The following is a 248550-nucleotide window of genomic DNA, read 5'->3' as shown; positions in this document are numbered from 1 at the left end:
CCTAGTCTTTCCTAGCAAAGGGATGAAACTTAGATGCAGCCTGTATTGTCAGGATCCCACATACCCGTTTTTCTTCCACTGGGGAGAGATGACGCCTTTGACCCTTATCCTCAATTAGCTTCTGACGTTCCCAACTTCTAGAATCTCTCTAAACAGTTTGCCAAATCCTGGTGGCAAATACTTGCACTCAGTATTTCACACAGCTGCCAACACCATCTAGCTCCTGCACTTTGTGATTTAAACCCACTCTAAACCTTCCCTCCAAGTGTGGAGGGGAGACCCATCGGTGGAGTTGCCTTGTTGGCTTCTCAACTTTTGATCCTCAGCTCTGTGGTTTTCTTGCAAGATCACAGTGTGACGATTCCCTGCCACACAACCCCTCCCTCCTACCAGCCCACCTTTGAGATTCATATATAGCCTTTAACACTATGCAACTTTGTACTTTGCGTAGCAGGGGGAAAGAAACTATTATCTGACACACTGGTGCTATTAATTATTTCAAATTTATATTTTTGTGTGAATGTGTTTTTTTTGTTTATCATGATTATAGAGTAAGGAATTTATGTAAATATACTTGGTCCTATTCCTAGAATGGCACTGTCTGTTCACTTCTTCCCTCCATTTTTCCTCCTCACTGGCACAACGTGTCTGGATACCTCCTGCCCTGCCACCTGTAATTCTTTGCGTTGCGTTTGTTCCCCGTGGCTCTGCTCCTCGCCTTGTGTTTGCAGCATCTTCATTTCCTAATGTCGATATTGACCTGCTTTCTTCCCACACGCAGCCGCTCGAAAGAGGTACCTCACACCCTCTTCCACTGCAATCCTGTGACCTTAAACTGCGGCATGCTGTCGTTCCTAATGCCCGCTCCAGGGCAGGTATGTCAGGTTGACAGAACATGGTGGGATTAGGACATTTTGCCCATTGGTATCTTCAGCATCGATGTGGGTCAAGCCAGGAACGAGCTAGAAATGCCCTGACACTTTGAACCAGATGGGTCATTTTGATAAGGGAGTGCACGATCACTGAGTGCTCGTAGGGCATCAGGGACAGTGTGCACGGACAGGTAGGATGGGAGCAGTCATGCCAGTCCGTTCTCCCCTTTCCGCCTCCGTGCATACCGGAGTTGACTACAAGCGTTTCGACTTGGCATACCCCTCGCTTTCCCTCTGCTGCTTCTCCCCGGCCTCTCCTACTGTGGCCCGAGGCGTGGGTCTTTCTTGCCAAGTTTTCACATCAGTGTTCCCTAGCCAGCTCCTCTTATTAAATGGCCACATCCTAACAGAGACATTTTGTTCAAGGTTACAGGACAATGACTGTAGATAGACTGCCAAGATAGTTTCCCTCTGGCCCATGGGTCAGCCTCACACACCAGTAAGTCTTAGGCCACAGTGAAAATTGGGTTTTTGTTTTTTTCTTCATTTTGTTTTGTTGCTTTCCTCCTCCATCTGTGTAGTATATTTTTAAACAGAATTTTATTTTTAAAATAAAAGCTCTTTATAAGGCAATACCTTCATTACACTCCTGCGGTATACATGATTTTATTGTATAGTTCCAGTTATCTGTATTTTACATCATAAAATCGACAGGGTGGCTGCTGCGGAATGCTGGGTGTCAGGGGACACAGCTGTTCCCTGGAATTGTTCCTTCTAATTCCAACTGTGGCCCTTTTATATGTGCCTTCACTTTAGCTGTTTGCCTTAATCTCTACAGTCTTGCTCTCCAGGGTGGTGAATAAAATGCAACACTTGGCATTTTTTTTATGTTAAAAAAAAAAAAACAAACCAGTATTTTATTTATAATAAAATCTGAATATTTGTAACCCATTATATTTGGTGTGGCCTGAGTGTGGTACTGGGGACACAGGATGTTTTAAAAGGTTGAAGAGAAAGCTGCCCATAATATCTTATTGGGGTGACTTATTTTCTTGAGAACAATCCAATATGTGTGTATATACGTGTGTGTATATGTATCTGTATAATATATCTATGTGTGCGTATGTACGTGTGTATCTGTATAATGTATCTGTGTGTACATATCTGTATAATGTATGTACATGTGTATAGATGTACCTGTATAATGTGTGTGATGTACGTGTGGGTGTATATGTATCTGTGCATATGTTCTGTGTCCAGATAACATATGTAAGTACATAGACACATACACATATATATTTATATTTACCCTTCTCAGGGATACTTTGGTGTGGTCCAGAAGTAGGCAAACTTTTTCTCTAAAGAGCTAAACTGTATAAATACTATAGGCTTTGTGAGCCATACAGTGTCTATTACAACTACCGTGCTATTGTAGCAGGGAAGTGGCCCTGAACAGTGTGTAAATGAGTATGGCTGGAGTCCAAAAACAGTCATGGGCCTGTGGGCTGCAATTTACCAGACCCCCCCCCCCCCCCCCGAGACTCTTAAAATTATTTGGGTGTCTTAAGTTAGCAGCTGTATGTAACAAGTTGTCTTTCTCCCTTTAAATATGCATATAACTTCAGCTAAAGGGGGTTCTTCAGATGATGGAAAACACTCTCAAACATAATGGAATGAAGAGAAAAAGGAAGTAATGTGCTGAACCGGCAGGCCAGAAGTAGCTCCTTGTACCTCACTCCTTCTGGAGGGTTGACCAACGGAGTAACCCAAGGCCGGGTGAAGAGTTGGAGAACTACGGACACAGCAGGAAGGCTTCAGTTTGCTCTTCTGTGCTCGTTTGTGGCCCTGAGTCCTTGTGGACAACATGGCACCTTCCCAGTCATACATCCTTGTAGCTGTGATACCTATGAAGAACCTGAACTCTGTTCTCAGTTGGACTTGCTCAGAGAGAGCTTTAGAGGGCACCAGTTCCTAGGTTTCTCACATCCCCTGCTCTTAACCCCTGATTGTAGGGGCCGATTCAAATGCAAATACATCTTTGTAGCTACTGTGTCAGAGTGATGAATGGGATTTAAAAATTCTTCTCATTCCTTTTGTTAGTTCAGGGCCAGGGGTTTCTCCAAAGTTGGTATCCACATAATCTGATTCAAAATATCCCCCCCCAAAGGTGTACTCCTTAAATAAGCATTCTTGAACCCTGATAAATCTGAATTCCCCAGCTCACTTCAGTAAGCTCCACATGGAGAGTCTCAATACCTCTAGCACCCAGGAAAGCCATGAAGTAGAAAGGCAGATGGTACCTGCTTCGTAGGGCGAGGGAGGACCCATCCCAAGGAAAGATCAAATATCTCTAGGTCCATAGTTCATGGAATAGAAATAAGACAATTGGACATAGCAGGTAATTTTGCCTGTTCACACTAAGCAGGTTTTAATGAAGTATTAATCACTGGAGTGAAAAACAAACTTCCTAGTAAATCTATCAGAGGCTCCAGCGGTTCAGAAGTCAACAACCAGCGTGCCTGCCTTATATTTGTACCGAGTCCCCCGAATGATTCTATCTGTTCTACACAAATGATATTCTAAATAGAAATTAATTATATGCTTAAGAAAGGGAAATATTTAGCAGAAGTCAAATAAAAAGCTAAGAAGTTCCTGGTTGGGAATTCAAATAAGAGAAACCTCATCATTTCAGGTGTTCTTCTAACACTTCCATGTCATTTCTTTAACTCTCCTCCCACCCATGTTCTTTCTTTCCCCGCTCCATCCCAGGAAAGCCTGAGGTCAAGGGGTCACCTCCTCTGTTGAAATTGGCCAGTTCTTCCCTGTGTCCACCATCCCTCCCAGCCTAGCCTTGTACTGGCTTCTAACACGGCCCTTGGACACCTGTTTGTTGGGCAGGTGCCTCTCCCCCACCTTTTCCCCCAACCTCCCTCCTACTCCCCCAAATCTGGATCTGTGTGTTCATGTCCACATCCTCAGGGCCAGGAGGCATCCAGCAGTAGTTGTCGCTGGGTTGTCAAAATGGTCTAAAAGTAAAACCAGCCTCTCTCATTTGCCTATTCTCCCATTTCTGTTACTTGAGCAGAGAGGGAGGTTTATGGGTACTTGTTAGTGCCCACTGTGCCCTCCTGCCAGCGTCATTCTGCTCCCTCGATACCCCCATCTAGGGAGGGATTTGCAGGAATAGAAGCAAAACCGCTTTCACCAAGCGGTGGAATGCCCGGCACACACAGCTGGTGTGGCTCAGTCTACAAGGCCCGTTGCTCTGCATCCCAGCCTCACTCCAGCCGTTCCCAACACTGTGGGTGTGCGTCTGCCAGTTTACCCACAGCCCCTTTTGTACATATCTCTGGCTTCAGGTCCACGTTGTAACATGAATTCCTTTTCTTCTTGAACTCCTGGGAATGGGCCTGGTAAACTTCAACAGCTTGGTTTGTGTTTCATCCTGTTTGCATATGTACCTTCGAAAGACTGGTGATCTAGGCCATGCAGATACTGCTTATGATTAATTCAGTATAGTATTTATTTCTATAAAAAGTTGAGCATCAGGCCCTCGATCAAGAATGTAACCCTTTGATACAGCATTGTTCCCATGAGTATGTCCAAGTTAAGTGATTCTCCAGGAAACGTGGCTGGTCATACCTTCAAGGACACCTCTCCATCCTCCCATAGTTCTTTTTCACCATGGCTAGTAACAGAAAACTCTACTTGAACTTCAGACTGATGCTTTTGAGCCCATGGTGTCCGCCCTTGTACTGAGATCCTTTGTTCTTTCAGTAACCAAATGCAGTCATCAAATTGTGCCACAGCAACCAGTGTTAAGAATTTCTAATGCAACTCCTTTTTGAATATTCTGTGTTGGCCTTCTAGGATGTAGAATCCAATTTTCCTACTCTTCTCTGTCAGTTGATCCCAGCCGTTCCTTGCATGGGCATTTCTTTCTTCCTGAGCATGGTTTCTAAGTTGAGGTTAGTGCAGAGTAAGCTGAAGTCCAGCCATGAGCAGAAATGTCTGGGGAAGATGTGCTGTCCTAGTGCGGATTACACCTTCCTGGGTTGCTGAGCCAGCGTCCGAGATAAAGGCTCGGGAGAAACGGCTATGATTTCAGTGATTACATGATTTCAGTGATTACATGTTTAGTGCGGTCAGAGACATTTGTGTTACAACTTGCTCACCACTCTTGGCTCAGACAGTCTGCTATCTGTGCTGTCTCGGTCGGGCTGATACAGAGGCTCAGACCTAGTCAGAGAGATGAGTTTTGCCACATAGATTTCAGACAGGCTCCCCCCTCCGCTTACATTTCTGAAAGACTGGGGAAGGGCTAACACTCTCAAGTTATCTTGCATTGTATATTGATCTTTTAAAAGGTACTTTCATAATGTTTTCTTTGATTTGCCTCTGATTTGATGAGGGTCTTCATTTGACCAATGAGGAAACGCAACCGTGGTTTGCTGCTCCATCACCTTAAGCACTATTTTAGCATGGTGCTTTATTCTCTCATGATTTTGATCTGTTTTCCTTTTAAGAAAGAGTCAGGGATAGGAACATAAAGCTGGCTCACCAACATTACCTTCACCTAGCTTCCTCTAATGTTAACATCTGATAAAGCCATGGTACATTTCTCAAAACTAAGAAGTTAATATTGGTGGAAGACTTAACTATAGTCTTTTGCCTGCCTTTAAACACCTTCTTCTTCAAGACCCCATTTTTAAAGAAATACTGGAGGCTCCTGGGTGGCTTATTCAGTTAAGCATCTGACCTCAGCTCAGGTCATGATCTCATGGTTCCTGAGTTTGAGCCCCACGTCGGGGTCTGTGCTGACAGTCCAGAGCCTGGAGCCTGCTTCAGATTCTGTCTCCCTCACTCACTCTCACTCTTGCTCTCTCTCTCTCAAAAATAAACATTAAATTTTTTTTTTTAATTCTGAATTTTAAAACAAAATGAGAATACTCAGCTTTGATACCCAAGCTATGGGGCAATAGGTGTGTGGATAGTTGATTTTATTTTCATAATACAATCAAGACTGCCCAGTGTATAACGTTAATCATAATTAACTGCAAGCAATGTCATTAAACAACTTGTTAAAATGTCCTGAAAGCTTCAAAAGAGATTTTTAAAGATCCTTCAGAATGAACATTCTTTCATAACAATATGCCACAAAGTATATTAGAAATAGAAGATTTATAAAGATCACATTTAAAATTTTTTGTTATGCCATTTCAGACTTACAGAAAAATTGCAAGAATAGCCAAAAAGTTCAATAGTCTTTACTCAGATTTCTCAAATGTTAATATTTTACTACATTTGCTTTTTCTCTGCTCTCACTCTTGCTCTCTGTGTAGAAAGAGACAACTATTTTAAGTTGCAGACATGATGCCTTTTTACCCGTAAATACTTCAATGTATATTTCCTAAAGGGAAATTTCTTACATAACTACAGCACAATTGTCAAATTCAGGAAATTACCATCGACACAACATTATTATCTTATTTACAGCCATTATTCAGATTGCACCATTTGCAGCGGGCAGATAAATGGCCCCCAAAGATGTCCACATCCTAATCCCTAGAGCCTGTGAATGTGTGAGGTTGCACCACAGAGGGAATTAAGGTTTCTGATGTCATTAAGGTCATGAATCAGCCAATCTTGGAATAGATTATCCTGGGTTATCTGGGCAGGGCAATATAATCATAAGGATTCTTATAATTGGAGCAGGGAGGCAGAAAAGGAGGTCAGAATGATGCAAAGGGATAAGGACTCAACCTATCATTTCAGGCTTAAGATGGAGGCAGGGGCAGGAGCTAAGGAATGTGGGCAGCCTCTAAACACTGGAAAAGGCAAGCAATAGACTCTCCCCTAGGGCCTCCAGAAGGGAGCACAGCCCTGCCGACACTTTGAGTTTAACCCAGGAAGATCCCTGTCAGACTTCTAACCTACAGAAATAGAAGGTGATAAAGTTGTGCTGTTTTCAGCCACTAAATCTGAGATAATTTGTTGTGCAGCCATAGGAAACTAATACACCATTTGTCCCAAGAACACGTTTTATGAAAAAAGAAAATCTGGGGCTCCTGGGTGGCTCAGTCGGTTAAGTGTCCGACTTTGGCTCTCAGGTCATGATCTTGCAGTTTGTGGGTTTGAGACAGCTCAGAGCCTGGAGCCTGCTTTGGATTCTGTGTCTCCCTCTCTTTGGCCCTTCCCCACTCATGCTCTGCCTCTGTCTCAAAAATAAACATTTAAAAAATATTTTTAAAGAAAAAAAATCTGAAAGCATGTGTTCACTTGTCATGTCTCTTCTATTTCCTTTACTTTGGAGCAGTTCCTGAATTTCCTTTGTATTTTCTGATGTTGACACTAAAAAAAAAAAAAAAAAAAAAAAAAAAAAAAAAAATCCAGATAGTTCTTTTGTAGCATGCTCTTCAATTTGGTTTGTTTGATGTTTTCTCTTGATTGGATTCAGGTTATGCACTTTGACAGGGAGATCATAGAAATGATGTTGAATTCTCTTCAATACGTTATCAAAGTCATTACTGGCAATGTTAACTTTGACAGTAGATTGGGGTGATTCCTCCCAGATCTCTACATTGTAAAGTTATTCTGTTACCCCTTGTCATTAATAAGTATATTATGAGGACATACTTCGTGACTATATAAATACCCTATTACTCCGTAACACTTTTACAAACTAGTTTTAGTATCCATTGATGATGGCTGCCAAATGGAGACTTTCGTTATACTAAGAGGTAGAGATTTTTCTCCTCCTCCACTTTTTATATGTATTTATATCATTCATGTTAGAGTCATGGATTCCCCTTTTATTTAATGAGTTCAATATGCTGTTCTTGGTATTTATTTTGATCCTTAAATGTCCTTTATTTGGCCAACGGGAGTACCTTAAAGCTGACCCCCTGTGACCCTTTGATAATTTCCCTCATTCTTTGAGCATTGTCTTATTTTTGGCACATGAAGACATTTCAGGCTCATCCCGTACTTTCTCTGCCATAGTCCTGGAGCCAGCCACTTCTCTAAGGAGCAAAGTTAGGTTTCATTAATTCTCCACATGCCAATAGCCAAAGACAACAATAAGCACAACAACAAAAATGGGTCGTATTGATGCAAACACTCTCAAAAATGTCATTGAATTTCAAGCAAATTGTTTTTTAGGCTACTTGGCTTTAGGGCACATGGCCTGTTCTCTCCACACAGATGAGGGCCTGTGTTATGCATCATCGACAAATATTTTTGGAGTACTCATTGCTCTTGCAGCCGCCCTGGTACTGGTACCCATGAGTTTTACACTGTGACAAAGGCAATTATTTCTACTTTGAGAAATTTAAGTAGGGGAGGCAGCAAAAAACAAAATAGTACAAAAATAAAGGAAGATATATCTCTATAAATAGGAATATGTAAGCATGTTGGTCAACAGATACATAGGAACATTATATATTAATAATATATTGATTTTTTTCATTAAAATAATTGAATGCTCAAGGACTGTTCTTTTTGGTAAGTCTGGGAAGGACAAATTATATTTGTATGAAAAGGTATAACTTTTAGCTATGTTGAGGAGAATATGGTATGGGAAATAGGCTTGGGGACACTGACCCAGATATAAAAATGCATGGACAGAGAATTCAATGATGTGCAATTGAGTGGTTGAGTTTCTCTCCCATCCATTGCTCCCTGTGTGAAGACATTCCAGAACCCCAGCACTGTAGTCTTTAATCACAGGGAAGACTCCTATGCTCTATATGCTCAGTTTCCATGTTTCAGTTTTTGGTTGATTATTATTGGCTGTCAAAGGACCAATAACATGGCAAATTATTTCATTATTTCAAACTCAGTTTATTGAGGCTGTATAAAAGTTCTTAGCCATTAATCAGAGCCCAAACTAGAAAGATCGTGCCATGTTGAGACCAAAAGAGGTAACTACCAAAGTACTGGTAGTCTGTTGGTGTATTAGACTCTGAGGAAGAGCTGGAAAAAACCACCATAGGCTTTATTGTGCTTTTGTGCTGAGTTTTATGAGGGTTGAATATATAATAAGATGAAGTTCATATTCACCTAGGTTTGTGGACTCAGAACGGCTCCTAGAGCTCCTAGAATGATTCTCAAAGTGAGGTTCTGGGGTCAGCAATGGCTGCCTCACCTGGTAACTTCTTAGAAATGCACCTTCTCAGACCCCACCCAGATTTACTGAATCCACAATTTCAGGGGCAGAAGTGTGAAAGGGTAATCTGGGCTTTAACAAGCTCCCTCCGAGGGATTCTGATGCTGGCTAGAGAGTCACAGAGTGCTGTGTATTGGTTTTCAATGATTATATCTTTTAAGTCTGGGTGTTGGACTCAACCAGGCATCATTTTTACTTTCAGCTATGCTTGCTAGGTTGGCTCTTTGAAATGGGAAGAAAGAAGTTCAGAATGTGTCTGTGCTAATTACAGTGTTAGAGACAATCAATATTGACTCTTTTCCGTGCTTAAAACTTATACTAAGAAACTCTATTATGTAAATGTCAAATTGGTTAATTAATCAAAACATTCCTCTTATGGAATACAAAAGCCTTCCTAAAAAGTAGGTGAAGGGGCCCCTGGGTGGTTCAGTCAGTTAAGCGTCCAACTTCAGTTCAGGTCATTATCTCACAGGGCGTGAATTCGAGCTCTGCATCAGGCTCTCCACTGACAGTGTGGAGCCTGCTTGGGACTCTCTCTCTCCCTCTCTCTCTCTCAAAATAAATAAGTAAACTTAAAAATTTTTTTTTAATTTAAATCTATTTAAAATTTTTTATTTTTTTATTATTTTTAAATTTTTTAATGTTTATTTTTGAGAGACAGAGCATGAGCAGGAGAGGGGCAGAGAGAGAGGGGGACCCAGAATCCGAAGTAGGCTCCAGGCTCTGAGCTGTCAGCACAGTGCCTGACACGGGGCTCAAACCCATGAACTGTGAGATCATGACCTGGGTCACCAGACGCTTAACTGACTGAGTCACTAGACGCTTAACCGACTGAGTCACTTAGGCGCCCCTATTTACAATTTTTTTAAGTATTTTCATTTCCAAAATGATTTATCCACTTTTCACAAGATCTTCTAAATATTTTTATCCATACTCCTGAAATCATTGTTGCACTATATGCTAACTTAGATGTAAATTAAAAAAATAAAACATAAAAATAAAATAAAAAATATATATTTTTATCCACTAGGTGTAAACAGGCCAAAATATCATGGGATATACTAGATTTTTAGTGATTCATAATCATCATCTAATGCTATGAATTTGGCAAGCTTGTTCTGAATGGCTCCACAAGTAGGAAATAAAAGAGAGTCAAGTTCATTTAATATGGGAGACGCATTTGAAATTAGGATAAGCAACAAATATGTGTCAAACATCAGAAGCTCAAGTCTCAGGCCCTACTGAGCAGCCACAATTCATGGGCAAGTTAGCTGTGTGCCCTTAGCTAAGTCTCTCAACTTTGCCTATTTTTCCCATAAATGAGGCTGTCAAAACCTTACAGAAGTGCTCAAGTCAGTGGATCCATATGTAAAAAAAATACAGAATTTAGCATAATCAGGTAAACTAAGTTTTTGTAGGGCTGGAAGCTTATACAGTTTGGGGGCTTCTTTTAAAAAAACATATAAGATAGGGGCGCCGGGTGGCTCAGTCAGTTGGACATCCAACTTTGGCTCAGGTCATCATCTCATGGTCTGTGGGTTCGAGCCCGGCGTCGGGCTCTGTGCTGACAGCTCAGAGCCTGGAGCCTGCTTCGGATTCTGTGTCTCCCTCTCTCTCTGCCCCTCCCCCGCTCAAGCTCTGTCTCTCTCAAAAATAAACATTAAAAAAAATTTAAAAAAACAAGATCACAGATGCAAAGTAAGCATGGGGCTGGAAAGGGACCCGTGAGCGCCATTACTTTCGCATGGCAAAGCCACCTCTGAGTTGGGACTATATTTTAGGCCAGGAGAAGGCCGAGCAGTTGCTTCCTTTATGTCACTGTGTCATTGGGTGTGTGCATGACTGGATTTCCCTTCCCCTGCAGACACCTCAGCCGCCGTCTGGCCAGGAGAACCCGTTTGGTGTGCTCACTGCATGACGGCAGCGGGTGCGGCTCTGAGGGGAGTGCCAGGCTCTACAGAACGTGCCCAGAGGCTGCAGAATCAGACTCTTGCCAGAGGAAGAGAGAGTGCCCCAAGGCACGCATTCCCTGGACAAACAGCGAACAGTGAAATCAGCTAGCCAGGTGCCCCAAAGATCTGAACTCTTAAGTTTACCCTTCTGAGCCTATACTTCTGGGGCCTGTGAGATGGTGCAGAATAATAATTAGTGTCCTTTATTTAAGGGGTCCATTTCACCGGGGACTCCAGAGCAACCCATGGATTTGTGCTCTCTTAAGTGGCACATTGAAGACTGGTCTGATCCGAAAACACGGAGTGATGCTTCAGTTTAGGGCTGTAACACCTCAGTTACTTTTATCAAAGGAAAGTGATTTCTGATCATTGCTGATTTAGCACTAAAATGCCCACCCAGCACACCGAGGGTCTGTTCTGTGACTTTCTTGGGCAATCTAGGAGAGAGGCTCACCACCTGTGACTGATTCACACAGATTATCTAGGCCCACATCAAAGTCTGCGATAGAGGAACGCTGGTTTTTATTCATATGGGCATGATCATATTAAACACATTTTAAACAAGTTTTGGTTACTGACTCTTGGGTGTCTAAGAAACTTTAGTGACCTGTCATTCTACAACTGTATACAGAAAACCAGCTCCGTGTGAGGCCCTGCCCAAGGTGGTGGGGACAGAGCAGTATACAAAACAGACAAAAACCCCTGCTCGTGTGGGACCTATGCTCTAGTTCGGGAGACCAAATAAACAAAAGATGAATGAAATTGTAAACATTATTTAATTGGGTAGCACTTAATATACTTCAGATGTGGTTCTAAGAACTTGATAAATATTATGCCTACCTGATGAGGTGGGTGCTATTATTATTCTCATTTTACAGATGAGAAAACTAAATAGAGAGATTCTACCTTGGCGAACTGCTGAAGTCACAAGCAACTGAAGCCAGGTTTTGAACTAAGTACTACCTGCATCTCAACCACCACATTATATTGCCTCTAAGTTTTACCAATGTCTAGTAGGGCAGAAAGTTCTATGGAGAAAAACAAACCAGGGAAGGGGGAAAGAAAGGGCTTGAGGAGTCGGGTGGAGCTTGCAATTTTATACAAGATGGTCGAGAAAGCTCCACAAAGAAGATAGCATCCTAGTAAAGCCCTAACCACGCGGGTATCTGAAGAAAGCACATCCCAGGTAGAGATACCAGAGGCTACAAAAGCCCCGAGTGGAAGCAGCCATGTGGCTGAGGGTGAGCGAGGAGGAGGACAGTCAGGTAACAGGGGTTGGAGGTAGAGCGGGACACAGATGCGGGACCTTGACGCCATTACGAGGACTTTGGCTTTGACTCAGAAGGAGGTGGAGTGCCTGGGAGCTTTAGTAATAAGGCATGGTGAGATCTGAATCGTACTGTAATAGGTGTAGTCTGGCAGTTGTGTTTAAACTAAAGGCGGGCAAAGGCAAGAGGAGGGAGAGGAGGTAGGGTATCAGTAATCTATGCAAATGACGAGTGGCTTTGGATTAAGGTGGTTGCAGTGGAGGTGATGAGAAGTGGTCCAATGCCTATTATGATCTGAAGATACAGTGAGCAGCAAGATATGCTGTGAGAAAGAGAGTTGGGAATGACTTTAAGGTGCTTGGACCGAACATCCCACCCGTTTTATTTCTTACTCATTTTCAGACCTTTCTCTATGGGGAAGACTGAGGCAGAAGAGGTATGGGGGGCAGAATATGAGGAGTTCGGCTTCGTGTTACATCTGGGATGTTAATTACCCATCCAAATGGAGATTTCAATTGGGCAACTGAACATGATGTTAAAGATTTCAGAGGAGCTGTGCAAGCAAGCTAAAAATAGAAATTTGAAATCATCGGCAGATGATGCTTGAAGCCACGAGGCTAGCTGAGAAAACCAGTGGAGTGACTATAGACAGAAAAGAAATGAGTTCCAAGGCCTGAGACTTGGGTGGCTTACCACCGCCCCCCCACCCCCACCCCCACCCCATTAAGAGGGCACTTCTATGTTCCAAGGTAAGAGAGATGCACACAATATTCTGGAAACCAAGAAAAGTATTTTTTTTAAGGAGAGAGGCATGATCAATTCTGACCAATGATGCTGATAGATCCTAGAGGATGAAGGCAGAGAATTGGCCATTTCGTTTTACAACACTGAGGTCCTTGAAAGGCTTCCAGACGCAATTTCAGTACTGTGGTGGAGGCAAAGGCCTGATTGCAGTGGTGGGAGAGGTGTCGTGAGATCTAACTGCAGCAGTTTCAAGAGGGACCAGGAGGTGAGAAACTGGGGAGGGCAAGTCAACTCTCGTCCACGAGGGAGACAACTCTAAAAGGGAGCAGAAAAACGGGGGAGAAGCTAAAGTGTAACGTGGGTTCAAGGGGGGGTTTGTGTTTTAAGAGGAGAAAAATCCAGAAAAGGCAGAAGAAACAGTGATGCAGGAGAGTGAAGAATCCTCCTCCAGAGGGTAGAGTGCTGGCCCTGAGTGGGGCCTCAAGGGCTGAGCCCTCCTGCTGTGGGGTACATAACAGCAGGGGAGGTGGAAAGGAGGGCAGTAAAGGTAGAGGTTCTCTTCCAGGTGCTTCTATTTTCTCAGAGTCTTAGGAAATAGATCATTGGCAGAGAGTGACATGAGGGAGGTGAGAGAAGATTGAAGAAAGGGGAAAGAATGAAATAGACTTCAAGGAGAATTAGGACAACAAATGGACTAGGGAAATGGAAGTCTGATTGCTCAGAACCCCTTTGAGGTTAAAGAGCATGAATTTGATCTATGTCAGCAAGTTAGGCCTGGGATTCTAATGGGACTCTGAGGGAGGGATTCTAATGACTGGCCATGGCATTTTACTTGTTATTATTTTTTAATTTGGCCACAGCACTTTTTTTTTTCTCAATATATGAAATTTATTGTCAAATTGGTTTCCATACAACACCCAGTGCTCATCCCAAAAGGTGCCCTCCTCAATACACATCACCCACCCACCCCTCCCTCCCACCCCCCATCAGCCCTCAGTTTGTTCTCAGTTTTTAAGAGACTCTTATGCTTTGGCTCTCTCCCACTCTAACCTCTTTTTCTTTTTTTTTTTCCTTCCCCTCCCCCACGGTCTTAAGTTTCTCAGGATCCACATAAGAGTGAAAACATATGGCATCTTTCTCTGTATGACTTATTTCACTTAGCATCACACTCTCCAGTTTCATCCACGTTGCTACAAAGGGCCATATTTCATTCTTTCTCATTGCCATGTAGTACTCCATTGTGTATATAAACCACAACTTCTTTATCCATTCATCGGTTGATGGACATTTAGGCTCTTTCCATAATTTGGCTATTGTTGAAAGTGCTGCTATAAACATTGGGGTACAAGTGCCCCTATGCATCAGCACTCCTGTATCCCTTGGGTAAATTCCTAGCAGTGCTACTGCTGGGTCATAGGGTAGGTCTATTTTTAATTTTCTGAGGAACCTCCACACTGCTTTCCAGAGCGGCTGCACCAATTTGCATTCCCACCAACAGTGCAAGAGGGTTCCCGTTTCTCCACATCCTCTCCAGCATCTATAGTCTCCTGATTTGTTCATTTTGGCCACTCTGGTGTGAGGTGATATCTGAGTGTGGTTTTGATTTGTATTTCCCTGATGAGGAGCGACGTTGAGCATCTTTTCATGTGCCTGTTGGCCATCGGCCACAGCATTTTAAATGGGTGAGAAGTGCCAGGATGGCAAGAGGGAGTAGAAGTGCAGAGATGATAGGCTCGACAGATTGCAGGGGCTGGGGTGTGATTACAGTCGGGGCACTGGACACACTGAGCTTCCCGGATTGGAGGTGGTGATTCGAAACTGGGGGGATGCTTGAAACTGAAGTTCTGGGAGAGGCACAGTTACCTGGAATGGCAAGATCTAGATGTGGCCGCAGGAGTGAGTAGCTGAGTAGGGTGTGTTTTATCAAAGACTGTTTTTGGTTCAGTAGTCACACTTTTCTCACGTTTTCAATCCTGTCCCAGTTGAAGACACCTCAGTAAATTGTCCAAAATTTTATTTTATTCTCAAATGAAACTGAATGAAATCTTTGTTCACTGGCAGCCCCGAGGCCATGGATGACCCATTGTGACTCATAGATGCCCTGGCCCTCTGCATCCTGCACACAGACACATGACTAGGACATTTGATGAGACTCCCTGATAGGAAAGGAGGGGTTTGAATCCCAAATGAACATGAGCATACATACTTGGGGTTGATGAAGTGTACTTGAGTAATTTCTGTAAAGCCAGTGTTTTAAGAAGGGATATTTTATTTATTCTACGCAGATTACTGTATTTCCCTTTGTGGTTGTCCTGTGCATTTTACAAATGGGCCTTCTTTTAAGTACACCTCATGAAGCAAAGAAATTGAAAACCATGTACCCAGAAAACCCAAATCAGAACCCTTAATTTCAATGATTTTTTTTTTCAACAATTGGGTTAACTGAAAAAAAACAAAAACAAAAACAATTCCACAAGAATATAAGCTCATATCAATTATCTCACGGAAACAAAAATTTAAAACACAAAGAACTATCCAAAATTTCCAAGTGAGGTCAAAGGGTGAGTAAAATTTTGGCTTGCATTGTCTGTGTTAACTATAGTGTAGAGTAAAAATAATGGTTAAGAAAGAACAGGATTCTTCTTTAAGAAGGATTGTAATAATCATGCTTTAGCTTGTGTGCCAGAGAGGGCATCTAACTTGTTAAATGAAGGCATGAATGCCTTAGTCTGGAAAATGAAATGCCATACTTCAGGAAAATCTGTTAGCAGGGGTTTAGTTAGCCAGAAACCATATCCAACCCCAACATCTTCTTTCCTGAACTTTCTATTTAATTGAGGATTCTACATTTGCTGCCTTTATAAGAAGTGGGAAATTAAGAAGGCTCCTAACTGGCGAGAATAATTCATTTAAAAAATCTTCATGATGATATACAGGAGCTGTTCAAGGACGTTTTCCTTCTGCTCATTTTAATGGCCTGAGATAATAGACCAACATGAAGGGCTGTCCTCTGGTGCCAGTGAAATCACAGCAGAAGAGGATAAGGTAGGAACCAGGGCCTCCACCACTAGGAGATGAATGTCTCTGGACGCCATGGTGGGTTTGCAAAGGGATTTGTCAGGACGGTGGACGCTGTGACTAGGGCTGTGCCCAACCTCAGTGGGGTTGAGGAACCCTCCGAGTGCATTAGAGGTCTGTTTTGAGGTAAACTTTGAAGAAGTGAACAAACACTTGCCTATTTCTGTAAGCCTATGCTTTGGAAGCAAATTCTGAATTGCTTAAAAAAAATTCTCTTAAAAAAAAAAAAAAAAAAAAAAAAAAAGATTGGTGGCTAAAGCTTGATCTGGCCAAAGAAATGTAGGGCCATTATAGGCTGACCCAACGATAATCTTCCCCCATTTTCTTTCAAATGAATGACTCTCAACAGCAACTTTGTTTTACAAGAAGTCTAAGGAAAACTTCAAGTGGATTTTCAGCTACCCAGCCAATTGTTCTAATTATTTTAATTCTAGGACATGGAATTTATTCTCAAATTGGTGGTGGTGGTGGTGGTGGTGGTGGTGTGTGTGAGAGAGAGAGAGAGAGAGAAGGGGGAGGGGAGCAGAGCGGAAAGGGATTTTTAAGAGCATGTTACTGCCAGTTCAATCTGAAGATGTATGTTTTAGAAGAGGCCTAGCACTAGCTTCCTTCTTAAGGAGGGACAGATTCATGCCTACAAAAGGAACACTAATGGCCTGGAACACTAAAAGCACATTCTCAGGACATGCTGAGGTAACCAGTTTAAACTTGCCAAAGGATGCTTTTCCACTTGGCTCACAGCTATTCATTCATATTGGTTTTGACCTTCCCACTTGTTTTATTTTTAATTCCTCATTCATTTTCAGGCCTTTCCGTATAGGGTTAGCAAGAAACTAATTCCAGAGCTGGCATTTGTGACGCTGAACTAGAAGATTAAATCAGGTTTTAGAAATCTTGTTTTCTCCTGTTTGCCCCATGTCCAGCTTGAGAACACTTCAAATATTAATACTTTAATTACAGAAAGTGGTAAGTTTTAAAGAAATCAGTTGGGGGGCAATTGGCTTTACACTAGGTTTCAGTGGTTCTTGGTAAAAACGAAACCATTCATTCAAGCAAAGATTACGCTAGAAGAGTTACTTGAGGGGAAACAAATCTCCCACATAGAAGAATTCAAATAATTTATGTAGGTATCCTGCCGCAAGGAGGTGAAGTTAACTCTCACTCCTTAACTGTGGGCAGCATGTGGTAATTTCCTTCCAAAGAGCACAGTATGGAAAGGGGGTAAAGAGTGACTTTATGGTGGAGAAATTTGGCAAAACTGCCTCAGCCAAGTGAGGTCAGTATCAACAGGGATGTCATGCTGATAGCATGTACCCTTGGTACAATGAAATGAAAATGGCACTTTCCTTAGTGGTCTTCCTCCCCCCAAACCCACATCCCCAGTCTAATCATGAGAAAAATATCAGACAAATCCCAATTGAGGGACAGCCTACAAATCACATGACCTGTACTCAAAACTAACGAGGTCATCAAAAACATGGAATGTCTGAGAAGTTGTCGAAGGCAAGAAGAGCCAAAGGAGACGTGACAACTAAGTGTAATGTGGTGTCCTGGATGTGATCCTGGAATAGAAAAAGGATATTATGTTAAAAACAAAAAAAAAAAAAAACTAAGGAAATCTGTAAGATACGGTCTTTAGTTAATAGTAACGTATCAACATTGCTGTATTACAAATAGAGCATCCTAACGTAAGATATAATCAGGGAAACTAAACATGGGGTATATGGGTATTCTCTATACTATATATTCAATTTTTCTATAAATCTTTAGCTTTTCTAAAAAATAAAATCCGTTTTAAAAACCTACTTGAATGAAAGGTAAACACCCTGCTCTCACACAATCTGATGCAGAAAGTCTAATCACGAATTGGGCAGTCCTGGGCCGTCAGAGCCCTATAAATATGGACTCCACCATTCTGGCAATGCTGTGAAGAGAAGTATGTTCCCAAGATCCCAGCTTCCCCACTTTGGACCCTTTCCCCTCAAAGATAAAAGCTAATACTAACATAGAATTGTGCTAAGTTTCTAGCTCATTAATTGCCTTTTACCTTCACAGCAGCCAACACTAGGAAGTAGGTGGGTGCTATCATTCTTTCATCCATGCAGAAAAGGACACCTAGAGAATTAAAAGACCCAAGCTCGCCCTGCCTGTAAGGGTAGAGCTGGGATAAAAATCCAGACTGTCTGGGCCCGGAGTCAGGGTTCTTGTAACCTCTATCATCACCCCCTACTTGACTTCTCCTTTTCCAGGCACTCAGGGGCTCCTATTCTCTTCAACAGGAATTATTCTTAGTTTATAAAGGGCCAAATTTATGATGACCCATGGTGTCAGCTGTACTGTGCAGACTCAACAGAGAAATAATTGAGGTGGGGGCAGTGCCGTGAGCAGGATGGGAAAGCCCCACTCTCTGAAGTAACGCCTGGTTTCCAATTACAACATTGGCCCCGCTCCCACGCTCAGATCCCCACAGGGACTTGCAGTGATACTGAATCCCATCCTATAGTCTGTTCTAACCTTAAACCTAAGGGTTGTACCCATCTGATGTCTTGGAAACAATCCAGCCTTCGGGCATTTTCAAGTGGTTTCTATAATGAGCACTAGGAAACCCACAGGTGTGCCTAAATGAGGATTTGTAAAGCTGAACATATTTTCCCAACCCTATATTTCAGGAAGGTTGACTCCCTTTTATTTACAAAATAAGATAAAATTGCATGTGCCAGCCCAAATGAAGAGAAGTAGATTCCCTTTCATGTTTGCAAAAGATGTACATAAGACTTTGAGAAAGTAATTTGAAACAGCAGCTCCTCAAACTCTGCCCTTTTCCATAAATTTCCTTAAATGGTCGTAAAGTTCACAACTTAATAAAGACCCTCGAAAAGGCTAGTCAAAGAATAGACCCATTCAGTAACTTCATAAATATAGGGGGCTAAAAGTAAAATATTCCATCACGACTTCCTGCTAGAAAAGTCAAAGCTGGTTTAGATCACTTGGAGGGGAGACGGCTCCAGTGGAGCACGCCGTTTGTTTTATGAGCTCCCTGGGGCATGGGGTGGCGACAAGGCTTCTCTTTTTCCCCTTGGGTTATCTGTTTTCTAAAAAAAAAAAAAAAAAAACAAAAAACAGTACATGTGTTGCTCCTATCCTAATAGAAATAAACAAGAAAAGCTACACATATACTGTGTGTGTGTGTGTGTGTGTGTGTGTGTGTGTGTGTGTGTGTGTGTGTGTGTAAGAAAGTTCAGATTGTTGTTTTGCCAGGAAATTGCTTACCTGGAAAATCGTGATATGAGCGTGCTTAGGAATGGTTCTTCCTGTGACTGACCAGGCATTGTAGAGCAGGGCCCTGGTTTGAGGAAGATTTCTTCTAGGACTGCAGCAGGACTCTGGGGGACCCCATGTTACCACCGCTGTTGGGTTGGAGATTCGGCAGAGGGCCTGAGTCGTCTGGTTTCACAGAACCAACAAATAACTTGCAGACAATTCAGAAAAACAAAACATGCCACCAAGGTTGGAACACAGATCAATGTAAGGAACGGATACCCATCAATCTGGAAGAAAAGAATGAGGGTAAGTTCGTGAACTTCCAAAACTAAGGCTTTTGTTCTGAAGCTGATGTGTTCATTTCTTTTTCAGCTCTGCTCAGGAAAGCAGGGGTGGGGGGGAATCAACTTAGGTTGACATGTGAGGGACTTATATTGGTCCAACTGAGTCTGACTTTCTCTCCTGTAGCATCATGATTTAGGGGGTTGGAGTCAGCTCCAAAGTGGGTTCATGTTGACCCAAGCCAGGGGTTGGCAAACTTTCTGTGAAAGACCAGACTGTACATATTTGACCGTTTACAGACCCTGTGGTCTATGTTAGCACCTACTGAACTCTGCTGTTGTGGTGTACAAGTAGCAATGCATAAAAAGTGGGGAAAGAGTTTGTGTTCTGATGAAACTTTCCAGAAACAGCTGGTGGGTAGGATTTGGCCCACAGCCATAGTTTGCTGACTTTGGGCCTAAGCCAATCATAGATATCCCATCCATCCCATCAGTGATTAGGGTAACCAGGCTTAAACCAATCTGCATAAAGTCCTTTCCTGGTGATAGTCACTGAGAGATAGGCATGTGACCTAAACTGGCCCAGTCAGGAAAGGGAAAGATTTTTGTCTGAAGTCTGGGGGAGAGGGTTTTGATCTCCGGCCTCCCACATGAGTAAAGAAGTATGGAATAGTGCTACGAGCAACCAGTCTAAAACTGTGGGGAGATCAACCTTCAGATGAAGTGGACTCTGGATAATGGAAGAGAAAGACAGAACTTGGATCCCTGATGGCATCACTGGACCACAGGATAATTTAACCCTGTTACCCACCCAACCTCTGTATTTTCAGTCATGTGAGCCTATAAATTTGTTTACTGTCAAAGCCACTTTGAGTTGGGATTTCTATTACTTGCAGCTAAATGCATCCTATCAGATGGAACATTTTAAAATAAGTTTATGACTTTCAAAGGTGCAAATGCTGACAAGAGTTGACACCTGCTTCTGTAAAATTTCCTTTCTCTCATTAAAAATAAATGTGGAAAAATAGGAAATTAAATGGCTCTTTTTAATTACCTAGATTGGTGAGTATAATAATGAAAATGATCTAAGGCCTTAGGCCTTAATGAAAAGAGTTTATCAAAAACAATAACAAATAACCACTTGTAAAATGTAAAAAAAAAAAAAAAAGTACTTTTTAGAAGAAGCATCTCATTTAGAAGTTTAATGTTCTTTATGCCATTCTTATTATAGTTTATAGGCCACTGTTTTATATTCATTTTAGTCTTAGTTGTACGAATTTATAGCTTTGGTGGCCTGCACAATTACTTTAATAAAATAAGGGAACTTGAGTTTTAGAATTGGTTTTCTTCCAAGCAGGTCCAACCTGTATAGTATTAACTTAGTCATCTTCCTAACATTGCTAAGGGGTAATTTAGATTAGATAATGTCCCTCATCATATTAATATTTGAGCTGTGATATAGAAAGGCAAGTCAATTCGGTCTTGCAAAGATCAATACTAAACATGCATTACTCATTCATTAAAAAAAGATGTTACTGAAGGCTTGCGAAGAGCCAGACAGTGAGTATTTTCGGCCTTTTTACGACATAAAGTTGCGACTGTCCTGGAGCTTATGTTCTGGAGGGAAATACAGAGAACAAATTCGTATGTCTGATGGGAGGTGGTAAGAGATGGTAAGACAACACAGAAAGCAAAGTAAGGAGTCGATGCTGATTGGGCAGAGTTGGGTGATGGTATCTGATCATGGTCATTTTCAACCTCAGGTGGGACGGGCTCTGAGGCAGAGCACACTTCCTTCTTTGAGCAACAGCAGAGGGCCAGTGGGGTTGGAGCAGAATGAATGAGAGAGACGGGTGGGGCGTGTCGTGTATGACCTTACAGGCCCCACAACAACGCTGACTTTTATCCTGAGAAAGACGGGAATTGTTGAGAGGGTCACTAGCCTACAGATTCTCTGACAAACCTAAATATTCCCAGCAATATCAAGACCGCAGAACTGATGAATTCTTGTTATTCATTAAGCTGATTTATAGCCTTAATAAGTAGTTGAGTAGCCATTCATTACATAGAGTGAAGGGATTAGTTCATTGTTCTTTCCCAGTGCAATTCGTTCTACCAGGACAAGGCTTTGAAACTGTACTTCATGATCATATTGCTCCTTTGGTTCCCTTCGTGCCCAGAAACTTTAATAGTTTCTGTAGCACCTGTCTTACCCTTTCCCATAGGTTATGTAGAGCGGAGTTATAGGATTGATCAAGTGCCCACCATCACGTCTGGCTCAGAGTAGCTGCTCCAAGAAACGCATCGAACAACTAAGCAAAAGAATGAGCACAACAAAATACTGTGAAAAAAGATTCTCTATAAAAATTATCCCAATAGGGGCACCTGGGTAGCTCAGTCAGTTGAGCATCTGACTTCGGCTCAGGTCATGATCTCACTGTCTGAGTTTGAGCCCTGCATCAGGCTCTGTGCTGACAGCTCAGAGCCTGGAGCCTGCTTCGGATTCTGTGTCTCCCTCTCTCTCTGCCCCTCCCCACTTGTGCTGTATCTCTGTCTCAAAATTAAACGTTAACAAATTTTTTAAAAAATTATCTCAATGAAATAAAGCTGTCAGACTTTAATATTAAGAATTTAGCCTAGGGTCACTGAAAAGACAGATTACAAGCACTTCTTTCCTCTTTCTCATGTCATGTTATTTTCTTTAAAAAGATCAAATCATAAAATAAAAATCTGCCTTGTGATGACAGTTCCTGAAGATAAATTCCATTTGTAGGTGATTACAACACCTAAGTTTTCAAGCGTGTTCTGGAAAAGCAATTTAGTATTTGTAAAATGTCAGAAAAAATGTATTCTAAGTATTTTGCTTCTCATAAAATACCCTTCAAACAAAGCAATGTGAATACTTTGCAATAAATGAGGAAATGGAAAAAAAAATGTGCAACTTCCAAATTTTAGGCACAAGAAGGTGAAACTAAAAGTCAGAGCAAGGAACTTGTATCCCATTTCCAGGCATCTGGTTTACAAGAATTTATAATGTAAAAATGATATTTGCCAATAGAAATGCAGGGTCAGAAAATTTTAAATTTTTAATGTTTATTTACTTTTGAGACAATGTGAGAGACAGAGTGTAAACAGCGGAGGGGCAGACAGAGGGAGACACTGAATCTGAAGCAGCCTCCAGGCTCCCAAACTGTCAGCACGGAGCCTGACACAGGGCTCAAACCCACAAACCGTGAGATCATGACCTGAGCCTAAGTCGGACGCTCAACGGACTGAGCCACTCAGGTGTTCCAGGGTCAGAAAATTTTAGATAACACAGAAGAAAATTTCTGCTGGCTAAAACTTTAATAGTTAAGCAATAAGTTATTATTTACTTTCAAAAAAAATTTTTCCCATCAGAAGTCATTTTATCTACTCACTTAGTTACAAGTGACCACTGTGAAGAAGGTACTTGGTGAGATGTCCATTGAAAAAGGAGGGGCAGGGGTGCCTGGGTGGCTCAGTCTAAGGTTAAGCCTCCAACTTCGGCTCAGGTCATGATCTCACGGTGAGTTTGAGCCCCACGTGCGGTTCTGTGCCGACAGCTCAGAGCCTGGAGCCTGTTTCAGATTCTGTGTCTCCTTCTCCCTCTGCCCCTACCCCACCTGTGCGTGTGCTCTCGCTCTCAAAAAAATAAACGTTAAAAAAAGTCTTTTTTAAAGGAGGGGCAGAGAAGGCCTTAGACCAGCGCCTCTAGCCACATGTGGTTATTTACATCTAAATAAAATTACATAAAAAATTTAAGCTCCACATTTGCACAAACATTTCAAATGCTCAATAGACATGTGGTTAGTGGCTATCCCCCTAGGAAGCACAAAAACAGAACGTTTCCATCACTGCAGAAATTTCCACTGGGCAGCACTGCCTTAAGAAGTACAGACGGGTAGTCAAGCTGATAGAATCTTTAGGGGCGCCTGGGTGGCTCAGTTGGTTAAGCATCTGACTTCAACTCAGGTCATGATCTCCCAGTTCATGAGTTCAAGCTCTGCGTCGGGCTCTCTGCTATCAGCATAGAGTCCGCTTCTGATTCTCTGTCCTCCTCTCTCTACCCCTCCTTCGCTCTGACTCTCTCAAAAACAAGTAAACATAGGGGCGCCTGGGTGGCTCAGTCGGTTAAGTGGCCGACTTCGGCTCAGGTCACGATCTCGCGGTCCGGGAGTTCGAGCCCCGCGTTGGGCTCTGTGTTGACAGCTCAGAGCCTGGAGCCTGTTTCAGATTCTGTGTCTCCCTCTCTCTCTGCCCCTCCCCCTGTTCATGCTCTGTCTCTGTCTCAAAAATAAATAAACGTTAAAAAAATTAAAAAAAAATAACATAAAAAACAAAGAATCTTTAATGAAGGTGGGCAAGCAACCTATTTTGGACAAGGAATAATGGATTCTGGGAAAAGGACACCTGATGACAATAGGATGGCTCTTCGGGAGCACAAATGAATTTAAAGACAAGATAGAGGGGCACCTGGGTGGCTCAGTTGTCAAGCATCTGACTTCAGCTCAGGTCATGATCTCACAGTCGGTGAGTTCAAATCCCACATTGGCTGAGCAGAAGCCCCACTTTGGATGAGCATGAACCCCACTTTGGGCAAAAACATGAGCCCCTGGTGAACCCTGCTTCTCTCACTCTCCATCTCTCTCCCCCTCCCTCCCTCCCTACCCCTCGTTCGATTCTCTCTCTGCCCCTTGATCACTTGTGTCCTCTCCACTTAAAAAAAAAAAAAAAAAAAAAGAAACATCAATAGTTTGTGTGGATGTCCAAGAAAGTTACAAAACTTACACACCAGACATTTTAAACTCCTGTCACCTTAGAAGCAGAGGTAATATTTTGTTATGCGTAGGAAGCTTGTTTGGGGGATGGAGGAAACTGCTAGAAGTAATATCCTCCAAAGATTGGTGTGGTAAGCAAGGTTTTCTAAAATGATTGTAAATTGCCTAGAAGACATAATACATGGTTTAATCTCCCAGAAGGTATTTTGCTGAGGTTGGTGCTACACACTGAATCAGTGCAGAGAAAAACTTTCTGGAAAAGTTCACAAGACCTGGAATAAGTGGAAAGGTAAAATGTGAACTTCAGTGAAAACTGGTGCTCATTATTATATTTAAAGGAAAATAATCCAAATTAGAACTAAATGAGGATATCTGAATTGCCAGCTTCACATCAAGGACAAAATCAAGAATTCATGTAGACTGATCCTTTGCTTCCCATTTCCTGCTGATGGAGCCCCTCCCCACAGACCAAGCAGGAGAAAGGTTTCCTTCCTCCGGATGCTCGCAAGCTGGCGTGCACAGCTTGGCCAAAGAGGCGTGTGTGGATGTCAGTGCTTTACTCCCCCTGAAGCCCACACACCTCCTCCACTAGATGTCCTGGGGGACGCATAACCCCACAAGGTGCCCTGGCCGGGCCGTCCACCCAAACTCTACACCACCAGTGTACAGGCTGCGGGGTTTCCGAACGTAAGAAGTGTCACAACTTGGTCTCTGTGAACACACACACAGGAACGCTTGGCGACATTCTAAGGAGAGCCACCAAAATCATCATGAGGGCAGGATACTAGATGAGTCTAAAAATAGATCTTTCAGCTAAAAAGGGAAGCGGACCTATAGATCAAGCTTACAAAGTCATAAGGGATTGGGGAATGGTTGAAATATACTTTTGTCTAACAAAGCCTAAAGTATTAGAACCGAGGACAACGAAGAGGTTCTTTTAATGAAATAAAGTCAATTTTATATAGATCAAAAACTTCTAGAAAATACAGCTGTTTAAAAGAGAGTTGGTTAATTTCATGGAGAATAATTCTATAATATGTTAAGAAAATATGAGGATATTTTGGATCGTTTTCCTAAACATTTAAGTTAGTGTCATTGGAAGCAACCCACTTTCAAAATATCCAATGGTGCTCCTATGAGGTGCAGCCTAGGTCTGTGTAAGGGGACACTGATCGGAATCAGCAGGGTACTGTAAACGGTACAGGTTATTACTCTTTGGGTTCTGTGTTCCAGTGGGAAAATCAGCATTATGGTTGACTGGTCAGACAAGATCGGATTCTGAAAGGAAGCTCATTAAATTAATTTTTATTAGTATAAATGTATAAAGTTAATAAGAATTCTTCAGCAAATTTCAACAGGAAAGATTAGAGTGCAGATAACATTGAGACAGTTACTGCCAAGATGGGTTTTGTAATCAGGCCCTGAAGGGTCAGAAGATTTAGAGTGGCCCTTTCCTTAGAAAGTATTGAAGATTGAAACCCAAAACGCAAACCGACTAAATAAAAGCCCCAAAATTTTACTCAAAAGATTTTTTTATTAAATAATTAAAATATCAGAAGATATTTTATTAAGATTCAATTCCAGTCAAGTTAACACACAGTGTTATATTAATTTCGGTAGACAATGTAGTAATTCAACAATTCTATTCCACAGAGTTTTCTACCTAGAGTTCAATATAGATTCATGTGTGTGCGCGCGTGCGTGTAGAATTTTTAGCATAGATGTAATAATCCATGTTATGTTTACCTAAGGCGCATTAAATGTATTTGTTTCTTCATAAACAATTCTGCTGCCAAACCAAGTAGCCATATTCTTGCTTTGGCTGAGATTTTCTAAATTACTTCCAAAGGTTATGTGAACAGAGGACTCTGAGATAAGAAAGTAGCAAAGGCATTAGCAACCTTAATAAAGCAATTGCTTTGCTGTGTATTCATACAATAAAAAGCAGAAAATTGAAACTATTGTCTGAATAACTCAGATCTACAATGTATTCACCTAAAATGGATAGATAACGGAGGGAAATGTGTCATTTTGGTTTAAATGGTCTGAAACAGTGCATTAATTCTCCTACTTAATCTAAGTAGACATATTGAGGCTGTGGGAAATTTTTAGGCTAGTGAGGAGTGTCTCTGGATTTTTCAGTGATTATTGGTAGCTGTCTCCATAATTGCAATGATCTGACAGTTGCACCTTGTAACCAAAGTCTAATCCAATCCACAGGCTTCCTGCAAAAGACCCACCCAGGAATGTTTGGGGATTTCTGTGTAACCTGGAGATAGCTACTAAATTCTGGAACTCTTTAAGACTGCTCAGACTCTTTACACTATGCTGAAAATAATTTCCAACTATTCTAAGGAGTTACTAGGTTACTTAATAAAGGAGCTTTTATACCTGGATTAAGGTACCAGACCAAGAGAAAAGCATCAAGACCTGGTTGGATGATGTAAAAGGATGTTGCGTAAGAATCTGAAGTCATTGTACACTGACGAATTACAAAAGGTAATGTGAAAAGGAAAATGCACCCCTAATAGCCAAACTTTTATTGCTGATCTGCAGGAGTCCTGTAGATGTTATAAGGACTAGGAGTTTTAATTTATTTAAAGGTTCAACCTTTTTTTTTTTTTATGGGGAAGTGTGTGTTTATTCAGTGAGAGGCTTAATTTGTTTTTATATTGTAGTTGAATAATTACTCTGGAGAGTGGCATTGGCAGGGATTTGTGAGGGAGCCTGAGTAACCTCAAAATGTGAATAGCACCTGCTGCATAAGGCAGTGGTGACGAATGAATTCTTAAGTCCCTGCAAGACTTCTGGCACTGAGCTGGACACATGCAGAATATTCAGTATCGTGGTTGGCAAAATGATTAGATGTTTAAAATGTGTCCTAAGTTTCCTGTCTAAAGACAGAGAATTAGACTCTCAATGCTATGGAGTTTTTCAGACTTTATAGTAAAGGTAGGAAAGTTCCAGATTGAAATTAAGCACCTTTAAAAACACTGTTTCCTGGACTCATTTCTTCCTTTGGGAAGGCATGGGTGGGGATCTCGGATCTAAGGGTGGCCACCTCTTACTTCCAGCCTATCTTGTCATGCCTGCAGCCCTTGACCCCTACCAGTGCAATCCAGGGGAGAATGTTCACTGTGTGGGCTCCTTCACCTCTCAATCAACTCTGAATATCTAACAAATCAAGTATTCAAGTGGCCGAGGAACTGCAGGCAGCGTGTTTAATCTACGAGTGGACATTTCACAGGTGAGCGGGTGACCACATTTCAGTCCAAGAGAACGTAACATCTGGCAAACCCCTAAATCTGCTACAGTTCCCAGCATCTCTCACCCTGTTATTTCTTCCATGTCTATCTCATCTGGTTCTGCACGTGTGTCCGTCTTCTCTCTGCTCCTCCCTGCTTGTCGTTTTGGCAAACAAACGTAGGATTTGAATACTTGTAATAACTACACCAAAAAAGACGCAGTGAAATCCTTTGTGTGTAGCTGTTCCTTTCCCACCACATTGCCTGCCCATGTGTGCCACCAGTCAACCACAGGAAAAAGGATCAACTCCCCTTAAAAAGTAAAAGGCATAGGGGTGCTTGGGTGGCTCAGTTGGTTAGATGTCCGACTTGGGTTCAGGTCATGATCTCGCAGTTTGAGAGTTCAGAGCCCTGCTTCGGGCTCTGTGCTGACAGCTCAGAGCCTGGAGCCTGCTTCAGATTCTCTGTCTCCCTCTCTCTGTCCCTCCTCCACTCACATTCGGGGTCTCTCTCCCTCTCTAAAAAATAAACATTAAAAAAAAAAAGTAAAAAATGAAAGTCATTATTGAGCTCTGGCCTGGCCTCTACTGCCCCCTGAAAAGTAGCCGTGGGAACACTATATATGTTTCTGCATAACATGGAAACCTGCCCCTTCAGCCAGAGTGCTTGCTTCAGAGAACATTGTTTTCTGGAGTCCAGCCAACCTTAGAAAATTTACCCAGACGATCCAGGAAACGCTGAACCATTTCCATTTATGGACATTTTCCTTTATCAATTAAGAACAAAGGGGAGTTGTGTTTCTGCCCCGCCTCCAATTGCTGCATTTTATATGTAAAATTTTTCTGCAAATGCTGACATAATTAGAAATATCTGGGGGAGATTAAGGGCAGGGAATGGAGTCCAACAGTCCTGTCTATTGCTGGCATGTTAACAGCCAGTGCTTCAGTTTCTATCATAAGTGAGCTTGAAAGCGGGTGACATGCCAGACATTCCTTCTGAAAGCTAGCTAAGGTAACGATGGAACTCAAGGCAAAAATCAACATGTCACTTGCAATTCTGTTTGGGAGGTTGCGGGTGGAGAGATGACAGCTGTGTGGAGTGATTTACACGGCACTGTAAAAGGAAAAGTCCCTTGGGTGACTTATGACTGAGCTGCAAATAAAACAATGGACCTAGGGGACTTCCAGGGCTCAGCCTTCTCGGCCACACCCTGAGGAAATGCCCCAGTACCTTTCCGTCTCCGGAACTGGAGAACTTCTGCATGGAACCTCATCCCCACTGATATCGGGGGGCATACTCTAGATGATCGTGGCGATTTGGGGGACGATATGATGAAAATCCAAGTGCTCATTTCCTAGGACAAAAGTCCAACGGGGGTTTGAAATCTGTGCCCCCAAAGCAAACATTTCACATCATCATCTCTGACCTCCCATAAACTGCCCAAAGAGACATGTTTCCAGAAGATGGGTCCCCCTGCAATTCTTGGGTAGTATTTCTGCCTGAAGCCCTTTAGAGCTTATGAGAACCAGCAGAGTGTTAGGACTGGACTCTGCTGTGGCTTTGTCACAGCTCATGCAGACAGTGGTGTGTTTCTAGTCCTGGGACTGAGTTTGCACATTTGAGCTGAATATCATCTTATTTATCATGTAGATTTGTTGAGATTATCTTACTTTTCGTACCAATACCATTTTTATTGAGGTATAGTTTGTATACCTAAAATAGGTAATTGATTGTGTATAATCTACTTTTGACTATTGTATTTAAAAATATTTCTTTTATCCCCCAAAATGAGCCTCACGCCCCTTGCAGTCAATCTCCTACCCCTGCCAACCGCTGATACATTCTTTCCTTGTAGTTTCACCTTTTTTGGATTTCATATCAATGGAATTATATACAATTTGGTCTTTTGTTGTCTGGCTTCTCTCACCTACCACAATGCCTTGAGATTCATCCACGTTCTGTATGTGTCAGTGGTTCATTCCTTTTTATTGCTGAGTAGTATCTAATGATTTTTGTCTGGATTTGGAGAAGAAAGATTTATTTGGGTCACATGGAAAAGCAAACAGACTTTCACTGCCTTTTTGAAAAACATGTGTTGCCTGAGGTTAATTGTAAGAATTCTTTAAATCCATTTTACTTTTAATTTTCCCTGAAATATAAGATCTTCCTACCCCTTATTTAAAATGAAGTTCTAGTGGTACCTGGGTGGCTCAGTCGAGAATCTGACTCTTGATTTTGGCTCAGATCATGATCCCAGGGTCATGGGACAGAGCCCTGCATAGGGCTCTATGCTGAGCATGGAGCCTGCTTAAGATTCTCTCTCTGCCTCTCCCCCCCCACTCACACCCTCGCTCTTTAAAAAAAAAAAAAAAAAAAAAAAAAAAAAATTAACTTTTTAAAAATGAAATTCTAAATCTTAAAACATCAGACAGGAAGATCTGAATGTGCAGGAAATTTTGAGATATGCAGCAAAAATAAAAATTAACAACTTCCAAGTAAATGTTGGCAATCTGGATAGGAACCTGGAGTAGACCAAGAGTTCCGTAGAAGTTTCAAATTACTATTCAATAGGGGCATCTGGGTAACTCAGTCGGTTAAGCTTCTGACTTCAGCTTGGTTTGTGAGTTCGGGCCCCACGTCAGGCTCTGTGCTGACAGCTCAGAGCATGGAACCTTCTTCAGATTCTGTCTCTCCCTCTCTCTCTGCCCCTCCCCCATTCACACTCTGTCTCTCTTGCTCTCACAAATATATAAACATCAAAAATTTTTAGGAGAGTTGAAGCAAAAATCCCTTCTTATAGGATATTTATTAATTACAATAAAGGAAAACTGATGGTGCTTAGTAACAATAGCAACAATTATTATAGCTTACTTGCATAGTGCATATATGTCTGATGCTTCTCTAAGCACTAGATAGGCCATTTAATTTTCCCAGTATCCCTACCAGGTAACAGTTCTATTATTATCCCCATTTTACAGATGAGGAAACTGAAGCTTAGAGAAAACTAAATAAACTATCTTGATGAGACGTGAAGCCAGAATTTGGCCCTGGGGATCTGCTGCAGAACCTCAACTTTTGACTAGTAGAGCACTACAGAAAAATCCTCAAATTGGCAAAGAGCAGTTGATATGGTCTCTGAGCATGGTAGGAGATTCGGCCAGAACAGAGGTCTCAAGCTTGAGCCAGGCAGGTTGTTGAGATGTGTGAAAAGATCCAGAATAAGGCAATAAAAAGGGGTAGGAATGGAGAAACACCAAAGTGTACTGTTCACATAAAAGAGGCTGCTGTTTGGCCTGGTGCCCAGGGCTCTGCTGCCCGTTTTCTATTCCAGGTTCAGGCGGCCTCTGGGGGTCCTTTCAGAGCTAACATGTTAGGCAAAATCAGAAATACTTGTTCAGAGTCATTGGGACTTGATTATCGATGTGGGCAAATCTGGTCGGGTTGTAATGGATGTTGACGAATAACCATTGGCTGCATTTTGAATTCATACAGTATTGTGAATTTGTCTTTTTTATGGGACTCTTTAGTCTGACCCCTAAACTCTGGAACCAGTGTGACTTTGAGCATGCTACCTGGCCTTTCTATGCCTCTGTTTTCCCATTTATCAAATGGGAAGTTAATAGTACACCTGTCCCATAGCATTGTTTCCAAGATTAAAGTGTTGTTCTGTATAAAGGATTCACATCAGCAATTACAAATGGTAGGTACTGTATATATGTTAGCTATTATTTCTATCACTATCCAAAAGTGATAGATGAAAATATCTGTTCCAACTTTTGAGACAGAATAAACTCTGATAATCTGTACTAAAATGAAATTTGCCTTTAAGCCTTTATTTGCAGGGCTCTGTCACTGTTCTTTCAGGATTGTGGATTGCACAACACTGATGGGTAGAAGTGCATGGATCAGGGACTTGGGGGCATGATTTCAGCCTCTACAACATACTAGTTACTAGACAGGAAAAACTAGACAGTTACTGGTCTCCAGGACCTGAAACTAGCAGTAACTGGAGACTGTGAACTTTGAGAGAGAAGAATCTTTATGCTATTTGCGTGAATCCCGAACAGACTGGAAGAGGAGAGTAGAAGCTTGGGATGAGAACATTGGAGATTCCTTTCTATTCCTCATTTTTTTTGTTGCTGGAGATTTTAGAATAGATGGTAGCCAGTGTTCAGTGAATGGTCTCCCTCTGTGGTTCTTTGGTGCTGTATTTCAGATCCTGATTATTCCCCAACACCTACCTAGTTCATGGTTCATGTTTTGTGCATAATCCTCCCAAGCTCTCCCAGCCCAAACTGGTCTCATATGCATAAACTGAAATTCTTACACCTTTTGACACACAGTAACCTTGTTGTATTGTTTGTTGCCTTATGTTATCTATAGGACTATCTAGAGAACATGCATTCCTTTAGCCAGTGAACAATATTCACCAGGGGGCCTTTGTAGGCCTTGATCATGAAAAGTAGGGGTGACTGTTTGGGACAGATTGTGCGTATATACTGAGCACCTACAAACCTCTGGTAATGTTTAAATCTCTAGTAGGAACCAAAGCTTTCTCTTTGACAGAGGTCTCTCAATTATTGCCACCAGCCTCCTTAGGGATCGGGGCGATGTAGGATATAGCAGGATTTGCAGTTTCCTGGACATCAGTCCCCTCACCTAACACAAGAGACTTGGATGCCTTTCACCGTGAGTCTCCGCAAACATTTCCTGTGCGCCCACGGAGAACGGTATGAGAAAAATGCTCCAAGAGGTAAAAGGAATATGAAATCGGGTTCTCCGTTTTCTTCAGTTCCGCAGAACATTTACCGAGCTGACAGTGCGCCAGCAAATGCGCGAGCTGTTAGGGATCTCGAGCGATACCCCGCCTTCATAGGGAGGCCCACCGGTCAGGTCAGCAGGTGACTTGACAGTCGCCAGCCCAGGTGATCAGGAAGTTAGGGGGCCCAGGAGAGGAGCCCGGTGATGGGGAGGGAAGGAAAGAAGTGCTAGCAGAGTGGGTGGGCTGGGGGAGGGCCTGCCGTACTTCAGAGCGGTTGAGGGGAGGCCAGAGGGTGGAGAGCACCCTCTCATGATGCCTGTTCTTGACGTCTTTTAGACGGGAGCCGATCGGGGTTGCCGGCTGTGAGTCGGCACCTTGGAGAGGGGGCAGGCTGCTCGCCGTCCACCTGTGCGAATTCTGCGGCGGACCACCCCGGGAGAGAAGCAGGGCTGCGGGGCAGCGGGCGCATTCCTCCAGCGGGATCCCTGGGCCGCAGCCTCGGCACCACGCCCTCGGCCCGGGCCAGGTGTGCACCCCTCTCGCGGCGAGGGCGGGGGGAGCCCGGCGGCGGGGGTGAGCGCTCTCGCGGCGCGGTGTGCGCGGTGTGTGTTTGTCTGGCTGCTGAGGGCTGGGTCCTCCTTATTCACAGGTGAGTCACACCCTGAAACACAGGCTCTCTTCCTGTCAGGACTGAGTCAGGTAGAGGAGTCGATAAAACCACCTGATCAAGGAAAAGGAAGGCAGAGCGGAGCGCGGAGCGCAAACCAGCAGCCGCGAGGCGCGGGAGGCGACCCCTGTGCGGCGGACGGACGCGCGGCCCCGCCATGCGCGCGCTCTGGCTGTGCGGCTGCCTCTGCGTCGCGCTGCTCCTGCCCAATGCCCGGGCCACCTCCAGGAGGGAAGGTGAGTCGGCCTCCCGGAGGAAACGTCGCTGCCCTGGCCCTGCACACGGCGACGGCCGAGCGCACCTCCGACGATTCCCGCTGAGTCGAGAACTTCTGTAAAGCTCCCCCCTCCTCCCGCGGCTGGGGCTTCTCCAGAGACGCGGTGTAACCAAAATCTAATGTTCTATACGGCTGTCTGGTGTTAAAATGGGAGCCAGTAGGTTGTGCCAAATCAAGATTTTCCTTACTTTAAAAATGTGCCGTCTTGGTTGTTTTTTGGATCAGTGGGGCCCTGTTTGATCAGGAATATCCCGGCGTACGAATTCTTTTCCCATCACGTGTTTTCGTTGATGGAATTGTGGTGGGAATGTTTTCTGTGAGTGTGAACACCATAAAGATTGAAAAGGAGCCTAATAATCCTTCTGGAATCCTCATTTATCTTCGGGATGGAAACTGAGCCCTAGGCGTCTTAGCAGCGCTTTATTTTTGCATAACGTTACTTCTAATAGTATTCTCACATTAATTCAACAGGCATTTACTGGGTGCCTATGTCATAGATTAAAAAATATGTTTAAAAAAATCAAACAATGTTTATTTCAGAGAAAGAGGCAGAGAGTGACAGAGTATGAGCAGGGGAGGGGCTGAGAGAGAGAGGGAGGGAGAGGCAGAATCCAAAGCAGGCTCCAGGCTCTGAGCTGTCAGCACAGAGCCCAACGCGGGGCTTGAACCCACGAACTGTGAGATCATGACCTGAAGTTGGATGCTCAACCACCTGAGCCACCCAGGCGCCCCATAGATCATTTAATCTTATCTAGGGTGTCCAAGGGCTATCATATTGTGAGAAGTTCAGGTTGCTCACATAAACAAAACTTGCTGAGAACCTAGCAACTGTTTGCTATAGGCACGGGTCAGTTATGACAACACATAACGGGTGTTTTCCCTGTCACTTGGTTTTACCGATAATATTCGCTTAATTACCTTGAATTTTCATGTTTAGGTTACTCCCTGCACCTGATGGCATTTCAGTAATTATTTCACTAGGTCCAAGAGTCATTTTCACATATGTGAACGTGAGACAATGTTCACGCACGCACCACATTATCTTATGCTTTCCATAAATAGCTGGCTTGAATTCTATTTGAACGGCATGGATATTTTGGCATGTTTTTGAATGAATTGATACAGTTTTTTATTTCCTAAAATAATCTTGGAATTAACTTCCAACCTGTCATCCCTGATTACCATTTTAAAAGCCATTTATGAAAATAATGATGTAGGGTTAGGTTCCCTTATGGTTAACCTAGTGAGAAACATCCTAAAAGTAAGGAGAGTCTCCAAATATTAGAATTCAAAGGAACTGCTTATGGATCAACTACTATAGCCCTTGGCTTAAAATATGAAAACATGGAACTGGATTTGCACAAAGTTATACACCAGCTATTGGCAGGGACACATCTGGCACTCAATCCAGGAGTTCTTAGGCTGGAGCTTTTGGGACCACATTGTAAAGTAATAAGGGAGCAAGTACATAGGTTTTATATAATGGGTAATTTTTGAAGCAATTTTCCCATTGGCCACATCTAATGTGTTAGCATTAGATAATAGAAATAAATATGTAGGATTTTATCAGTTGGTAAATAAAACCAGACTCAAGAGGACAGACTCAAGGATAGACAAACTGTGAGTATTCTATTTAGACCAGTAAGTCAGAAGCCATGTTCAGTTTCATTTCTAGACTCTCCCCTTCCTTGGAGATAGGTTGCTTAAGATATTAGACTCCCTCCTCAAAAAGGCCTTCATTTTGGGGTTCAATGAGATTGTGAAAAGTTTGGCGTTAGGGTAGAGCACCCATGCTTTTCTATTCACGGGCTGCTGGGATGTGGTGGAAGTTGGACTAAAATATGGGACTGGCCACTTTCCAAAGTGACCTGCATCTGTGCGCCCTGTGGGCTGCACCTATGGGAGCCTAAAGCCATGGCATTGCTTCCCGGCTGTTCCCTTGAAGGTGAAATTATGTGTTAGATGTCATCAGTGAGACTTTCACGGTTGGTCTCAGCTAAAGCACAGGTTTTAGGGTCTGCCTGATCTGGCTTCAAATTTTGGCTACTCACTATTTTCTTATTAGTAACTATTCAGGCTCCTCAACTTCTTGGAATCTTCTTCTTCGCCTGTTAAATGGGAACAGTAGTACTCTGCAACCTTGCAGAGCTGTTGGAAGGATGACAAATTATTGTAAAGTGCTTTAAAATGCTTAGAACCATGTTTCTTTAAAAACTCTGAAGCCAACAGTCGAGATAAAAATAGTGAACTTGGATGCACAGAGATTGCTAAGCAAGATGAGGACTTCCCTTCAGGAGCTCATAGCTGGTGTGTGAGAGAATGTGGCATATAGCTCCATTGGTCTGGATCACAGTTCACACAGATCATGACTGGAGAAGGGGCAAGAAGTAGAGAAGAGTGAGACCAGAAATGTAGCCAAGAACCTGGCTGTGAAGAGCCTTATGTGCCAGGCTGCACAGCTAGGATAGTGCCTCATAGATAAAGAAAAGTTGCAGATGGCTTATATAGAAGCAGGGGTGGGCATGGCCAGATTCATGTTTTAGCAAGGTCGCTCACTGAACGCCTTAGACGGAGTTGAGCTAGGAGAGGGCAATAAATGGCCATTGCAAGTATCCAAATGAGAGATGATGAAGGCTTTCATTGTGGTGGCAGAAATAGCAAAGTGGAAACAGATTACAGAGACATTTAGAAGGTAAAGTTGGAAGAATTTGGTGATCCAATGAGTGTGTGTCAGGGATAGAAGGGGACGTCATGAGAAATAAGCAAGAGTCCAAGATGGGTCTGAGGCTTCAGGTGAGTGTGATTGGTTAGATAGTGATGCCATTAAAGGAAATGAGAACTCAAGGATCCGAATTGGGAGCAAGGTTGGATAGCGGATGAAGAGGAAGGAATGAGTTCCTATAGGGATATGTTAAATCAGGGATGCCAGTGGAGATGGCCAACAGTCCTGGTGAACGGCTGGAACTGTGATCTTGAAGTTTAGAAGAACAGTTTGAAATATAAAATGGTGAGCCCAAAGGGAGAAAGCAAAGCCCTGACAATAGATGATATTACCTGGGACACAGAGGTAAGAGAAACCTCAACACTTACCAAGGAGATAGAAGAACAATGGAGAATAAGGAGGAATGGGCCTTGAGAATAGAGGAGAACATTATCAAAGAGGAATGTTTTGCTAGCCAAAGGAAGATCTACAACAATGTAGGTATAATAAATGGTATTCAGACATAAAACTATAAATATACAAAGAATGAGGATCAACGTGATACTGTTGGATTCAGCCATCAGTTATGTTTTGAAGCAATTATTCTAGAATGATGAGCTCAACATCCAAGATGATTATAGAACACTAATCTGGTTTATCTCATGGTCGGATACTGGAAGAGAGAGATGCTGTGGATCGTGGAAGAGAGCCCTGGAAAGGTTTATACTCTCTCCTGGATTCTGTTACTTAAACTGTGGAAATGGTACAGCATCATGCATACAGGTGCAGGCCTGGGTTCAAATGGTAGCTCCACTTCCTATTTGTGGGGTTTAGGCAAGCTACTTCCCCTGGTACTCAGTTTCCTGGTCTCTAAGATGAGGAAAATAAGTTGTTGTAATCATTACATACTAAAGCACTTTGCACAGTGCCTAGTAAGCACTATGTGTTCAATATTATTGTCATAGAACTCTCCTGCCAATGCTGAATGTCGACATACTGTCTTCTGAGTTTTAAATGGTGAACTTTTTTTAAGAGGTTCCTTTCATTAACTCAAGAAAGGTGATGAGGAGTCCTTCTGCTCAGGCTGAAATGAACCCCAAGTTTTACCCAATGAAATAAGTGGAATTCCTGACAAGGGACTCAGAGCAGATGGAATTTCAAGATCAGATGTCGTATCATTTCTTATCCTTGCTTTTTGGCAAACACCAGATCTTATCACATACAGATTCAGCAGGCCTACTGCTCTCTAGAACATGCTCAAATATATGATGAGCACTCCATAAGCTGCTCTCTCACTTCTTAATTGGAGACTTTCCCCATCCCCCACCAAAAAAAGGGTTTGGCCAACTTGATTATGAAACCATTTAGCAGTGTGGATGCAGTGGTCACATGGCTTTTTATGTGTAATGTAGCACATTAATTCACAAACCTAAAGTCACGTAATTTATAAAATAACTTACAAGTATTAATTTGTAAATTCACATTTTATGAAGTAATTACATTCAAACTCCACCTTTAGCAGCTAACAGACCTTTAATACAGTTTCTTCTTTGCTTCGGTTTAGGTGGCTTGAGATATAGCTCCATTTGTGTCTGCTTTTCACACTGTCATTGGAAAGTACACCATTTTCAAAACGTCTAAAAGATTTAAAGATTATCCTTCAACGCACATTGTAATCTTCACAGCATAATCATCTTGAAAGGCTTATGATTTTCGACACTCAAAATTGTGAGATAATGAACAATTATGAGGGTTGGTTCAATAGCCTAGGCTTTTTCTTACTGATAAGTATCCAATGCACTGACGGACATCATTTCAAATTGACAGGTCTTCCCCAAATATTTTAAAATTAAAAGTAATTGAAAAAGATTTTGAAAAGACTTAAATGTGACCTGCCCCCCCCCACAGAAAAATAAAACCTCCCACCTTATTATGTTCAAGTGTGTGCAATAAATAGGAGTATGGATTTGAATTGGGGGTGTAAGCTGGAAACACCTATGAAGACTTAAATTCTGGGTCCTGAACTGGGGGCAGCCATCGGTTTAGCTCCACTGGTAAAGGAGCTGAGGAAGAATGTTGGTTTGTGATCAATGTTTATGGGAAAGTCAGGAGCATGAAATTAAGTTGTTGAGGCAATCTTGGGAATACTTTTCCCATTTAAGCTCTTAGTGGGCTCAAGTATATTGACTTTTTTTTTTTTTTTTTACACCCTAGAGAAATTTCCAAGGACAAGACTTGGATCATTACAGACCAGTGTAGAAATAGGAGTGCCATAGATTCTGGAACTCTAATTTAGTCACAAATTAGGCCTAGCAGATTACTGAATCATTACTGGGCTGTGCTCTAATATAACCCCCAGGTACATGATGTAATATTTGAATTATATTCAAAGCCAAAAGCTAAGTCTTTTCTGTGTCTGTGGGTGACTATGTCTGTATAGGTGCCTGCCCAACAGTCATGTGCTTCCTTATGTCACGATTAGGAAAGAAAAGAATGGTTCTTCTTCCATCACTGGTCAATGTAAGGGCTCTAGCCTTTCCCTTCTGCTGTATCAGAGGAGAGGTGGAGATCAGTTGGGTAAAGGTCTATGTATCCTAGACTTCTTCAGGCTTGGCAACCATTTACAAAATGCCAGCTGTTTCTTTTCCAGATTTTATTTTTATTCATTTTGTGAATATTCACAGTCTAGAAAAAATTAAATCGCAGCCAAATCATTTCCCACACTGATTTAAACATTGGAAAGGTTATTCACATCTCTAGCTGCACTCATTTGGGGCATTTCTTATAAAAAGTTCTGCATGTTTCCATACTTTTTTCTCTTATTACAGCATCATGGTATTTACTTAATTTTTACTAATTTTTTTAATGTTTATTTTTTGTGAGAAAGAGAGAATGAGCGGGGGAGAAGCAGAGACAGGGAAACACAGAATCCAAAGCAGTCTCCAGGCTCTGAGCTGTCAGCACAGAGCGCAGTGAGGGGCTCGAATTCAAGAACCACAAGATCACAAACTGAGCCACCCAGGCACCCCAGCATCATGGTATTTAAATGAGAATGGTCCTTAGAGGTTCTCTACAAAAGCCTCTCCTTTTGTAGGTGAGAAAAATGATAACCAGCCGGCAAAGGGAACTGTGTGAATTCTCAGTTACATCAGAGCTGGGTTAGCACATATGTAATCCTCCTTCATAGATAGGAAAATTGAGGCACAGAAAAGTTATTTCCTTGACCAGAGCCATGCACTTAGTAAAAGGACCAGATTTCAGTTGCTAGTTTAATATTTCTAATTCTTATCAAAAATTTTCATTTCAATTAATTTTCACACTTGGTGGAATCTTGATTATAAGAATATCCCTATGTCTCTAGTAGGGGCATCTGTGTCCTGGCTATTTTCAAGTCTTTATTTGTATATGTGACTCCCTATGGTGGCCTTTCTTTTAAAAATGTCAGGGAACCACAGGTTAAGACCAAGCACAAACTCTAGTTGGTGGGGCACTGACAAAAGAACAGATTTTAAATGACTAAGTTTTCTCTTTCTCTTTTATTCTTTTTTTGTTCAACTCTGTTGTCAGATTGTCATGCAGGTTGGAATTGACTAGGTGGCTCAGTTAAAAAAAAAATAGGACAGTTGAGGGGTAGGGATAAGCCTTTTTTTTTTTTTTTTTTTACCGTTGTTCAATGACTGTTGACATTATGATTCTATACATGCATATTTATGTCCCGAGGCTATTTTTCTCCCCCTGTTGGAGTCCGTTGGTATAAGTTTTAGAGTCTTTCAGGATCAGGACAGTTTCATGGCCAGAACATTGTAAGCTTTGCATGTACTTACTATTTCAAATCATCACCCATTTTGCTTTTGGTAAATGGGGATTCTGAATATTGAAAGGTCATTTCTCATAGCAGATAGACCGGTCTACTTTGCAATAGCACCAGGTCCAACAGTAACCCAAAGCTTCTGCTCTTGCCTCGCGGGGCCGGGGGTGGGGGGCTGTTGTACACAGGGGGAGGGGACGTTCACATGCTGAAGCCACAGCTGACCTGCCATGGGAAGTGACAGTGCAGTAGCAGCACATTTGTTCAGCTGAGATACAAGACACATTGCACCTGCTCCCTGGTGGAGGCTTCATGGTCCAGTCTGTGATCTTCGTTACTTCTTTTGATGGAGGTATAAAAAGTGGTTGGTCCCCTAAGAGACGTTAACTTAATTCATTCTTCTGACATTAAGCAGTACGGTTTTAATTTACTGTTTTCAGATGGATTTTTTTCAGAAAAGAATCTCTAAGGAAGCTTCTATAAATGCACTTCATACATATTTTCCCAACACTGTAAATGCACATGAATTACCATTTTGTTCTTTTGTCCAAACTGAGAACTGCTGTGGTGCACAGTAAGCATATGCATACCTAACCGGGTTCAGCGTTGTGAAGGGATGTAGAGACAGAAGAATCTATGGCTAATTTCCTTGTACAGAAGTATATTGTTCACAAAAGCAATGCAAGGTTTAGAAAGGAATTATTTGGTAACTTTTTAAAGGAGCCAGCAAACTGAAATGATTGAAAAACCATATTTAATATGTATACTCTGAAAAGCATTTTCAGTACAAATCAGAATTTCCTTTTTAGCTTTTCTTTACCCAGACTCCTTATACACATTTTTTCTTTTGGTCCTCATTGCTTCAGATGTCACCTCTAGCTGTCCTGAGCACTCTACTGTTGTTTATTTCAGTTGATTCTTAAGAGGGCAGAGGATACCTTTTGTTGAGTCATATGGAAATGCTCAATGAATACTGTACTCTGTAGTCAAATATGCTTTCCATATTGATGTTTTTCTTTATAGATGATTTCTTAGAAATACAGAAAATTGCTATATATGGGGGCAGAAGAGTGTGGGTTTACATAACAGTATTGGATATTTGCATATGGAATCCTTACCACGCACACTCACTGAGCCTGACACTTGTGGTCTCGGAGTAGAGCCCTTATAGGTGGCAGGTGCAAGGAAAGGGGAGACTCCTCTGTATCTCATGTCCTAATCTCCTCTTCTCTTTCACCTTTGAACTCAGACTGAGCCTCCTCCTGTACCCTGAACTCCTTTGCTAGTTAGATGAAAATTGGTGCCCCCAACCTCCCTGTTGGCTGGGATGTTCTTTCCCTCTCCCTGCTGTCTGCCTGGACCCTAGTGGGGGATTAGGGGGAAGACATCTCCAGGTGTGGTCTCCTGGTGTATGCCTTACCAGGTGGAGTATCTGCGGTCCATGTGTGCTGTTTCCACATCTAGGTTGTAGTAGAATATGCTATGAACTCAGTGAAACTAGGTGACTCCTTTTAGGTCATAATCATTCCAAAGGAAAATGTGGTGACCTGAGTTTGACTCTTGATGACTTTGGACTATTAAGAGTTCAAAAAATTGGTCCATAATTCTAACATCCCAAATTGCCCATGTGATTAGAACACCTGAAGTGTTCCTCTCCTTAGGGCACTTCTTGGTGCAGACTTACACCTGCCTGGGCATTTACATACCCTGAGAAGCAAACAGTCAGGCAGGATACACATCAGTGGTTCTGGCTCTGTTGGCTTAAAAGGCAGCTGTGAAAAATATGAGAGGAAAAAACTGAGTTCAATTAAAAGACTCTTCATGAGGGAAGTGCCATTTTGGTTTTTTATTTTAATTAGAAAACATATTGTGACATGCCTTAAAAAGATAAAACTGGAAGCAGACATTCACACATTAATCCACAACATTTCAAGATTAAGCGAAGAAATGTTCAGACTTTGTTTCAAAGTATTCACCCAACCTGAGAAACATATTAAATCTTGGAAAGAAAAATCTCATGTAGGAGGCTTTAAAACTAGAAAATACTTAAGAGCATTTTCATCATCACATGTAAGTACAATATGGTAAAAATACCGTGTCATGTTGAGCATTTCAGGTTTGGAGACTTTGATTTTTGCAAATAGGATGATAGCTACCAGTGCCTTTGGTATCTACCTCTCTGATAGATGTCAGATTGATCTTGCTTTGGACTTCATATGTAATGTTCAATTTGAATATGTGTAAAAATGACAAATAATACATTAGAATAGATTGCTATTTAAAGGACACTTTCAAAGTGCCTGGATGGCTCAGTTGGTTAGGTGTCCAACTCTTGATTTTGGCTCAGGTCTTGATCTCAGGGTGATGGGATTGAGCCCCACGTTGGGCTCCATGCTGAACATAGAGGTTGCTTGAGATTCTCTCTCTCCCCCACCCCCTCTGTCCCTCTCCTTTGCCCACATATTCTCAATAAAGGACACTTTCAATAATTGCTTTTGTTCTGAAGATAAGCATTTGCTGGGTTGTTTTTTTTTAATCTGAGTATACCACTCTCAAGATTCATTTTGTTCACTGTTTTCAGTCTAGCTCTTTACATTTGGATTTCCTATTAAAGAGCCTCATTACAAGTGACTTCTCAGAGGTGACGGCAGCTATCTTTGAGCATAAACGTGTCAGTTTACAGGAGGCCAGTTTTTTGACTTGGAGGAAGGAAATAATATTCAATTGGACAATGGAGGCTTAATTTTTTGCGTAACTGCTTTGGACAAACAAGAGAGAACATGGTGGTTGCCAATGTTAGCCCCAACTCACCTCTCCCCACCATGATGCTTTTCCTTCACAAAAGAACTTTAAAAAGCTGAGGAAGCAAAGACAAAGTGAGGTATAAATGAAATGAATGGGAGAGAGGTGAAGATGTCCCAGTGAGGAGTGTTATATGAAATTAGGCTGGAAAAGTAGTTAGGGTTAGACCATGGAAATATTTGTAGCAATGTCAAGGAATTCGGTCTTTATCCTAAAAGTCAAGGAGAATTATCAGAGTTGTAAGCAGAGAGGTATTGGTAGAATATATTTTGGTAAGGTTTTCCGACTGCTGGATGGAGGCAAGAGAAGTTGCTGGGAATTCAGTCAAGAAGTATTGTAGGCAAGAGGTGATAGGGGTTTGGTCTAGAAGGGCTACTGTGGACATTGACTTGGGTGAACGAGCTATTTAGTGGGTTATGTCAATAAAATTTGGTGTTGAATAGAATACAGGCAAGGAAGAATGACAGAGAACCTATAAGAATAGCTTCCAGCCTTCTGACTCAAAGGGATGACAACTAGGAATTTGGCTTTAAACACATTTTGTGTGAAAAGCTTGTGAGGCAACCAGCTGGACACGTCAAGCGGATGGCTGGTCTAGAGTTGACAATGAAGTTTGGGCCAGGAAGTACCTTGGCATACCAGTCAACAGCTATCATGGTTACCTAAGCCCTTGGCTTGGATGGGCAAGTCCCAGAGGGAGGCCTCGTGGAGGCTCAGGGCTGAGCCTGGAACAACCCCAACATTTAGAGTTAGTGTAAGGAGAGGAGCCACAAGACTTGGGGAGGGGTGGGGGGACAAGGTCAGAAGCCAAGAGGAAATCTGACAGTATGGTCTTCTAGTGTCCAAGGGAAGACAGTTTCAAAAGGGAAGGAGAGAAAAAGATGTGGTATCTTGGAAAAGGAATGAGGGGCACAAAATGCTGGGGAGACAGGGCTAAATAAGGAAGAGCACGGGTGCCATCTCTGTATGGACTCATCCACAGATCACGGGTAACACTTTCCAAACCTACTGCCCCGTAACTGAGTCAGCATTAGCGCCCGGAGCCCCTGAAGTGGAAGCGAGGGCAGCAGAGCTGTGGGTGAGGGCGGCCAGCACACGCTGCCAGGTTCAAACACGACGCTCAGATTCCTAGCCCCTGAGATCTTCCCTTGCGCCCGCCAAGTGCACCCTGCCTGTCAAGGCTGCCCCACCACTGCAAACTGATCTCCTGGTCTCAGGCAGGCCATACCTCAGGCCCTTCCGCCCACCTGGCTCTGGCCTTGCTGCCCTTGGAGAGGGCAGGCTGGGTGTCATTGCAGCCCAGGGGTCTGGGACCACCAGTGCGGAGGTGGCCTGGAGGCAGTAATAGTTCCTCTGGTGTGAGAGCAACCAGAAAGTCTCAGCCACTCCTTCTAAGTGAACAGATCACCTTTCCTTTCTCTCTGTTCCCATCTCACCCTGCATTTTTTTGATTGAAACATTAGCTTTTTATACTTACACTGAATGCCACATGTAGACAACGCAAATCTGGTGTGTTGAGAAAATTTCATACCGGGTCTCTGGACTCCTGGGAGATTTCTGTACATTCGGGTTTGCTGGTTTTTTTTTTTTTTTTTTTTTTTACTTTTTTTTTTTGAGTCAGACTGCCTGCCTCCCTCCCATCCATCCATCCACCCACCCATCACAGTCCTGCGCCCTGTGTTAGGTCCCATGTGGATACAAATGTAGAAAACGTTACGGAGGAAGTAAGTCATACACAAATAGTGAAGACAGGACAGAAGGTGAGAAGTACCAGGATGGAGGCGAGGATGAAGTCCCGTGGGCATTCAGAGGAGGGAGAAGCTGTAGAAGGGCCATCGGGGGCCCTGCACGATATCATTTACGCTCTTTAAAAGATCAGCCTGTGGCTGTGTAGATGTAGGGAGGTGGAGGCAGGTAGCGCTCCTGGCAAAGGAAGTGGCAAGCCTGGAGGCCTGAGGTGGGAAGGAGGTGGTGCTTCCCAGAGTTCATGCAAAGGTCTGTGTGTTGGAGCCCAGTGAACAAGAGAGAGAAAGAGGAATGCGGTAAAGTTGGAGACGTCGGCGGGGCCAAATCTTCAGGGTTTGGAAAGGAGCTTGGATTTTTTAATTTGTTGTTACTTGTGAGAGCACTAAAAAGCACGATGATCCCATACGCTGTACAGAGGATGGAAATTAGATCACCTCGGTGAAAAGCTGAGCATGTTTTTCAGCTTAGAACAATAGAAAAGACCTGCTTATACACAAATGATCAGATTGGCGCCAAGTTGTTAAACTTTCTTGTAATTGCTCGCGGTGTGTCCTACGGGGAACTTAAAATGAGGTCTTGATGAACAGCAGCCGCTGATGCTGATTATTCCAAGGCTTTGCCACAGTGCAAACCTAGGAAGTACCTGTATTTTCAGTTTCCTTTCATTCTCTTAAGGATGCAGCTTGGAAACAGCCTTTGCCCTGTGCTTCCTGTCCGGACCTGTCGGAGCTGTGTGTTTGAGCGAGGGTGGGAGCCTTGTGAAGTGAGCCTGAGGGGCTCTGCACACTTGCTCCATTGTTCGCAGAGTCTGGGGGAGTGTGGGTGGCTGTGGGCAGATCAGCCTGTGTCTGGCAGCCTGGAGGGCTCCTCTAAGAAGCACCTTGAGGGTCAGCAACGGTATGCTATTACAGTGATTATTATAATAAATACTTAAGTGCCAAAGAAGCAGCAACAGAGAGGCAGACACAAAACCCACCCACACTTTACTAGACTGAAAGAAATATGTGAAAATCTGAGTAAAATGACTTGGTTTCACGTGTGTTTACACAGGGCTTGAGGTCAACTTGATGAATTTTATTGCTGTAGCTGTGGAGAGATGCCTGGCTGACAGAGACCAGGATTTCCGGGAGCTGGAGTGCAGGACAGAGAGCGAAAAGGACAGAACCTTGCAGAGATGTCTCTAGCTTGGAAAGAGTACGGGACAAATGAGTTAAACAAGAGTAACGATGGAACCTGGCACCTAGGATACGGAGTTCAGTGAAAAAGGGAGAAAAAAACCTGCCTGTCTTGATTCCTAGACCCTGTAAGGCTTTGGGTCTGTTCAGGGTCTGAGAGGAACTTGTTTATTTTTTCTGCTGCAGTGATAAATTAGCACCAGGTCCCAGAGCCATGCCTGTCCATAGTGAAATGAGAAAAACATGGATAATGTGAGAAGTATTTGACAAAACCCAACATATATATATTAAATATCTACATATATCATAGCTTATGTGACAAAATAAAACATTGGCAGCTCCCCTTTTTGAAATCATGCTGGCTTATGATGTCCCAGGATGCAGACATCCAATGTGGCCTCCCTGTCAGGAATGATTTTTATTCATTTTTTTAAACGTTTATTTTTGAGAGAGCGCATGTGTGTGCAAGCAGGGAAGGAGCAGAGAGGGGGGAGGGACAGAGGATCCAAAGCCAGCTCCATGATGACAGCAGAGAGCCCAATGTGGGGCTTGAACTCACAAAACATGAGATCACAACTTGAGCCACCCAGGCGCCCCATGAAGTGATCTTTGTTCAACAAGTGAAATGGATGTACATCTCAGTGACTAAGGACAGAAGGAGGAGGGGGGAAAAGGAGTAAGAACCAGTAAGACAAAAATCTACCAATGAGGTACTTGGAAAAGAAAGATTTATCAGGAGAGGAAAAGAAAATACATAACAAAATGAGAGGTGAATAATTTGATACATTTGGTGGGTAATTCATAATTGGTAAGAAAAACACCATGCCTGGTAGACAAGCCGACAAAGCTCATGAACAGACCAGCCTCAAAATAGAGAAGTAAACCAGGGGCACCTGGCTGGCTCAGTTGGTGGAGCGTGTGACTCAACCTCAAGGTTGTGGGTTCAAGCCCCACATTGGGTGTAGAGATTAAAAAAAAAAAAAATCTTAAAAAGTAAGTCAGCTTATGTCACTTTCACTTTCTCACCTCCCCCCTCCCACCCCACAACTTCCTGTTTCCTTTCACTGCTTTATGTATTTCTCCTTGACAAATATCACTATCCAAATATTCTCTGTATTACTTATTTTTTCCCCCCTCCTCACATGAGAACTTCATGAGGGCTGGGACATCTATTGGTTTTGTTTACCACTGTATCCATACTAGATACTCCATATGTATTTGTTGAGCGAATGGACCCTCGATAAATGCTTCCCAGGCAACTTAGGAAATGTCCAAAACCCTCATCTTTATACTTTCATTGCTTGTTTTTTAACGATTATAATTTTTTGAGAGAGCACGCACATGCAGCATGTGCATGAGCAGGGGAGGGGCAGAGACAGAGGGGGAGACACAGAACCTGAAGCAAGTTCCAGGCTCTGAGCTGTCAGCATAGAACCTGACGTGGGGCTCGAACTCACACACTGTGAGATCATGACCTGAGCCAAAGTCAGATGCTTGACCGGCTGAGCCCCCGGGCACCCTTCATCGCTTGCTTTTCTGTCAAGATGCCCTGATGGACCAGACTTTAGCCTCTACTACAAAGCTGTAATCATCAAGACAGCATGGTATTGGCACAAACACAGACACATAGACCAATGGAATAGAATAGGAACCCCAGAACTAGACCCACAAAAGTATGGCCAACTAGTATCTTTGACAAAGCAGGAAAGAATATCCAATGGGAAAAAGACAGTCTCTTTAACGGTGCTGGGAGAACTGGACAGCAACACGCAGAAGATTGAAACTAGACCACTTTCTTACACTATTCACAAAAATAAACTCAAAATGGATAAAGGACCTGAATGTGAGACAGGAAACCATCAAAACCCTAGGGGAGAAAGCAGGAAAAGACCTCTCTGACCTCAGCTGTAGCAATTTCTTGACACAACCCCAAAGGCAAGGGAATTAAAAGCAAAAATGAACTACTGGGACCTTATGAAGATAAAAAGCTTCTGCACAGCAAAGGAAACAACCAACAAAACTAAAAGGCAACCAACGGAATGGGAAAAGATATTTGCAAATGACATATCAGACAAAGGGCTAGTATCCAAAATCTATAAAGAGCTCACCAAACTCCACACCCGAAAAACAAATAACCCAGTGAAGAAATGGGCAGAAAACATGAACAGACACTTCTCTAAGGAAGACATCCAGATGGCCAACAGGCACATGAAAGAGGCTCAGTGTCGCTCCCCATCAGGGAAATACAAATCAAAACCACACTCAGATATCACCTCACGCCAGTCAGAGTGGCCAAAATGAACAAATCAGGAGACTATAGATGCTGGAGAGGATGTGGAGAAACGGGAACCCTCTTGCACTGTTGGTGGGAATGCACACTGGTGCAGCCACTCTGGAAAACAGTGTGGAGGTTCCTCAAAAAATTAAAAATAGACCTACCCTATGACCCAGCAGTAGCACTGCTAGGAATTTACCCAAGGGATACAGGAGTACTGATGCCTAGGGGCACTTGTACCCCAATGTTTATAGCAGCACTCTCAACAATAGCCAAATTGTGGAAAGAGCCTAAATGTCCATCAACCAATAAATGGATAAAGAAATTGTGGTTTATATACACAATGGAGTACTATGTGGCAATGAGAAAGAATGAAATATGGCCCTTTGTAGCAACGTGGATGGAACTGGAGAGTGTGATGCTAAGTGAAACAAGTCATACAGAGAAAGATACCATATGTTTTCACTCTTATGTGGATCCTGAGAAACTTAACAGAAACCCATGGGGGAGGGGAAGGAAAAAAAAAAGAGAGGGAGGGAGCCAAAGCACAAGAGACTCTTAAAAACTGAGAACTGAGGGTTGATGGGGGTGGGAGGGAGGGGAGGGTAGGTGATGGGTATTGAAGAGGGCATCTTTTGGGATGAGCACTAGGTGTTGTATGGAAGCCAATTTGACAATTTCATATATTAAAAAAAAAAAAAAAAAAAAAAAGATGTCCTGAAACTAGATAAACCATTTATGAAATTCGGAAGCATAGCAAAATTACAAAATAAAAATAAGAGCTCTAGACAAACTTGAACAAGGCCAAATATAAAAGAAGGAAAGTATAATAAATTTTTAGAATTTGTTTTAAAATGTAGCCAAGGCTTATATTTGGGTCTATTAACCTAAATAAGTCATTGCAGTAGAAGTTACCAAGGCAGGCTGTTTTCTGGACTGGTCTTCTGTAGAGAAAAGCATCCTTTCATGGAACAGGGAAGAGAGTGACTGCTAGATATTAGTATTTATATTTTTAAGGCATGTGAAGACACATGGGGACACATGGAATCCTTTCAATGGTAGAAACACAGCTCAGGGGTTCCTAAAGCTCAAGAGAATTTTCATTCATTTGTTCTTTAAACACACATCAAACACCCACTACGACCAGGCCACTGTGCCATATACTAGGGCTTCATTCCTCCTTTTTCTAAAGCAGGACATGTGTTTTCTGCCTGTTAGAAGAGCAGAGATTTGCCCTTGGACATAGATTTATTTCAAACAGATATAAAAAAAATATTTTTTGGCCAACATTTAAAAATCAGATTTCAGTGGTACCTGGGTGGCTCAGTTGGTTAAGCATCTGACTTTGGCTCAGGTCATGATCTCATGGTTGTGGGTTCAAGCCCCACATCGGGCTCTGTGCCGACAGCTCAGAGCCTGCTTCGGATTCTGTGTCTCCCCCTGCCCCTCCCCCCCTACTCATGTGGTCTCTCTCCATCTCTCAAAAATGAATAAAGTTAAAAAAATTTTTAAATAAAAAAGATCAGATCTCCTACAGGGCCAGATTTCTGTTTTCTTTAGAAACGTGAGTGGAAATGCTGACCACAGTAGGCAGGATCCCCATGTGGCTACACTTGGCTGCTTTTCCTCTTAGCCCTGTTGGCAGAGTCCCCACTGCTCCCAGTCACCTCATTCCTAGCCGGGCAGTGCCCTTCAGCAACCAGCATGCCCATGGTAGTGGTTAGGCAGAAATCGGTCACAGAATAAAAAGGACAAGCCTCAGGGCGCCTGGATGGTTCAGGCAGTTAAGTGTTTGAGACTTTTTGGCTTAGGTCGTGATCTTACCGGTTTGGTTTGTGAGATGAAGCCCCACAGCATGAAGCCTGCTTGGATTCTCTCTCTCCCTCCCCTCGCTCTCTTTCTGCCCCTTCCCCTCCCCCACTTGCATTCATACACACTGTCACACACACACTGTCTCAAAAAAGGACCAGGCTCAAGCTGTATGAGGCCCATTTTATTAAGCCAATTGCAAGAATATTCTGGAATTTGAAATAAAAAGATTTCCTTCCCCCCAGTAGCGAGAATGAGTAATAGTTTTAGGGAGGTTAGTCTAAATTTGGGAGATGATTTGAGACCATGTTTCAAAAGCATCAGCGACAAAAGGGGTCATCTCATGCAAGAGGAGCAGTCTCTACCCTCCTTCTCTGGGGGTGAAGGTTCAGAAGACTCAATATTAAGCTAAAGTGCAGTGCAGCTAAGTGTTGAGCTCAGTGCAGCTTGGAAACCTCAAAGTCCTGCAGGCAGGGCTGGAGAACATCTTCATGAGGTTCTCACACGATGCAGACATAGGAGGCCTATACACTTCCCAACACAAGGCCTACTTGGCCCTACCCAGTCAGCACAACCTTGGGCTTTCATGGAAACCCCAGTGAGAGAGGAGGGGGATTTGGCAGTGAGCAAGTTCCAGAGCAGAGTTGCTGGCTGAAGATCCCCCTTGCTCAAACTGTAATGTATCTCTGCAGAAGGCTGGGGGATTTAAAGGGAGAACACAGTTTTTCAGAGTAGAGCCTGACAGGAGAGAGGACAGAAGGGGAGGGAGGCATTAAACACCAGATTATAACAAGGTTGTCTATTTTTGAAAGTGTTCTAAATATATCATGAGCCATCCTTATAAAGTTAACGATTACCAGCAGAAAGTTTGTTCTGGGTCAGAAAGGCACAGTGAAAATTTTGTAATTGTTTTGAGACTGCCCTCAAAAGGCACCCAGGGCAGAAAGGGCATTGGCACACTGCGTGATCCAGGCGACTGACCTCACACAAGGGTCGTTGGCTGCTGAATTTAGTGCTTATACATGCCTAAGGATGGTCTCAGCAATTTCACAGCACATGACAGCTGTGTGGCACATCTGTTCGGGATCCAAAAAATCAGTTACACAAGCATTCACTGGGGAAGATTGGAGTTGGCACCCGTTCTGCAGAGAGAGCTGGGAGTCTGAATTGAGTGCAAGCTTAACACACTGAGTTTAACGAAATGCAAAACTGCGTCCGTGGAGTTCTAACACCCAGTTGTGTTGCATGCTGAGCTAGTCAAACCACACTTGGAGGACTGTGATAAATTCAGGCCCTTTTAAGAAAGACATTGGGAAATCAGTATGTTCCTTGGAGGACAGTCAAGAATCTAGAAATCATCCCATGGGAAACGGTTGAAAGACATGGAGGTGACAGGCCTCCAGTTTAACCAGAAGGAGAGAAGGCTAGAGAGGGAGATAGGATAGCTGTCTTCAGACAGTCAAAGCCCCGGCTGTCACAGTGCTTGTAAAGCCATGTTTGAAACAAAGTGATAAGTAAATGAAGACCACAGTAGGTGTGTGTGTGTTTTCCAAGGAAGAGCAAGAACACGTAGTAAAAATTACACGGAGGGAGGCAGAGGTTAAAACTCCCGAAAAAGTAATCTGGAACAACCAGTGCTGTCTGTGGTGGGACAGAATTTATGTAGGGGCTGAATGAGCCTTTGTGAGGGATTTCTAGGAGAAATGCCTACCTGCAGTGGTAACCAGGTTCTCGAGAAGCAGGGGGCGGGGTGAAGGCTTTGTGGTTGGACACACTTAGGAGCAAGTTCTATGGTTGCCATTTAGCTGTGTGACTTTAAGCAAGATATCCAGCATTAGGTGCTTCATCCAGTCAATGGGGACAAGACCACTCGTGCTGATGTGTTCTTGTGAGAAGTAACTGAGCTGATACGTGTGAGGTGCTAGAGACAGCATGGGCTCTGGAGAGATGTGTGTGGTAAGAAGTCGCTTCAGAAGCTCATCATGTTTATTTAGTCCCCTTTGTGCCTTCAGAGCCCTGACATGGCCTGCACAGGGCAGCTGTTCAGCACGTGCGCTGGCATTTTTTTTTTTTTTAAATCAGTGTTCTGGGTAAGTTGTGGCCCTAGGCAGTTCTAGAAATGGACTCTTATTGAGGCCACGTGGCCAATGGACAATGTGCCTGGTGGAAAGAAAATGAAGTCTGGCATCAGACACAGGTTCCAACCCTAGCTCTCCACTGGGTCAAATTACTTAACCTTTCTGAAATGCATTTTACTCCTCTGAGGCAATGCCTGTCTTGTGTGAGTGAATTAGCAGGTGTGAAGGGCTTGGTATTCTTTTCTCATTGGGATCCTCTCAACAGTCCAGGGAGGCAGGTAATTCCTTTTACATTTATAAGAAAGAAGATTCAGAGTTGAAGAGATTTGCCTCTGAAAATAGAACTAGTACTGATTTGGTCCAATTCTTTTAACCTCAAGGCTTATCATCTTTGTCTTCTCAGTTGTGACATTTTTTAGAGTCTGCTGTGTGCCAGGAATTACGTGGGGTATTTCCACGTTTCCTCATTGACTTTTAGGTCCCCCATGGAGATGTCACTCAATGGGGTAAACTTTCCTAGATATTTGGGAAAGTTGATTCTTCATGGGACTCTGGTTCCCCATTGACACCTGGCTTTGGGAGGGACACTCAAGGCACAGTGAAGGGCAGAGGGAGATTCCTGTCCAGACAGTCGCATTAGCTCCTCAGCCTTGACCATCACAGGAGGGACAGATATTGTGTATCTTGAACAGAGGACGCCGTCAGCTGTTGGACAGCTGTGCCAGAGCGCACCCGCTGGCAGTCCTCAGGTTTTCTCTAGCCGGTAGACTTGTTCTATGGGGTTGCACAGGGCTGTAAAAATGAATTCTTTGCAAATTTAAGCCAGGAATTTTTACATAAAAATACATAATGAAGGGTGCCTGGGTGACTCAGTTAAGTGTTCAACTTCAGCTCGGGTCATGATCTCACGGTTCAAGGGTTCGAGGCTCACATTGGGCTCTGCACTGACAGCTCGGAGCCTGCTTCAGATTCTGCTTCTCCCTCCCTCTCTGCCCCTCCCCTGCTCACGCTCTGGGTCTCTCTCAAAAATAAACATTAAAAAAAATACATAAGATTTTTGGTGTCTCTTGAGGAATGGGACAGTCGGGCAACCCTGAGCTCACGTTCTCCCTGACAGCAACCCCCCTGCCCCAGCATGCTGCTGCTCCCTTTGGGTGGGGCAGAGACTCTCCCAACCTTCCTTCAGCCCATGTCATCCTTACCTTACTCCAAGTAGCTGGTGTGAATATTTAGTACCCTGCACCTAATTTACATTAATAACATTGTCTCTGAGCTTTTTACTAGCGAGGTCTTTTTCCCCACCCCCATCCCTAGTCTGTGATTGCAGTGGGAAGTCCAGCCAATGCATCTTTGATCAGGAGCTTCACAGACAGACAGGCAACGGGTTCCGCTGCCTCAACTGCATTGACAACACCGACGGCGTTCACTGCGAGAGGTGCAAGGAGGGGTTCTACCGACAGAGAGAGAGGGATCGCTGCTTACCCTGCAACTGTAACCCCAGAGGTAATGTGCGACAGCAAGAACAGACCTGGAGGGTAGTATGCTGAGTGAGAGGAGTCAGACTGAGAAAGACAAACACCATATGATTCCACTCCTAAGCGGAATTAAAGAAAACCCACAAACGAGTAAACAAAAAAGCAGAATCAGGGGAGCCTGGCTGGCTCAGTCAGAAGAGTGGGCGACTTTTGATCTTGGGGTGGCGAGTTTGAGCCCCATGTTGGGTGTAGACGTTAAATTAAAAAAAAGGGGGGGGCAGAATCAGACGTATACAGAGAACCAACCAATGGTTGCCAGAAGGGAGGGGAGGTGGGGGGGGATGGGCAAAATAGGTGCAGGGGAGAGGGAAGACAGTCAGTGATATTGTGATAGTGTCCTATGGTGACAGGTGGTAGCTACACTTGTGGGGAACACAGCATGACCTACAGAGATGTTGAATCACGGTGTTGTACACCTGAAACTAATGTAACCTTGTGTGTTGACTATGCTAAAAAAAAAAAAAAAAAAAAAAAAAAAAAAAAAAAAAAAAAAAAAAAAAAGGTAGTTGGGGGAAAGGCAAATAGAGAGGGGGGAAGGAAGAGAGAAGCCAGGAGGGCAAGAGAGTGATGCTCAACATCTAGAACAATTGGGAATCTACTAGGCACTGGTAGTGTAGGGTCTTAGCATTTCTATCTGAAAGGCAACACATTTTTCTGTCTTAAGTCTGGGTTGTAGGAATCAGCTGGAGTCTTTAGGACACAGTTGGCTTGAATTCTAGTAGCAAGAGGCCCATGATTACTTTCCCTGGCAGATGAGAGTTTGGCCCAGGGACAAAGGAAGCTTTGTAGGCTTCCAGTGCATCCATAGCAATGCCTTTGACCAACCTCTCGAAAAATAAAGCGATAGGAAAATCTGTTTCTGGTGCTATGGTAGGTGCTAGCAATATAGAGTTGTATTAGTCCAAGAGACACCCTGATTAATAGGCAGATTAGAGGGGCGCCTGGGTGGCTCAGTTGGTTAAGCATCCTCCTCTCGATTTCTGCTCAGGTCAGGATCTCAGGGTCAGGACCTCAGGATTGTGAGATCCCGCTGAGCATGGAGCCTGCTTAAGAGTCTCCCTCTCTGCCCCTCCCCTACTCTTTCACTCACTCATTCACTCTCTCAAAAAAAAAAAAAAAAAAAAGGCAGATTAGAGTCTTTGATGGGTTTGTTCACAAAAGAAAATAGAATCAATAAATAGGAAATATCTACAAGATGGCTGGTTCATAGCAGGAATCCTTTGTTTTTTAAAACATGTCGCCCAGTGCTGTATTCGCACAGCTGTGTGTAGTTCTTGCCTACACAGATGTACGTGTTGTGCTATATTCGTCATGGCAGTAAAGACAAGTTAGCACATATAGAGAGGGAGAGACCAGTAGTTCTGTTAAAGAAGTTGAGGTTTTTTAGAATACCTTGTCTATTATTGCCAAAAAAGATATCTGTTTCTCTTCTTTGTTAGAAAGTGTTTAACAGCATAATAGGATAAGTGTTAGTGCACTTAATGGGTATAGACAGTGTGTGGCAATGACTCAGCGTAGCTCTCTGAAACCAGTTAAGAGTAACAGCTTAATGAACGTAAAAATGGGCAGGTTTTGGTCTAGCCAGGAGATGCCGGTAGAGTGTGTTGGAGAGCATTACAGAACACTGGGGATGACCCCAGGCTGACGCAGACCCAAATTCCAGCAAACACTTCCCAGTTCACCAAACTTGCGGTTACGGTGTGTTTGAGCCCAATTTGCTCAGCTTTGTGGCATAGGGTCAGCATCCAGAATCTTTTGGATTTAGCAATTCTTGTGAACTAAAGAACTTCATAAAGAAAAATTAAAAGTTATTCCATGTTAGTGGGCATCCAACCCTTCTGAAAAGCCCCGATCCCTTTAGGATATGCAGCTTCATTGTGAGTCACTGGAGTTGTGTCATCCCAGCAAGAGCAAGAATGTAATTAGAAACTTAATTAACTTAGCTGGAGAGCCTGAAGACAAGGTTATTAGTCCGTACAGTAGACAAGGAGGCTGCCACGTGGCTGAGAGATGGTAATGAAGGATTTGCCGCGCCATCTCTCTTTCACTCGAGTCCATTGCTTGCCCAGCATCCATGAGCCTGGCTTTTTCTTTGCCTTTGGGGAGTATACATCCCAGGCTCAGTGTGAACATCCTGGTAGACAGAGGAGGAGCCCAACAATGATTTACAGCTTATATGATCGCTAACCTGCATTACCCTGTGCCAGGCACTTTGCTAGATGCTTTCATCCAGCAATTAATTTAATCTTCACAAATAACCATATGAAGAGGGTGCTATTATTATGTCCATTTTACAGATGAGGTGGCAGGGGCTTAGAGAGGGGGGTGAAGAAACTTGAAGGTTGTGTAGCTAGGTGGCCAGCCCCAGGTGCACGGATATCAAAGATGGTAATGTAAAGACTAGTGGTGGGTTTTGGAGCCAGACAGCCTGGGTTCAAATCTTGGTACTTCCGCTTCTGCTGTGTCATTCCGGGCATGTCCCTTCACCGCTTGCTGCCCCTGTGTCCCCATCTGTAGAAGGGGGACATCATGGTTTTCCCACCACAGGATTGTGTGAGAATTGTGTTAAGCACGTGGTAGACAACTCAGTAAATTGTAGTTGATGTAGTTTGTTTGTTTGTTTGTTTTTTTAATTAGGACAGAGATCAGTGTGGCAGTTTCCTGGGACACCGGCTTTTTTAAGTTACATTCTACTTTAGAAGGAATGCTGTCAAGGCCATATGTTTGGCCTGAAACTATTAGCATTTTATTTTCTTATTAATATCCTGAAATTGGCAGTGAATTTTTCAAATGTCTTTTAAGGAGTGGGGAAAGGGAGGCCTAGAGGAGCTGATGGCCTCCAGTCCTCTAACAAGCAATTGCAAAAGTTAAAGTTATAATCCAGAGTTCTGATGGAGAACTATTATCTTATTCCTTCCATATGAACGAATAAAGCATCAGAATGCTGTTCTTTTATCCCCAACATCAGACAATTAGATGTCCAGGAAAAGCTTCATGGATCTTATTTCCTAAGATCTGGGTAGTGCTTTATATTTTTCCAGAATATTTTTATAGGCTGTATCTTCTTCAGTGTTCATAACTGGACAACCTGCAGGTGTTAGCACACTGCACCCACCGTTACGGACACGAAGAAGGTGACCTGCGAGCCTGAGTGGCATGTTAGTGACAGAGACAGTTCCCACCCTGTGCCGTCTCCCACGACACCATGGCTGCCCAGATTCCTAGCCCAGTGGCACAAATTTAATTCCCTATGGGATTTCTCAGTCTCCCAATCAGCCAGAAGATATGCATCACCTACAAGGGAATTTATCAAATATTCAATCTCAAAATGAAGAACACACCTTCCCAAAAAATGCAATCATTCCATGTATGGCGAATGAAGCCAACAGCATCAGTAATCCCCAAAGTGGTCACAGATTTTGGATGTCACATCAGTTTCTCATAAATATAGCAGCCAGGCTTATTTTTAGGTGATGACTTTGTGGGTTCAGCAACAAGAGTTGAGAACTCAGCCCTATAACCACATGTGTAAAAGCCCTGAAAACCTTTTGCAAATATTTTGAAATTCACTGTACATACATGTGGTTTTTTCTTTCCATGACACCTAAATTCTTGAGACCTGTATGGACATCAAGGATATTGGACTTGTTCTCTTATTATTTACATATTTATGATCCTGACAATGGATTACTCATAATACAACATTTTGATTATTGAAAACATGCCTTAATTTTTCTTAATGTTTTATTTTTGAGAGAGAGAGAGAGAGACAGACAGGCAGAGAGGCAGACACAGGATCCGAAGTGGGACTTGAACTCATGAACCGTGAGATCATGACCTAAGCCAAAGTCAGATGCTTAACTGAGCCACCCAGGTATCCCAAAACAGGTCTTCAATAATAACTTATAATTCTTAAATTCTTGTTACTTTAAAATACAAATGTGTGTGTGTAAAGCGTTCTCAAACGGACATACCCTCTTGTTTACTATTTATCAAAAAAATTTAACATTTTTGAGACAAACAGAGCACAAGCAGGGGAGGGGCAGGCAGAGAGAGAGACACACAGAATCCAAAGCAGGCTCCAGGCTCCAAACTGTCAGCACAGAGCCTGATGCAGGGCTCAAACCCATGAACCGTGAGATCATGACCTGAGCTGAAGTCGGACGCTCAACTGACTGAGCCACCCAGGTGCCCCTTAATTTGCTATTTTTTAAATAGTAATCATTTTAGAATAACTGCTTGAACCCTCAGATGCACAGAAACTATATAAGCCCTAAAAGAGCTTATTGGGACACAAAACAGGAAGCTATTTTGTTCTTTCAACCCAGTTATTCACAATCCCTAAAAGCAACTTGCAATGTAGGAATTGGGACAAGGGTTTTTATTTTAATGAGATACTTTGAAAACCCAGTGCTATTATTTCGGCAGTTTTAGAATGTGAAATAAAGTAGTCACTTTCACAGTAAGGACCAGTGCACATGTCTGTGTCAAGGTTTGCAGGAGGCCTTGAGATAGCAGCATAAACTACATTCTTCCAGTGCCCATTACGTGCGAGACGCTAAATTAGGCCTTTATATATTTTAGTTCAAAGTCTTGCAACAGCTCCATGAGGCATAGGCTGTTGCCCTCACTTAAAATAAGCGATGAGTAAGCAGTTTACCCAAGGACACAGAGCTAAGTGGCAGAGCTGGTTTTGAAGGGAGAGTTGTTGGATTTCAAAGTCTGGGCACTTTGACCCCCAGTTTCTAGAGCAGAATTCTCTAGATAATGTCCTATAGAGCACAGTGTTCAAGATAATAGACGTGGCCTGTAAGAATGTCAAATAATGGTTGGAAACACTGGCCTTAAGAGTTAAACAAGCATCATGCCTACTGAATGAAGTTATAAGTCTCTGAAAGGCCTAGAGTGTACCATTTCCCGAACTCTTTTGAACACAGAATGCCTATTTTCATGAGAGCGTTAATTTCCCTCAGAACGGTGTTTTGTAGAATAACCATTTTGGTCCATGTAGGCCAGAGTCCAAAGCACAGTCTTTTCCATCTTCTAAGAATAACTCATTTCTGAAAAATTACTGGAGAATTTAAAAAAATTTTTTCCCATTTATTTTTGAGACACAAAGACAGAGCACAAGTGGGGGAGGGGCAGAGAGAGACAGACACAGAATCTGAAGCAGGCTCCAGGCTATGAGCTGTCAGCACAGAGCCCAACATGGGGCTCAAATCCACAAACTGCAAGATCATGACCTGAGCCGAAGTGGACGCCCAACCGATGGAGCCACCCAGGCACCCCTGCAGGGAGAATGGTCTTAAGTCAAAAGCGTGATTTCCATAAGTTGGAACGGAGAAAAAAAAAAATGTGTTTCTGAACCCATCAACACCCATTTGTGTTAAACAAAGAAAACTAATTGTATTAAAGAGAGAGGTCTTGGGGCTCCTGAGTGGCTCAGGACTTCGGCTCAGGTCATGATCTCACCATTTGTGGGTTTGAGCCCTGCGTCAGGCTCCGTCCTGACAGTTTGGAGCCTGGAGCCTGCTTTGGATTCCGTCTCTCCCTTTCTGTCTCTCTGCCCCTCCCCTGCTCGCATTCTGTCTCTCAAAAATAAATGTTAAAAGTTTTTTTTGAATAAAGAGGGATGTCTCCTGTTGAATGTTACTTATCAGAGCATAATTCAAAAAGCAGCTTTCCTTCTTAGCTGTGTTGGCTGACAGCTTGTAGAGTAGAAGGGCCCCTTCAAGCTTTACAGAGTTGACATGGGGTCTCCCACCAGCTCTGAGTGTGACTGATGTTGTTCATGTTCCACAGGTGGCATAAAAGCTTTTATGTAGGTGCAGAGCCAATACCTTTATCGATTTGAATTGTATCTACCAGTGAATTAAAAATTCAAATAACCGATTAGAAAGAAAGGAGCAACTGGTTAGTGTCCTGTCGGCTTGGTACCGGCTATCACGGTTCGTTGAGACAGATGGATTATTTGATCATCCTGCCAGCACAGGGAAATCGTCAAGTAGGGGAGGTACACTTCTCACCACCTTCCTGCTCAGCTTTTGCTACCCTTGACCCTCTCCCAACAGCCCCGACCTCTTTCATGGCGTACATGGTTTCATCCGACAGATTTCTGGGCATCTCCTCTACGTCAGGCTCTGTCCTGGGCACTGGGGACAGCAGGGAGCACAGACTGAGGGAATCCTGAGGAAGCAGGACTATGGTAGTGGTGAGATGGAGATTTTAGATTTGGGGATCCAAGATTTCACTAGAGAAGTAGTAGTAACTCAGGACCAGAGAGCCAAGGATGGGCCAATCAGGGGACACTCTGGGGAAGGAGGGTTCCAGGCCAGGGGAGCAGCAAGTGCAGGTGCCTAAGGAGAGAAGCAGTCTGGCACGTTCTACCAGCAAGGCTGGGGGGCTGGGAGCAGAGGGAAGGAAGGAGAGGTTGAGTCTTGTGGGCCATGATATAGTTTGCATTTTATGCTGCTTACAGTGGGGAACCACCAGAGGACTAAACAGATGAGTAATGTGATCGGAATTCCATTTTTAAATGTTTAATGTTTCTTTTGAGAGAGGGAGAACATGCAAGTGGAAGGGAGGGGCAGGGGATGAGGGGGATGAGAGAATCCCAAGCAGGCTGTGTGCGGTCAGCCCAGAGCCTGACATGGGGCTCAAACCCATGAACTGTGAGATCATGACTGGAGCCAAAAATCAAGAGTCGGACACTTAACCAACTGAACCACCCATTTAAAAATAAGTTCCATTTTTTTAATGTTTTGAGAGAGCATGAGCAGGGGAGGAGGGGGTGTGCAGAGACAGAGGGAGAGACAGAATCCGAAGCAGGCTCCAGGCTCCGAGCTGTCAGCACAGAGCTTGACGCAAGGCTCGAGCCCATGGAACTGTGAGATCATGACCTGAGCCGAAGTTGGATGCTTAACTGACTGAGCCACCCAGGCACCCCAAGATGAATTCCATTTTTAAAGGAGAATGAGAGGAGAGAAAGGAGACAAGGATGGAGGCCGGGAAGACAGAGTGGGAGGCCGGGTCCTGGGAGAAAAGACAGAGGCTTGAACTGTGGGGGAAGGGAAGGCAGTGAGAATGGAGAAGAGTCCGGCTTCCGTAGTGGCACAGTTGCTGCCCTCAGCACCGGTCTCTCAGCAACTCTCAGTCTGAGAGGGCCCGCTGACCAGTATGAGCACGTCTGTACAAAACTGATCACAGGACAAATGCCATATGTACTAAGCGGGTACGATGCACAGGGAAGGGGAGATAGCACCAAGGACGAGAATGTCGTCTGCTCTGGGTAGGTACAGATTTTAGATTAAGAAGCCTTTTCACACCCAAGAATCACACTGTTCAAGCATGGACACTTAAAATACAGCTTTTGCCTGCCAGGAATAAGGGAAGACTTGCTCACTTTCTCCTACCGACTCTCTTTGAGGAGGCTGATGTGCTCAAATTTTCCCTCTTCTTGAGATCTCCAGGATTCAACTTATAAGGCAGTGGCCTACACACTAATGTTCAAATCAGAACAGATACTAAGTAAAAATGCCTGCCTTCAAGAATAATTTCTGCTTCTTTGCCTGAAGAAGCCATCCTTGGCCGTGAAACCTTGCCCTGGTGGGTGGACATGTACTCAGACAACGTGGAATTATTAGCGGCAGCAGGTGGTGGATATTCCTTGGTATTCCTTGTGCTCCCACGGGGCCACAGTTGTTTCCTAATGCCAAATAGATTAAGTATTTCCTTTTCTTCTTCCCTTCCCCCCCCCCCCCGACCCCGTCGGGTTACAGGTGCTCTCAGCGCTCGATGTGACAACTCTGGACGGTGCAGCTGTAAACCAGGTGTGACAGGAGACAGGTGTGACCGGTGTCTGCCAGGCTTCCACACACTCACCGATGCTGGGTGCACCCAGGACCAGAGGCCACTGTAAGCACCTGCACCCACCACTGCAGCTTCTGCCATGAGTGATGACAATGACCGTGACATCAGTGGCCACTTTACTGAGTACTAACTGTGTGCCAAACGCTGCTTGAGGACTTCATGTGGGTTATGGCATGTGATCCTCACAATAACCCATGGAGGCTGGGATTAGCTCATGTTAAAGACAGAAATTTGCCCCCCAGGAGGTTAAGTTTGCCCAATATTACTGGGGAGGGTGGACTAATATTTAGGCCCAGAGTTTTGGCTCTGGAACCCATGTTCTCCACCCTGAGGATTGCCCGCAGTTTAGATGAACCAGGATGGAGGTAAAGAGTCCTTCAGATTCTTACCTGGGACCCATTTCAACCCAACATGAACTGGGCTAGAGAAATTTTTCTGCACTATTTTATTCCTATAGTTTGAAGCGTCCTCCGTCCCTCTTCAGAGGCTTTTCTGGAAGAGGAGGGAGCACACATTATCAGTCACCTAAGCAGTCCACAGAGCTGCAGAGCCAGCAGACGGACACTAGGGGAAGGGGAGCTTGGCAGGGAAGCCATTAGCTAGGGGGTGCCCACAGAGGATCGTTTCCCGTTTGCCCCCTTTTCCAGCACCTTGCCCGTGGGAGAACGCCCTCCAGCCATGCTTGCACCAGCCTGGTGACCACTGTCCCAAGTTCTCTCACCCGTTGGGCCTCTGCACAGACTGTTCTCTTCTGGCCTTCCCTGCCCCTTTTACATGGTCTTCAGAGACCCTTCCCTCAGTCCAGTGTCATCCCTTTGGAAATGCTTTATAAAATATGAAGTCGATCATATCATTTTGCTTGCAACCCTCCAGTAGCTCCCTTTCCCACTCCGAATGAGACAAACTTCTTATGCAGGCCCAGCAGGGCCCTACAACATCCTCTGTCCTCTGCGCCCTCAGCAGTGAGCTCTCCCTGGCTTTCTCACCCCTCTCCCCCTGGCCCCCTGCACTCCAGCCCCACCAGCCTGCCTTCCCTTCGTCAGAGGAGCCAAGCCAAGTGATCTTGGACCTGCCTAGAGCACTCCCGCTTCCTACAGGGCCACAGGGAGTTTCACGGGCTCTATCCTCACCTCATCCACTCCCCACAGAGGCCTTTCCACCTTCTGTGTTCTGATCGTTGTTACTTCACATCCCTCATTTTCTTTACGTATTTGTCTCTCCCACTAGACTGGAAGCTCCATGTCGGCTTTGTCTTGTTCACTATTGCGTTCCCAATGCCCAGAGTGGGGGAAGGCACACAGGCTGTGTTCCTGCTTGGCTCCAGCTGGCCTTATGCTCCACTGCCATCGTTGTTCAAGCTCTGCCCTGCCTTGAGACTCCTAGAGACCAGGACCCCATTTCTTAGTGTCTCTGGTGCTTAGCAACCACTAGATGTTGTAGAATGTTTGTCAGAGGGTCCAGTTAGTCATGTGGTGGGGCTAAGGACAGGAGGGGACCCTTGCAAGTGAAAGATCCAGACCGGGAAAGGGATCTTCAGGGAGCCTGACAGGACCTGGAATCTGATTGGACGAGAAATGTGAGGGGGTGAGGGGGTGAGGGGGTGAGGGGGTGAGGGGGTGAGGGGGTGAGGGGGTGAGGGGGTGAGGGGGTGAGGGGGTGAGGGGGTGAGGGGGTGAGGGGGTGAGGGGGTGAGGGGGTGAGGGGGTGAGGGGGTGAGGGGAGTCCAATCCAGGCTTGGGTAGGATTTGGATGGGATCAAAGGGAAGTCAGAAGAGGAACAGAACAGTAGGGAAAAGACAGCATATTTGGCTTTAGACCCACAATATAGGCACATGTGACCATGTGCCCATCTGAGTGACACAAGTTACTAGCCAAAGCACTGGTCTGCACGAGACAGATTGCATCAAAATTAAATGGAAACATTGACTCCATTGAGAATGTCTTACAAAAAAGGAAAAAAAAAACCACCACCAAACTCAGCAATTCCACTCCTAGAAATACACAAGAAATATGAAAACATCCATCTCTGCATAGAAACTTGTACACAAACGTTTGTAGCATTATTCATGATAGCTAAACCCAAATGTCCATCAGCTGTTGAATGGATAAACAAAATGTAGTCTATCCATATGACGAACTGTATTCAGCCATAAAAAAATTGATACCTGGATGAACCTTGAGAACATACTAAGGGAAAGAAGCCAAACGCAAAAAGGCCAAAGATTGTGGATTCCATTTACAGATAATGTTTAGGCAGATCTATAGAGACAGCAGGTGGATTTGTGGTTGCCTGGGCTGGGGAGGGGAGGGGAGGGGAGGGGAGGGGGGAAAGGAAGTGGAGGGTGATTGCTAAGGGCACAGGTTTTTCTGTTTTTTTTTTTTTTTTTTTTTGGAGTGATGGGAATGTTCTAAAATGGAGATGGTTGTATAATTCTGAGAACCTAAAAGCCATCGAATTGTACATTAAAATTTTTTTAATGTTTATTTTTGAGAGAGCACACAAGCAAGGAAGGGGCAGAGAGAGAGAGAGAGAGAGAGAGAGACACACAGAGAGAGAGAGAGAGAGAGAGAGACACACAGAGAGAGAGAGAGAGAGAGAGAGAGAGAGAGAGAGAGAGACACAGACACAGAATCTAAAAGCAGGCTCCGAGCTGTTAGCACAGAGCCCGGAGTGGGGCTCGAACCCACTAGCTGTGAGATCATGATCTGAGCCAAAGTTAGATGCTCAACCGACTGAGCTGCCCAGGTGCCCCTTCAGTTGTACATCTTAAATTGCACGGAATGAGAATTGTGTCTTGATAGGAGTATTAGCAAGAGAAAGAGCTATTAAATACAATACCAAGTAGATGGGATCAGTCCTGATGAAAGCAGTCATCACTGAATCAAGCAATAGAGAAGCAAAGGACGAGAAAGCGACTCAACCAAACAGTCAACCAAACCAAGCCAAACTACCCAGTTTAGTGATGAATTTGGTTCACATTCTGGCACAATCCCCTTCTCTCCTTAGGGCTGGGTAGCAGACAGCTCACGGACTGGCTGCCGCCTTCAGAGGAGCAGGAACACAGACAAATGAGCCCTTACGGGGTCTGCGAGAGATTAGCACCGATAAGGATGGCTGAGGGAGGCATCAGGGAAGATGAAAAACTTAAGTTGCTGACATTTGCTTGTGAGCCCCTGATCTTTAGGTGTGTGGTTGAGAAGCCCTTGGAAACACACCCCTCATTTTCTTTTTCTTCTTTCCCAGAGACTCCAAGTGTGACTGCGAGCCAGCTGGCATCTCGGGGCCCTGTGACGAAGGCCACTGCGTCTGCAAGCCAGCTGTCACCGGAGAGCGCTGTGATAGGTGTGTGTAGCCGTGGCCCTTCAGACACAGCAGGGAGGGAGAGTCCCCCGGCAACTAGCGTGAGGCTTTATCCTCCGAGTGTGGTTGTGGAAAAGGGACACTTAAATGCTGAGGACCTCGGTCCTGCCCTCTGTCCTCAAAAACTTGCCTTTCAAAAAAAATACCACAGAGCCCCCGAGTCTCACTGGACTCTATGCTCTTGCCGTGGGCCCCTTCTGTCTGTTTACAAGGGCCGCAGAGGCACATGGCCCCAGTGAGTCCCCTTGCCAGCTGACTCCGAATCCTAGGTGCTCCCATATAAGGTGGTATGCAGTGAGGTCACATGACTCAGCTGGGCCCCAGAAAAGACCTGGCCTAATCAAGCACGTTGGGAAAATGCTTGTAAGAGGAAATATCTCCATGTATGGCCATATAGAACCATCGTGTGCAGAAAAGGAGCCGCCCAGGGGCAGAACAGTGGTTACATGCACACACATGAGCCGGGAGACGTACGAGCCCGTTGGGCCCCAAGCCATGTTGGGGCAGGTGGCACAGTAAACAGCGATCCACCCTCAGTCGCTGCTTGCAAGATATTCCTTAAGGACAGACTGCCCAGACTTCTAAAACTCTTCTCTAAGATTGTTGTGAGCTGAGTGCTGTGAGGCTGGCCCAAGAGGTAAAGGCTGTAAAGGCTTTCTTCTCATTTCCTTAAAGAAAGCAGTTCTTTGCCATTCTGACAATCACTTATACCTGGGCAGAGAAAATTCCAGATACATTCCCACTTGTGTTTTCAGGGAGTTCCTTGGGGCTGAGGTGGGGGTATAGAAAAGCGTGAAAAGAGGAGTCACTTGTCGAAAGGTTTTTAAGTTCGAAGTGTAGGACAGAAATAGAAAAGCACATACCATAAATGTCGTCAGCATCACCAATTGATTCTAAGAAATAGACCTTCACTAAAAATTTGCCATCTCAACTGACGATACCCTGCCTTCTTTCTAGAAGTGACCACTATTCTGACCTGTGTAATTGCTTCCTTCCTTTTCTTCATAAGTTATTACCCAAGTACATCCCTAAACATGGTTTAGTTTTGCCTGATTTCCCTCAGTTCCTTCCCCTCACTTTCTGTGCCCCTCCCTTCCTTCCAATCCCTTTTAACCTACAGGTTTCCTCCGCAGAAACCATAATTTTTTTTTAAAGCCTTTGCTCTCTAGAGAAAAAAAAGAAAGCTTACTTACAGCTGTTCTCTGAAGCATTTACTGTTCACAGCCAACCTGCTTTTCTGTGATTTTGCACAACGAACAGACTCCCAACACAGAGTCCCATGGATTAGACCACATGACTTAGAGGCAGATGTACCTGGTTTGAATCTTGCCTCAGTCACCTACCAGCTGTAGGACCTCAAACAAGTTTCTTAACCTCCCTGACCTGGGTGTCTTCATCTAAGAACATTGGAAATAAGTGCTAAATAAATGATAGTTGAAACTTATTTCATGTAGAAGGATGTAATTAACTCAAATGGAAAAACAAGTCCTCCCCAGTTTTTCCTTCTCTGTGACCCCAACATCTGCAACTTGCCTGGTAGCTGTGGTCCTCAGAGAGGCCACTGGCAGGTGGGATGCCAGCCTACATCTTGCTTTTGTGGAGAGCCATCCTTCTTTGTCATACCTTCAACCTGCCCCTTCCCCTGTGGGCCAGAGCCCAGGTTAAGGGGCAGGGATGGTGGGCAGCACCTGGTATTTCATGCGGGTCAGTACAGCTGAGAGGGTGCTGGGACCCGGGTGTTTGCCTTTCCTTGCCTGGCCTCCAACCTCCCACTCTTTTGCCTCCATCAAACACTTTCTCTAAGACAGGGCCAGCTCTACATACTCTTGCCCTGACTCTTTTTGTCCCGCTCATGTGGCCTCCACTCAATTCCTCAGCATGAATGGAAAAATCACTAAGTTCCCAGACCACCAAGTCAAATGTGATTCTGCTCTACCAGAGGGAAAGTGAATGTTCATGCTGTCTCAGTGGGCGGCTGTGATTGTCCATCAGGTTTGGGAGTGAGGGTGGTACGTGTAATTTAGGATTTCCTAGCTCTGGGAATTAACAGGGCCAGGTGGGAGAGAAAGAAAAGATCAGTCGTCATGTTCTCTATATGAACTAAGAAGTAACCCATAACATTGTCCCGATTTCTAAAATGCTGCTACAGGTGTCGACCAGGTTACTATCACCTGGATGGGGGAAACCCCGAGGGCTGCACCCAGTGTTTTTGCTATGGGCATTCAGCCAACTGCCACAGCTCTGGAGACTACAGTGTCCATAAAATCATCTCTACTTTCCATCAAGGTAAAGTGTCCTGTTTCTAGAATTCTGTTTTTAACATCGTATAGGGCTTTGTGTTTACAGACAACCTCCCTCCTCATCACAGCACGGGACTCTTGACTGATCTTTAGCATTTCTCTTCTAGATTTTAACATACATTATTTGGTCAGGGCAAGAAGACAGATCCTAATGACTTGAAAAAGTCCTACCTGAACAGTTTCCTTATATTAGCACATGAAAAACAAAATAACTAAAGAGACCAAATTTTCATGTCCCTGGCATTTCCCATCTCCATGTATTTTAAAACCACAAAAGAGTCTTTCATTTGGATGGGGGCGGCGGCGGGGGTTATGGGATAACTAATACTAATAACACTAACACTGCTTTCACATATATTACACACAATATATGTGAAATTAGTTACCAAGCTACAAAACACCATAAAAACATAGGAGATGGATAGGATTTCAGGTTAGTTAAGAGGGTCTAATATGTTCAAAGAGAAACTAAGGCCAGAACTTATGTAAATAAAAGTATGAATTACAAGAATCAGACTCAAGTCAAAGCAGCTGCGGGGTGGGAGGTGAAGTTGAAGCCCAAGTAGAGAAGGGCACAGGGAAGTGTGGAACTATTAAGAAAACCCCACTAGTTATTCACCTCTAAGACTTTTTGGCAATCAAGTCTTGTCTTGTTCAACTCAATAGATGAAGAGGTTTGTCTGAATGCAGAGTGATTTTGTGTTTCAGATGTTGACGGCTGGAAGGCTGTCCAAAGATATGGGGCTCCTGCAAAGCTGCAGTGGTCACAACGCCATCGAGATGTGTTTAGCTCTGCACGACGATCAGACCCTGTCTACTTTGTAGCTCCTGGTACGTATGGTATTTTTCTTATAGAATCCAACTTTTTTTTTTTTTTAACGTTTATTTATTTTTGAGACAGAGAGAGACCGAGCATGAACGGGGGAGGGTCAGAGAGAGAGAGGGAGACTCAGAATCTGAAACAGGTTCAAGGCTCTGCGCAGTCAGCACAGAGCCCAATGCGGGGCTCGAACTCACAGACCGCGAGATCATGACCTGAGCCGAAGTCAGACGCTTAACCGACTAAGCCACCCAGGCGCCCCTAGAATCCAACTTTTAAGACTCGAAGTCATGATAGAAAAATGGAGGTAGAGAATGTGAAAACCGGGTCACTCATTGCTGTTTTGAACACTATCTCCAGATGACGGTTGGAGCTTCAGCCCTATTGACAAAGTCATGGCACAACATTACAGGACTGTGTGGGAATGCAAACTGGTACAGCCACTCTGGAAAACAGTATGAGGGTTCCTCAAAAAGTTAAAAATAGAACTACCCTATGACCCAGCAATTGCACTAGGTATTCATCCAGAGGATACAGAAGTGATGTTTCCAAGGGGCACATGCACCCCACTGTTTATAGCAGCACTATAATCATAGCCAATAATAGCACGACCAATAAGAGCCAAGGTATGGAAAGAGCCCAGATGTCCATTGGACCGATGCATGAAGATGTGGTATATATATTCAATGGAATATTAGTGATAAAAAATGAAATCTTTCCATTTGCAACAACGTGGATGGAACTAGAATGTATTATGCTAAGTCAGAGAAAAGTCAAGGGTAGTCACATGATTTCACTCATGTGAAATTTAAGATACAAAACAGGTGAACATAAGGGAAGGGAAGTAAAAATATAAAAACAGAGGGAGACAAACCATAAGGGACTCCTAAATACAGAAAAACAGGATTGCTGGTGGCCTGTTGGGGGGGGGGGGGGGGGGGAGGGTTAAAGTGGTGAGGGGAATTAAGGAGGACACTGGTTGGGATGAACACTGGCTGTTATACATAAGTGATGAATCACTAAATTCTATTCCTGAAAAAATGTATATGTTTTGATTAAAAAAAAAAAAAAAAGAACAGGACTGTATCAGGCAGCCAGAGTCTGGCTGCAGTTCCTACTTTAATCAAGTGGGAAGTTTCTAGGCTTCCCACCAAGACAAAATAGTGGTCAAATCTGTGGACCTACTGAGAAGCAGGTGGAAAAGTGAAAATAAGGCATTGCTCAAAGTTTTAACCCTTTATAAATTAAAAAGGTTAACTCACGTCAGTTAATATGCGGTATCTAGGCAAGTTGTCCTCTTAACGTTTCTAAATTTCAACTCTCAGCTGTCAAATGGGAATACCACCTCCAAGAATTAACACCAGATGTAATGATGTCTGTGAACTATGAAGCGTATGTAACAGAGGGTACTATTGCCAACATACCTCGGATCTTTATACATCATCTAATAAGTGGAATGGTCTTATAAGGAGGCCCTTTTAGCATTTTAGTAACGAACCCTCCTTTGTAACCAATAGCAGTATGGCCATGTCCGTGAGCTGGCTCTTCTGGAAGGGTGATCTGGGGCAGGGCGATACACTGGCAACACAGGACTCCCACAGAAATCACCAACGTTCATGCCAAACTTGCTTGCTCGTTTGCTTCTCCAGCTTCACACTGATCTCAATCTTTTCAAATTCTGTTTCATAGCCAAATTTCTTGGGAATCAACAGGTGAGCTATGGGCAAACCCTGTCCTTTGACTACCGTGTGGACAGGGGAGGCAGACACCCATCTGCTCACGATGTGATCCTGGAAGGTGCTGGTCTGCGGGTCACAGCTCCCTTGATGCCACGTGGCAAGACACTGCCATGTGGGATCACCAAGACTTACACGTTCAGGTAAGAGTGACTACACACAGGTCAAACACCAAAACTGATTGAAGTCCAGTTCCTTTGTTCATTTAACAAGCTTTTCTGAGCACCTTTCATGTACCAGACATGGTATTATATACAGAAACAGGACGTGCTTCCTGCCCTGAAGCCCCTGACAAGCTAACGGGAGAAAAAAATAAACAGTATTACAGTGTGGCTTGAAAGTGACCAGATGGACAAGGTGGGCACAGATATTTTGAACAGAGGAGACACATATAACCCACACTGTAGTGGTCACGGACAGCTTCCCAAGAACACATGACACATGAACAGTTTTCTAAGGAAAGAAGGAGGGGTTGGGGGAAGGTTAGCCAGGCAGAGGCAGTTAAGTCATGCTCGAGGAGGTTTTGTGCAGTAGGAAATTCTAAGCAGGGACGCATGAGTGAAATGTGGAGTTGGGGACAGGAATACGGTGAGAAGTGGGGTCAGGGAATGAAACAGAAGGGGTAGGGTTGTTTCTGGAACACAAACCAAAATCTGAAAGATGAGCGCAGGGGCTAGTGATCTGATGCGGCCAGATACTGTAATGATAAATCAAGACGTGGGCAGTGTAGAACATGAAAGCGGACTCTTGGGAGAGAGTAAGTGAAATGTGCTAAGTCATTTAAAACCAAAAGCTAATGGCAGCTCCCTTGAGGGTCAGGGCTTCTTGAACTTGAAGATGTTCCTGATACTAAGTTTTGTGTGGCCAAGAATAGGAAGTGGGCTCTGAAGACTTGGACCATCACCAGATGCCATGAGCCCTGGAGCTGGGCTTCCAACATTGGGGTGCCCTCCATCACTGCCTTCCCCCCCTCCCCCCGTGGAGGAAGGAAACTCCAAGTTCATGCCTATAAAGATGCAGCTACCCATCCTTCGTCCCCCTGGTTAGGCAGGACCGTGAAGGGGCTTAGCTGTTCCCACATTCTTGGGTGTATTTTGATAAGAGTTGGATTTTTAAGCTTTTGGCTTTAAATCCTGCAGGTTAAATGAACGCCCAAGCAGTAACTGGAGCCCCCAGCTGAGTTACTTTGAGTATCGGAGGTTACTGCGTAACCTCACGGCCCTGCGGATCCGAGCTACCTATGGAGAATACAGTAAGCGATGAAGAGAAATGAATTCTTTAGGTTTTGTTTCAGGATGGTTTATGATCGAGTCTCTGGGTCTAAATTTTCACATTCTAGAAGTTAGAAGTAATGTTTCTCTAAAAGAAGGTTAACACCAATGAAGAATGAAATGATGCTACTTTGCTTAAAAGAGCCTCCAAATTTAGGTGAAAGCAGACTTGAAGAGGATCTGCAACAATTGGGCATGTTCCCTTAGGCTAGACAATGGCATCCACAACGAGCCCTCTATTCCTGGAATTCCTTTGGGATTATACTCAGGGCTACCATGTTCAGACATCATGTTTATTCTGTTACTTTTGTATTTAAGTTTGTTAATTTTTATTCTTGAGAGAGAGAGCACTAGCAGAAGAGGGGCAGAGAGAGAGGGAGACACAGAATCCGAGGCAGGCTCCAGGCTTTGAGCTGTCGGCACAGAGCCCGGCACGGGGCTCAAACCCGGGAAACGTGAAGTCATGACCTGAGCAGAAGTCGGATACCCAACCGACTGAGCCACCCAGGCACCCCTGTTAACTCCGTTTATTGACCTTCACATGTGGGGTATTCCTCATCCCAATTGGATTTATATGGGAGTTTGAGCTTTCTCCACACTTAAACAGGAAGCATAGCTGGCAAGCATAACTTCTATATCATCCCTGCTTTATTTGCATTAAGAGGAAACGGTGTTTATTAACAGTTTATTGAATCTTTACCTTGAACCAAGCATGTAACATATGCAGTTGTCCCATTTAATGTCACAACATGGGAGGCAGAGACCATTCTTACTTCTACAGTTGAGGAAACAGTTATAGTTATGCGACTTGCCCACTTCACACAGTTGGTGAGGGTGGAACCAGAATTTAAACCCTGGCTTTTCTGATGTGTCAGTCATGACGGACTGCTGTACCTGTGGCATAGTGAGTGAACGCCACTCATCTTTGTTAGGGTGTTAAATCTAAAATCTAGAGAGATGCCTGACTTTAGATCTTCAGACCCCACCACCTGCTGGCTTCTAAACCTGTTCTCCATATTGCAGGTACTGGGTACCTTGACAACGTGACCCTGATTTCAGCTCGCCCTGTCTCCGGAGCCCCAGCACCCTGGGTTGAACAATGCGTATGTCCCGTTGGGTACAAAGGGCAGTTCTGCCAGGATTGTGCTTCTGGCTACAAAAGAGATTCTGCCAGACTGGGACCTTTTGGCACCTGTATTCCATGTAACTGCCAAGGGGGAGGAGCCTGCGATCCAGACACAGGTGAGTGAAAAGACACCTGGTCCAGGTGGCTGGGGTACTGCTAGGGGGCTGGGGACTCCTGAGGAAGAAACGGAGCTATGTAAGAAAGACCCTGCCTCAACTCATTTTGGAGATGGGAAAGGGTTAGGAAGGTAGGGGCTGGAGTCTGACAGGATGGACATGGAGCTTTATTACACTCAATCCTTTTCATTATGGAAATGCCACAATGTTGTGGGAAAGGTACCAGGTTACAGGAAATGGCTGTCAGGGTTCAGTGGGGGGGGGGGGGGGGGGGGGGGGGGTGTAGTTGGTGTTGAGTTTCAAGAATTGTATGGAGACATCAAAGGCAATGTCAGGGTCTGAATGAATGTGTGGACAAATGGCCTCAGGCCGTGGAGACGGGGGAGCAGCATTGAGGTATGGATGGTAAAGGAAGCTAGGTCTCAGTGTAGGAGAGCCAGGGTGAGATTCAGGGTCGTGGCCAGGTCTGGAGTTGGTACTAAGGCAAAGGTGAATGCCAGTGCTCACTTTGGAGAAAGCTTCAAAAAGGAAGGTTTTGGTCACCCCGCTCTGCCTCCCACACCTCATCCATATTAAAGGAAGTGTATTGTTTTACCCTGCTCATTTCTCTGCCCCTCCTTTCTTGCTCCCTCCCAGGAGATTGTTATTCGGGGGATGAAAATCTTGACATCGAATGTGCCGACTGCCCTATTGGTTTCTACAACGATCCACATGACCCCCGCAGCTGCAAGCCGTGCCCCTGCCGCAACGGGTTCAGCTGCTCCGTGATGCCCGAGACAGAGGAGGTGGTGTGCAATAACTGCCCCCACGGGGTCACCGGTAAGGCCCATGTCCTGCTTCCCTGTCCTGATGCCACAAATCCACATCAACAGCTGCTCTTCCAAAAAAAATTCTGGGGAATTATAATTCCTTAGCGTTCATGTAAACGGGCTCATTCTCTCGCCCGAGAGGTGAGGAAGGGCGGCACATGGTTTTGGATGTTATGTATGTGTGGCCAATGCTGTTTTAGGAGGTTTGTAATTAGGAGGCGAAGGCTGCAGATGAAATATGTGGCTTCAGTTTTACAAAATGAACCGCAGTACAGAAGGGAAACTTAGTGGCCTTTTAAATGCCACCTCTCTTGGGGCACCTGGCTGGCTCAGTCAGTAGAGCATGCAACTCTTGATCTTGGAGTTGTCGGTTTGAGCCCCATGTTGCGTGTAGACTTTAAAAAAAAAATGTCACAGGGGCGCCTGGGTGGCTCAGTCGGTTAAGCGTCCGACTTCGGCTCAGGTCATGATCTCACAGCTTGTGAGCTCGAGCCCCACGTCCGGCTCTGCGCTGTCAGCTCAGAGCCTGGAGCCTCTTCGGATTCTGTGTCTTTCTCTCTGTTCCTCACCCGCTCACACTCTGTCTCTCAAAAATAAACATTAAAAAAGAAATTTTAAAAAAAATGTCACATTTCTCTGCTGGTCGGTCTGAAAGTTCATTCTTCAGCAACAGCCTCAGTGATGGTACTATAAATCTGACTTCCTCAACCATCTAGTTAATCGGCAGGAAGCCTCCTAGTAGGGCTGCTGTGTTCTAACATCTGGGACCACCATGGAATGGAAGAGCTGACCTCCTGCCATCGTTCTGGGGTCCAGGGTGGGAGACTCTTCCAGAGTGTGACTGGGACCCAGGCCCCTGCACCTGTTCTTGCCATCGACAGATGACGGCTCAGGCATTTGTTTCTTCCAGGTGCCCGCTGTGAGCTCTGTGCGGATGGCTACTTTGGGGACCCATTTGGGGAACATGGCCCAGTGAGGCCTTGTCAGCCCTGTCAGTGCAACAACAATGTGGATCCCGGTGCTTCCGGGAACTGCGACCGCCTGACAGGCAGGTGTCTGAAGTGCATCCACAACACAGCTGGTGCCCACTGTGACCGGTGCAAAGCAGGCTACTTTGGGGACCCTTTGGCTACCAACCCAGCAGACAAGTGTCGAGGTAAGACGGCATCCCTCGACAGATGGCATGTGCATGTGCACACATGTAAGAACATACAAATCAGCTGGGCCAGCAGCAGGTAATAGGATGCTACTGTGGTTTCTCTGGCCCACGAACAGTTTGGACTTTTCACCTGTCAAAGGCCTTAAGACCCCTCAAGCAGGGTTCTGGAAGACAGAGCTGGAGGGTGTCAAGTGGGTTAAAGCTGGGTGGGAGAAGTAGAGAAGGCCAGGCTTACATTCCTGAGTGGAAGAGGAGGTGCGAAGCAGCCAGGTCATATGCCTGGTTCCAAGGCTGGCAGAGGAAGTGTTGGCAAGCCTCTCACAGGACAGCAAGAAAGGACCTGAGACTAAGCCTGAACACACAGAGGTGGCGAGGGGGGTGCTGTGAAGCAGTTTAAGAGACCCTCTCAGGAAGTCAGGGTAATTGATGTAGACAAAGGTAACAGTTTCAAGTTCTACTAAGGAGACCTGGCTTCAAAGCAGCAGCTATCTGGGAGCACTCCTTAGGGCTGCTTCAGATCAAAGCGCCCATGTGCACATGGGTCCTCTCGCTTGGCCCTTCTTTCCAGCCTCTGCACATGTCCTATATTCAAGAAGTTCAGTTCTAGGGAGCTGGCCTGCCCCCCCACAGACCTACACTCAGTTGCAAAGGTCCCAGACCAGCCCTGATGCCCAGAATGCAGGGGCTTGTTTATCATAACAGAGCCACGAGGGCCTCTGGGGACCCAGATTGGAGGACTCCCAGTTCCTTGTAAGGTCTGCAGGGAGCCCAGCCCACAGAACCTCCACCCCTGAAAATGCCTAAGGATCTCTGTGCAACCTGAGGCTTCCACACAGGGGCAGAGATCCCGCCTGCCCTAACCCCAACCCTGTGGGGTTAGCTCCAGTGTGCTTGGAAGTACCCCATGATAGGAAGAGCCCACATGCCATTTTTGCAGTATTGAGTTCAAGTCTAGTTTTTTTTTACCTATTGTATTATACTGGTTATGGCAGTTAATCTGAGCCTCAGCTTCTTCATATGGATGAATATTTAGCTCAAAGTGGTTGTAAATAGAAGAGCATATGAGAAAGTACACTGTAAACAAAATAACTCTAGCGATAAGGAGTTAAGAGACTTTACTGGCTTTAAACTATACATTTCTTCACTCAACTATCTTTTGTCAAATCCCTGCCAAGTATCCAAATATGGAACTAGATGCTAGGGCATAGCAATGAATAGGTCAGTTCCAGCCCCCGAAGAGATCATATGCTAATAAGACAAAAATATGTAAGTAACAAGACACATATGTGATATTATGTGCCAAGTATTTCACGAGCGTCATAGAGCAACCAAGAGAATCACTTTAACTCCCTTAGTGCACTACCTCACCCACTGTTCTATCCTCTGCTCCTAGAACAGTGTGGCACATAGGTGCTGAATCAGTATGAATGAATAAAGATACTTTTTTTTAAACTGCATTTCCTACATCAAAGGCAGCAGAGCAAAAGGAAAAGAGCATTGCCTCTTTTCCAAGTTCTCATTCTGGCTTGCCATTTACTTGCTGTGTGACCTACAGATGACTCAACCTCTCTGAGCTCCTATTCTTCATCTATAAGATAGAGTGAGCTAGAGCACCTGCAGAATATCTGACAGCTTTACAACTTAATGGGAGGAAAAAAGCACCACCAGAAAGGATGCACTGTTGTAGTCCCTCTTTATCCACACATTCACCAAACTTACTAGATGATTCCCAAGCTCTATCTATAGTGGAAATGTAGTTGGAGTCCCAGGCAAGAGAGGAATCTAGCACAGTGTGAACTGACAAGGGCAAAGGAGGATTCTTTGCCATTGGTGACTTGATCCTTTTACCTTTGCTATAACTCCAGTTTCTAGAATTAGCTTGATATGAATGCTTTGTCTTTTCTCTCTAGCTTGCAACTGCAACCCAATGGGCTCAGAGCCTGGGGAGTGCCGAAGCGATGGCAGCTGTGTTTGCAAGCCAGGGTTTGGCGGCCTCACCTGTGAGCATGCAGCATTAACCAGCTGCCCAGCTTGCTATAATCAAGTGAAGATTCAGGTGTGCATGTTACCCAACTCTCACCCCCATAAGGACAGTCTAAGTGTCTACTGGGTGGGTCTGTCACAAATCTAGGACCCTCCTAGCCTCCTGGGGATGAGGGTGGAGATTACTATTTGTTGCTTTAAAAATTGCTATGTTAAGATGTAGTAATAGGTTTCAGATGCTCTTAAATAGACTTTTCAAAAGTACCCTTTTGCAGATACTGTCTCATTTGGTACACTTGATAACTTTGTGAATTTGCAAGAGAACGTATTCTGATGTCCGTTTTCACTGAGCAAGTCTCAGGACATCTGCGACCTTTCAGTCACATGGCCAGGTGGAGCCAAGAATCCCACCCTGAATTCCCTGTGAATTCAGTACTCTTTCCACTTATACCACTTTCTAGTTGGATTTGTAAGAGGTCCTTTGGCAAAACACAAATATATAGAAGATCCATGGAGTCTAGAAGGTTGTCAAGACTGTTCAAAGAATGGCCTCCAGAGATTTCTTTCACATTCCAGAGAAGGACATGGATGTTGTTAATTATTAGTTACTATTTCCCTAGGGTGAAGGGCAGAGGCCGAGAAGGCCCAAACCCCGAAGATTAGAACAAATTCAACTTTTTTTTTTAATTTATCAGTTTTACCTGCCCTCTATAAGCACTTTCTTTGTTCCAGACACTGTTCTAAGCCCTATACAGGTACTAACTTAGCCCAAATAACTAGGAGATATTTTATTATCCTCATTTAATGGATAAAAGTGACTTGCCTGAGGTCACACTCACAGCTGATGAATAGGGGGGCCAGGATTCAAACTTAGAGTCTAGGCTCTAGTCTAACTACTACCATGACCTGCCAAGCATTTCTGGGCTTTTAACTATTATCCCCCCCCCCCCCCCCCCCCCCCCCCCCCCCCCCCCCCCCGGAGTACCTGGTATTGGACTGTGATCTCCACCCTCTGTTCTGATCTTCTTTGCTGTGTGGTTTCAGATGGACCAGTTTAGGCAGCAGCTCCAGAGCCTGGAGGCCCTAGTTTCAAGGGCTCAGAGTGGTGGTGGAGCAGTGCCCAGCACGGAGCTGGAAGGCAGGATGTGGCAAGCTGAGCAGACCCTTCAGGACATTCTGAGAGAAGCCCAGATTTCAGAAGGTGATGAAGGCCGATTTCCATAATCTCCTGTGGGTATCAGTTGAGCAGGTGTCTCTGCCCAGCACTTGCAGAGAGGACTATCCTGGACTCTCCCGAGACCTGAATGATGGCAATGAAAGCAGTTCCGTGCATTCATTCATTTACTGGGTTTTTACCATTTTGCCATAAGCCAGTCAAAGTAACTTTTTCAACCCTCCACGTTGGATTACCCTGTGATTATGAAAGTTCTCATCCTTCTTTTCCTTACTGTACCAGGTGCTATTAGATCTCTCAATCTCCAGCTGGCCAAGGCAAGAAGTGAAGAGAAAAGCTACCTGAGCCGCCTGGATGACCTCAAGAGGGCCGTGGAAAGAATTCGGGCCCTGGGCAGTCAGTATCAGAACCGAGTTCAAGATACTCACAGGCTGGTCACACAGATGCGCCTGAGCCTGGAGGAAAGCGAGGCCTCCCTGAGAAACACTGTAGGTGTTGCTGGGATAGGGTACTGAAGATCCCCGCTCTATCGGGAGACCCCCCCCCTGCAGACTTTCCGTCTCTCCCATTTTTAGGTCCGCCTGGCAGGTAGCTGGACTTTTTCTGGAAACAGGCACAACTATTCGTGTTATTTGGCTTCTTATAATTCCCGGTTTTACTGCATTTGTGTTCTTCCTAGCTCATTTCTCACTAACCGTACCCCTCTTGTTGGCTCTCTTCTCCCTTCTCACTGCACACCTCCCTAAGCTGCCAGCAGGCAGGATTTAGTTTTGTTCATATTTGCATTACCAGCCCACAGCATAGTGTGGGGCTGTGATAAATGTTTGCTGCATGAAATAAAGAGGAAAGGTGGGAAGGAAGGAAGGAATCTCTGAAGACAGGATTCTGAAAAGGGGGGCGGGGGGGGGGGGGGGGAGTGTTGCCAGTATGATTTTCTTAATGCTGTAGTTTTTAGGGTGGTAGGAGGGAGAGATTTGAATGAGCCCTCTCCTCTCAATGCAGAAGACAATGGTGACAATAAGTGGGTGAAAGATGAATAAAGGAAATTGGAAGACAATCATATGCTGAGGAAATGATTTAAAAAATCCATATTGATTTTTTTCATTACAAAAATATTCTATTTTGTAGAAAATAGAAAATAAAAATCCTCTGATGCCATTAATAACCACCACTGAAACTTGGTATATAGTCTATCGACCTTAAATACATATGAAAATACATATTAACATGAATATATTTTTACATGCATCAGTATCTGTATACAGGGTTTTTTGGTCTTGGATTTCTACTTTATTCTTATATTTTTTTAATGTAATAATTATGGTGACTAGGGACTCCTGACATCAGGGTGTAGAATGTTGTGTGGCTAATAACAAGTTCTAACAGGACAGATGCAGAAACCCGCTTAGATTTCAGGGCCGAGTGCAAAGTCTTAACCAAGTCTCCTTTTTTCAGAACATTCCTCCCTCAGAGCACTACGTGGGGCCAAATGGTTTTCAAAGCCTGGCTCAGGAGGCCACAAGATTGGCAGACAGGTGAGCAGACCCCCTGCTTCAGGCTACCTCTGCAAGGCCAGACTCGAGCAAGACCGTAGAATCCTCAGGGGGCACCTGGTGGCTCAGTCGGTTAAGCATCTTCCACTCGGGTCACGATCTCGTGGTTTGGGAGTTTGAGCCCGTGTCGGGCTCTGTGCTGATTGCTCAAAGCCTAGACCCTGCTTTGGATTGTCTCCTCTCTCTGCTCCTCTTCTATCACTCTCTCAGAAATAAACATTAAAAAATAAAAAGCCTTATAAAGACTGTATAATCCTCAGGACCTAAGCGACATATTCAATGCCTCCAGCCTCCTTTGCAGCCATTTCCTTGCCTTGGGGCCATTTTTTTAAACCTCTTGGCTTTTAGTGTATGTAGGTGTGGCCACTGGGCCACGGTCATTTGACAAGTGTTGCGGGTGGAGGGGTTTTTTACCACAGATTTTTCTGACTCACAGTATGGCTTTGGTGTGTGTGTCAGAGGTGATTTTTTTTTGGCCCGTGAAATGAAGTCAGCCTTTGGAAGAGAACGCTCTGCAGCTTTGAGGGACTCCCAGGCTCCCACGTCGAGCCTGGGAACAAGTAGCAACGAGTTGTTCACTAGCCTGTGGGGGCCAGGGCTGTAGACGGGGAGCCTCCTCCCGAAAACCGGCTCTGCAGGGCCCCAGTGGTACCAGGCAGCTCCCTAGTCCTAGCCTGACTAAATCCTACCACCCTGGTGAAGTGGTTTGCTCTTAGCAAGAGTGCTCAGCAGGGTGGCAAGGCCCAGTTAATCCAGATGGAATTCAGTCAGTGAAGGGGGCCGGTTTGTGTTTTTGTAGCATGAGCTGCCTCTAGTTTGTTTCTCCTTTAAAATCACTTTCTAAGCTTGTGGGGGGACTTTTACGGACAGGCTCTGCCCCCTTCTGGAGGGGGGTCCAATGTCGAGTGGCAGCAAGAGTACGGGGGTGTGGGTTCTGGATGAAATCAGACCAAGGCGTTTCTTGCGGCACAGAAAAGCTTATAAACGTAGTATTTTATCCGCCCGTTTCCCCCACCACCCCGGACTGCTCGCACCCGTCTCCACGCCCCGCTCCCCCTGGTTCCACCATGAACGGAAAAGATCAGCAGCCACGGTCTAAGATGTGGGCTCCATCTCCAGAACACCTTCAGATCCCCTCATTCCGACTAACCTGGATCGATTACGTCTGGCGTTTCTGGCCAAACTAGCTCCTTTACTCCTCTCCCTTCATTCAAATAGAACACCTGAAGGAGGCCCTGTGCTATGAAAACTCAGATTCTCTGTTTTCAATCCTTTCAGCCATGTTGGGTCAGCAGGTAACATGGAGCGGCTGGTAAGACAAACCGAGGACTATTCCAAACAAGCGCTGTCGCTGGCACGCAAGGCTCAGCGGGAAGGAGGCGGAAGGGGCAGCCTGGAGGGCTCTGCGGTGCAAGGCCTTATGGGAAAGTAGGTTTCAACGGGTCCTCACACGGGTCAAGATAATCTGCATCCTTCTGTGGTGTGGTGCAAACCACATGTGAGGGGCACACCATGTTTGGTTAGCAAATAATGCTAAAGGACAAGAGGAGTGTGTTGATTTGGGGGAAAGGACATGCCTTTACGGCTGGAAGAAAAGGGTGATTAAGTAAAATTTGTGTTTTGAGAGACTGCAGTACTTGCGGGAAGTTGTGGTTGAAGGATGTGAGTAAACCCATCTGGTGGCATGGAATGTAGAAATGTTATCAAGGAGTGGGAAACTCGGGCTGAATTCTGATTTAATCTGTATAAACTTCAAGGTTTGTTTAGATCATGGAGAGGGACACATCTGGCACATAACCTCATTTGGTTCTTGTGGTAACTCCAACGTCCATACTTTTTACACGACAGGATGAATGTTTGCTTTTAATAGTGGGTTCCTCAAAGTTCTTTCTCCCCACCCCGTAGGTTGGAGAAAACCAAGTCCCTGGCCCAGCAGCTGTCCGGGGAGGCCACTCAAGCTGACATTGAAGCAGACAGGTCTTATCAGCATAGCCTTCGCCTTCTTAATTCCGTGTCTCAGCTTCAGGGAGTCAGTGATCAGTCTTTTCAGGTGAGGGCATGTACGGATGTGCTTGGTGGACAAAAGGGCCATAGTGCTTGCTTCTTCTGGGGTTCCATAATCTCAAATCATTCAGCTTTCCCTCCATATGGACCTTTCTTGCATTGTATTAGGGAGTGTATTTATTTTCTTGTTAACTATTTCCTTGTTCTTAAACCCTAGTCTGCCTCTGAAAAAGCCTTAGCCCACATTCTGAAGCTGCTGGCTGATAATTTTAGGTCTCTTCCTTTGTTTTGGGGACTACTGAAACCTGTGGGAAGTTACCATGGATAAAGCTTGGTATTTACATTTGGGTCCAAACCATAGTACATCTCTATGTACTGCCATTCAGAAGCCTTTTGTTCTTCTCAGAAGTTTTATGTTGTTTCTGTCATCAATTCCTTTAACTGTCACGTAGATTAAGATTCAGCTTTCTACCTATGCAAAAAGCACTCACCATGATTCCTACAACATTTTCATGCATATGTAAACATGTAAGTTTTGAGACAAAACTTGTCTGATGCTGCTATCGTTAGCTATATTGCTTCATTTCTGTTAGATTTTGCAGTTATTCTCAAACAATGATGCCAGCTCCTAAGAAGGCTGGTGTGGTGACTGATAGGCCGAAAGTCAGACCCCTTCATTTCTTTGGGCTTACAGGTAGAAGCGAAAAGGATCAGACAAAAAGCTGATTCTCTCTCAAGCCTGGTGACTAGACGTATGGAGGAGTTCAAGCACATGCAAAGCAATCTGGGAAACTGGGAAGAAGAAACCCAGCAGCTCTTACAGAACGGAAAGAATGGGAGACAGGTATGCTTTTGTTAATTCACTCAACAGCCAGGTAATGGATGCCTACTGAGTGAATAAGTATGGCAAGAGGAACCACAGAAAACTCTGAAGGTCATGGTAGCTTATAGATGGAGTAACAGACAACTTGATAGAATTCATTTCCACCCACTGGCTCAGCCCTCAAACCTAGGAATTGGACTCAGGCCTGAGTTCAATTTTGGTCCAGCTTGTTCTACTAGCTTGGCTTTAGGAAGTATCTAGAGTAGAAGATTAGGACTTGCAAAACTGTACTTGTCCTTGATGGTAGACGAGTTTGTGACTGTTCTCTATATGGGATTTGTCGTTAGGTTATAGAGTTCACGCTGTCCCAGATTGTGGAGGGCTTTGCAACAACACCCCTAGACTTCCTGGTGAATCGCAGCACTCTGTCATGAAGCGTGCCAGGGCGATTCTGCTGTTCTGCCAGGAATGCTCTTCCTCAGTGTAGGTTACATTTACTCTAATCTTATTCTGTGCCTCTTTACAGAAATCAGATCAGCTGCTTTCCCGTGCCAACCTCGCTAAAAGCAGAGCCCAAGAAGCATTAAGTATGGGCAATTCCACTTTTTATGAAGTTGAGAACATCTTGAAGAATCTCAGAGGTAAGTATTTCATGGGTCAGGTCACTTGACTATGTTAAAGGTAGAACCATGACTTTATCTTGAATCCATATGTAGCTCTCTAAATGATAGATACATTGGGATATTAACAGACATTTAATAAACATCTTTCTAAGAAAGTATTAATATTGGATGTAGCAGAAAGAATTTAGCTTGATGGCTGAAGGCTTGAGTTCTGAATTTTGCTAGGCTGACTGCTCGGTGCTGACTGTAGGCAAAGTCACAGCCTTTGCAGACCCTAAGGTCTTCTCTTTTAAAGGGAGAAGGTTGAATTAAGTGATCTCTAAGGTCCTTTCACAGATCCAGCATCCTACTACCACAGATATTTTTCCTTTTCTTTTGTAGCCTGGCTGGTTCCAATGTAGTATTAACGGCACCTGGGTGGCTTAAGGGTCCGACTTCAGCTAGAGTCATGATCTCACTGTGGGTTTGAGACCCACCTTGGGCTCTGTTGCTGACAGCTCAGAGCCCGGAGCCTGCTTTGGATTCTGTCTCCCTCCCACTCTGTCCCTCCCTAGCTGGTGCTCTCTCAAAAATAAACATTAAAAGATTTTTTTTAAGTGTAGAATCAACGTGGTTGTTTTGTGGTGATAGAGCAAGCTTTGTCACAACATCTAGATCCCAGGAAATTTGTGTTTGTGCCTTGTAGAGGTTTTAGGATTTCAGGTTTCTTTACTAACTTACAAAAAGAGAAAACATTCCTAAAGTCTTGGGGTTTTCCTCACAGAAAGAGCCTCTACTCCCTCTATCCAGCCTCCAACTATCATCATTGGTAGCTTAGGTTTAAGGCTCTGGCTTGAAACTTTGGGCTTAAAGATTCCACCTGCTTTCTGGGTGCCTGCGTGGCTCAAACGTCTGACTTGAGCTCAGGTCATGATCTCAATTTGTGGGTTCGAGCCCCACGTCAGGCTCTCTACTTGAGTTCAGAGCCCGCTTTGGATCCTTGTCTCCCTTTCTGCCCCTCCTCCACTCGTGCTTGAGTGCTCGCTCTCAAAAATAAACGTTAAAGATTCTACCTGTTTTTGACCTACTTTAGGGTTTTAATACTCTTGCAGTGGTGGGGACCAAGTACAGGCTGATTGTCAGCTTTTCTAAAAACTTGATTATGGCTCTTTCAATGGGTCCTTTAAGATACTTTCTGTTAGATAAGGAGCCACAACTTCCCCTACTTTTGCCCCCAGGCAGTAATAACACTCTTCCTGGAATTTTTCATGAAAACGTTAGCCCCATTCACCTTCATTTGTAAGCTTTATAAGCCATTAAAAACATTTTTGAGGTTTTGAGTTCTTAGAGTGCAAGCAGGGGAGGGATAGAGAGAGAGGTAGACACAGAATCTGAAGCGGGCTCCAGGCTCTGAGCTGTCAGCCCAGAGCCTGCCTCTGGGCTAAAACTCATGAACTGTGAGACCATGACCTGAGCCGAGGTCGGACGCTCAACCCACTGAGCCACCCAGGTGCCCCTAGAAGTCACTTTTCATCTTCACGGCAATATTTTCTTGCCTTTCAGAGTTTGACTTGCAGGTTGAAGACAGAAAAGCGGAAGCCGAAGAGGCCATGAAGAGACTCTCGTATATCAGCCAGAAGGTTGCAAGCGCTAGTGACAAGACTAAACAGGCAGAAGCAGCCCTGGGCGGTGCTGCTGCCGATGCCCAGAGGGCAAAGACCGCAGCCGGGGAGGCCCTGGAGATCACGGACAAGATAGAACAGGTAAACAGAAGTCGAAGAGTAGGCTAGCATTAGAAGCCCCAAACGCAAGAGTGGCGTAGGAAGCCAGAGAGAGAGAGAGAGAGCGAGAGCGTGCAGCAGGCTCACTTTCGATCCCTACAACTTAAAGTCCCGTTGGGGCCTATAGCAGCCCCAGATCCACACAGGTACCTATCACAGACTAAGAATCTGGAGTGCTCCCTATCTGCAAGAGAACAAAGGCAGAATTGAACATGAGAGCAAACGTAACGCCTGGGAGGAGACAAGAGGCCTGAACGGGGCTTCTGTCTCCGTATTTATGGAGCTCCCGAGATACTACCCACGTGGTGAACGTGAAGAAAACAACACCTTACACGTGTGAATGAGGAAAAAACAATCAAACAGTAATCATTAACTTGTGGGTGTAGGAAGCAAAGGGTCGGGGGGGCGGGGGGTAAGTGGTGTTTGTGATCGAGATACATCAGTATATTGGCATCAGTTGGAAGGTAATTTCCTGCAGGTGATATAACAAGTTACTCGTGATCCCATTACAATACCTCGCTGGCTAACCTCGGGCGTTTTCGCCACGTGGCGGTGGCTTTCCGCCCTAAGCTTTCTTCTAACCCGTTTATGTAAGTAGAACCTGTCTCCCCACAGGTGCCCCTTTTTGTTGATTGAGTCACAAGGCTATCTCTGAAAGCTGCAAGCTTCATTTGCAGCTCCCATTTTGGACCATACCATGAGCAGAGCCATCCAAGATATATGCATATATACTTTTATCAACTATTGTATTAGCTTCCTAGAGCTGCTATATGAAGTACCACAGACTAAGTGGCTTAAAATAACCGAAATTTATTCTCTCGCCATTCTGGAGGCTAGAAGTCAGAAATCAATCTGAAATCATCGAATCTGCAACAACCCTATTTCCAAATCCGGTCACATTCTGAGATACTGGGGGTCAGGACACCAACATATCTTCTTGGAGGACACAGTTCAACCCCATTAACAACTATCATCGATGTTTGATTCAAGATTATGAAATTCTGGAGTTCTGCATCCCTTATCTCTATTTTCTATGTCTAAGCACCACATATCCTTTTTTCCCCCCCTCCCACAATGTACCAGCACTGTGCTTGGTGCTGGGGATATGGAGATGAGAAAGAGCTAGTCCTTCTCTTCAAGGAGCACTTGGTGCAATGGGGAGAGACAGACTAGTTACACCACAACCCACATGTTAAATGCTATCGTAGGAGCTGTGCTTTCTCGGCTGGAAGAGAGCTTCTTATGTCTCATTTAAGCATGACTTCTAAAAAGCTTCTGCAGCTCTAGAAAGCCCAAAGGGAACTTTTAGTATCTGGACTATTTGACCACTGGGTAATTTGCAAGAATAATCTCTAATTGTAAGTTCCTTGAGGGGAGAGACCAGTTTCACGTGCCTCTCTTTATATAGCTTCTAGCACACAGATAACTGCAATTTGATGCTTAACAACAGCTTATTGATAAAGGTACTGATAAACTTTGTCCTAATAGAAACAAAAGCACAGCTGTAGCCCATTCATTCTCTGCACCTCAAACTCAACTGTCTCAGGGATCCTGGTAAAATCACTGAAAAGTCTGTGGCAGCAAAGAACTATGACAGGAAATGATGTGAATTTCTCACCCTCTGAGTTTTCCCAAATAGTTTTTTATTGTGTTCACTTTTTGGTGAACATTGACTTGACAGGGAATCAGTGTTTCACTTCTGACCCTCCTAGGACCTACAGCCAGACCCTCAAAGTAACTTGTTTCAAGCAGAGCTTGGGGAAGGGTGTGTCTGCAAGTCTGACTGTTCCATTGTTCATCCAACTCACTCCATCAGGGCCTGGCTGCAGCTGTGTTTTTTCCGTATTTGTTTCTGGGATGTTTTTGTGCCTCACCCCTATATCTCCTCCCGTCCCTGGCTCCCTTTCTTCTCCCAGGAGATAGGGAGTCTGAACTTGGAAGCCAACGTGACAGCAGATGGAGCCTTGGCCATGGAGAAGGGACTGGCCACTCTGAAGAGCGAGATGAGGGAAGTGGAAGGAGAGCTGGCAAGGAAGGAGCAAGAATTTGACCTGGATATGGACACAGTACAGATGGTCAGTTTCCATCGTTTTCCATGGGAGATCCCTTTAAACTTGCTAATGTGAGAGACACCCTTTCAAGACTGGTTTGTATTTCTTTTTCTCCAGGTAATTACAGAAGCCCAAAGAGTTGATAACAGAGCCAAGAATGCAGGAGCTACGATCCAAGACACCCTCAACACGTTGGATAGCATCTTAGATCTAATGGGTATGTGGAGTATCCACAATCTTCCAGCCCCCTGCTTCAGGGCTTCGCCCAGAAAATTAGCTAGACCTAGCCCTGATGAATGGAAGTCTGATACCCTTAAAGGGTATTTGCTTTGTTTCCACACCCAGAGACTTTGGGCACATGACTTTACATCTTCTGGATTCTATTTTAACGTCTATAAGATGGGTCATTGAGTACCTATTGCCCTTGGAGGTGAAAGTCTGTAGGTCAAAGATCTGGGTGTCTTTAGAGAAGGTGTATTGAGCTCAGAGAGGTTAATCATGTCCCTCAGATCACATAGTAAATTGTGGAGGCAGTATATTCAACCTTCACAGCTAAAGAGAAGAGTGGACAGTTTGACAGTCCTGCTAAGGGTTCTGGCCTTGATCCTGAGCAGCTAGTGGACACTTTAAAGCAGAGTAATAACATCATCACTGTATATTTCAGAAAGATCACTAAGTGGAGTGCAGGAGTGAGTGGAGGAGAGCTTGGAGGTGGGTTAGACAAAAGGCAGAGTGAGACCATTTTGGAAATGGTGGAAGGAGTTGAGGAGGAGGTGGCCAAGCCTGAACTCTGATACAATAGTGGTAGTAGTAGTGAGCGGGGGAGATTCTCCCAGACTGTGAAGTCAAGAGTCACTTGCTGATTCTGCTGTTTGTCCCTCCCAACCCACAGTTATACCTTGATATAAGCAGGAACTTGACCTGCCTGATTGATAGTCTGGAAGAAATGTGAAGATAGTAGGGACAAGAGATACTGCAAAATTTTCGGATAAAATAGATTTAGTGGCACAGTTTGGCAACAATTCAGGTTTGCCCACAGTATCCCTCCCCCTGATATCGAACCCTCATTTGGCCTGATTTGTCGGGGGCTGCAGCAGATAGGGAACGAGGGATTTGATCATGGATTCCAGCCACATTCAGGGAAAGGTTTGGTTTTACCTTTTCAATTCGGTAGGACAACTCGAAAATCTGATTTTTCTGTGGAGTAGCATCCTCACCCTGGCAGATCAGTATTGCCTGTGTTGTTATACTAATGAGTCTGCTTTGTAGTCCCATTAGCTCCAAAGAGTAAATACCCTCTGAGGGTGAAAAAAACACAAAACCCAGTTCCCCAGTGGAGATATAAGCAGCTTTGTTTAGTGTTCTGAAAAAGGTAATGCAACACACAGGGCCCTTCAAGAGAAAATGAGAGCGTTTTACCAGGTGCCAGGCACTATGCCAGGTGTTCTCTGGTCATTTAAGCCTTTTTGAGGTCCTGTGAGGCAGGTTTTATTATTTTTATTATTTTATTTCACAGAGGAGTAAACTGAGGCTCAGAGAGGTTGATAAGTCCCACGGATCACATAGTAAACTGTGGAGGTGGGATTTGAACTGAGGACTCTTTGATTCCAAGGCTCCTGCCCTTTTTGAGCAGATCGTCCTGCCTCTCCGAGGACATGGTTATTTTGTTCCCAAGCTTACTTAACTTTCCCAGCATGTCATAGAACCCGGAATTCTGGAATTCTCCCCTGCTCCGAGGTGAAGGTCTGATCTACCAGATATACATTTTTGTTAGGGTGTTGTTTCTCCTGTTTGCTCTCTGGAGTCCGGGAACAGTAACAGCTTAATCTCTAGGTGTAATAAACTCAGGCAGTCAAATGCTCACACCACGGCTCAGATATGTGAGGCAACCCGACCTTGAGTTTGAATTGACCAAAGGCCACTCAAACCCTTTCCACATTAAATAGGTTTGACCAGGTGCCCTTCCTGCTGACATTAGTTTTAGATTATTTATGGGTGAAACATACCTCAACAAATATGACTACATTTAATATTGGAAATAAACTAATAACTAGCCAGATTCCCACTGTTTCAGGCCAGAATGATAGCTTACATCACCTCCTACCAGCTGGAATCTATCCCCAAAATGTCAAAGCATACCTTGGCCTCTTTAAACCCCAAACCCAGCCAGTTTCTAAAGGTCTTCTAATGGAAAACAGCAAGATATTTCCCAAGGATAGTTCAGTAAACATAATTTGGAGTTGATTCTGATCCTAGGGTGAGCTGTGTTGGGCAGACACCTTGGACAGTACTCAGTCTCCTATGACCTTCAGCCTTCGTCTTTTCAGAGTGTGAACTTGGCCCTAAAGTGAAAGAAATCCAAGCTTCATATTGCTTAACTATAGAGTTCAGAGGCTTGAACTGGGCAGTTCATAACTAGTAACTAGGCTAGAGCTCTCAGAATATTTTCTATATTATTCCCAATGTAAAATAAGCCTTTTAAAGGCATGGCATACCATTTTCTCTGGGCAGGTGGAAACAGGTTTTAGTTAAGGGTGTAGAAGGCCCTTGTGTGTTCAAGGAGATCTAATCACAGCTCTTCTATATTAACTCCTTTCTCATTCCCTAAAATAGACCAGCCTGGCAGTGTGGATGAAGAGGGACTGATCTTACTGGAGCAGAAACTCTTCCGAGCCAAGACTCAGATCAACAGCCAGCTGCGGCCCTTGGTGTCAGAGCTGGAAGATCGAGCACGTCGGCAGCAGCGCCACCTTCGTTTGCTGGAGACGAGCATCGACGGGATTCTGGCTGATGTGAAGAACCTGGAGAACATCAGGGACAACCTGCCGCCAGGCTGCTATAATACACAGGCTCTTGAGCAACAGTGAATCTGCCATAGAGATTTCTCAGCTGAGGTTCTTGGGATACAGACCTCAGGAGCCATCTCGTGTGGTTGGGGTGGGATGGAGACACTTGAGCATGTTGAATGGGCATGCTCAGGTCAACTGAACCTGATCCCATCCCTGAGACCTTGGCCAGATAAATGTCTTATCGCACCAGTGTGACACTACTTGCTTCCTGATGCTGGGCAGTGAGGCAAGTAGCACTGGGTGTGAGACTGGTCAAGGGCCCGGACCCCAAAGGGTAGACTGGATGGAAGGGCAAGCTGCATGGGCAGGTGTTTGCCTTGGGATAGTCACACACTGAGTCCTGGAGTATGGACAGTGTATGGAGTATGGAGTATGCTGCTGGGCTATAGTCAGCTTATTCTTTGAGTAATATGACCAAAGGAGAAATATTTTTACTTTGCCCACCCATACAGTTCTTCCTAATGTCTGAACAGAGAGTGAAGTCCAGTCACACTGTGGCCAGTGAAATACTATTACCTTGTAGTGTCCAACTACAAGCTTCTCATTGACCAGAGTTCCTCCCACTTACCACCCAGTTTGTCAACATGTCGTCCACTTTCAAGCTGGGAGAAATGAGCAGTGGTGGACTGAGAGGCTGTAAGGCTGGTCCATTTGGAGCAATGGTGCCTGTTTGGGTCCTGCCACCTTCAGTTTCTTCTGGGGCCTAGAAGTGCCATCCTTTCTCCAGTGACACCATGGCAACTTAGAGACTACTTTTTTATTAAAGCACTTCTGACCAGCAAACACTGGGAAAGTATTTACTTTTGGGTTTCAAAGTGATAGAAAAATGTAGCTTGAGCATTGAAAGAACTACAATTATCTAGAAGATTTGTTAGTCCTAATTCAATCCCACTTTTCAAACACTAAAAATTATGTGTGTCTACGTGTTTTATTTTCTCATTCCCTCTCCCTGTAGCAGAGAATGTTTCTACTCACACTTGAGCTGGGTAGGCTCCATCCTTCATCCTTCCATCCATCCATCCCTCCATCCATCCATCCTTACAACATATATTTATTGAGTACCTACTGTGTGTCAGGGGCTGGGGTACAGTGGTGACGTAGTCTCTGCCCTCACAGAGTTGATTGTCTAGTAAGGAAGACAAACATTAAAAAAAATATATTTAAAATTACAACTCTTGTTCATCACAAGTAGTTTTTATTGCAATAACCCCCTGGTTGGCAACCTCATTTCTCAACAGAACATGTTGCAAGACACTCCCATGGGGGCACTTGGGTTTGGCAAAGCTGGGATGGGTCTGGGTTGTGCACACTGCTTTGCATTCCAGCCACCACTCCTCCCCTTTCCACATCTGATTGCAACAGACTGTTGAGTCATTATGATACCCCTGGGAATTGCTGGAAAATCCAGAGACACTTCCACCTCGGCTTGGAAGACATTGGTGCAGCCTTGCCTTTATAGCTCCTTGGCTTTTCATGGATGTGTTTTTAAATAAAGAACAATTCTTAGATGCCTGTAGTCAGTTTCTAATTTGTCAAACTCTAAGCCTAAGATGGAGGAACCAAAACAATAGAAACCAAAATGTCACAGAGCCATGGGTCCTAGAGTTTGTATTTTTCTGAACATCTTGTTTTGCCATTTCCAACCATGAGAGTACTTTATGAGATTTAATTGGTGCTGTCTCCTAAGCATAAAGAAGGACTTCTTTCTGGAACAACCTGAGCAGAGTGGGGTTATAATTAATATTTTTGCCTTTCTTCCTTTGGCTATGAAATTAAGGTAAAATCAATAGTTTGTGGTATATTGTCATGCTTTTTAATAAATTAAAATCTAATAAATTAAGATCCTGAATTGGTCATCTACCCAAATGGCCAAGGAAAAAGATTCTGCTCCAGTCCACATTAATCCCTCAAATTCTGACAGGTCTAATCACTTAGCTTTACCTTCTGTAGAAGTGAATTTATTATCCTGTCTTGGCATAGTCAATCACATGTCTTATAAATCTCTCACTGTAACTAACAACTAGTACCCAGGAAATGTGTATGTATTACTTAGATTAACTACTATATCACATCGACCTAAAAATGTATGTAGCTCAAACACAATAGACTTTTTTTCTTGCTCTAATAACAGATAGGGAGCAAGTGGGCAGGGTGACCCTCTACATAGTCATTCCAGGGACCCTGCCATTTGTAACATGTGACTTGCAAGGTCGCCTTGGGACTCATTTCCATTCCAGTGAGTAGAAAAGGAAAAAGACATGGAAGTGGGAGACACCTGAAAGGTTTCTGTGTGTCAGGCCCGGAGGGGTTGCAAGTCACTTTCTCTCACATTCCATGGTCCAGAACCCAGTTTTAGAACCATATCTGAATTGCAAGGGGCTCTGAGAAATAGAGTCCCTTGGTAGGAGGCCATGTCTCAGTGACAATCCTACACTATGAGAGGGAAGAATGCTTTGCTAAGTGATTGGCGTCTGTCGCTGCCAAGTATGAGATTTGGCAGTACATGTTCCAGGGAACTTGCTGCGGGATTCCATTAGTTAATACCTGCAATTATAGGGGCACCTGGGTGGCTCAGTCAGTTAAGTGTCCGACTTCAGCTCAGGTCACGATCTCACGGTTTGTGGGTTTGAGCCCCACATCGGGCTTTTGTGCTCAGAGCTCAGAGCCTGGAGCCTGCTTCAGATTCTATGTCTCCCCCCCTCTCTCTCTGCCTGCTCCCACTGTCTCTCTCTCTCTCAAGAATAAATAAACATCAAGAAAAATACATACAATTATAAAACTATTCCTCAATGGGATGAATCATTAAGAAGGTCATAGAATGGGAGAGGATTCCTGAGTAGAGATGGGAAGTGGAAAAGTGACTCATATGACTCCCTTGATGTAGACATGATTCCATCATTTCTGTGGACCTGACAAACTGTTCCTAAGAAGAGAGAAGGGGTGTGTGGCTGAGAGATAGCCTACTCAGGACTTAGCCTCTGTTATGAGTCTTGTCCTGACTCTGCCAGATTAAGGGAGCTGTGTTTCCTGGTTCTGATCAGTATTTCTAATTGGTACTGAAAACTCTCTTGTACTTCTTCCCTGAGAGTTTTCTGATTAACTGCGCTGCTGGTAGACTATTACACACATCATCATCTACTTTGACTCACAGGGATTTCTGTTTGGAGATGTGGGTAGGAATGGAGCTGCCCATAGACTATAGCTTCTTAGCAGATGTATTTCTGATCTTATCCCAGGATGTGGTTTCTTGTCAGTACTCTTGGGAGGCCAGAAAAAAGGGGTAAGAAGATACTCAGTAATGTCCATTGTTTGGAGTGAGGCTCAAGGACCAGGAATATGTTTATTAGGTCTTCTTTTAATGTTTTTACATGGTCATGGAAATGTCGTGGATTCTCACTATGGTCCAATTTTCCCACCTGGAAAGTAGACATTAATTTTTTTTTTTTTTTGCTTGGACTACACTATGGACTACATGGAACTTCCTAAGAAATTCTGAGCTCTGAAGCTTACTTATGGGTCATAAGAGAAGAAATGTGTAGGTACATGTATGTTAGTTCATAGTGAGTGCATATTTTTTTATAAGTTCATGTAAGTTAGCAAATTAAACCAATGTTTATGCCCAATTTTAAACCAAGCTTTCAACATTACATGCTCTCAGGACACAGAAAAAAATGGTTTCGGTTTGTGGCCAAAATAACAAATGTAAACACAAGTAATCAATTTACAAGGCATATCAAGCATCATTATGATGTGCCACCAAACCCAGATGGATACACACAAAAGCTAACTATTCCCAATCGTAAACAGTAACAACAAAACACATAGTAAAAACCAAAATGATTTTTTTAAAAAATCACAACTAATCTGAGAAACAAGTGGCTAAGCCCTAAATAAGGGTCCTAAAGGGGAATTGCTATCTTACCTTCTGAATCACGACTGATACTAGCTAATGACAATCACCATTTAGATCTATATCAACACACAATATGTGTTACAACTACACATGAAATAAGGACTAATAGAGCAGAACTGAACAATTAACAAATTATTCATTTTTTTGCTTGTTTACATTGCCCAAATTGAGAGTTTAATGATTTGTCTTAAGATCTCTTATACCAAAAGTGAGTTATTTGAGCTGAGTTTTTACAAATACATTTTTGTTTTAAAAGAGCTAATTTCATTAGGGAGCCAAAGCTAACCAAGATGAGACAATGCAGATTAGGTAGGTTCTAAGATCTGATTTTTTTTTTTTTAATTGAAAACTCTTAGGCATAATTCACAACTTTGCTAATTATCCTTCCCTGCTTATGATCCTTGGGTATGGCTGTATATTCTTTCATATTACACATGTGACATCAGCTAAACCGGGCAGAAAATCTCTGCTCTAAGAACATTTTTGCAACTGTTGGCTCCTGTCAAGTAAGACTATGACAAAAAAGTGATTAATTCTGCAGCTTACAGAGAAGATTCTGGACAAAGACACAATACGAGTATCGTCTTATTTATTAACGTAATTGAAACATTTCGCTGATAAAACTTTTGTCCGTGACTATTCTAGCAACAAAATTTTACTCAAAATATTTCACTGTGAAATGGTGTCGCAACTTTAATGTAGTTTTTATTAATGAATTGATTTTCATAAAGCAAATCTTACTCTCAAAACGGCAGACTCAGCGACCAAAAGTGATTCAGAAAAAAAGCTTCCCCCTCCCCGCGCCAATCCTTGAGACCGTTTGGATCAAACTGAGTTCTGGCCCTGGGCTAGACTGAAGGGAAAGAGTGTAACTCATTCCTAAGTAACTGGAACAAGCTAATAGGACACCCCAAACTTACACGACAAAGAAACCACGTGAAGAATTCAGTTCACTGGGCAGCTATAGGAAGGTGCAGACTGGATGAATTGGACCACAGTGCTATTCCTCGGGTATCCTAAGTGGAAGAGCTACAAAATCAGTCCCTGTTTCCATCCTCCCCATCTCACCTGTCGGCCTTCCTGCAGTAGCCTTGGGAGAGATCCTGAGCTTTTCATATTCTACGGATTTATTTTTGCATTACTCTTTTGATGAATGGAATATAATAACATGCTTCTCTCTCTTAGTCCCCTAAAGTGTGTGTTTCTATCAGTCGGGGAGAGTAGATTTGGGCTGTTAAAATACAAGTCATGTCTCCTCGTAATCCTCTGCCTTTTGCTGCAGTTTGATTATTAAGTCTCACTTTCTACTTAATTAGAACAGCAAGTTCTTCTTTCTGAGAAGCTGAAGCATGAGACCAGAGAACGCTGGGGAAAGTTGGTCAAGTGGAGATGGAAGAATAGATAGCGTCTCTAGAAGCTCTAGCTCTGGGTTTCAGGCACTTCAGTAAGAGACTTTCCTCCCTGTTCTTATGTACATTCAAGGAAAATGAAAGCAAGAAGGCCCCAGAGACTGCCTGGGGTTGGGGGTGGCAAATGAGGTACCAGGTAGCAGCACAGAACCCCCCAGAGGGCCACTCCTTGAGGTGAGAGTCACTGGCACAAAGGGTTTCCCTCCTGCCTGTTCAGCCACTTTCAGAAGAGCAAGAGGGATGTTTTTCATCGATAGGCAGGAAATGCCTAGGCTCCTGACCTCTCTGTTAACATGATCATTGTACCCCATGCGTTTCTCAAAATCTCTGAGCCATGCCAGCCTTGAGTTGGCCTTTGTAGGAAGAAGTGGGACCCCAGAAGGGGAAGTCAGGGCCTAGAGGTCATCCTTGTGGCACCCGGGGCACTACTTCAAACTCTGAGTCATTCTAGTGCCAGCCTTTGCAGCATCACAGGCACAATGTCCTGCCCTGGACTGAGATAGGGGCTCTGACCTCCCCCTAGCAAATGAAGAATGGGGCAGGTTGGAGAATGGACAATTCTACCCAAAAGGAAATTCACATTTCCTTATATTAAAGAAAAGCTATTTTAATACAATCCCTGTGATCCACCAAGATAAGATCTGCCCCATTTCATTCCAGACATCTTTATTGCCCCTGTTGTTTCCCTGCCTATCCCCACATAGAGTGTACACAGCCAGCCCAGTTCCCTATCATGGGCTGTGGACCAAATGGGACTTGATCACAGAGCCCAGCAGAGTAACAGGGTGCACCAAAGAGACAAATGACGTCTGGGTTTTCTCAGATGTGCTTATGTAGATCCTCATAATAAACTCTAACCATAGAGAAACTCCACATCCTTAAAAAAATGCCATGTTGCCCTAGGGAATTCAGTTCCCTGTTTTCTTTTCCTGGATTAGGACCGTTTTGCCCAGAAAAAGCCTCTTCTGTGTCTCTCTCTCTAGTATCATCTTGAACATTCCAGGTCTTTCTTAGCCTTCCATAAAACAATCCTTTCTTGGATTCAGTGGGTCACTTTTTGGGATTTCCTCTAAGTTGTTGAGATCTCTTGATTTCTAAGGGAAACCTAGCTATGGCCTTCCTCCCTTCCCTCAGGACTGCCATATACAATGCCCTATATAGGAGCACCTGGGTGAGACATAATTTAAAAGAAAGATGCCAGATAAAGGCTGAAAAGTGTAGAAACCACATGCTACCTGGTCAATATCATGGGGGAACTAGAGGGACAGAGAGAATGGGGTGGGATGACCTAAGGGTCAGGGAAACAATATCCTTTTGCCAGGCTCTACACTTGCTGTGTAACCTTGGGCCAGCCATTTAATCCAGTGGATCTCTGCTCCCTCATCTTTTAAAGGAGAATGTTGAATTAACTAATCTCTGAAGTTGTGGGGGTTTTTTTCCATTTATGATTTCATGAGCCTTAACCAAACACCGAAACCCAGGATTAGAATCTTCATTCCCTCCTCTGGAGATTATTTTCATAATCCAAGAGGAATAACACCCTCCTAGATGATGCTGTAACATGCTCTTCTGTTGAATCCTGTTCCTTTTCCTGGATGCCATTGAAGGATGTCACAGATGTGAAATGTGTGCTGAAGAATGGTGTCCCTGATGTCAGCTCACCCCTCCCGGACCATAACTGGCACTAGATTTTGATAAAATTATCCAGCTCCTTGGAGACCCATTCCATGAAGACAACCAGAAACCCCAGAGCCAGAGACTAGATGAGAGACACAGAGCATAAGAGAATAATTTTCTTTTGGCTCTCGAAACAGGGCCTGAATGAGACCTGAACAACTAGAACAGTCTGTCAGAACTGTTTCCAGGAGCAGCAGACAAGGTAAGAAGTTAGAAAAAGAATGAAACAATTTAGTGGTTCTTGATGCCCTCCCCGCCATGACCTCTGTTCTGTGAACCCATTCCCCTGCCAGACACGTTTCCTCAGGCGATGAGTGTGGTTTCTGGGCTCTGCAGGAGATATGAGTAGCTCAAGAAACAAGGCCGAAGTAGTGTGTCTCCAGAAGAAACTGACCTCAGGCACCAGCTATGTCAGCACAGCGAGAGTAGGTGAGAGCCATCAATTCCATCAGGGCAACAAGTTGCTCTCTCCTTGGCCATCCTGGACTTCTAGCACGACAAAAACATCTCCCAGCCAAACAGGCAAAAAATAATTCCAATTAGCAAAGATCTCTAGGGTTGAGTGAATTCCTAGCATGTTTTATTTCAGAAATGACTGCATTGGTAGGATTTGGCTTTGAATATGTGATTCTTTTTGGAGGCAGGGATGTAGCTAGCTATGACCTCCAAGGGCTTAGGTGGTGACCTGAAGCTTCCTTGGAAATGCTGGGCTGGCAGGGAACCCACTGTGCCATCAGTCACAGTCCAAATGAGAAACTGTACAAATGCCACCAGGATATGACGATAGACTGGCTCCGTGTGATCACAGGCCCAGAGCATCAGGAAAATGATCTTCTAAAACAAAGGAAACAGACTCAAACTCTTCTGAGAAACCCTACTATTCCCAGATATGCCTCCCAGGTTTCAGAACCTGGAAGCCTCAGTCCCGACCCTAGACTGTTGCTGTGTGTGGGTGTATGGGTGTGGAGGGTGTGAGTGGGTGAGTGGGGGAGGGAGTGTTGGGAAAGTGGAGGCGGCCTGGCCTCCTTTACCGGGTGTGGCCCTCACCCACATACTGAGCGCTGAGGCTGGTTACAGTGTCCGATCAAAAGGGAGGTTAACCCCACAGGAATGCATTGAGACTACAAACATAAAGAACCACGCAAACGGATTTCATCCAAATTCTATGAGGAGTGAACAACAAAACAAAACAAAACAAAAAACCCAAAAACCAAAAACCAAACCAAACCAAAACAAACAAACAAACAAACAAACAAAAAACGACACCAAAAAAACAAGAGCAGAAAGAAAAAAAGAAAGAAAAATAGCCCTTCATGGTAAAGGGCATGCTGGGAAGGCGAGAGCCAGAGCCGCCTCCCCAGAGCATGCTGGGAGGACGGGCTCCGGAGCCGCTCTCTAGAGCATGCTGGGAGACAGATACCAGCACATCTCTAAGGACTGCACTCCCCCCACCTCCCACCCTATTCCCTCACCCACCCCCGACCCGGAGACTAGAGGAAAGTCTGTCCAAAGATGACTGCTGAATAGGGTGTGCCGTGGTTCTCTGCAGGCCCCCACACCGTGGAGGGTTGAGTCAGCAAGTGGGGAGAACAGTCAGGATGAGGAGACGGAGCAACAGAGAGGAAAACGGGGGGCTGACAGAGACTGGAGGGGCCAGTGTGTTGGCGGAGGACGAGGGGAGAGTGGAGCCCAGCGCCGTGTGGCTGCTAGCCGGAGGCATTGATGTACAGCTGGCTCTTGAGAATGTAGTCGATGACCGGCTGGGACAGGTAATCCACGACATGGCCGTCCCCGTGCTGCAGGGCCAGCCTGGATGAGAAGAGACAGTCGTCAGAGGACACCCTCCCTGCAAGGCAGGAGGACTGGCCTGCCCCTTCTCCATCAGAGGAAGGGTTTACCCCACATCCCGGTGTCTGCCTCTGCTGGGCTCCATAAATGGCTTCCCTATGGGGAGGAGAGCTTGCTTGTCCCAGGATCCCTCCCACACCCCGGTGACTCCATTTCACCCTGGCTCTGCCATTTCCTAACTGAGGGGCCTGAAGCAAGTTAATTAAGCCTGTCCTTCAGTTTTCTCCCCTGTAAAATGAGGGTAATGTTTGGGCCTATCTCCTTCAGTTATCAAAAGGTTTTGAAAAAAATAAAAGGATTGAATGCATGGTTATGCAAAGCCTTTAGAATAGTCCAAACACACAGTAGATATTTCAGTGTGTTAAGCTATTCTTATTTCACTCCTTTGTGTTTTTCTGCATTCATGAAAATGAATCTCCTGATTGACCACTCCTTTCCTTCCTACTGGAGCCCTGACAGAGAAGAAGATGACCTCTTCTGAGCCCCTTCTCACAAGCCCTGGAGGCTGTGGAGGAAGGCAGTACCAGGTACGAAAGCGTTCTGGTGATACACTTTGGTTTCTTCACAGCTGTGCTCCAGACTTGGTCTGGCTGCTTCCATTCTCTACTCATATGATGGTCTTGGGAATGTCAGGCCCCAAGGAGCTATTTGGAAAAAATGCACATACTCCTCCAGATATCGAGATTCTAAAAGGCATCTGAGCCCTGCCCTGTGAGACCTCTTCAGAGGCTGGCTCGTTGCCTTTTCAATGCATATACTGTCCTGATCTTGCAAGCAAGCCAGGTCCCTTAGTGGCTCCCTGAACAGTTCACAGGGAACTTCTTGAAAAAGTGGTCTGTATCTGTGGTTTCCAAATGCTAACCCCAACTTGATCAGAATCACCCAGGAAGCAAATTCCTAGGCCCATCCACCATAAATTCCGATTCAGTGGGATTGAATGGGACACAGGAATTTGTGTGCTCGTGTAAGTTTGAGGGGTAATTTTATTGTGCAGCCATGTTTGGAGCCAAATCCTTCTCCTCTCCCCTCATTGGCCATTGCCATTGGGTTTCAGCTCTCACCTCTCAATTTGATGCTACTCTTTAAGTATTTACACATGAGCACATACTGTCTCTTTCCCTGGTTCCCTTGAAGGGAGGTATAGCCGTGTGACTGAGGCTGAGCCAGTGGGATGCAGGGGAAAGTGATCTGCACAACTCTGAGTCACCTTTTTAAAGACCAAGTTCCTGCCCTTTCCAGCAGTCATGGCAGCAGCTGTGGACCCACAGATAGGGGCTTCACATTGAAGAGGTCAGAGGTCAGTTTCTTTTGACTTCAGTAAGAGGGAAATAAACATTTTCTTAAACTGTGACTATTTTGGCTCTTTTTGTTATCGCAGCTTAGCCTATACTCTTATTAATACAGTACTTCATAACTACCTCACACTAAAGAGTCTCAAATTAAAAACATCCCCTTCCTCCCACAAACCAGCTAAAACTAGTCAAGGACCTGCTCCCCTTTAAAAGTAAATGACTGGAGGGGCGCCTGGGTGGCTCAGTCGGTTGGGCGTCCGACTTCAGCTCAGGTCACGATCTCGCGGTCCGTGAGTTTGAGCCCCGCGTCGGGCTCTGGGCTGACAGCTCAGAGCCTGGAGCCTGTTTCGGATTCTGTGTCTCCCTCTCTCTCTGCCCCTCCCCTGTTCATGCTCTGTCTCTCTCTGTCTCAAAAATAAAAAAACGTTAAAAAAGTAAATGACTGGAGGGAGGGGCACCTGGGTGGCTCAGTCCGTTAAGCATCCGACTTCAGCTCAGGTCATGATCTCAAGGTTCATGAGTTTGAGCCCTGGTTCCCTCTCTTTGCTGACAGCTCAGAGCCTGGAGCCTGCTTCGGATTTTGTGTCTCCCTCTCTCTCTCTCTCTCTCTCTCTCTGCCCTTCTCCATCTTGCACTCTGTCTCTCTCTGTGTCTCTCAAAAACAAATAAATGTTAAAAAAAATTTTTTTAAGTAAATGACTGGGGACAAATACATGAAGTCCCCAAAGAAGGCTGAATACCAGGCAGCAGGGTGTCAGCAAATGTAAGGGTCAGCTTGAACTGAGGAAAGTTGTATAAAACTTGTGAGCCCATTTGACCAAGTTCCCTCTGGCTGTTTGCCAAGCGTACCTGCTCTTGGTTGAGCTGACAACAGACATAGGATGGTTGATGTCATCCTTCACCACCATGATGTTGTTCTGGGGATAGAGCAGAGAAAGCAGGTTGCCAGTCCCTCACACTACACTCCGTGGGTGCCCTCATTCCTCCAGACCCCAGGCCTCTCAGAGAAGGAACACGCCACAGAGCTACAGCAGTCAGGAGATGAAGGACTCACTTTGTATTTGCGGAGTATTGAGGAGTGATTCATGATCCGATCTGTGTCAGCTGCGTCCCGGGGCACCACCACAATCCCAAAGTCCCCCACAATCACCTCCATCTGAAAAAACAGAGAAAGCATCCTTTGATGAGACCATGACTCCAGCGGCTACTAAGGAACTCCTTAGCAGGTGGAATGATCTTTCATGTGGAACCGCAAGCTTTAGTCTTCCGCTTGCCTTCTCAACTCTACGAGTCAGCTGCTTCAAGTAACAACCTGTAACAGTGTTCGTGGGACGAGTGGGAACTTCACCTGGCACACAGAAGATGCTAAATAAATACCTCCAGACTGAATGAATAAATGTACTCCTGCATGTCTGGGCAAGACCTCTCCAATTCCTGAGGCTCCTGCTGAGTTCTTTATACTGAAGAGTAATAGGAAGGACACATAGTCCGTACGTGGTAGACACCCTCACAGGCCACAGGTCCCACTGCCCAGCAAGTGCACCCCAGCTCCCAGCCAGACTACTCAGAAGGATGGAATGCTCCTTCGCTCACCCATGTCAAAGCTGCTGGGGGCTTAAGGGTGGTGAAGAGCACGGAAGGGCTTGGAATGCCTGTGTGCCCACAGGCAGTGATAGGAAGATTATTATGGGGTCACTTCTGAGATCAGCCTCTGATAAATGCTTGCTGCCATAATGAGAAATGAAACCTTTTCATTAAAAAAAAAAATGTTTTTTTCTGGTTACAGACACAGTATAAGCTTGGGAAATTCAGGGGGTAAAAATCAGCCACAATCACACAATCCAGATAACTACTCTTAACATAGTGTATTTCTGCCCAGTGTTTCCTTCTTTACAAATAAGTGTATATATCTACAACTGGATTAAATTGAAAAAATTAATCATTTTCCAATACTTTTCATTTAGCATTATATCGTGAGCATTTTTCACATTGTTAAAAATTATTTGAAAACATTAAGTTTTAACAGTCTGTATACTTCATTATCTGCACTATGCTATACATGACATTAAACCAATCTGGTATTATAAAATGTGTACAGTTATGTCTGATTTTTTATAAGTATACATAACACTTTGTTGAAGATCTTTATATATAAATCTACCCTTCTTAATTGTCTTAGGATAAGAAGTAAAATAATTAGATTAAAGCATAAAAACTGATATATATGAACATATTTATGATGCATGATATAGATGAACATATCTCACAAACATATTTCAAGCTCTTGAGACATATTACCAAGTTGCTTTCTGGAAACTCATGCAAATTTTTATTTTCAAAAAGCCTGAAAGTTACGGCATTTAATAGACTTGGGTCTAGCCCAGGCATATTACTGTTTAGATCTTGCCAGTTAAGGATCCCAGATGGGGAAAGAAGGGAGGGGGAGACAGGTTGCTTTTAAGCAGTGCAGCTCATTGAGTAAGACCTGCTCTGGTGGCAAGGGACCCAGGTCTTCCTCCTAATAAGTGCCACAAAAACAGACATAATGGAGCACTGTGGCCACTTCTCTATCAGACAATTTCTGTATAAGCAGAATCCACTTCTAAGTCTAATTTATTGATTATGGTTGAGTATGCACGTGCACGCCCGTGCATGTGCACACGTGTCCTTGGGTATTTCCATCCACCTTTACCCTACTTCTCCATTGCTTACACCTGGAGCTATAGTCACGGCTGGAACTCTGATGTTGCTGAGACAAAAAGCTGGTGGAAGGTACCCTGAGAGGGAGGCTGTGGAGAGAACTTGGAAGCTACCTATAGAGCATCAGAGCCCCCATTGGGTCGGGCCATTTGGAAGATAACACAGCCTTACACAGCATGCTGCATCTCCCAGTAGTGTTCAGATTGGGCAAACTGGCACCACGCGTTTGTCCTATAAACCAGAACGTTAGGGAGAGGCCGGGCAAGGAGTTGGAGGTAGACCCAACTACTCGGTAGGTAACCCAAGGCACTGGCTCTCAAATGTGGCTGCAAATTTGAATCACCTGAAGAGCTTTTAACATTGTTGAAGCCCAGCTCACACCCAAGATCAGTTAAGTCAGGATCTCTGGGAATGGGACCCAGGCATCAACAGGTTTTTTTTTAACTTCTCAGGTGATTCCAATACGCAACCAGCCTGAGGACTGGTGGTCTAAGTTCCGCTTAAAACTCCAGGGAGGGGCGCCTGGGTGGCTCAGTCGGTTAAGTGTCCGACTTCGGCTCAGGTCACAATCTTGCGGTCCGTGGGTTCGAGCCCCGCGTCGGGCTCTGGGCTGATGGCTCAGAGCCTGGAGCCTGCTTCCGATTCTGTGTCTCCCTCTCTCTCTGCCCCTCCCCCGTTCATGCTCTGTCTCTCTCTGTCTCAAAAATAAATAAACGTTAAAAAAAAATTAAAAAAACAAAAAACTCCGGGGAAGTGGTAGTGTAGAGAGAGAGAGAAAAAAGAAGGGAGAAGAGGAGAGGACAGGAGGGGAAAGAGAGAGGGGAAGGGAGGTGGGGGAGGGGAAGGGAGGTGGGGGAGGGGAAGAGGGGAATCCATCCAAGTTGGTGTACATGGACCTTCCTCAACTGCCTGGCTATGTAGTTGCTTCAAGATACCTGGTGTACATGGTGTAATACCTTCAATTTGATTCTGAGAACTTGGTAGGTGTTCCATATATGATGCATGAAATAATGGGGCTGTTTTAAGTGAGCATTCTCATTAAAAGCATGAAACCTTTCGTTCAGAGTGGAGTCAGGCCTCACAGGGGATCACCCTATGGGTGACATTAGTGCAGCTGCTGCTTCCCACTCAGGAACTAATGATCTGAGCACTCAATCAGTAACAGTGCCAGGTGGCTCAGTGGGTGGCAAGCAGATGGAGACCTTGCTGCTTGAGATATATTCTTTTTCCAGAAACAGGTGGCAGGCCTGCCCCCTGGGGATCCCAGACGGGGCAAGGGAGACAGGGTCTACAGGACAAGACACAGCTTAACCACATCCAAGCTGCATATCTGCAGAGGTTTGGGTCAGAGACTGCAGAGCTTTTCTGCAACTTTGGCCAGACCTTAGGGCACTGGGTCTAGAGCGTGTTTGTGTGGGTGTGCATTTGGGGGTGAGAGAGCTGTCACACGCTAGAGTTGGTGAAGTGTACCCTCAGTCCCATAGGTATCCATCTTGTGCAGGGACTTAGCTGTCCTTCCCATGCCACCCCCAATCCCTGCCTCCTGTCTTCACCTGGCCTCTCTCTCTCCAGGAGACCAGGAGACAAGGAGACCACCCTCTGCCAGTTGCCTCCTACCTCAGCAGCTGCAATTTTGGGTCTCCCTGTGCTGGTTCTTTCTCATATCACGTACCTTGACCCATTGGAGTCCCCCCAGGCCTCAGTCCTTGGACCTTTCTCTCTCTCTTTTTTCCTATCTATACTTACACTCTTAATGATTTCACTCAGTTTCACAGCTTTAAAGACTGAAGGCTCCCAAATTAATACCTCCAGCACAGACTTCTCTCCTGACCTTCAAACTCATATATCCAGCAGCCCTTTCAATATGCCTATTTAGATGGGGCATCTCAAATCTAAAATGTCCACAGGCCCCTGAACCCTCTGACATCAATAAGTCAATCAATCTTCATACCCCCCCAAAATGCATTTCCTATATTTTTTTCATTTCAGGAAATAGAAACTCTCTTCTCACAATTGCTCAAGCCAAAGCCTTGGCATTTTCCTTGATGGCTGTCTTTCTCTCACATCCCACATTCCATCTAAAAGGTAATCAAATCAGGGGCACCTGGGTGGCTCAGTCAGTTGAGCGTCCGACTTTGGCTCAGGTCATGATCTCGTGGTCCATGAGTTCAAGCCCTGCATTGGGCTCTGTGCTGACAGCTCAGAGCCTGGAGCCTCCTATTCTGTGTCTCCCTTTCTCTCTGCCCCCTCCTTGCTCATGCTCTGTCTCTCTCTGTCTCTCAAAAATAAATAAATGTTAAAAAACCTTTTTTTTTTTAAAAGGTAACCAAATCAATTCCATCTTCAAAACAAATCCAAGAATCTGCTTATTTTTCACCATTTCCATCAAGTATATCCTGGTCCAAGCCTCCTTTGGTAGGTTAAATAATGGCCCCCAAAGATAACCAGGTCCTAATCTCTGGAAGCTGTGAATTTTATCTTATAAAGCAACATATATGCAAATGTGATTAAGCTAAGGATCTTGAAATTATCGTACATAACCTAGGTGAGCTGTCTAATGGCAATAACAAGTGTCCTTACAAGAGGGAGGCAGAGGGAAATTTAACACAGAAGAGAGATGATGCAAAGAGAGAGCAGAAGATTTGAAGATTTTCCATTGTTGGTCTTGAGGATGGAAAGAAGGGGTCATGAGCCAAGGAAGACAACCAATGCAGCTCAAGAAGCTGGAGAAGGCAAGGACAGATTCTCCCCTGGAGCTTCTGGAGGGAATGTGACCTTACCAACAACTTGGGTTTGGCTCAGTGAAACCTATTCGAACCTCTGGCTTCCAGAAGGGTAAGAACATCAACGTGTGTGGTTTTAAGCCACCAACCTGCAGCAACAGAAAACTAATTCATCCCCATAGCCTCTCACCTGGATTGCTCAGGTCTCCTTGTTTTTCTCTTCCCTTTTTCAGTCTATTCCCAACAGCCAGACTAAAAGTATTAAAATAGATCATGCTGCTCCTTGACTCAAAACTCTTCACTTAAATATCACCTTCTCAATGAGACCACACCATTTCAAGACCACGCTATGTACACAGACCCACATGCAACCCACACCTTCACAGTCCCTACACCTTCCTAGGTTTCACACCCCTCCTTAGCCTTTGTGTCCATCTAACATCATACACACACACACACACACACACACACACACACACACACACAGATACACACACACAGTTGTTGTTGTTTAACCTTATTTTTGTCTCTTTCTCTCCTATAAAGGTAGCCTCCGTGAGGGCAGGGAATTTTGTGTGTTTTAGTCATCACTGTCCCAAGGGAAAAGAACCTGGCATCTCAAACATGCTTAATAAATGCTGTTGAATAAGTAGATTCCTGCAGAGTCTTGTCTGGCAGCCATCTCTGAGGCATTAACCGATAAGGTCTCCCTGTCTCGGGATCCGGCAAGGAGCCCATGTTACTTAATGGGAGTTCTGGAGCCCCAAAGAAGTTATGTGAAAGATAGACTCTCACATCCTATGATAAGTAAGGGTGAGCTTACTTTTGCAGACTCCTAGACTTGATCTGATTGGTCAGTAGAATCACCTGGGGGAGCTTTAAAACTCACAACAAAAGCAGATCCCCCAGCTCTTACCCCAGGGATTTTGATATAACATGTCTAGGATGGGCTGTAGCCCCTCTCTTCACAAAGCTCCCTAATCCTTCTGATGTGCACCAACCTTTGGGAAATTGTTGCTGTAAATCACATGAGCAGTTGCCTAAACTGCTAGTTCTCTGGCCTGGTTTGGGAGGAGGCCAAAATGAGATATTCGTGAGACAAGCACCTCTGAGGATTCCAGCAAAAATGAGGAGGTCACCCTGTGCCCTAGGGAGTGGGGGTGGTTGGGGCTGACATCTGACCCCAGGAAACAAGTTTGCTCAGGCTCTCCCTGCCCAAGAAGCCTGCAGGAGTGTGCTCAGGCCCCTGGAATGGAGCTGTTATTCCAGCAGGATGTGACCAATGTCTCCTGTGTGTTCATGAAGAATTCTCTGCAGGTCTTGCCTTGGGGGTGGGGATGTGGGTGAGTAGCCAGGGTAGCAGAGCTGTCTTGGTTGGCAAGTCCCTTTCCCGATGGTGACCAATGTGATCCCATACTGCCACAGCACAGTTAGCAGGATCAGGGTACAATCTCCCCCTACCCCCCGGCATGGAGTGGCCCTCTCAGTGTAGCTCTGGTCTGTCATGTCTGAGGTGGGGGTCTGTGACATTCATCCTGTTTCAACTTCCTGCTCTTGGACACAGCTTTTTGATTATATCTTTTCATCCTCTGGTCAAAGGTTCCCCAGGAGAAGCAGGGGTGGGGACGGAGAGAGGAAGTGGGAGGAGGCAGACTCTGCTTCCCCAAATGTGGGGAATCTGAAGGAAGGATATGAGACATGTTGAGGCAGGAAGCAACTTGGCCTTGGGAAAGAGAACACTCATGAGGACCCAGGCGGCAGATCTCCTAGAAGGGATGTGAACTTCTCCAGGAGACTGAATTTCATGATCTGTACTGTTGGATTTGGGGAATGCTTTGAGTTGGGGGTGCCCTGTGTTCTTAGCCAAGTACTTTCCTGGGCACCAAGGACAGAGTGTTGAACAAGACAGATATGGCTTCATCTCCTGGATCAATTACTATCTAGCAGGAGGCATTAAACAAAGGATTAATTATTTCAACCGTATCCCTTGCTATGAAGGACAAGGGCAGGTTACTATTGAGTGGCTAATATCTTCTAGTGGTTAATGTCTAATGGGTAACTGGTAAAAGTTTGGGCCGTATCTCATGGTGAACTTAAACTATCTTATGGGCTAACCTCCTCCAATCAACCTGTATTCAGGTGCCCTTTCATTCTTTCATTCAACAAACTGTGTATATGGTGAATGGGGCACTATCCTGGTGTTGCCAAATAAGACAGGCACGTATAGTGTACTCACACACCTTACCTTCCAGTAGAGAGAGACCATAAACAAAAATGTAAATAATAAAACATGAGGTGGAATTACGTACAATATTGAATGTAAAACAAAAATGATCTTCAAGCTGAAACCAAAATGACAAGAAGGGGCCAGACTTAGAGACACCTGGGGCAGGAGCACTCCCAGTTAGCACACAGCCTGCAGCCCTGAGCTGGGAAAAACTATTCAAAAATAAAACAAACAGGTACGACTGAGGCACAGAGAAGTAGGAAAAGCAGACAAGGACGAGAGATCAAAGATGGGATTTCATTCCAATTGCAAACAGAAGCCATTGGAGTGTTTTAAACAGAAGGCTTAACTTCCATTGACAATAGGATCCAATGTACATTGATTTACCCAGGCAAGCCTACCTGGTTAGATCCTCTATAGTATCATTCTGAAATCAGGGTTCAGAATCCTGACCATCTCCCCCAAACAGTGCTCTCTTCTGTAGGTACAGCACATAGGTGACTTGGGCCCACTTGTGTTTCTTCTTCAGATGAGGATGTTCAGGGATGAACATGGGACACTCATGGATTTGAACCCACTCTGGTCTGCTTTAAAGGCTCTTTCTGCCACATTAAACCTCTTCTAGATCCATTTTCTAAGACTTGCATTTTAGCAACTTGAAACTTTTTTGGTTTGAAAATATATTCTCTTATTTTTCCTCCAAGTTTATCATGGGCCATTCTCAATTCATTACTCTACAATGCCCTCTGGAGTATAGAATTTTGTATACTTCCAACTGGGTTGCAAAAGATGCAAGGAAAGATGTCCAGCAGAAGCCACATGGTGGGTTAGGAGCTTCTGCAATATGCCCCACCCATTTCAGTAAAGAATCCTCCACCCTTTGGGAATGCAAGCTGGTGCAGCCACTCTGGAAAACAGGATGGAGTTTCCTCAAAAATCTAAAAATAGAACTACCCTACAACCCAGCAATTGCACTACTAGGCATTTATCCAAGGAATACAGGTGTGCTGTTTCGAAGGGACACATGCACCCCCATGTTTATAGCAGCACTATCAACAATAGCCAAAGTATGGAAAGAGCCCACATGTCCACTGATGGATAAATGGATAAAGAAGATGTGGTGTATATATATATACAATGGAGTATTACTCGGCAATCAAAAAGAATGAAATCTTGCCATTTGAAACTACGTGGATGGAACCGGAAGGTATTATGCTAAGTGAAATTAGTCAGAGAAAGACAAAAATCATATGACTTCACTCAGATGAGGACTTTAAGAGACAAAACAGATGAACATAAGGGAAGAGAAACAAAAATAATATAAAAACAAGGAGGGGGACAAAACAGAAGAGACTCATAAATATGGAAAACAAAGTGAGGGTTACTGGAGGGGTGGTGGGAAGGGCGATGGGCTAAATGGGTAAGGGACAGTAAGGAACCTACTCCTGAAATCATTGTTGCAGTACATGCTAACTAATTTGTATGTAAATTAAAATAAATAAATAAGTAAGTAAATAAATAAGAACCCTCCACCCTTGTTCTGGCCTCTCTTCCTCTCTGGAGGGAAATCAGGGCAGAGGTTAGTATGCTCTGAGTTGAGAAAGTGGGAAGGCATTTCCACAATGGTTCTCTTAAGGGCAAATGAATGATCCTTCAGAGGGGTTTCCCAGAGGAAATTATCCCCATCCCCATTTCCAATTTGACTGGGGGTGTGGGAAGGCAAGAGATTCCAGACTCAAGTCAAAAGCTTGAACTCCAAACCAACATTATCTTTCACATGAGAACCAGAATCTCCCATGGTAGGAGCTAAGCCTCCTACCCCTAGCCTGTAAATTCGGCATTGGTTTTTATCAGTGTGGGGGCCTAATTCCCCGGGGTGGAAGTGTCCATTGGGCTTCCTGGCTGGAGCTGGACGGTCTGATAAAAACCATCTGAGCCTGAAAGACCAAATGTTTGTCTTTGCTCTATTAGTCCTGGAGCCCTGGGATTTCTTCTGGAGTGGCTAGTGCCCCAGGCTCTTCCTCTGTTTATTTTCCTTGGTTGTTTTCCCATAGCTGGTGGATGTAGGAAGCAGTTGGCCCATGACTCGTTGGCTGGAAAAATGTAGGGTATAGCCAATCAGAGGCTAGAATGCTGGGTTTCAAGAAGTACAAAAAGAAAGAAAAAGAAAAAACAATTTCCTATCAACCTACTTCTGGTGCCTACTGTTCCACCTTTAGATTTTCATTCCTTCAGGTCAATTAGTAACTGTTGCTCATTAAAAAAAATTTTTTTTAATGTTTTTATTTATTTTTGAGACAGAAAGAGCATGAGCAGGGGAGGGGCAGAGAGAGAGGGAGACACAGAATCTGAAGCAGGCACCAGGCTCTGAGCTGTCAGCACAGAGCCCGACACGGGGCTCGAACTCATGAACTGTGAGATCATGACCTGAGCCGAAGTCAGACGCTTAACAGACTGAGCCACCCAGGCGCCCCAAATGTTGCTCATTTAAAATGCAAATAACATTCAAAAGCAACTAATACATTTAATCATTAAACTTAATGATTTTGCCTATTTGCTGAAAAGTCAAAAACCTTTCTCAAATAAAGACCAAGATAAACCTTCTATTTCAACCAGCCAGAACCATCTCCCCAGAAGCTCTTGTTCCCACCATTAGATCTTTTACAGCCTACTCTCAAACCGAAAAGCCCTTTCTCTTTCCACCCACATAACACAATCCTGCCCCTCATTCAAAGCCCAGCCCAGGTGCTCCCCTCTTACAGCCTGCCAGGAATTATATATATATATATATATATATATATATATATATATATATATATATATATATATATATATATATATAAAATTCTTCTCATTGTCTGTCTTTTATGGATTAGGGATCTGATGACTTGTGTGAAGTTGGGCTCTGCTGTTTAACAGCTATGTGGTCTTCGACAAGTCACAATCCATGTGAGCCCTGGCATTCACACCTGTACATGTGAATGGAGATTCCCCTTCACAGGAGTGTGTTAGGGGTTGATTGCACTAATCCCTGAAAAACAGTCGAAGTGTTTATGTGTAGCTCCCTCACTAGAAAGTAAAGTGCACACGGTGGGGAACTTTGTCTATTTTGTTTTCTCTGCTCATTCGGCCCGAGAACAATGTCTGGCACTTGGTAGGTACCCAGTGAATATTTTAAAACCAATAGATGAATAACAACCAACATTTATTGAGTGCTTACGAGGTTCAGGAACTCTTCTAAACTTTTTACAATTTTATTTTATGTAATATAAAAAACATATCATTTTTAGACTGCAAGTGCCTTAAGGACAAATAGCATGCTTGTATTAGTACTGGGCACTCAGTAAGTATTCACTGCAAGATTGATTGAAGGAAAGAATGCTTAAATTGGAATTAATTTGCCAGACTGCCTTCCATCATAATATGATGGACAAAGAAGCTGACAGCATAAGAGCCCTAGACAATGGGTTTTATTTGGGGGAAGGGAGTGAGTATAATTTCCTGGTCAGAAATTTCCTGGTCACCGTCTATCCTTTGGCCTTGACTTCCCACAGATCCTGGTCCATGCTTGGATACCTGCTTTGGTGCTGGTGCCTGGGTGTGGCACAGCAAAGATCAGGTCCCCTAAGGGGAGACGAGCTCTGTAATAAAAACTCAGGGATGGGATGGGCTCAGGGGCTATGGGGCTATGGAACATGAGTGCTGATCCCCAAGGCTGGCCCAGGAGCCTGGATCTTGAATTCTCTCAGGAACCAAGAATGAAAAAGCCAACTGCCAGGCTGCACAAGCAGTTCTTTTGTATTCCATGGAGAGAAACTTGATGAATATGTATGGAATCTTCTCCCCCTGGAATGTAAGGGGAAGGGTGTGTCATTGGTCAGAGGTCAGAATTCACTGTGGGCTAATGGATCTTTGTGCCTAATAGGAAATGCCCAAGGGATGTGTTAGGAGGTGGGGTTGTTCCTTTAGCTGTGTGATTAGATTTCTGGGTGGAGAGCACTGGTTCCGGAATCCCGATTGAAAGAACTAGATGGATTCAGCGGAGAAGAGAATAGAAATTGTGACCCGGCTGGAGGACACCTTGGTAGTCCTGCTGCAGGACAGATCAAATCAGCCTCTTCCCAGCCTGGCTGGGGGCAAAGCTGCTCCACAGACCCCTTTGAGCTTTCTTTACAGCAGGGTGGAGAGTCTCCTTTCTCCCCAGACCTGTCTGAACTAGTGGCTTCTCTCCTGCCTTCAGAATCCTGAGGCGTCTGAAGGATAGGGGAGGCTTGGGTGTGGAGCCGGGGCCTATAACCTTCCCAAGGAGCTTGGCTCTCCTCCCCACCTTCTGTTCCCAGTCATGGGCAGATTCAAGGGTTTGGGCTCATGATCACTAAACGGAGGTCTGTGGTCAACAAGTATCACTTGGGATACCAGACAATGAAGAACAATGTGTTCTGATAAGGCTTGAATGAATGAAGGAATGAATGAAGGAATGAAATCTGGGATAGAAGCAGGTCTCACAAACCTCATACCTGGTATTCTCATGGTTAGGAACTGAAAACCCTAAAATAGAGTCCTTCCAGGAGAACTCCAGATGACAGAACTTTCTAGTAGAGTAAGCGGGACTCACCCTGTACCCTGTCTTGAAAGTAAGACCTTCTTTTTCTAGACCCTGAGATCCAACCATCCTCAAACAAGGCCAGTGGAGTAATCCACTGAGCTATTAACTAGTTGTGTCCTCCCTACATCCCCCTCTGCCCAGCACAACCCTACTTCTAGCAGAGGACCAGACCCTTTACTGGACCTGGTTCTCTAATTTGCAGAGCAGAAAACCACGTTTTGCAGTCAGTGGCTTTAAACTCACTGAAGAGATTTTGCCAGGTATCCCGAGGAAGAGAGAAAATAGGAAAGATACCTGTAGAATAGAAAGAAGAGGTTCTGCTGTTCCCTGCCCACCATACCCCCACTTCTAGAAAGAAGCTAGAGGTCTGTGGGAGCTACTCCCTCCTCCCTGCCCCCTCCGAGGGGCAAAACCTCAGAAGAAAATGGGGCCTGGTTATCATTGGCAGGTGAGACCCAGCGCTGGACTTCCAGACTCAGCCATGAGCCCTGCAGAATGCTACCACCTTCAAGTGACCACAAAGGTCCAGACAGGGACGGTCTGCGGGGAACCTGATGAACTAATGTTCATGTTCAGGGTCCACCGAAGCCTTTCAGGTTCTACTAATCATTAACATAATAACTGAGACTAACTTCCCATCAACACTGTGGGATAGATTTGGACTTGAATTTTAATTTGATTTAAATAAATCAAAGGTGATATTTCTAGCACACCTCTTTTGTGGGTTGAGATTCACACTTGTTATGTAAGAAAACAGCTCCTTGATTTTTTTTTTTTTTTTTTTTTTTGGCCTCTACCTCAGGTGCCATAATTCTAAGGACCCCACAGATTGGCTGTGGATTAAATTAGGGGACAGAGGACTTGGCTGAGTGGGGATGGGGAGGTAGAGCCCTAAGTTCCAGAAAGCCTTCTGGAGTGAGCTTTGAGCACCCAAATCCCTGCTTTCTGTGCTGTGGACTGGAATTCTTACCACCCGGACAGTATAGATATGGGCTCCTGCTGAGCCCCTTGTTGTGCCCTCTGGGAGTAGCCAGGCTGGGAGTTCTGGGTCTTCAGAGTAACCAACCAAGGGGGAGCACAGCTGAATAATGAGGGTCTTGCTCCACCTTCCCTGTCACATTCCCAGTAAATCAACAGCTGTTGGTTTCTCCAATTTTTTTCTTAACCACCATGTCATTTCAGCACCAGGGCCCAGTGGGAAGAGGAGAGACCTGGGGCTCCTTCTCTCAGTCTTCCAATGTCGGATCTGACAACCGCAAGAGCAGCCATTTTGGAGAGAAGTCAGACAGAGGACCAGAAATCAGCGATCTAAATGGGAGGAGCAGAGAGGGACTGGCTGTGCCTCCAGGGTCCCAAATGCTGTAAGTTTCAGGCTCCACAAAGCCTGGGTCTGCCCCAGAGAGGGGGCCCTAGAGATTCTCTGCTCACGTAAGCGGCCCTGCAGGCTGCCCCCAGTTGCCGAGTGCACCCTCCAGGACTGCCCAGGCCTCCCCAAGGGATGCACTCCCCTGCAGCTGCCCGGATGTGCCTAGATTCTTGAAAGAGCTCTGCTGAGATCTCGTACATAACTTGGGCCACATGACTGTCTACTTTCACAGCACCTTGTGAAGTAGAGAGGAAAGTAAAAGTTCATTAAGCCACTTAATCCAGAACTGAATGAAGGTTTAGAATTTCACCTCCGAGAAATGGTCCAGGGGTGGAGATGAAAGGCCCACACAGTGTAATTCACCTCCGGGAAACTCTCCCTGCCCTCCCGTTCCTCCCGCAGCACTTCACCTGGAATATCTATGTGTATGTCTATGAGGCTATTTAGGTGAATTCACTTATGAATGTTCGTTGCATGTAGCTGTGTTTCAGGCACTAGGCTAGGCACTTGAGGTACACACTGTCATTTAATTTTCCCCAAATGCTATGAGGTAGGCATTATTATTACACCATTTTAGAGATGGGAAAAACTGGGGCTCAAAATGGATTTTGTCATGAGTTGTGTTGGAATAGAACTGGAATCTTGAGTCTGGTCTTGAATGTTCCCTCTCTCTTTCTCCAGAGATATATATATCTGTATATATATCCTGAAAAAAAAATTTCATAGGTATATGTCTTGCCACCTGACACTTGTGGGTAGGGACTGTACTGCATATTTTTTGAAATGTTAGAATGTGATAGATAGCATTCTATAGATTTACAGATTTAAAAAACACAACCGAGTTGTAACTAAACTTGCTGTGATAATATTTTGCAATATACACATATCTCAAATCATTGCATTATACATCTTAAACTAATACCATGTTACATATCAATTCTATCTCAATAAAACTGGAAAACACTGATGCCCGGAGAGTTGAGTGCTTGGCATGGGGTCACGCAACAAGTTAATAAAGAAACACTGGGTCTGGAATTACTGCCTTGAGAATCCAGCTTGCACAGGGCTCTGGAATTGAGAGGTAGCAATAGATCAGGTTATCCGATGAATGAATTAATGGAAGAGCAAGAATGAATGTATGTATGAAGGGTGAGTAACTTATGAATTAGCTGGTTTATGGCCATCACCATCAGATCTGGCAACAAAAGATGCTGATTCAGCTTCTAAGTGGTACAAGTTTAACTTCCTGTTTCCCTCTACCCCTGGTCAATTTCCAGGAGGATCCTACTGACCTTTTGCCATTCACGCCTCCCCTTCTGCTCCCTTTTTTCTTGTTGAGGGAATGCTAGCGTGGTATTTACTACCCCTTCAAAAGGAATCAAAGGAAAACAAAACAGACGATAACCTCAAAGGGGTAAAGGCTTTTTTTATCCCTTCCTCCCCCACCTACTGCCTCAGCCACACACCTACGCTGCAAGTACTACTTGGAGAAGGTATTCGATGATTGCTTTCTTCCCAGGGGCTTTATAGGAGCAAGCACCGGGAAGAGTGACTGTAAAAATACAGTCAGAGATAAAGCTTTTGGGGTAGGTGAGAATTTTCTCCCATAGTGATGTGAATGGATGGTCCTGCTGGGAGCTCAGAGGAGATAGGACAGTCAGGTTTGGGGGTGGGGGAGAAGCGGTAGGGAGGAGGGGAGACCGGAGGCTGAAACCCAGTGCACCCTCCCCACCTTTCCCATGGCAGCTGTGTGTGGTGCTGCCGTAGCATTGCTACTCACATCTGCCTCATTCCAGAGCCCCGGGATGCAGAAGGACTCCAGCAGGTCACTGCCACACAGCAGCAAGATCCTCAGCTCTGAGGAGGGGGAACAAAGTTTGCAAAGGGTAAGTGGAGACTCTCAGCCTTTCCCCTGAGAAATACAGAAGCCACCAATTCCTGGGGCTCCAACACCTGCCTCTTCCAGGCAGCAACCTTGGCCTGCCACTCCCCTGGGGCTCATTTACAGACCACTCTTGTCCCCTGTGGGAGGAACTACCCATTCAAGGAGGGTCTTGGTTTGCCTGGTACTGAAGGGTTTCTGGAGACACAGGTCTTTTTGTGCTAAACCAGGACGACTGGTCATCCTAACAGAGACGGAACCAGCTATATGCCTTATCTAAGGTCGAAGGGCCCTTTGGACTCCATATCGAACTCAAGTGTCAACATTGAGTTTGGCTTCTCTGCTGCTGTGCATTATGCAGGGTTTGTCTTTCATCACAAATGCCGACATGATGGGGGGTCTGAGGGAACACTGAGTGTACCCATGCAGTGGCTGAATTACAGATGTCCTCTCTTTACAGGGCCACCATCCTCAGCAAAGGGCTTGAGTGCCCTGCCCTGCCCCGGCCCAGGTGCACTTCCTGCTTCTCTGTTGTTCGCCTCCCCTCCTAAAGCCCACTCTGAATTATCCCAGCAAGGCTCATCCACACAGGCAGCAAACTGACTGACTTACTGACACTGAGCAATGGGGAGCAAAGAATCCTGAGATTCTCAGAACCACTGAGGGAGGGAGAGACCTCTGCCAGAGAGTGCCTCGGTGTGGAGTGTTTAGTTCCTAGGCATCCTGGGCCCTCCAACAAGAGGCCACGGCTGTGGGCACCTTGTCCGAAACAGTGAGCCCTGCTTGGAGCCTTCCACAGACCACTGCCTCCCTGGACCTTGACACTGAGAGATGGCTGGTAGGTCTGCCTGCCTTAGACCCCACAGTCTGCTCGGGGACCTGACAAGGACTTTCAGAAGGTGAACTTGTCCCTACTGCAGGAGTCTCCAGATGGTACAAAAAAGGAAGGCTGCTGAGCTGATGACAATGCCTGTATCTCATTGACCCACCATGCAGCTCGTCCTCAGGAAGCCCTCGGGAGCACTGGGGTCTTAACTCCTAAATATTCTTGCAGCCTCTCCTCTTCTCTTCTCCAAGTCAACCTGTAGCCCAATCATCTGCTTATGTGCAGGGACCTTAATTTATCTTATGTCCCTAGGGCCTGCCAGAATGACTTGCACATGGTAGGTGCTCAGGATGTACTGAGTAAGTGAACAATAGACAGGCTGACCACAGAGGCCATGCAGGCAAGCTGCTAAGAGCCTCTGGGCAGACTGATGGCTGTGCTGACAATTATGGCCTTTGTTTTTGCAGCATGGGGGTCCTAGGGAAAGTGTTGTTCCAGCCGCTGGTGTCTCCTTCCTTCCATGTTATGCCGTGGGATTTCTGACCCAACTCCCTATCTGTGGAGATGAACCAGCCTTCGTATGGCTGAGAGGAGCAAGACTGGGCTCATTCCTGGGATCCTATTGTTCCCCATTTCCCACCTGGAACCACCAAGTTCCAGGTCAGTCCTCTGTTGGAAGAGAAAGAAGCTGAGACTCTATAACTCTGATTGCCTAAAATTTCAGTTAGGTGGCATTATCTAGAGGAAGTGCTGGCCCTTGGCTTTATTCATGTCTGTGGTTCTCAGCGGGGGGCAGTTTTGTCTCCTGAACTTGGCAATGCCTGGAGACATTTTTGGATGTCAAGACCGGGGAGAGGGCTGTGCTACTGGGATCTGGTGCTCAGAGGGCAGGAATGCCGTCAAACACCCTACAATGCACATGGCAGCCCCCACCACACAGAATTGTTTGTTTCCAAATGTCAATGGTCCTCAGTTGAGAAGGCCTGCTCTACAGCCACAAAAATGAATCTCTTTTCTATTCCAAAGCCAGGAACTCACTTTTCCACCCGAGTATAATGTTTGTTTGTTTGAAGCCAATGTGCAGACAGTTAAAAAGTGGGGCCTCCACCTGTTCTTGCAGGGCTGGAACAGACGCATTTGTCACAGACCAGAGGCCCTAGCAGAGCTTGGGATCCCACGTATGGCCGCTGGGGGGCAGCAGCGATTTCTCCTGGTTTATTGCGTGAGATGAATGTAAGCGTTTCCAGCCCACAAAGCCTTTGGTCTGGGGCACCCCCAGGAGCAGAACATGGAAATGGAGCCCTACATGCTACCTGAGCTAAGAGAAAGTGGCTTTTTGTTTCTTGTGAGGTGCAAGGGGATTTCAAAAAGGGGCTCGTGAGCCACAGGGCCTCCTGGTACAGCAGTCTGGAGGTAAGGCAGCCTCCTTCCCCTTCCACCTCCTCTCCTCTCCACCTTCCTTCAGCCCCCCAGCTCATCCTCATCCAGGGATCCAGAGCCAGGAGGCAGAATCAGCACTGTCCCGCCACCCTCCCTTCCCAGGAATCCTGGCTATGTGAAGCCCAGGCCCTGGGGCCCTTTCCAGCTCCCTGCACGCTGAGGCAATGGCCGCCTGTATCACACCAGGCCGTGAATCTATCCTGACAGCTGTGGCCACCCAGCTTTTCTTTCTTGGAAAGAAGAGTAAGATGGGGTGAGGCTAGCCCTGCCCCCGACAAGGCTACAGTGAGGTAAGGAACTTGAGGGTGCTGGCCACACCAACACACTGTGCAAACACCCATCAGCGTGGCCTCTGCTGTAGGGGGAGCTCCCAAGAGGTGTGGCCTAACACACTGGCCCTGGGTGCTGGGAAAGCGAACAAGGTCACAACTGAAGCTTGCCGCCATCAGTTCTTTCTGGAACAAGGAACTAGAGAAACATACATGGAACACAGTTGAAAGTCTAAAGACTGCTCTGAGCTTGGCCGCTCAGGAAGACTTCCCCGGGAAGGTAGTTCCCTGCCAGGTGTGGAAATGCAGGAAGTAGGAGTGCAAGACTTTGCTCTCATCCTTGCCGGAGGGGGTGTTTGGGATTTGTGTGACCTTAAGACAGTGAAGTGCCAGTAAATAAAGGACATTAAAATGCAGAAAATAATTCAGAAGTGAGGAGGTTTGAGTAGCCACCATCTTTGTTGTTAATACAGTTTATTTAATCATTACCTAATATAATCTTTAGTATTGGCTGCATTTAACAACGAGTTTGCCAAAGTCCTGAAACTCTTAGAAATGGTTCTAACAAAACAGTAGGAGTTAACTCAGGTACGCCACTGCTCTGCAGATCAGAGGACGTGACCCCGAGGAGCCCCTGGAAATGATGTCACATCTGCTGGGCCTCCGGGAAGAGAACCTGATGCTCTAGGCACAGTCTTAGGCTCCCAGGGCCATGGCAGGAACACCTGACCTCCAGCCCTAGACACAGGAATACCAGGAAGGGATGGCCTGGAGTATCTTCGCAGCTGGAATTTAAGATCGAATGTGTCTGCTGGACACCAGGCTGCCCATCATGCTAGAGCCCCAAGCATTCCGATTGTCACGGGCCCCTCCCTGTCACCTGGTACTGTGACAAAACCAGCTCCATCCTGGCATCTGTCTGTTCTTTCCTCAGCTTCACACACTTGGGTCTCTCACCCACTCTGGAACCTTGGAAAGAATTCAGTTTTCTGGTTCGCTCCCCAGGGTTACACAGGACTCGGCTCATTCCCACCAATGGGTCAGCTCCTTCCCATCCGACAGCTCAGTGTAGCCACTGTCCACCTGCTCTGGCTCTCCGCTCCTTCTCCTCCTTGTCCTCCAAGCTCACAAAATAAGGAAGAAGATAAGGAAGGGCAGGGGAGCTCTTCTGTCTCATGCAATGTCATGGGCAAAACAATGATCTCTCTGGCTGGCACTGAAGAGTAAGGTCCACATGTTTTGGATGAGGGAGAGGAGGCTCTGAAGGGAAAATCACCAGCCCATTCAGTCCTCCCTCCTGGGAACTGGCCAGATAGGAGATAACGAAGAGAATGATCAAGCTTGGAACAATCATTCGGAGAGTAGACCCGATTGCAAACAGAACCCCAGGGATTCAAGCCTCTCTCCTCCCCACTCTGCCCCTAATTGAGGCAGGAAGCTCCAAGTGTTTCCGCTTTGCCAGCCACACTTACCAATCTCCTCGTACCGCATCACCGTGCCCAGATTGGCATTCTCGTCTAGGGAGGAAAGAGGGAACAGAGAAGCATTAGGGAACTGACTTAATGCTACCCAACACACGGTCCGCCTGGGGGCCTACTCAGGAGTATGTGGGATGGGATGGAGTAGGTGGGAGTAGGGGGTCATCGCCTCCCTGCACGGGGGTGGCAGGGGAGGGGGCATCTGTGAATGGAGAGATGTCCAGGCTAATATGGAGAGGGAGCATCTCCTCATGGTCCAGGGCAGGAGTTCACATCTCTGGGACTTTAAGAATTAGACAGCTTCTCTGGGAAGCCAATGACGAACACACACACACTCATGCTGAGAGCCTTCTGTTTCTTTCTGTATTTTAGGGAGGTAGTCCACAAAAGCAATGTCCTCTAAGCCTAGGGAGACCGCTTTTAGACTCACAAGGAGGTGACCCTCTCTCCTTAGTGGTTACCTGGTTCAAAGAACAAGCAAAACTGAGCATGTTGAGATTTGTCACATGACAGATACAGCAAACACCCGTGGAAGACGAGAAAGACAGACAATTTGACCTGTGCTCTTAAGTGTGCAATGCCTGCATGGGGGTTCACTGGGTGTGCACTGAACAACAGAGGTGCCATCTTGGTCCCCTGTCTCCTTTCCTCCTCTTCCATCTCTCTTAGTTCCTTTTCAAGATGCCAGAAAATGGACATCTCAGAAATGGCAGAAATCAGCCCCAAAGAGTCAAAGGAATGAGGTCTGGACCTTCAGCTCTCTGCAGAGTTGAACCCGGGGACCCTGAAAGAGCCCCACAGACTTCAGATATTCTCATCCCTGCTGAGCCCTTGAGGGAACAGCCAGAAGCAGAAAATTAAGGAAAGAGTGTGTGTGTTCGTAGCCTATCAGCAGGAACACTGACACTGCCAGAGCTGGGAGGACCTGAGGGAGGACTCTGGGCCCCTGAAAACTCTTCGGCATGTAGCCTCATTCTGTGTGGGAGATGGGAAATGAACACATCACCGCTGAGGTCTCCCGGCAGCCCGAGGGCAGGTGGGTCACGCCCTTGGGGTTCCCCTAACTACTTGGCACTGCAGGCCTGGGGACATTCCTGTTTACCACTGTTTTCTCTCCATCACTGCTTTGTAAATGGTCACCCCATGGCAGGGGGATGTTTGCTGAATGAATGAAGGGAGGGGACCAAGAAGAGACGGGACCGGGAAAGGTCTTTGCTCCCTTACCCACAAAGGTGAAGCGCTCCACTGGTGGGCGGACACAGCAGATCCGGCTTAGACTTTCTCCCACCTTCCCCAAGATCTTGGCTATAGGAGAGAGCAAGACAGACAGGGACAGAGGGAGAGAACCACTCACAACTTATGCCCAGCATTTGGGCCACTTAAACACCGGGGTTGCACTGGAGGGGGCAGGGGTTGAGCAGTGGGAGGCAGGAGGGTAGAGACAAAGAACAGAAATATGACAGCAAACATTCCTTCTCATTCGCAGTCCAAGGCACAGGCATTTTGAACCACAGACTGGAATCTCTTTTCTGCTCATGTTTATTATTTCATGTTGAAAGTTGGAAAATATAGAAGAGGAAAATATAAGAAGAGGAAGATAAAAAACACCCATAACCCCACCCCTGGAAATAACACCACTGACATGTTGGTATAGTATTTCCTTTCCTCCATTAAAAAATATATATATATATTCTGCAGCTATGTTTGCATAAATTGGATTGTAGTCTGCATTTAAAAGGCGTAGAGGCTATTTGCTTTTTTCATTTTTTAATATGAGCCTTGGCCTTCATGCCTTCCCATGAAGATAGACTTTGTAATAATCAGACATCCCACTTTGGCTGAGGGGTATCTGGTTTTGGATGATCTCTCTGGGCTGTAATCCAAAAAAATTTTCTGAGCCCCCACATGAGAGCTAAGTAATTCTGGCTCTTTGTGGACTACCCTGTTTATAACAGACTAATAACATAACAGCTTATGGCCTCTAGGCTTGAAAAGTAATACCAGGATCTGTCTCTTACAATTGGTCTGGTAAAATATATATATATTTGTATATATTAGAAAAAACAGGGACTGGGGCGCCTGGGTGGCTCAGTCGGTTAAGCAACTGACTTCAGCTCAGGTCATGATCTCACGGTTCGTGAGTTCAAGCTCCGCGTCGGGCTCTGTGCTGACAGCTCAGAGCCTGGAGCCTGCTTCGGATTCTGTGTCTCCCTCTCTCTCTCCTGCTCATGCTCTGTCTCTCTCTGTCTCAGAAATAAATAAAGACATTAAAAAAAAAAATTTTTTTTTTTTTTTTTAAAAGAAAAAAACAGGGACCTTGGAATCAGATAGTCCTGAATATGAATTCTGGCTCTTTTACTTTTTGGGCTGTGTGATCTTCAGCAAACCCCTTACCCTCTCTGAATCTCAGTTTTCTCTTGATAAATGGGAACATAATATCTATAATCGCAGAATTACTGCACTAAATGAGAATCTGTGGAAAGCACTGAACATCGTACAGGCCGACAGTAACAGGCGTTGAGTAAATGTTGAAGCCCTTTCTGTCACTGAAAAGGTGGTTAAGAGTGTGGGATGCTGAATGCAGATGCCTGGGTTTGATTCCTAGTCCCACTACCTCCTCACTGTGTGACCTTGGGCAAGATCCTCAACCCCCTTGGAAGAGGCAGAGAAAAATGCTGCCTTATTGTATCTTTAGTTCCCAGTTAAAGGAATTATATTTATATTTAAATGCAGGGGAAAAAATGCACACCACCAACCCTGTCTCTCTCAGTCTCTCTCTCATTGTGACTATTTCTCTCTGACGCTCTATTTTAAGGACCAGGGCATCCGTATCACCTTGTTAAAAATGCAAATTATCCTCTTCCTCCCAGACCTACTAAATCAAATTCTGGGGAAGGGCCTAGCAACCTGGACTTCAACAAGCCCTCCGGGTGATTCTGAAGTTTGAGAACCATGGCCCCACATCCATGTTGCCCTACCTGCAGTGGGCTTGGTGGACACATTGCTGTTCTGGTAAATGGGCTGAGGGGTCTCATTTTGGGGCTGTCCGATCACAGGCGTCATGGAGGGTGTGTTGACATTGGAGAGGATGCAGCCAGTCACCCGCTGGGGAAAGGGAGAGGTGCGAGGTCAGTGTCATTAGCCAAGTTACTTATGAGAAGCATTTCCCAATTATCTCCCAATGCTCATCTGCTCATCTATCATGGGGAGGCCACTCGGAGCTGAGGGAGAACACAGTGGTGGCAAGAGCGGGTTCTAGACACGGCCCCACTGCGTGGTTGCACTAGGCTGGCAGGAGGCTGGACAGTTCAGTGCTGCAAAAGCATGCGATGTACTGTTGCACAGACACTGGTTCAGGTTGAGCCCCCTCTGTCACTACGTGACCTTGGATAGTTAACTTCTCTTGAACCTCAGCTCAGGCGTTGAACATGGACAGGCCACATAGCTGCCTTTCCGGGTTGTGGGAGGATTAACACGTGAGCATTTGCAAAGCATTTGCCCGTAGAGGTAGAGTATTTGCCACATGACGGCCGATGTTGTAACCTTCTGTGTAACGTGCATACCTGCCCTCCCTGCCTGCTTCACGGGGCTCAAATGAGGTCATGTCTGCGAAAGGGCTGTGTGAGCTTGGGAAAGGTCATACAAACACCAGGCACTATCACCACCTGCCGCTTCTCCAGGCCAGAGATGCCAATGACGGGCAGAGCCAGAGAGTGGTGCCAGGCCGAGCAGGATGTGTTTGTGTTGCAGGAAGAGGGGGTGGGGTTCTGGGCACTCTCGCGCTTGCCTGCCAGTGTGAATACACATTCCAGAGCCAAACGGAAATTCTATGTGTATTATCCATTGTCCTGTGTTATCTGGCCCGCTGCTTCCCTCTGGTGCCGCAGAAAGCAGAGAGCTGATAAGGCAGCATTTTTCACAGCTGACCCAGAAGCAACCCCCCCTCCCCACGGTGGGTGGGAGGGCCTGCCACTGGGCAACTGAGAAACAAAGGATGGATTTTCAATCCATTTAGCTTCACAAGGGCCATTGCTGATTCAAGGTCCCTTCCCTGAAAGCCAGCATCCCACCCCGCGGCCCATGACTCGTTCTGGATTATGAAGTCCTGAGGCCAGAGAGCCCCAAGCCGCAGGGTTGTGGCAACCCTCGGAAGGGACCCCTTCCACACAAGCAGGGCAGCACGGCATCCTTCCAAGCCCCAGAAGGGCTGACATTTGTTTTGTGGGGTGACCTGTCACTTCTGTCATGTTTCGGACAAGAGGAGGTCACAGCAGCATCCAGTCACATCTGGGAGCCAGCTGAGGCCGGGACAGCATGGTCTTCTCAGCCTGTTTTGCGGGATTCTCTGCCCAGTGGTGGTTGCTGGAGTGGAAGGGGCAGCCTGCTTCCTTTTTAGTATTATTTCAGCTCCAGAAAAGAAAAGGCCACATTCTCATTTAATAACAGGTCTGGTAGCTGAAGAATTTCTTCCTCCTGCTGCACTGCACCATTAATCCCAATGGACTTGTTCTGGGTAGAAAAGAAAAGGACTAGCCACATGCCCTGTGCTGCCCTCATTGGCCCTCCGTGGGCTCTCAGATCCTCAGGGGCCTTTCCAAGCACGGCCTTGAGTCACCTGTGAAGTGTGCCCTGTGGTAGTCTCTCCAACAGGAACATGGCCTGATGCCAGAACTGAAGAGATGGGGAGCTATCAGCTCCTGCTCCAAGACAGGGACTTACATTCTCTGCCAGCCTGTGCCCGTCCCTGCAACAGCTGGGACTCCTGGCTGAGCTCCTCTGGCCCAGACTCCTGCCTCTGGGCATGAGTCACAAAGGGAGGCTTTGGGAGGCCCAGGCATTTAGACAGCAAAATAGCAGCCAGGCTTCATGGCTGGTAGAGCCAGGTCTCAGGCACGTCTGCAGGGTCCCTGATTCCTCCTTTCCATTATGGAGCCTGAGGCTGCTATGTGACTAGAAGGAGCCCAGGCCCCCAGCTGTCCCCCTCCCCCACTGCCATGTAGTGTGAGAAATAAACTTATGTGAAGTTGCTAAGTGTTTAAGAATGTTTGTTACTACAGCATATCTTAGCCTATCCTGACTGATACACCCTTATGTAGTAAGACAGGATGTCTTTCCTTCCTGCCGTTGTTGAGACCAGCACAGAGGGTCAAGTCAGGGACACCCTGTCTCAGAATCCTTTCAAGGGGACCGGAAAAGACTCAGGATGTGTGTGAAGGGTTCTGAAAACAGAAGGAAGGGAAAATGGGTTTTCTTCAATTCCAAGAGGGACAAACCTAATAGATGAAGCAACAGTCAGCTAGACCCTTTCCCTCCTCCTCTTACTCCTGACTCCCTGGCTTGTTGGGAGCCCTAAACTCCAGCACTATTAACATGAAGCACAGCTGCATGGTTGGTGGAGTGTGAGGAGATGGGGGCTTGCTGATGGCTCCCCAAGGAGAAGGTTCTGGCCCCACTGACAGAAAACACAGGTGGGTAGAGGTGCTCCCTGAGTCAGAACAATGCTATCTGGACTGCCATTTGGGGCTGGGGAAGGCATGGTGGCCGTGCCAGTGGAGGTGAGTAGGGTCCACTGCATCTTGTCTCGGTCAGTCGGGCCTCCTCCTATGGATGGCACAGCTCTACATCCGTTACTGTGGAAATCGATGGGCTGGTATTGATCTGGGAAGGGTGCTTTCTGCATATTCTGGCCAGTGCTGCTGGCTGGTGTGGGACTCGTTCTAACCTGGCAAGCAGCTCTTCAGTCACTACTACCTGGGCACAAGCCACTGAGCAGTGGCTGTGTGTCCTCAGATAGGTTGGCTCACCTCTCTGTGCTTCCTTTTTATCCACTAATATAACACGGATCAGGACACTGTCTGCCTTGAAATCCTCCCACGGGGGTCTCCTTAATCCCACCTTGGATTTGCTGTTGGAAGGTGAACACCGCCCTGAGTCATACTGAGCAGAGGAAGCAAGACAGGGGAACAGGCTCTGGAGCTGCTCGGGTTCGAGTTCACTGCCCTCCTTCCTGCTGCCCGGGGCTTGGTTTCCCACACAGCTGTCTGGGAAGCAGGAAACTGAACCAGGTCAGTAGGCCAGCAGCAGCACCCTTACCGGCCTGCCCGGCTCCTGGGGGCCACCCGCCCCTCAGCCGCAGCCCAGCTCACCTTCATGAGGTCCCGATGATGTTCCAGCACACTGCAGGTTGTCTGCCAGGTGTCCTGATAGCACTCCCACGGGTCCACCCTGACATGACCAGAAACAGGTTTCCCTGGGTTTCCATTCTCAACACTTTTTCTTTAGTAGTTCCTTCCAGAGACTGTATAGCTCGGGGTGCTTAGCAAACCTGCTCACACCATGTACTTAGATCCCAAATCAGAACAAACGTGAGCTTGAAACACCTTTCTACCCCCCAGCTGCCCCCTCTGTAAAACCAGAGGAGTATGGGGCTTTGGGAAAGTTACGTTGTCTTTTGGCTCTCACTTTCCCCACCTGTAAAATAACTATGGTAACTCTCTTGTGGGGTTATTGGAAGGGCCCAATGAGTTTTATATATAGAGTCTCTTGTGCTTGCCCACGAGATGGAAATTCTCCTCTGGGCCTTCTAGGATTGTGATTGGGATTAAAAGCCAGGCCCTCGTTGAGTGGTGGCTGCAGATACCTGACTTGGGGAATCGGCCCCTGTCTGCCTCCCTGTGCAGGTGGGGGGCCTTGTGGGCATGGGGGGGGGGGGTGGTGTACCAGTCAGACTGAGAGGCGCAGACCCACGTGCTGGTCCACCCCTCCTGTACACGCAGATGTGAAATGAGCAGGGATCCAGCCCCAGACTGATGCAGCACTCGGGCTTAATTGCCAACTTAATGAACTGCTAAATTGGGATATTTCTCAAACATTTCCTAAGCAGTTGAGCATTCCCTGCCCACCTCCCACCATGCACATGCACCTAAGTTTCCCAGGGGTAAGATCTCCCTAACCAAAAACCCCTGAGAGTCAGCCTGTGTGTCAGTCTCCCCATACCCCCAACCACTGCCTCCCCTGAGACAGGCAGACACCATACTGGCCAAGTCCTGGGGCTCAGCCCTTATCTCTAGAGCTACCTGAGCCTTGCTAGTGATCTCAGTTCTTAGAATTCTGCCTTCTCCCAATTGCCTAGAGCAGTGCAGGTGGGAAGTGCTGGATGAACATTCGATGAACGAATGAAGCAATTATTTCAGGATCTTCTAATCACATCCAATCAGGATCGACCCCCTGCCCTGTATCTACCCCCTGGACCCCGCTTTCCCCAGAAGATCGGGAGCCAGAATGTGTAAAGCCTCGCTTCTATCCCTGACTTGACCACAGACGTGTTGTACATGCTCAAACCCCTCAACTTCTCCGGGCATGTCTCTCATCAGAGAGAAGGCAGCTGTCTCTCGACCCAACCTACATCTTCAGGGGATGAGATAGTCTGTAAAGGGCAAGCATTTCTTACACAAATCACTGCACACAAATGGGGAGGATCACTGTTTAATTTTCACTTCACTGCTCTCCTTCCCGCCCAGCCCGTCTCTTCCGTCTCATTCTGAGGTCAGCTTTTCTTCGTTTCCCTCCTTTCACGGAAACCTCTAGGTGCTGCTTATTTTTTCCAGGGGGAGATATTACGGTACAAATGGTGCGCCATTATTTTTTTTAAACGCCATTTTCTCATGCAAATGATAACCGTAGGAACTTTGGGGAGCGTAATTAGCATAACTAGTGGAGGAGCCTCGCTTTAATTACAAGGCAAGCCGTACAGATAATGGTGTCTGCTATCTTAGTGAGGACTGTGCCCAGAGTATGAGGGAAAGGCCTTGAGTGCTCGCTCGCAGTGCCTCTGTGCCACGGTCAGCCTGGAGCCCTAGGGAGCCAGAGTCCTGGAAGGGGAAATAGCCAGGGCCAGGGAATACTCCCTTAAAAGGTAGAGTTCACAGGAAGCAACTGGGGAGGAAAGTGGAGAGGCCTTTCCGATTTCCTGGCCAGGCCTCACCCCAAATCCAATGATGCTTCAGGAATACTGGATCCAAAAGTCCCGGGGCAGAATCAACACTGAAGCTTCCCTCTTCAGTTTGGTGGGCGTTATGGCTTGGTTAAAAGATAGAGCTCTCAGTTGGGCCACCTCTGAAGGTCAGTATAATTATTTCCTCTACAGTGGCTAACGTCTGGGCTGGCCTCCCCACCCCTGTGGGATCCAAATGGCTGAGAGGACGCCTCCTCCTCCTGCATTCACCCACAGTGAGGCCCAGGGCCACCCACCTGATCCACACACACCAGGCCAGCCCTACCTGATCCAGTCGGAATTCTGGACGGCCAGCTGACACATGATGAGACGGTGTCGGCTTGACACAAGGCCCTGGGGAGCAACAGAGCAATCACCAGGAGGCTGGCTCCACTCCCCACAGCCGCCCTTGAGACGCCATCCCTAGCCGCCCGGTTATTCAAGGGCAGCCATTTGTCAGTGGTGACAGGGAAGGAGGGTGTGGCCGCCCTGCAAGTCCATCTGCCACAGAGACACACAGGGAGGGGCGGAGGGAAAAGAAAAGGAATGGAGGGCCTGGGAGTACATCACTCCCGACAGGGTCAGTAGGTGGACCTCTCCGATGAAGTGGCCAACTTGTGCCTGGCACAGGGACGAGACTTAACCAGGCAAAAGTTGCCTTGTCTCTGGGCTCAAGCTGGCTGGTTGGGCGACCTCCCCAGAGGTGTGAGGTGTATCTGGGGAAGGAGGGGGATGGAAATGCCGGGAGGACCCCTAGATTTTCCCGGACATGAGGCAAGGAGGGAGCAGCAAGGAAAGGAATTTTAAATCAGAGCGTAAGAGGCAGAGATAGGTCTTTTCCTCCTAAAATCCGGGAAAGACTTGCCCAGCCCATCACCAGCTGCCAGGATGGCTTCCATGCCAAGTCACTCTTGGCCCCCAGCTGGTGTGCCCGCTCTGCTGCTAATGAGTGCCGACGGGGCCTGGAGCTGCACGCAGCCACGGTCACGGGCAGCTGTTCCTGCCAGCTGCCGCCCGGCCCCACCCGCCCAGGTCTGACTGTGTTCAGAGATGGGAGCAGGGCGCCAGCTCTCGGGCATCTTGTGTTTCTGGGGAGTGAAGTGGAGATGGCAGCAGGGGCAGCCAGAGGAGCCATCAGGTTAGAGAGGGTGAAGGAGGAACCCACCTGTTTTCCATAGGAGTCGTGGACAGGAGAGACGATCCCACCAATCACGATAAACCTTCCAGTTTTGTGCAGATAATCCCTGGCTCTTTCTAATTAAGAGAAGAAAACCACACGTTATGAAGAGGAAAGGTGTGGATTAAAGGTGATCATTGAAATCAATACATTCCCTCTCCGTAGGGTTTATGTCCTGACAGCTTTCTTGCCATTTAAATGGAAAGTGACAATTTTTGAAGTTATGTTGGTGATTCAAAAAGGTTATGGAGCGAGATTCTGGCCCCCAAAGCAAAAAAGCTTTACAATAGGGGATTCGTCCAATTGTAAAGGTCCTCTGCTTGACGAGTGGGTAGCTTAGAGGGATTTAGAACAATCACCTCACTGAGAGCCACTCCAGGGACAAATGGGAATTTACACCTGTGATCACTCACAGAAATTCTAAAATGGACGAGTGACTTAAAAGGAGGAAGGAGAAGCAGAAGCAGTAACCACCACCACCTTCTTATAATATGAAAGGTGGGCTGATTGCCTTCTCTCAGAAGAGAAAAACCACCAAAACAAACTTAAAAGGCCTCCTACATAATTAGGGAGAATTAACAGGAAAGCCATCATTATAGTTGATTGAGAAAACTTCAGACACAGAAAAGCTTTTTTTCCTTTGCAAGGAGTTCTTGATGCTGCTTTTTCAAATTTACCAGACAAGCCCAATCTCATTTCCATGAGAAAATCTAGAAAATGAGGAAGGGCATGAAAATTTTGGTTCTGACTTCCAAAGGGGTTCAGCGTGCAAACCCAAAAGGGCCCGAGCTTGTACTGCTGAGGAAATGTGGCCTGGACTTATTTGACAGGCGAGGGATGAAGGGGGGTCTTGAGTGGCGAGGCTGGCTGTGTAGTTCACAAGCAAGTTTCCAGGATTTCCTTGTTGGCTCTCTTACAACTCAAAAATAATTCTCATCACATTTGCCTTTTTTTCTTTCAATGTGAAATCTCTTAGTTTTGTAAAAAAAAAAAAAAAAATTAATGGACTTTATTCTTTAGCAAAGCTTTGAATTTAAAGAATAATTGAGTAGACAGTATGCAGAGTTCTATATACTCAGCCCGCACCTTCTTTCTTATCTTGCCCCGACACGGTTTTCCCCTATTATTAATATCTTGCATGAGTGTGGACATTTGTTACTCTTGATGAGTCCATACTGATGCATTATGATTAATTAACTATAGGCCATAGTTCCCATGAAGAGACACTCTGTGTTGTAGAGTCTTTGGGTTTTGACAAATGCATAATGACATGTATTCATCATTGCAGTTGCATAAAGAATAGCTTCCCTACGCTCAAAGTCCACAGTGCTCCACACCTATTCATACCTCTCACCACCCCCCCCCCCCCCCACAGCCACTGGTAACCACTGATCTTTTTATCACTTCTCTAGTTCTGCCTTTTCCAAAACACCAAACAGATCACACAGAATGTAGCCTCTTCAGACTGGTTTCTTTCACTTGACAGTATGCTTTTAAGTTTCCTCCATGTAGTTTTGTGGCTTGATATCTCATTTTTTCTTCATTGCTGAATGATATTCCATTGTCTGGATGTATTACAATTTGTTTATCCATTTGTACCATGTGTTGATCCATTCACCAAGTGAAGGACATCTTGGTTGTTTCCAGTTTTCACTGATTATGAAAAAAACAGATGTAACATTCATGTGCAGGTTTTTGCACGGACATGGTTTTCAACTCGATTGGGTAAGTATCTAGGAGTGCAATGGCTGGATCTTATGGTAAGAGTATTTATTATTCTCCAAAGGTTCACAATAATGGAGAAACAGAAGGCTATCCTGATGGATCCAATGAGAGGCAAACTGGGTGAGTTCTATAGCTGTGGCTTTCAATGTTATTGCTGTAGTACTCCCACAGTAAGAAATGCATTTCACATCCTGACATAGTACATACCCATGTATATGTATAATTAACTGAAACAAATATATTACAATACCCTTAACTACAGCAATGCACACTGACATTTTCCATGTATTCTATTCCAGCAATCATAAATTTAAATAAAAAGCTGATCAAAACCTATTATTGTGTGGCAACCTATAGTTTGAATAACTCTGTACTGATGTTGAGATGTTAAGGGCAGGGGGAAAAGGGACAGGAGAGATTAAGTTTGCCTTTCCAAAGCACTCTAGCCAAATGGTTCAGTCTTACCCATTATTTTGGTCTATAGGAGGCCTAGTAGGGGTAAGGGTGAGGGTGAGGGAGGAGTACTATTGACCAAGCAAGTTGGAATCAAACTTCAGGGGGCCCCGAAAGCCAGGCCAAGGACTACAACTTTTATGCCATTGATTGCTATCTGGTCAACAATATTCCTTGGACCACTTACACTGGAATCATTAGGAGGAGGTTATTAAAATATAGACTCCTGGGTCTTAGTCCAGAGTTACTGAATCAAAATCTCTGGGGTTAGGACTTAAGAGTCTACATTTTCCATTAGTGTCCCTGGGTGATTCTTCTGTTCCCTGAAATTTGAGAACCATAGGCATACATAGACAACAACCATAAAGTTGAGAAGTATAGACAACAGAGAATCGTGGAAGGCTATTAAACAGGGAAGTGACATGCTCTGAGCTGGAAGAAAATTCACTCGCAGAAGGGAGAGTGAAGGTGGTGAAAAATCCTATCTTAAACAAGATAGTCATTCCTAGTGGGAAATATGGGGTCAGGTCATGAGGGATGGAGGAGGGAGATGACCCACTGAAACTTCCCAGGGAATGTCCAGGGACCGCAAAAGTAGGATTTCCTTCTCTCTTCAGACATTTTTGTTTGCTTTGCTTCTGAGACTTTGCAGAGGGATGTGTCAATGTATGTGTCATCAATCTCGTAGCCTGCACCTTTATGATTGTGCTAATAGTACTAGGTTTTATACCCAGCAATTCATTAGTTGCCTGATTATCCCCTAATTTGAATGTAATGTCAAGCAAGAAAGAGCTGGCACCCAGCTAAACACAAGTGGCCAGGAACAGATATGATTATTCTCTTTCCTTGTTTCTCAAAGAGATTCCAAATGCCTGAAGAGTCTGCCTAGTGACATCTAACTCAGGAAGTGTGTTTTGTGGAAACAATACTGAACTTGGAATCAGAAGATGTCTAGATCTTGGGTAAGTCACTTCATTTCTCCGAGCCTTAAGCTTCCATATCTGTAAAATGCCTTCTTTGCAAGGTTGCTACAAAAATCAAATCAAATTCTCAATATAAAGGTGCATAACACCCACATAGTTTCACTGGAGAATTCTATTAAACATTTAAAGAAGAGTTTAAAACAAAGCTACAGATGGATCTAATATAAAACATGCTAACTGTAGTTGAAAACTAAAATGCTTTTAACTCCCAATTTTAACGTGTATATGTTTGTGTGTTAGCCACACCACGAAGCAATTCTCAGACACTAGCAGGTGTCCTACAGTCCAACTCAATTCTGACACTATCTACTTAGAGATAGTATCTGTCCCCATAGGTTAAGGGTTCAGCCCTACAAGACTGACTGCCTCCTCCCCTTCAGATGCCAAATTGCAAGGCCAGATTGTCACCTATACTTCTGACCACCTGGCTATAAATCAGGGGTTCCCACCGTCACCTCCTTGGGTTTGATTAATTTGCTACAGCAGCTCACAGAACTCAGGAAGCTCATTTACTCACTCAATTTATTACAAAGGATATTAAAGAATACAAATCAACAGCCAGATGAAGAGATACACCGGGCAGGGTCCCAAACAAAGGAGCCTCTGCCTTTGTGGAATTTGGGGTCTCATGGTGTTTAGGATCCAGCATAAAGGTAAATGGAAGCATTCTGGTTCCCCAAACTAGAAGTTCTCCTAATGCCCTCCTTTTGGGGATTTTATGGAGGCTTCATTATATGGGCATAATTGATTAACTCAGTAGCCATTGATGATTGAGTCAGCCTCAAGCCAAGTCACTTCCCCAGAAATCAGGGGGTGAGACTGAAAGTCCCAACCCTCTATTTATAGCTGGTTTCCCTGGCCAGGAGCCTCCATCCTTAGGTGTTTCCAAAAGTCGCTTCATTAACATAAACCTAGTTGTGGCGGAGAGGGGTTTGCTATGAATAACAAGACTCCCATTTCACGTTTATGGTTCTGAAGCATTTTCAGGAACTGAGAAAAAAAGACCAAATATTATAACAAAATATGCTCTTCTTGCTCTCATTTCAAAGGCTTTGAGAGCCGTGGGCCAGGAACTGTGGATGACAACCAGATAGGTGCTTTTTATAATTCACAACACCACAATGACATTGTATTGTATAATTGAAATTTGCTAGGAGAGTAGAACTAAAATATTCTCACACACAAAAAAAGTATGTGACGTGATGGATGTGTTAATAAACTAGATGTGTAGAGTCCTTTCACAATGTCTGTGTCTATCAAATCACCACAATGTATGCTTTAAGTATCTTAAATTTTATATGCCAATTATACCTCAGTAAAGCTGAAATTTTAAAAACGAAACAAGTCTAGAGTCTCTTGCAGAAAATAGACAAAAGAGGAACACTTTCCAACTTATTTCATGAAGCCAGGATTACCCTGATACCAATGCCAGGCAAAGAGAGTACAAAATATGCAAAAATCATTAGCAAAATATTAGCAAATAGAATCCAGCTATACATAGAAAGAATAATACACGATAGCCAATTGGCATGTATTTCAGGCATGATGTTTCAATATCCGAAAAATCATTTAATGTGATTCCCCAAATTAACAATATAAAGAAGAAAATTCACATGATTGTATCAATTGATGCAGAAAAAGCAGCTGACAAAATTGAAAATTCATTCATGATAAAAACTCAGAATATGAGGAATAGAAAGGAACTTCCTCAACATAAGAAACATCCTTAAAAACCTATAGCAAATGTCATACTTAATGGCAAAAGATAGAATGCTTTCTCCCTAAAATCAGGAACAAGGCAGGGACATCTGCTGTCACCACTGCTGTTCAATATAGTACTTGAAGGCAAGAAAAAGAAAAGTCATCGAGATCAAAAAGAAAAAAAACAAACAACTATCTCTATTCACATATGGCATAAAAGTCTACTTAGAAATCCCAAGAAATCTACAAGGGAATTCTTAGAGTTAATAAATGAGTTCAGTAAGATCATAAGACACAAGATCAACAAAAGAAAGTTAATTGTATTTTTGTATGCTAGCAACAAACATGTGGAAACTGAAATTAAGAACACAAGACCACTTATAAAAGACCACTAAATAGACCACTAAAAAAAAAAGAAATACTTAAATATAAATATAATAAAGCATATACAGAACTTACATGCTAAAAACTACAACCTGCTGATTAAAAAAAAATCAAGGAAGATCTAAATAAATGTAGAAACACACCATGTTTATGGATTAAAAGACATAACATAGCAAGATATTAATTATCTCCAAACCAATATGTAAATGAAATGCACTTCCTATCAACATTCCAGCAAGATTCTTTTGTGCAAATACAGGCAAAATAATTCTAAAATGTACATGGAAAGGGAAAGGAACTAGAATCGTTAAAACTTAAAACAAAATGAGAAAGTAGGGAAATCAATCTATCCAAATTTTAAGTCTTTTTATATAACTATAGTAATCAAGACTGTGAGGTATTGGCAGAGAGGCTGACACATAAATCAATGAAACAGAATACAGTCTAGAAATAGCTCCACATACGTATGGCCAACTGCATTTTGACGAAGGTGTAAAAATAATTCAATAAAGGAAGGATAGTCTTTTCAATAAGTGATGCAGAAACAACTGGACAGCCAAAGACAAAAATAAACAACAACAACAACAACAACAACAACAACAAAACCCCTAAGTCAACCTAAATCTCTTACCCTATAGAAAAATTAACTCAAAATGGATCATAGATTTAAATTACGTACAATAGAAACTTAAATGAAAATGTGGGAGAAAAATCTTTGGGCATGGGGCTTGGTGAAGACAGACATGACGCTGAAAACACGACGCGTAAAAGAAATAACCCAATAAATTGGACTTTCACAAAATTAAAAACTTTTGCTCTGTCAAAGACCCTGTTAAGAGAAGGAAAACCAAGTTACAGACTGGGAGAATCCACATATTTGAGGATTCATGTCTAGGATATAAAAAGGACTCTTAGAGCGCAATAGTTAAAAAAAAAACAACAAACTAACAATCCAACTAGAAAATGGGCAAAAATGTGAAGAGACATTTCACCAAATCAGATATGTGGATGAGAAATAAGTCTATGAAATGATGTTCGATAGCACTAAGCATCAGAGAAATGTAAATTAAGACCACCAGGAGAAATTGCCAATTCACCAATCAGAATGGCTAAAAGAGAAAGTAATGACAATACCAACTGCTGACAAGGGCATGGAGAAACTGGATTTCTCCTACATTGCAGTGGAAATGGAAAATGGCATAAAGCTACTCTGAGAAACAGTTTGGCAATTTCTTAAAAAAAAACAACAACTAAATATGCTCAATCATATAACCCAGGAATTACACTCTTGGATGTTTTTCCAAGAGAAATAAAAACATGTCTATGTAAAAACCTGCACATGGTTATTCATACTGGCCTTATCTATAATAACCAAATACAGTAAATAAATAAAATGTCCTGCAATGGGTAAATTGTTAGACAAACAGTGGTATATGCATGGCGTGGAATATTACTTGGCAATAAAAAGGAAAAGACTAGCAACAATTAGGATGGATCTCTAGGTCATCGTGCTGTGTGGGGAAAAAAGCCAATCTCAAAAGGTTGAATACTACATGATTCCATTTACATAACCATCTCAGAAATTATACAGATTAGTGATGGCCGAGTGTTAGGGACAGGGGTGGGGGCAGAGAATGGAGGTGGTGTGACTAGAAAGCTGTAGCTCCAGGGAGATCTTGGTGGTAAGGGACTAGTTCTATATCTTAATTGTGTTGGTTACATGAATGTACACATGTGATAAGATGACATATAACTATAGATACACTTTATACCAATGTCAATTTCCTCACCTCCATATTGTACTATAGATACATAAAATGTAACCAATAGAGGTCCAGAGCATGGGGGAACTCTCTGTACTATCTTTGCAACTTTCTATGAAACTGTATTTCAAAATAAAATTTTTTTGTTAAGTTTACAGTAAACTATGGAACATGGCACAATTGTAAGGTGGTAGTGTGAAAATCTAGGCAAATGACAAGCAAACTCGTGGGGCTGGGTGCTTCTAAAACTTTTCTCTCTTCAGCCTTTTCAGCCTTCAGCCTTGTTGCTGTCTGGATTCCAAGATTTGGGGTTGTTATGGCTTCGGAGGTATTGTCCAAAACAGTGTTTCTCAAACTTTGATGTGCATGGGAATCCTCTTGAGGGATCTTGTTAGAATGTCGATTCTGATTCCAATGGTCTGGGTGGGGCCTGAGATCAGGACCAGGATTAGGGTGAAGGGGAAAGGGCAGGATCATTCAAGTGCAGGGTCAGATCCTGTCTTCATTTAAAATTACTTTATTTTGTTCATCATAGATATTTTGCAATAATTCTGATTTTTTTTAATGTTATTTATCCCCATTACTGAGTTTTTGAATTCCCCCCTTAATTTTTGCACTGGAGGGAGCTCTCCCCTTTGGCCTCACACTACTCCCAGCCCTGCCCCAGAGTCAGAATTTCCAGCAAACTCCTGAAGGGACCACTGCTGCTGGTCTATAGACTATATTTTGCATAGAGAGGGACTACAGACAGGTGCGGCAGCCCCTGCAACTTTAGGTTCCCCGCAAAAGATGTTCTCCTCCCGCCCCAACTCCACCACCACCTCCACTTTGGTGATAAGGGCATTTCTGGACATTGGCAGGTAGTTTCCTGGCAAAGCTGTAGCTAGGGCCTGGAATTTAATTTCATGCCAAGCTTCCCGAGATGTGGTCTATTTTTGTCCCTCAGCTCTGGCCCAGAGGCAGAGCCAAATCCCTCTAACATTTTACACTCAGGTCCAACCCATCCTCCATTTGGCCTACCCTCCTTTCTCCTGTATTCACAGAGGAGGCACCCATGCCATGGGGTGGCCTTGTTTTTTCCTGCCCTCAGCACCATGAGGATCCACTATTGTCTCACAACTCATTCCAGGCCACTTTAAACCAGGTAAATCTCCCCTTCTGACAGCCTGTGCTGTACCTACCAGCCACGGACAGACACAACACAGATGATTTGTCCATTAATAATAATTCATGAGACAGACATGTCTCGTCTGCCTCCTGGCTACACAGTGAAACCAGCTGATGGGTGTAATCTATTCTCCTCTTCCAGAGAGTTAGTGGAGGAAACACTGTGGTCAGGGCATCGATACTAACTCCATTTTTCCTTTTCAGCTGCAATTAGAAATGACCCTTTCTGAGTTGTATTCACAGCTGGAACTGCCTGAATTTTTCTTATTTGTGAGTTTCACAATCGTGATCTGGATTTGTACACATTCTAAAATTTAGGGTTTTTTTTTTATTTAAATATTAGAATGTTTATTGGATCATAAGGGAAAAAACAAAGTAGGGTTCTTCCTGCTCAGGGGTTGGAAATTGTTTTTCTTTTAAAGGAACCATCCCTGTGGCCTAGCAAACTGAACCTTGGACATTCCTTAACAAAAATTTAGTGAGCATTTCTCATGTTCAAGGCTCTGTGCCAGGTGGTGCTGTGGGAGACACAGAGAGGTAAAAGACATAGTCCCTACTTCCAAGGATCTTTGGTTTTTGATGCAGGGATACAATATGCTCTGCTTAGATAATGGATATAAACCTGAACAACAGCAACATTAAAATGCTATAGGATTTCATGGGAGGAAGTGATCCCAATGGGATCAGGTGGCCTGGGAAACTTTTCTGGAACAGATGAGACTTGGGCTGGGTCCTGACAGTAGAGAAGAGGAAGGCGTACTAACTGTGTCTTTTTATTTTTCTGTTTTCTGATGCTTGGACACCTGGAGCCTTGCTGGCCCTCAAGGGGACACCACTCCCAGGGTTAGCTAAATCCTAAAGACAGTAAACGATGCACCCGAGAGCACACCTTTCAAATGCAAACTAACCAATTCAGAGCCCATACCCACAAACACACCCTCTGTGTGGCTCTCATGCAGGCCACCCCTCCCCCGCCCCATCCACCTGCCCTAATCACCCCAGGACCAGGTACCAAACCAATAGAGACAGCTTCTACATCACAGAACCACTGGAAGTATTCATACTGGCTAACTGTAAACCTGATTACCCTGCCTCCCCACTTCCTTCCTGCGGAAACCACAATAAAGGCTCTGGCCTGTGTTTCCCTGACTCCCTCAATCTCCTGACTGGTGCCTCCCCTGTGTGGCCCTTCTGCAGCAAGACATGTCCTCTACTCTCGGGATCTGTGAGTGTCACTATCTTTTCAGTGGCGATGGTCTCCTGATCTGTTGGCTTCGCCACACCCAAACAACAGTAAAACCTAGATTTTTAAAGCAGAACAAAGAAACTTATTCCAGGGGGAAAAGGTGGCATGAGCAAATGGACTGAATCAGGAATGGAGTCTCCAGGTCCTACAGAAGGCTCTAGAGCTTGGCTTTCTTTGCCTGAAAAGCAATGATACTGTTTTCATGCCTCATCACTAAGGGGGTCTTGCCCTCCCCAACGTGACCTGGAGCACCCTCCTGGATCTCCCTCTACTCCCAGCCCCTCCAGTCCCAATGTGTTTGGGAAGCAGAGAGCTGGGTGATCAACGTTCCCCTGGGTGGGCGAACCAATGGATCATACGAGGTCGTATCTCTCTGAGATGTCTAACCTAAGCCGTAAGACAGTATTCAAGTGAGCGAACCACTCGAATCTGAAAGAAGTACGAAAGGGAGCATTGTATCTGACATTGACCCATGAGTGGGACCACGGAAGCCCACTGGGCCATTCCTTGGTCACTGCTAGCTGAGTGGGCTGCAGGCCCCTGTAATAAGTGCAGGCTAGTTATGGACCCCGTCTCCATGGGGAGCAATTGGCTTAGCTCTTCCTGGAGCTGGCCAGCCCTGCTCCCCAGCCAGCCATGTACCAACGCTCCCATCACATCTCAGTGGAACTGGCGGAGAAGATGTACATTCACCAGAACAATGGCCCCTCCTCTCCTCACCGGGTACTCTTAACTGTAAGAGAAGCAGTGAAATAGAAAGTCTCTTGAAGTTATGAGAGCACAGTTTTTTCTTCACCTGCTTACTCCTATCTCTCTGACTCAGGAAGGCTACATTTCCCAAGGCGATGATGACGGGGTCCCCAGGTTTGGGGTGTTCTTCCGCCCAGTCTCTGTGGCCAATGGCTGACCAGAAGAAGAGGTGGGCTGGGCATGGATGCCTGTGGGGGTCCATCTGAGGCCCTTGAACGGACCCATGTTCAGGGCAGCCCTGCACCCCCTGACCAGCGACCCTGGACACAGAATCCAGTTCTCTTAACTGTCTGTCTGCTCCCACCATCTGCCCCCATCCCCAGTGCATGCACCTCAGGCTGCCTTAATTGACCAGGGAGGGTAATGCTTCCCGGAAGTCCTTGCACACCTGGATTTCCTCTAGTGCCTGGATTTTCATCCACGTGTCTGGCTTTTGCAGCCCCTTCTATGTGTAAGGATGAACCAGCTGTCGGGGAGTAGCACAGAGCGGCATGGTTCCCTTCTCATGACTGCTCATCTTACTTGCTCCACTACCTCTGGCTTGGGAGAATTCATGTCCCTTCATCTTCACAGCTAGGAAATGATTTGTGACCCTCACTTCCACGACTGCCACTTCTGACACACCAAGCCGTGGTGAACATCTCATGTGTCCCGGCTGCTAGGTGCCCACCCCGAAGTCTGGCCTCTCCATTTGAATCTTATCCACTGGAAAAGCTCCCCAGATCCCTGCCTCCACTCTTTCCAAACCACACTTCTTGGAATTCGCCCATTATTGGGAATGATTTTTTTTTCTATTTATTTCTTCAGAAATAGAAAGCTAAATATATATGTAAAAATATGGCGTGAACTGGTTTTCCTTTCAGTGAGACTCATAAACACATGGGAGAATTATTTTAAAAACCCACAGACTGTAATACTAAATATAACTGGGTGGGTGGCTGGGTGGGGGTGGGGGAGAGAGGGGAAAGGCGGGGGAAGGAATAAAGACAGAAGAGCACACATGATGTGAAAATCCCACCGTAGTTTTTTGACAGGTTTCTGTCATTTGCATGGAATCAGGCTCTATTTTTAACTACATGTCTGTTATTTCACACTTTATTAACCATTAACCTTTTTGAACACAAGTTCACCACACAGGTTTCTTATTCAGGGATAATTCAGGCTCTGAAGTAGAGTTTATCGAGGGAATAGCTTTGCTTTTACCAAGTAAAACAAGTAGAGCGCATCAGGCAGAGAAGGGTCCCTTTTGTAGAGATGTGGTCCTGCTGAGGCTCTAGGGCCGGGCCACACTGAACGGGCCTGCTTAAAAGTTAAAGGTTACTTTCCCCCTAAGAATGTTACTGGAAAAACACTGTGTCTCGTACAGCTTTCTTACTTGTGTTCATCTTCCCTCTCTATTTTCCCATGAATCAGTAAAAATATCTTCCTGAATCCAGGGCCCCCCCCAGCTATGGGCAACTAACTCTCCAGGCTTGCCTGGAACTTTCCTACTTTCAACACTGAAGTTTTCCATGACCTGGAAGGGCTCGCAGTCCCCAGCAAAGTGAGATGGTTGGTGTGGTGTGCTGAATGACAGCCAGGCCTCCAAAGAAGTCTGCGACCTAATCCCCAGAACCTGTAAATAGGTCACCTGAACATGGCCAGAGGGACTTTGCAGGTGTGGCATAAATGAAGGACCTTGCGATGGGGTGAGATGGGGAGGTGATCCTGGATTCTCCAGGTGGGGCCGATGTACTCACTGAGAGAATGCCGGAGGGCCAGATACAGGGATGATGTGACAATGGAAGCAGAGGGCAGTGAGAGGTTTGAAGATGCAGGAAGGGACTGTGAGACAGGAAGGTAGCGGTTTTCTGGAAGCTGGAAGGGGGAAGGAAGGAGATCTCCCCAGAGCTTCCAGGAAGAACTATAAAACAATAGTTTTAGGACTTTCCGAACTATAAGATAATAACTTTGCATTGTTTTGAACTGATAAGTTTGTGGTAATTGATTGCAGCAGCAATAAGAAGCTGATACAATTGGTCACCCTTCCTGTTCCTTGAATCAGCGTGCCCAGTGAACCAATGAACCACTCCGTCTTGTTCTACATGAATGGAACCAAGGGACAAGTATCAACTCCTGCAGAAGTGGAGAAAGGAAATTGGCTCACAGAAATGTACCATGTGTTGGACTCTTTCAAGGTCGCAGAAAGGACACGGTTTTGAAGCAATTTCATTGATATTGTAGAGTTTCCTCTTTGAAGGAACCTATAAGTAAAGAAATGTATAATAACCTATGAACAACCAAAATTAAGCCTTTGGAATTCCTTAAATTAAGACATGGAGCTTGCCTAAGAGGCAATAGAGCATAAGTTTATAGACTCTAGGTTCAAATCCTGTCCCAAGCATTACTAGTTGGGTGACTTTGGGTTGGTTACTCAACTGCTCTGGCCACCAACACATCTCTAAACTGGACATAATATTATTCAGCTCACAGGGTTGTCAGATAATAGATGTAAAATAACACTAGAACCCAGGAAACATTGGCCATACTTTTCTTTCTTGGGGAAGTCTAACAATTCCTTTGGGGAGGAAAGTTATGAGATAATAGAAAAAATATATATATATATATACGTATATATATATATATATATATATATACGTATATATATATATATGTATATATATGCACACATATTGGTCTCTGACCCTGGTTCCTGGCACAGAATTCCTAAAACCCTTGTAAATTCCTAAGTGACAAGAGCACTGGGAACATCTATTGTTCTGATATTTGGTTTATGACCCTGATTCCTGACACACAGTTCCCACATCCTTTGGAATCTCCTGGGTGATAGCAGTGTCTTTTGCTCTAAATGAGATGACTCTTGGTGCTCCTGGATGGGAACTGCTCAGCAGAGATCAAGCCATGATTAGAAGCTTGGAATTTTCAGCCCCTACCTACTCCCACCCTCAATCCTCTAGAGAGAGAAGAGGGAGCTGGAAAAGGAGTTAATATTTGGTCAGCCTATGTGAAGAAGCCATCATAATATTCCAGTAGTAGGGGGTTCAGAGAGGTTCCAGGGTGCTGAACACAACATGGGGAAGGTGACACATCTGAACTCCATGGGGACAGAAGCTCCTAAGCTTGGGACCCTCTCAGACCTCACCCTATGTATCTCTTCATCTGGCTGTTCCTCTATATCCTTTACCATATCCTTTAATAAGCTAGTAAGTGGGGGCGCCTGGATGACTCAGTCAGTTAAGTCCCAGACTTTGGCTCAGGTCATTCCCAATCTCGCGGTTCATGAATTCAAGCCCCACATCGGGCTCTCTGCTGTCAACGTGGAGCCCGCTTCAGACCTGCTGTCTCTCTCTGTCTCTGCACACCCCCTCTCTCTCAAAAATAAAATAAACATTAAAAAAAAGTAAGCTGGTAAATACAGGTAAGTGTAAATATAGGTATTTCCCTGAGTTCTGCGAGCCACTCTAGCACATTAATCAAACCCAAGGAAGGGTCTTTAGAACCTCCAATCTACAGCCGGTGGTTGGGCAAAAGCACAGGTGACAAACCTGGGCTTGTTACTGGCTCCTGAGATGTGTGTGAGTAGGGGGAGGGGGCCACGCTGGCGGGACTGAGACCTTACCTGTGGGATCTGGTGCTATCTCCAGGTAGGTAGTGGCAGAATTGAGTTAAGTTGTAGGACATCCAGCTAGTGTCACAGAGAAGGGCTTGTCTTGGGGAAAAACCTCCACACAACTGGTGACCAGAAACGTCAGAAGCTTGAGCAATAAAGGAGACATCCAGGGAAGAGAGTCCTAGTGTGGAAGAACTGAGTTTTTCCCTACATAGAAGGTGGAAAACCGAGTTTTTTCCTTATTACAAAAGTGAAGGTGGGACAAGGAAAAATCAAAAACTCTTTAAAAAAAATATGCAGCTTGTCATTGTAGGGCTATTAAGTGTAAATCTTACTTTCGTCCTAACGCTCTTGGTGCCCCTGCAATGAGAGATTTTTCTTGGTGCTTGCTGTAGCTTGTCCTATCCTCGATTAGAGACAGCAGATGTGCCTCTCTGGGCTTGAGAAGCCATTTCTGGAGAACGAGTGTCTGACTATCCGCAGCCCCTGAACTCCCCTCGTCCTTAAGTGCAACCCAACAGAAGTTTCCGAGTAATGCCAGACAAGCCAAGACTGGGTGTGGGGGCTTGCTGTGCTTGGGCAGATTTCAACTCTCTTCAGTGTAAGCTGAGTGGCCGGGATGTGTTTGGATGATGGATGGAGGAGAATGGCACATGCAGGAAATGTCAGGCTGGCCCACTGCTCTCGAGGTTATTGATCACGCTCTGCTGGTGGCTGGACAGAGGGGCTTTCTGCTGCGATGGATGAGACTGCTTTCAAAGGTTTCATTTGTCTTCGGCAACTCTCAGAGCTCACAGAGGGTTTTGCTGTCTCTCCCCAAGCTGACCTGGAGGCATGACTCCAAGGGACATCAGCAGGAAATGATCCTACAATGGCCTTCAGGATCATGATGTGAAATCAGATACCTTTGTTGTATATTCCTTAAGGCAACATTTTTTTTTTTTTTAATATATGATCCAATTAGTGTCAGTGAGAATGAGGGGAAGTGTGCACTCTAACACACAGTCGGTGGGAGTATAAATTGATTGCCTTTTAGGAAAGCAATATGGCAGTCAGCATTTATCAAAATGACAAATGGGCATAACCTCTGACCTGGCAATTTCACTTCCAGGAATCATTACTACAGAAAAAACCTGCACATGCACACAGACGTGTGTTCAAAAGGATGTTTCACTTCAGCATTATTTGTAATAATAAAAAATCAGAAATAAATGTGGAAGCTATCAGACAAATTACAACACATACAGCCAAAGGAATATTATGTAGCCATTAAAAACAATGGGGTAGACCTATTCAGTCTGACAAGGGAAGGGCTCTAAGACAAGACACATTGTTAAAAATAAATTCAACAATGAATTTTGAAAAAAATTCAAGTCACAGAACAATACCTATAGTATGGTGGCGTTTGAATAAAACTATATGCATGTACAATAATTTCAGGCAGTGATTATGAGAGCAATGAAGAAAATAAAATGGGGAGGGGAAGTAGAGATTGGGTGTTGTGAGTGGACTTCTCTGCAGAAGTGACAAGGAGGCAGGGAAGTGAATGACAGGGCACCAGCCACACGAAGACCAGGAGGGAAAGTGTGGAAGATCATGGGGTACAGCGGGTACAAAGTCCAGGCTGGTGCTGATGTCAGGGAGGTTGGAGGGAGACCAACCCGGAAGGGCCTTGGGAACAGGGAAGAAGTTTGGGATTTTATTTTAAGTGCTTGGATGGTTGTAAGCAGGAGAATGATATTTTTTGAAATTTTAAAATTTGAAATGTTGACAATTTTGCAATTTTCAAAAACCTGAAAGCTCATCTGGCTATTGGGTAGAAAAATTGTGGGGGGAGCAAGGGTGGATGTAGTGAGACCGATTAGGTGACGATTATGAGTCCAGGAGAGAAATGACAGGCATGAAACTGCAAATGGCCAGGCCTCCCATCTGAAGGAGCCACGGTAAATGGCATCTTATAAGGTGGTTGATAACTAAGACATTATTTTAAAAAGTATAAAGGCCTGCATGAAGTAGAGAGTAATATTACAGTGGAATTAAATTTTGCAATAGCTGATTAATTATGAAGGTTATTTTGTCAGGACCATATTTGATCTGGTCAGATCCTTTCTCTAGAACATGGCTTTTTATTCAACAATCTGATATTACATTGTTAGTTTATGAAATGGGTAGCAGTATGGCTCCCCCAAACCCAAGAGTTGAAAGCAGACCCCAAGAACTATGAAAACCTGTGCAAAATTCCTAAGTAAGCAGTAAATCCCATATTCTCATGCTCTTAAGCATATTATGCATGTGCTTAAGCATACTTCTCTCTCTGGGTTTTGTTCCTTTTTTTAGCTGAAGTTACAGTGCCCCCTAGAAGACCAGACTTGATATTCTCATCTTAATTTTAGGCACAACAAGTATTTTCTCTTGGATGAACCCTCTGAGCAGTTTCCTGAAAAATTAGGGTGGACACCTGAAGACTCATGGAAATTCACCCTGGGCGGTCCACAGCTCGGCTCTTTGGAATGTAGAAGATGAGCTTTGTGACCTTCTGCCGGGAGGGCAGTTCTAATTACAGAGCAAAGAGAAAGACTGCCAGGATCAGGTAAATGTGCAGCCAGTCTGGGCGGGGCCCAGACGGACGCTCCCAAACATTCTTAAGATGCCGTGTTTCTAATTATTGAAAGACCTTGGAGAGGAAATCTGGATCTTACTACCTCTAGGTCAGCTTCCCACACTGCCCTGATCCTGAGATGGCTCTCAGAAACTCCTGTGTGAACAGCCAGCACAGAACATGACGGAGTCCTAAGACTTTCGATCTAGCACCCAGGGTGATACCGCAAGCCCTGTCTTCCAGAACGCCTCACACGTCAAATCACAACTATTGATCTTTGCTTCATCAGCCCAAGCTGAATCAAATGCCTTTAACCTGTTCTGGTCCCTCTCCTGTCCCCAGTGGTTTCTCAAGAAGACCAGGAAGACCACTATTCCTAAGGCAGTGCTAGATCAGTTTGCAACCAGGTTGATTTTGCTCTCCAGGGGACATTTGGCAATGTCTGGAGACGATTTGGGTTGTTGCAGTTGGAAGGGGGATACGACTAGCTTTTAGCTGGTAAAGGCCAGGATACTGCTAAACATCCTGCAGTGCTCAGCACAGCCTCCCCAACAAAGAATTACCTGGTCCACTATGTCAACAGTACCAAGATTGAGAGATCATGTTCCAGATACATAAAACAAGGCCTCTGTCTGAAAGGTAAAGTGGGAACTAATGATGCTAACACAGGTGGAAGAATTATAGCCCCAAGAGAAGAAAAACAAGGGTATTGAGATTTCAGTGTCCACCTTTCCACCCCTTCTAGCTCAAGGGACTGTTACTGGGAAAAGTGACCAAGTCAAATACCATTAGGACAAAATGCCCCGTGTGACAAAAGGATTTCCAAGTGATCCAGGAGGGTTGTAAGAGATTAGTCCGGAGGTTCGTGTCACCCTAAGAGGCTGAATATCCAGACTCGCCTCTGAGTGAAGGATGGTGCTTCTGTTCAGCTGCCTTCTCCCCCTCTAGCTGCTCCCATCCCTTCGCTTTTACAAACGGAACCTCAGCTTAGGGAGTCATGCATCTAAGCTCCAGAAATCCCCCTGAGCTGACAGAAAGAATGGTTTCTGTGCACAGTACTTAAAAAGCACAGGAGTTTGGACCAAGCAGACTGAGCGATTTAGGGAATCCTTGGCTAGAGATCAAGGGAGACCCTTTCTCCTTGCAGGCCCTAATTAATTCATGGTTCCTTATGAAAAACCGTGAGGGGAATAATTCAGACAAGCAACAGCAAAAGGATTTTTTGGCCATCTATTTTCTAGGCTCAAAGTAATATTATATAATAATCAGGTAAAACAAATTGCACTGTTTTCTTGGCACTCTGCTGCTAAAGATTTTTTTTTTTTCTTTCTGGAAGTTCAAATGGCAGGGACCTGTTTGCACTGTCTTGGCAGGCAGTGGACAGAGAGGCTTTCTCTAGCCAAGCTCCCTTGGAAGGACCTGCCTCCCGCTTCTCAGGTCAGGGGACAGGAGGGTCTGCTTTGTAACCTGATGAGTAAGAGCCACAAAATGCAGTTACTACTTTTCTCATTCAGAACCTGAGAAGTGGGCAAGATAGTTGTGCAATACGCTCACACTTCTGGCCCCCTACACACACATGCACACACATCTCTCCTGGTGTTCTACCCAATTTAACCAAACAGATTTAGAAATTTGGGAGCATACTATGAAATAGGGAAAGACGGAGAATCACTTTTTCTAAGCACATTGTCACAGGTTTGTGTTGTCTTTTAAAATATTTTTATTTGTATTTTATTTTTAATTTTTTTTAACATTTATTTATTATTGAGAGAGACAGAGCATGAGCATGGGAGGGGCACAGAGAGGAAGAGACACAGAATCCGAAGCAGGTTCCAGGCTCTGAGCTGTCAGCACAGAGCCCGACGCGGGGCCCAAACGCACAAGCCACAAGGTTATGACCTGACCCGAAGTCGGATGCCCAACTGACTGAGCCACCCAGGTGCCCCAAAATATTTTTATTTTTAAATAATTTCAGACTTAAAGACAAGTTGCAGAACTCCCATACACCATACCATTCACTCAGATTCCCCACTTGTTAATATCTTACCCTTGCTTTATCATTTTTGCTTTGTGCATACTCGATTATTATTACTTTTTAAACTATTTGGTAGTAAGCTGCCTCTTTGCTCCTAAATACTCCCGTGTGTATGTCCTAACAAAAAGGGCATATTAGTGACAGTTTATTAAGCTCGTCCTTTTCCAACTGAAGGACAGCTGAACAACTGGCAAATGGCTTAAAAGTCTAGCAAGCAGAATAGGATTTTCCAAGGATCTCCTGTTATATCTGGGTTCAAATCCTGGCCTCACTGCTTTCTGGCAGTGTGACTTTGGATACCTACTTAGGTTTCTTCATCTGTACAATGGGGAAAATGCTGGTATCTCTTTCATAGGTCGCTGGGAGGACCAAATGAACTAAGTCACCAAGTAAGACTATACACAGACAGGCTTACTGTGTGAAACAATACACAATAACAATAGTCTTCATGGTAGCTACTGTCTCCTTTTCTTTCCACTTCTTACTTCCCTGTAATTATTTAGGATTATTATTCTCCAGTATTTCTGTAGCCAGTACCCTTTGCTATGAAGTCTAGTCCCCCTGTTTTCATTGGAGGAGCTGACATCAAACATGTAATCTCCCTAATTTCTTTCTCTCCCTGATAGTTCCCCTCCCCACACACCCACATCAGTCTTCTGTTCAATTTAACCATGACACATTTAGAAATTTATAAGCATGCTACAGAACAGAATAGAACAAAACTTCATTTCTTGTAAGGTTATTAAAATATCTGTGCTTTAAAGTAGGACAACCACTTATATATATACAATGGAATATTATGATCAAAAAGAATGAAATCTTGCCATTTGCAACTATGTGGATGGAACTAGAGGGTATTACGCTAAGCAAAATTAGTCAGAGAAAGACAAATATGATTTCACTCATATGAGGAATTTAAGATACAAAACAGATGAGGATAAGGGAAGGGAAGCAAAAATAATATAAAAACAAGGAGGGGGACAAAACATAAGAGACTCTTAAATAGAGAACAAACTGAGGGGTGCTGGAGGGGCTGTGGGTGGGGGGATGGGCTAAATGGGTAAGGGGCATTAAGGAGGGCACTTGTTGGGATGAGCACTGGGTGTTATGCATAGGGGATGAATCACTGGAATCTATTCCTGACATCATCATCGCACTATATACTAACTAACTTTGAATGTAAATTAAAAAATTGAAAAGTAAAAAAAATTAAGAAATGTAGGACAACCACAAAGAACCTAGTGTGCATGAGATCACATCTCTTCACAAGCAATGGGGTGGTGGTGATTTGAGCTATTTACCCCTGAACACAGGGAGACCCCTGGCTTCGGGGTATTTGGGTCAACCAGTTGTACTTTCCTTCCCTAGACATGGATCATTGGGTATTTGGTTAGGAAGAGAAAAAAGAAAACTAATATTTAAAGTACGCTTACTATGTCCCCGGCCCTTTCACAAGATGTTTAGATATTTCCACTTCCAAGCATTTGTTTTTGAGACACAGACCTTTAAAAATCCAGTGACAACAGGTCAGATCAATTATCACTAGCTACTATCAATGGGCAGCTCCAAAGGCAAAGGCTGGAAGAAATGCCTTGAAGCAGAAAGCTGTGGTTTGAGTTTTCTTTCCAGGGACCTGCCAGGTGTGTGGCTACTGGGAATAGGGTGGCTTTGGCTGAGGCACAGCCTGGGGCCTCATGTTTATGAGGATGCCTCTGCCAACAGTGGTTGCAGCTGAAAGTTGAGCAGCCTTCAATGTGCCCCACATGGAACCTTCTGCTTGTCTCCAGAGGCACCCAAGCACCCTCTTACATGCCTGCAAGCCTTGCACAGCTCCTTGAGGATAAGGCCCAAACTCCCAAGCAGACCCCTTTAAATCTGAACCTTAAGGCTCTCTCCTGCACCTCTGCTCCTGCTTCAAGCATGCCCTTTCCCCCAGCAACAGGGATTCGTGAACACGTCCCACTGGTGCCTTCACCCTTGGGTTCTTTCCACCTCAAATGCCCTTCCCCAGCTCGGTAACACCTGCCAAAGGATTGTGGTTGACCCTTCTTTGGCATCTCCAGGACCCGGCCCCTCCTGATCACTTAGACATCAGGCAATACTCAACCAGCGCTCGAGATGTATACAGAGTTGCACTGAATTACAGCGCACGTAGGTGCAAAAGTGCAGCCACCTTGAGAGCTAGAATTGCCAGTCTGAAGGTGAATTTTTCGCATGCAAATATAGTAACTTGTTAGGGAAAAAAAAACCTTTGTGAATTCAAATTCCTAACATTACCTCATAGAGATTTCAAGAGATAAAATAATAATTAGGTCCAAAACAATTTTAAATTAACACTTTATGTACATATTCCAACCAATTATTTTTTCTCTTGTTATCTAGAACATTGGTTTACCACAACACAAAGACAGGGATGATTATAAAAATTAAAAAATGGAGTATATTCAATGGACTATCCATCCTACTGTGACAGCTCTCTGTAGTTGACTCTGAGATCATGTGAGGCAGACACACAGATAGAAATAAAATACTTCTATTTATGTATTTATTTATTTTTGAGAGAGAGAGAGAGAGAGAGAGAGAGAGAGAGGGAGAGGGGCACAGTGAGAGAGAGAGAGTCCTGAGGAGGCTCCTCACTATCAGTGCAGATCCCAATGCAGGACTTGAACTCAAGAACCATGAAATCATGACCTGAGCCAAAGTCGGACGCTTAACCAACTGAGCCACCCAGGAGCCCCAGAGGTAAAGTACTTCTCTACTTGCCTTTAAAAGAGTTCATTTAGGGGCGCCTGGGTGGCTCAGTTGGTTAAGTGTCTGACTTCGGCTCAGGTCATGATCTTACCATTCGTGAGTTCGAGCCCCACGTTGGGCTCTGTGTGGACAGCTCAGCACCTGGAGTCTGCTTCAGATTCTGGGTCTTCCCCTCTTGCACTCTGTGTGTGTCTCTCTCTCAAAAAATAAAAACACTAAAAAAACCCCAAAAGGATTCATTTATATCTCCACTGTTTTAACAAAATAAAGAATAAGTACCAAGTTTCCCAATGGCACAGCATTTTCACCTTGGTGAACACACACATCATGCATGTTTGGTGACATTTGTAATAACTAGTCCAGCATTCCTGTCGTGGGCACAGTCTACACAGGATGTGTGCTGTATGTGTGTAGGTATATGTTTAATTCAACCCAAATTAAAGACATCATGTCCAAACTGCTTTTGAAATATAAGAGTACCCCAGGGACTGAGCAAACCACCAAATTCAGAGTAACCAGTCTTTCATTTCTGGTTTGTAGATGTCTTTTTCTCCTTAGTGACTATCAAAATAAGCCACCATTCTGTGGGAGTGGTCAGCCTGTATTGTTCTCCTTGGGCTCACCCTGTGCCAGTCCGGACAGCATCTACAGACTGGAGTGCTTGAGGCGGTGAGGCAGCTTTCTTTAGAAATGGCGGGGACATCATGGAGTCCTCCCCACCCCACCCCACCCCATGTGCTTGCTTTCCCAGGGACCTTCTCTCCTAGGATCTGGAATTTACTTTGACACAGGTCAGAGAGCCAATGAGGAGGGAGCAGGTGGCAGGGCCCAGGGTCTGTGCCACCTGGAGGTGGGGGGGCATGTCTATCTCCCTGACTCCTCTGTGCCACCAAGGACCACTCTGTGGGATGGGAAGTGAGGGGGGAGGGGCCCATTCCTTTCTCCCCTGTAGGCTCTCTAGCTTGAAAAGGAAGAGGATTCATTCTTTCTGACCTTTTCTCTTTGTGTCTGAGAAGATCCTGTGCCGAGCCAAACAGCGATCCCAGATTTTCCCCTAGGCTACAGGAGTGCCAGGGCCCACCAGCCCACGGGGCTCCCCAGACTCCAAGCTGGCAGGGCATGTGTTCCTGGTGGACTATCCAAGCATGTGGACACTTGGTGTTCTGGAGGGCAGGACTGTATCTCATGCGGCTTGCTGCCTTACCCGCCCCACCCCCAGCCCTTGGCAGAGCATCTTAAGTACTGCTGATACTCCATGAACATTGAGTGAGTGAGTGAATAAAAGCAGACCAATATTCATAGGAATATTGCATAGTAGGCAACATACGTTGGGAACAGCCCCTTCTGATTCCCCGTCTCCGCACTAGTGGAAACCTAGGGCTTTGCTAGCAGCGTTGAGGCCTCCTGCCAGGCCCCGGCTCTGCATTTTGGAACTCTCATTCAGCATCCCACGTTCCAGACCTCAGTGCCTCCCTCCTGCCCTCAGCCAGATGTTACTTAGTGCCCCGACCTGACTAAGCACTAGACGAGTGTGTATTTTCTAAATGTTACCTGATCTGACTCTAACGCATACATTTGAACAAGAGCCCTCAGCCTGCCTCCCCAAAGGAGCAACTCTAAAGTGATCATCTTAGCAGTCCGTGTCGAGGTGGGGGAGGTCCCTCTAGGTCGGAGCCCTTGGGTCATATCTCAAAAGTGGCAGCCACAGGGCAATGTGACCAGGCCAGTCCGCCCTTCTATCACAGAGGGGAGGCCCAGAGTTACCCTGCCAGATCTCAGCCCCACACCCCAGCCCCACCCTGGGCCTGAGCTCTGGTCCCCTCTGCATTCTCTGATCCCCACGCCTCACCACCTGCACTGTAGTTACCTCTCCAGTCTCTGCAAACAGAAAAGCCCTTTAGAGTTGATTCAGCTTCCCCCTCACTTTATTAACAGACAGGTAAATGCCCAGAGAGTGCAGAAGCTAACCTCTAGAGCTAGAAAAGGATTCTTGAACCCCCACCCGAAGGCTGTTAACTCCAGGGCTTTCGACACTGGTCAAGAGACAGGCACCTACCTATGATAATGACAGGAGCTATTCAAAAAGTTTTGCCTAGGGTCCAAAGTAAAAAAAAAAAAAAAAAATTATATATATATATATATATATATATATATATATATATATATAGTAACCAACTGTTAGCATCAGCTGTGAACTGGATATGTACTAAGCACTAGATACAGATAACTCCCCCAGTGTGAGGCAGAGACACATAAAAAGACAAATATAATAGCATTCAGAGTTGTAATAATAGTCAAATCTTCTGAGTGTTTTTTATGTGCTGGACACTGTGTACAGGCTTTACAGTTCCTAATTATTTTAATGACAGAGGGAAGCTCGCCGCGCTATGGAGGCTCTGAGCTCCACCAATGGAGGTGGGAAAGTGCACTTCTGACCCTGGTCCAGCTGCTCGATGCCTCGCTTCCCCAGCAGGCCTGGGACCCCAGCGGCAGACCCTGAGCCCCGCGCTCCTCTCAGTTTGGCTTTCCTGGGCCTCCACCCTGAAGCTCTCCTACCCGTTTGCAGACCCTGGCCTAGCCTGTCTGAGAAAACCCCAGGCTAGATGAAGAAACGGGGCCTGCCTTTGGAGCTGGCTCCTGATGTGAGAGGAGGAGGGCGATACAGAGGTGATGCCCACAGGAAAGGAGGAAGTGAGCCGAGTTCTGGGTTTGGAAGCTAGGTCAGCTCTAGAAGATTTATTCCTGTTCAGTTTTGGAATTCCGAAACCAGAGCGAAGTCATCTTGTCCTCCCTGAGAAAGGAAATCTCCCACAGAGAGGGTGGCAGGGGAGGAATTTCTGGGGCTGGCAGGTCCAGAACGGGGTGGGAAGGGGTCAGGAGGAGAGGGCAGCAGAACCTTGCACAGTCCTGGGAAAGCCCTAAGTCCTTCCTGCCTGGGTGAGCCAGAGGCCCTGGGCTCCATCTGCTGAGGTCTGTGAACACACACCACCACCAAGCTGCTGATCTCTGCCTCCACCTTGCTAGACTTCCACAATCAGCCGCAGGAGCAGAGGACATTCGTGTCCCAGACATAGAGCTGTGTGGTCTGGGGTCTGGGTGCCTGAGGAAAGAGGGAAGGGCTAAGGAGTACGAATCCACTAAGGATTTCTTAAATTGCCTTTTGGTTGTTACTATTTATTTAATCACTACACCAGCCTCTATTAGGGGTGGTATCTTTTTTTTTAAGTTTTTATTTGTTTATTTTTGAAAGAGAGAGAAAGAGAGACAGAGCAGGGGAGGGGCAGAGAGAGACTTCCCAGCAGGCTCCGCACTGTCAGCGCAGAGCCCAGTGCTGGACTTGAACTCATGAACCGTGAGATCATAACCTGAGCAGAAACCAAGAGCCAGAGGCTTAACTGACTGAGTCACCCAGGCACCCCGGGAAGGGGAGGGGAGTGGTATCTTTAAGCACAGTCTACAGATGAGAAGTGAAGGATTTGCTTAAAAAATGGCAGAGTCAGGATCCCATCAGGTCTGGACTCAGAAGCCCATGCCCTGGGGACACACGTGTGTGTATACTCCCGCATAATACCCCCCAGGACTGTCACAATGGAAACTTCACTGAAGTAGAAGTCAAGATTGATTTGCTCTGGTCTTGACTCCACTGGAAACCGGTTGGTGGCTTTGGGCTTTAGTGGACTCTCCTGAAAACAAAATCTGCCCTGCAGCCTTCCGTTCTACCAATACTAAGTATCTCCTATGTGCCAATGACTGTGATGAGTGGCAGGAAATACAAGGATTTATAAAGTCACGGTCCTGCCCTTGAGTAGTTGGTATACTAGTGGAGGGAGAAAGACTTTTAAACAGATGATTTCAGTGCAATGCCTACGTGCCCAAGTGGTTGTAGAGTTTCATGAGATGACATGTGCAGATGCTGAGCGAATCCAAGGATCGCCCTGATTTTCCTGAGATTGAGCCAGCTGCCTTAGAAGCCAAAGGAGAACCAAGAGCAGGATGGGAAACTCTTCCAGAGCAGCTCAGGGCAATCCCTCCGCTCTCATCAGTGCCTCTCCACACAGCAGGCCAGGGGGTGCCTCTTGCTTCCACCTGGTCCAGTGACAGTGCCATTCTTCCTTTCCTTTCCTTCTTTCCTACCCTCTCCCTCCCCACCCGCCTTCCCTCTCTGGCTCTGTCTGCCACTATTCTATGAGTGTCCCAAGGGAGTCCTCAATGGGGCGACCAGCAGCATACCCCTTCCAGATCATACTGGAGTTAACAGTTAGGGCATCTCCCCAGCTGTGGAGTTGAGGGTGGGGCACAACCTAAGAAGACCTTGGGGGGCAGTTTTCCAGGACTTGCCCTGCACCTGTGTTGTGGAGAGTCCCTATCCCCTCATTCCTGTTTTCCGGGACCCATCCCAATATGCAGAAAACTGATTTATACATCTCTATAACAGCCTCTTCCTTACTCTGCCTGTGGAGGGGAGCTCTGGAGTAGCACGGTCTTCTGTGCCGAATTGGGGTAAAGAGGGACCACACTGCGTGGACTGATTTCCTCTGGAAAGTAACTCTGGGTCGTTGGTGGAAGAGAAATAAATAGATCCTCAGTGAGATGAGAAGGATCTGAACCTTCTGGGCTTGGGGACAGTTTTGGGGAGTGTGGAGGTTGGTGACAATACTTGAGAGGTAGCTGTATTCAAAATGTACATGGTGAGAGAGATTTTTTTTTTTAAGTGTTGCTCTATTTTGAGCAGAACACCCTTTTGGTGTTCTTTGAGCAGTTTTAGCAGCGACTTAAATTTCTTCGTGAATGACTTTTTGGCTATCCAAAGATTGTTTCTCTGAGTATATCACCATCTCGGGACTGGATCACCAGGCAGCTATGCTTTGGGTGGGTTACACCAACACTCACAGAACTTCATCCAAAGTCACCTGTTCTAATCTCTTCATTTTGTTACAGAAAAAGAAACAGACTGGAGCCAGACAGGCCCCAGGTCCTTGTTTCTCACCTAATTTCTTGACCAAGGAGCAGAATTGCTGCATCCTTGCAGCTGAAAGGGAATGAGGGGAGATTGGTGAGCTGTCAGCACAGAGCCCAAAGCAGGGCTCAAACCCATGAACCGAACCGTGAGATCATGACCTGAACCGAGGTCAGACGCTCAACTTCAACCGACTGAGCCACCCAGGCGCCCCTCTCTCCCTGCCTTTTTAAAGCGACATGGGCTTTGAGCAAGTTACCTCATATCTGAGCCTCGGTTTCCTCCTCTATAGAGTCAGATTAATAACAACTACCCTGCAAGGTTGTTGAGAAGTTGGAAGGAGGGCATGGAAGTGTCAGTCAACCTGTAAGTGTGCAATGACACAAAAAGGTCCATTCCTCCTCCCCACTAGGGAGAGTTATTCCAACCTACTTCCCTAAGCCTCCTTCCCCACTTTCAAAAAGGATGCATGCTTTCCTCCTAGGAGAAAGGCCAGACACATACATAATAAAGGGCTTAGTGCGAGAGCAGGCCAGGGAGGGAGGCATCCTGAGAGGCTGGCGTAGGAGAGGGTTTATTTATGGGGGAGGGAGGGACAGGATTGAGAGTGGCCGGCCGGAGTAGCTGTGGTGTGTAAATTATATGAATAGAACAAAAAATAGGATTTTAATTAACATTACCAGGACTACACATTTCAGTGCCTTTAACATCCTTGACAGTAAAGATGGAATAACTTTTAAATTACCAGTGAATGTTAAATGGCCGTTCCTGAATATGACACCCCCTGAGACTGTACTATGTGGCTTATGGGTTAAGAAGGGGTACAAATATGAGGGATTGTGGTGTCATCTGACTGTGGGACCCTTGAGGGAGAGAACATGTTCAGGCGTCTGGCCCCAGGCTCTCCTTGGGCTCCGAATTCTCCTTCTTCACTAACCGGTGCTGCACCTGCAGACTTGATGCTCAAGGAATAATTACAACCACTTAGGGCGAGATAGCTCCTTCTCGCCTAGAAATATCGTGCTCCACCCACCCCATCCAGATGGCCAGACCGCTCCCTCCTCCTACCTTGACTCCTCCCAAGCTGGGCCTGTCCCAGTCACTGTCCCCAGCTGGGACCTCCTACATATCACCAGACTAACAGTCTGCAGAGTGAGTAGCAGCCTCAGCAGCTGTCAGGGGACCACTGATCCACCACCTGGGTCCCCAGGGCCCCTGGAACAGCCATCTGGAGCCTAAGCTCTTCTCAGCCAAACCACAAGGTGAAACTTTCAGGACTACACAGCGAAGCCTAAGCACCCTCCTGAACACTTGAGACTATTTAAGGTCCATTCCCCTGGTTTTCAATGCCATCTGTCTGCAGGGAAGCCTAGGTGGCTCAGGCAATTGAGCATCCGACTTCAGCTCAGGTCGTGCTCTCACCGTTCATGGGTTCAAGCCCCATGTCAGGCTCTGTGCTGACAGCTCAGAGCATACAGCTCACTTCAGATTCTTTGTCTCCCTTCTCTCTCTGCCCCTCCCCTGCCGGTGCTCTGTCTCTCAAAAATAAATAAATAAACGCTTAAAACTTTTTTTAAAAATGACATCTGTCTGCTGACAACTCCAAAATATCGACACCTTGCAGACCTCTCCCTGAGTTTTAATCTCAGAAATCAAATTATCTGCCTGACGTCTCTCGCTCAGATGTCTCTCACAAATATCTCAAACCTGATACATACAAAACTAGACTCTTGACATCCATCCCCAAATCTGTACCACCACTCACCATCTGCTCCCTCCCTGCAACAATGACACCTCTGGGGAGGTATCCTTGGTTTCTCCCTCTCCCATAACCCCCACCCCCAGCCCCATCTGACCCGTCAATTGCCTCTAAACCCCACCGGCTCCTCTCCATCCTCACCACCACCACCACCATACTCCACAGGACACTCATCTCTTGTCTGGATGACCAGGGGGGTGGAGCTGAGAGGAGCCCGGGATTGGAAAGGCAGCACGTTTAAACCGAGCCTGGAAGCCGGCTCACTGCTGCCCCCACCCCTCATTACCATGGCGTGGAGTTAAAATCGGCCAAGTTTGAGGCCAAACTTGACCCCACTGCCCTCTGCAAACCTGGAAAAACATTTCAGTGCCATCAAGGAATGCTCTGTTAATGTAAATGAGCAGATTTAGGCAGAGAAAGGGACTGGGATACTACCTTCCCTGCCATCTTCCCCCTGCCCCGCCCCATTATCTTTGCTTCGTATAAAATGGGGGAGATCTGACCAATGCCTATGTGCCAAAATGGGACAAAGGTTAGCTTGGGGGCCCGATGGAGGGGTCTTCATAAAATGTGCAAAGGGATCCCAAATCAGAAGCTTCAGGATAGATGACCTAACTGGGGACCTGAGAGGGGGCACAGCGGTAAGAGCAGAACTCGGAAGGGGTGACCCTTCAGCTCCCCTAGAGAAATGACTTCATGCTGTCCAGGGCAAGAGAACAAAAGCCAAGCTACATTAAAACAGCAGATGCCAGCAGAGAACAAGCAGGGGTCAGATGCCCTTCCTTCAGCATCAGAAAGATACACATGCCCCTTGGAATTTTAAGCAAATCCAGGAAGAAAGAGAGAAGGAAAAGGAAAGGAGGAATTCTGGAATTGCTCATTAAAAGAGAGCGCCAGAACTTTCTATGTCATCTGCACTGATGAGAGGAAATGGACTCTCATTAGCTAAGTTTTTCGTCATAGGGAAATAAACAAAGTTAAGTGTCTGCACGCTGTACTGTTCAAAGTGGATAATCTCACACTGGTGACAAGTCAACCCAATTATTTCCCTTACTTAAAATCCAAACCCAAATCCCTCACTTTGACTCCCAAGCCCCTCCATAGTCTGGCTTCTATCTTCTTCACCATCCTCATTTCAAACCTCTCTTCCTGGACCACACTGAATGCCAGATTCTCTGGCTTTCCTTGGATTCCTTCAATACTCTAAGCCTTTTTCTGCCTTGGAATGTGCCCTCCCTCCCTCCTTTTTGATCCTTCAGGTGGATGCCACCTTCTCTGGAAAGTCTTCTCGGACCCCTTTCTAAGTAGGCTCTTGTGACTCTGCCCCTCATTTCCATCTTCTCAACACTTAACATTGTGCTTTTTTTCTTTCTCTTTGGCTTGCTACCTGTCTCCCCCAGATTTAAATTCCCTGAAGGCAAGAACATAGACTTTTCATCCATCACCATTATATACCTAGTTCCTGTTACTATGAGTAGGTTGTTGATAAATATTTGTTGAGTGAATGAATCATTGGATCCCCAGAACCCACCCAGTAGTGTCTGCCACAGAGTAAATGTGGGTTCAATGACTGTGGTCCAAACAAGAAATCCTCAGGGTTACCCAGGAACCAGCAGTCACACCAAATTCTCTTTCTGGGTATAGAGTATATCATTAGGGGCCACTGGCTCAGGATATCCCATTTCACCATGGTCCTTCCTGGTCTCTTGCCCCCAGCAGATCAGGACACCTAACTAAGTCCAGCCCCTTGACTCTCCAAGTGAGAAACCCCAGACCTCATGAGATGATCTGACTTGCCCGTTACTTCCCGCTAGGACTGACCCCCACATCTGAGCTTCCCAACCCCTAGCCAGAGCTCTTTCCCTACCTCAGGAAGTTCCATTCTATATTCTATTTCTTCCTCGGTGTAGGTAAAAGGATTTTATTCCCTTTCTTTCAACTGAATGCAAACACAGCCACCTTGTAAAAGGATTAAAATCCATAAATACTCTGGAGAGATACATACATTTATCTGCATGAAAAAAAAATGGAAAAATGAAAAGTGTCATGTTCTTTAAGGGACTCAGGGCAATCTTCACTGTTTTCTTTAAGCTAATTTAATGCTTGATGGTTTGGGGAAAGTGCAGCAGAAACCTCTGAAGAATATGTCTAAAGAGACCCAAAGTATTACACCTGGACCTTGTATTATTTCCCCAATGGAGCAAGCCTGATCAGTCGATTGTTATTATTTTGTTTTCTTTTTAATGCAATTTCAGTGTGGTTTGGATATTAAAAGAGGCATCACCTTTTCCCCTCACAATCAAATAGTAGTTAAATTATATGTTATGACCATTAGCCCTATGTGGGCAGTCTGTTTTACTTCTTCACTCTTTGCCCATCACATAATACAATTCTTCACACATTATAGGTGCTCAAGAAAGAAGTATATAAATATTTATTGAGCACCTGCTATATCCTGGGTACCCTGCCTGAGTGCTAATGGTCAGAGGTGGGCCAAAGGAACATGTCCCTGCCCTCGTGGAGCTTATAACTTGGAGCAGGAAGACAGAGAAGACCAGTATTTATTTTGAAGTGTATACATAAACACCCACATAAATTCAAATTGAGAAACATGAACAGGATGCAATAATCAGGTAATGGGCAGAATGAGGCAATTAGGAATACATGCAACAGGGGAAGGGAACTACCTAGATACGGTTGTCAGGGAAGCTAGGTTGGAAACAATACTTTTCATTTGAAGTATGGAGGAGGTGGAGGATCCAGGGACAGAGATTTAGAGGCCCAGCGTTCCAAGTGGACACAACAGAAGGAGCAAAGAGTCGAAGACAGGAGAAAGTTCAGTGTGCTGCAGAACATGGAAAGTCTAACATCACTGAGTGGTTCTGCAGGCAACAGACCATGTTGGACGTTTCCTCTAAGGGAAAGGTGACGTCATTGAGGGGATTTAAGAAAGTGACATGGTCGCACTTGCATTTTAGGAAAGCACTCTGGGCTGTGAAGAGAATGGATTGAGAAGCTAGAGGAGGGATATTGCCATGGACGAGGTAAGAGTTGGCGGGTCGATGGAAAGAGGAGGACGGACTCAAGATACACACTGGAGGAAGAATTATGAGGTTACCTGAGGATCTGGTTCTGGGGGGTAGGGAAGGGCTTGGATAACCAGGTGGATGGAAAGAGACTGGGGAAGAACCAAGATAAGGAGATGAGTGGAATCAGTCTCCAGTCACACCACACAGGAGTAAAAGGGTCCTGGATGGCTTGCTGCCATTGCCACTTTCCAGCAGTGCTCATGTTCTTTTTTTTCTTTCTTTAATAGGAAACTAGAAACAGAAATTGGTGAGATACATGATCTCCATCCACACAGCAAACTATGGACATGTGTTGGCCTAAGAATCAATAATCCAGCAAGCCAAATAGACTATATTTGCATGCAACCCCCCTTGTCACCTTGACAGTTCACATGTACCATTGCCTCTTACTGTCTCTGTTCCTCTAACAACCTTACTGGTTCAGAAATCTGCACGCTGCACAGAGACTGGAGTTTCCTAGAATGGTTTACCATGGAATGGGTGGTAGGGCTGAGTGACTGAAGAAGAGAAGGGATATTTATTTGGCAGCACAGAGCTCTCTGTGCCCACATACCAAGTGATTTCTCTGTGCACAAGGACATTCATGAGTCATTAGGGCAGATCTCTTGAGATTGGTGCCTGGAGAATTGGAAATGAAAATAGTCCTTTTGGCTGCTGGTTTTCTTCTTTTGCCCTGGGAGGCTATTGCTTTTCCTCCCAGCTCCTCCCTGCCCCTGTCTGCTCCCTGGCTCCCCTGGGTTTCAGAGGAGCTAGCACTGAACACTACCTTTTCTCACTTAACATCCTCTCCAAATTAGCAAATCCGCTCTCTTGCCAAATCTCTAGGTCGGTGGCTCATCAATGTCAGCTGCCCACATAGCTTCCATGACAGGGAGGTTGCTGCAGCCAGAATTCAGGGCCAGAGAGGAGAGAGGAAGGTGTCATGTGAGGGATTTATCACTTGGTCCTGGAACTGAAGACCGCACAGCACTGCAGCTGGACCCCAGCCACTCAAGCACGCTGAATTGGCAGGTCCTTGAAAAAGGTGAGGGTCCAGACACCACCGCGCAGGACCCTGGCTTCCTCTCCACCCCTCTTACCTACAAAGACTGTGAAGGGGCTAAGCTTTCTTTGGATATAGTCTGAGACTGAGATCAGCAAATCTGGACCCTCAGGGAGCATTTTGGAAAGTGCCTTTGTGGTACTAACACGACATCAAGCCTTTCTAGAAGAGTCCCCTTCTGTGATTCACCATCTCTGCCTCCCTGCCATTCCCCAGATGTTCTTGTGCAATGGTCCCTCTGTCTTCTAGTCCTTCCTGCTGGAGGTGGAGATCTGTACTAAGCCCCAGGCAGCCCCGAATGAACCAGCACTGCCATTGCTGACCTGCCTACCAGCTTTGCCATCAGAGCCCGAAGTCATCCTGCTCTAGTCTGAGGGAGTTGTCTCCTGGTGCCCTGCCTACAGTTCTTCCCAGCTCAAACACATAGTGCCACTGGAATGCTGCTCCCCAGTAGTAAACTTCTGCCTCCTGTGGGGAGATCTTAAGGAATGTTTGCCCGATTTACAATGTCTCCCTACACTGACCTGAGAACTCACAGAGACAAGAAGCTGGCAGCCATCTTGAAAAATGTGTCCTTGTTCTCCACTCCATTCACAGTTGATTGGACTAGAAAAATGGAGAGAAATTTCTCCCTTGATATTAGGAATGGAGGAGAGACAGACAGACAGACAGAAAAACATGGAGACAGAAAGATCTGGCCCTTCTGTGAGGCCATGGTTGGCCACCTTACACTGTGAATCTTGAGATTTAGAGGTCACAAGTCAGCAGAATGAGTGAATGATGAATCAGGTACACAGAAGAGGCAATGATGAGAGATGAATATATTTCAAGGAATCCCCACAGCATTCCAAATTTGAGTTTCTAGCCTCTTTTAAGCCCATCCTTGCCCACAGGGGTCATGATTATTATAAAAAGTCCCTCTTCTTGCTGAAGTGATTTCTGTCCCTACCACCAACATAGATGAAAGCACCAATAACCCTATTATATTTCTTTAATTTTAACATGCACCATGAACATTCAATAATTTTTGTGTGTGTATGTATATGTGTGTATGTGTTGGGGGAGAAACACTACATTAAAAATAAGTTTGTATGACTTGTTCCAATTTTAGAAATGTTAAACATGATGGGGTGCCTGGGTGGCTCAGTCGGTTAAGCATCTGACTTCGGCTGAGGTCATGATCTCACCATTCATGGGTTTGAGCCCCATGTTGGGTTCTGTGCTGACAGCTCAGAGCCTGGAGCCTGCTTCAGATTCTGTGTCTCCCTCTCTCTCTGCCCCTCCTCTGCTCGCACTCTGTCTCTGTCTCTCTCAAAAATGAATAAACATTAAAAAAAATTTTTTTTAAAGAAATGTTAAACATGAAAAGCACGTGTCTTAGCATTGAGGAAATAGGACACTTCAATTTTTAACTCTTTGATCCTGACTCTTAATTAGGTAAAATGGTTCATTTAAATGCAATTAAAGTGTATATGTCTCCGAGTCATTAAGGAGTAGCCGAAATCTATCTATTACTACCTGTGTGAGAGATCTACTTGCGTTAGCCTTTGGTTATTCCTACTAATCCTGCCATGAGGACCATAACCATAACTACCACCATGGGGATCATAATCATAACAGGCTCTCTCTGTTAAGATTGTTGTCCAAACCCATACTGTCCCCCTCATGCAGGACAAAGCCTCATTAAGCTGTCCATCTTTCCAAATGAGGCTGCCCACCCATTGCCTTTCTGCCAAGTGTGTTCATTTCCCTCCCTCCCTCCTCTTCCTCTAGGGATCCCCCAAGGTGAGGTCCAGGCAGCTGCAGGGATGGCTCGGCCCAAGGAGAGACGAGTGTTCTATGGAGGGCTTACAAGCATTCAGTGTTAGAGTGGTATAGAAGCCATTGAGCTAAAGATGTAGAACTGGGACACAGAGAGCTCAAATGAGGTGCACAGGGACACCTGGGCAGATACTAGAGCCAGGTTTATCCACCTCCGGGCTGGGCTCTACTTGCTCTCCAAGACACCTCTTACCACCCAAAGTAGGGAGACAGGGAACCCAGAAGGGAGACAAAGGGAGCCAGCATGGCACCAGCATAATGGGTGATTAAGAGAGTGGATCCGTTTCCAGGGTGCCCAGGTTCAAATCCCACCTCCACCACTCCCCAGTGGCATTGGGTCTGGCCAGCGATGTTAACAACTTTGTGCCTCAGCTGTCTTATCTGTAAAATGGGAGATGAAAAGAGTATTGCAGAGGATTGTTACAGCATTATAATTAATGTGAGTAAAGCCTGTTGAACAGTGCTTGGCACATACAGTGCTCTCTCTCTGTTTGTTAAGTAAAATCAAGCAGCCTCTGGAGATCCAAGATCTCATGAGGAGTCTGGGGGCAGAGCCATCCTGGGGCATCAGGTGGACAGTCTCTCAACATCAGGGCTGTGTTATAAAAGCAGCCAGGCGGAGACCCACAGAAAGGGGGTAGGAACGATGCTGGCTTGCAGCTTGTGCCACATCAACATGTAGCCCATCACCTTGCCCACCACCAGCCCTCCTCAGGGAAGCTCCATATTCTAAGTGTGCATTCGTTAGCGGTGCCCTCGAGAACCTTGTGGGTGGCAGTGGGGCCACATGCTGACTGGCCAGTTCCGCCCACTCTCAACAAGCAGGGCCTGGTGGGAGGAGAGGGCTTCAGAGGCTCCTGCTGGAGGAGGTGTGAGTGCTTCCTGAAGTCTGGGTGGGCCTGGAAGGGGAGAGCTGGGTCACAAAAGGAACTCCTAAGCCAAGGAGGCATTTCTTACTAACCCCAAAGCATCTGAGGTTTGGGGGTTGTTTTTTGTTGTTGTTTTCCAACCTGCATCTTTAAGGATTAATTCAAACAGGGACAGTGAGCTGAAATCAATTCCAACAGGCAGTTCCCCTCCCTTTAATGTCCTCTCAGGGGTCTAGAGTAAAATATGCGGAAAAAGGTTTTCACCCCTTCAGGGCTCAGAGCTCCTAGTCTCCATCTAATGATCCCAACATCTCACTCAGATCTTTATTCAGCCTCTCAGAAATATGGAAAGAACATCCTCTGTTTCCTTCCTTTGCTAGGACGCTCCCCGCTTCTCTTCCCCCACCCCCCCAATCCCCCTCATTTCCCTAGGTTTGTTCAAGATCCGTGCTGGATTTTCAGGCAAAGAGACTGACCTGGGGCCCCCTCCCACCTGAACCCCTCAGGGCGATTCCACTGAAAGAACTGGGGCGTGGTGGGGGGGCAGTGGTGCACTGAGCACTCGCGCTGGAAAGAGGCAGATGTCCGTCACAGCTGCTGTCATAAAACATGCACAGCAACCAGGGAGAGGGCCTGGTGGAGGGTTGCCAGGGCCCGTTTGCAGCTCGCAGCTGGGGATGAGGAGAGGATGGGAAGGAGGAGGGTGACAGGGAAGCCAGAAGGCGTAGGGAAGGGAGCTGGAGAGCGAGTTGCTGGCAGGGGACCCTGCTGCATAGACAAGATGAAAGGAAAGCAGATACCGTCCCTTGAGAGGCAGAGGGAAGCGGAGGCAGGTTTGGTGCAGGGGCGGGCCCAGGGAATCAGGGAGCTTGGAATCTATACATCTTTCCTCATAATGAGAAGCTACCAAGCTTCCTTTTTGACCCCCCCCCTTTCTTTCTGGGGCGGTCCCTGCTCACTCTCTTTGGGTTCTCACGCAGCAGCCTTTTCAGATGGCCAGACACAATGCTGACAAATCCCAGAGGAGCAATCTGTCCCCCACTCACCCAGGCAACCGTCTTGCCAGCAACATGCCCCATCTTGCACCCCTTTGCAACTCTCTAGGTTGAACCTGTGTCCCCTGATAAGAGCTCTGCCAAAACATCGCAGGTGCCTCGCAGCCAGCAGTTTGGCTCTCTGCTAGAGAACTTTATGTTACTGCAAACAAAGGGCCAGTGGGCCTGTTCTAGAATTCAAATGCAGGGCCCAGATTCACAAAGTTAAGCCTAAAGAGAATACTTTCTGTATTATCTGATCTCACCAACATGGAATTTTTTTTCCAAGACAACTTTATCGTATCTGTCTTTTGGGGATGCCATTAACCCAGGAGGTGTGACAGAGTTAAATGATAAGAGGCAGGATATGATATTAATCACTGAGAATACTCAGTGTAAAAGGCACCGAGTGCTGAATAAATTAAGGTTCTAGTCATGTAGACTGGAACCAAAGGGAGGGGAAACTGAGGGCAGCTACAATGGAGAAGAGACTTAAAATGAGCTTTGGGAGCTGCGGGAGCACGTGGGATGGAAGTGAAATGCAATCAGCTACTGTCATCAGCCAGCCCTGCACCAAACGGGGAAAGAAATTAAAAAAGTCAAAAAGACACTTGCCTGCCTTTGAGTCTGTCTGAATGACAGCATGCTATCTAAGCCCAGGAGGGCCACCCCAGAGTGACTTTTAAGCTATGCTGGACCAGAAGGAAATTCCATGACTTCCTTGAATGTGACCATTTCTCTGGGGATCCAAACTCACCATGGAATTTTCCCAGCCTGACACAGGTCCGGGCACCCTGCCCTTCTACCCTTCCTGCTGGCTTTGGGGCCTTTGAAACCTCTGCACATTTGCCCTCATTTTGTTTGCAACAGCAACAGCCATCGGCCTATCAGGAACCACAGGGTAATAGAAAATGAGATAATAATGGAGGGAGGTTGCCCTCGGTCTTATGGCTGGGCAAGGCTGTGATGTCCATGTCACCGGGTGACGCTGGCACAGAGCTGAGATGCATCCAGCCCTCACTAAAAACCCCATGGAAAAAGACTCTACCCAGTTACACAAAATTCTTTCAGGGAAAAGAACAAAACTCAAGAGGAGGCTGTTGCCCAGAGAACCCTCCAGAGAATGCTTGGAGCTGGTTAAGTGAATCCTGGATATCCCAGCACTCAGAGGTGTTACTGAACATCTTCAGATAGACCCAAATATAGACTCTTGCGTCATAAGAAAGTTCAGATTGGGAGTGTGTTGAGAAGGTCATCTCTACCATGGTAGGCAGAATAATGGTCCCCTAAATATGTCTACATCCTAATTTCTGGAACATGTAAATATGTCACCTTGCATGGCCAAAAGGACATTTCAGATGTCATTAAGTTAAGGATCTTGAGATGGAGAGATTATTCTGGATTATTTGGGTAGACCTAAGGTAACATAAGCACCCTTATAAGAGGGAGGCAAGAAGGTTAGAGTTTGGAGGCCATAAGCCAAGGGATGTGGAAGTTTCTAGAAGATGAAATGGGCAAGGAAACAGATTCTTCCCTAGAGCCTCCAGAAGGGAAAGCAGCCTGCCTGACAGATTTTAGACTTCTGAACTCCAGAAATGTAAGGAAATACATGTATGTTGTTTAAAACCATCAACATGTGGCAATTTATTACAGCAGTAATAGAAAACAAATACACTGACTAAGGTATTTGACTTCCCCATGATGCAAACCATTTCTGGGTAAGCCTGAAACATGGCGCTCCTCTTAGCTCTCTTCACAGAGAATCTACGGCTTGTGCTTCCCTCCTGCCTAATTAATAATGCTGTCATTAATTCTGTCATTTCTGGCTGTGAATTTATTCTCTCCAGCTATCTCAGGGATCCACCAGTGCAGTCTAACTGTTCCCAGAGGTATGAACACTGGAAGGAGAAAATGATAAATACGAGTCCAGAGGCTTTGAGAAATGTGCATGATGGCTCCTCCTCACTGAATGAAGAGGACACGGGAAAGGATCCCCTCCAGCAGATGAGCTTCTCAAAGCTTCCTTCCCACCACACTTGGAGCACCGTATTACGTGACCATGCCACACACACTGTGGTTTGCCTTCACACAATACTGTCCTGGAGACACTCAGGGCCCAGGGTGTGTTGGAAGGACAAGCAGGTCATGAGTCTGGGCCTACTCCATCCCTCATGGTCACCTAGGCAGTCTGGTTAAGAAATGTCAATGGAGACCTTCTGTGGCCTTCTGCACTGCCTCCTCAAGGGGAAGGTGTTTGTCCCTATTCCCCACTTCACAGACACAAGCCCGTATCGAGATTCACTGAACCCCAGTTGGAATAAGCACTCTCTTCTGTTCCAACTTTGCCACCAAAGGCAGCAGCTCCCAGGCCTTAATGCCCCATGATAGAGATGTTTCCTGTTGCATTTCAACACAGTCTGTGCTTTCCATGAAAGCTGACTGAGGCTGAAAGCCATATTTACTAAATTCATACAAATACATCAAAGTGTACCTTTGCCTGCTCTTGCCATAGGCCCTGGGGTGGGCAACTGAGGTGAGTACAAGAACCCTAGCACCTTGGGTTCCAATTCAAACACCTATGAAAGGCAGAGCATGGGTGTTGGGAGGCTCCAGTGAGGAGACTCTGGGCCCACTTCCTGTTTTCTCTGGTCAGTGGGTCAGGAAGAGGTCACATGATATTGTCCTCAGTGAAGAGAATTAAGGAACTGGAGCACAGTGTGGGATTAGGTTGTCACAAAAGTGTGATTCAGCTGTGTCTCCCACCTCCTTATCATGCTGATTAATAATAATTATCAAATATAACCTGCCAACCACTTTACAGATGCTCCCTCATTTAATTCACTCTACTATCCCATTATTCTCATTTTACTGGGCTTCTGTGAAAGGTCACCAAAACACAGCCAAAATTACAACTCCCAACAGAACAGGTTCCCTCCTCCTTATTAGATCCCATTTCTATTAACAGCAGTACCATCCACTCAGATGTCCAAATAGAAATGTCTGATAGAAGTCACATGGCCTTGTCCTACTCTACATCTCTCCACTTAATTCACCCTTATGTCCTGGAAAATCTACATCTCTGGCTACAGATGCAGGTGGGAAGGAGACAGTCCTTCACTCATTAATGCAAAATATGAATGAACCACCACTGTGGTCATCACCTCCATGTCCCCTTCTGTGTTGCGGTGGTTCAGGGTCAAAGGGCTCTTGTTCTGATCCAAAGGTGCTTTTGCTTGAAAATGTTTCTGATCAGGTCACCTTCGGTTACAGCATAGCTATGTCTCCTTGGGATGGACATTTCTCCCATCTGTATAATGCTTTCCTGAAGCTTGGGGAAAAAAGTATAACTTCCCAGAAGGGACCACACATAACATTCCTCTGGAATCCTCCCCTTGTATTCCAGGATGAACTTGACCATACCTTTCTCTGTGCCTCCACACTATCTCAAGCATACCTCTTTTTGTACTTAACCCTAAGTAAGGTTATTTATTCCATTTTATTATTTTTATGTTTTTACAACTATATTGTATGATCTCGGAAGTTAGGACAAGGTTTAGCTTATTTTTTAATCCCCAGCCTAGCCAGTGCCTGGCATATTATAGATACTTATTAATGCCTGCTGGATAAATAATCTGTGAATATGAGAAGCTGGCCTGTCCTCTGTGCATTGGACGTTCTTAAGAGATGAAGAGGTTTATAGGGACATAGGACCCAGAGCCTTCCACAGCAAAGCACCTGAACTCTATGAAACTTGCTTCTGGGAAGAACTAAAGCCTAGTCAGAATTCAGAATTACTCCCTGAATTTATGTGATTTCCTCTAATACCAATTTTATTCCCTGGCAACAGACTTTAAAGCCTCCCTAAATCAGGACAGTGAACTTCTCTTTGTTGGTTTTTAAGCAGCATGAGCACTGTGGTGTTACTAGAGCAGTGCCACGATCAAATCTAAACCTACCGGACTCAATTCAGAATCAAGCTGGGGGACTTGAATGAACATGGTAACAATTAACGCTATGAGTCACTCACTGTCCCCTTCACTTTTCATTTACTCCTTATAGCAGGTTTCTGTTACACATGGCAGACTGAATATGTACATTTATTTCCACTCTCTTAAAACCCCACTAAAGGGGCGCCTGGGTGGCTCAGTCGGTTAAGCGTCCAACTTCAGCTCAGGTCACGATCTCGCGGTCCGTGAGTTCGAGCCCCGCGTCGGGCTCTGGGCTGATGGCTCAGAGCCTGGAGCCTGCTTCTGATTCTGTGTCTCCCTCTCTCTCTGCCCCTCCCCCGTTCATGCTCTGTCTCTCTCTGTCTCAAAAATAAATAAACGTTAAAAAAAAAAAACAACCCACTAAAATGAAAGCAAAGGAATAAAAAAGTAAAAATGTTAAGGACAAAAAAAGCGGGAGGGGGGGTAACACCAGACAAAAGATACCCACAAGTTTTTGGAAGGTGAAAAATAGAAGCTTGAGTGGTAATTGACATAGCAGAGTGGAGAAAGTCAAACTTAAGGGCCTAAAGCTCATTCACATGATTGAATCTAAGAGTCAGGGTTTGAAGCACCATTACCTTAGAAAGCATGGAGCTGAACACAGAATAGGGAAAAATTGGTATTCTGAACACAGAATAGGCAAAAAGGGTGATTAGACCCCCACACTCCTTGACCTCCTCCATGTAGTGTTTTTATTGCCTCTCTCTGATCCGTGAAGGAAACTGGAATATCTGCCTCTGGAGCAAATAACCCTAAGAGGTTCTAGACTTTGAGAAACAAGCCAAAGTGAAGGGCAGAGGGGAAGTGCTTTCTGGAATACAAGGGGATTAAAGGAAAGTTTCCGTGGTAAATAGTGAAGGTTTCCATACTAAACAGCTTCCTTTCTCATGAGGTTCCCAAAACACGGGCAGACTGGTTTATGTTCTTCAAGCAGAAGACTGAGGACTCCTCTCTGGGGAAACTGAGTGGCTCAAGAAAAAAACATGGATGGGTGTTGGTGGAGCCACCCTTATGTGTCCATAAAACCCACTAGTCAAAAGATTCCATCTCTGAATCAATGAGGCCCAGCTTATGAATGAACAGTCAAGGATCACAGTCAACATAAAGGAGGAAAATCAAAATAAACAATGGAGTCAGGGAGGAAACTCAGAGAAACAGAAGAAATGCAGAGAATAGAAAAAAATGTCAAAGGTAGTATAATATCAGAGAGAGAAAAGATTTTGCATCCATGAAGATGGAAACACTATAACAAAGGAACAAGTATTTATTAGTTCATTCGGTAGATATTTACTGGGCCTATTTGTGCACAGCATTATCCCAGGTGCTGAAAGCAGCAATAGCCTTAGTATAGAACACATTTAACAACCCTGCCCTCACAGAGCTTTCATTTCCATGGAGAGAGATAGATAACAAACACAGAAATAAGTAATATATAGTATGCCAGCTGCTGGCAAATGCTATGGAGAGAAAAAAATAGGGAAGGGAGTTAGGCAGATCTAGTAAGGAGGGATTATATAAACTTAAACATAGAGTCAATCTCACTGAGAATGTAACATTTGAACATAGGAACGAGGGAGGTTAGATAGCAAACAGGGGAACACGAAAAGACTCTTGCCAATTAAAAATATCATGGCCAAAAATTAAAATTCTAAGAAAAGTGGGAAGATCAGGTTGAAGAAATCACATAAAGTAAACCATGAAGACAAAGAACAATAGAAGAGAAAAAGAAGGTAGAAGATGAATTCAGAAGATCCAATCTAAAAGGTTTTCCAGAGACCCACATGTTCATGGTCAATTGATTTGCAACAAAAGCAGATAATGGGGAAAGAAAAGTCTTGTCGATAATCTGCGCTAACACTAGATACATATATGGGAAAAAAACCCAGAACTTCCACTCCTATCCACAACATTCACAAACATTAGTATGAGATGGAGCACAGCACATTTATCTAAATATAAAAGCTAAAATCGTAAAGCTTCTATGAGAAATACAAATAAATGTGTGACCTTGGAATAGGCAAAGCTTTCCTAGGACAGAAAAAGTATTAACTATAAAAGACAAAGTGATAAATTAAACTTCCAACAGAATTTAAAAGTTGTGCTTATCAAATGATACTTTAAAGAAAATGAATAGGTGAGCAAAACAAACTATAGAAAATATTTGCGACATATGTAACTGAGGACTTCTATTTAGGATATATAAACAACTATCGCTCAATAATAAGAAGAGAAACAGCCAAATTAAAGGAAAATGCATGAGAACTTGAATGCACATTTCACAAAAGAAGATAGATGAGCGACCGAGAGCCACATGAAGAAGTATTCGACATCATTAGGAATCAGAGAAAAGCAAAATAAAAGTACAGTGAGATACCACTGCACACCTGTTCTTTTGAAAAAACAATGTACTTTTAAACCTTTTTATTTTGAAAGTAATTATAGATTTACAGGAAGTTGCAGAGTAAAAAGGGGTCCCATGTACTCTTTCACCCAGTTTCTCCCACTGGTTACATTTTACCTCGCTTTATACCAGTTTGAAGACCTACAGTTAAATAGACTGACAAAGCCAAAAGTTGGTGGTGATGTGGAAGAACTGGTCCCGGTGCGGTTGTAAAATGGCAGCCATTTTGAAAAACGATCGGGTAGTTCTTTACAAAGTTAAACAGTTACCATATGACTCAGCAATTCTATTTCTAAATACTTACCAAGGAGAAATGCCAACATATGTTCACAAAAATACTTCTACAAGAATGGTTATAGCAGCTGTGTTCATAATAGCCCCAAACCAGAGACAGCCCACACGTTCATCAACAGATTGGATAAACAAATTGTGGAAGACTCATATAATGGAAGACTACTCAGCAGTTTAGAAAGGATAAACTCTGCTACTCTTTAGAGCACAAATAGATCTCAGTAGTATTGTGTTGAGCAAAGGAAGCCAAATGCAAAATAATATATAAGGTGTAATTCCATTTATGTGAAGTTCAAGCATGCAAAACTAATCTACAATGACAAAAATCAGAAAAATAGCTTCCTGTAAGGGATAAGGGCTGTATGGACGCAGGCATGAGGACACTTTCTGGGGTGGTGGACATGGTCTATATCTTGGCTAAGGAGTTGGTTACATGGGTGTATTTATTTATCAAAATTCGCTGGACTGTACATTTAAGATCTGAGCTTGTCACTCTGTATAGATTTTACCTCAGTTTTCAAGAATGAAAAGAATGGGGGGTGGGGAAGCATTTCTACAATGAGAGAGAATGAGATAATGGAGGAAAGGAAAAAAGATACAAATTATATTTTTACTTTAAAATCATCACATCACTATTTGATATATTATTTATGTTATTATCATAACAAAGATTTTATAAATAAAACCCGGAGACATAAAGAAGTTAAGTAATTTATTAAAAAGTAAGGCCCTGAATTTAGGTTTCCTTACTACCAATAAACTTAACCACCTCCTCTCTGCAGCAAAAAATGCCATATGTTTGAGAAGCCTCTATAATGGAGAATCACTATCAGTTTGTGGGCTATTATAATTATTCCTACAAGAGTAATGGACCAAGGATTCAGAAGAAGCTTCTCTCTGTTGGCAACAATCATTTCCTGCTCCATTTTTAAATTCTTAATCACTTAGATACCTTGAGCCATCAATACTCTCGATCCATTTGCACTATTACTGCCATCTTCCAAAGGTCTAAATGCCTCGTAGATGATGCTAGAAGATGTTGCAAACCAGGCTTCTTTACGGAGAGAGGTTGAGCTGTACTCAGAGGTTTAATCCCCAAGTAAGGAACTGCTTAAATGTACACACCCTTGTAGAATACTTTATTTGCTAGTGCAATCTAAGGAATAACCTGGTAATTTCTCTTATTATTGGTATCAAATAGATCCCGTCCCCAAAGAAAGTTATTGCATGTGCTATAAGAATGGCAATGTTACAGGATACAGCTAGAAGAGTGCACATAAGTCTGAAAAATCATAACCCTGGTAAAGGTATCATAAACTTGGAGTTCTTCAGATGAATAGGGGTGCATCAGAAACCTGAAAGACACTCAATTCTATTTGAGCTAGAAGGGGCCTCAGAGCTCATTCATTGCAAACTTTCACTTCACACATGAAAACCTGAGGTTCATTGTGTGTTTGTATGGGGTCAGGGGAGAAGGGAGAGAAAAGACATTGCGGAAATGCTACTAGGATCTCGGGCTCGTGTCCTGGTTTTCACGTATTAGAGGTACGGTCTCCATCAGGCTCTTAACCGCTCCTCGGATTCTCTTCTGTAAAATGGGAATAAAAGAATCTTTCCTGACCACCCACATGGTCTTAGAATTAAATGAAACAGGGCTTAAAAGGCTGTTTTGTCAATGCTGTATTAGTGTTTGCAATTACTATTGTACAAGTTGGTAAATGGAAAAGCTAAATCTAGAAGTCAGATTTCCAGAGTGCACTCCATCAGTCTGAAAAATGGCCTCTAGACCACTTATTCATTAGTGACTCAGGAAGTAGCATCTGGCTTCAGGTGGCTGTGGAAGAGGAGGGCAGCTGCCCACGATAGTGCTATGGACAATGCGGCCTTGGGTTAGGGCAAGAAGCAACTAGAAACACCCCCACATTGAGGAATTTAGCCAGGCAACCTTTTTTTGGATGCTTCCTTGCCAGTCTCAGGCTAACAATGGCAGTGGGGTACGGCGGAGAGGGCAGGGCTTGGAAGAGAGATGGAAATGTCTCAGGGCATCAGAACCAAGTGCCTCTATTTCACTGTTGGCTGAGCGCACAGTGTCCTGCCAATGGCCCCTCTTTCCCCAGTCCCTCCACAAGGGCTCCTCTGGGGACAGGCATCCCATTATGACAGGTACAGCAGCTCCTGTTCCTGAGATCACAGTTCTAAGTCCTCGGGGATTGATGCCCAGAGTAAGTGCTTGGACACTGCTTTGGGTGCAAGTGCAGCTCTGAGGAATCCTGAGTTCAAGTCCCAAGGCCATCATTCACAAGCTGAAGCTTCCTGGGAAAAGATCCATTTTCTCCGAGCTCCAACTTCTTCCTACTTAATTTTGAGATAATAACAATACTTCTTCATAACGTATTGTAAGAAAGGTAATAATGCTGATTAATATTAATTAAACACTGTGCTGGGCACTGTTCTAAGCACTTGACGTGGATTATCTCAGTTGTCACACAGTGCAATTTTGATAACTGCTCTGGCAATTATCATGGTACCTGAGAGGTACCATGTACACCAGTAAAGTGACATTGCCTATGAAAGAGCACCTTTATCTCTGCCTTCTGGATGGTCCAGTGGGTCTCTGACAAGAACATGTCTGCTGGGAGTAGGGGGAGGAGAGGAAGGTTGGAAGCGTTCATGTCTGGGACACACAGGTGGAGCCATTACTACTGTTAAGAATCAGCATCCTGGAAACCCAAACATGTGAAAGAGGGGTGGCCCCTTTGACCATCAAAAGAGCCAGTGGGCTGATTAGAATGATTACAATCTGCAGAGATACTGGTCCCATCGTCTTCCTTAAGGTCCACTGCTAACCAGCCTTGCAAGGGGCCTCAGGCCAGAGAATCAAACTGCCTGGCTTCTCCCTTCCTGGGAGCTGCCTCCCTGCAGGGGGCCAAAGTGCTAAAGGGCAAACAACTGTGCTAGCAAACCCAGCCTCTCACCCTGCTTCCACAGAAGGCACATCCTCAAATACAGCTAGCTGGATGGTACCCGGGAGGTGAAGTGGCTGGTACTGATGGCCATTTGGATCCTACCACTGTTTCTTCTGTTTAGCTGCTTCTCATGGACAGCAGGACTGGGAAATTTTTCCAAATACCTCCTTGACTTAGGCGTGAAGACATCTGCCCTGATGCTAGGAGATATTTGTCCTTCCAGGCCTGCCATGCTGGACTGAGGAAGCATAACCCAAAGATGATCTGCCATGTTGCTGGTTTAATTACAGCATCCAGCAAATGCTGTGCTGGCAGGGCAGCAAAATGATTGTGACCCAGAAGCCCCACCTAACAACCTGGATTTTTGCTGAAGGCAGGTAGTGATTATTAGAATAATATCTTTTACCTGGGGTAGGCTGTAGTTCACAAAGGTTCCATATGTACTGTTTCATTAGATGCTGATGACAAGCTGTGAGCTAAGGCAAGACTTGTCCTCATTTTACTAGTGAGGAAACTGAGGTTCTGTCAGGCTAAGTGATTCCCTGAGGTTGTGCATTTAATGGACAACTGAGCTAGAACTTGATCCCAACTCTGTTAACTCTGTGTCCTTGGCCCTTTCCTCTATGGCACACTGGACTGCTCAAGTTGGTAGGACTGAATGCTGTAAGTCAGAAGAAGGCATTTCACTGTGGTTCACTTCGAGATTACAGGAATTCAGGATCTCTATTATGTACCTACCAGTCAGTTGTCCTGCTTCTGAAATGGCAACCATAATATTTTCAAATAGGATAAGTGAAGTGCTTTGGGACAAATGGCCATACATAGTAGGCACCCAATAAATGTTAATTGTTGTCAGATATGATAAACTGTTTCCTTTGATTAAGGTTACTTTCCAGACTCATGTATTTAAGATTGATTTCCATCAAGAGCACTCAGAGGAAAGCATCTCAGAAGCCCACTGGAAAATATATCAATATACTTATATTCCCTTGATTTCGTTAAAGTGTTTTTTGTCTGGACACACAATTATCAAATTAATTGATGGAAACCAAGCTCCATTCCTTTTGGATGGCTTGCCCCAAAGACATTTACATGGGGATAGAATGCCATCTCTGAATTTGGTTGGGGGGGGGGGGTGGTCCTTACAGACCACTCTCCTCTCTGCTGCCCCTTCTGTAATCTAGGGCCCCTGCCTGCTGCCCCATCTGTGACCCAAACCTGCAAAGCAGTGTCTCTGATTGAGAAACCTCCCACACTGCCAGAAAAATCTCACCGGGAGTGGCCCCACCCTTCTTAGGCTTGTACTTCTAGCCCTTGAAGAGAGCTTCACAAAGTCCTTTCTGGAACAGGCTGGAGGAAGATTGAAACCACCATGACACATAATGCACACTGTTATTTGTTAACTCTCTGAGGTGCAGATCTTTACGATATTTCTAAGAAGGAGCTAGATGCCCCTCTTCTTGTCTGTCAGGTTTTTCAGGGTTTGGTCCTCCACCCAGTACTTTATACACTCTTGTTTTTTCGGACCATGATTTCAACAGCCACCGGTACGTTGGTAATCCAAATCCACAACCCCAGATAATTCTCTCTTGGTATTCAGGCCTATAATTAAAATGGTCCCTTGACTTAATCTTTTGACTATTCTAAAGTCATCTCAAGTTCATTTTAACCAAAGTGTAACTCAGGATCTGTTGTCTTCATATCCACTCTTCATTCTCATTCCTATTTCAGTGGATATCACCATTGGGCCATTGAGGCCATCGTTGAGGCTAGCCATCCTGGACTCCTTCCTCTCTTAATCCCCACATCCAAGCCCCGACATGGGGCTTGAACTCATGAACCTCGAGATCATGACCTGCACCAAAGTTGAACGCTTAACTGACTGAGCCACGCAGGTGCCCCAATTCTTCTTTCTAAATCTCTCCGATTGATGTTCCCTCTTCTTTTTCCCCACTGCTAGTACTCATGTTTATATGCTCATTCATTTGTTCTTTCATTTGGTCATTCATTCATTCAACACATATCTACTGAACAACCACAATGTTTTCATCTGCTGGTCTTAGTTTGGCTGTCATCTGCTCAGAGTGACGTTTCTTGACCATCCTGTCTAAAGTTGCTTCTCTAAGTCAGTCTTTTCATCATACTGCCTAATTTAATTTTTACACAACATTTAACTTCTTCATTTTTTCATTTATTCTGTGTTTATTTCACTAGAAGGCAATCTCTATGATATCAGAGATTTTATCTTTTTTATCATGGTATTCCAATCACCAAGAACATGGTAAATGCTCAATAAAAATTACTTGAGTGAATGGAGACTATGCTTAGAGATAAGGCATTAGCTCCTATTCTAGCTCCTCCTGAATTTTTGCAAAAGTCTCCTTATATGTCTACTGGTTCCCTCCAATCTCCCCTACACTACAGACTTCAGAAAGAATGATTTATTTTTTGCAACTCCTAAGCCTGATCTCATCACTCTCCCATTTTAAATATTCCAGTGGTTCCTCACCATTTATTGTGCAAAATCTGAGCTCTTTGGCATTAAATAAAAGATGGGGCCTCACCTACCTCTCCAGCCTCTTCTCCTGCTAGCCCCTAACCTCAGCTGGGACTGAGTAGAAATACCCCTACTTTCTGTAAACGTTAGCAGTACTGATCTGTTGGCCTTTAAACAAGTCTTGATTAACCTCTCTCGGAGTCTTTGCCCATGATGTCCTCTGTGTCTAAAATGCCTCTTGTTGCTTACCTAGAAAACTTCTACTCATCCTTCAAGCCTCAGATTAAGTGCTACTCTGTGAATCTTTCCCAAATCTTTAGGCCGGTAAACATCATCATCATCATCATCATCACCAGCAACAGCAACATCTTCATCATTATCATTAGTTACCATTTATTGACCAATTATTATATATTGGCACTGTGCTAAATTCATTTAATCCTCACACAGCACAATAAGGTCAGCATAATTATCTGTATTATAGGTGAGGAAATTGAGGTTCATTGGGGTGCAGTAACTTGCTCAGGTAAGGATTAGAAGTAGGACTCAAATCCAAGGCTGACCAACTCCAAAGAGATTGATTCTCAACCACCATGCTGGGTTCTTTTCCATTGTTCCCACTGGTCTTTGCATATACCCCCATGATAACACACATCCTATTTCCATATCATTGAGCATGTCTGTCTCCTCATAATACTGTCAGCAATTTGAGAACACAAATTTTACTTTCATCTTTATATCCTCAACACTGTGCTGAGAGCTGGCATTTAGTAGGTGCTTTATGAATAATAAGTAAGTGCATTAATGTAAGCTTTCTCAGCCTCAGCATTGTTAATACTTTGGACTAGATAATTCTTCATTGTGGGGACTGTCCTGTGCATTGTAAGATATGTTAAAAAGAAACAACAGGCCCAAAATGGAGTATTTTGCTAAACCTCAATAAGACTTAATCCCTGGGGTGCCTGGGTGGCTCAGTCGGTTAAGCGTCCGACTTCAGCTCAGGTATCTCCCGGTCCGTGAGTTCGAGCCCCACATCGGGCTCTGGGCTGATGGCTCAGAGCCTGGAGCCTGCTTCCGATTCTGTGTCTCCCTCTCTCTCTGCTCCTCCCCCATTCATGCTCTGTCTCTCTCTGTCTCAAAAATAAATAAAATGTTAAAAAAAAAATTTTTTTAAAGACTTAATCCCTAACTCCAGTGCACTTCCAGCCTCTCCCAGGAGTGGAATTTTAAACCAATCAGTCTAGAATTTCCTGATCAGCACTAGTGAGGCCATCTGCATGATAAGACCCCTGCTCCTCGCCTTGACCTTGCTTATAATCCTTTCTTTTCTTTGGCTAATAACCACCACGTCCTGCCTTATTTCTGCCTTGTTCTGTCCTTCCATTTTGTACAACTCCTCGGAGCTTCCTTCTGTCCATTAAATGGGATGCTGCCCAATTCACGGATTGTTAAATAAAGCCAATTGGAGCTTTATAATTAGTCAGTTGAATTTTGGTTTTTAACAGATGTTTAGTAATATCCCTGGCCTCTCCTCACTAGATGTCAGTAGAGCCCTCCTACCCCAGGTGTGACAACCAAAAAAGGCTAGGTCTCCTGGTAGAACAAATTGCCCCAAACTAAGGACCACCGTATTAGGGTAGATAGTAAATGAACGTCAGCTGAGAACCTAATCCTCATTATCTCACTTACCTCTGCAGCCCAAATTGAGCAACTCATGGTCTCGTGAGGGCCAACTTCTAATTATGATCCTGACATCAAAATAGATGTCAAGAGTTAAGAAGTAGTTCTCTCCTGACCTCTGTACCAATCCTAATAGAAATGAAATAGATCTAATTTTCCATACAATTTGATCACTACCTACCATTAATAAAACTAAACCACACTTTGGTCTGGCCCTCCTATCACTGAAGAACTCCAGCACAGCTAAAGATGGAATTCCTTTAGTCCACTCAGAGGCTAGCTCCTCCATGAAGCCCTCCTTGATCTTCCTGGTTGGAACTGACCTTTCCTTCTTACAAACTACCTTAGCATATCCTTTGTAGTTTCTTCTCTGGCATTTTATCAGTTTCTCCTGTGAGTGTTCTCGTTCACTCCTCCTTGCTGTAGTGCATAAATTCCTGGTTCATAACTTATAAGATGGGAATAACACCTCTCATGGGCTGTGGAGAGGATTAAATTAAATACGTTATTATATGGGAAATTTCCTAATACATAGTAAGCATTCTAAAAATGTTGCTATTAATTATAGCTTTGTTCTTTGAAGCACTTAGCACTATGCTATGGATGTAGGAATTTTCAAAAATATTTTTGAACAAATGCATGAATGCAACAGCATAGTTCTTTGAAGATCATTGTAACTGCAGCATATAGGAGGGGTTCCTATTCCATTGCAGACCTTTGAATGGGAACTATTTGTTCTCCAATGCCACTACGCTCCACCTGTTAGGTGGGCCCCAAACCATCCTGTTCTTTCACATCAGTTGACCTCAACCTTTTTATTTTTATAGCAATACTCTGTGAGCTGGCACACACTCTCAGAAATGTGGCTACATTCAGCAATAACTCAGGGTAGGAGGAGTGAATGAGAACATTGAAAATCATTCCCAAGAGAATTCCTGCTCCACCTCCTTTCACCCCCCACAACCCATATTGAAAAATGTGCCCTCAGGGCACCTGGATGGCTCAGTCATTTGAGTGTCTGACTTCAGCTCAGGTCATGATCTCGTGGTTCATGAGTTCAAACCCCACATCAGGCTCACTGCTGTCAGCCTGTCAGCCTATGAGCACAGAGCCCACTTAGGATCCTCTGTCTCCCTCTCTCTGTCCCTCCCCCACTTGCGCTCTCCCAAAAATAAACAAATATTACAAAAAAGAAAAAAGAAAAAAAGAAAAGAAAAGATAAATGTGTCCTCTCCTGCCTCTCTTGAAAAGACAGGATCTGTATATAAAATGCCCTGCTCCTTTATTTTCCCAACATGGGTGATACATTCTCTCCTTTGCAATCCAGCCTGAGGTTTAGTTAAAACAATGGCAACCCAGCAAAGACATCTTTTAGAGGTCTTTTAGTCCCTTGAAATAATAAGCAACACGATTTGTTTGGTCCTAATCTGTGTGTGTGTGTGTGTGTGTGTGTGTGTGTGTGTGTACGCATGCGCACAAGTGCATGCATGCATGAGTGTGTAAGTGCATGCATAGGCAGCAGGGGGAATGGAAGTAATTTATTCTGGCAACGCTGAGTGAGTGCTGTTAGATCACTTCTGTCCCCCTCACCATAAATGTCCATTCAGGGTGCTTCCCTGTGAACGAGGAGTAGAACCAAATGCAAAAAATGTTAGTTACAAAGATATTTGTGTTCTTTGCTGCTAAGAACACAAGTTCCTGTGTACTGATAGGAATGTACGGGACACAACATAAAAGAGGGAAATGGAGGGAGAATGATAGAGAAAATGTATATGTTTTGCCTAATGCACCAGACCATCCTTGAAGCCCACATGGTGTTTGGAAATCTGCTGGAACAGAGGGTCTTTCCAAGTACCTGCATGATCAGTAACATCTCAGCAGGGTCTTTTTCTTTCACAAAATGAACCCCCAAACTGTTCTCCTTCATTTGTTCCTGCCACACATTCCAGATTCAGGGAAGATAATACACCCTCTGAGGCCTTGGGTTTTGGTGAGATCTTGATGCCCAACCTATTGAATTCACTATTTGAGTCCTGATCCCTTCATCAGCCAATGAGCATCACTTTTCCTCGAAAAGACAGCCTCTGCAGAAGACGAGGGCGTGAATCCTTGGAAGTCGTTGTAGACTCTCCTCGTGTCTGCTTAGGAGAGCCGATGACGCAGGTTAGGTCCTTGCCAGGAGAAAGGGACACCAGTGTGAACACAGGGTGGACCCATGCTGCCCCAGGGAGATCTGTTGCAAAGACCAAGGCAAGCAGTGAGAGCATCACCCATGAAACTCCTGCCAGGTGGATCCTGACCCACGGGCCCCGGCTCACCTGCTTCCTGATCTACACTGTCCTGCACACTGGTTCCTGGTATTCAGAAATAGCTCAAGTGAAACCTGTCATGTGGATTTCACTTCCCCCAAAGGACAGAGCTCTGCTGGGTTGCAGTCCTGAATCATCAGCTTACACCACCGTTCTGCACGGCAGAATTGAAAGCGGGTGTGGAAATGTTTGCTGCCAAGTGTAGGTGCCTCTGCTCCTTCAGGCAGCATGGGAGGAGCCTGGGAGCAGCTGTCCACATGCAGCGCCAGCAGCTCAAACTCTCTGCCCGCTCACAAAAGGACCAGTCATCCTTAAATGGTCATACAGATGGAGAAGGGGCAGGACAGCTCTCAGGCAGCTCAGATGAGAAGGCAAGGAAAGAGAAAGAAATGAAAAGACTTTAAAAGCATTCTCTTTCCAGCCCCCGCTGAGAATTTTAAATGCCTTCTCCTCTGACATTTTTGAAGTCTGCATTTTATTATCTGTTTAACTTACCCAGCCAGCCTCTGGGGCAGGAGAGAGCTGTGTCATTGCATGTTTGTGTCTAGTACTGAGTGTGCTGTTGGCTCTCAGGGAAGAAAATAATATGCCTAGAATCCCCCGCACCAGCGGGTGGCCTGGGCCCAGAACGTAAAAGCCGAGGGAGAAATCTCCTCTCTGGGTGGTGTGAAGAGGACATGAGATTCCCAAAGTTGCAAACGTAAATGCTGGGGAAGGAAGGGAACATCAAATACTGATTTCCCGCTGGAAATGTATTTTGACCTCACAGACTGGGAGCCTGGGGGTGTGGGGGTGGGGAGAACTGAGAGGTTTACCCTTCCCCGGGGGGAAGGCACAGAAACCATCCCAACATGGCCCTTGCTAGAAGATGTGTGTCTCAGGGATTGGCAGACGTAGTCTGGGGCTCCTAAGCTCAGCAACTTCCCAGACTTGCCTGTGGCCCTGCCCTCCCAGGCTACAATCACACATATCCATGCATTCATTCACTCTATATTTATTGAATCCCTGCTCTGCAACAGGCATTGTGTAAACCCTGAGCGCATAAAAGTATATGAGATACACACAGTCCTGTGTGGAGCTCCGGTTCCAACGGACAGAGCTGTAGAGGATGGTAGGTGCTATGAATACATAAATTGAATAACATGATAGTCATGGTCCTCCTTCTTTCCCCCTTCTTTACACGCCAAGCAAAAGCCATGACCTAGAGTGTCCTGGAGGACCAGGGAGTCCCCTTTTCTGCTCACCACTGAGATCACGGAAGTGTCCCAGTCAGCCTTGGTCAGTTGGGAGCGAAAACGGAGATAAATCTGTTCAAAGATATCCTGCAGTTTGAAGGTCTAGATGATAAAGGAAACAGGCATAAAGGGGAAAGGAGCACCAAAGGAAAGAATGGGACCCTCCTTTTATTACCATGATTTCATAGCTCAGAGTCTGGAAGTTATCTTTAGTAAGGCATATACATGTCTGACTTTCAGAGGCCAATGCTAATTTGTCACAACTCACTTTTGTTATTAGGCTTGATTGCAATTCAACTCCTGGAGTGAATGATTGTACATCTGGGCGAGACTATTGGAAATAGAGTAGAAGGAATTCTTTATGGACACACTAAAGAAAGCTGCTATAAGAAATAAGAGGAGAAATGACTATATCCATTTACTGCATGTCTACCGCATGCCACACATCACATGTAATTTCATTTACTCTTCACAAGCAGTCCTTCTGGGTAGGTACGATTTCTTCTTTTTTACAGCTGAGTGAACTAAGGCTCAGAGAAATTAAGTACCATACATGAGATCACGAAGCTATTAAGTGGTACAGCTGGGATTTGAACAATAAGCTAGTTTACTGAGTTCAAGATAAATTTGGAGGAAAAATTCCCCAGTTCCAGAATTGGGTCAGCAAAAATAGCAATGAAATATCACCATGGAATCTTGTTTTTGAGGGTTGGGGTGGGGATGGGGGTCCTTGGGAGCCATGTCCCATCGCTGTTAGCAGCCAAACAATTATCCTTCAAAAAGTCCATTTTCCTCTTTAGAAGAGGGCCCCATCCTCCAAATCAGTGCTCCAGCACCTGGGTCCCCTTCTTGGGAGGTCTTGTTCATTGCTCAGCCACTTATGTTGTCATCTGTTACTGATTTCATGTAAAATGATTTGCATTATAAAAGGAACCTTCAGGAGACAGTGCTATAAACTAAACGAGGGTCTGAAACCATGGAGGGATTTTCAGACACTCTGATAAGCCTCAGGGGGACCTAGTAGCAGGATATTCCCCTTCAGGAGCCCCAGGATTCAGCTTTTTCCATCAAAATAGCAAACTCCTAGAGCCCTGGATAGACAGCAGTTGTTCTAAGTGATTGAACCAGCACCAGGGATGTGGAGGACACAAACTGCTGAGTCTTTGAAGGTCTGGACCCTCCTTCTCTGTGGAAATTATGCAACAGGCCAGCTACCCATTCCTGATGTCATTTACTCTTCTCCGGTGGCACCTCAAGAAAAAACCTCATCCACAAGGCAGGTGCTAGACACGCAAGGGCATTGACAATATTATCTCATTGGCTCATCCTTTTCAGCCTAGGGTCTTTGCTGAAAAAACAAAGCCCCAGAGGGTGGAGAGCTCCACACTGTTGACAGTATTCAAGTAAAGGTGGGCTGGGATATGGCATTGGGAATTTTTTTTTTAAACTTGTTAAAAAAAGCTAATTTATTGATTTTGAGAGAGGGGGAGAGGCAGAAAACACGGGAGGGGCAGAGAGAGGGGGAAAGAGAGAGAATCCCAAGCGGCTCCACACTGTCTGCACAGAGCTTGAACTCACAAACTGTGAGATCATGACCTGAGCCGAAACCTAGAGTGGGATACTTAACTGATTGAATCCCCCCCCCCCAGGTGCCCCAGGAATTTGTGTTTAAAGTGTTGGATTGGGAGAACTGTTGGTCCTTCTACAGTCCTGGAGGAGGCTCTAGTGGGCTCCCTGTAAAAATATACAAATTGGGTACCCTCGGAAAGGGACACTATTGACAGTCAACCTATACTAAAAGAACATCAATAAATCAGGAGACAGGGTGACCAGGATGTGATTTGAATGGACATGATTGCAAATGATTTTCACATTGAGACCGTTGAAACCCAGTGAAATGTAATATGTTACTGACAGGGATATGGTCTGAGTGGCTCCACATAAGCTGAAAGGAACAGAACTTATCAGTATTTACTTTCCCAAGACTGTCTTAGGAAGGGAACAGCTAGCTCAGGGGCATGTGAACATTCTGCTGTAACCCAAAAATGTGTGTTGCTGGGCAGGTATACTTCAGCAGGAGTTTCTGTCACAGATAAAAGATCATTCAAGGTCGTCTATTTCCCTTTGCTCTAAAGCTTTAATCATTAAGTAAGCTCCTGGTTATCAATTCTATCCTTCAAATACTCTGACACTGGATAAGAGACCTGAGAAATCCGGCCTCTGAAATGGAATCTCTCCCATTATAAAATGCAAATGAAGACATTTGAGTTTATATGCCAGTTTATTGCAAACCTGGCTATTATGTCAGTCTATGAAGCCTAGACTTATTAAACAAATGGCTGGTTGCAGGAGGAACACAGTGACCACACCAAGGTCCTACATTATGAGAAACCTCACCTGAATGAGGTCTGAAATTCTAAGGTAGTTCCATGCTCACCCCTTTCTGACTGAAGCCCTTTCCAGCTCTGATATTCTGTGATTCAAGAGTTCTCTGACTCATCCTGAGATAGAGCCTAAGAGTATCCGCATGGCCTTGGCATGTGATCTGACCAGATGAGTAAGGCAGCATGAAGAGGGTACTTGGAGAGGAGCCCCTGGCTATCTTTGCTGAAGCCAACCTCCTAAAGAGACAGAGGAGCCAGAGCAAAGGTTCTCAGAGATCTTTTAGAAACAGAAGGATCTTTTCCATTCATCCTTTCCATCTTGATATTTCTCAGAATCAGAAAAGTTGGAAATTGTTGTAATGCCCTGAGGAAGACTTTTAAGCTAGTAAAAAATCTCACACCATTGGGGCCCTAAAGTCTATCATTCCCAGGGGATGGTTCAGTGGACAAGGGGAAAGACACAGAACGAGATGGTGCTTCTAGGCTTCTATCCTAAGACTACATCACCATGTGGAAAACCATCTGAAATGCTATCAAATCCCTGCAAACCAAGCCATCACAGATATTCCCAATCTGAGATATGATTGTGGAGAAATACAACAGGTTTTCAAAGCAGCAGTTGACTCACCCCCATATTGTTAGGTTGCTGGTCTCAAAAAAGAGATGGCATTACCGTTGCCATGGGAACCTCCACTTTGACTCACTGGTATTCACACCTCCAGCTGGAAACATCCTGTCCCTGTCCCTAATTGCAGCTCATGACCTACTTCTACTTACTTGAGCAAGAGGCCTTGGTGAGCTACCTGGGAGCCAGGAAGCCCCACACCCCTGCTCTGGAATTGGCTTCCTTCCCTCTCTGGCAGGGAATACAGCATTATGCTCCATGGTTCAGTGTTGCCCCAGTGAAATAAGGATGACAATATTAAGATTTATTGATGTTTTAAGAGTTTAATAGAAAGAGCTTGAAAGGGATACAACATTTGTAGATATGGACAATCCTTTCTCCCCACTATGTTTGTCAGATTGGGAACCAATGCCCACAGGTTTTGGTCAAACTTACCAGAGCCTTGCCCTCGTTTTCAGATAGCCTACTGCCACAGCAAATAGCTTAACTAGCCCAGAGAAATGGCAGATGAATACAGATTGGCTTGATGACAAAGAGATGAGAGGGGGAAGGGAAAAGAAGGACGAAAGGTAAGGTCAAATGAAGACTGTCAGTGGATGTGGACACAAAATTTCCATCACTTTCTCAGGAAGGTCATCAGATCTGTCCCACGGCTACAATTTCATCCTACTTACCTGTAACCACCCTTAACTGTTTTCTTTTCCTCTCTTCCACATCCAACCCATTACCAAATTTTAGCCATATTACATCCAAACAATATCCAAGATTTACCTACTTCCCTCATTCCTACTACAGGCACCATCAATATCCAAGCCACAATTTTGGGGTGGGGGAGCTGGACTTCTATAATAGCTTCCTAACCATTCTCCCACTACCATTTTTTGCTTTTATCTAATCCATCTTTCACATAGTGGCAATCAGTTAAATTTTAAAACTATAAAGGCTGTCACTTTTTGCTCAACAATGGCTTCCCACTGTGCTTAGCACATAAACCTGCCCATCCACAAGGTCCTGATTCTTGCCCCTTTGACTTTGTCTGAATGGCTCTTCCCCCACCCACCATGGGCCCACCACACTGGCCTCTTTCTCCAACTCACCATACTCCCTTCCTCCTCACAGCGCCCATGTTCTTTCCCCCACTCTTTCCCACCTGTTCAGATCTCAGTTTAAATGCCATTTCTTCAGAAAGGAGTTCTAAGACTCTTCTGATCTGAGTTATGACCCTCTGATACACTCTACCAGAACCCTATTTTTCACCTCAGAGAGCCTATCTCAGTTCCTTATTATATGTTAGTGGTTCTCCAACTATGGTTCCTAAACCAGCATCACCTGGAAACTCATTAAGAAGGCAAATGTTGGGCCCCACCTGAGACCTCTTGAATCAGAAACTAAGTGTTTTTTTTTTTTTTTTTTTTTTTCAACGTTTATGTTTTTTTATTTTTGGGACAGAGAGAGGCAAAGCATGAACGGGGGAGGGACAGAGAGAGAGGGAGACACAGAATCGGAAACAGGCTCCGAGCCATCAGCCCAGAGCCCGACGCGGGGCTCGAACTCACGGACCGTGAGATCGTGACCTGGCTGAAGTCGGACGCTTAACCGACTGCGCCACCCAGGCGCCCCCAGAAACTAAGTGTTTTAACAAATCTTTCGGGAGATTCTGATGCACACTAAGGTTTCAGAACTAGTACTATATTGTTTTTCCTGTGGCAAATTGATTGACACCTGTCTCCCCAATTTGAATGAAAACTCCATGAGGTCAGTGGTTGGCAGAGAGCAGGCACTTAATAAGATTTTGTTGAGTGAACGAATTAATAAATGTGCATTACAAGGGTTCACTGGGAAAGATAGATACTATTGTGGCCAAGATCAGAAATGTAGTCCCAGTGTAGGCTCCTGAAGCTTGCTCTGTTCCACAGACTTTAACGGCTAACCCTGTAGCCAGGTCCCACCCAGCTCAGACTCTGTTCACAGCATGTTTCTAGGCCATATGTGTTATGCTGTTGTTCTAACCCATGGAGCCCCTGATGTAGAGACAGCAGATCTGCTGCCATTCTTCCAGTCCTACACAATTGAGGAAAGGTTTTTGACAATTAGAGTCATACAATTATTTTCTCTACCCTTTAAATCCTTCTTCTGGAAATCTCAGAGCTACACTGAGGGTAGCATGGGTTCAACTTAGTCTTTTGAGAGCAGCACTTGCTGCTTAAAAGCCAGAATTAATGAAGAACTGATTCCAGAGAGGACTAAGCACATGAGAGTAGTCAACTCACAATAGCTGTCAGGTACTGAGCATTGACTATGTATCTGACACCACAGAGAAATGTGCAATTCCACATCATCCTCAGAACAATGTCGTGAAGTGGGCTCTTACTCCACTTCACATATATTTTTTAAATAAGCCTTAAAGAGATTAAGTATCTTGTCTTACATCACTCCTTTAGTAGCGGTGGAACCAGGACTTAATCTAGTCTTGTCCAAACACTTCTTGTTCTTAAGCATTATACTATGCTATGCCCCTTTAGAGAGAGCCACAGACTCTTAGAACCACTTCCGGGGCAAACAGCCAGCCTATTGGGTGCATCTGAGCAGCTTGTTGGCACCAAAGGCTTTCCACTCAGCAATGCCAGGAAGTGCCCTAGGGTGCTAGCACACCACCAGCCAAGTGTGTGGTTTAGCACGTACCTGCTAAATTACAGAGTGCAAAAATGCAGCATCATTACCATGTGCATTTATCCTGGATCTCAAATCTTTTGTTCAAACTTGTGCTCAGACCTGACTCCCATTAGATTGTGGACCCCACTAACACCAGGCCAGAGACAAGACCAACTGGAGAAACTGTGGGCTTGAGGCAAGTGGTTGTGACTCTCTGTGTTCACAGTATACAAACAAGCAGAGTTAACTAGCAAGAAAGTGAGAAATGTTCACCTTTGAAAGGTGCTAAAATTCCTTTGGGCTGCCAGGAGATGGTTTTCTTCTATATTAAACTGTATTTGTCAGAAAATGAGCCTCTAAAACCCAAACAACTTTTTACTAACAGAATCAGGTCTACTGTTACAATTCATAGCCAATATTCTGTTCAATTTCAGTACCCACAGTGGTCTGGGGCTGTGCCATGTGCTATAGATAATATAAAAATTAACAAGACACATTTGTTCTCAAAAAGCTTATAATTGATTACATGGAATGGTTGGGCGGGGTGGGGAGGGCGCTGCATGCAGAGTGTGGAGGATGTTGGTGAGAAGCAGAAAAAGTGCAGTAAAATAATCTATGACAGAACCTAGGTGCCACAGCCAAGTGTTTGGGTGGCTCAGGGAAAAGAGACATCAAATTCAGGAGAGTATTTCAGGGCTGCCCTCATAAAGAACATGATTTCCTGAGTTGGGCCATAAAGGTGGGGAGGATAGAGGGAGAGCTCAAGCAAAGGTGCAAAGGTGAAAACATTGCAAACACATTTGCAACATCTTGAGCTGAGTGACCAGACTAAGACCAGAGACCTGGAACGAAGGCAGAGCAAAAGGGGGAGTGGAGCTACCAGGACTGTGAGGTATACCTGCCTCATCACTTTTTCTCCCTTATTCCTTGGCCTGACAATTTCAGTTTCCTAAACATGCTGAGTCTAAAAGATTTCTATAATCTTCCAGCATGCCAAAAGTGTGCAGCTGGACTCTTTCTGCCCTCTCACATTCTGCTCCTCTTTTCTGGATGGCAGCACATTGAAAGGTCTGGGGCACACACTAAAGCTAGTACATGCCCCCTGTCAAGCCTCTTCTAATCCCTTCAGGCTACACTGCATGAATGATCCAAAAGTAGAAACATCCTGATGATGTAAGGAAAGGGGATTCAAGATATGTGGCCTCTGGTGTCTCTGCCACTTGCTCTGTGGAACCTTGGGCAAATGTCTTAACCTGTTGGTTCCCAATTCCCTCAATTATAAAACAAGAGGATTCGATAAAGTGGTCTCAGAAGACTTTCTGTTATAAAATTTTCTGACTCCTTCCATTTTATCATTTGACTTCTTTTTTAAAGGGACCAATCCCTTCTTTCTGAAAGGAAGCATCACATAATCAAAACAAGATTTAATGGGATAGCATAAACAAAATGCTTAAGGATTGGGAATAGAGGGGAAGAGCTTGAATTACTTGAATATAATAGTAGCAAGTCAGTCCCTGACTGAAGGGGAGCAGGAATGTGTGTGCCTCACAATACAGAACCATGCAGGCGTTCATGAGAACAAAGTTTGTGCAAGCAGGCTGGCAGCAAACAGCTGTGCAGAGATGGTACAATTAAAGTGTCATTATTTGTTGAGTTGTTTAAATATACTTATAAAATGTCCTATCTTGATTTTTCTTTTTAAAAGGTGTGACTTTTAATACCAATTATAGAACATATAAAACTTATTTCATCATATAGTTCCTTTTATTATTTTAATTTTGATAATTCTATTACATTTCCAAAAATGTCCTTTCCTTTTGGAAGCGGGGTATAGGGCATCTCCCGGTCCCTTCAAGCCTCCTTAATGCCATGCTACCAAAAGTTTATGTTGGTTAATAAGAACTTTTTCTTTTTAAAAATTTTTAATGTTTATTTAAAACAATTTTTTTTTTACTGTTTTTATTTATTTTTGAGGCAAAGAGAGACAGAGCATGAGCGGGGGAGGGGCAGAGACAGAGGGAGACACAGAATCTGAAACAGGCTCCAGGCTCTGAGCTGTCAGCACAGAGCCCGACACGGGGCTTGAACCCCCAGACCACAAGATCATGACGGGAGCTGAAGTCAGATGCTCAACCGACTGAGCCACCCAGGTGCCCCAATGTTTATTTATTTTTGAGAGAGAGAGAGAGAGAAAGAGAGAGAGAGAGAGAGCACGCATGCGCATGAATGGGGGAGGGGGCAGAGAGAAAGGAGACACAGAATCTGAAGTAGGTTCCAGGCTCTGAGCTGTCAGCACAGAGCCCAAGGCAAGGCTTAAACTCACGAGCTGTAAGATCATGAATCTGAGCTGAGCTGAGCTGAAAGTTGGATGCTTAACCAACTGAGCTACCCAGGTGCCCCAAGAACTTCTTTATAACACACATATAGTGCTGCCATTAGGAACCTTCTCATAAGGAGACAAAGGAGTCTCTGGAAATGGAAATCCCCTCATTTTCCCATTTCCAACCCAACAGATAGGCTAGAGAAGAAAACATAGCGGGCTGTGAACCACCAGATTTGTTTGTCAGCTGGAATGACAACTCATCCCATCTTATACTGTCTGGTCGCTCTGGGATGAGAACAGAAGAACAGCCCTGGAAAGCAGATGCCAGTTGTCTTTGTTTCTTAATTTCCTGGATCACTTTATATTTTGAGCCATGTGAGCTCTGAACTCTGTCCTTCCTCTGGGTGAGGTTGTACTGGTCTTGGGTATATCTTTTTCCAAGTATGGGAGAATGGGACAGAGGGCATCTGAGTCATTTGTAAGGGATGGAGATGGAGTCAGTTCAAGGCTGGTGGGAACATGTCCCTTGGGGCTGTCTCCTTCCTGTCCCCTTGCCAAGATCTGGCTCAGCAGTGGGAGAGGGACAAAGAAGAAATGTGTGAGACAGAATCCAGTAGAGGTAGGATACAAGTGTGGTTTAAAGGCAGGAAGCACTGGAAGGCATTTGTTCTGAGAACTTTAGCCTGGATCTAAAATTTTTCTAGTTATTCTTCCTACAGAGAGACCTGCAAGATAATGACAGCGTTTTTGCTTCCAACATTCTAGCAGCTTTCTTCCTGTGTCCTTATTGTCTGTCCCAAGCATACCCTTCCTTATATAAAGTTAAGTGTAAAACACTAAAGTTTTGCTGGTTTAAGGCTCTTTTCTGGTGGGCTGTTTAAATCCTCTAGTTATTTTTCCTGTCGAGAGACAAACCAGTGATGAGTCACTCCACTGTCTCCTGTCCATATTTCTGTATCATTTCTGCTTTGCTTCCAGAAGCCTATAGGATACATTTCAGGCCAAAGCTAACTTGATTTCCTAAAACCCTTGGAAAAAAGGAAATATGAAGCCCATTTCATAAATGAGAAAGCTGCATCTCAACCAAGGAAGAACAGCCTGGTAGGGTCAACCTGGAAAATTTGAGGCTGGGTAAGATGAGAGATGTAGGGCCAACCTTTGCTCCCTAGGGTGAGATGATGGACATAGCTTGTCTTTTCACATCTGGGAGGATGTGACTGCCCGCCTCTTCCTCTTCCTCCTTCTCCCGAGCCCCAGATCCCACCCATGACTGACATTCTTAGGCTCCACCTCCACAAACAAGTCTCCCTGTCACCTTCCAATCTCCTGGAGGAAGATCCTGCTGGTAGACTCCTGTAAATATCACCCATCCAGGGAGTACCTGGCAGAGAGGAATCTGAGAAGTGTCCCCTGCAGAGCTGAGGCCTAGAAATGCCTGCCAGGTCATCTATCAAGATCAAATTACAGCAAATTTGCCCATAATGGAAAAGAGGCTGAGAGAGCAAGGTAATGAATGTGCAAAATTGGCACTATGCCCCTCACTGCAAAGACTCTGGTCTGTGGGTTGCATATAGAAGGCTGAATTTCTGGGTTTCCCAGGAATTAAAATAAATACAGATATCCCCAGGTTTGTTTTTTTTTTTTTTTTTTCCCCAAGTACAAATGTTCTTTTATTGGAGAAAGAATTATTATTAGCTGTGTTTTATTTTAAAAAGTAATGCATGATTGTAAAAAGTTCAAATATAAAAATAAGGGAGGGTGAGAATATCCTTCCTCTTTCTGTTTTTTAAGTGTTTATTTTTTTATTTATTTTTGAGAGAGAGAGAGAGAGAGAGAGAGAGAGAAGGGGAGAAGCAGACAAGGAGAGAGAGAGAATCCCAAGCAGGCTCCATGCTGTCAGCATAGAGCCTGATGTGAGGCTTGACTGAACTCAGGAACTGTGAAATCATGACCTGAGCTGAAATCAAGAGTTGGATGCTTAACCGACTGAGCCACCCAGGTGCCCCCACTTCCTCTTTCTTTACACTCCCCCTCTCCTAACCCCACTCTGCAGAAATAACCATTGTTATGACTGTAAATCTGTGAGGGGCTTTTCTACCCTTTAGGCAACAGTCCCTAACCTCAGAGCCATGACCATGCATGTGTGCAGATGAGGTAGTAATAATAATAATAATAATAATAATAATAATAATAATTGCTCTGCACATTGAATGTTCGCTACACGCCAAACACTGTTGTAAGCACTTTTATATTCATAACTTACTACATCTGCACACCATCCCCATGAGATGGCAGAGGCAAGATTCAAACCCAAGCATTTGGGTCCAGGGTCTGGGCCAGACATAACTCATCCTACCAGCATGCTTATCCTTCCCATCTTGATGTTGTCCACACATGGCCAGCCACTGCTTGTTCTCTACTGTCCAATCCAATCTGCTGGCCCTTCTCTTTGGAGTCAGACAAATCTTGGCACAAATACTGTTCCTACTACTCACTAACTATGTAACTTTGTGCAGGGTTCTAAACCTCGCGGAGCCTCAGTTTCTCATATGTAAAATGGGAGACTAATATTTTATGAGGTGTTTGTGAAGAATAGACCTGATAAATTCTAACACAAATGGCAAAGTACCTGCTACATTCTAGATGCTGGATAAGTATTTTTTAACAAATGAACAAATGGAAGTAGTAATAGTGGTCCCACCACTGTGCTTCCCTTTATTTTACTATTGGATTATAAAAGATGGTTTATGTCTCCTATTGACCATATACTCCCAGCACCTTAATCTCTGTGAGATAGATTAATATTATTTGTAATGAGTGATGTGTCTCACACCACAACCAAAACGGACATTCTTTCACCTTTTTGGATGGTATCAAGAACTTCATTTTCAAGCCTATCATATACAGACACTCCCTGCAAGCATTCTATTGGTCATTTTATTGTTAAATCCTGTATCTTGGTAGCATGTGCCCAATGAGTTAGGGTGGGTTTTTTTTTTCAAGTTTATTTATTTATTTTGAGAGAGAGAGAGACAGAGAAAGACTGGGGGAAGGGCAGAGAGAGAAGGATAGAGAGAGAACCCCAAGCAGGTTCAGCAATGCCAGCACAGACCCAGAGGTGGGGCTCGAAGCCACAAACCTTGAGATCATGACCTGAGCTGAAACCAAGAGTCGCTTAACCGACTGAGCCACTCACATACCCCTTACCTGACATTAGCTTAAACGAACTCTCTAGCCTCAGATATATATTTTGTAATGGCTTTATTGAGATTTAATATACTTATGATAATTTACCATTATTTTTAAAGTGTATAATGAAGTGCTTTTTGGTATATTCACAGAGTGGTGCCCTCATCATCACTGTCTAATTCCAGAACACTTTTATCACCTGATAAAGAAATCCCACACTTCTTAGCAGTCACTTGCCAATCCCCCCTCCCCACCGGCCCCTGGCAACCACTACTTCCAATCTTTGTGGATTTGCCTGTTCTGGACAGTTTGTCTGAATGGAATCCTGCAGTGGGTGGCCTTTTGTGACTGGCTTCTTTCACTCTAATAATGTTTTCAAGGTTGATTCATAGTACAGCATGTATATTAGTACTTCATTTCTTTTGTGACTGAATAATATTCCACTATGTAGATATACCACGATTTATTCATGGATATATCATTTGATGGACATTTGGGGTCATTCCCACCTTTTGTCTGTTGTAAATAATGCTGCTATAAATATGCATGTACAAGTTGTGGTGAGGACTTGGGTTTTCAATTCTCTGGGTATATACCTAGGAGTGGTATTGTTGGTATCATATGGTAACTCTGTGTTTAACTTTTGGAAGAACTGACAGACTGTTTTCCAAAGTGGTGGTACCATTTTACTGTCCCACCGGCAATGTACAAGAGTTTCAATTTCTCCATATCTTCACCAGTACTTGTTATTATTGGTCTTTTTTATGATAGCTATTCTAGTGAGTATGAAATGGTATTTTATTGTGCTTCTGATTTCCATTTCCCTAATGACTAATAATGTTGAGCTTCTTTTCATGTGCTTATTGGACATTTGCGTACCTTCTTCGGAGAAATATCTCTTCAAATGCTTTGTCCGTTTTTAAAATTGGGTGATTTGTTGGCCTCAGATGTTTTTATAACAGCTGTTGAATGAACAGCATGTTGGAAGGATCACAGGTTTGCCTGTATTTGACCTGTATTTGATTCTAGCTACACCACTAGGCTATGTGACCTCAAGCAAGACTATTTTATTTCTCTGAACCTTAGCTTTATTATCCATAAAAAAGAGGTCAAACCTCTCTCCCAGGGCTATTATAAAGAACAAATGAGATGTAAAAGCATCAAGCATAGATTGGGGTGCCCAAAAGACACTCAAAAATGTATTAGACTCCCTCATCACCCCACCCTCACTGTAGACATGCTTTCCCTTAGGAAGATGTATTTAACCCAGGTGGACCAATTTCAACGTGGCAAGTGGAATGGATTGAAGTCCAAAAGGCAAGGCCTCCAATGTGAAGAGGCCAGTGAGTTTATTATGAGGTCCCCTCCACACACATACAACAATGCCTCCCCTTTTGGGTGATGGGTGACATGGCCCTGCTGATCTCTGCATGAGATCATCTGAGCAAATATAAACCATCTCAGCGGCCTTAAAAAAAAAGGAGGGCAGAGACAGTTATAAAAGAGGGATTGTAACCCCTTATCCTAGCACCAGTACTCTATACAATCTTCACAATTTTGAATAGCAAGACTTTAAGAATGGGTAGCTTGAGAGCTGGGTAACATGACATTCAGAGTCTGGCTTTCCATAAAAGCAAGTCTGGTTCTTGCTTATTAACAGTCTGGTAATGCACAAGGCCTGTCATTTGTTCTTCCTCTAATGAATGGATAGGCTGTTTAATTTCCTGATGGACAACCTAGTAATTTTAGTCTCCTGTTCCAAGCCTTTGCCTGGCTGTTCCATGTGCATAAAAACAGCCTTCTTCCTCCTGTTATCATGTGCTGTCTTTGCATTAAAGCTCAGCTTGAGGGTCATTTCCTCTAAGTAATATTCTCTATTAAGGGAGTATAAGTCCTGAATGAGTGGCCAGACTGATAACTGCATTCAGCCATAATCCTGCAATCATTTACTGAGCATGTACTATGTGCAAGACATCGTGCAATATAGTGGGAACACAAAAAGGACTACGACATAGTTTTGCACCTTCAAAGAGCTCATCATGTGTTGGGTAAATTGGGTATATAAACAGATGTTTACCAGTAACATTGTATTTCTCTTTTTTTTTTTTTAATTTTTTTTAACGTTTATTTATTTTTGAGACAGAGAGAGACAGAGCATGAACGGGGGAGGGTCAGAGAGAGGGAGACACAGAATCTGAAACAGGCTCCAGGCTCTGACCGTCAGCACAGAGCCCGACGCAGGGCTCGAACTCACAGACCGCGAGATCGTGACCTGAGCCGAAGTCGGCCGCTTAACCGACTGAGCCACCCAGGCGCCCCAATAACATTGTATTTCAATGATTGCCCTAAAGTGATTTTCATCATGGGAGTACACAGGATAGGAGTTGCAAAAATAGCAGACACTGAGGTTTCCCCTTTCCTCGGGTATCTTATGGCAATTCCTCCATTTGCATACAACCACTAGAAGGGAAGAGAGAAAAACCTACACATACTTTCATTTTTCTTTGTCAAGGCATACTCTGGAGAAGAGAACCAGCAGAGAAGAAATGAAATATTAAGTTTATTTATGTATTTTGAGAGAGAGAGAGAGAGAGAGAGCAGAGGAAGGGCGGGGGGGAGAGAGAATCCCAAGAAGGCTCCGCACTGATAGTGCACAGTCAGCGTGGAGCCTGGAGCTGGGCTTGACCTCACGAACTGTGAGATCATGACCTGAGCCGAAATCAAGAGTCGAACGCTTAACTGACTGAGCCACCTAGACATCCTGAAATATGATAAGTATTTAAAGTCATTTTTCTGAATAGAAATAAAAGGAAAAATCACAGGAAAGTATTAGAATCAATTTACAGTATAGTCGTGTCCCATAAGTCGAAGCTGGAGGGAGGAATTTAGGCAAGGAGAGAATGCTTTCTATCCTTCATGTTCCCCGAAAAGGGTTTTTGTCTAAATCGTGCCCCATGACAGGATCCTCAACCTTCTCTAGATTTGTTTGCTCATATTTAAAATGAAGAGGTTGAACCAGCAGGTCTTGAAGATTTCTTATAGTTCCAACAGGCTGTCAGAGTGGGCAGTTTATTCACGTGTTTATTTTTAGCTGAGAGAAAGGAGGAAAACAGGAATAGCAGGAAAAAATGGAGGTGTCTTGATGTTTATTTGGTTGTAGAGGATAGTGAAAGAGGGAGGAGGACCCTTTCCATTGTTTTTCTTTCTCAGTGGTTAGGGCAGAACCACAGACGTACAGCATGGAGCCCTATGGAAACAGAAAGGAAGCTCAGGGAGGGTTAAGAATTGGGGAAGATGGCAAACAGGCCCAGGCAGCACGATTTTTCTAGATTATGAAATGTTCAGTTAATAGTTTGTGGTAACCAGGCTTTAGTGTGATAGCGGAGTTGTGTGTATCAGGAATGGGTTTTTTAAATAAACGACAATGACAGGTGGCCAGCAGCCCCAGTAGATGCCCAGGACGTTGTGCTATATAAATCCCAGGTATACGGCTCCCTGGGGGATGCTGGTCACGATGTTTGTGTAGCAAGGGATGGATGAGGCAGGATGCCAGTATCACTCTGCAGGCACAGACTGCAGATAAACCACCCCCGACTCACATCTCCAGCTAAAATCATACCTTGGACCAGCCAATTTCCTTTCCCTCTCCATCAAGAATGTTTCATCCCCTTATTTATCTTGATCACGTATATAAAACTCTTATTTTCTCTGATGCACTACTAGGCCCTGGGTCAAAATACAACTGCCAAAACAAACATTTAGCACCTCCTTAGAAAGAAACCCAAGGAATGGCTTCCAATCTACTAACTATACACATGACACAGATTATCATTATGCAGCTCAGCCCCTCTTTCTGGCCTCCTACATTGGTTCTCCCATTCGTGTTCTCACTCATTCATTCAACATTGAGCCTCTATAAGCTGTGGAACCTGGGCAAGTCGCTTAACCTCTCTGTGCCTCGGTTTTTCATCTGTAAAAAGAATAATAGAATGACAGAAAAAGAATAATCTACGTCTTAGGATAATTGTCAGAATGAATGAATTACTACATGTGAAGTGCTTAGAACAGTGCCTGGCACATATTAAGCACCATATTAGAATTAGATATCTTCATTATCATCACTTGTTAATCTTAGTCCTATGCAGCAGGCTCAGTACTCTGCTGGCTTGGAGGTGCCTAGATTGATAGGAGCACACAGTGGTCGAAAATAGTAGCCATATAAAAAGTATTATCATCATTAATATTGATGCATGTGAGACATGGGAAGGGGGTAGAATTGAACAGATATTAACAAAAGAGATGCCGGAAGTGAGAGAGAGGAAGCGTGTGATGAGAGTACAGGGATAGAGGCTGATGCCATTGATACGCTGAGTGTGAGCTGACAGGGGGACATTTAAAAGACAGATGAGGGGTGCCTGGGTGGCTCAGTTGGTTGAGTGTCTGACTCTTGATTTTGGCTCAGGTCATGATTCCAGGGTCGTGGGATCCAGCCCCGCATTGGGCTCTGCACTGGCAGCATGGAGCCTGCCTGGGATTCTCTCTCTGCCCCTCCCCTGCTCATGTGCATGCTCTATCTCCTCTCAAAAATAAAAAGTAATAAATAAATAACAGATGAATATCCAGGGCTTATGCTAAGATGAGAGATGTGGAAAAGAGACAAGAGACAGTAACTCTTAGAGCCCTGAGCTGGAAGGGCATTGGAGAGCTGTCTGGGCAGGTGGCAGAGTCCTCTGGGTTCAGAATTGGGTGAGTATCATGGCTGAAGTGAACAAGGAAGGGTCCTCGGGGGCTCAAACAAGAATACAAGGCCAGGGGAGTCTTTTCTCCTGACTGCCCCCTCCCTGCCCCGGTCCAGGTTGTCTTCAATTCACCAAGCTGTGTATACCAGACAATAAATGTTACTGCTTTGGACTGAGTTGGAGTGTCTGGGGAGAATTGCATGCAGGAAGTGTGAAGGAGCTCCCATCCCCAGATCCAGCACAATACAGGGACATTCTACTGTGCGTGTCTGCTTTCCCTCCTGGGTTCCCTGACACCTGGCTATCTGTTTCCTGAAGTCTAAGCGCTTTGCCTTCCTCCCTCCCCTGCTGACACTCCATAAATATTTGTGGGCAAGGCCAGTGAAAACACTGAAACACCATTCTCTTCTCAGACATACTGTGTTGATGCCATTTAATTGGATGTTGTCCTCAGTGGGTTCATAATTCTTTTGTTCTAGCTTAACCACCAAATTCAGCCTCACGTCAGAGCCCGGCAACTCATGGAGTGAGTCTGTGCAAAATGGGGTAATTTAAGCAAGCAGTGTTCCATTTATAACCTTGCTGCTTGACATGGGCAGTGAGAGCTCTTCCATTAAAATGCACAGTCACCAGCCCATCCTGACAGCTGCCGGATCACGCACAGGGAACCGCTCCAAACGCTGGCTGTGACACCGCCTTCTCATGCAGCCCTGAGCCAAAAGACAGGTGTGTGCCACAAAGCTCTGCCCCTGGCTTCAAGGATCTCCCTGGAAAAGGCGAGCCTGGAGCACAAATGTGCTCTCCTTTCTACAGTATTTGTTATGCTCTCTGTTCTAAGCGTTTAATGTGCATTATCTTATTCAAGCTTCCCTCAAATCCTTTGCAGGAAATACCTTTTTCTTTTTTATCTTTTTTACATTTTTTAAATGTTTTATTTTTTTAATGTAAGCTCTGTGGCCAACATGGGGCTTGAACCCACGACCGTGAGATCAAGAGTTGCATGCTCTACCAACTGAGCCAGCCAGGCACCTCCTCTTTTTTTTTTTTTTTAATCAAAAAAACTTACTGTTGTAACCATTTTTAAATGTATAGTCTGCAGCATTAAGGACACTCACATTCTTGTGCACCTATCACCAACATCCACTTTCGAACTTTCTCACCTTCCCAAATGGAAAGTCTGTACCCATTGAACACTAACTCCCTATTCCATCCTTCCCCACCCCACACCACCCCCAGGCAACCACCATCCTACTTTCTGTCTCTGAATTTGACTAGAAATGAGCATGGTATTATTATTACCTTCTTTTCCGAAAAGGAAACTGAAGCACAGAGAGTTTAAGTACTTTGCCCAAGATAACACAGCTAGCAAACAGAAGATCTGGGATTAGAAGGTGGCCCTAGAGCCCACTAAACCGTGGGAAAGAGAATAGGAGTCCCTCTGGGGAAACAACCAGAGACCTGTGTCCTTAATGCCCCATCTGTCCGAGACACACGGCTGCACCCCGAGCAGAAGCAAAAGAATGGCAAACCTCTTCAGGTCCAGGACTCAAGGTGGGAGCAAAAGAAACTGGGGTGATTCATACAGCTCACTTTATCCTCTCCTAGCACCGCCCACCACCTGCGCGCATGCGCACCCGCACACAGTCTGTAGTGGCAAGATTCTGACTTTGGGATTCAGACAGACCTGGGTTCCCGGTGCAGTAAGTCATCAGGCAGGCATAGTTCCTGACCCGAAGCAGAAGCAGAGCTCCCGTTCCTTCCTTTTCCCCTTCACCTTCTGCAGAGAGAAAACTGAAAACCCTCCATGAACACGCTGGAGCCCAGCCAGCCCGGCTGCTCAGGAAAGAGAAGAATGAGGAAGGGGAGGAGGTACGGTTGAGGACGAGTGGTTAAGACTTGTTAATACTGGGGGAATGAAATCACATCCCCAGAAAAATATATGCCGCTTCCTGCCCCTCAAGTATTGGCAGGAAAAGTAGGACGATGGGGTGCCCCCGGGGGGCTCACAGTAATACTGAGGCCGTGAATGGCCCAGTCCCTGCCTGAACTTCCATCCGTTGGCCAGCAGGCAGGCTGGACAGCTCCTGCAGAGCACCGCGCAGCTCTCCATTGACCCAGAGCCTCATGGGGTGTAGCACGCAAGGGGTGCTCGGTAAATATCCCCTGGATCAGCCGGTGAGCAAGTGCGTGGCAATTGACTGCAGTGCCTAGCATGTGTTTTTACTTAGGAAGAGCAAACTGCCTGGAAAAATATTATAGGATGGATTCCCCCATGCCTTCCACAGGGGGAGGAAAAAAGCAGAGTGTGGGGCGGGGGTGGGGGGGCAGAGAGAAAGATTTTGACTGATGCTTTTAGCCACCTGGAGCACGAGGCAAACTTCCTGAGACTGTAAATCCAAAGAGCTGAAAAGACCTGAAACTACTGAGCTCTACTGAGTCTGATGGTGGCTGGAGAGGAAGGAAAGGGGGAGGTGGGCTTCCCTAATTTCTTTTCTCTTTTGCAAGGAACTTCAAGATTAGAGAAACAAAAGGTGAGCTATGAATGCTCTGCCTGCTTCTGCTGAGAAATCAGGGGCAGTTCTGAAGGACATTTGGAACAGGTAACCGAGGCATGCTTCTCAGGGAAACAGGCTGCTGGGCGTTGGTTGGTGAAAAAAATTAAAATTAAGAGAGAGATGCTTAGCAAGCCAGAAAGAGAGAGATGAGGCAGAAGCAGAAACAGTGATGGTTGAGAAATAAACTCCACATTACAGAAAGCCAGGGAAGAAAGTCAAGGAAAGAAGGGAACAGCAAGGCCAGGGGGTAGACATTGATTGAGGGACTGAAAAGCCAGGGTTCAAAACGAAGCTGGAAGGTGAGGCAGAGAACCAGCCTCTGCCTTCAGATACAGAAAATGAAATATCATCTGTGTGGGCCCACCTGTGCAGAACAGCAGGTAGAACACCAGATCCTTCCTGTTCCTCAAAATGAAACAGACTTTTTCGTGATACTAAAGTTCAGAACCTACTGCAAAATTGCTTGGGTCCTTGTCCTTTCCTTGGAATACTTGGACTCTGCAAACACAACCACAAACATGCCCCCTCCCTTTCATTTAATGGCCCAGATGATTTCCAAGGAGATGTTGGAAATCAAAATTCAAAAGTGTGATTCTGGGAAATGACCAAGCTGAACAGCTGGGTCTAAAGGGATGTTGTTATGGGGATAACATACTCTGGGGATCAGGAAGGAATCCAGCCCTGCTGCTGTCTGAACAGCTCAGCCTGGGAGTTGGGGCAAAAACAAGGATTGAAGGTCAATTCCCCAGGGTAGTCCGGGTGGAGAGACCCTCCACGGATTCTTCCTGCGAACCAGAGGGCACAAATGTCTTTCATCTTCTGGGATGTATATGGAAGGAACATCTCCTCTGCGGAGGCCACAGAGCCCAGGTCCAAGTGTCGCATCCCTGGAAGTGACAGATTCTAAGCAGAGCCCCTGGGCACCACCCCCCACCCCCAGCACCTGGGACGGTTGTTGAGGCACCTGACCCTGGGTTGGATGAGAAGGGTCCGGGCTATTCCCTCCAGCTCAGAATAGCTTCTCTGCTCACGCCACTGCACACTTCAAATGATCACTTCCTGGTAATCCTCGACAGGAAAAGCTCAGACAGCATTGCCCAATAAAGTACTGGCTCTCTGTTTTCAAAAAGCCAGTACTCTCTATGTGAGGCAGACACCCAGAGCCCTGTGTGTGGGGTCTGACTGCAAAGGGACACTCTACACGGGCTTAATGCACCACCGGCTTCTTCTCCCCTCTCCTCCCTCCAGGGACCTAATGGAGAGCCTAATGGAGATGTAACAGGTTCTCACTGTCTCAGGACAGTCCCATAGCTGACCAGCCCCCATTGGTCTCTTCTGCAATAACTACTGGGCAAAATGCTTCAGAATAGCCGTGAAACTTCAGAATCACCAGGGAAAGCACAAATGTCCAGAATAAGGATCCATGATTATTCTAAGACTTCTGCCTTCTCCTTTAAGATACTTGAACTTTACTCTTTATTAATAAGGAGGAAGAACTGCCTTTTGTTAAGAGCTCACCATGTGCCACTTTGCTAAGTACATTTCATGTATAATTCCATATAACCCCATACAGTCTTCCAGGTGCTGGGTCCCCAAATTAGAGGAATGGACACTGCAGTTCAGAGAATTTAACCCTTCCCAAGGTCACACATCTAGGGATGGGTGCTATGCTATAGTACCACTGAAAATGTTTAATGAGAAGCATTAACAAAATTTAAAAAGCACAAGCGATGGGTTCATCAAAAAGAAAACTACACTCTCCATGTGTCTGTTCTCACTCCCATGGCTTCAGACAATCTCACCTGGGCAATTTGGCCTCACCTGGCAGTTTGCCTGCGCGAGGCCAAGGCCTGAGCCCCTCCTACCCTATGGAGAAGGGTCTCTTTCCCCACACTTGTGGGGATCATCTGTTTGAATTAGGCTAGAGTCATAATCATTCATTCCAGAAGGGGCTGTGATTCACATCTGAGCTTTGGAAAATAGTGTTAGTCTAATTGAAAGGGGAGAAGAAAGCACAATAAATGCTCAGATGCTGATGGATTTCTCCAGACCTTAATTTGCATTAGTTTTGCTTTCATCAGAGCATTTGAATTTTTTTTTATTTTCAAACTGTGTTGTACCACATGCAAGGAAAATAGATTTACTGAATCTGAATCCTGTGATTTCATCGTTTATTGGTGTCAATACAAAATAGATGAGGAGCATTAAGAAAGGAAGATCAGATGGCTTTCCATCTTCCCTCTAGGAGACAGGAATGAGAGTCATCAAGCCTAGGACATTTAGAGGCTTGTTCAATCTTCAGAGCTGACTGACAGTCAAGCCACATGTCACCTCCCAGCATCGCCTGGGAGCCAGGCGAACCCTAACACATATGCAACCAGGAGATTCTTAGTGCCCTCCCTGGGAATAGGATGTATGTTGATGTTCCCAGTGTATGTTTAAGCACACCCTGCATTTAACTTGAGCCCTAGGTTCATTGACCCATAAATGTTTCAAAAGAGGGAAGCATTCCAATCCTGGCTTTTCACAGAGGCAGAGAAGCAGGCCTTCCAGGACTGGGGGCAGGGAGGCCATTTAGGACAATCACCACAGTTTCCTCATTCGGGTCCGCCCATGGCTGGCCTTGTCTCTCATGTTTCCTCCACAGAGCTGCCATTGTAATGTGATCATACCACTTCCCTATTTAAAAGTCTTCACCCTTAGCTACTGCGATAAATAAGCAAACAAAATAACAACAACCCGTGTCTGATGCTGTCATTCTCTCATCCAATCATTTGACAAGTATACATTAAGCACCTGCTCTGTGCCAGCCACACTTGGATTCTGGCCAGTCTCTCCAGTCATATCTTGTAGTCCCCACTCCCTCCGCTCCATACACCTTGCTCTCTACATTATGACTTTATATTTCCTGATCCTGACTTGTCCTCCCCTGTGATTCTGCCCAGGCTGTTCTTGTGTAACCAACTCCCCTCCTCCGTATCCAGACATCCAAGTTCTGTCCAGGCTCAAGGACAACTCGAGAGCCACTTTCACTATGAAACCTTTCCAGATTTCCCCAAGTCAGCATTAATCACTTGTCTGACTGACCACCTGCCATTCCCCCATCCCCAGAAGGGAGTGGCTGTCCCCTCTCTGAGCTCCTTTCCATATGCTCTTTCCACATCTGTTATTTCTTTACCCCTTGGTAGTATTATTTCTTTGCAATCATCCATCAAAGCAAAACCCATGCTTATTCTCTTCCCGCCACCTTAAGTCCAAAACAAAGTAGTCACTCAGGGTATTTATGAGAACATGGGCACATGAACATTTTCTCTGTTCCCATGGCACTCTGTACCCTTAATTAGGTCATTGATCACACTCTGCTTAGTATTATAAATACCTGTGTACATAATAATTATAAACCACTTAAGGACAAAACTCTTGTCTTATTTATCCTTTTATCCCCTAAAGCATCTAAAAAAAAAAAAAAAAAAACCTCCTTGGAGCACCTGAGTGGCTCAGTCAGTCGAGCATTCAACTCTTGGTTTCAGCTCAGGTCATGATCCGATCCCCACACCATCAGCTTGCTTGAGATTCTGTCTCTCCCTCTCTCCCTGCCTCTCTCTCTCTCTCTCTCTCTCAAAATAAATAAATGAACTTAATAAAAAACCCTCCTTGCTCAAAGTGGGCACTCACTAAATGCCATTAAGATGAAAAGAAATAAAAGTAAATGTTGCATCCTTCCAGGGAGGTTTAGGGAGGCACTGGGAGAGAATCTAAGGATGCTGGAGAGATTGTGACAGGATGTCAGTTCAGCTCGGCTAATGTTTATTATACATTATTATACATATGCATATGTATACACACACACATACAGCTCCATATATGTATATATACATATATCATGGTATTAGTAATTGCTATTAATCATCATTAGCTGAACACCTGTTAAGTAGGCTACATTTGAGGGCCAAGTTAGAAAAACAAGGGTGATTGTGACAAGATCCTGCTTTCCAGAAGGTCACGACAAAAATACAAAAAAACGGAACTACATGAAAAGATAGCCAAGCTCTGCAGCAAACCCATGAGCACCAGGCTAAGGGCCTGTACTGATCCATAACTAAGCACCCATTGATCTGTGATGCTAAAGGTGAAAACTTAAGTTCACCGTATTGAGTTTTTCAAAGGGCTAAATCCATTCCAAGTAAAGGATTGGTCACTATTCCAAGACTACATTGTTTGTAGTTTGTGGGGGTGGGGTGGGGGGAATCTTAAATGTCCTTTAATACTGAAATGGTGTGATGGCAGAATGAGTGCTTTTTGGTCTGAAAAATGAAAAGCTGAGAACCTGATGTTGATTTTCCTGGTGTTGATTTCCTGATGATTTGTTGTTTTAATTTTACTGTCCCATGAAATCTTTTATAACCTTGAAGATGCATTTGACTGTGTGGTGGGTAATGCCATGGGTAGAGTAAAGATAAGTCTTGGAAGGTTTTGTCCAGTAAATACCATGGCCCTGTCTACACGAACCTGAGTAGCCCCTTCCATGTTAAGGTAGAGTGGCAGTCTCTTTGGGCTTAAGAACTGTTTGGGATTTTTTTTTTAATGGTTATTTTTGAGAGAGAGAGACAGATAGTGAGCGGGAGAGGGGCAGAGAGAGAGGGAGACACAGAATCCGAAGCAGGCTCCAGGCTCCGAGCTGTCAGCACAGAGCCCGGTGCGGGGCTCGAACTCACGAAGCATGAGATTGTGACCTGAACCGAAGTCGAACACTTAACCGACTAAGCCACCCAGGTGCCCCAGAACTGTTTGGGATCTTTAACTTTCATAAAGAGGAGTCCAATTCTGTTCAGCTGATTGTCAAAAAGTAAGGCTTCCCTTATAAATTATTTTCTCCAGGAATCCCAGCAAAGTCTTCCAAGGAAGGTTAGGGAGAAAGCTCCTCTCGTGGTGCTGGCTGACAGGGAACAACAAACATTGCTGAAATTCTACCTCCCTTGTCTTTTCTAAGGAAGAAAATATTGAGCAGGAAGGGCAGCAAAACAGTAGTCTCAGGGCATTGGTGGAAACTCACTTAAGTTGGAACAAGGGAATAGGAAAGAAAGGGAAACTCTGCCTGTGGCAGGGGGGCGAAAATGCATGCTGGCTGCAGCATTACATCTGGAAGAGCAAGAACACTTGGGAAAGCTACTGCCTTGAGTTCCAGATGGATAGTGCCTGCCTACAGCTGAGGCTTAATCAGAACATCAGAGAACAGCCCTTCCACATACCCATCTTCTCTGCACTAATAAGCATCAGGTAAAAATAACACTGGAATATAGCCGGGAGAGCTACAAAAGGCAGATTCTCACTGGGTAGCAGTGCAGTGCAAAAAGAGAAATTCAAGCACAAAGATTAAAAGTCAAGCTGAGAATAGACATTGACAAAAAACTCTTGTAAATTAATCCATACCATAAACAGAAGTTATCATTAGAGGAATTTGAAGGCTTTGGTGCACTAAGTGTAACTCCAGCAACAACAAACCCAGCCTAACTTCTGACTAGGTTAACATAAACTCCCTACACTAAAGGTCTACCAAAAGGAAAGGTATGTTCATCTTCAAGCATAAAAAAATATGAACTCACCTCATTAGCTACTGTATTATACAATATATTTGACTTTCCACAAAAAATTACAAAGCATACAAAAAGGAAGAAAAAAAAAGCCTGAAGAGGAAAAGCAATGATTAGAACCAGATTCATAAATAATACAGATGTTGGAGCTATTACATTAGGAATTTAAAATAACTAACTGTGATTCATGTGTTAAAGTCTCTCATGGAAAAAGCAAGCAACATAGAAAATCAGATAACTTCATTAGAGTTGAAAACTCTAAGAAAGAATCCAATGAAAATACTAGAAATAAAAAACACAGGAACAGAGATAAAGAATGTTATCAGTGGGCTCATCAGTAGATTTGACATGGCTGACAGGAGAATCAGTAAATTACTGAACCTGAAAATAGGTCAACAGAAATTACCAAAACTGAAAGAAAAAGAGGAAGAACACACACACACACACACACACACACACACACACACACACACACACAAAACAGACTAGAGAATCTGGGAGATGTGAGACAATATTAAATACAGTGTTAAATATATATGTATTTGAAATCCAAAAAAGAGAAAAAGAGAGAGAGTGGACAAAAGACATATTTGAAGAAATAATGGCCAAGAATTTTCCAAAATTAGTGAGACACACCAAATCATAACAGATCCAAAAGCTCAAAGAGAAAATTTTGAAGGCAACCAGAGGAAAAGGCACTTTATCTCATTAGCTACATAGCAACAATGCTAAGAGTTACAGCACACTTACTGTCAAACCATTTAAGCAAGAAGACAATGGAGTACTATTTTGAAAAGCAAAACAACAAAACAAAATAAAACAAAACAAAACACCAAAAACCAACTCTTCGTTCTATACCCAGCAGAAATAGCTCTCAAAAGTAAGGGAGAGGGGTGCCTGGGTGGCTCAGCCAGTTGAGCGTCCAACTCTTGACTTCATCTCAGGTCATGATCCCAGGGTTGTAGGATCAAGCCCCATGTCAGGGTCCATGCTGAGCATGAAGCCTGCTTGGGATTCTTTCTCTTCCTCTGCCCCTCTCCTCTGCTCACATACACTCTCTCTCTTTCTCTAAAAAAAAAAAAAAAAGGAGAAATAAAGACTTCCTCAGACAAATAAAAACTTTGGGAATTCACTCCTAGCAGGCCTACTCTACAAGAAATGTTAGAGGCACCTGGGTGGCTCAGTCAGTTAAGTGTCCAACTTCAGCTCAGGTCATGATCTCATGGTTCATGGATTTGAGCCCTGCATTGGGCTCTGTGCTGACAGCTCAGAGCCTGGAGCCTGCTTTAGATTCTGTGTCTCCCTCTCTCTCTGCCCCTCCCCTGCTCACACTCTGTCTCTCTCTGTCTCTCAAAAGTGAATAAACATTACAAAAAATAAAAAAAATAAAAGTAAAAGGCAAAGAAAGACTTCAAACACTAACTAAAAGAAAGCTAGGTAGCCATATCAATTTCACACAAAGTAGACTTCAGACTGAGGAATGTTATCAGAGACAAAGAGAGACATGACATAATGATAGAAGGGGGAATTCAACAAAAAGACATAACAATCATAAATGTGTATGCAGCTAACAACAGTTTCAAAACAAAGGTCTGTCCTTGACTGATAACAGAAGCCACCTGTATTCTAGGATCTGGCCACAGACTCTGTAGTTTTAAACTCTCTCAAATATTAACAAAAGATATATTCATGATGGATTCATATTAATTTAAAGGATTTCTTTCTTTTTAAAATTTTTCTTAATGTTAATTTATTTTTGAGAGAGAGAGAGAGAGAGAGGGAGAGAGGGAGGTTCAGAGAGAGAGGGAGACACAGAATCTGAAGCAGGCTTCAGGCTCTGATCTGTCAGCACAGGGCCCAATGTGGGACTTGAACTCACGGACCAGGAGATCATGACCTTAGCTGAAGTCAGACGCTTAACTGAGTCACCCAGGCACTCCTAATTTAAAGGATTCTTGAAGGATAAACAATCCATCCATTTATACAGTTATTTTAAGTTTTATTTCCTAATCTAGCCAAAAGCTGAAAGCAATGCACTTGAATTGCACTAGTTTAGTCCCTTATGGGGCTGTTTTCTTAATTGCACTTTGATGTTCTTCCAGCAACATAAACTAAGAGATATTATAAGAAACAGTCCTATATAACTCCTTATTAGGTTTAACATAGGGTTATTATTGAGAAAGCTGTCCTTTAGATGTCACGGTGTTCTCTTCATAAGACACCATGACAGGGACGCCTGGGTGGCCTAGTCGGTTAAGTGTCCAACTTCGGCTCAGGTCACGATCTTGCAGTTCATGGGTTTGACCCCTGCATGGAACTCTGCACTGACAGCATAGAACCTGCTTGGGATTCTCTCTCTCCCTCTATCTGCCACTGTCCTGCTCTCTCTCTCTCAAAATAAATAAATAAACATAAAGAGAAAGAAAGAAAGAAAGAAAGAAAGAAAGAAAGAGAAAGAAGGAAGGAAGGGAAGCAAGCAAGCCATAAGAAAATTTTGCTCAAGTTTCAGAACTAGGAAAATCTCTATTTCTCTGGTCGTAATTCCTTATTTCCTTTGGATGCTGGGAAATTTAATCAGAGGCAAATTTTTACCTCATGGAAATTTATGGCATGCATGTTTATACTAATTTTACCCCTAAATCTATTTTATTTTTCCATCTTTATTTTCCCTTCATCCTAATTTTCCCATTTGTTTATTTTTATTCAGCTTTGCTTTTACTGTATTTTTCTTTTAAAATCAATTTTTTGAGGTATAATTTGCATGCAATAAAATAAACCCATCTTAAGTGTACTAGTCAATGAATTTTGACAAATATTACCATGCTGTTTTGTTAGCCATCTGAAAACAGTTTTGAAATAAGTAAAGTTAAAAATAAGTGTCACAAGGCAGTCTGTGCTAAGCATTATCATAGAGATATACACAAATTACTATGGTAGTATGAGAAAGGCTAAAATATTCTGACTGGAGGGTGCCTGGGTGGCTCAGTCGGTTAAGAGTATGACTTCAGCTCAGGTCATGATCTCACAGTTTGTGAGTTCGAGGCCTGCTTCAAACTGTCTCTCTTTGCCCCTTACTCACTTGGGCCCTCTTTCTCTCTCTCTCTCTCTCTCTCAAAAAAAAAAAAAAAAAATTCTGACCGAAGGGGTAATGGGTTGGGGGATGGTAAATCTTGGGGGAAAAGTCTCATTTTAAAAACTAATATCTCGGGGTGCCTGGGTGGCTCAGTCGGTTAAGTGTCCGACTTCGGCTCAGGTCATGATCTCATGATCTGTGAGTTCGAGCCCCACGTCGGACTCTGTGCTGACAGCTCAGAGCCTGGAGCCCGTTTCAGATTCTGTGTCTCCCTCTCTCTCTGCCCCTCCCCTGTTCATGCTCTGTCTCTCTCTGTCTCAAAAATAAATAAACGTTAAAAAAATTAATTAAATAAATAAATAAATAAATAAATAAATAAAAACTAATATCTCAAGGGTGCCTGGATGTCTCGGTTGGTTAAGCATCAGACTTCAGCTCAGGTCATGATCTCACAGTTTGTGAGTTTGAGCCCTGTATCAGGCTCTGCGCTGACTGCTTGGAGCCTGGAGCCTGGAGCCTGCTTTGGATTCTGTGTCTCCCTTTCTCTCTGCCCCTCCCCAGCTCATGCTCTGTCTCTCTCTCTCTCACTCTCTCAAAACTAAATAAACATTAAAAAAATTTTAAAAATTAAAAAATAAAAACTAATATCTCACCTTAGATTTTAAAGATGAAATCAACAGATAGAAGTAGCAGGAAAGGTAATTTGGAAAAGGAAATATCTTGAGTAAAAGAAGGAAGCAGAAATACAAGTACTGGTTCTGTCTGGCTGGAATAGTAGGTGAGCAGGAAGAGCATGGGGAAGTAAGCTTCTAACCATGTTGCAGGAGGTTCTGAAAGCCAAATGGTGTCTTCTTACATCATTGTGCAGGTAATAGGGAGCCATTGAAGGCTTTCAGCAGAGAAGAAACATAATGAGGTTTGTTTTAGAAAGACCACTGTGGAAACTGTGAGGACTGGATGGGGATGTTAGGATGAGAGGTAGAGAAGACTGTGGGGAAGCTTCTTTAATGGTCCAGGAGAGAGATAAGGAGAACCTGGGCCAGCCATTAGGAGATGAGAGGGAGATTAAATGGGATGCCCAGTGTAAGGAAATCTCTTGGATGGATAAAAGGATTAGTTGTAAAGGTAACTGAGAAAGAAATTGACTATATAAATGACCAGAAGGACAGGCATTCACATGATTCCTGTTCTGGATGGAAAAGTGGCAGGTCTCCCAACCTCTGCAAGCAGAGCAAGTCCAAGAGTCCTACCAAAAACTAAGCTCTACTTTGCAGGGGAGGGAGCTGGGAGAGGATAGCCCAATTTAGGCTAGTTGTGGAAGTCATTTCCTTTTCAGTTGACCAGAGCCAATATCATATATAATAATAACAGCTACTATTTTACCTCCATAAAAAATGATAATAAGTCACACTTAAAACTAACAGTTATTCTGTATGAGGTATTGTTTTAAGCCCATCACATATTTTAGCTAATTACTGCTCCCAGAGCAGGAGTAGGAACTATTATATACCCAGTCAACAGATGAGAGGATTGAGGCACAGAGAGAATAACAAGAGTCTTGCTCCATATCACATAGCTGGTCAATAGCAGAATCAACGTTCAAACCAGGCATCTGATTCCAGAATCCCATCATGTCCTAATGTTGATGCTCTGGGCCCTGTAATAATTTCCCAAATCATACCCTCACACAGAGAGTGAGTGCCTGTCACTGCCTTGAGGCAGAAAGTGCCGATATTCCCGGCTGAGAGAATCACAGAAATGTCAAGAAAGGCATTGAAGATGAAAGGCTATGGGATATTTTTGGTACCCTGTCAGTCATAAGGTATGACAGAGTGGAGTTCTGTGGCAAGACATTGTATAAAAACTGTGATCAAGACCACAGCAACGTGAAATAGGTGCAAGAAAAATATTGTGAAAATCCCAATCTCTGGGTGGGTACGTGCGTACATGTGCTTGTCTATGTGGAAACTATGAGCAATGGATGGTGGAGGTTGGCTGAAGCAATGGCCTACCACCCACAGATGGCAGAAATTCCTGGAAAACCATCCACCAACTATCTAACCATCTAAAAATACACCTATGAAAGGCAACTTTGGAAGGAGGCAGGAGAAATTCTAGTTGAGATAAAACAAACTCAAAGCAGATTACTGGTTTATAGACCTGCTGAACTTGCACATGTTCTGTGAAGACAGAGTCCAAAGTCATGCAATGGAAACAAACAGGCCGAGCCTGGCTTTTTTTCTTTTTTCCAGAGAAGGCTTTATATTTAAGTTCCAGGCACTGCCTGTCCTCCATTCATCACCTCATGTATGAGATTTGGCCACCCATACATTTAGACGACAGATGGAAACTGTCTTAAAGTGTGTAAATAGTTGGAATCAACAAACATGAAAGTCTGCATATGGCATCATTTGAAATTTGAACCAGCTTTCTAAGATATTGGAATGGTCCTTCATCACAGGAGGATGTGTGACACTTATTTGTTCATTTATTCATTCAGGCATTGTGCCAGGGACTAAGGTCATGAACAAGACACAGTCTCTGCCCTCAAGACACCTGGTATCTAGATAGAGACCCAGACAAGTAAATGGGTGCAAATGAAGCCAGTTGATGGGGGCCCGAGGAGGTAAGTCCCCAGTGCCTAGGTTACAGAAGGAGGACACCAAGCCATTATGTCAGGGAAGCAAAGGGAAAGAAGACACATACCTAATGCCCATTGCGAGGACTGTACTAGGTAATTGAAAAACAACCACAGTCTATGCTAAGTTTTGGTGCTTATAGAAAACAGTTGATGAAATTAGTAAAAAGCAAGGCAAAGAAACTCAACACACATTTAATAATTAGTCCTGGGATATAACTTTATGATAACCGGGATTGGATGTTGTACGTAACCTTTTTAAAAATTACCTTTTAAAAGAAATATAATTGTTTTGGATATTTTTTCATAGCTAAGGTCATATAATATTTATATAATTATGTAACCTGCCTTTTTCATTTGACCTTGTGTCAAAATTTTTGCACAAAATTAAAAATCCTTCACTAATTAAAAAAAGCAACATAGTATTAGTTCTTTTGTGGAAATTACGAATAGCTAGCTATAGGAAAAATGAAAAATCAAAACCACCCTTATGTTCTGCAAATACGTGTAGTCTAGGATAAAATTTTATTATACACAGATGCAAAAAGGGCTTTATATCAAACCACTTAGACAAATGTGAAGTTATTGTGTCCTGGAAAACTAGTAGACAATTCTAAAATTCACTTAGCAGTGACAAAGACAGGGATGCTGAAAATGCCTATGATGAGTTTGAACAAAGCTGATGAAATATGCATGAAGAAAGGCAATATTTATAAATGAATATACTATTTCTTATGGTATGTAATGTTAAATATGCGAGAGTAAATAGGTACATGAATTAAATGTTATTTTATTTTATTTTTTAAATGTTTATTTTTGAGAGAGAGAGAAAGAGAAAGCACAAGCAGGGGAATGGCAGAGAGAGAGAGGGAGACAGAAGATTGGAAGCGGGCTCTGTGCAGACGGCGAGATCACAACCTGAGCCAAAGTCAGATGTTTAACTGACTGAGCCACCCAGGAGCCCCTTAAATGTTATCTTAAATGTCATCTGTAGCCCTAAAAGTTTGTGTATCTATGATGGAAAACCCCTATCTATTTTTTACATCTTCTTACTGAGAAAATATGGAATATTCTTGATTTGGAATATACACTGTAGATAATGAATTCATTTAGGTTTTCTTGACCAATCCCTGGGGAGCATCTAATAGCTAGAAAAAACTAGTGGGGAAAAAATGAATACCTCAAATTATTACAGTTGCTTTGGGTATTTAATGTTGGGGTAAACACACCTACATTATAGCTGAGAATAAATCCAGCTTCCTAAAAATCCACAATAGTTCCCCGTTTGCCTGTAGGGTAAAGTCTACCACCAATAATCTTAACATTCATATGCCTCCACAATTAGTCAGCTAATGTCTCCACACTTACCTTTTGGCCTTGACCTTCAGTCTTCAGGCAAATCACATCGCCCCGTGCATCAGTGCCATCCCAAATGCCAGGCCTCTGTTCTTTTGCTTATGGAACTCTCACTGACTAGAATGGCATCCCTTCCCCTTATCTGCCATTCCCAAATATCTCCAAGGTCCATCTCCAAGGTCCATCTCAAATACCACTGCACTGGTGATTCATATACCTCAAGTAAAAGTACACCTCTTTTTGGAGTGCCTGGGTGGCTCGGGCAGTTAAGCGTCCAACTTTAGCTCAGGTCATGATCTCATGGTTTGTGGGTTCGAGCCCCATATTGGGCTCTGCTGTCAGTGCAAAGCCTGCTTTGGATCCTCTGTTTCCTTCTCTCTCTGCCTCTTTCTCTCTCTCTCTCAAAACAAATAAATATACATTAAAAAGGAAACAAAAAGTAGACCTCTTTTCTGAAACTCCGAAGTGCCAAGTGCTTAGCACTGGTGGCCTCTCTGCTTGGGAGGTGCAGGGTGGTCTTGAGGGTGAGTGAGGTCAGTTGAAATACCAATAATGGGCACTGAGACAACACCAGAATAATAATAGCTAACTCTAACTCAAAATCTGCTATGTGCCAGGCATTCCTCTAATTACTATACATAAATAAATTAACTTGAGGGGAGCCTGGGTGGCTCAGTCAGTTAAGCGTCCGACTTCGGCTCAGGTCACGATCTCGCGGTCTGTGAGTTCGAGCCCCGCGTCGGGCTCTGTGCTGACTGCTCAGGGCCTGTAGCCTGTTTCAGATTCTGTGTCTCCCTCTCTCTCTGACCCTCCCCCGTTCATGCTCTGTCTCTCTCTGTCTCAAAAATAAATAAACGTTAAAAAAAAATTTAAAAAAAATTAATTAACTTGATCTTCCTGAGAACTCCATGAAGCAGATACAATATTATCCACAGTTTACAGATAAGGAGATGACAGCCTGGTTTCAGGTGGCTTGGCTGTAAGTGACAGAGCTAAGAAACCATGTACTCGATCATTATGCTTTTCTACCTCAGTTAGGAGTACCAGAAAATGGAGACCAGCCGTGGGCAGGAAGACAGGCTGGTAAACTGGGCGACGCGGAAGCACACGTGTTTATTTGAGTGAAGCAAAGGTTAAACATTAAGAAAGCAGGGATATAACAAAGTGAGGTCACAGAGTGGAGTGTCTATGAGGCTTCTTCCCACTCTAGACCAATTTCAGGATCCTAAAGAAATGCACTCCTGGGGTGCCTGGATGGCTCAGTCAGTTAAGCCTCTGACTTCCACTCGGGTCATGATCTCATGGTTCATGAGTTCTCTGCTGTCGGTGTGGAACCCGCTTCGGATCCTCTGTCCCCCTCTATCTCTGCCCCTCCCCCCCTCAAAAATAAATATATATTTTTTAAATGCACTCTTACCAGCTGCATTGGAAAGTTTGTAGCAGCTTAGTCATCACTAACAAACCCAGCACATCTCTGCTATTAACCAGATGCTCCTTGAAGATCCATGTACAACTCACTACAGAATCTAGAATTGGACTCTGCACATGGTAATGAATCAATAAAACTTTGTTAAACAAATGTCATAAGCCATTAGTTCTCAATTCTCAGCTCTGTCTTAAGAAAGCAGTCACGTGTTAAAAATACTTCAGGAATATTTCTATTTGACCCTTTAAAAAGAATTCTCTGTTGTGTTTTTTCCTTACAGCTTTCCTTGTTCGTTTTTCATTGTTGGTCTCCCCCAACTAGTATACAAGCTACATAAGGGCAGAGACTTCCTTCTTGTTTATCATTGTGTTATTGGCACCCTAAAACAAAGCCTGGCACAGAGAAAGAACTCAGTAAATATTCATGAAGCGAATATTTGAAAAAGAATAGACTTTGAAAATGCTCACCAGACCCTTGTGGGTGGCCTTTGTTGGTGCCGGCCAGCCCTGAGTTAGTGCTTCAATGCTATTCCCTTACCCTCAAAGCAAACACAGGTCATGAAGCACAAGGGAAAGAAAGGGTTTTGCCAGAGGCGGGTTGGGAAATGGAGGAGGGAAGGAACCTCGCACAGAGCACAGCATTTCTGTTTCTTCCTCAATTTCCACTGGGCATCTCTGTGCTCAGCAAGCTCCTGGCCTGCCAGCTGGCCATCCCTCTACCGTTCCACGTGCCCTCCCCCCCCAGCACTGTAGGTCTCCAGCTGTCCTTCCTCCCGGATCTCTGTGCTCCCCTTGGGCCTGAGCAATGTTGGGTCTCCTGTACACCTCCTCACGTGCACCTCCTCACATCTGTGGTCCCTAGGTAGAAAGACATGCCCCTTGGAATCCATGCTCCTTAGATGGAAATATGGGAATTATAAATCATTTTTCTTTTTCACAGATATCTTTATTTTTTTCTGTCACACACAAAGACCTGAACTGGAATCCAAGGTTTTTGATTTTATAGCTGCATGGCCTCGGTCAGATCACATAACCTCTTCACCATCTTGGTCACCACATCTTGTAAACATGAGGATAAGACCGACTCTACAGGGGCTATTGTAAGAATTAAATGGGACAAAATAGGCAAAAGCACCTGATGCAGAGTTAGGTATTAAAGGAAAATGTTACTCCTCTTTTTGTCCTTGAAGTAAATTCTCAACTATCCAAAAAGACTCATGAACCAAGCAGAGCTGAGGTTTTACAGAATCATGCGTAGAAACTCATCACTGTGGGGTGCCTGGGTGGCTCAGTCATTTAAGTGTCCGACTTCAGCTCAGGTCATGATCTCCTGGTTTGTGAGTTTGAACCCTGCATTGGGCTCTGTGGAGTCAGTGCAAAGCCTGCTTCAGATCCTCTGAATCCCTCTGTCTCTGCCTTTCCTCCACTCATGCATGTTCTCAATCTCACGCGCGCATGCAAAAATAAATAAGCATCATAAAAAAATTTAAAAAAATGAAACTCATCACTATTTAGAACATTGCTTCCATTGTCCCAGGGACAGAGGGCATCTAATAACACAGGGCAGTTCATGTGGGCAGCGGTGGTGAGAGAAGGCGGTGGAACATCACTACTTTCTCTGTGTGCGCTGCTTCTAAACCAGAGGTGACTGAATAGGGTGAGCATGTACATCATTATGAAAACAGCTACTCAAACACGCCCCTGATACCAGCCAGACCTGAAAGGGAGACATGCAGATCTTAAAGTCCACAATAAACATGCTTTAGGGTTTATGGTGAGGAAATGTCACATGCCAAGGTCATCTTCCCACCCTGATCCTGTGAGCACTCCCTCGGCCCTCAGGTTCCTTATTATGAGGCGGCTGAGCCAAAGAAGACACCCCATCCTGCCTTCGCCGCCGCGTTGTTAATGCCAAGTATGGAAGAGCTATCACTGCACATTATGATTTCCTGGCTGGCCCATCCTAATTGCCTTACAAATACTTGTTAGATGCTTGATTCTAATGGTAGTCAGACAAATTATACTTAAAACCAAAATTGAAGACTCTTGGTTGTCTAAAAGCTAGTGTGATTCAAGGGAACATTTGGAATTTTTAAAAAGATAAAATAAGTCAGGCTAGGAATGTCTGACCAGATAAACCAAAGTCACTTTGGCAGGGAGAAACGTAAAGGTTAGCACATTTATCTGAAACAACAGAAATAAAAAATTCCTCTCCCAGGCCTGGATTGACTCCCTAACTAATGATGTGAGGAAGAAGGTAAGCCATGAACGCTGCATAAATTTGGCACATTTTGAAGGTCAGCTTAGGCCAGAGCATAGCATTCCCCGCCCTTTTTTTTTTTTTTTTTATGAAGTCAATTTTTGAAAAGACCATGACAGTTCTGAAAGTCCCCACAACCTAGAATCATTTGAGTGATGCACAAGTGAGGTGTTTTGTTTTGTTTTTTAAAAATATTTACTCATTTGGCAGGGGTTGGGGAATGGGGGGTTGGGGGGGTAAGGGGTAAAGAGAGAGAGAGAATCCCAAGCAGACTCTGTGCTGCCAGATATGGGGCTCATACCGACAAACCGTGAGATGATGACCTGAGCTGAAACCAAGAGTCGGACGCTTAATCGACTGAGCCACCCAAGGGTCCCCACAAGTGAGTCCTAATTTCAAAAGTTATGCTTAAAAATTAATAAAAACCTGACCAAGAAATCTTAGAGGAGGGATAGGGACGACTAGTATTCTGTGGCACAGCAGCACTGAGGCTCTCTCACATGAGTGCGGCACCAAAGCCCTTAAAGAAACACCTGCACCACGTCAGTGATGCTCTGTCCCTGCTCCTGTTGCATTCTTTTCTTCTCTTCAAACCCCAGTACCTACCCCCTCATTCTCACTCTCACCTGATGACCTTTCCCCCTATTTCACCGAGAAAGGAGGAACTCACGGAAGAGAACCTCCACACACTTCCACCACCATATCTATCCTCCTTTCTGCATGTGACTCCATATTCTCTGATTTCTCTTCTCCTATGAGTGAACTACCAGTGCCACCAGGCAATTTTGCCTTGACCCAACCCTCTTACTTAATCAAGAATCTTCTTCCAAGATCTCTCTCCTCTCTTCCCATGTTATCCATTTTTCCACATCCATTGGATGACTCACATCAGCATACAGATATGATGTTATTTCTCCCATCTCAAAAAACAATAATACGAAAATAATACAAAATTCTTTTGATGCATGGCTGCCTCCAGCCATTCGCTCTTTCTCTGCTTCCTTTTAGAGTGACACTCCTCAAAAGAGCATCTAAATTTGCTCTCTCCAATTACTCTCCTCTTTCTTTCTTATGTTCACTCCATCCAGCTTCTGCCCCCACCACTCCAGCAAATCTGCTCTTGTCAAAGCCTTTGATGGCCTCTGCTTTGAGACACCAGCAGTCAGTTCCTAGAGCTCATCTTAGTTGACCTCTCAACAATGTTCAATGTGGTTGATCTTGTCCCCACCTTGAAGCATCAGCTTCACTTGGCTTCCAGGACCTCACAGTGTCCTGATTTCCCTATGCCTCTGTAGAGAGCAAGATGGAGTCCCTTGTGTCAAGCAGCGATGTAAGCAGCCAAGGGCATAGTAGCTAAGACCAGAGATCACTGAGACCAGCACAGGCCGATGGCACCCAGGACTGATAACCAGCAGAAACAAAGGAAGCCTACAGAAGCCCACAGCTGATTAAACTCCTTTAAAAAGGAGGACTTTTGCAGCAAATGGTAGACTCTCCAGACGCTGACCCTTTCATGTCTGATTGCATCAAAAAAGGCAACTGCCAATGAAGGCTCTGCCTGATTGATCTCTGAACAAGGGATTCTCCACTGCTTGAACAAAATAAGCTGTACATGTCAAGAGCTGACCTGGACCAAGGCCTCATCTCAACTGTGCACTCATGGACTGACCTCACATTTGGTTCGTTAACTTCCTGCCCCTTGTTGTATCTTGTTGGTTGTGTGACTTTGTATTGTGCTTTGCTTTGTGTGACTTGAATGAAGCAAAGTTAAATACGTAGAAATGTCATTGAGTTTGGAATCCTGAACCTGCTTTAACCTTGCTTTATGATCGAATAAAGCTGACATTGTGGAAAGATACAACTCGTGTATGTGCCTTCATAGCATGCTCGAGACAGCGTCATTGGCTGTCTTTCAAAGTCAATGTCGCTCCCTTCCCTCTACCCCTCCCACCCAGCCCCTAGTCCCTAAACACTGCAGTGCCACAACACTTGGTCCTTGACCTCTGCCTTGTGGACACTCACTCCCTCAGTATTCTCAGCCAGTCTAGTGGCTTCGAATATAAGCTATGTGCTGATGACTTTTGAGTTATTTATTTATTTGTATTTTGGGTTCCTGCTGGTATATGCTTACTCAACATCTTCATTTGAATATCTAATCATCTTCTCAGAAGTAACATATCCAAGGTTGAGCCCCTGATATTCCCTCCCAAGCCTGCTCTTCCCACAGTCACCCCGCATCAAAAAATGGTGATTCCATTCTTCCAGTGGCTCATGCCAAATGCCTCTGCTCATCCTTGATTCCTTTTTTTTCTCACCAAAACAGAGCTAATAGTAAATCCTATTGGAGCTTCCTACAAATTACATCTAGAATCCTATCTCTTCTTCCCACCTTTACCTCCCTGATCCAAACTACCATCATTTCTTTTCTAGATTACATGTGGTAGCTATATCACTGGTTTTCCTGTTTCTATTCTCATCCCTGATGGTTTATTCTTATCATTGCAGTCAGAGTAAGTCAATGGAAGTCAGATGATATAACATCATCAAGACCTTCAAATGGCTACCCTTCTCCTTTGAAGTAAAATCCAAAGTTCTGACAAAGTCCTTCATGGCCCTACATAATCAGGCCATCCATTATCTCTCTAGCCTCATCCACCACTCTTTCTCCCCACTCCAGGCACATTGGTTTCCTTATTTTTCTCTTGGGCATTTGAGAGCAGCACTCACATTAAGGCTTTTTCACTTGCTGTTCCCTCTGCCTGGAATGCTCTCACCCCAATACCCATATGGCTGAATCCCTCACCTCCTTCAAGTCTGACCACCCTCTAAAATTGCAACCCCCATGGGGCACCTGGATGGCTCAGTTAGTTAAGTGTCCAACTTTGGCTCAGGTCATGATCTCATAGTTTGTGACTTTGAGCCCTAAATCGGGCTCTGTGCTAACAGCTCAGAGCCTAGAGCCTGTTTCGGTTTCTGTGTCTCCTGTGTCTCTCTCTGCCCCTCCCCTGCTCATGCTCTGTGTGTCTCTCTCTTTCTCAAAAATGAATAAACATTTTAAAAAAATCTTAATAATAAATAAAAATAAAATAAAATTGCAACCCCCATCCCAGGTCCTCCTTATTTCTCTATCATGCTCTTTTTTTCCTCCGTTGCACTCTGCGGCACTTATAAACCTAACACACTACATAATTATTTATTTTGTTTATTGTCTTTCTGCCTCTTCTAGACTGCAAATGCCATTAAAACTGGGATTTGTATCTGTTCTGTTCTCTGATGTATCTCCAGCAATTGGACAAGTGCTTACACATACTGAGCGCTTAAATAAGTATTGGTCATGAGGATGTTGCTCAAAATCATAAAGAGCAATCTCTGGAAATTGTATGATCCTTCACTGCTCCAGAAATTAATTCAACTCAAGAGGGAGATAAGTTCATTCTCAAACTAAATATACTTTTGCTATATCAAGATTACACATCTTTAATCATAATATCATAAAAGTAATAACTCCTATTTATATAGTGCTTTCCAGTTTACAGAATTCTTGGCCCCATATAATTGTATTTCATCCTCAGGACAACTCTGAAATTGAACAAGGCAGAGAGTGTCAATCCCATTTTACACATGAGAAGGATAAGCCCCAGAGCAGTGAAATATCAGCTTCAGGGTCACCCAGCCAATGAGTGCAAGTCCCCTGAGTCCAGGATTAGGGCTCTTGCCACTACCAGTCAGTGTGTAAAGAAACAAGTTGGGGGCGCCTGGATGGCTCAGTCTGTTAAGCAGCCAACTCTTGCTTTTGACTCAGGTCGTGATCTCACAGGTTGTGAGTTTGAGCCCCACATCAGGCTCTCGGCGCTGACAGCACAGAGCCTGCCTGGGAGTCTCTCTTTCTCGCTCTCTCTCCGTCCCTTTCTGCTTCTCTCGCTCTCTCAAAATAAATAATTAAGCTTAAAAAAAAATAAAGAAACAACCTGTCCTATACAATCAGGCCATCCATTATCTCTCTAGCCTCATCTACCACTCTGTCTCTCCCCACTCCAGGCACATTGGTTTCCTTATTTTTCTCTTGGGCATTTGAGAGAAGCACTCACATTAGGGCTTTTTCACTTGCTGTTCTCTCCGCCTGGAGTGCTCAAATGAGTACTGACAGGATCTGGGACTTTCACTCTCCTAATCTACTCTTGATTTTATTCCACAAATATTGTGTTCTTCCTCTGTTCCAGCACTGTTCTAAACACTGGGCATATGGTACAGGCTAAGTACAGACCAGGAGAAGGTTATGTTCTCATGGGGTGTCTATTCCTAGAGAAGAGATGTCAATAAACAAGTAAACAATTAAAGACCCCTAAAATACGTCAGGGGTGATAGCTCTATGAAGGGAAAGGGATAAAGGTCAATGCAGAGTAGAGCAGATGAGCTAACGTTAGGGATGTCCAGCAATAACTCATTAACATGTTACCCACAAATCCTTCCTCTGGCAGCAGGGTGGACAGTGCTTCAAACTGTTGAATGGAGACCCTGTAAAATTATACATTTGAATAACAAAGATGTGCAAGAGTCCCACTCTAGATGCTAGGTAATTGGGGTGGTCTTAAAGCTAAACAGAGCCTGGGTGACAGTTTCAGAGGACAACACTAGGACAAACAGCCCCAAGTTATAAGAACCTAGATTTTGCTCATGACAGAAGAGCTTTCTAATAAATAAAGCTGCCAGCAATGAAACAGACTGGAAATGAGCTCTCTGTCATGAAAAGTATCCAATAAGCGACTGCATGATCTCTGAAGTCTCTTCCAACTACAAATCTGATTATGGTCCATTCTATGGAGACTCTGTCTACCTTAAGTCATCATTAGTTCCTGTGGATGATGGGGTGAGGACAGGTGCAAAAATCTGGACCTAGATCCTGGTTCTCTTGCCAGCCCTCACAGAGGATGAGCAGTCACTTGACTGTTGGCCCTAGATCTTTCCAGCAGCAGCAAAAGCAGACTGTTCTGCGGGGAGACAAGGGGCACAGATCCTTACCCTGCAGGATCTACCAAGGGCTCTCATCTAAATGAGGTGCTCAGCCCAGCAGGAGCAGGCAGGATGCCTTCGGCACTCACTCTATTCTCGCTGACAGGTAAGCCACCAGTGATTACAAACAGGAGAAGAGCAAATTGTGCTGGACAGGAGGCTGCCTCCCCAGTGACTTCTGGATGTTCACCGGCAATGCCCACACTTCTGCAGGCCTCTCTTGAGGTCTCAGCCCGCTCACAGCATCATCCACTGACGTCAATCACCCACACTCTGCCTTTCTGTCATTTCCCGAATCCCCCACTATACTGGCAGGCAGACCTCCGGGGTGGCTGCATGCTGCTGGCCCAGGCAAGATGTCAGGGGACAGACACTGAAACGATTGCAAGTATTCCCCACATTCGTCCATCACTTACTGTGGGCCGGACCCTTTGCTAAAAACTCTGTATGTGATGGGATGGGCTATAGTCTTTGCGTACGGGGCTGGGGCATGCTTGGAGAACTACAGCTGGGCAGAGTCTATCTAGGGGCTGTTGCTTACTAAGTGGGGTAGGCAGGCTGGCAGAGGGGTTGAGAGAGGTGGGGAGCGTGACAGAGAGGGAGCTGAGCCAGGAAAGCTAAGCATGGGGTAGGTGAGGGGGAAAGGAGGGCATTTTATGGGAAGGACTTGGGCTGGTGGGGGGCAGCTGCTTGAGGAAGAGAGGCAGATCTGCTGTCACAGGGGAAGAACCCAACTTTCCGTAGACGTGAGTGCGACATTTTTGAAACTGGTGATTTACACTGTAACCCCTTCTATCTCTTTGTAAAATATTGAGTCAAGTCTCCATCACTCAGTCCTTAGGGACCAGATCTGTGATTTTGCAAGGGGTGAAATAATGCACTGGGGCCCACAGTGCAAGCCAGGCAGTCACACAAAACAATATATCCACTTTTATTTTATTTAATGCCCACAATAGCCCAGTAGGGTAGGGACTATTATACACTCATTTTACTGTGTCGGGGGAGGGAGGTTACTGAATAATTTGTTGTAGACACCCTTGCCAGCTACAATGTGAAAGGAGAGAATATTATAGTTCCATCTGTCCACTTTGATCCTGTGCCTTAAAGTTAGCAGAAAGGGGGTGGGGGGGCTCCTGGGGGGGGGCTCAGTCACTTAAGCATCTGACTCTTGGTTTTGGCTCAGGTCATGATCTCATGGTTCATGAGTTTGAGCCCCAAATTGGGCTCTGCACTGACAGCGTGGAGCCTGCTTCAGATCCTTTGTCTCCCTCTCTCTGCCCATCCTCTGCTCACTCTGTCTCTCTCAAAAACAAATAAACATTTTAAAAAAGGTTAGCAGAAAGGTGACTATGGCTATTTCACTCCGTGTACGGTTGTCACCCAGGGCCCTTCTTGATTTGCTCCCGATCTTCCCCTGCTTCTGGGCTGAGCCCTTCTTGTAGCTCTCTTCTCTGTCCCTCTGGACTTGTCCACAGGTCTCCTTGGAGTTCCACAGAGTCCTCTGGCCCTTCCACACTTGGCTGCTTTGGGCAGGATCCCTAGCAGTGGCCCACTTGGTAGATACAAGTGTCAGAGGAGGCCCAGCCTGTTTCTGCATTGTCACAGCCCCGAATCCAGTGCTCAGCATCCCTTCTCACTCAGCAAATGATCAAGGCAGCATTTTGCAGGAGCTAAAATAGTAACCAGAATCACAGCATCTGGGTCTACATTTCTGCCCTCTACACATTTGCTGTGTGACTTGACACAAGTTACCTAACACAAGTTAGCTAGATCACTAGCTAAATGGGAATACTAATAGGATTGTTGTAAGGACTAAAGGAAGTAAGACCAGAAGAGCATGAAAACAGTTCCTGGGGCATGGGGAGCCTGGGTGGGCCAGTCGGTTAAACGTCCAACTTGGGCTCAGGTCATGATCTCACAGTTAGTGGGTTCGAGCCCCACGTGGGGCTTTTCACTGACAGTGAAGGACCTGCCTCAGATTGTCTCCCTCTCTCTCTGTCCCTCCTCTGCTTGCATTCTCTCTCTCAAAAATAAACATTAAAAAAAGAGGAAGAAGAAACATTCACAAACCTTTAAAAAAAAAAAGTGCTTGGCACAAAGTAAGTACTCGATAAACATTAGCTTATGTTCATTTATGGTGATTATTTATTGGAGAGTGTTAGGATGTCCTTGGAACCACAGTAGAGGGGACGGCCATCTTGCCAGCGCAACCCAACGAAAAGCCCCTAGTAGCTGCCAGAACGAATTGGAGGTCAACCAATCACCAAGTGACAGCACCACCTGACAAGAAAAAGGCCCACCCGGACCTAAACCCCGAACCACTGCGGCTTAAAAACCCCACCCCACCACACCTGGGCGCGACTTCCCTGACTCCTTTCTCTCTCTCTCTCCCTGAGTCACGGAACCTCGCCCAAGACCTTAGCTCCCAAATAAAGCCTTTGACTGCTAAAATTTTTTAGCCTCTGACTCCTGTCTTTACCCTGCCTTACGCCTGACCCTAACAGAGAGGATGAGCAGGGTTGGTCACAACACAGGCCAGAAAAATTCCATGGTATTAAGGAGGTCAGGCTACAGTCGTTCCCTGCTTCCTCGGGGCTGGAAGAATATCTGTGGTTCCATTTCCCACAAAGGCCTTTGGGCATGAACCCTCTGGGTAGGTTTCAAGCCTAAGGAGAAGGAAGGGGAAAGGAGGCTGAGATCACCTAACTGACAAGTTGGGTTTTCTTTCCTCTTCTTCATCCTTTTAATTTCCAAAGCTCAGACTTTACCCCAAAGCCATTGTCAGATGATAAAACAATTTCTCCTAAGCCATTCATTTCTTACTCCTTTTCACCTTCCCAGCCTTTTCAAACACAAAGTGTTTCTACAGTTCTTTAAACAAACAAACCAAAAAATTTTTTTGATCACAATAGACTGAAATAAACCAATTTGCATCTAAAAGAAATGCAAGTGTGTAAATGGCTGTGGGTTGCTTGCAGTGGGGGATGGGAGCACATGCAGGCAGGCAAAGCCAGAAAAACATCGTTAAAGTACCCAACTGGCCACGGTGATGACAGCCCCCACTCCGGAAAACGTCCTTACCAGCTTCCCTGTCCGTGGCCAGAGCTCCAAGGCCACACATGAAACCATGAAGAACCAATCTTAACAAAACCAGAGCAGCCCGCAATGGAGAAGTCTTTCAAACCTCTTTTATGAATATTCACAGCTGCTAGATTTACCGGGCAAACTGGGATGTTGGGCTACAACATTCCCCAAAGGATTCTGCAGGGAGTTCTTTATTCACTACATTTAAATGCAAATAGTGACAAAACTGCATGACAATACACTTTGAAAAGTTGATTTAAAACAGCACAAGGGAAGGATTAAGGCACCAATGAGAAGGATTTTATTTTAATTTCCTACAAGGGGTAAAAGTTAGGCCAAACGGAAGCTCAGAATTCAAATGTTATCCCAGGAGCAAAACTGTCACCAAACAGAATTTACTTTATTGTTTTCTTCCTCCTCTGAAGAAATGGAAGAAAAAAATTCCCACTTTTTTTTGGTTGTTGTTCACCAATGACATCTATAACCACTAAGCAGGACTCCTAATCAGCATGAGCTTACCTCACCAAACTGATAACAATACAAGTAAAAGCCCAGAAACTTGATGCTTAGCCTGTGCCATATATATATATATATATATATATATATATATATATATATATGCACATACATGTATATATAAAATATATATATATTAGAGTGATAAAGAGAGAGTGCAAGCCAGGGAGAAGGGCAGAGGGAGAGAGAAAGAGACAGAGAGAGAGAGAGAGAGAGAGAGAGAGAGAATAATAAGCAGGCTCCAAGCTCAGTGCATAATGTGACACAGGGATCAATCCCGTGATCCTGGGATCAAGAACTGAGCCAAAATCAAGAGTCAGGTGCTCAACTGACTGAGCCCTCCAGATGCCCCTACCCTGTGCCATATGGAGGGTGAATGTATACATTTTCTGGAAACAGTTCCTAGACCCCTCTTCTGATTTATGAGAAGCTCTGGTTTTCAGAGCACCAGTTTGGGGCTCGCTGATGTAGAACATCTTCTAACACAGACATTCATGGCTTTGAATGACAAGGGATAAGGAGCTGAATGTTGTAGGTCAAGGAAGAATGGCCCATTGTGTCCGGTGGGAGTTCAACTCTGGAGGGGAGCCTTCCAGGCCCCACATGAGAAAGATTGCTGTGAAGGCAATTCCAATGATAAAGTGTCACTTTGGGGTGAAGGCATTGGGGTGAAGGCATTATTATGTCTGCTCAAAGATGGAAATTAAACATTGTCCCCCCACTTTCCCAACTGCAACTCGAGCTGTCAAGCAAACAAACATGAAGCAAGGAGGAGAAAGATCCAGTCTGTTAACGGAGGTCTCACATAGACAGAGAAGCAATTATGTACTAGGTGAAAGGCTCTCACCTTGAAACAATAGGATGTCCGGGATTTACTTCAAAAAATATAGGGCAAACGTGGGGAATTGTGTCTGAGTATCAATGACTCAAGATGGGCAAAGAATTGATCATTATTGAAGTTGGGTGACAGGTACTTTGGGGTTCCGCGTATCGTTGCTTCATTGTTGACTTTTGCATGTTTGGAAATTTCCATAAGAAAAATGACTTTTTTTTGTTATTTGTTTTTAAATTCCACCTGCCCAATTTATTTAAAAAAAAATTTTTTTTAACGTTTATTTATTTTTGAGACAGAGAGAGACAGAGCATGAACAGGCGAGGGTCAGAGAGAGGGAGACACAGAATCTGAAACAGGCTCCAGGCTCTGAGCTGTCAGCACAGAGCCTGACGCAGGGCTCAAACTCAAGGAACGCGAGATCATGACCTGAGCCGAAGTCAGCCGCTTAACCGACTGGGCTACCCAGGCGCCCCACCACCTGCCCAATTTAAATGTGATACTGCCCACCTCTATTGGGACAGTCACCATTGCTGGGAACAAGAGCATTTCTGCCACTCTTATGGGAACCTTGGGAATAGGGTGGTGCCAATAGCATAACCATGACAGGAAGAGTTAGACAAGATAGGAAGAAAGTTCCAAGTTCAGTCCCCAAAGCAAGACTTAAACATGGATGAGAGCTTATTTGGAGCTCTCAACAGAACCCATTAAAAAAATAACATACCCTGCAATGAAATATCAAGAGACTTGATAATTCAAGAATTCAGAGACTTCTAGTCTCATCCCTGTCTGGAAACCTGAAAAGTTTCTTTTTTTTTTTTTAAACATTTATTTATTTTGAGAGAGAGACAGAGAGCTTGAGCAGAGGAGGGACAGAGAGAGAGAGAGAGAGATGCAGAATCCAAAGTAGGCTCCAGGCTCTGAGCTCCCAGTACAGAGCCCGCTTCAGGGTTTGAACCCACCAACTGTGAGATCCTGACCTGAGCTGAAGTCGTATGCTTAACCGACTGAGCCACCCAGGCGCCCCTAAAGTTTCTTATTCTAAAGGCAGCATGTCATTCCCAGTGTATGGCTGACATCTCACATAGCTAGGCATGTGTGCAGACCTGCAAGGTTCCAGAGGATACCACATCTTGACAATATACCAGTCAGGTTTTTTGTTGTTTTAACCAGCTAGATCTTTAAATAAATTGGACTAGTTCAACAGCTTAGTCCACCAAATTGATTGATCACTCAGACTATCAGGACATTATAGCATGCGGGTAGCAATAGCTTGTCTTACCTGATTTAATTAGAAAGAGATCCACAGAACCCCATAAATAAAGGGAACATCCAGTAAGTTAAGTCCAATAATAGATAAGACATCACACACACACCAGGCCACATTAGAATGCAGCATCATGAGGGGTGCCTGGGTGGCTCAGTCGGTTAAGCATCCGACTTCAGCTCAGGTCATGTTCTCACAGTCCGTGAGTTCGAGCCCCGCGTTGGGCTCTGTGCTGACAGCTCAGAGCCTGGAGCCTGCTTCAGATTCTGTGTCTCCCCCCTCTCTGCCCCTCCCCTGCTCATGCTCTGTCTCTCTCTCTATCTCAAAAATAAATAAAAACATCAAAAAAAAAAAAAAAAAGACTGCAGCATCATGAACGGGACATAACATTTAACGAGGAATATAGACAACGAAGATATGTTCAAAGAAGATGAGCCAGAGTGTTATAAAGACTAGAAACACTAATGGATGCCTTGCTGAAAGAACCTGAGTTTTTTTTAGGCCTAAAGAGAGGCCTGGGGAGGAGAGTAGCTGTCTTCAGCCATTCCAATGTCTCACAAGTAGAAGAAGACAGATTAAACCTCTTCTGTGGATCTCAAGGGGAAAAAACGAGGAAAAGAACTTCCAACACAGGAAAGTCTCAGGAAGGCCAATGTCAGCCTAATAGAAGGAGCAATCTTGAAAGAAAGTAAAACTGTGCCAAGTGCCGTTTGACTGCTTTGGACAACACTGCCTTCTCTGGCCAGGAAGATCTGACACGGAGTTTGGACAGACACTGGTGGAAATGTTTTAAAGGGGATTTCAGTACAGAATATCTTGCACGATTTTGAAATCTCCTTCAAATGGGGATTCTGCAATTTCCGAAGATGGAGACTTGCAATCAACAAACCAGGTTTTCTGTTCCTTTTGCCTATTGGAAGTAAACAATGTACAGAGTTTCCTTTGCCAGGTGACTTGTGCATAAAACCTTTTTCAAACTGTCAATAAACAAAAATAAAACAACTCCTCAGCCATCCTCCAACCTACTCCACCTCCCTGAGAAGCCATCCCTAGATGTACCAGGCATCTAACTGAAGCAATCCAGGGGACAGTGGTAGGATTCACCTTCATCCTTGACCCCACGTTTTCACTCCTGCTAAGTTATTTACTTAATAGCTCCCCAAAATGACTTGTAGGTTCCCTTTGTGGATATCTGGAAAGGCTATACTCTGGGATAGGATTCCACTCTGGGACACATGAGACTTCTCATCTTGGGACAGCAGTCATCTCAATTTTGAAGTCTCTGAAGAGTGTTCTGTGATTTGTCCTATTGCCTGACTCTGTCATACTTGATTTCTGTTTTCCTGTATTTGCCGATTCCCCAATTCTTGTCTGATTTCTGATCACCTAGTTTACCTTTGAGAATTCTAAATATTCCTAACAGTTTAGGATTCTAAATACTCCTAAAAGTTCAATCATTCAATTATTTGGTAAATATTTACAGAAACTTCCATGTGCCCAGAGCACTGTGCTAGGCACCTCAGGAGATACAGAACGCCATATGACCCTAGCAAGGGCCTAAATCAGATAGAGAATATGTAACATGGACAGAAATAGCTACACCCCACAACACAAGGTGCTAAGTGCTATAAGAGAGGTACAAACCAAGTGCTATCAGAGTTCACAGAGAGGTGAGATGCTGCAGAAAAACGAGATGTAACTCCAAGAGCAGGCTGCAAAAGCCTGATGCAACTATTGTGCTAATCTTTTAAAATCCTCAAATACAAAGTATGTAAGATATTAGATTTAAAGAAGGAGGTAGCTGTGAATCAGGAAAAGGATGTTCTGGGAAAATACATCTAATGTTCAATGGCAGATAAATGCCCAACAGCAGCCAGAGGGGCTAATCAATGTCCAATGTAAACCGAAAACCAGAAAATCATCCCCATTGTGAACACGATCATTTACTCAGTCAGCTGGAAAAATTACAATTATGAAATTGAAACTGCATTTACTGCTTAAACAAGTCTTTTTGGTGATTTAGTTTAGACTGAAAATTGTTCATTAAAGAGTTCCTCTGGGTAATGGACTTCAACACACTTTATATTTTTGGAAACCTTTAGATTCACTCCCCATTCCAACCCCCAGAGGTAGGTTATATCAGGGATAGGCAAACGTCTGTAAATGGCCAGATAGTAAACAGGTTAGGCATTATAGTTCATAAGGTTTCTACCACAATTGCTCACATCCGCTGCTGAGTATGGCTGTATGCCAATAACATTTTATTTATAAATACTAAAATTTGTATTTCATAAAATTCTCATGTGTCACAAAATATTCTCCTTTTCCTTTTTTTTCCCCAACCAGTTAAAAATATAAAAACCATTCTTGGCTTGGAAGCCACATTTGGCCAGCAAGCTATAGTTTGCTGACCCTGGGTTATATCAATCACTCTATTTACACATGAGAAAACAAAGGCTAAAGGAGACTAAGTATATTCCCTAATCAATACCAATTCAGTTTATTAATATCCATATATAGAGAAATAATGAAGCAATAGGAAAAACTAAGACATTTATCCCTTCTTTATCAACACTATTCACAGCATGGAAAAATCACATATTATCTATAAACTTTGATTCCCAGGGCATCACAAGTAAATTTAAACTGTGCTTAGCCAGATTGGTTCCTGGTAAGTGAAGCAATTATGGCTTAAATTTATATGTATAATATTTGGTTGTCTTCCTTAATTTATAATGGGTAGCAGTCTCTAACTTAACAACAACAAAAAACATCTGCCTACAGATCTCGTAGTTCATGTGACAAACCACACACTGCTAAATATTTATCAGCACATAAATATTTCAAAAGAAATATGAATAGTTATTGATGTATTTTAATCTCACTGCTGCATGGAATGAGTATTCTGCCTCTCTGTTGGTACCAAGATGAAGGGTTGGGAAATGTTGAAGAATAAAGCATTCCAAGCCCAGCCCCCCACTGGAATGTCACTTACTTGAGGATTTAAAATGATAGAACACTAAATTTCAAAGTCATGGAAACTCATAGTTTTATAGCAAGAACATAAATATACTTCTTCAAGACCTCCTAAAAGGATGAGAGCTAAAAACAAGCGTCAAAAGGATCTCTATGGTCTTTACTCTCCTGACAATTAAGCCTATGGAAAAGAGAGAAAACATGTGATCTAAAATTCTACCAAATTATGGACAATCAAACTAGGGTGAATCAAGTTCACCAAATCTGAGAGTATTTGAACAATGAGGGGCCATCCTATTGATGTACAGAAGGCATACGTTTAGAACATAGGTGAGGACAACTTCCAATCAGGGAAGAGGTTGGTTGTTTGGGTGGGCTGTATCGTAGTATTATTTTTCACTTAATGTATTCTTTTAGTAGATATGGCTTGTGTGATAGACAATGGTTCCATTTAGGAAAATAATAAACAAATAAAATCTTTTTTTTTTTTTAAAGGAAAAGACTTCCTTCTTTCAAAGAGTAATACAGAAATAACTTAAAGATATTTAGATAAAATCACAGTGACAGGGACACTGACATTTGGGATGCAAGGCCTCACATCTGAAATGTATGCCCTTGCCCATCAACCTTCAGGGGCTCACTGACAATGGTGGGTAAAGCCTGAATTCTTTGAAACTGCCCCCTCCCCTCTTCACTCAACCCTGTTTTCTGGCTATCTCATCTCCTGCCCTTCCTTGTCCCCACCCACACCCAGTTATCTAGCAAGCTCCTTGGAGATCCCTCAATGTGTCATGCTGTTACAGGCCTTTTACACATACCCCGGTCTCAGCCCAGAATGCCATCCTACATTCTGTCTGCTGGGCAGCTCCTACTTTCAAGTTCACTCTCACTAATACCTGCTCTGATGGCCTTCACACCATGTCTTCTCCCTCTATGTTCCCACTCTACCTCTTTTATGGCACTTATGACTTGAAGTGCTATGTTTAGCTTGTCTCCTCCCAGGGGCATGGGGAAGAGTGCCTTTAACTGTCACGTCCTTGAGGCCTAGCATGGTGCCTGAGGCACCTTCATAACTCAATAAACCTTTGTTGAATCAACCGCCACTGACTCCTCTCAAGGCTCTTTGCCCTTCCTGCCACAAAAAGAATATAGGCTTGAGGTGAGGGTGGTAGGAAATTATAACACTTCATTCATTCACTCCTTTGACAGACTTTTATTGAGCATCTACAATGTGTCAGGGACTCTTCTAGGAGGCTGAGACACATTAGTAAGCAGAGTAAACCAAGATCCCTGCCCACGAAAAGCTCACATTCTAGCTGGGGACATTAAATAATAAATGTGACAAGAAAGGAAATAACATGATTTGTTAAATGGTGATAAGAGGTAAGGGAAAAAGAGAGAATAAGGGGGACTGGGAGGGTGTGAGCTGCAATTATTTTAAATTATAATTTAAATTTTTATAATTTAAATGTAAATATTATTAAATTTATAATTTAAATTTTTATAATTTATACTTTTTATAATTTAAAATATAATTTTAAATTATATGATCAGAGGAATAGGATCTGCCAAGCAGACAATGAGAAAGTTACATTTGGGCAAAAACTTTGAGGGGCACCTGGGTGGCTCAGTTGGTTGAGTGCCTGACTTCAGCTCAGGTCATGATCTCGCAGCTCTGTGGGTTCGAGCCCCACATGGGGCTCTGTGCTGATGGCTCAGAGCCTGGAGCCTGCTTCGGATTCTGTCTCCCTCTCTCTCTGCCCCTAACCGACTTGCATTCTGTCTCTATCTCTCTCAAAAATAAATAATCATTAAAAAAATTAAAAAAAAAACTTTGAGAAGGAGAGTGAATTAGACATAGGGATATGTGGGGGAAGCATATTACAGGCAGAGAGTACATTCAGTACAAAGACTATAAGGTCGAAGCAAGGAGGTCATTATGGTTGGATAAGAACTAGGTGGAAAGAGCTGTGTTATGGCAGAGAGGGGGCGGTGAGGAGGAAAGGTGGCAAATTATGGAGACCTTGTAGGTCATTTTAATGACATTGACCTTGAATGAGAAAGAGAGCCATGGGAGAATTTTGAGCAAAGGAGCAACATGATCTGACTTAGATCTGGTTTACATTTTGAAAGGATTGCTTTGGCTATTTTTGTTGAGGATTGAGTATTGGAGCCAAGGGTGAAAGCAGGGAGATCAGTTAAAAAGCTATTGAAATAATGCAGGTGAAGGAGACCAGTGGCTTATACCAGGGTTGTGGATGTGGAAAAGTGGTTGGCCCTACTTGTATTTTGAAGACAGAGAGATCCAAAATCATTTGCAGACATGGATGTGGTGTGCAGAGAGATAGATCAAGAAAGTCCAAGGTTTTTGACCTAAGCAACTGGAACAAGAGCAAAACCATATGCATTTAGTCTTATCTGGGGGTTATGCTTCACTCACCCTCCTACTGTTTGGTAAATATGAAATGAGGTCAACATGTAGCAGCATGGCTACCGCTGTGGAGGTAACCTGATGCAGAAGAAAGTAGAAAAAAAGGGTCTATTTAAGCTGCCACCACTTCCATGGGTTAGCCTCTCTGTCTTGCTCTTTTCTACTTCTTCCTCTTACCCCTTTATCTCCAGAATTACAAGAATGTTCATGAATGTCTCATTTGTTCTGAACTAAAGAGAACTGTGCGATAACTTTAATGGAAAACAGTTTAATGGTAGTAGAATTTATTTTTTTTTTTAAATGTTTATTTGTTTTTGAGACAGAGAGAGAGCATGAACGGGGGAGGATCAGAGAGAGGGAGACACAGAATCTGAAACAGGCTCCAGGCTCTGAACTGTCAGCACAGAGCCCGACGTGGGGCTCGAACTCACAGACCGCGAGATCATGACCTGAGCCGAAGTCGGCTGCTCAACCAACAGAGTCACCCAGGCGCCCCTAATGGTAGTAGAATTTAAAGAAGCTCAAAGAAGGTAGCTCCATTATTAAAATGATAATGTGGAAGATGATGATGCTAGTAGTGGTTAAAACACTTGACTTTGTTGCAAAGTTCATAGTCATATATGGTACAGTACAAGAGATGGAGAGAGGATGCCAATGTTAGGAGGATGGCCTTGGTCATACCATATAACATCTTTTTGGGCTAAGATAATTCTGAGGCTATCTGCCAAACTGTATCCAAAAACAGTAAATTTGTTTCATGCAATTGAATGCTTATGATTTGAAAACCTCTGGCAATGGAAAACTTTCTTCCTTGTAAACTAATGCTGCGTTTATATGGAACATATTCATAAATAAAGTTATATAATTCTCTATAAAATAAATTCCTATATCCCAATTCTTAGGCTATTATATCAAGTTGTTAGGATTATTTTAAATGCCTTGCTTAACCAAAATTTTGTGAGTTGAATATTGTTTTAAAAAGGTGGTGTTGAAAAATTATTTAATGTATTCCTTTGGGTCCTTAGGATCTTTTTTTTTTTTTTTTAATGTTTATTTATTTTTGAGAGAGAAACAGAGACAGAGTATGAGCTGGGGAGGGGCAGAGAGAGAGAGGGAGACACAAAATCTGAAGCAGGCTCTAGGCTCCGAGCTATCAGCAACACGGGGCTCAAACTTAAGAACTGTGAGATAATGACCTGAGCTAAAGTGAGCCACCCAGGCACCCCCTCCTTAGGATCTTTTTGAGCAATTCAAGATGATTTGAAAACTTGTAGAAAATGAACAAGAACTCTACCAGAAAGTGTATATTTCATAGTATCATTAAATATTGATTAAACAATCACTGTATTCAGAACACTGTATCTGTGGCTGAAAGGACAATGATATTATAAAATTTGCACTTGAATATTTTTTAAAGAAACTCTTTTTAAAAAGTTTTTTTTAATTTTTAATGTTTATTTATTCTTGAGAGATAGAGACAGAGCACGAGCAGGGGAGGGGCAGAGAGAGAGGAAGACACAGAATCTGAAGCAGGCTCTAGGCTCTGAGCTGTCAGCACAGAACCCTATGCGGGGCTCAAACCCACAGACTGTGAGATCATGACCTGAGCTTAAGTCGGACGCTTAACAGACTGATTTTATTTTTGAGTAATCTCTACACCCAATGTGGAGCTCAAATTTACAACCCTGAGATCAAGATCTACATGCTCCACTGATTGAGTCAGCCAGGTACTCCTTAAGGAAACACTTTTAAAACTGGGTTTTCATTCTCTTTCCCAGTCATCCATATACTACTCTCACAACTATTGCCTATCAGTAGAAAAATAACAGAAATGCAGATAACCCATCTAGTTTTGCATTTTCCTCTCATGTCTGAAGATATCTCTGAAATAGAGGAGTCCAAACTTGAAGCTTAGCAGGTATGTTTCTTAGTTTGCCTCCACATTTCTAGGTTGTTCATTTGGCTTGGTCTAACATTAGAAATGTGTATAGAAATGTTTCTCTTGACATTCGTAACATTTTAAAGGATGTTCGTATCAAGTAATAATTCGTACTTTTTCCTAAAAGGCATAGAACCTCCAATTCTCATAGTTCTAAGCATATCTTAGAATAAAAGGCTTAGACATATAGAATAAAACTAAGTAAAACAAAAAGGGAAGAAAAGCTGAAAATGAATATTACTTCATTTCAAAATTGTTAGAACATCAACCATCTTGGTTTTATCTTATTCCTTGGTTTGGGGTGAATTCTAGATGGGATATTTGCCTTTCATAGTTAGCTTGTGTCCACATGAGGCTCAGTTAATGAATTCAGCTGGATAAAGTAAATCAAACCACCTCTTCTTGTGAACAAAAATGTCTAAATTTTCTTTTTCAGTCCTTATTCTCATGTCATGAACAGACACAGCTCCTGCCAGTGAAACAACCATGATTGATCCATGAGTTTCCATTGTGGACTTTTATCTCATCAATGAGTTAAAATGCCCAAATCTACTTGAATATACTATCACAGCCTTCATCACAGTGGTGGGCAAGTTCTAGAATGGTCTTTTGAACTGCATCGACTATTCCCAATTTTACAACCTCAAAATTAAAAAAGAATCAACTTTAGGACCTTGATTTTCTCCAATTTCATACTTTTAAAAAAGTCAACACACCCTTTTTTATCTTTTTATTTCCATAATGTTAACGAATTTCAATATCTTTCTCACATGAGGAACTTTGAATAACCCAACTAGAACCCACTGGGAGCTTTTATTTGAAGATTCAGATATCCCAGCTAAAAGACATTTTGAATTTCAGTATTTCCTTCTTTTGCATCAGTGCTGGATTAGAATGCACATTTCCAAAATTTTAGAGTCAGTATGAATCTTCGCTTTCCCCATAAACCCTAAATGAACTCCTCTTCCAGTGTTCTTTATTCATGTACTTTGGACAGAAACCTGAGAGTTACCCTGGTCTACTTTGCCACCACCACCCATCAAGTCACCAAATAAGTATCCCTTTTACCCATCAAATGTTTTCAAATACACTTACTTTCCATCCCAGGTACCACTAACCAGAGTGAAGTGACCATCTCTTACTTGAACTCTATATTGTTGAAATAGGTGCCTAGCTGGTCACTACATTTCCATTCTTACCCTTACACTAATCTATTCAAAATTTAATTCAATCATAACCTCAAAGATACAATTATGACATTCCTTTACTTTAAAAACCATGTGATATTCTTTCATTCCCTGGGATAAAATCGTAATTCCTTAACATGACTTAATAAGCTTTCATAATCAATTAGACTTCCATCTGTCTTTCCAGTATTACCTCTTACTCCCCTTCTCCTTGAGCCATCCTAAACTTTCCTTTGTTCTAATACGTCATGGCTTTCTGTCTTACCACCCCAGCCTTTGTGCATGGTTGATTCCTCTATCTGAACAAGATTTTATACACTCATTTATTTTGTATTTACTCAACAACTATGATGGAGCAAAGACTTGCTATTTGTAACTCTTATTAATTATACTATTATGGAGAGCCTACTCCATGCCAGGCACAAGGAAATCAATCCATAATGAAACTGCATGGTTTGTGTTCTAATATTGCTTAAGGTCTCGCATGGAAAATAGTCATTAAACATAATGAGATGGGAGTTATGTCATGGAAAGTATAAAGTGATGTGGGATCAAACGTCAGGGTAACCATACTTAATTTAGAAGCCAGTGGAGGTTCCCTGAGGAGGTACCACTGAAGGTAAAATCTGAAGAATAAGTAGGTGTTAGTTGTGGTAACAGGAGAGTGGGGAGGAAGGAGGAGGTAAGAGAGTGGTGGAAAAAATGTTCCAGTGATAGAGTTACATGGAAAATACAGGGTACTAAGAAAAGAAATAGCCTTTCCTTGTTATAGTATAAGATATTGGGAACAGATATCTTTGTTGAATATATTCTGTTGGCTGCCTGTACTACCAAGGAAAATATTCACAAAGTTCCCATAACCCTTTGTTAATAACTAAATTTAGGTGACTTTCTTTTCATAGGTGCTGTTGCAACTAAAGGAATAAAGAGGCATCTTGAATGAGAGAGAGAATCTAGATATCAGAAAACTAGTTTTATCTTGACTTTTGCTTATAACCTCGACCAAATGACTTACACCTGTACCTCTGCTTTTTCATTTGTAAAAGGGAGATGATAATATTATCCAGTTTAACTTGCAGAGTAGAATCAAATAAGATAATGGTGCCAAAAGTAAAAAGCACCACTTTGTGCTTAATGGTCTTTTTTTTTATAGCCATTTTGAGCATATTAAACAGTTTCTTGATTTCTGACAGTTATCTATATCAGTAGCAACGCAAATTCATTTTTCTTATGATTTCTAGTTATAGCAATAGGGGCTGCTTTTCCAATTCTACAATAATTAAAAAGCCCTCTTCACTACCCTTGAAAAGGAACAGAATTGGATCATGTTTCTTTTCAAAAGACCCACTTGTTCAAAGTAAAAATATTTTGAAGTAGAAAAACTGGAAAATCTAGTTATTTTTCAATCATCAAAAACCAGAATTCACTTCTGCTCTAATTGTTTCAATTCCTTTATTTTTTATGGCAAAACTTTTCTGATCAGTCCTTTCTTATTTTTCTATTTAAACTTATTATCTGATTTCCCAGGCATGAATATATTGACAAACACAGCAATATAAATGCAAAGAAATTATACTGAAATATAATCACTACATAATTAATAATTAAGATCTTAGGTGTTTTAAAAAAAAACACCTTCTAGGGGTTCCACGTTGAGTGTCTGACTTGATTTCAGCTCAGGTCATGATCTCATGCTTTGTGAGATCAAGCCCCACATTAGGCTCTGCACTGAGAGCATGGAGCCTGCTTGGGATTCTCTCTCTCCCCCTCTGTTTCTCTGTCCCTCCCCTGTTTGAGCTCCCTCTCTCTCAAAATAAATAAATCAACATTAAAAAAAAAAAAAGTTAAGAGGCACCTGGGTGGCTAAGTCGGTTAAGCATCTGACTATTGATTTTTGGCTCAGGTCATGATCTCATGATTCCTGAGTTCAAACCACACATCAGGCTCTGTGCTTGACAGCATGGATCCTAATTGGGATTCTCTCTCTCCCTCTCTCTCTCGGCCATTCCCTGTCTCATGCTCTCTCTCTCTCTCTCAAAATAAATAAATAAACATTTTTTAAAAGTTAAAAAACACAAAAAAACCTTCCAGTGTCATGTTAGTTTCTTACGTAATAAGGCAGACTCATGAAGTAAAACATTGTTAGTTTATGAATTGATTTTTCCAAAAATTTACTTATCCCTGGAAACATTTTACTTACAATTAAGTATATAGGTGTCAACTATTTCTATCACAAATATTAAATTTTTCTCTATGTTTCTGTAGCCACAATTAGGAATACAACTTCCCATTCATCAAAATAAAAGGAAAAGCTCATTCTAAAATATTTTACAAATATTGAGAACTGTAAAAGTACTACTTTACAGAAATTAAGAGTGAGCTTTCAGTTCTGAACATCACATCTCTTTTTGTTTATAATCTTTCTCTTTTTTCTTTGGTAAACAATTAGATTTCAAAACATGGGAGCTCTAATAAAGATGTCTAATTTTAAAGTCCTGTTCAAATCTTAAAAAAAAAAATTCTATTACAGATTTCAGACACCTTAAAGAAAGTTTGACAATTTTATTGCATTAATTATTTCTGTAATGTGTGGAGAAGATTTTAAAAGCTATTTGAAAGGAGAAAATAGTTCATGGATAACTGGTTTCTTTAGAGATGGTGGGAAGCTCTCAAAATGCATATTTAGGAATCTCATTTAGTTGATGTCCAATTTAATTCTAATCTCTGTTAGTATATGTTTGAAGGAAATAGACTTAATGGAATTATGCAGTCAGATCAGTGAGCACTTGTTCCTGCATTTGGTACAGTGCAAAGGTCTCTGCAAGAGGAATTAAGAATGTGGGGTTCAAGTCTCAACTCTGCCACCCCCTCTCCCTATCACTTAAGCCAGTTAAGAAAGTCACTTCCCCTCTGAACATCAGTTTCTTATTCATAAAACGGAGATCAGGATGCCTTTCTGGTAACTTTGTTATTAGGAATAAGTGATATCACATATATACAGAAAGAAATCACAAAATTTTTCATGAGCTCAAAGATTCCCATGAGAGAGTCCACAAAGAATAGTTTAATATGTATTTTGTGTTCTTGTTCTTGTTTCCTTTCATATGTATATGTGCTAAATCCTCCATTAGGTTATAAGCTCCTTATAGCCACAGTGAGCATACCATATCCTCTTTCCATGTTGCTCTTCAGATTATGCATAACTAATGGACACTCATAAGGCTTTGTTGACAGATATTCTCTCTCTTATCCCTCAGTTCCAATATCAAGCAAATAGTTACCCCTGTCAGAAAGTCTCCTTTCACCTATTCTATGTCTAAACCTCTTTGCTGTAATCCATGCCTATTTCCACATATTCTATTCTCTAAACTCATGGAGAATTGGCAGGTCAGCATGGACTTAACAAAAGCCTTTATCACTGTTACCAAACTCTTTTCAGCTGCAAGACGGAATACTAGGTTCTCAAGTTAAATCTGCCCATCCTACAACCCAAAACAAGTGGAATTAACTACTTTAACCCCAGGAAAAAAGGCAGAGTACTGGCTGGCTCACTAAAGTTTTCTAGAGCCAAGGAATTCTAGAGGAAAGCACAACCAAACCCGCCTGGGCAACAGAGAGGAACAAAGTACAGTGGCATAAAATGGCTAGAGGAAATATGGACAGAGAAGAAAGGCAGGACAGGGATAAAAGCACCAGCGAAACTACAGTGTTCCCAGGGCACCGGTATTCCCTTAGAAGAATGAGGAGATGCTCTGGTCTATTCTGATGCTTAAACAAAAGTCTTTACTTAACAAGTAAGTTAGCATTAGCTCCTAATAAAACACTTTTAAAAGCTGAAGGGATGGTGAGGAAGGGATGGCTATCTCCCAGTCTCCCTCCTTGGATCCCATCAATGTGCATACCTGGTCTCCCCTCAGCTCATAGTCTTTCTATATTCTTTTCATGAGGTTTTAAATAATTGGGCCCAGTTCAACGCACCTTTTAGGTTTAAGAGCAGAGTATTTTTAATCAAAGCCACCTCGCCCATTCTTTACCAATATGATGTGACTTTCATTAAACAGCCCGACGAGGGCTCGCGCAATCATCCGACTCGCGTAAACACGTGTGCCCGAAGCCAGCTCCCGCTCGCCCTGCGCTTCAGCACTGCCGCCTCTGGATAGCGCCTTGCTGGCAGGCTGGCTCGGGCCTCCCCCCCACGTCTCTCATCCATCTCCAGCCCACTCTCTCTCCTCTTCTCGTTTACTTCAGTGCCAGAGAAAAAGCACCTCCAACTTCTAACCTCTACTCTATGCCTGCTTTTAAAGTGACCTCCGCGTCCCTCCCTCAGGGTCTAAATGCGCACGCCCCCGCGCCGTTGGGTCCTACCGGAGCAGCAGCGAAGCCGCGTCCACCAGTAGCCCGAGATCTCCAACAGGCACTGACCACATTTCCCTTGCCCCTGCTGAATCCCAAAGCAGCAGCCAGGAGCCCCTGCTCGCTCCCTTTCTCTCCACGCCCCAAAACCTCCAAGAAACAAACACGCAACGATGCGCGCTCCCCCCGCCCCAACTCGCGCGCGCACACACACTCACACTCATACACACACTCGCACGCCGCAAGCCTTCCGGGTGCCATCGCCGCCCTGGGCAGAGCCTCAGCCAACTTGGGCCCGGATCCATCAACACCCGCTGCCTCGAAAAGGGCTGCCCGCAGCGGCCGCCCCGCCCCCTCCCTTTCCTAGGCAGTGGGTCCCGGCAGCCAAGCCCTGGCTGGCGAGCCCCCACCCCTTTCACTCAGCCATCCACCTCGCGCGGGCAATATACGGTCCACAACCCTCAAACATTCGCCCCTGGGCCGCCCTGAACCATTAGCCAAACCCTAAATTAATCTCCCTGAAGCCCCAGCCCTGCTAATGGTGTGTTGTGTGTCAGTGTGTTTGTGTCTCCAAGGCATGTACATCATTTAACTCCTGCGAGCTTTCCATCCATCCTAAACAAACAGCACGTTATCTCCAACCCCCTCCTTCCTTCTCCGCGTCCCAATCTCTGCCCCCACCCCGATCCTCACCCGCCAAGTGACCAAACTACCACACCACCGCACCCCAGTTCTGGAACCTCGATCTCCCACCGGGTCTAAACCCAGTCACCTCGGGCCCCTCCCCTCCCCCACCCCTTTGGCCCCCAGCGTGCCGGGTCTGGCCCGAGCAAGTGACGCCTGGGAAGCGCAGTCTACGTCCCTTCCCAGGAGCCCGAAATAGAGGGGCTGACCTCCCACCAGAGGAATCAGCCGGCGCATCCCGCCGAGGGGCACACGCCTTACTGTTGGGTCGCCCTGGAAAATACAGGTGCCGGGGAAGGAGAGAGGCGGAAGCAGCCTCCGGGGGTGGGCGGGAGGACTCACCGAACATCTGAATGTGCCCTTTGGTGATGGGATTGAAGCTGCCGCAGGCAAGCAAGATAACGTGGGTCTTGGTGGTCTCCGTCATCTTGCGGGTGGGTCCCTCGCGCTGGTCCAGGGGTCGCCTCTTTTTTTGTGTCTCGATATGTCTGCAGAGGGAGAAAGGAAGGCGAGGCTCCGGCGGTGGATGCTGTGGACTCCAAGGAGCCGCTCCAGACGCAAACCGCGTCACTCCCCGCCTCCCCTTAACGCTTGCAGCTCCGGCCAGATCCGAAGCTGCTTTTGTATTGCTCTGCTCCGTCCTTCCCTTTTCTTTTTGCGTTGTCCTTTTCCAGGTCTCTGGTCCTGGTCTCCCGCCCCTCCCTTTCCTCGCCCCCACCCACCTCCCTCCATCACGCTCTTCCCTAGTGTTTCTGCAGGTAAGACGTGGTACCCACGCCCAGAACCATGAATACTCACAGCATGGTGAGTATTCTTTTACCTCCTTCCGACTTTTCCTCCCACACGCTAACAATTTTTTCTGTCCACATCTACTTTCTCTAACATTTCCAACTCCAAAAGTGTTTGATCTTAAGAATTGGGGATTTTTTTTCTTCCTCAAATTTTTAAGTGAGAAATGACAATTGTTCATGTCAGGAATACTGATTTCTGTCTTTCTTTTTCCCCTTATCTGATGATTTTGAACTGTTGAACTCAATCTGAAATCCTGAATCCTTCCCCTAGAATGATGGACTTTTGGGGGGGGGGGGGTGTTGAAGCAATGCTGAAAACATGGATGGGGCAGAGTGACTAAAGTTGTATTAGAAAACTACTGTGATCTTACATAAGTCACCAAAGTTGAGACAAAGATTTACCCATCCAACAAGTGTTTCTTGAGTGCTCACTATGTTTGGGGCGCTGTAACCCTACTGGAGGGAGATAGACAACACACAGAAGAGGAAAATTTTTTTTTCATGTTTATTTGTTTTTGAGAGAGAGACAGCATGAGTGGGGGAGGGGCAGAGAGAGAGAGGGGGGGGGGGGGAATCTGAAACAGGCTCCAGGTTCTGAGCTGTCAGCACAGAGCCTGACACAGGGCTCGAACTCTGAACAACAACATCATGACCTGAACCGAAGTCGTGTGCTTAACTGCCTGAGCCACCCAGGCACCCCAGGAGGAAAATATTAAATGCCAATTGTGCAATGCACAATAAGTGAATGCCATTCACTCTGACAAAACAAAGGGTGAATGGAAGAGTGGGGACCACTTCAAATCCAGGAGTCAGGAAAGGCCTCCCTGGGCAGGTGAAATTTAAACTGCAGCCTAAAGGACAAGTACCTGTTAGTACATATATTTTGGGACAAAGAAAGGTCTTTTTGTGCTCATAGATGTGAAAGAAGGCCAGTGTGACTAGAGTTCATGAATAAGGGGAAAATGCTAGGAGACAAGATTGGACTGTTGATCAGGACAGAATCGAATGGGACTTCGGGGCTAGGATAGGGTTGGGATGCTTTTCTAAGTGGAATAACTTAGGAATGAGAGAAGGAAACCACTGAAACTTTAAGCAGAGGAGTGATGAGTAATTTACATTTTTATACGATCACTCTGGCTGGCAGTTGAAAAGTAGGATGGCAAGGCCAGCATTTAGGAAATTCTGCTGGTGGCCTCGGCTAAGTAGAGTTGTCCTTGGACTAGGATTTATAAAGGTGAAGTTGGTGAGAAGCAGATGGTCTCACAACAACAAGTTTTGTTGATAGTTTATGGTCCTTGCATATGGATTGGATGTGTGGGATGAGGAAAAGAGAAATCTAAGAAAATGTCTAGAAGTTTGGGGTAAGCAAAGGAGTGGGCTGAGACTGAGAAAGTGGGGAAAGAAACTTTGGGGGATAACTAAGTGTTCCATTTTGATACAATAGATAGACCTAATAATTCTTATTTTTTAATGGCCTTTTAAAAAGTTGAGGTATAATTGACATACTACATTGTATTAATTTTAGGTGTCCATAATAATTCTGAATTTAGAGTTCCACAAGTACAAATATTTACCTTTCCTAGGCTTCTAGATTTCTTGAATAAATTGCTACCCTATATTACTGGTTGATCGTTGTTTCTTATCCAAGATCACATAAATATTTGTGCAGTAAATATTTGCTAAATTATGCTGAATTGCAAATCAACCCTAATGTGCACAAAATTTCTAGTTCAGATACAAAAGTCCTACAAGTTGATGTACATTTATAATGGGGTTAGTATCTTTCCTGGCATGGGATGCAGATTAGTGGAGTAGAAAGAACAAGAGATATTGAAGGGAAGCTGACTTGGGTATGAAACTCTGACACTAGCTGGGCAATTAGCATAATTATAGTTAAGCTATAAATATTTATGGAGTGTCTGCCCTGTGCCAGGCACTTGTTTTAGGGACTGTGAACAAAACAAAGTCCCTACTTTAATAGAGCTCACATTCTAGAGGGGAAAACACACCATAAAAAAAAAATGAATAAATATAATGGCAATAGATACAATGAAGAATAAAGCAGGGTAAGAAGAAAAGGAAAGGAAAATCCTCCTTTCTATGAGGTGGTCAGGGATGGCATCTCTGTTAAGATGGTATTTGAGCAGGGATGTGAAGCAAGTGAAGGAATATGTCATTTGGGGAAGAATATACCCGGCAGAATAGCAAATACAAAGACCCTGAAGGAGCAGGAATGGTTGGGATTGTTCAGCAAGCATGCCTGTATTGCTTAAGAAAAGAAAGAAAGTGAAAAGTGGTAGGAGACAGATCAGAAAAATAGAACAGACATATAGATAGGGCCTCATAGCTATGGTTAGGGCTTTGATTTTTTCAGAGATAGGAAGTCACTGGAGGGTTTTGAGTGGGGAAGTGACATGAGCTAACTTACACTGGAAAAGTATCAGCTTGGCAGGAGATACAAATTCTGGAGTCATTGGTATAGCTTAATATTTAAAACCATAGGATTAAATGAGGTCATCTAGGGAGTAACAGATATCTAAATGAGAAAGGAGTCCATCAGCTTCAGCCCTGGGGCACACCAAATTAATAGTAGCTAATATCCCTTGAGTATCACTAAGAAGCCCAGGCACCATAAGCTGGTTGCAGATGTTAATTCATTTGACACTCAAAGTAACTCTGATTGTGAGTTCATATAAGTCTAATAAGTTCATGTAATTTACCCCATTTTAAAGATGAGCATAAGGGAGAACAGAGAAATGAAACAACTCTTCCAAGTTCAGACAACGAGTATGTATGCAGCCAGATTCCAACTCTAGTAGTTTTTGATTGAAGGCCCTGCTCTTGATCCAATGCTACTATCTCATCGTGTTTCACTGCTACCCTATACTAACCACATTCCTAAAAATGAGAATAACGATACCAAGCCACCAAGATTTGAGGATTCCTGGTAATGGATGTAGACTATGTAGCATATAGTAGATGATCAGTAAGTGATACCTATTTAATAAATGAGAGAGTGGGACTTCTTAGCAGAGATTTGAAGAACAGATTGAGAAGTGCTCTACCACGTCTTTAGGTTTTCCCTTCTTTATCCAGGAGAAAAGAAAAAGTAGACAACAAAATTCTGTGTTAGCCTGCTGGAATGACTAGACACTCAATGCTACAAGTTGATTTTATTAATTTTATTTTTTTTAATTTCATGCTTTTTTTTTTAAGTTCATTTATTTATTTTTGGAAGAGAGAGAGAGCATGAGCAGGGGAGGGGCACAGAGAGAGGGAGAGAGAATCCCAGGCAGGCTGTGCAGTGTCAGCATGGAGCCCAATGTGGGCCTTGAACTCATGAACTGTAAGATCATAACCTGAACCCAAACCAAGAGTCAGATGCTTAATCAACCGAGCCACCCAGGTGCCCCTACAGTTTAATTTTAGTAAAAAGAAAGAAAACATATCCAACTCAGAATCTCCACACATAATAGTGGTCAGTAAATATTTACTGATGAATTAAGATAAAAAAATCTTTTCACCAGTCCAGTGCCCGGAGAGTAACAATGAAACAGGAGTGTGTCAATACAATGCAATAAATGTTTTCAATTTTGTAGGTTATGTCTTAAGTAATAGTTTAAATGCTATCGATTAGATTAATTGGTTATGATTTTTTTTAACATTTATTATTGAGAGAGAGACACAGAGCATGAGCAGGGGAGGGGTACAGAGAGGGGGAGACACTGAATCTGAAGTAGGCTCCAGGCTCTGAGCTGTCAGCACAGAGCCTGATGCTAGGCTTAAATTCACAAACTGCAAGATCATGACCTGAGTTGAAGTTGGTCGCTTAACCAACTGAGCCACCCAGGTGCCCCTAATTGGTTGTGATTCTAATTGTCTCTTGTCATTTTCCTTATGCTTATATCTAACTTCTGCATCCCCAAAGAAGCCTCTGGAATTGGAATACAAAAACATGGGTAGGGGTACCTAGGTGGCTCCATCAGTACAGCATGAGACCCTTGATCTCAGGGTAGTGAGTTCGAGCCCCAGGTTGGGCATGGAGTCTACTTAAAAATAAATAAATAAGTAAAAATTTAAAAATAAAAAATAAATTAAAATATGCAGAGCAAATCCTGGTTCTGCCATTTGTTAATTGTTTGGCTTTGGGCGAGTCATTTATTGCTGACTTTATTTTGTCAACTGGAAATACTATAAAACATGCCATGTGTACTTTACAGGGGTGCAATATGGATCAAATAACACCATGTGTGACTTACTGACTTTTTAAAAAGCATACTGTCATCTTTAGGTCATACTCTATAGTTGTTCCATACAAAATACCTATCGTTTTTCAGTGTTTAGTTGTTTCTATGGATGGCTTTGTCAAGGAGGTTTCTGAAAGTACTGATCACAGAGGGTAATAGCTTTGGAAATGTGCCAATAGTGTATATATTAACCAATAAAAACAAATCACCAGAAACATACTAACAATGAATTTATTTTCAGGGAAGATTCGAGGGCTGGTTTATAAGATATAGAAATGGGAATGTCAACTCTTGCATAATACATGTACCTTAATATATATAGTGATCTATTCTCAGGAGTGCCTATTTTAACTTAGGTAATATAATTTGGTCCAATATTTCAACTTTCCAACAGCTGGGTAATTGTTTTAGGCTGAAAAGGAACCAGAGTCACTCTCCTACAACCTAAATCTTGCAATCTGCTCTAGCCAGTTCAGTTTCCAAATAGGTCAAGATAGACATTCCAATCCAGAACTCTCCTTGATGAAAATATCTGTTCTGATGGGTAGGCATAAGTGTGTATTGGGTCTGATTTGAAATGTACACATGTAAAGTTTAGCAAAGTGGGTACGCATGCTCCCTTCTCTCCCTATTCACCTAGTCCAGACTAATCATCCGTTTACATCACATTCCATGTTTATGAATGGTTCCAAGGTAGTATTAGGGGTCATCCTTTATAGGAAGAGCAAAAAGGCACACACATAGATGTGACTTCTGCTTTTTTTTTTTTAAGTTTTTAATTTATTATTTATTTTTGAGAAAGAGAGAGTGTGAGCAAGGGAAGGTCAGGGAGAGAGGGAGAATCCCAAGCAGGCTCCATGCTGCCAGCATAAAGCCCGATGTGGGGCTTGAACCCATGAAACTGTGAGATCATGACCTGAGCCAAAATCAAGAGTCAGACGCTCAACCTACTGAGCCACCCAGGCACTCCTAGATGTGAATTCTTTAGTTCTTGACATAAAGTCAGAGAGTGAATATCTTATATTTTCCCTGTAAAAGTATTGTTCTGAGAGAACCATGACTCTTTGGGATGCTCTACATTCCTCTGCGTTTGTATAATTCTCTCTCCTTTGTTTTCTCCACTTTTCTTCAAGATAAATGTCTTCAGGGATATAGCTAAAATGGCTGTCATTACCCTCCCCATCTTCTCCACAAGCATTTTTACATCTGTGAGGTGAAAAATGCCCCTAGATCAAAATTCTCCTTCCTCTAGCTCTAAATCCCCAAAACCTCACTCAGACTTATAATTTCTCTAATCATTCAAATCATATTTCACAAATGAAAAATGTTTCCAAAATTAAAAAAAAAATTTTTAACGTTTATTCATTTTTGAGAGAGAGACAGAGACAGAGCGCAAACAGGGGAGGGGCAGAGAGAGGAGACACAGAATCTGAAGCAGGTTCCAGGCTCCAAGCTGTCAGTACAGAGCCTGATGTGGGGCTCGAACTCACGGAGCGCGAGATCAGAGCCGAAGTCAGATGCTTAACCTACTGAGCCACCCAGGTGCCCCAAATTTTCCCAAATTTAAAGTCTGGTTGTCAATTACAAACATGGCCATTCTGCTGGTGCCACAGGCAAAAGGGAAAAAGTACACAGGTTTTTATAACCAATAAGCATTGTATACCATTAAAGATAAATTTCCTCAGCTAGCTCAGATATTTGCTAATTTATTCACCATGGCTTCTTTCAGATGGCGGGGAGAGGAGAGTATAAATCACTATTTTCATCCTGAGACTGAGGATCTCACAACTTTTAAAGTTTTCCCAAGAGCAGAAGTGGGAGATAGAAAAAATCAGTTGTAGCAGACTTAGAAGTATAATTACAAAGTCTAGTATTCCCTGAAATGACATCTGAGAATATCTCTGCCTCTCCTTTATGCCGCCCAAATGGAAAACATTTGGCTCAAGGGAGTGCTAAATAAAAGATAGGCAACTTAAACTACAAAATATGCTTTCCCATGATGTCACTACCTCAAAATTTGGTTAAGTCAAATCTAACCTAGAATTTCAATCCCATGATCCCCCAAACCTATGAGATCTAGAAAACAACAGTGGCACAGCTGAGCTATTCTCACAACTTGCCAGCACTAATTAAACTGATTTCAGAAGAATAGAGACATAAGAAAAATTTGTACCACTTGGACCTGTTAGTTTGAATCTTCACCACCTGTATTCCTTTTGTTGGTGAGGTTGAGGAGGCTCAAGGTTGGTCTGGTACGTTTTTAGATTTTATAAATTGCTTGCTTTTCTCAGGACTATTTCAGAAATCCATAACAGAAACCCTGTTTAAACTAGCTTAAGACAAAGAGATTTTATTGATCTATGTGAGTAGGAAATTACTTTACAGTTGTTTATGAGATGGTCAGCCAAGTAGGGTATTAGAGGAGACACAGGGGCTGCCTGGGTGGCTTAGTCTGTTGAGCATCCGACTTTGACTCAGGTCATGATCTTGTGGTCCGCAAGTTCGAGCCCTGCATCGGGCTCTGTGCTGACAGGTCAGAGCCTGGAGCCTGCTTCAGATTATGTGTCTCCCTCTCTCTCTGCCCCTTTCCCTGCTTGCACTCTGTCTCTGTCTCTCTCTCAAAAATAAACAAATGTTAAAAAAAAAAAGTGTTAATAAATAAATAAGAGGAGACACAGGAGAGGCCCAGGAAAACAAAGTTTAATATTCTCACAGGTTCTAGAGACAAGAGACAGAGACTTGTCATGCAAGGGCCACAGGGAAAAACACCAGGATAGTCAGGAGGTGGAAGAGAGGAATGAGGTGAAAGCTTAGGCCATGGACATTTACTTCCATAGAAAAGGCAAAGCAGAGCAGAGTAAGCAGTTCAGGATAGGCTAATTTGAATAATTTGGGAGGGCTTTGGGCTGCAAGGGTGGTACCTAGTTGCCTGGTGCCTGGCCCTAGGATGATAAAGACAGAGAATCTTGCCTCCTGGAGTTCATGAGCCAGGTAGAGAAGGTCTGGTTCTGGAGTAGTTTGCATATCAAAGTTTGCAAAGTAGTTTGCATATACTCTTTGTTGGGCCCTTTCCTATCTCTAAGAATTGACTACCTCTGGGACAGACAGCCTCTCCCCAGAAAGAGAAGAGTTGTTGTTGTTTTTGTTGTTGTTTAAAGATACCAAAACATCACAATATATCATAGATATAACAAAAACCTAAAGGGTAGATCTAGCTTTAGGCAAAGCTGTATTCAGTAGTTCAAATAATATCATCAAGACCCCATTTCTGTCTCTTACCATCTCTCAATCTACTTTCTTTTGTGATTGCTTTATTTTCAGATGGGCGCTCTCCCCATCAAAGCAAGGTAGCTGCTGGCAGCCTCAAATTACATTGTGTTTTTTTTTAAGGTTATTTAATTATGTTTAGAGAGACAGAGACAGACTGAGTAAGGGGTAGAGAGTGCGGGAGAGAGAGAATTTGTGGGGCTCAAACTCACGAAACTGTGAGATCATGACCTGAGCCCAAACCAAGAGTTGGACATTTAACCAATTGAGCCACCCAGGCACCCCATCAAGACATTGTCTTACAGATCATAATCACCTTGAAAGAGGGCACATCCTTCCCAGGAATGCCAGTAAACTCTTAAGGAAGACTCTCATTATCCTGCATTCGTCTTGTGCCCATCCCTGATCAATTACTGTGATTAAAAAGAGAAGTATTCTAATTGGCCAAACGTGGGTCATTTACCCATACTGGGCTTGGAAAGGGAAGGAAAACAGGAAGGAGGCCAACTCTATCCACACTACTTGGCTGGGCAGG

General features: G+C 44.3%; 2 protein-coding genes across 2 annotated transcripts; one reads left to right on the top strand and one right to left on the bottom strand.

Moving 5' to 3' along the window:
* Positions 1-33187: 33187 nt before the first annotated feature.
* On the top strand, positions 33188-90352 carry LAMC2 (laminin subunit gamma 2). The gene is made up of 23 exons (XM_042925567.1): positions 33188-33332; positions 53082-53270; positions 61081-61216; positions 64416-64514; positions 66682-66818; positions 67541-67663; positions 69342-69531; positions 70528-70640; positions 71683-71901; positions 72538-72720; positions 73621-73866; positions 75780-75925; positions 76897-77053; positions 77309-77514; positions 78482-78561; positions 79858-80007; positions 80485-80629; positions 81278-81427; positions 81933-82047; positions 83572-83771; positions 85706-85864; positions 85958-86057; positions 88454-90352. The coding sequence occupies exons 1-23, from the start codon at positions 33254-33256 to the stop codon at positions 88705-88707; spliced, it is 3576 nt and encodes a 1191-aa protein (XP_042781501.1). The 5' UTR covers positions 33188-33253; the 3' UTR covers positions 88708-90352.
* Positions 90353-97177: 6825 nt separating this feature from the next.
* NMNAT2 (nicotinamide nucleotide adenylyltransferase 2) lies at positions 97178-240185 on the bottom strand. The gene is made up of 11 exons (XM_042925110.1): positions 240053-240185; positions 127504-127592; positions 126625-126692; positions 124492-124570; positions 121324-121450; positions 119570-119650; positions 118340-118384; positions 114231-114307; positions 99883-99984; positions 99678-99745; positions 97178-97497 (listed from the first exon to the last, which is right to left on the bottom strand). Exons 1-11 carry the CDS (start codon positions 240135-240137, stop codon positions 97395-97397), a joined length of 924 nt encoding a protein of 307 aa, XP_042781044.1. The 5' UTR covers positions 240138-240185; the 3' UTR covers positions 97178-97394.
* Between the last annotated feature and the right edge of the window lie 8365 nt (positions 240186-248550).

This window comes from Panthera leo, chromosome F3, assembly GCF_018350215.1.
Source record: "Panthera leo isolate Ple1 chromosome F3, P.leo_Ple1_pat1.1, whole genome shotgun sequence".
Taxonomy (NCBI): Eukaryota; Metazoa; Chordata; class Mammalia; order Carnivora; family Felidae; genus Panthera; species Panthera leo.
The sequence above is the reverse complement of the archived record's forward strand: the minus strand, read 5'-3'. Positions and strand labels throughout refer to the sequence as shown.

Coding starts and splice junctions, on each gene's coding strand:
- NMNAT2 (XM_042925110.1), bottom strand. CDS start 240,137: ATGACGGAGACCACCAAGACCCACGTTATCTTGCTTGCCTGCGGCAGC. Junction 127,593..240,052: donor AGGGCACATTCAGATGTTCG/GTGAGTCCTCCC, acceptor TCTCTTAATTAG/AAAGAGCCAGGGATTATCTG. Junction 119,651..121,323: donor GTCCACCAAGCCCACTGCAG/GTAGGGCAACAT, acceptor TCTCTCCTATAG/CCAAGATCTTGGGGAAGGTG.
- LAMC2 (XM_042925567.1), top strand. CDS start 33,254: ATGCGCGCGCTCTGGCTGTGCGGCTGCCTCTGCGTCGCGCTGCTCCTG. Junction 67,664..69,341: donor TGTCTACTTTGTAGCTCCTG/GTACGTATGGTA, acceptor TCTGTTTCATAG/CCAAATTTCTTGGGAATCAA. Junction 73,867..75,779: donor CCCAGCAGACAAGTGTCGAG/GTAAGACGGCAT, acceptor TTTTCTCTCTAG/CTTGCAACTGCAACCCAATG.